The sequence below is a fragment of the Fusarium oxysporum genome, chromosome II (assembly GCF_013085055.1).
Source record: "Fusarium oxysporum Fo47 chromosome II, complete sequence".
Lineage (NCBI taxonomy): Eukaryota > Fungi > Ascomycota > Sordariomycetes > Hypocreales > Nectriaceae > Fusarium > Fusarium oxysporum.
Genome location: NC_072841.1, coordinates 5,369,971 through 5,611,497, shown reverse-complemented (window position 1 = coordinate 5,611,497; position 241,527 = coordinate 5,369,971). Strand labels below are relative to the sequence as shown.

The 241,527-nt window shown below is 41.8% G+C and overlaps 71 protein-coding genes across 71 annotated transcripts; 35 read left to right on the top strand and 36 right to left on the bottom strand.

Moving 5' to 3' along the window:
* Positions 1-7,048: 7,048 nt before the first annotated feature.
* Positions 7,049-9,346, top strand: FOBCDRAFT_127401 (uncharacterized protein; the record flags this gene model as incomplete). The annotated part of the gene is made up of 3 exons (XM_059607823.1): positions 7,049-7,703; positions 7,962-9,098; positions 9,222-9,346. Coding segments are annotated over 3 exons (1,917 nt in total), but the record flags the coding sequence as incomplete, so codon positions are not given.
* An 8,394-nt stretch (positions 9,347-17,740) lies between these two features.
* FOBCDRAFT_126701 (uncharacterized protein) lies at positions 17,741-17,935 on the bottom strand (the record flags this gene model as incomplete). The annotated part of the gene is made up of 1 exon (XM_059607814.1): positions 17,741-17,935. A coding segment is annotated over one exon (195 nt), but the record flags the coding sequence as incomplete, so codon positions are not given.
* Positions 17,936-24,398: 6,463 nt separating this feature from the next.
* FOBCDRAFT_270279 (uncharacterized protein) lies at positions 24,399-29,329 on the bottom strand (the record flags this gene model as incomplete). Its single annotated transcript, XM_059611443.1, has 4 exons — positions 24,399-27,204; positions 27,263-27,920; positions 27,979-28,681; positions 28,736-29,329. 4 exons carry the CDS (start codon positions 29,327-29,329, stop codon positions 24,399-24,401), a joined length of 4,761 nt encoding a protein of 1,586 aa, XP_059464312.1.
* Positions 29,330-58,012: 28,683 nt separating this feature from the next.
* FOBCDRAFT_19172 (uncharacterized protein) lies at positions 58,013-59,982 on the top strand. The gene is made up of 3 exons (XM_054703588.2): positions 58,013-58,656; positions 58,709-59,023; positions 59,074-59,982. Exons 1-3 carry the CDS (start codon positions 58,365-58,367, stop codon positions 59,961-59,963), a joined length of 1,497 nt encoding a protein of 498 aa, XP_054559563.1. The 5' UTR covers positions 58,013-58,364; the 3' UTR covers positions 59,964-59,982.
* A 1,595-nt stretch (positions 59,983-61,577) lies between these two features.
* Positions 61,578-64,367, bottom strand: FOBCDRAFT_316411 (tenascin C). Its single transcript, XM_059611983.1, has 20 exons — positions 64,303-64,367; positions 64,097-64,242; positions 63,939-64,019; positions 63,815-63,889; positions 63,693-63,767; positions 63,571-63,645; positions 63,449-63,523; positions 63,325-63,399; positions 63,203-63,277; positions 63,081-63,155; positions 62,959-63,033; positions 62,835-62,909; positions 62,711-62,785; positions 62,589-62,663; positions 62,465-62,539; positions 62,343-62,417; positions 62,219-62,293; positions 62,095-62,169; positions 61,946-62,045; positions 61,578-61,880 (listed from the first exon to the last, which is right to left on the bottom strand). Exons 1-19 carry the CDS (start codon positions 64,337-64,339, stop codon positions 61,965-61,967), a joined length of 1,470 nt encoding a protein of 489 aa, XP_059464311.1. The 5' UTR covers positions 64,340-64,367; the 3' UTR covers positions 61,578-61,880; positions 61,946-61,964.
* A 3,306-nt stretch (positions 64,368-67,673) lies between these two features.
* On the top strand, positions 67,674-68,027 carry FOBCDRAFT_128856 (ankyrin repeat-containing domain protein; the record flags this gene model as incomplete). Its single annotated transcript, XM_059607845.1, has 1 exon — positions 67,674-68,027. One exon carries the CDS (start codon positions 67,674-67,676, stop codon positions 68,025-68,027), a length of 354 nt encoding a protein of 117 aa, XP_059466874.1.
* A 215-nt stretch (positions 68,028-68,242) lies between these two features.
* FOBCDRAFT_177928 (kinase-like domain-containing protein) lies at positions 68,243-69,978 on the bottom strand. Its single transcript, XM_059608537.1, has 3 exons — positions 68,872-69,978; positions 68,676-68,831; positions 68,243-68,609 (listed from the first exon to the last, which is right to left on the bottom strand). Exons 1-2 carry the CDS (start codon positions 69,921-69,923, stop codon positions 68,741-68,743), a joined length of 1,143 nt encoding a protein of 380 aa, XP_059466873.1. The 5' UTR covers positions 69,924-69,978; the 3' UTR covers positions 68,243-68,609; positions 68,676-68,740.
* Positions 69,979-70,213: 235 nt separating this feature from the next.
* FOBCDRAFT_237498 (uncharacterized protein) lies at positions 70,214-70,524 on the bottom strand (the record flags this gene model as incomplete). Its single annotated transcript, XM_059610152.1, has 2 exons — positions 70,214-70,245; positions 70,404-70,524. 2 exons carry the CDS (start codon positions 70,522-70,524, stop codon positions 70,214-70,216), a joined length of 153 nt encoding a protein of 50 aa, XP_059464310.1.
* Positions 70,525-72,879: 2,355 nt separating this feature from the next.
* FOBCDRAFT_19132 (uncharacterized protein) lies at positions 72,880-73,586 on the bottom strand. Its single transcript, XM_054703585.2, has 3 exons — positions 73,367-73,586; positions 73,032-73,321; positions 72,880-72,985 (listed from the first exon to the last, which is right to left on the bottom strand). The coding sequence occupies exons 1-3, from the start codon at positions 73,553-73,555 to the stop codon at positions 72,886-72,888; spliced, it is 579 nt and encodes a 192-aa protein (XP_054559560.1). The 5' UTR covers positions 73,556-73,586; the 3' UTR covers positions 72,880-72,885.
* Positions 73,587-75,810: 2,224 nt separating this feature from the next.
* Positions 75,811-77,588, bottom strand: FOBCDRAFT_289379 (uncharacterized protein; the record flags this gene model as incomplete). Its single annotated transcript, XM_059611747.1, has 3 exons — positions 75,811-76,538; positions 76,686-76,836; positions 76,880-77,588. 3 exons carry the CDS (start codon positions 77,586-77,588, stop codon positions 76,106-76,108), a joined length of 1,293 nt encoding a protein of 430 aa, XP_059464309.1. The 3' UTR covers positions 75,811-76,105.
* Positions 77,589-78,945: 1,357 nt separating this feature from the next.
* FOBCDRAFT_125862 (uncharacterized protein) lies at positions 78,946-79,497 on the top strand (the record flags this gene model as incomplete). Its single annotated transcript, XM_054703583.2, has 3 exons — positions 78,946-78,980; positions 79,029-79,294; positions 79,343-79,497. Coding segments are annotated over 3 exons (456 nt in total), but the record flags the coding sequence as incomplete, so codon positions are not given.
* Positions 79,498-80,475: 978 nt separating this feature from the next.
* FOBCDRAFT_127121 (uncharacterized protein) lies at positions 80,476-81,327 on the bottom strand (the record flags this gene model as incomplete). The annotated part of the gene is made up of 1 exon (XM_054703581.1): positions 80,476-81,327. The coding sequence occupies one exon, from the start codon at positions 81,325-81,327 to the stop codon at positions 80,476-80,478; it is 852 nt and encodes a 283-aa protein (XP_054559556.1).
* Positions 81,328-82,439: 1,112 nt separating this feature from the next.
* FOBCDRAFT_197885 (uncharacterized protein) lies at positions 82,440-82,810 on the top strand (the record flags this gene model as incomplete). Its single annotated transcript, XM_054703580.1, has 2 exons — positions 82,440-82,509; positions 82,557-82,810. 2 exons carry the CDS (start codon positions 82,440-82,442, stop codon positions 82,808-82,810), a joined length of 324 nt encoding a protein of 107 aa, XP_054559555.1.
* Positions 82,811-83,070: 260 nt separating this feature from the next.
* FOBCDRAFT_128655 (uncharacterized protein) lies at positions 83,071-83,976 on the bottom strand (the record flags this gene model as incomplete). Its single annotated transcript, XM_054703579.1, has 1 exon — positions 83,071-83,976. The coding sequence occupies one exon, from the start codon at positions 83,974-83,976 to the stop codon at positions 83,071-83,073; it is 906 nt and encodes a 301-aa protein (XP_054559554.1).
* A 1,908-nt stretch (positions 83,977-85,884) lies between these two features.
* On the top strand, positions 85,885-89,013 carry FOBCDRAFT_216513 (uncharacterized protein). The gene has a single exon (XM_031175211.3). The coding sequence runs from the start codon at positions 85,918-85,920 to the stop codon at positions 88,969-88,971; it is 3,054 nt and encodes a 1,017-aa protein (XP_031046344.3). The 5' UTR covers positions 85,885-85,917; the 3' UTR covers positions 88,972-89,013.
* Positions 89,014-89,105: 92 nt separating this feature from the next.
* FOBCDRAFT_128273 (uncharacterized protein) lies at positions 89,106-90,281 on the bottom strand (the record flags this gene model as incomplete). The annotated part of the gene is made up of 1 exon (XM_059607835.1): positions 89,106-90,281. The coding sequence occupies one exon, from the start codon at positions 90,279-90,281 to the stop codon at positions 89,106-89,108; it is 1,176 nt and encodes a 391-aa protein (XP_059466872.1).
* Positions 90,282-90,660: 379 nt separating this feature from the next.
* On the bottom strand, positions 90,661-91,542 carry FOBCDRAFT_237490 (ankyrin repeat-containing domain protein; the record flags this gene model as incomplete). Its single annotated transcript, XM_031175213.2, has 1 exon — positions 90,661-91,542. One exon carries the CDS (start codon positions 91,540-91,542, stop codon positions 90,661-90,663), a length of 882 nt encoding a protein of 293 aa, XP_031046346.1.
* Positions 91,543-92,581: 1,039 nt separating this feature from the next.
* Positions 92,582-93,700, bottom strand: FOBCDRAFT_128659 (uncharacterized protein; the record flags this gene model as incomplete). Its single annotated transcript, XM_059607843.1, has 2 exons — positions 92,582-92,769; positions 92,815-93,700. 2 exons carry the CDS (start codon positions 93,698-93,700, stop codon positions 92,582-92,584), a joined length of 1,074 nt encoding a protein of 357 aa, XP_059466871.1.
* A 254-nt stretch (positions 93,701-93,954) lies between these two features.
* FOBCDRAFT_237489 (uncharacterized protein) lies at positions 93,955-94,241 on the top strand (the record flags this gene model as incomplete). The annotated part of the gene is made up of 2 exons (XM_059610151.1): positions 93,955-94,150; positions 94,180-94,241. 2 exons carry the CDS (start codon positions 93,955-93,957, stop codon positions 94,239-94,241), a joined length of 258 nt encoding a protein of 85 aa, XP_059466870.1.
* A 670-nt stretch (positions 94,242-94,911) lies between these two features.
* FOBCDRAFT_270263 (uncharacterized protein) lies at positions 94,912-95,255 on the top strand (the record flags this gene model as incomplete). The annotated part of the gene is made up of 2 exons (XM_031175217.2): positions 94,912-95,106; positions 95,154-95,255. The coding sequence occupies 2 exons, from the start codon at positions 94,912-94,914 to the stop codon at positions 95,253-95,255; spliced, it is 297 nt and encodes a 98-aa protein (XP_031046350.1).
* A 510-nt stretch (positions 95,256-95,765) lies between these two features.
* On the bottom strand, positions 95,766-96,704 carry FOBCDRAFT_197880 (uncharacterized protein; the record flags this gene model as incomplete). The annotated part of the gene is made up of 4 exons (XM_031175218.3): positions 95,766-95,878; positions 95,928-96,361; positions 96,412-96,576; positions 96,625-96,704. The coding sequence occupies 4 exons, from the start codon at positions 96,702-96,704 to the stop codon at positions 95,766-95,768; spliced, it is 792 nt and encodes a 263-aa protein (XP_031046351.3).
* A 393-nt stretch (positions 96,705-97,097) lies between these two features.
* Positions 97,098-97,709, top strand: FOBCDRAFT_237486 (uncharacterized protein; the record flags this gene model as incomplete). Its single annotated transcript, XM_031175219.2, has 2 exons — positions 97,098-97,378; positions 97,430-97,709. 2 exons carry the CDS (start codon positions 97,098-97,100, stop codon positions 97,707-97,709), a joined length of 561 nt encoding a protein of 186 aa, XP_031046352.2.
* Positions 97,710-98,850: 1,141 nt separating this feature from the next.
* Positions 98,851-100,467, bottom strand: FOBCDRAFT_127298 (uncharacterized protein; the record flags this gene model as incomplete). Its single annotated transcript, XM_059607821.1, has 1 exon — positions 98,851-100,467. A coding segment is annotated over one exon (1,617 nt), but the record flags the coding sequence as incomplete, so codon positions are not given.
* A 123-nt stretch (positions 100,468-100,590) lies between these two features.
* On the bottom strand, positions 100,591-101,307 carry FOBCDRAFT_98857 (uncharacterized protein; the record flags this gene model as incomplete). The annotated part of the gene is made up of 1 exon (XM_031175220.3): positions 100,591-101,307. A coding segment is annotated over one exon (717 nt), but the record flags the coding sequence as incomplete, so codon positions are not given.
* Positions 101,308-101,578: 271 nt separating this feature from the next.
* On the top strand, positions 101,579-103,251 carry FOBCDRAFT_237484 (uncharacterized protein; the record flags this gene model as incomplete). The annotated part of the gene is made up of 3 exons (XM_059610150.1): positions 101,579-102,578; positions 102,625-103,158; positions 103,220-103,251. 3 exons carry the CDS (start codon positions 101,579-101,581, stop codon positions 103,249-103,251), a joined length of 1,566 nt encoding a protein of 521 aa, XP_059466868.1.
* A 522-nt stretch (positions 103,252-103,773) lies between these two features.
* FOBCDRAFT_126921 (uncharacterized protein) lies at positions 103,774-106,139 on the bottom strand (the record flags this gene model as incomplete). The annotated part of the gene is made up of 6 exons (XM_031175222.3): positions 103,774-103,828; positions 104,155-104,222; positions 104,305-104,558; positions 104,604-105,483; positions 105,666-105,981; positions 106,117-106,139. The coding sequence occupies 6 exons, from the start codon at positions 106,137-106,139 to the stop codon at positions 103,774-103,776; spliced, it is 1,596 nt and encodes a 531-aa protein (XP_031046355.3).
* Positions 106,140-106,440: 301 nt separating this feature from the next.
* On the top strand, positions 106,441-106,932 carry FOBCDRAFT_197875 (uncharacterized protein; the record flags this gene model as incomplete). Its single annotated transcript, XM_031175223.1, has 1 exon — positions 106,441-106,932. One exon carries the CDS (start codon positions 106,441-106,443, stop codon positions 106,930-106,932), a length of 492 nt encoding a protein of 163 aa, XP_031046356.1.
* Positions 106,933-107,730: 798 nt separating this feature from the next.
* FOBCDRAFT_197874 (uncharacterized protein) lies at positions 107,731-109,362 on the top strand (the record flags this gene model as incomplete). Its single annotated transcript, XM_054703577.1, has 1 exon — positions 107,731-109,362. One exon carries the CDS (start codon positions 107,731-107,733, stop codon positions 109,360-109,362), a length of 1,632 nt encoding a protein of 543 aa, XP_054559552.1.
* Positions 109,363-110,377: 1,015 nt separating this feature from the next.
* On the bottom strand, positions 110,378-111,118 carry FOBCDRAFT_125967 (uncharacterized protein; the record flags this gene model as incomplete). The annotated part of the gene is made up of 1 exon (XM_031175225.2): positions 110,378-111,118. The coding sequence occupies one exon, from the start codon at positions 111,116-111,118 to the stop codon at positions 110,378-110,380; it is 741 nt and encodes a 246-aa protein (XP_031046358.2).
* Positions 111,119-111,434: 316 nt separating this feature from the next.
* Positions 111,435-111,855, top strand: FOBCDRAFT_237481 (uncharacterized protein; the record flags this gene model as incomplete). Its single annotated transcript, XM_031175226.2, has 2 exons — positions 111,435-111,674; positions 111,724-111,855. 2 exons carry the CDS (start codon positions 111,435-111,437, stop codon positions 111,853-111,855), a joined length of 372 nt encoding a protein of 123 aa, XP_031046359.2.
* An 873-nt stretch (positions 111,856-112,728) lies between these two features.
* Positions 112,729-113,190, top strand: FOBCDRAFT_101907 (uncharacterized protein; the record flags this gene model as incomplete). Its single annotated transcript, XM_059607699.1, has 1 exon — positions 112,729-113,190. A coding segment is annotated over one exon (462 nt), but the record flags the coding sequence as incomplete, so codon positions are not given.
* Positions 113,191-114,042: 852 nt separating this feature from the next.
* On the top strand, positions 114,043-115,795 carry FOBCDRAFT_127216 (uncharacterized protein; the record flags this gene model as incomplete). Its single annotated transcript, XM_059607820.1, has 4 exons — positions 114,043-114,916; positions 115,113-115,582; positions 115,631-115,675; positions 115,718-115,795. 4 exons carry the CDS (start codon positions 114,043-114,045, stop codon positions 115,793-115,795), a joined length of 1,467 nt encoding a protein of 488 aa, XP_059464308.1.
* A 364-nt stretch (positions 115,796-116,159) lies between these two features.
* Positions 116,160-116,519, top strand: FOBCDRAFT_127582 (uncharacterized protein; the record flags this gene model as incomplete). The annotated part of the gene is made up of 2 exons (XM_059607825.1): positions 116,160-116,322; positions 116,422-116,519. 2 exons carry the CDS (start codon positions 116,160-116,162, stop codon positions 116,517-116,519), a joined length of 261 nt encoding a protein of 86 aa, XP_059466866.1.
* A 209-nt stretch (positions 116,520-116,728) lies between these two features.
* FOBCDRAFT_197871 (uncharacterized protein) lies at positions 116,729-117,547 on the bottom strand (the record flags this gene model as incomplete). Its single annotated transcript, XM_031175228.2, has 1 exon — positions 116,729-117,547. The coding sequence occupies one exon, from the start codon at positions 117,545-117,547 to the stop codon at positions 116,729-116,731; it is 819 nt and encodes a 272-aa protein (XP_031046361.2).
* Positions 117,548-118,613: 1,066 nt separating this feature from the next.
* Positions 118,614-119,492, top strand: FOBCDRAFT_127383 (uncharacterized protein; the record flags this gene model as incomplete). The annotated part of the gene is made up of 1 exon (XM_031175229.2): positions 118,614-119,492. The coding sequence occupies one exon, from the start codon at positions 118,614-118,616 to the stop codon at positions 119,490-119,492; it is 879 nt and encodes a 292-aa protein (XP_031046362.2).
* A 484-nt stretch (positions 119,493-119,976) lies between these two features.
* FOBCDRAFT_289370 (uncharacterized protein) lies at positions 119,977-120,768 on the bottom strand (the record flags this gene model as incomplete). The annotated part of the gene is made up of 1 exon (XM_031175230.2): positions 119,977-120,768. The coding sequence occupies one exon, from the start codon at positions 120,766-120,768 to the stop codon at positions 119,977-119,979; it is 792 nt and encodes a 263-aa protein (XP_031046363.2).
* Positions 120,769-121,926: 1,158 nt separating this feature from the next.
* FOBCDRAFT_237474 (uncharacterized protein) lies at positions 121,927-122,822 on the top strand (the record flags this gene model as incomplete). The annotated part of the gene is made up of 2 exons (XM_031175231.3): positions 121,927-122,592; positions 122,754-122,822. 2 exons carry the CDS (start codon positions 121,927-121,929, stop codon positions 122,820-122,822), a joined length of 735 nt encoding a protein of 244 aa, XP_031046364.3.
* A 1,110-nt stretch (positions 122,823-123,932) lies between these two features.
* Positions 123,933-124,829, bottom strand: FOBCDRAFT_120991 (ATP/GTP binding protein; the record flags this gene model as incomplete). Its single annotated transcript, XM_059607747.1, has 1 exon — positions 123,933-124,829. A coding segment is annotated over one exon (897 nt), but the record flags the coding sequence as incomplete, so codon positions are not given.
* Positions 124,830-124,843: 14 nt separating this feature from the next.
* Positions 124,844-126,738, bottom strand: FOBCDRAFT_289364 (P-loop containing nucleoside triphosphate hydrolase protein; the record flags this gene model as incomplete). Its single annotated transcript, XM_059611746.1, has 6 exons — positions 124,844-124,970; positions 125,031-125,062; positions 125,127-125,997; positions 126,057-126,263; positions 126,317-126,455; positions 126,498-126,738. 6 exons carry the CDS (start codon positions 126,736-126,738, stop codon positions 124,844-124,846), a joined length of 1,617 nt encoding a protein of 538 aa, XP_059466864.1.
* An 834-nt stretch (positions 126,739-127,572) lies between these two features.
* FOBCDRAFT_127784 (uncharacterized protein) lies at positions 127,573-128,154 on the bottom strand (the record flags this gene model as incomplete). Its single annotated transcript, XM_059607830.1, has 1 exon — positions 127,573-128,154. One exon carries the CDS (start codon positions 128,152-128,154, stop codon positions 127,573-127,575), a length of 582 nt encoding a protein of 193 aa, XP_059466863.1.
* An 11-nt stretch (positions 128,155-128,165) lies between these two features.
* On the bottom strand, positions 128,166-129,718 carry FOBCDRAFT_177916 (uncharacterized protein; the record flags this gene model as incomplete). The annotated part of the gene is made up of 3 exons (XM_031175233.3): positions 128,166-128,514; positions 128,560-128,855; positions 128,906-129,718. The coding sequence occupies 3 exons, from the start codon at positions 129,713-129,715 to the stop codon at positions 128,166-128,168; spliced, it is 1,455 nt and encodes a 484-aa protein (XP_031046366.3).
* Positions 129,719-131,455: 1,737 nt separating this feature from the next.
* Positions 131,456-132,085, top strand: FOBCDRAFT_289360 (uncharacterized protein; the record flags this gene model as incomplete). Its single annotated transcript, XM_059611745.1, has 1 exon — positions 131,456-132,085. One exon carries the CDS (start codon positions 131,456-131,458, stop codon positions 132,083-132,085), a length of 630 nt encoding a protein of 209 aa, XP_059466862.1.
* Positions 132,086-132,527: 442 nt separating this feature from the next.
* On the bottom strand, positions 132,528-135,139 carry FOBCDRAFT_270248 (uncharacterized protein; the record flags this gene model as incomplete). Its single annotated transcript, XM_054703574.1, has 2 exons — positions 132,528-134,987; positions 135,071-135,139. 2 exons carry the CDS (start codon positions 135,137-135,139, stop codon positions 132,528-132,530), a joined length of 2,529 nt encoding a protein of 842 aa, XP_054559549.1.
* Positions 135,140-136,281: 1,142 nt separating this feature from the next.
* FOBCDRAFT_316405 (uncharacterized protein) lies at positions 136,282-137,477 on the top strand (the record flags this gene model as incomplete). The annotated part of the gene is made up of 2 exons (XM_054703573.2): positions 136,282-137,129; positions 137,181-137,477. 2 exons carry the CDS (start codon positions 136,282-136,284, stop codon positions 137,374-137,376), a joined length of 1,044 nt encoding a protein of 347 aa, XP_054559548.2. The 3' UTR covers positions 137,377-137,477.
* A 784-nt stretch (positions 137,478-138,261) lies between these two features.
* FOBCDRAFT_270246 (uncharacterized protein) lies at positions 138,262-138,945 on the top strand (the record flags this gene model as incomplete). The annotated part of the gene is made up of 1 exon (XM_031175237.2): positions 138,262-138,945. The coding sequence occupies one exon, from the start codon at positions 138,262-138,264 to the stop codon at positions 138,943-138,945; it is 684 nt and encodes a 227-aa protein (XP_031046370.2).
* A 1,030-nt stretch (positions 138,946-139,975) lies between these two features.
* On the top strand, positions 139,976-140,779 carry FOBCDRAFT_216504 (uncharacterized protein). The gene is made up of 2 exons (XM_059609452.1): positions 139,976-140,107; positions 140,160-140,779. Exons 1-2 carry the CDS (start codon positions 140,023-140,025, stop codon positions 140,639-140,641), a joined length of 567 nt encoding a protein of 188 aa, XP_059466861.1. The 5' UTR covers positions 139,976-140,022; the 3' UTR covers positions 140,642-140,779.
* A 176-nt stretch (positions 140,780-140,955) lies between these two features.
* FOBCDRAFT_216503 (uncharacterized protein) lies at positions 140,956-142,190 on the bottom strand. The gene is made up of 2 exons (XM_059609451.1): positions 142,109-142,190; positions 140,956-142,048 (listed from the first exon to the last, which is right to left on the bottom strand). Exons 1-2 carry the CDS (start codon positions 142,174-142,176, stop codon positions 140,977-140,979), a joined length of 1,140 nt encoding a protein of 379 aa, XP_059466860.1. The 5' UTR covers positions 142,177-142,190; the 3' UTR covers positions 140,956-140,976.
* A 1,723-nt stretch (positions 142,191-143,913) lies between these two features.
* On the top strand, positions 143,914-146,671 carry FOBCDRAFT_248480 (uncharacterized protein; the record flags this gene model as incomplete). Its single annotated transcript, XM_059610848.1, has 2 exons — positions 143,914-144,067; positions 144,131-146,671. 2 exons carry the CDS (start codon positions 143,914-143,916, stop codon positions 146,350-146,352), a joined length of 2,376 nt encoding a protein of 791 aa, XP_059464307.1. The 3' UTR covers positions 146,353-146,671.
* Positions 146,549-147,709, top strand: FOBCDRAFT_289355 (uncharacterized protein; the record flags this gene model as incomplete). Its single annotated transcript, XM_059611744.1, has 3 exons — positions 146,549-147,206; positions 147,249-147,542; positions 147,657-147,709. Coding segments are annotated over exons 1-3 (810 nt in total), but the record flags the coding sequence as incomplete, so codon positions are not given.
* Positions 147,710-152,575: 4,866 nt separating this feature from the next.
* Positions 152,576-153,706, top strand: FOBCDRAFT_216498 (uncharacterized protein). The gene is made up of 6 exons (XM_059609450.1): positions 152,576-152,696; positions 152,764-153,027; positions 153,079-153,159; positions 153,207-153,236; positions 153,298-153,420; positions 153,476-153,706. The coding sequence occupies exons 1-6, from the start codon at positions 152,595-152,597 to the stop codon at positions 153,632-153,634; spliced, it is 759 nt and encodes a 252-aa protein (XP_059466858.1). The 5' UTR covers positions 152,576-152,594; the 3' UTR covers positions 153,635-153,706.
* Positions 153,707-155,710: 2,004 nt separating this feature from the next.
* FOBCDRAFT_237466 (uncharacterized protein) lies at positions 155,711-157,902 on the top strand (the record flags this gene model as incomplete). The annotated part of the gene is made up of 3 exons (XM_059610149.1): positions 155,711-157,520; positions 157,599-157,764; positions 157,824-157,902. The coding sequence occupies 3 exons, from the start codon at positions 155,711-155,713 to the stop codon at positions 157,900-157,902; spliced, it is 2,055 nt and encodes a 684-aa protein (XP_059466857.1).
* A 1,560-nt stretch (positions 157,903-159,462) lies between these two features.
* On the top strand, positions 159,463-162,264 carry FOBCDRAFT_289342 (uncharacterized protein). The gene is made up of 4 exons (XM_059611743.1): positions 159,463-160,466; positions 160,515-161,325; positions 161,384-162,004; positions 162,088-162,264. The coding sequence occupies exons 1-4, from the start codon at positions 159,479-159,481 to the stop codon at positions 162,185-162,187; spliced, it is 2,520 nt and encodes an 839-aa protein (XP_059466856.1). The 5' UTR covers positions 159,463-159,478; the 3' UTR covers positions 162,188-162,264.
* Positions 162,265-163,047: 783 nt separating this feature from the next.
* Positions 163,048-163,710, bottom strand: FOBCDRAFT_127330 (uncharacterized protein; the record flags this gene model as incomplete). Its single annotated transcript, XM_059607822.1, has 1 exon — positions 163,048-163,710. A coding segment is annotated over one exon (663 nt), but the record flags the coding sequence as incomplete, so codon positions are not given.
* Positions 163,711-164,262: 552 nt separating this feature from the next.
* Positions 164,263-164,820, bottom strand: FOBCDRAFT_270240 (uncharacterized protein; the record flags this gene model as incomplete). Its single annotated transcript, XM_054703572.1, has 1 exon — positions 164,263-164,820. One exon carries the CDS (start codon positions 164,818-164,820, stop codon positions 164,263-164,265), a length of 558 nt encoding a protein of 185 aa, XP_054559547.1.
* A 668-nt stretch (positions 164,821-165,488) lies between these two features.
* On the top strand, positions 165,489-167,392 carry FOBCDRAFT_216489 (heterokaryon incompatibility protein-domain-containing protein). The gene is made up of 2 exons (XM_059609449.1): positions 165,489-165,609; positions 165,666-167,392. Exon 2 carries the CDS (start codon positions 165,740-165,742, stop codon positions 167,327-167,329), a length of 1,590 nt encoding a protein of 529 aa, XP_059466854.1. The 5' UTR covers positions 165,489-165,609; positions 165,666-165,739; the 3' UTR covers positions 167,330-167,392.
* A 946-nt stretch (positions 167,393-168,338) lies between these two features.
* Positions 168,339-171,740, bottom strand: FOBCDRAFT_216488 (uncharacterized protein). The gene is made up of 4 exons (XM_059609448.1): positions 171,551-171,740; positions 171,341-171,491; positions 169,090-171,288; positions 168,339-168,711 (listed from the first exon to the last, which is right to left on the bottom strand). Exons 1-4 carry the CDS (start codon positions 171,651-171,653, stop codon positions 168,561-168,563), a joined length of 2,604 nt encoding a protein of 867 aa, XP_059464306.1. The 5' UTR covers positions 171,654-171,740; the 3' UTR covers positions 168,339-168,560.
* On the top strand, positions 171,741-172,943 carry FOBCDRAFT_216481 (uncharacterized protein). The gene is made up of 2 exons (XM_054703569.2): positions 171,741-172,289; positions 172,343-172,943. Exons 1-2 carry the CDS (start codon positions 171,799-171,801, stop codon positions 172,743-172,745), a joined length of 894 nt encoding a protein of 297 aa, XP_054559544.1. The 5' UTR covers positions 171,741-171,798; the 3' UTR covers positions 172,746-172,943.
* Positions 172,944-173,055: 112 nt separating this feature from the next.
* On the bottom strand, positions 173,056-175,695 carry FOBCDRAFT_316397 (uncharacterized protein; the record flags this gene model as incomplete). The annotated part of the gene is made up of 5 exons (XM_031175250.3): positions 173,056-174,242; positions 174,293-174,672; positions 174,733-175,055; positions 175,108-175,342; positions 175,391-175,695. 5 exons carry the CDS (start codon positions 175,693-175,695, stop codon positions 173,248-173,250), a joined length of 2,238 nt encoding a protein of 745 aa, XP_031046383.2. The 3' UTR covers positions 173,056-173,247.
* Positions 175,696-183,631: 7,936 nt separating this feature from the next.
* On the top strand, positions 183,632-186,460 carry FOBCDRAFT_197851 (uncharacterized protein; the record flags this gene model as incomplete). Its single annotated transcript, XM_059608891.1, has 2 exons — positions 183,632-184,864; positions 185,051-186,460. The coding sequence occupies 2 exons, from the start codon at positions 183,632-183,634 to the stop codon at positions 186,458-186,460; spliced, it is 2,643 nt and encodes an 880-aa protein (XP_059464305.1).
* Positions 186,461-187,068: 608 nt separating this feature from the next.
* FOBCDRAFT_257831 (uncharacterized protein) lies at positions 187,069-189,495 on the bottom strand (the record flags this gene model as incomplete). The annotated part of the gene is made up of 1 exon (XM_054703567.1): positions 187,069-189,495. The coding sequence occupies one exon, from the start codon at positions 189,493-189,495 to the stop codon at positions 187,069-187,071; it is 2,427 nt and encodes an 808-aa protein (XP_054559542.1).
* A 3,966-nt stretch (positions 189,496-193,461) lies between these two features.
* On the bottom strand, positions 193,462-195,843 carry FOBCDRAFT_197849 (uncharacterized protein; the record flags this gene model as incomplete). The annotated part of the gene is made up of 3 exons (XM_059608890.1): positions 193,462-193,465; positions 193,508-193,524; positions 193,891-195,843. The coding sequence occupies 3 exons, from the start codon at positions 195,841-195,843 to the stop codon at positions 193,462-193,464; spliced, it is 1,974 nt and encodes a 657-aa protein (XP_059464304.1).
* Positions 195,844-202,972: 7,129 nt separating this feature from the next.
* On the bottom strand, positions 202,973-204,433 carry FOBCDRAFT_257830 (uncharacterized protein; the record flags this gene model as incomplete). Its single annotated transcript, XM_059611210.1, has 2 exons — positions 202,973-203,781; positions 203,920-204,433. The coding sequence occupies 2 exons, from the start codon at positions 204,431-204,433 to the stop codon at positions 202,973-202,975; spliced, it is 1,323 nt and encodes a 440-aa protein (XP_059464303.1).
* A 5,600-nt stretch (positions 204,434-210,033) lies between these two features.
* FOBCDRAFT_316394 (uncharacterized protein) lies at positions 210,034-211,630 on the bottom strand (the record flags this gene model as incomplete). The annotated part of the gene is made up of 1 exon (XM_054703564.2): positions 210,034-211,630. One exon carries the CDS (start codon positions 211,628-211,630, stop codon positions 210,152-210,154), a length of 1,479 nt encoding a protein of 492 aa, XP_054559539.1. The 3' UTR covers positions 210,034-210,151.
* Positions 211,631-212,320: 690 nt separating this feature from the next.
* FOBCDRAFT_156233 (uncharacterized protein) lies at positions 212,321-214,644 on the top strand (the record flags this gene model as incomplete). The annotated part of the gene is made up of 3 exons (XM_059608377.1): positions 212,321-212,446; positions 213,019-213,652; positions 213,701-214,644. Coding segments are annotated over 3 exons (1,704 nt in total), but the record flags the coding sequence as incomplete, so codon positions are not given.
* Positions 214,645-216,609: 1,965 nt separating this feature from the next.
* Positions 216,610-218,895, top strand: FOBCDRAFT_197845 (uncharacterized protein; the record flags this gene model as incomplete). Its single annotated transcript, XM_054703562.2, has 2 exons — positions 216,610-217,124; positions 217,167-218,895. 2 exons carry the CDS (start codon positions 216,610-216,612, stop codon positions 218,893-218,895), a joined length of 2,244 nt encoding a protein of 747 aa, XP_054559537.2.
* A 5,136-nt stretch (positions 218,896-224,031) lies between these two features.
* Positions 224,032-225,650, bottom strand: FOBCDRAFT_216473 (uncharacterized protein). The gene is made up of 2 exons (XM_054703561.2): positions 225,401-225,650; positions 224,032-225,324 (listed from the first exon to the last, which is right to left on the bottom strand). Exons 1-2 carry the CDS (start codon positions 225,594-225,596, stop codon positions 224,192-224,194), a joined length of 1,329 nt encoding a protein of 442 aa, XP_054559536.2. The 5' UTR covers positions 225,597-225,650; the 3' UTR covers positions 224,032-224,191.
* A 2,893-nt stretch (positions 225,651-228,543) lies between these two features.
* FOBCDRAFT_118100 (uncharacterized protein) lies at positions 228,544-229,131 on the top strand (the record flags this gene model as incomplete). Its single annotated transcript, XM_054703560.2, has 1 exon — positions 228,544-229,131. A coding segment is annotated over one exon (588 nt), but the record flags the coding sequence as incomplete, so codon positions are not given.
* A 1,895-nt stretch (positions 229,132-231,026) lies between these two features.
* On the bottom strand, positions 231,027-231,734 carry FOBCDRAFT_177868 (CHAP domain-containing protein; the record flags this gene model as incomplete). The annotated part of the gene is made up of 1 exon (XM_031175029.2): positions 231,027-231,734. The coding sequence occupies one exon, from the start codon at positions 231,732-231,734 to the stop codon at positions 231,027-231,029; it is 708 nt and encodes a 235-aa protein (XP_031051814.2).
* A 2,872-nt stretch (positions 231,735-234,606) lies between these two features.
* Positions 234,607-235,641, top strand: FOBCDRAFT_316390 (lysozyme-like domain-containing protein). The gene is made up of 3 exons (XM_031175028.3): positions 234,607-234,998; positions 235,052-235,182; positions 235,243-235,641. The coding sequence occupies exons 1-3, from the start codon at positions 234,644-234,646 to the stop codon at positions 235,534-235,536; spliced, it is 780 nt and encodes a 259-aa protein (XP_031051813.2). The 5' UTR covers positions 234,607-234,643; the 3' UTR covers positions 235,537-235,641.
* Positions 235,642-236,849: 1,208 nt separating this feature from the next.
* FOBCDRAFT_270223 (major facilitator superfamily domain-containing protein) lies at positions 236,850-238,480 on the bottom strand (the record flags this gene model as incomplete). Its single annotated transcript, XM_054703559.1, has 4 exons — positions 236,850-237,075; positions 237,649-237,707; positions 237,762-238,048; positions 238,102-238,480. The coding sequence occupies 4 exons, from the start codon at positions 238,478-238,480 to the stop codon at positions 236,850-236,852; spliced, it is 951 nt and encodes a 316-aa protein (XP_054559534.1).
* A 305-nt stretch (positions 238,481-238,785) lies between these two features.
* FOBCDRAFT_237457 (maltase malt) lies at positions 238,786-240,692 on the top strand (the record flags this gene model as incomplete). The annotated part of the gene is made up of 5 exons (XM_059610148.1): positions 238,786-238,929; positions 238,964-239,093; positions 239,170-239,335; positions 239,402-240,158; positions 240,246-240,692. The coding sequence occupies 5 exons, from the start codon at positions 238,786-238,788 to the stop codon at positions 240,690-240,692; spliced, it is 1,644 nt and encodes a 547-aa protein (XP_059464301.1).
* Between the last annotated feature and the right edge of the window lie 835 nt (positions 240,693-241,527).

The following is a 241,527-nucleotide window of genomic DNA, read 5'->3' as shown; positions in this document are numbered from 1 at the left end:
CCTACCCTAACCCTAACCCTAACCCTAACCCTAACCCTAACCTAACCCTAACCCTAACCCTAACCCTAACCCTAACCCTAACCCTAACCCTAACCCTAACGCTGCCGCGCGACCTGCCGTTAGCGGATTTGCACGGGTTCACCCACCAACCCACAAAATCCTTCTCTCTAACCCTATCTCTTGTGCTGCCACACCCCTGCCGGGAGCTAAATATACGGGTTCACCCACCCACCTAAAGAAACCTTTCTTTTAACCCTAATCCTAACCCTAACCCAGCCCTAACCCAGCCCTACGCGCTGCACCTGCCGTGCGCCCCGCCTCCGGCGGATAGCATTACCTTCCTTCCTATTATACCCTTCTATTAACCCCTAAGTCCCTAAGCCCCTACTTAAACCGCTATCGCGCTTGCACCTGCCGTGAGCTGCGCCTTCGGCGCCTACTATTACCTTCCTTCCTACCTTACCCTCTTATCTCCTAACCCTTATATTAATTACTCACCCTAACCCTCATATTAATTACTCACCCTAACCCTCATATTAATTACTCACCCTAACCCTCATATTAGTTACTCACCCTAACCCTATCTCTTAATTATAGTAATATTTACTTCCCCTACTCTCTGCCCTTTTTACCTACTAACCTCCTTACTCTATATTACCCTTACCTCTCTATACCCTCTGACTTACTTGCCTTATACTATCCTTTACTCTCTGTCTTACCCTCTGACCTATCTGCCCTTACCTTAACCTCTTAATCTCTCTAATCCCTTTCCCCTCACTTTAATTTCCTTACCCTTTAATCCCCTTACTCTTACTCTAACCTTTATAGTAATAGCTTCCCCTAATCTTATCCCTTATTTATTATTGCATTTACTTCCTTTATTATTAGCTTTTTATACCCTATAACCTACTTACCTTATATTATTCTCTACCCTCTATGCCCTCCCCCTAACCTAACCCCCTTATTATTACACTATTTACTTTACCTAACCCTTATCGTAATCCCTTCCCCTAACCTTTATTTTATATTAACCACTTACCTTAACCTTTATATTAATTACTCCCTCTAACCCTCCTTATCTCTTACCCTCTCCCTCTCTTGCTCCCTTACCATTTATATCCCTTATCTCCTAACCCTTAGCATTATACACATACCTGCCGTTAGCAGATACACGGGGTTCACGTCCCTAACCGCCCCTCCCTATCCCTAACCCTCTCACCCTCCTGCTCTCTTATCCCCTTACCCCTCTTACCCTATACCCCCCTACCTCCTCTTTATCTCTCTCTACCCTATATCTCTTTATTACTCTCTCTATCTCTTCACCTCTCTTATACTAATATATCCTTATTATAATCCCTATAGCTACCCTATAGCTACTCCTTATCCTTATATATCTGCCAAACGACTGCTTCCCATAACGCGTGTGCATTTGTCCCCTTCATCCCGTGAAACCGCCTTTCAACCCCTAGCCAGCGATAAAATCCCTCCCTATCCTTTATATCAATCCCGAATGCAGCCCTTGCTATATCTCCGATCCGCCAGCTCCTCAACCCCATCAACACCACCGGCAGCAGCTTATCCTTATACACACACTTACCCTCTTCATCCCGGGTTTCCTCACACCAGTCTAACGGCAGCTTGCATATAAAGCAGCATGATAGCTCTTTAAACCTGATCTCCCTGCGCGCCGCATCATACCCTTCCTCTCCTACTACCTTGCACCACTGCCCGGCCTTCTCATGCCGCGGCTCATCTGGGACCTCCCCTACCTCTAGTCCCTTCTGATGACGTCGGACGTGACATACCGGACACTCCTCTGCAACATCGTCTAGCCATCGGAAAAGCATTCTGATCCGCATACCCTCTTCCTTGCCAAATGCCTTCCAAATCCTCCCGCCTTTTCTCGTGTCATAACCCTCACCCTCACCCTCACCCTCACCCTCACCCTCACTCTCTGCCTCACTCTCTCCTTCAATCACCTCCTCGGCCCTGCCCGCACCCTCATCACTGTTATTATCCTGCTGAAGCAGCTCACATCGATCACAAAGTGCAGCCCCATCCACATCCTTACACGTTTCGCCGGCTGCTCCGTCCATAAACGCCGAAACCACAGCCCTTCGACATCCCGGCGTCGATATGAATGCCTCCATCTGTGCCTGATTGATATCATCTACAAAGCTTCGATGCTGATCCTCTCGTTGCCGCCGTCCGTCGTGTACGATGATTGACCGGACCACCTCGCCTGCCCGCCGCCCTCCTCGCCCAGTCTGCTGCACAAAATCAACGAGCCCATACGGCTTCTCCATATGAACCACGGCCACAATCCCCTCGATATCAATACCTGTCCCTAACCCTGTTGTTGCTGCAATCCAACGGCTTGTGTGTCTGCCCTCTATCCATGCCGTTCGTGCCTCGTGACGGTCCTTTTCGCTCATGCCGCTGTGATGAAACCCGCAGCCGATCTCTTCAGCTATCGCTTCACACTGACTCTTTGACCGGCAGTATATGACCCCCTTCTGACAACCCGTCATATCTCTGTCTAGCTGTTTGATCACCTCGACCGTGCGATCCTCAACAGCATCACGCCCGGGCTTGACCTGCTGAACTTCATAGCGGCAGTTCGGCTTGACCGTCCGATCCCGCACCATGACCGCTGACTTCGCTAGCATCTCACCACGGAACCAGTCCTCCAGCACGACGGGTAGCGTTGCTGTGAGCAGTACTAACGGGCAGCCAAACCGACGTAGCCCAATTAGCTCGCCAAGCTTAGCCCGGTAGCCGATATCCATGATCACAGTATGACATTCATCCACGAATATCCGCTGCAGCAGCCCTGTACACGACAGCCCGTCAACGTACCCGGAAAACTCGGCGCTTGACACGATATCGGCACTGACAACGATCAAGCGTGCCGCCCGCGGCATGCCCTCTCGTCCCGAATTCATCGATGACCTATATCGGATGCAGTCGACCCCCATATCTGTTGCTCTTGCCACCAAGTCATCCATCAGTGCAACAAACGGCACGACCACGATGCTCGTGCCTGTATCCTGCATCACGGCCGGCAGCATGAATAATATGCTCTTGCCGGCCCCGGTCGGTAGCACATTGATCGCCGTCTGATCTGCTTTGAGTGCCATGATCGATCGCATGCACTCAGCCTGCTTGTCGGATCGCCAAGTCGTCTTCGGTCCAAGCAGCCTTCGCAGCCCATCCGCCATCTCGTCCTCTAGCTTCTTCCTCTTCTGAGCCGCCTCTCCCTCCTTATTCGTCTTTCTCCGCTTGCGGCTAGTTGCTCGGTTTGAACTATCAGCCTTTTGCTGCTGCTGCCCCGTCACTTGACTATCCCGCTTACGCTTCACCGCCGTCTTCTCTTTATCCCCCTCTCCCTCTGCACCGCTTCCCTCCAAATACTGATGCCACAGCCTGCTGATCTCCTTGAATGTCGCGATCATCTCCGGTTGCAGCTTACCCGGGAAGCCGATATGTACGGCATAGTGCTGCCTCGCAATCCGTGTTCCGTGCGTCGACTGCAAATCCCACACGATATTCCAGCTTCCTCCACAGTCAACCGGCTCACCTGTGATCGGATCGATCTCGACGTTATCATCCTCATCTTCATCATCCATCTTACCTTCTAGCTGCTTCATCACAAGCCCTCGAATCTTCCGTCCCATCTCGATCGCGATCGCTCGATATCGTCCCACCCCGAGTCTGACCCCCGTCCCGGCCTGCATAACGCGAGCAAGCTTCCTGCTAAGCCGGTCGGTTTCCCATACCGACGAGTTGCCATCCCTCCACATATACTCTAGCTGCTCTCCACGCGGCTCGGTAAGCTGACATTCCCGCCGTAGCACCCTCTCAGTCGGAATTAGCCATGCGATATATGCCACAATCATCCGCCCGATCCGGTCGGGGACGAACCGTGCGACCTTCCGGCCGTTGTCACGGATTGCCTTCATCTTATCTCGATCGGTCACGATCATGACCTGACCATCTAATATGAATATATTCCGGATCAGCTGCCACGAATCGCAGTGCCGCAGTGTTGTGACTTCCGGTCCCCTTCCCGGAAGCCCACCCCACGTATGTACGAGCACGAGCAGCGTCTCTCGCAGCAGCCGCAAGTCTCGAAGCCACCTCTTAACACGCTGTCGCTTCCATCGAACCCTTGCAGCATCCCATATCGATGCTTCCATCAGCCGCATCACCTTTGCCGGCCCGGGCTCGAGCCAGTTGTTCTTCGGGTTGCTTGCGAATGACTGACCTGCCCCGAGCCGTACCATATTATCGATGATCCGCCCCATATCGATCTTCTTACTGACCGACTGCCACACCCCCCCGAACAGCTTATCCAGTAGCTTCTCTGCCTCGGTCACCTCATCGCGCAGTGTGCGGGTGAAATCCTCGACGCTGATATGCTCGCCCATGTGAAATAAGCCCTCTCCGTCCTCGGACCATCGTATCGACGGCTGCCCCCCCATCTTCTGCCGATACCCTTTCCCGTATGCCATCCATCCGATGATCGTGCTCATGACAGTGTGAGTGCCCATACACATCCACGATGTATGCTGCTCTTGAAATGCAAGTACGGCCTCGACCCCGACCTCGTCCCGATCTAGCGGCTGATTCTCAAATGCAGCCTCCAAAAAGAACAGCCGGGCCCACCATACTATAGCAGCTAGCAGACCAGTATATAAATGCGGCTCTATATAGCCCATCGGGCGTGGTTTGATACCAAGTGCCGCACAGAAGCACAGTAGCGAATTCGTATATGTGTTTCCGCCAACGTGAGTTTTGATCGAAGCCACGATAAACCGGAAGACGGCTCGGTCTAGTGCATCCTGCAGCGGGCTAGTCATACCTTCATCCCCTTGCTCGCCTTCGTCACTATCATCATCGTCTTGATATTCGTCTCCGTCTCCGTCTCCGTCTCCGTCTCCGTCTCCGTCTCCGTCTCCGTCTCCGTCTCCGTCTCCGTCTCCGTCCCCGTCTTCGTCTTCGTCTTTATCTTTAGCTTGTCTCTCTCTGCCGCTGAAGAATCCGCTGTCATGACTGCTTGGAACCCTATCACTCTCGAGCTCTTCAGCGACATCATGCAATAAGCTCCACTGCTCATCCGTAAAGCGAACGGCCCAGCATTTAAACGCTTCCTTCCGCCCGATACGGTATGCCTTCCAGCAGAAGCTTAAGTAACGGTGACCGACAGACTTATACTGGCTCATCGATTCTTCCTTGCCTTTACGGCCAAACGGCACGCCGCTTGGGGTCATTGATGTGATGCTGCCGAGCCACTGCAACGTCTCGGTCGGCACGCTATCGAGCCGCCAGCAGCAACGGTCCACCTCACGATCAAAGCTCTGTCCGAGCCGGCTGAGCAATAGTCGCTCACGAGCTGCTTCCTCATCTTCCTGATTCTGAGCCCACCTGCCTGTTGCTGCCCTCGCCCGTAGCCACTGGGCTGCATCGTGAATACTGATCAAGTCCCGGGAGCCAAAGTGTCGTACCCAGCCTAGCCTCTTGACCCACGGCGAATCACGGTCGATATCTTCCTCCAAGTCACCCTTCCGTAGTCGTACGGCGTCTTCTTCCTTTAGTCGAGCCAGACTTGCAGCAATGACCTTGTCTATAGCACTCTGATTTCCAGCATCAGCTTTGTTAGCCACTTCTAACGGGCCATTCCTATCGCTATCATCTCGAACGATCCAGTAGCGCGCATGCCTTCCTCCCATCCACGTCTGTAGCCGCACCTTAGTCCACGGTTCCTCTGCTGTATTATGCCCTGCCTCTCTCCAATGACGGACAATATTATCGTATGCAATAGTAAGATATCGGCATATACAACAGCTATACCCACCTGAAATAACGAGCTCTTCGATTGCTGGGCCGTTATCTTCTGGTACTGCAATACGCTTCGGGTCAGCTAGTTTTAGTTCACCATAGTAGTCTATGATATCCTTGAGCACTTGTCCCTTGAGCTGATGCTGCCGTCGAAAATGTGACTCAATGCTGCTGCCGGGCCGAACGGCTGCTTGACATAGCCGGCAGATGAGTATTTGATAATCCTGATTGAGCTGTACGATGTCCTCCATTGTTGTTTGATATCGCCTCTTTAATCTTGATTATAGAAAGTAAAGAGAAAGTAAAGAGAGAAGCAGTCTTGTTGTTTTTCTCTATCAATTATAGTCCCCTTTCCTCTGCATTATGCTAACCCCAAGCTCGTACTAGCTAACCCCAAGTGTGGGGTTGGGGTTATTTTAAGCCAATCAGCAACTCGGCCCAAGCCCAACCGATTCAAGTCCAAAATCTAAGCGAGATAACACAATTTATTAGACGATTACTGTTCAATCGTCTCTTAATAGTACCTAGGGTCTAGGTCAGGGTCAGGCTTTGGGTCAGGCTTTGGGTTAAGGTTAGGCTAGCTATTTTATTAGATAATAGCCCTTTGGGCTATTATAGAGATACAGAGACCTCTTTATAGAGGTTAGGGTCTAGGTCAGGGTCAGGCTTTGGGTCAGGCTTTGGGTTAAGGTTAGGCTAGCTATTTTATTAGATAATAGCCCTTTGGGCTATTATAGAGATACAGAGACCTCTTTATAGAGGTTAGGGTCTAGGTCAGGGTCAGGCTTTGGGTCAGGCTTTGGGTTAAGGTTAGGCTAGCTATTTTATTAGATAATAGCCCTTTGGGCTATTATAAAGATACAGAGACCTCTTTATAGAGGTTAGGGTCTAGGTCAGGGTCAGGCTTTGGGTCAGGCTTTGGGTTAAGGTCAGGGTCAAGGTCAGGGTCAGGGATAGGTTAAAAAAGAATTTACTAGAAATCCCTCTTATAGCTATATAATATCCTTTTTTTCCTTTTTTCTTTTTAATTAAATAACCTTCTCTTTTTTATCTCTTTATTATTATTTTCCCTTTTTATAGCTATTTATCTAGCTTATCTCTTTTTTATTAAGCCTATCTTTTCCCTATTTTATCTCTCTTTTATCTCTACTTATCCTACCTACCCTATATCCTTTTTTCTAGCTTATATAGCTACCTACTATATAACATGCCCTCTCAGGTCTGCCCTACCTGCCAAGGGGGCTATAGTGACCTACTAGAGCATATCCGGAAAAAACACCCTGCTGAGACCTATACTAACCAGCAGCTCCAGCCACTTGGCTTAGTCAGCTGCCCTTACTGTGCCACAGCCTGCCGCGGCTTACATGGCATAAGAACCCATAGTGCTAAAATCCATGGCATAGAAGGAAGAGCTAAAATCTCTACCTTACCTAGGCCAAGGACCTATATAGCTACTAGGGCCACTAATACCTTTACAGCTAGCCAATCAGAAACCTGCACTACTCCTAATCAGGCTAGTCAGGACCTAATTCCTAGCTATAAGACCTCTTTAAGAAGGAAAAGGCCAGCTAGGACCCCTTCCCCAGACTGGCAAAGACCTTCTCAAAGGCAAAGGCAGCTACAGCCTACCCTAGACCCTAGATCACAGTCACCTACCCTAGACCCCCTGCCTAGGTTAAGATCAGGGTCAGTTACAAGCTATAGCAGCCTATCTGCCTATATAGAAGACCCTCAAGAGGACCCTCAAGAGGACCCCCAAGAGGCTACCCTAGACCCCCAATACGAGGAGGCTATCCTAGACCCCTCCGAGACCCAACCTCCCCTAGAAGACCTTCCTAGGGCTAGGTCAGGATCAGAGGCTAGTTATAGGTCGTCTTCTAGCTATGAGGGCAAGGGAAGACCTTCTATAAGGGTCTCCTATAGGGCTTCTAATAGGGAAAAAAGCCCTAACCCTAAAAATAACCCCCTAGACCAAGGGGATCAACCTAGGACTAGGGAAGGGTCTATCTCAAGCTATACCTCTTTTTCTACCTCTTTTTCTACCTCTTTTTCTAACCCTCAAGAAGACCCTCCCCTACAGCCTAACCAAGAAGAGCCTACCCTACAGCTAAATCAGGAAGAACCCACCCTAGAGCAGCTACATAACCAAGCTATAGCCCCTATCCTAGAAAGGGCCCCTATAAAGAAGCTATTAGCTTTCTCAAAGGTCCCTATACCAGAAAAGAGGCTACATGCTAGGCAGGCTGTTATTTTCATAGCTGCAGCCTATAAGGCGGCAGAAGCCTTCCTGAAAAGGCCTACGGAAAGGGCTCTATTATACTTCCTTCTTCTCCCTAGGCTCCTAGGGCTAGGGCTACAAAAAGGAGGTCTAGGTACCTTATTAAGGTCCTATCCTACTAATATCCCTACCCTAGAAAGCCTACAGCCCCTACAGCAGCCCCAAAACTACCCCAAGGCAGCTAGACCTTCTATAGCTCTTAGCCCAGCCCAGAAGGCTACCAAGCTATTAGAAAGAGGCTACCTAGGCCGGGCTGCTAGGGCACTCATAGACCCTACCCCAGTGGCGCCTAATACCGCTGAAAATAGGGCTATATTACTAGAAAAGCACCCTATTGGCTCTAGAGACCCCTTCCAGGGCAAGACCCGCCCAAGACCTGGCCAGCCAATTACACCAAAGGCTATTATACAAGCTATTAAGTCTATAGGCAAGGAAAAAGCCCCTGGCCTTAGCGGCTGGACTAGACCCCTGCTAGACCTAGTAGTAGCCAAGGAAGATTCCCCTGTAATAGCCTTCCTTAGGCTGCTAGCTGATATGATTCGTCAGGGCACAGCCCCAGGGGCTGACCTACTATGTGCTAGCCGCCTTATAGGCCTAGAAAAGCCAGGTGGGGGGGTTAGGCCTATAGCTATAGGGGATCTTATCTATAAGGTAGCTATGAAAGCAATCCTTATGACCTCCTATAGGTCTGAGATGCTGTTACCCTTCCAGCTAGGCGTAAACAGCCCAGGAGGGGTTGAACCAGCTATTTTCCTTCTAGAAGAGGCTATCTTAGGCCCTAATAGTGCTGATTTTCAGCAACTAGTCTCTATAGACCTTGCCAATGCCTTTAATTCAGTAGATAGGGCATCTATAGCTGCTTCTGTGGCTACTTATGCCCCTACCTTCTATAAGGCAGCAGCCTGGGCCTATAATAGCCCTTCTCTCTTGGTTACAGAGGATGGATATACCCTAGCTTCTTCCAAGGGGGTTAGGCAAGGTGACCCTCTAGGACCTCTTCTATTTTCTCTAGCTTTTCGACCTACCCTAGAGACTTTAGCAGCTAAGCTACCAGATGTAACCTTGGTTGCATACCTAGATGACCTCTATATCCTTAACCCAGCCCCTAACGGCACCCTAGAGGCAGCTAGGAAGGTCTTCTCTAGGTCCCCTTTTCAGCTTAACCTAACTAAAAGCAAGGAAATAGCTATAAGGGACCTAAAAGAAGAAGGAATAAAGGCCCTAGGCTCCTTTATAGGACCTATAGCGCCTAAAAGAGCCTTCCTAGAAGGGAAGATAAGGACCTTAAAAGAGGCCCTAACTGCCCTTCAAGACCTACCAAAGCAGCATGCCCTCCTCCTGCTTAGGGGAAGTATACAGCTCCTTCTAAGGCACTTACAGAGGCAACTTGACCCTATAGGTCTTGAAGACCTGTGGGAAGAAGCTGATAGCCTTATTAGGCAGGCTATTATAGCCTTATTGGCTAGAAGCCCTAGTGACTGCCCTAAGGAGCCTAGCCTAGACCTTATAGCCCTTCCAGTCAGGGAGGGAGGCCTAGGAATTCCCCTACATAAGGAGCTAGCTGCACAGCTGCATCAGGCAGCTATGGAAGCCTCTGAACCTATCCTGGAAAAAATCAGAAAAAAGCCTCCTATAGATATAGGCCCCAGGCTAGGAAAAACAGCCCAGGAAGTACTAACAGAGGCTAATCAGGCCAGGTTACAGAGCTTCCTTCAAGACCTACCTACTAGCTATAAGCAAGCTAGGCTTAAAAATACAAGCTACCTAGGCCGTAAGTGGCTAGGAGTCTTGCCCACTAAGAAAGACCTATCTTTTGCAGACTCTGAGATCACTGAAGCCCTGAGAAGCAGGCTTTTTTACTCTATTAAGCCCCCTAGCTTGCCCTGTAGCTCCTGTGGGGCTATAGCAGCTTTAGGTCATGAAGATACCTGTAAAGGTGCTAGCAGAAGGTGGATTGCAAGGCATGATAAGATTGTAGGGGCCTTTTATAGAGCCCTTAGCAGCCAGCCTTCCCTAGAGGTGGAAAAAGAACCCCTAGTTAATAAGGAGACCAGCCTACGGGCTGACCTAGCTGTTACCTTAGGAACAAGCCGGTACTTCTATGATATCCAGATTGTTGCTATTTCTAAGGATTCAGCAAGGGAGGACCCTTATAGCACCCTTACAGAGGCTGCAGAGGAAAAACGCCGGAAATATAGGTCTTTAGGGGCCTTCTTTCAGCCTATTATTATCTCTGCAGGTGGCCTTATGGACCTAGAGACTGCCAAGACCTATAAGAAGCTCCAGCAGCTTGTAGGCCCTCTAGCAGCTGCCCAGCTTGATGCCACAATAGGCCTGACCTTGACCAGAACTAGGGCTATCTCAGCGGCTTCTATAGCCAAAGAGATCCCTGCAGGCCTAGCTAGGTCGGTCTGGAATACCTCTAGAAGGTCTTCCTAGACCTCTTATAGGCTATTCTAGCTATATCTCCCTCTTTTAGCTTTCCCTAGCTATACCTCCCTTTTCTAGCTTTTCTAGCTATATCTCCCTCTTTTAGCTTTTCTAGCTATATCTCTCTTTTAGCTTATCCTAGCTATATCTCTCTTTATTACCTATTTAGGCTATATCTCTTATTTTAGCCTATTTCCCTATATATCTCTTTTTATCTCTCTTTTTATCTCTTTTTACCTCTTTTTACCTCTCTTTTTATCCCTTATTACCTCTCTCTTTATCTCCTTTATTTCTTATTTTCTTACCTATATTCTTATTTCCTTATTACCTTCTTCTAGAAAAATCTCCTCTCCTTCTTATTAGCTATATCTTAGTTAAAGAAAAACACCAGGGCAAAAATAGCTTAGATAGTTAATACTAACCCTATCCTAACCCTAACCTTATATTTATATTTATTTAATTTTCTTATTTTTTATTATATAATAATTCTTTTTTTAACTTATAATTTAATATTTAAATATAATATTAATATATTATTTTCTTTTTTACTTATATTCTTTTAAATATTAATATATAACTTAATAAATTATATTTAAAATTAGACTTAAGGTTAAACTTTAGCTTAGACTTAGGGTTAGGTTAGGGTCAGACTTAGGGTTAGGTTAGGGTTAGACTTTGGGTTAGGTTAGGGTCAGACTTTGGGTCAGACTTAGGGTCAGGCTTAAGGTCAGGCTTAAGGTCAGGCTCAAGGTCAGGCTCAAGGTTAGGCTTAAGGTCAGGCTTAAGGTCAGGCTTAAGGTCAGGCTTAAGGTCAAGGTTAAGGTTAAGGTTTAATATAAGGTTAAGGTTTAAGTATATATAAATAATAAAATTAAAATAAAATTTAAATCTTTTTAATTTTAATTTTAAATTAATTCTTTTTTAATTTTCTTTTATATTATTTTTCTTATATATATCTCTTTACTTTATATTATTTTTTCTTTCTTATATAATTTCTAACTATCTCTTTATATAACCTCTAGCTATTTCTTTTTATAGCTTTTAGTTATCTCTTTATATAGCTTTTAGCTATCTCTTTTATATAGCTTCTAGCTATCTCTTTTATATAGCTTTTAGCTATCTCTTTTATATAGCTTCTAGCTATTTCTTTTATCTTTTTTAAGCCTGATTTTCTGCTCTTTCTTTAAAGAGTAGATTTCCTTTTTATATCTTACCTCTCTTATCTTACCTAGAAAGCCTATCTTTTAAGCTATAAGATTGGTTTTTCCTATATTTTACAGCTAATTTTCCCCTCTTTATCCTTATAATGGCCTCTTATAGCTGCCCTACCTGTAACGATAGCTATAAGGATATTCTAGAGCATATCCGCAAAAAACACCCCACCGAAGCCTATACAGATCAGCAGCTACAACCTCTGAATCTAGCTAGGTGCCTACACTGCTTAACAGCTTGCCAAGGAGCCCAGGGCATCAAGGCTTATAGTGCTAAAATCCATGGAATAAGAGGGACTTCAAATATCTCTACTCTTCCTAGGATAAGGACCTATCCAGCCACTAGGGCCTAATATCAGCCTCATCTATCTATAATAGCCTTAGCTAAAGAGCTAGCTGCTAGAAGGAAAAGGCCAGCTAAAACCCCTTCCCCAGAGACAGCAAGACCTTTATAGAGGCAAAGGCAGCAGCCTTCCAGCCCTAGCCCTCACCCTCTCCTAAGCTCTCAGTCTCTTAGCCTACCCCAAAGCAGCCTTTTTCCAGAAGACCAATCTAGGTTATTTTCCCCAGACCTTCCTGAAATCCCTGCCTTTCCTATAGCTGAAAGAGGAAGACCTAGGCAAGAGACTGCTTTTTAGGCTATTATTCCTCCTTCTAGTCCTATAGAAGAGGATTCTATTTAGTCTCCAGCTAGGTCTATATTACATACCTCACAGACCCAAGCCAGACATATCTCACAGACCCAAGCCAGACCTATCCCCCAGACCCCAGCTAGACCTATTCCTCAGGCTACAGCTAGGTCTCCTTCAAGGTCATCTCAAAGGTCCTCCTCAAGGTCACCTCCAAGGTCCTCCTCAAGGTCACCTCCAAGGTCCTCAAGGTCATCTCAAAGGTCCTCCTCAAGGTCTTCTTTAAGATCTTCTTCCAAGTCCTCTTACAGATCTATATCGCAAGGATTTAAAGATATCTTATTAGACTTAGAGATACCCCCTTCCTCTCCCCTAGACCTTTAGCAGCAACACTAAGAGGCTATAGCACCAATCTTAGCTAAGGGATCTATACAGAAGCTTCTAGCCTATGCAAAAATCCCTATAGTAGAGAAAAAGCTATAAGCTAGACAAGCAGCAATTTTCAAGATAGCTACTTAAAAAGCTGCTAAGGCCTTTATAAAGAGACCTACTGAGAAAAACCTCTTATACTTCCTTATCCTCCCTAGAATCTTAGGTCTTGGAATCCAGAAAGGAGATTTATCTACCTATCTCCGAGCCTATCCTTCTAATATCCCTTCCCTAGAGACCCTGGAAAGCCTCCTATAAAGCCCAGCTCAAAGTACTTCCTTTTCCCCTTCTCAAGGAAGAAAAACAGCCCCCAGCCCAGCTAAGAGGGCAGCTAAGATGCTAGAGAGAGGCTTCCTAGGACGGGCTTCTCGAGCTCTTATAGACCCTACCCCTATAGCTGCTGATTCAGCTGAAAACAGGGCTATTTTACTTGAAAAACACCCAATAGGCTCAAAGGACCCCTTTTCAAGAAAGACGCGCCCAAGACCTGGCCAACCCATTACAGAGGAAGCTATCCTTGCCTCTATAGCTACTATAGGAAAAGAAAAAGCCCCCGGCCTTAGTGGCTAGACTAGGCCACTTCTAAACCTAGTATCTAAGGCAGATTCCCTAGTTATAGCCTTCCTAAGGCTACTAGCTGATATAATAAGGCAAGGAACAGCCCCAGGGGCAGACCTACTATATGCAAGCCGCCTTATCGGCCTAGAAAAGCCAGATGGAGGTATTAGACTTATTATAATAGGAGATCTTATCTATAAGGTAGCTATAAAAGCTATCTTAAAGACCTCCTTTAGCTCCTCTATGTTATTGCCCTTCTAGCTAGGCGTTAGCAGCCCAGGAGGAGTAGAACCAGCTATCTTCCTTCTTGAGGAAGCTATAGCGGGCTTAAATAAGGCTGATTTCCAATATATCACCTCAGTTGACCTCTATAACGCCTTTAACAGCAGGGCTAGACCCTCTATAGCATCCTCAGTGGCCTCCTTTGCCCCTACCTTTTATAGGGCTATAACCTGGGCTTATAATAACCCCTTACTGCTAGTCCTTCCAGATAGTTTAACTATAGCCTCTTCTAAAGGGGTTAGGCAAGGAGACCTAATAGGACCACTTCTCTTTTCCCTCTCTTTAGACCTACTCTAGAGGAATTAGCTAGAAAGCTTCCAGGGGCAACCCTAGTTGCTTATCTAGATGACCTTTATATCTTATCTAAAGACCAAGGATCTCTAGATATAGCTAGAGAGGTACTAGAGAAATCACCTTATAAGCTTAATCTAGCTAAAAGCAAGGAAATAGCTATTAAGGACCTTAAAGACCATGGTCTTAAGACCTTGGGTACTTATATAGGTCCCCTAGAAGGCAGAAGGGCATTTCTAGAAGAAAAGCTAGATACCTTACAGCAGGCTATAGCTGCTCTTTAAGACCTGCCCAAGTAACACTCCCTCCTTCTCCTACGAGGCAGTATCCACCTCCTTCTACGGCACCTCCTTCGGCAACTTAACCCAGAAGGTCTATCTGACCTATGGGAAAGAGCTAATATCCTTATTAAGGAAGCTATTATGACCTTAGTAGCTAGGAGCCTAGCTGAGCGTCCTAAAGAGCCTGATCCCTATCTCTTATCCCTTCCTATAAGGGAAGGAGGTCTAGGGCTTCCTCTGTATAAGGAATTAGCCTAAGGCCTATATCAGGCTGCTAAGGAAACAGCCAAGAAGATCCTTATAGGTATTACTAGCTTTTTTACCTCTTACCCCTTTCTATCTACCTTAGAAGCCTAAAACCCTAGTTAAGACTAAGGGAAATCAGCTAAAGAGGTTTTTAAAGAGTTAAATAAGGCTAAGCTAGAAACCTTCCTCTAAGACCTCCCTATATCCTATAAGCAAGCCAGGCTAGAGAATACTAGCTATCTAGGCTGCAAGTAGCTTAGAGTCTTACCTATATAGAAACCCTACTCTTTTACAGACTCTGAGACCACTGAAGCCCTTAGAAGTAGACTTTTCTATCCTATTAAGCCTCTAGACCTGCCCTATAGTGCCTGTGGTGCTATAGCTAGCCTAGGTTATGAGGATACTTGCAAGGGAGCTAGCAGAAGGTGGATTGTAAGGCATAACGCTGTTAATAGGGCCTTTGTAAAAGCCCTAGGTAGCCGGCCTGACCTTAAGGTTGAGATCGAACCCCTAGTCTAGTAAGACTCCTCCCTCCGGGCTGACTTTGCAGTTACTATTAGAAATAGCTGCTACTTCTATGATATCCAAATCGTAGCTATCTCTAAGGACTCTGCAAAGGAGGACCCTTATAGCACCTTGAAGGAAGCTGCTAGTAAGAAAAGGCGGAAATATTAGTCTCTTGGAGCCTTCTTCTACCCTCTTATCTTCTTAGCAGGCGGCCTTATAGATTAGGAGACCTCACAGACCTATAAGAAGCTCTAAGAGCTCTTAGGTCCCTTTGCAGCCTTATAGCTAGACTTAACTATCGGCCTTACCTTAACTAAGACTAGGGCTATCTTAGCTGCCTCTATAGCTCGAGATCTACCTAGGAGAACACACTCCTAGATGCCGACCTATCTTTCTTCCTAACCTATTTTCCTTTGTAATTTATCTTATTACCCTATTTTTCCTTTACTTCTATCTCTCTTCTATCTTTATTCCCTTTCTATCTCTATCTCTTTCTTATTTTTATTTCTTTCTTATCTCTATTTCTCTCCTATTTATATCTCTTTCCTATGTATATCTTACCTATATTCCTATCTATCCTTCTTATATTTATATCTCTTTTATCTCTTTTTATCTCTTTATCTTTTTTCCTTATTATCTTTTCCTTATTATCTCTCTTATCTCTTTTTACCTCTTTTATATATCTCTCCTTTATACTCTTTATAAATCCTTATATAAATAGCACTTGAGTAAGATAGCTTTCTATAGCCTAATATAACCCTATCCTAACCCTAACCCTAAAAACATTAGCAGTTATTTCCTACCTCTAACCATAACTTCCCAGTTTAATAACACTAGCAGTTATTTCCCCTCCCCTGACCCTAACTTATCACTTTAATAATACTAGCGGTTGTTCCCTATCTTTAACCCTAACCCTAAGCAGTAGATAATCTTAAGCCTCCTAGTTATTATAAAGCCTTTATATGCCCTTGTAATAATTATAATAAGTCCTTAATTGCATAGAATATTATAAATCCCTCTATTGCTAGTATTATAATACTATATAATAAGAAGTTCCTATGCCCTTAGCAGGAACCTGCTGCTAATATATGTAAGAACGGCTAGTAGTTCTAATACTTTCTCTATCCTAAGACCGTATTAATATACTATCCTGAGATTTATCTCTATGCCATTATTGCCAATTAACTTAATCTACTTACTTCTTAAGCTGCTATCTTATAAGACCTTTTTAATAACCTAGCCTTTATTAGTGCTATTATTGCATTAAAATAATATATCGATAAATAAATGCCTAATTGTTTTATTAGCTGTATTATCTAGAAGCTAGTCTTATAGTATTCTAGGTAGTCTAAGTTTAGCTAGAGACTGCTTTAAGTACTTAGTAAATAATAATAAATCCTTATAGAGTATAATCTCTAGCTATTAGACTGCTAACCTTATTATTGCCTATATATTAAGAACGCTAAGATGGATACCCTTATAGATAAGCTCCTCTCTGCCTTTATCCTAGCTTACTAAACTATATGCTGCTATATTATTTTATGCGGCCATGCCAAAATTTCGGAGCCGGATAATAAACTGCATCGGTATTATTTCCCAGCCCTCGCCCCTGCCTACCATAAACCGCTAAGTTATCTCAGAGATTAATGCAAAATAGCTTAGGCTATTCTCCTCTGCTTCCTCCTGGCTTTGCCCCTATTATATCTTTTACTTAATAGCTTTAGCTCGTTGGTCTATGGCGTATTTAATAATACAGAGATAAGAAATAGCCATAATAGCAGAAAGCTTTGGCATAAAACCCTTATAGCCCTCCCACATACTATCTGCCTGCACACTAAGAATAGTTAAGAAGCTAATAAGAATGCTATTATACTCTATGTCCTTAGTAAAATAGTTAAGAATAGAGATATATAACTTAAGAACGGCAGTTTCTAGTAGATTAAGAAGTTTAATAACCTTAGGCGCTTTTAGATTACCCTTATTTTCTTTCTAAGTATTTATTAAATTATCTATATATTTTATTATAATATTATAAGCTCTCTATTACTATATACTAAGTTTAAATAGTAATCTATTAGCTTTATTCTTAAAAGATATATATTAGATAATATAAGTAAGTAGCTACTTAATTATAAGTATATACCTCCTCTGTATCTTAGGCTTAAACCGGAAATAAAATAGCTTTATCCTCTTTTTTATTAGTTCTTTGCAATTAACCTTAAATAAAGCATTCTAAGATATAATATCTAGTATAATAACGGCCTTAGCATAGTTAACCAGCTAATTAAATATAATATATATAAAGCGCAGTTAAGCATTATCTAACTTATCTAGGTTATCTAGATCTACTTCGTATTCTATAATAATTAAGCCCCTTAATAAGTTCTTTTTCCTATTAAAATCCTTTAAGTAGATAGCAGACCTAAGCCGATAAAGCCATAGGTTTAGCGCAGTAAAGTCATTCTCCTTATTAATATGCTTTACTTCTTGACTTTAAATATCTTTACCTTTACTCTAGAATATATTAATAGCCCTCTAGAGTATAGCTTATAACTTATTATCTTAGGCCCTTAATTATTTAAGATTTAGCCTTCTTACTACCTTAAATAGCTTACTTCCTAGCCTACTAGAGAATAGTTATTAATAATAGACTCCTATTCTCTATAGACTGTTACTCCTTTCTTTATCTGTCATAGCAGCTAAGCGATATCTACCTTTAAGTTTTATATCCTAATTATACTTAACCCTAAGATATTCTTAAATCCGCCTTAACTCTGCGCCTATATATAGGCAATTAGGCCGAGATGATATACTTCGCTCTAAGATAAACTTATACCGAATACCTCCTGTACCTGGTAGACCTAAAGCTATGATTAGCAGTGCATTATTGGGCCTAGGTAGTAGATTAATGTAGGCCTCTAGCTGACCCTTAAAGATATTATACTTAGATGCCTACTCTTGCGTAAGCCTGATCTCCTGGATATTAAGACTATACAGAGTACTATAAAGATATAGCTTTACTTACTTCTATATAACCATAGTCTGGCATATATGGCAGCAGAGAAGCCAGAATTCTAACTTATATATAAAGTATTCTATTATAAACGAAGTTAATAAGATTAAAGTCTTAACTTAACCTTTATATATTATAAGCTATTATATAGTATTAATACTTTCCTTAAACCCCTTTACTCTATATTAGCAGTTTAAGCTAAATATAATTTAAATATAATAAGATATATAGCTATAGCTATTACTAAACTTTATAAGTTAAGAATACGCTCTGGTTAGTTATAGCAGACTAATCTATATTTATAAACCCTATTGCCTAATAACTATTAAAAAAAATAACCTTAAAGCAAATTCACTGCATACTTATTAATACCATAAGTTTATATATTAATATTAGTATTAATTAATTTGCAAGTATTTCTTTTATATTCTTACCTATTTTAAGCTTACTATAGCTACTATAGCGCCTAAAACGCTAATTATCGGCACCTGCTTATTTTAATTATCACAACACCTATATCTTACTAGCGCCACGAAATTTCCTATATAAACTTAATTATCGGCAGGCTATTAACGCAAATAATAATTATCAGGGAAGATCTCTTATTAAAAAAGAAAAAATAGATATTATTTTAAATTATAAGGTAAGAAAAATAAAAATTACTTACTAATAAAAACTAATTACCTAGAATAAATATCTTAATAATATTAACTATATTAAGAGTAAATATAATATAAATTACCTCTAAGGAAAAAATATATATTATTTATAATAAAGTAATAAATAGGTAAGAAATTAAAGGCTAAATTACCTAAAAAAGCTCTAAGAATAGTAATAAGAGAAAGCTAATAAATCTGCCTAGAATTAAAAGTTAAAATTAAGGGAAAGTAATTAAATATATTAGTAAATAGTAAAGTAGTTATAAATATTATTTCCCCTAGTATAGTTAATACTTTAAAACTATTATAAAAAGATAAGGAAGAATCTTATATAATAAAAAGTAAAAAAAGAGAATTCTTTAAGTATAAATAAGGAAAATTTACCTAAGAAATTAATTATCTTAAAATATTTATAAATAGATAAAACTAAGAAATTAACTTTAATATTATTTATATATAAGATTATAACTTAGTCCTAGGTTATTTATAATTATATTATTATAACCTTATCTTTAACTAAAAAACTAATTAGGTTAATTATAAAATTAACCCTTTAGATAATAAATTAAATAATTTAAGCTATAATATAAGATCTTAAGCTTTAACTAATAAGAGTAGTAAAAATAGGTATAATAAAGTATTACCTACTCTAAAAGAAATATAATATAAATATAATAAAAGCAGAAGAAAATATATTAAATAAATAATTATATCTCTTAAAGGATAATTTAAATAACTAAACTAAGATATTAAATAGATAAAATAAATTATTATAAAGAAATCTAATAAATAACTTAAAAATATACTATTAGAGTATTATATTTATAAGAAATTATTTTAAGAGGAATTAAATATAAAGTTACCCTAAGATATAAATTATAGTATTAAAATTATATTAAAAGATAAAAAGAATTTAAATTTCTTCCTTATTTATAATTTATCTTAAGATAAGCTAGGAATACTTAGAAAATAAATAAATAATATACTATAAAAAGGATATATTAGACCCTTAAAGTCCTTAGTAAAATATATAATTATATTTATATTTAAACCTAATTTAAATAAATTATAACTTATAGTAAATTACTAATAGCTTAATAAGATTCTAAAAAAAAATAAAATACTATTATTACTTATTACTAAACTTAAAGATTACTTATTTAAGAAAAAATAATTTATAGTTCTTAATCTTAAATTTACTTATAACCTTATTTAAATTAAAGAAAATAATAAATAGAAAATAGCCTTTAAAATAAAATATAAATTATTTAAATACTTAGTTATACCCTTTAAATTAATTAATATATCTATAGTATTTTAATATATAATTATAAATATACTTTAAGAGTATCTTAATATCTTTATAATTTACTACCTAGATAATATTTTTATTTTCTTTAATATAAAAGAAAAATATAAAAAATATATTTATAAGGTTTTAAAAGTATTATAAGATATTAATATACTTATTAAACCTATTAAAAATTACTTTTATTAGTCTTAAGTAATTTACTTAGGATATAAAATCTTATATAATAAAATTAGGATAAATAAATAAAAAATTATAATAGTTATTAAATAAAAACTACTTATATTAGTAAAAGAAACTTAATCCTTCTTAGGATTTACTAATTACTATTAATAATTTATAAAAGACTTTAGTAAAATTATTATTCTTTTTACTAAGATTACTATAAAAGATAAATAATTTTAATAAAATAATAAAATATAAAAAGCTTTTAAAAAGCTTAAAATAATAATTATTAGTAAACTTATCTTAGTTATATTTAACTTAGATTAATAAGTTAAACTTAAAACTAATACTTCTAACTTTACCTTAGGAGGATAAATAAGATAATAAGATAATAATAGTATATTATATCTTATTACTTTTTATTCTTATAAGATATATAAAGCAGAACTTAATTACCTTATTTATAATAAGGAATTCCTAGTTATTATTAATTACTTTAAGGAATTTAGATATTATCTTAGAGGAAGTAAATACCTAGTAAAAGTATTTATAAATTATAAGAATATAACTTACTTTATAATAACATAAGAATTAAATTAATAATAATTATATTATATTAAATACCTATATAAATTTAACTTTATTATAGTATACTATAAGGGCATAAATAATAAATATATAAATACTATTAGCCGAAGATCTAACTATAATATAAGAATAATTAAAACTAAAAAATAACTCCTAGAGTTTAACTAAAAAGGAGAATATTAATTTACCTAACCTATTAAAATAATAATAAGGATAGTTAAGTAATAAAACTTAATATTAAAATAAGATTATAATTTCCTTTATAAATTTTATTTATACCCCTTATATAAATACTAAGAAATTAAGAAAATACTAAAATAACTTTAAGAATAAGAATATAAGTATAAGAAATAAGATATTAAAAAAGTTATTAAATAATATAACTTATATATAAGAATAAAAATATAAAGATATAAACCTTATAAATAATTATAACTATTACTAGTAATATAATAACCTTAGGACTTAATTATAATAGATTTTATAATTAAATTACCTTTATTTAAAAAACCCCTAACTAGAATTTTTTATAATAATATTATAATTATTATAAACTAATTTATAAAGTTCTTTTACTACCTATCTTATAGAGAATTAATAGATATAAAAGAACTTTCTTATATTTTTTACTAATATATTATTAGTATATATAGGTTACCCTTAGAAATTCTTTTTAATAGAGGACCTATATTTATAGTAATATTTTAGTAATTACTTATAGTATAACTTAGATTAAACTATTAACTTATAATAGTATTTTAATTATAAGTTAATAAATAAATTAAATAAATAAATTAAGTATTTAAATAATACTTATAGTATTATATTAATTATAAATAAAATAATTAGGTTAAGAAATTATTAATAGCCTAACTTACCTATAATATTATATATAATTAGAGTATAAAGCTTATATTAGCTTATATTAATTTTAGATTTATATTAAATATATATTATAATATATAATAAGAAAAATTAATTAATCTAGTTATTATATTTAAAAGTAATAACCTTAAAAATTTATATAAAGAAATAAAAATAAAACTTAAATTTATTAGAAAATATATAAAAAACTATTATAACTTAAAATAATTAAAGGAATTAACCTTTTTAGAGGGAAATATAATTTACTTAGCTATAAAAAATATTAAAATAAATTAATTAACCTATAAATTAAATTATAAATTTATTAGACCTTATAAAGTATTATAGAAAATCTTAGAAAATAATTATAAATTAAACTTATTATTAAATATTAGGCTTTACCTAATTTTTTATATTTTATTACTTAAATTAGTAGTTAATATAATATAAGTTAAAATAAGTAATAAACTATAAGAAATCTTAGGATTAAAAGTTTATAAAGTAAAGGCTATTAGAAATACCTATAAGGTTAATAGCTAAAGAGAATATCTAATAAAATAAAAAGACTATTTAGAAAATAAAAATATATAAGAACCTTTAAAATACCTTATTAATACCTAATAACTCCTAAAGAATTTCTATTAATATTAAAACTAAAAGAATAATTAATAAAAATACCTAAATTAAAAAAATCTTATTTAAATTACTTAGTAATAATAAATTAATCCTAAAAAGTACTATCTATTATAATATTTTCTAATATAACTTATTTATTTTATTTTACCTTTTTTAATTTATTTATAAAACTAAGGCTATATTAAATTATATTTATATTTCTTACCTTTACTTAATAATACTAATACTATAAATAAGTAATTTTAGTAAATTAAGTACTTATTAGATTATAAATATAAATAGACTTAGCCTAAAGGTTAATTAATTCATCTTTAGCTGCCTTTTTTTTATACTTAAGATAATACTTTTTATTAATAATCTTTTAAGCTAATATTATATTAATAAAACTTATAAAATAATTTTATATTAAATAAATATATTAACTACTATAAATAGTTTATAATTATTATAGGATAACCTAGATTTAATATAAGGATTATAATAATTTAATTTTATTAAATTAAGGATATATAAATCTTCTATTTTCTAATAAATATAATTAAAATAAGATATAATAGAATTCCTAAATATTATAATAAGAATATAAAGAGATTTTTAGTTTTTAATAAAAGTCTTCTTAGCTTTTATTATATAATTAAATATCTTAGGGGATTATAAGATTAAAATTAAACTTACTAGGAGATAACTAATAGAAAATATATTAATTAGGCCTTAAAGATAAGGCCTAAGGGAGGGGAGAGATTATATTATAACCCTAATAGTTTTATTATATATACCTTATATTTTCTATTAATTATTATATCTCCTACTAAAGATAATTAGCACTAAGACTTTATAATTAGAATTAATCTATTATAATTAATATTAATTTATTTAAATTACTACTAATCCTCTAATAACCTTACTAATTACTTAAATATTACTTTAGTATATAAATTATATTTATTTATACTTTTATAGATTTTAGCCTACTAGCTATTAATAAAACTTCTTTATATTAATTAAGCCTAATATATATTAAATCTACTATTAAGAGATATAATACTTTAATAAGCTTAGTATTATGCCTTATATAATCTGCTAATAATAAACTTAGCATGGCTTAGTTTATCTATAGTTAGAAACTAATTATTATAGGGCTAAATTAAATCTATTAGGTATTATAAATAATAATATATTTTATCCTAACTGCAGAAAATATTAGGTATTTATTTTATCTTCTCTATTATATCTTATTAATGCTATAGTTATATATTGTAATGTTATGCCCTTAAATGCGTGGCAACCTTATTGGCTATAGAGGCGAACTTATAAACCTGGCATATAAGAAGGCGGTATATTATTACGACCCCCGCGACTATATCACGTGGCTTCCCACAATTTCCACTAATTACACTAGGATCACTTCTCCCCGTAATGATCCTCTTCCATTTGGATCACTTGGATTATGATGCTCTAAGATTGGATTACCACGGATTATCAGCAATCCCCTAAGATCCAGCCCTTAGATTACATTTGATTCTTACTGAGCCATATGGCTACCCTTAGTATATAGACCATATTTATTAGCACTTCCATAGACTTAGCTTACCAGCTATTAATAAGACTTCTTTATATTAATAAGCCTAATATGTATTACTTAATCATTAAGAGACGTAATAACCAACTCGCTTAGGCATTAACGCCCTACGCCATCTGCAAACATAAACCTAGTACGGACTAGTTTCCCTGTTTAAAACCCCATTCGTCACATATGTAGGGAGAATAACGTAAGGACGAATAGCACTACATGATTCAGATTGCAAATTCGAGGCCATCGTAGCGATTGCTATAATGATTGGGTCCCTGTTTATAGAGTGTGAATAATAATTGTGTTTTATTAACAACCAGACCATCTGGTAGTATGATTTACCTCCCTATAGCGCTTTACGCGAAGCAACGCGAAGTAACGCGTCGCGCTCTGGCTAAACCCCTGTTTTGATCGGCGCTAATGTCAAATCAACTCTGCACCCCGGCAATAATAAACCCTGCTAGGCTTAAAGTGGGTCAATAAAATCAACTCTGCCAGAGTTGATTTGGGACTGTAGTACTAGGTAGAGTCATTAATAAATTATAGTTAAATAATACAAGGGCTTACACGCTTATAGTGTCGGATTAAATACTATTAGCATTGACTAATCTTTAGTCTATACTACCATCATTACTCCAAGCTTCACCGTCCTCATCTGAATAAGGATCCATTTCAAAGAATGTCATAACCCGTTGTAGTTGAAAGTCCTTCGGCACGCCTCCGTCAGCAAGCAAGTCAACCATTTTGTCAAACTCTTCCACCTTTTGACACTCTTCAGCTAAATCCAGAAACCTTGCCCAAGCTTTAAGCACACTATCCAGTCCCCTTTCCGTGGTTTTTTCGAAAAGTACTTGAAAGCCTTTACCCAAAGCATTTTCATGTCTCGACGATGCAAATCCACACGCTCGCATGAGTCCACGCCTGACAGCGAGAGGATCTTGCCAATAATCAGGCATCAGTCTCTTGCACAACTGAAAGACATTTTCCTCTATGCTGTAATGGGGGCCCTTAGGATCCTGGTTCTGAGCTGAGTCTCCTTGTTGTCCCGTGGCCTTGTCAGTACTTGAAGGGGCAATATTCCATTCTTGTCCGGCTCTCTCGCTCCCATCGTTACTACCATCGCTGCTTCCGTCGCTGCTTCCATCGCTGCTTCCGTCGCTGCTTCCATCGCTGCTTCCGTCGCTGCTTCCATCGCTCATGCCATCGCTGCTATCTTCATTATCGGCTCCTTCGATGGTGTTTTGTTGATTGATATCTTCTCTGCGACCTGCATCCTTGTTGTTCTGGCTTTGGTCTTCATGATCGTTGTCCTGGATGAAACTCAAGATTAACCACTTCGAGATCGTTCGGCTTTTGTCGTCGATCGTATTCAGAGGACCGAGGCCAATGCTTTCCGAGCAATTCTCTACCCAGGTCCCGTGAGTTGCCCTCGTAGTCTTTCTAGCGCCGTGATTCAACAGGAGCCGCACACATCTTATAGATTGGCCTTCTACTGCAGCGTATAGGGCATCAGGATACATGCCGCTGTTGACTCTTCTCTCGACGACGACCCCGTGATCCAGCAGTTTTTTAACCCGTTCTGCACGATCATTTCGACAAGCTGCAATTAAAGCCGTGGCACATTCGCCTGTGGTTGCCACGGCCTCGGCATCAATGACTTGGTTTTCCAGTAAGATACTAAAAAAATCTGGATTCTCGACAGAGCACGCTGCGATCAAGGCATTGCCGTGTTTGCCTTCTCGACACATTATTCGTGCGTCAGCGCCTTGTTCAAGTAGAAACTTGGCATTCTCAACCTTCTGAGAAGAGATAGCCGCAATGAGTGGCGTTCCTTTCGGCGTTACCGCATTGAGGTTCGCTCCATGACTGAGTAGCAGAGCTAGGAACCTTGTGTCCATGCCTGTTAGACCAGCCGCATCCACGAGCAGAGAGTCCCAATCGAGTACCAAAGGTGACACGAGGTGTCGATATTGAATTTCGATAGCGTTTGGAAAATGGTCGAATAAATATTTGACAGAGTCGCACACGAAACCGTTGTCCTCGTTGACGCAGAACAGTAGCACTAACCGAGCGAGCTCTTCGTAGCATTCGGGGGTATAATCAATCCCGCGCTTGTCCGCTGGAAGAAATATGCCGCCCACTATTTCGGTGCCGTAGTGCTTGCCATACATTTCATTCTCGACCCTGTTGGAGTAGAAATTGCCAGATGCCGTATCAATGGAATAGATATCGAAGAAATGGTCAGGTAACATATCCCCGAAACCGTAGCGGTAGCGCTTCCTATACAACGTGTCCTCCAAACTGGTGTTGCTGAGTTTGTTATACACCATACCCTCGAAACTCTTCAGCATCCTGCAAAGTGTCCAAAACGGCTTTCCAATGCTAGGGTCTCGTTCGAGTTTTAGAAAATCCGACTTTAACTCGGCAGGCCAGTCACTACCTTGGAGATTTAGTGGCCGCCACGTGTCGTCTCCAGCTTTACTTTCCATTGACCGCTGGATGAGAGCTTGAAAGCGCTCATAGTCATGCAAAGTAATTTCTCCCGTCATGCCCTTCTTAATAAATGTGCAAAACTTCATTAGAATCCCGCAAGTCACAGCTGTCTCAAGCACCAAATAAGGACGTAATATAGAACTCGTTTGAGAGGTCGTCAGCTGCTCAGTCCAAAGCCGTGGACTGAAAACAACATTGGTAAAGGATTGGTCCTTCCCTTTGCCTTTGATCAAGCGGGTTGCACTAACATTGAGCCAGGCAGTGAAGCTACCATGATGCGCAGCATTTATGATGACCGTGATCTCGTTTTTCTCCTGCGGTGTAGAGATCTGCCGGAAGTGAGTGTACCAGTTTTTGCAGGCAAAATCCCAGAGTTTACCGATTTTGCTCGATTCCTGAGTCGAAGCTGCATCATAATGATGCAACCAACGTGCTAAGGCGGTCGATTGAGTGTCATATCGAAACAAAATCCATACACACACCTTCGCAACGTCAAAATGACAGCTTTTCGCAAGGTCGGGGTGGTGTTCTTCAAAGTACTCCTGGACTGACAAGTGATAGAATCGAAAGACAGACCCCTCGGTGACGACTAGAGGTTTGCAGGCTGTTAGGATAAACCCCTCGCCACCCTCTACTTGGTCGGGCGCCTCTCCAGGCTCTCCCACCAACCGCTGGCAGGTGGCGGCAATCAGAGCATCCTTGTCGCAAGAACCCTTCGAGGCAAGTAGCCATTGGAGAACCCGATATGCTGTCTGTTCCTGTGGCTTTCTGAGGGTGCCAAGGCGCTTGAAGATATTGTGGTATGATTGAATCAAGCCTTCCGGTAATCTTCCTAGCTCTTCACTGAGCTCGCGAGGCCCCCGTATAGTGTTTTCTAGCAGTCCATTCAAAAGGTCGTCAATGTGCAGAAATGCCCATTGGAAGCTGTCCCGTCAGTAACTCTTGCCCTATTGATCACATCTGTTGTTTTGGAGAAACTTACTTCCCTTGGGCCTTTTCTTCAAATACGTCCAGAATGTGTTTTTTCAACTCCTCAGTGATGATGCTCTTCTTGCACTTTCTTTCGTATTCCTTGATGCGGCCCTTGACCATTGTTTGGATGTCCTCGCTGTTGTCGTCTTGGGAGATTTCAATCATATCTTGCGAGTCTGAGCCGCTCAAACGGTCTTGAATAAGGCTGTCATAGCGGCTTGACACAAGAATCTTGATCGGCAGTCTTGACGCGCGTAGCTTCTTGAACACTTCTAACACTTTGGTCATCTCACTACTCGAAGCTGATGATTGCGACTCATTTCCGATACATTCATCCAAAGCGTCCAGGATCAGGATCGTTGTTGCCGTTTGCGGTATGAGTTCAATGAGAAGTGCTAAATATTCTTCATCGTACACTTGTGTCGACAGTGCACTCGATCGACTCTTCTCTTGGTAGATTTGTCGTGTCTTGTCTGGTAAAGGGTGGTATTCAGACGCCAATTGACGAATGTAGCTTAGAAAAATGTTTTCGCTGAACCTCCTATGGACATCGTCTCGTTTGCAGTAGAAGTATGCGACCTGAGGTTTGGCAAAAGTCGAGTCTCCCTTAGCGGAAGCATGCAACTGTTCAACAATTCTGGACATAACGACTGTCTTTCCAGCTCCAGCTATATTCTAGTCAGCCCTATGAATCTAACTAAAACATCATAATACTAGACAACTTACCGTTTCCTTTAAGCCAAAGCAAACAAGGACCATCAGCCTCGCTCCAATTGCGATACTTTTCTTTTCGAAAGATCCACTTGGCTGTATTCTTGGTTCGCCGTTCCTTGGCATATTTGTGGTTGTCCTCGATCGGGGTGGTGGAAAACCAGCTCAGCATCTGATCTCTATCCACCTTCAAGAAGTGTTCATCCATAAGACGTTGATTGTCTTCCAATCGAGACATTATCCCCTGCAGTATGAGGGCTATCTCGCCCTGTGGGGAGACTTTGAAATCGTTTTCCAGAGTAGTTTGTCTGGCCGGAAGACGTAAATTCCAGTCTTGCAGTAAATCACGAACCTCCTTTACCATGGCGCCTTGAGTGATCATCATACTGATCGCTGCATCTTGGAAGAGCTTCTGCTCGTATTGAATGACATCTTGTTCGAATTCTAAGATATCTCTAGCACTCCAAAAAACATACCAACACAAACTCGGCTTGTTTTGTTTCAGAGAGGTGGCTGCAGTAAAGAAGAACCTGAAGAGGCGTTGGTAGGTAGAAATGAGAACTGTCTCTAATGGTTTAATCGGGTATTTGTCTGGAGATCGGCCTTGCGTGACTTCTTGGATTTGTTTCTCGAAGATGAAGGCTCTCTGCATGGTATTCACAGCTGTTTGCATTCCGGTCAACACTGAGCCAGCTCCTTTCTCACCCAGAACAGCAAGCTATTAATCTCGAGTTAGAAGTGCATGTGGAAGGGCTAAATGGGAGAGACCAACCTCGAGAAGTACTTTGACAATTCCCCACACGAGACCGGCAGTGTTATCACTTGACGTTACCAGGTCTCCGACGGGCTTGAGCTTGTCGATGCCGTCCACCACGTTACCCCAGAGTGAGGTTAGGCTTTGCTCCTTTCCCAAGAACTGAAACTTCCACTGTTTTGTTTCTGCAAGCATTTGACGTTCTCGGCAGATCTGTACTAGACTGTCTAAAGACACATGGCTCACGTCATCGCCACTGCCATAACTCCCGATATTGTGACGTTTCTGACAATCAAGTTGGATGCGGCGAAGGTCTTGGGCTGTCTTTTCGTCGAGGCTTTTTCTTGCGGTTGAGGCAAGCCGCTGTAGCTCGCCCTTAGCCTCGATGCCAAGTTTACAGTAGTCTATGCCAACAAGTTGATCTAAAACAGATCTAGTATTTGAGTCTGGCTTTTTTTTGATCAAGGTGGCGATAGCATTCTTGGTGTCTTTGTCGAATTTGGATCTCAAGTCTCTCAAATCATCCTTAATGCCACTATCCAAGGTCTTGTAAGCTTCATCCCAGTACTTGCTATAGAGTTTAGCGGTTGTGTGTGATGGTTCCCCTTCCATAATTGACATAGGCGAAGCCCATCAATAAGTGTGATGATGTGGAATGTTGCTGATTTCAATGCCTTTCACTGCCCAGTCGGAGCAATGGGGTGTCTATGTTGTTGAAAGAGGCTTAGCCTTATCCGAGACATACAAGGTACAGTGTCGATAATAGAAGAAGGCAAGAGGTCACAAAATAGGTCTCAGTGGCCAGGTTGGGCTGTGGTGATTCATTCATACGAGTAGGAAGGATCGTGACCAGTCCGGATTGCGAGCAATGAAACTGGTATTAAGGCCTGTTCAGCACGGATAGCGGAACCCTGTTACCAGATGACGAGGGGTTTGGCGCGGATTGCACATTCCTGCTTTTGCTAAAACACGGCTGAAGCTCGTTCGCCTCACTATTATTTCATTATACATAAGAACCCGTTTATACAGGGGTCGGTTGGTCGAGAAGAGTCAAAGATCAATGGCCTCAATGTCTCATAGCCTACAGCGATGCGGGGATATGCACCGTCCAGACATCTGAAAAAGCAGACGAGGGCCACGCTGCCCCTTGTCTGAGACAGTGGTGTGGAGATCTTCGGTTATCATGGAGACGAGAGGGCCACGTATCTGTGCATGCTTTTTCCCAGCTGAGGATATACGGCACAGTTTTCGGCTGTCCTCGCTTATGCCATGATATGATTGACTCCGGTGCACCTTGGTTGATCCACGCTTAAGCTTGTCGCAGCGGAGTAGTCCAATAAACAGGCAGTCGCAATGGCCTGTAGTGATTTTTTAGTATAAGGCAGAGTACAGAGGAAGGCATAGAAAGTTTTATCGTGCTCCTAAAGGCGCTAGTGACTGCTATCTGTTGAACTGAATTATGCTTAATTGAAATCTATCTGGCCTGTTGAGGTATTTGCTAGGTTCCCCTTACTGCTTAAGTCCCTTTTAGGTATAGTTACACTACATAACGTTGCTTTATTATATAATAAGGTGCCTTTCTTAAAGATAAGCTGCTAAACATACTTCTATGGGTTTAATAATATTTACTAAGTTCTCCTTACTACTTAAGTCTCTTTTAGATATAATTATATTATATAATCTTATTTTATTTTACTATGTTATAAGATAACCCTAGTTAAATTATTATTATATTAGTATTAATTACTTTTTGCTATATATAGTTATATAATAACCTAGAGGTCTATTAATCTCAATGCCTTTTTATATTATAAAAATATATTTTTTATAGCTTACTTAGTTAGCTTTTTTTTTAACTTTAAGTACTAACTCTTTTCCTATAGGATATATATATTTTGTAACCTTTCTAAAGAATTTAATTATATTATTCCTCTAAATTACTTTTTTACTATTATTATAGCCTAGGGCGCACTTAGCCCCCTATGGAAAGCAGCTATTAAGTATTAATTCTAGCTATAGCCCTTAACCAAGACTATAGCCTGACCTTTTAGCTTAATTAGTAATAAATTAAGGTCTTATAATTTAGTTTATAATAACTTTAGTATAAAAGACTACTATATAGGCTTAAGCTAATAGGCTTATAAGTTATATTTACTAGCCTTTTAAGGTATTAAGAAATATATTACTTAAGCCCTATATTAAGTTTTATATAAGCTTCTCTTTTAATAAATAAAACTTTTTAAGAGCTACTTTTATTAGCTAGGAAAAAAACCTAATAAAAAAAAAAGCCTTATAGCTAAAGGTTAGTTAGTTAATTTAATTTTTCAACCTTAATAAATATATATTTTAGGCTAATATCTTATTAGCCTCTTACTTTAATACTTAAAAGTCTTTAAGAAAGAGGTTTATAAGCTTTTTTATTAAAAAAGCCTTAGGGCTAAAATTAAAACTTTTATAATAGGCTTTAAGCTTAAGCTATAAGCTTATATATTAAAAGGTAATATATATTCTTATTATAATTATAATTAGTATTATTAATTAAAGGCTTAAATAATTAACTTTTAACCTTAGTTTTAAATAAGTAAACTAATAATTTTATAGCTTGATAAGTTAAAAAGTAATTATAAACACACTGCTGTCCTAGCACCCACCAGGTTATCACAGCCTGAGTTAGCCCTCATAATGGTATGGACACATGACCTAGCTATCAGCAATTCAACAGCCTAGTGGAGGCTTTTTGTCGGGGATATAAAGAAATGGGGCGTTGCCTTAACTTCCTGCTGTCTTAGCCCTGATTGGCATTTGGTTTAACTTCCTTGCCAGGGCAAACCGGGCCGGGCCGTCCTTTTTTGACCGGTGGCAGCAATCATAAAGCTTTCATATCATATCATAGAGCTAAAACCTTCGCAACATCTGCTAAAATATCTACACCGGGCCGGCCGATCTTAACTAGAATAGTCTATTATTGCAAGACTTACTTTTCAGCTCCCCACCGTTAACTTCAAGCATTAAATATTATCACAGCTAATAGACGGCAAGTAATAACTGGCATACAGCCGCATTCATCCACATTTATCCGCTCCCAATCATCAAGCTTATTGCCTGCTCTCTGTCCCATATGTCTTATTACCCCGCTATGTTAGGCGCTTTATTAAGAAGGCGCTTAATAAATTTCAAGGCTTAGGCAGCATGTTGTAGGGATGGCTGTAAGTCTCGGCCCCTATTGCGTAATCGCAGCCTGTTATTTCCCCATCGATGTTGGTCGAGAATATGCAGCTACTTCCCTTTTCGTTTATTCCGATGCACCTTTGTAACCAACAGTCACATTTTAACGAGATATAATGTGACTGGACCACTTATGAGATAAGAGAAAAGAAATAATATAAAAAGTATATTGGCCCCACATAAGTCAATGCCACGATTGCAGCCTGATCTTGGCAGCATCACTTATCACACTACATGAGTATTCACTGACGTGGCAGGTAATGCTTTTCGTGCTTTACTTCCTGTCTTTTCTGACACATATCTTTCGCAAATAGGCACACCTCCGATATTCCGGTAAGGCCGGCATATCATTTTAAGCAGTTGTCTGAACTGGCCGGGTAGCCCTCCGGTGCTCGCGCATATGCAAGGATGTCATGAGACCCCGCCACTTTGCATAATGGATATCAACCTTAATGAAGAGGTGAAATGATCGCTAGGTGATCAAGTAAGTGAGTCTGCCTAGCGGCAATTATACCGCGGTATTACCGCTGTCTCAGAGGTCCTTAGATTTAAGGCTAATAATTATTTCTATGGGTCGGAATGTAAAAAGAGCATAATCGTACAGGGTAAGTAACTAGAGGAGACTCAGGTAACTAAAAATGAATTGTCGTTATCGTCAAGGTTTAAGCTTTTTTTCCCTTTGCTATGTGGTGATTAATAGAAGATAATAATAGTGGCGTCCTTAGTATCTGGCACATGGTTTTATTCCGATCTGGCATCTAAGGGACCGAGATAGATGATAATCAACAAGGCTATGAAGACAGCATGGATGCTGAATTAGTCTACCGTCATGCCATAACCCAAGCTTTGCTCTTAATTCTTCGACACTAGCCCTATGGGTCGAGGATCAAGATAGACTGGTTATTTAATGCTTGCGATATCTGTGTCTCTTGCCTAAGTAATATAAAGTGAAGAGATATCCTAGCCATAAACCAGAACATTGGTCGAAATAGGTGCAAAAGAGTATTTCTTCCCCTAGTCCGTTTAATAGCTCTCCGGTACGTAAATATCAGCGGAGGGATGTTAAGGCCGAATACGTACGTCAGCAAGATGTTGACACCTAAACGTTCGAGTCACAGGCCACGAATCTCTTTGTTTTTTATTGTAATACAATTTTAGGGTCTTCTAACCCTCCCTCAACTATTAAACATAGTTCCATAGTTTAAAGTATTATATTTATTTATTAGACTTATATAGCACATTCTTAAAAATCCTTGCCGTAAGTCTTTTGCTACCTTGTTTCTATTAATATCTAAGGAGTATAAGTATAACGTGGTTGATAAGCGAGTGAGTCAGACAAGCAAGTGAGTCAGCTTAACCTATACCTTAAAAGCTACTTTTAAAAAGCCTATATAAAATTCAAGCTAAGCCTAAAATAGCTAGAATTAAGATATTATATATTTAACTATTTAAAAGAGCTTCTTACTAAATTAAAGAATTGTATTTAATTTATTATATAAGTAAAATAAAAAAAAGCTTATTTACACTACTTACACTGTGTAAATAAGCTTTTCTATATAAAATAAAATAGCTAAAAGTTTAAAAAAAATATTTCTATAAATAAATAGCTACATATTATGTAAAAACAGTTTTTTTAGATTCTTAGCTATTTTATTTAAGGTATCTAGGCACTATAGGGTAGGCTATTTTTAGCTGTACAGTGCGCTGACTCACTCGCTTGTCTGACTCACTCGCTTATCAACCACGTTAGAGATTATATCTTAGTTAGTATAAGTATTAGCTTTTCGCAGTTTTAAGACTTATACTAAGAAATCAAACAGCTATGCTAGCCATTAAGTAGAAGCAAGATATCTTATTAACAGTAAGTAGCTACTTCTATAACCTTTTTACATCAGAATCTGGTTAACCCTTAATCAAGCTTAACTATAAGCTAGTTAGTCTTGCCTAATATTTATAGTTACCCTGAAGAATTCGCCCTGTAGTTTAAACATTCAGGGCTTAATATAGTAGGATAGTAAGTAAGATCTAAGATTAAGTCTGACTGAGTCCTTACTTTATTATTCGAGGGCTGGTTACTCTTGCGGAGTCACGAGACCCGCGTGGGTCGATTGTCATCGGCGTATAACCACAGCTTCTAGTCACGGGCAGCCAGGAGGTACTTTATCTAGTTTCAGTCAGTCATCTAACATTAAACTACTTATTAATATTTAAGCCTGTCTGGTTCGAGAGCTCAGAAACACGAGAAACTGTTCAGTGAATGAGATCTATAATATTCTTTCTTCCCTAATTCCTTTCGATAGTTTAAGAACCTTAAAACGATAATATTTTAGGATGCCTTTTATCATTTATCTAAACACTATTAAAAAGACCTTTCGAAGCTTTCTTCTCTAACCCTAAGTATCCTATCTTAATTTAATATACCTAAAGATTTAACTACAGTAAACTCAAAGGGAACAATGCCTCATCGTAGTCTTCAAGCGGGTTTGTATACTCGGCGTCGCCAACGTCATCATCAACGGCGATGGCCTCGGAACCATCTTATATCACATCTCCAGTATTAGGTACTCCTTCCAAGTCTCCTATTAGCTAAAAGCCCCTTCCTAATCTCTTATTAGCTATTATTAGGTACTTTTTATCCTTTTCTACTATATAGTATATAACCTCTTACTGTTTTTAATTAAGTTTAGTATATTATTTTATTATTATTTCCTAGGCTTTCTCTAGTTTAACTATATAAACTATTGGTTTTGGATTAGCTCTCTGAATTTAGACTAACTATCTTAATACTATTAAGAGATAGTTTATAAAACTCTAGTAAGGTCTTCTATATTAGCATAAAATAATTAAGAGGGTAAGTAGGGACAGGGTTAGCAGGATTGCAAATATCTTAGTTAAATTTAAAGGTCGGCTAGAAAATATAATTAAAAATTAGTTAAAGATTAACTATAGTAAAAGGTAAGGCAAAAGTAATATATAGTAGTAGGTAAAAGTATAATTAATATTCTAATATTTACTATTAATATTTTAATTATTATTTGCAGTAAATATCCTACTTTCCTTTATATCTTTTATAGTTAAATTTATCCTAAATTAAATAATACTAAAATATTACTTATAAAATAAGAATATATGCTTATTAATAGCTTATAGCAGTAGCTAATAATATTATAAATAAATATAAATATAATCCTGATTAGTCTCCTTAAGTTAATATAATAAAGAATAAATATAAATACTAGTTTTACTTAATATCTTAACCCTAAAAAGTAATATAAAAATATATAAATCTTAGGGTTAGAAGTAAAACTATATTTTAGATATTAGTATTATCTTAGTTATTAATATAGGTTTTATAAATAAAAGTCTATAATGCCTTTTATACTTAATCTCCTTGCCTAATTAAAGTATTAATATTTTAAGTCTTTCTATCTAAGATCTCCTATCTATCTAATAAGTATATAGATTATTATATATTTATATATTTATATTATCTAGATAGAAATACTTATTATAACTAATAAAATAACTAAGAATAGCTAATAGCAGTATAATATATTATTAATTACTTAACTTATTTATATATAGATATTATAAAAACTATAAGATATATATATATATTATTATTAACTGCCTTTATTTTTCTATTTTATAGTTAGTAATATTATACCTCTTATACTACTACTATATATAAAAAGAGATATATAAGATAATACCTAATATAAGTTATAGCAGGAGGTAATATTATCTCCTTGGCTCTTACCTATATTAATTAATATTATTTAATTTCTTTTATTACCTATATCCTTATAAATAAAGACTAATTACTTAACCTAATAGTTATATAATATACTTACCTTTTATTAATAATAATATAAACTTAAAAGTAAAAGGACTAGGGATTAAAACTTTATAGAGATAAATAATATTAATATCTATATATATAAAATAAATAAATAAATAAATTAATAGGTAGGTTATAATATGTTTTTTTCCTTAATTATTACTTCCTTAAATTAAAATTATTATTATATATTATTAATTATAATAAGTTATTATAAGCTATTAAAATAAGAAAAAGCAGAAAGAGTTATTTAGGAGTAGAATTAAGAAAGATAATACTAGTTAAATACCTATGAAAATACTAAAATATATAATACTAATATCTGCCCTTATTATATAATTACTTTTATAATTAATATACTTATAGAAATTATATTTAAAAATACTAAAGTTTTAAGTATATTTAATTCTCTACTTAAACTTTTACTTTCTTTTTAGAAGTAAGATATAAATACTTATTAATAAATAAAAGGTAGTTAATATATTATCTTAGACTTATTAAATAATAAAATAATATTATAAATAAATACCTTTTTATTACTAAAAGTATTATTATAATTAATTAATTAGTAGGTATTATTACTATTATATTTTAACCTTATTTATATCTTAGTTATATATAATATAATACTTCCTAGTAAGTTAATTATAACTAGGAAAGATAAGGTAAAAAAGACCCTCCTAGTAATTAAAGTATTAAAGTTATATATATTTATATAATATATTTATACTAAAGAAAATTCTACTAGGCCTAGCTATTTATAAATAAATCCTATTATATTATTATATAAGTAAATATATATTTATATCTAATAATATTATAATTAATAATACCTTATAAGTGCATAATAGATTATTTAATTATTTATTAACTTATAAGATTTATTACCTACCTTAGAGTTCTTTGCCTTAAACTTATATAATAGTTTAGCCTTTTTATTAGTTCTTAATAAGGCTATAAAAAATAGTAAGGATAATAATAAATTAGAGAGCTTTAGCTTTAATAATAATATTATATTAGGGCTAACTTCCTTAATGCCTTTAATACCTCCTGCCTCTACTTAGTAAGATAGTTAACTACCTTATTATAAAATCTCTCTCTTATTTATATTAACCTTCCCTATATTACCTAATATAACTATAATATCTTCTTTCCCTTATTTATATTAATAGTGCACTAATGTTTAGCTAATCTGTTAAATCTATTATATACTGTGTCTTATAACCTATTTAATCCTCTTTATGCTACTAATACTAATATTAGTTATAACTTTAGGTCTTTAACTTTAGGTAATTAAACTTATATAAAACTTAATGTATTTCTTCTTATTTCTCTATAAAACCCTATACTTACCCCTCTTTTATTTATTATATATTATTAAGGCTTAGTCTTCTTTAATACCCTCTTGGTGTTATAACCCTAGTAGTTCTATTATATATACCCTATATTTTCCACTAATTAATACATACCCTATAAGACAGATTAGTGCCAAGACTCTATAATTATAGATAATTTATTATAATTAGTACTAATCTAATATAATTACTACTAATCCTATAATAACCTTATTAATAATTACTATTATTTACTAATATATAGATTATATTTATTAGTACTCTTATAAAGCTTAGCTTACTAGCTATTAATAAGACTTCTTTATATTAATAAGCCTAATATATATTACTTAATTATTAAGAGATATAATAACTAACCTACTTAGTATTAATACCTTATGCTATCTATAAATACAAACCTAGTATGGATTAGTTTCCCTGTTTGAAATTATATTTATTATACTTGGCCTGCCCTTAGATGGCCTTAAGCTACTTATTATATAAGCCGCCTAGGTAAAGGGCCTTAATAAATTTCCTCTCCCTCTAGCTTAGATTTGCCTCTCTAATTAGCTTTCTTTTTAGCCTATTAAGTTTTTTTAACTTAGAATTAAGGAAGGCTACTTTAATAAGAGGGTGGCTATTATAGAGAGGGTATATAAGTAAGAGTATCTTATAACTAAAGGCTGCTAGCCTAATATAGCTAGTATTATCCTTATATAACTAGGCCTCTTTAATTTCTATTATTATATTATAAAGCTTATTATAATTATCTTTCTTAATAGCTTGGTTAATTATATTAATTATATTATAGCCTTCTATTAGATAAGGCTTGCCGGGATTAGGTGTTTATAGGCTTTTTCTAATAGTAGGTATTATTATAGTATAGCTATAATGCTATTAGTAGTTATAATTAGAAGGTATAAGGGAAGTCAGATTAGATTACTTACTGCGCAGTAGATAATTTAAGCATGCTATAGAGGTTGGCGAAAGAGTGGCCTTTAAAGTAGGTTACAGGAAGAAGATTAGGGCTAGCTAAAGAGTAAGGCTCTTTAACTAGGTTATATATAGCTAGGTTCAGGCTATAATTAAGGCAGCTAATTATAATAATATTAACTTAATAAAGCTTTGCCTACTTAGGGGTAATAAATATTTAAATTATATTAGACTTTAAAAATACTTAGATATACCTTTTAAGGCTAACTTATAAACTTAAAAAAAAAAAATAATATCTTTTTTACTTAGTTTAAATAATTTAATACTTAGTAACTTCCTTAAAGTAATCTATTAATAAGATATAATTAGTAGCCTTAACTTTTTACTTATATAAAGTAATATATATAATTAAATACTTTAAAAATTCTTTAGCTATTAAGATAATTATATATTATTTTACTAATTTATTTATTTTAAGTAACTTTATAAATTTACTTATATTCTAATTTTAACTAGGTCTAAAACTATATATATATAAAGAGTTAAAATATATCTTTACCTTTCTTAAATATATCTAATATATTAGCTATACTCTTTCTCCCTAGCTTACTATTTTTATAGGATATAATAAGGCTTATAATATATATACTTCCTTCTTATAGTAATAGAGCTTCCTCTCTAACTAGCTAGCTAAGCTATTATCTTTTTATAAGATATAGGCCTTACTATCCTAAGATATTATAACTATTATATAATAATAATATATTAATAGTATTTAATTTAAGGCTAGGAGTCTATTAGGTATTTAAGCCCTTAATTAGTTTTAACTCTTTTTTTTCTTACTTTTTATAAGTAATATTTTTACTACTTAAGTAATATAGCCTTATAGCTCAGACCTAGTATATATATATTATATTATTATTAGCACCTTTATTACTACTAGTATTTACTTCTTTATCTTAATATTCTTCCTTAGTAAAGCCTCTTTATAAATATAAGCCTCTATTAGTAGCCTTTCTTTTATATAATTTAAGGATCTTTATAATAAGATTATCCTCCTAGCTATTTATAAAACTATCCTTATTTATATATAATAGGAAATCCTTAGTTTATATATTTTAATTTATATAAAGTTATATACCTATTAGGAAAAGCTAGGTATTAGTTATTAAAGTGCTAAAAATAAGAGTTAATTATATTATCTAATATATAATATTTATATTAGTATTTTTCTATAGTTCTAGGTAGTAGTTATAAGGAATATAAATTAATATTAGCTTTAAAGTAAAAAAGGGGATATAGTTTTTTACTTTTAAAACCTTTATTTTTTCTTTTAGGCCTATAATTTAAAAAATATATTTATATTAGAAAGTCTTTAAAATAGCTTAGATTTATTTTAGGATAATATATTAGCTAGCCTTAATTTAAGCTAGATTAATATATTCTTATTAGCTAGATATAAATATATAAGATTATATCTTTATATTACTTATATTATTTAATAGTAAAAGCTAAAATTATTATTAATATAATTTATAAATACTTTTTTAGAAAAGTAATTATTATTATTATCTTTATAACTAAGTAGTTAATATAATCCTAAAAGCTTTAATAGAGGCTAAATAATAGCAGATAGTAAAGGTTAAAGTCTATTAACTAATAAGCTTTACTAACTTAGTAGAAATTTACTAAAGTTAAGGAAATTTATATTAAAAGTAGTATATTAAGGGAGATAATACTAGATATTTAAGGATAAAAATAGATAATAGAAGTAAGTCTAGTATTACTTAATAGAGATAATAAAGTACTTAATTATAGATCTTTTATCTAATTAGATAATACTAGATAAGAATAAGTAATACTAATAAAAGAGGCTAAATAAAAATAAATAAATAAGGATAAAAATTATCTATAAAGTTCTTTAATTTAATTAATATTATATTAATTTATAAATATATAGTTATAATAAAAAGATTAAATAGCTAAGGATAAAGTAACTAATAAGCCTAATTAATATATTAGAAATATACTAAAGGTAAGGGAATATATATTAGAAGTAGTATATTAAGGCAGATAATAAAAGTAAGTCTAATATTACTTAATAAAGATAATAAAATACTCTTTTAAAGACTTTTTATTTAATTAGATAAGATTATATAATAATAAATAATAAAAATAATAAGAAGTAAATAAAAGTAAATAATTAAAGATAAAAGCAGATAAATAGGGATAAAAGTTATCTAATAAGTTTATTAAGTTAATTAATATTATAGTAATTTATAAATATATAATTAATATAATAGTTAGTTTCTAACTATAAATAAACTAATCCATGCTAGGTTTATTATTAGCAGATTATATAGGGTATATAACTAAGCTTATTAAAGTATTATATCTCTTAATAGTAGATTTAATGCATATTAGGCTTAATTAATATAAAGAAGTTTTATTAATAGCTAATAAGCTAAGATTTATAAAAGTGTAAATAAATATATTTTATATACTAAGGGTAATAGTATAGAAGTAATATAATATAAGGTTATTATTAGTCTTAGAATAATATAATCTTAGAGTGCTATTAGTCCTTTATTTATTAGTCCTTTCCTAGTTAGCTATTAAGGTAGAGATTTTTATAGGGTATATATAATATAACTGCTAGGATTATAATATAATCTCTCCTCTCTAATAGTCTTGCCTTTAAGGCCTATTATCCTAACTAATATTAGTTTTCTTTTAGTAAGGTTTAACTTAAACCTTTTATTATTATATCTTATAATATCTAATTATATATTTAAGTAGTTATCTTATAAGGATTATAAAATCTAAATACTTATACTTTTTATTAAGTTTACTAATAAAAAAGCTAATATGCCTTATATTTATTATTTTTAGTTAGGTAAGAAATATCTAATATCTACTAATTCTACTTATTATAATAAGTATATCTAAGCTAAGAAATCTTATAATAATACTTATATTATATCTTCCTATAAGTTATTATATATTATTTTTATTAGATTTTCTTATTAACCCTAGTAGTTATAAATTTAATAAAATAAGAGAAGAAATTAGAAAATAATAAAAATAAAGTAAGTAAAGATCTTTTTAAGCTTTATAAGGAGATAGTAGTATTATAATCTTATTTAGCTCTGGCTGCTAATTATTTATTAAGGATTTATAAAATTTATAATTATATAAAGGAAAAATATTTTAAGGCTACTTATTATAGTCTTTAGGAAGTAAATTAATAAGATATAATCTTATCTAGTTTAGATATATATAAAGATATATTACTCTAGGATCTTTTGGTAAATTATATTCTTAATAATATTAATTAGTTTACCTTAGGTTTAGGTAATAATTTTCTTAATACTTCTTCTTTATTTAATATTAGTAAAAGTTCTTTAGGAGTTACTAGGTATTAATAAGGTATTTTAGAGGTTCTTATATATTTTTATTTTCTAGGTAGTTTTTCTATTTTATAAGATATTCTCTTTAGCTATTAACTTTATAAGTATCTCTAATTATTTTTACTTTATAGACTTTTAGTCTTAAGATTTCTTATAGTTTATTACCTATTTTAACTTATATTATATTTACTGCTAATTTAAGTAATAAAATATAAAAGATTAGATAGAGCCTAACTTTTAGTAGTAGGTTTAGTTTATAGTTATTTTCTAAGATTTTCTATAGTATCTTATAAGGTCTAATAAATTTATAGTCTAATTTATAAGTTAGTTTATTTATTTTAATGTTTTTTATGGCTAGGTAGATTATATCTCCCTCTAAAAAGGTTAGTCTCTTTAACTGTTTTAGGTTATAATAGTTTTTTATATGTTTTTTAATAAATTTAAGTTTTATCTTTAGGTATTTATATAGGTCTTATATATCTTTGCTTTTAATTATAGCTATTAGGTTAATTACTTTTTCTAGTCTTATATTATAATATATATTTAATATAAAACTAAAATTAGTATAAGCTAGTATAAGCTTTATATTTTTATTATAAGTAGTATTATAGGCAAGTTAGGCTATTAGTAGTTTTTTAACCTAATTATTTTATTTATAGTTAATATAATACTATAAATATTATTTAAGTACTTAGTTTATTTATTTAGTTTATCTGTTAACCTATGGTTAAAATGCTATTATAAGTTAGTAGTTTAATTTAAGTTATATTATAAGTAATTACTAAAATATTACTATAAATATAAGTCCTCTATCTAAAAGGATTTCTATTAGTAACTTATATATATTAATAATATATTAGTAAAAAATATAAGAGAGTTCTTTTATATTTATTACTTCTTTATAGGGTAGGTAATTAGAGAATTTTATAAGTTTATTAATTATAATTATAATACTATTATAAAAGATTTTAGTTAAGGGTTTTTTTAATAAGGGTAACTTTATAATAAAGTCTATTATAATTAAGTCCTAAGGTTTCTATACTACTAGGAGTAATTATAGTTATTTATAAGGTTTATATTTTTATGCCTTTATTCTTAGGTATAGGTTATATTATTAAATAACCTTTTTTATTATTTTTTTTATCTTTTTTATTTTATATTTTTTTTATATTCTTTTTAATGTTTTTATTATACTAGGGTAGCTATATAGAGGATATTTATATATATCTTATATTAGTTATTCTCTAAATTTATTTAATACCTATTAAAGTTATTATATTTTCCTTCCTTTAGGGTTAAATTTTATTTCTTATAGGTTATATAATTCGGTATCTAAGTTTATTTATTATTAAAACTTATTATTTTTTAGTATTTTATAAATAGTCTTATTAAAGTTATATTTTTTATAGCTTTTTATTATTTTTATAATTATTTTAATTAGTTAAGTAAACTAGTATTTTTCCTTAAAGTTAGTTTCTAAGAGTTATTTTTTTATCTTAATAGTTCTTATATTAAAATTAGGTTATTAGCTAATAGTATTTATATATTTATTATTAGTTCCTTTATAGTATGCTATAATAAAGTTAAATTTATATAGGTATTTAGCATAGTATAGTTATTATTAGTTTAGCTTTTATATTATTATAAAGTAAGCTATATTCTTATAATTAGTAAAGACTTTTACTAAGTATTTACTTCCTCTAAGGTAGTATTTAAATTTTTTAAAATAATTAATAATAGCTAGGAATTCTTTATTATAGATAGGATAATTAAGTTCTACTTTATATATCTTATAAAAGTAAAAAGTAATAAGGTATAATATATTATTATTATCTTATTATCTTATTTATCTTCCTAAGGTAAAGTTAAAAGTATTAGTTTTAAGTTTAACTTACTAGTTAGGGTTAAATATAATTAGGATAGGTTTACTTATAATTAATATCTTAAGCTTCTTAAAAGCTTTTTATGTGACGGTTGGGTTTCCAAACAGGTAAACTAGTCCGTACTAGGTTTATGTTTGCAGATAACGTAGGGCGTGATGCTGAGCGATGCGAAGTGTCACGTTTCTTAATGATCAAGTAATGCGTGTTAGGCTTATTGATGTAAAGATGCTTTATTGATAGCTGGTGAGCTAAGTTCTATGAAAGTGCAAATGAATGTGTTCTATATACTACTGTGTGTGATGTGAGGACGACGATATGTGCGGACGCTGTCGTCCTTGGGACGCTTCGTTCCATGGGACGACGGCGTCCCTACGCTGGTCGTCCCTGCATGGTTGCATCGTGATTGGTTCTTGAAAGGAGTGAAATTGTGGGGTACACGTGACGTAACCGCTGGGGTCGTAACACGATCTCTCCCCTCCGTTGGGCCTCGTCCTCGAGACCTGCATACCCTGTCCATCCCGAATTTCACTTGGTGCGTTCTAACCTAAACCTTTCATCATCATGTCGCGAAATGTCTGACCGTGTCTCCAAACAGTATTCTCGCAAGACCCACGCGGAACGTGAGTTAGAAAAATTAAAAAAGGAGCGTGACGTTGCCAAACTTGCTGAGTCCGTTGCGTTGTCCGGCGAGCAAGCGGATATGCCGTGCACCCGTTGTTTTAGGGCAGGTAATGGGGACAAATGTTTGATGTCTCCCGATTCCAGTCGTTGTAGCGAATGTGTGCGCAAGAGAAAACCTTGTGATGGTACGCGGGTGGCGTCCTCTCGTGAGTTCTTTTCTGTGTTTTCTTGTTTGTCGCTGATTGCTTTTAGTATCTTCCCTTATGAAGCAGGAGAAGAAACTGGAGGTGGATGAGGATGAAGCGAGCGATGACCTTTTGAAGCTTCATGAGGAAATGGCGGCCTTGCAATCTCGTCTTGCTGCGGCTGCTGGGCGTCTGTCTCGTATCCGGAAGATTCGTGCTAGGGTGAAGGAGAAACGTTCTGAGGCCACTCGCCGTGGTCTCCAAGAAGTCGAGAAGGAGGATGGTATCTTGTCCATGTTGGATGCTCATGAAGATGCCGTGGTGCGTGATCTCCAGGTGGATCATGTTCCTAATGATGTTGACTGGTCTTCTCTTGGTTTGGGGGATGATTTTCTGAACGCATCGCCTTTGTTTGATTTTGGTGAAAGTTCTTCAGGAGCCGCTGGGCACCAACAAGGTGCTTAGTTGGTTCCCACGTATTCTCGCTTTCTGGGTAGTTTTTCCATTTCACCAAGTATTCCTTTCTGCCGTTTTCTTTGCGCATCTTCCTGATTTCTTCTGCTTCGTATACCTCTGGTCCTGTGATTTGTCGGGGTTCGTTGCCGGTCTTGACATGTATTGTGTCGGCGGCTGATTCTAACATCGAGATATGGTAGATTGGGTGACATCTGATGTTCGGGGGTAGATCTAATTCGTATCTGTCTTCCCCTGTCTTCCGTTTGATCTTAACTGGTCCTAGGTACTTGTAGTCCAGTTTGTGACTTGGTCGGTCTGTTTTGATGTTTTTGGTGGATAAGTAGACCATGTCCCCTTCCTTAAAGGTTGGTCCCTTCAACCTTTTAGGGTCATAGTGTCTCTGCATCCTTTTTCTGACGAATTCTAGCTCTGTCTTGAGTTCGTCGTGTATTTCCTTCAGCTTGTCGCTTGCGATAATGGCTGCGGGGTTCACATTCTTGGGTTCTTGAGCGTCGTAGTACGCGTTTGGGGTGAATCCGGCGTTTGCGTCGAACGGCGTGAGTTTCGTACTTTCGTTGTAGGCGGTGTTGTAGGCTAGCTGGGCGTTCGGTAGTTTCTCAACCCAGTTATCCTGTTCGTAATTGATGTAACACCGAAGGTACTGTTCTAGCACTTGGTTCATTCGTTCTGTCTGTCCGTCTGCCTGTGGTCTGAAAGCCGTTGTGAGCCGGTGTTTGACTCCCATGAGTGCCATAAGCGATTGCCAAAATTTAGAGGCAAATGTCGGTCCTCTATCCGATAGGATTTCCTTGGGTAATCCTCGTTCTCTTACTACCCTGTCGTAGAAAATGTAGGCCATGACTTCTGCGTCCGTTGCCTCTCTGTAGGGTAAGTAGATTGAGAATTTCGTGAGTCTGTCCACGATAACCATGATACTGTCGTAAAAGATTCCGGTTGAGGGGTCTTCAGATAACGGTAATTTAGTTATGAAGTCCATAGTGATTGAACTCCATGGTCGTTCTGCAACTTCGATTGGTTGTAGTTCTCCGTAGGGTTTGTGTCGTCGTGCTTTCGTTCTAGCACAGACATCGCATTGTTTGACAACCTCTTCTACTACCTTTCGTGTCGTGCGATATCCTTGCTGTAATAGCCGTTTCAGGGTCTTGGTGACCCCTGGGTGTCCATGTAGTGGATGTGCGTGGAATTCTTGGATAAACTCTTGTGGATCTCCTGGAATTTCTTTGGTGTCTGCTGCTTGTATCCATCCCAATGTTTGCATTTGTTGGGTGAATCGGTATTCTCCCTTTTCGTTCTTTTCTAGCACTTGTTCTCTTGCTTTGGTAGTGCCAGTGTCGTAATCTGGTCGTCGACTGATTGCGTCTGCTCTTCCATTTTCGGATCCCTTGCGGTGGATGATTACAAAATCAAATTCGCATAGGTACTCTGCGTAGCGTAATTGTCGTCGGTTGAGTTCGTGTGTCGTGGCGAAGTACGAAATATTTTGATGGTCGGTGTAAACCTTGACCTGATGTCTACTTCCCATTAAGTAATGTCTGAACTCCTTGAAACAGTTGACAATTGCTAAGAACTCCTTGTCGTAGATTGGATAGTTAAGTTCTGCTCCGTGCAACTTGTGTGAATAGAAGGCAATAGGGTGCAATTTTCCTGTGTCGTCTCGTTGACCGATTTGCCCTCCTAGTGCGAAATCCGATGAATCCGTCTCTAGTTCGATTTCCTTGTCGGGATCGAACATCGCTAGTACGGGTTCGCTGAGGATTGATTGTTTGAGCCCGTCGAAGGCTTCTTGTGCCTTGTCGTTCCAGGTGAAGGGCTTATCCTTCTTCGTAAGTTCTGTTAAGGGGTTCGCGATCTTGCTGAAGTCCTTAATGAATCGTCTATAGTAGTTGGCAAAGCCTAAGAAGGCTTGCGTTTCTTTGACGTTGTTGGGTACTTTCCATTCTGCTACCGCGGATATCTTCTTCTTTTCCATTCGGATTTCTCCGGGTGTGATGGTGTGTCCCAGGAAGTCTACCTTCGTAACGTGAAAGTGACTTTTCTCTGGTTCGACCAATAGCTTGGCGTCTTGTAGTGTTTTCAAGACCTTGTGGACGTGTTCCTTGTGTTCTTTTTCGTTGTCCGAGAAGATTAGGATGTCGTCCAGGTAACAGACTACAAAGATGTCGAGGTATTGTCGAAGTACGCTGTTGATCATCCGCTGAAACGTTGCGGGTGCGTTGGTGAGACCGAAAGGCATTACCAGGTATTCGAACAGTCCGAATCTGGTTCTGAACGCCGTCTTCCATTCGTCTCCTTCCTTGATACGGATGAGGTTGTACGCGCCTTTAAGGTCTAGAGCTGTGAAGATCTTTTTGCCTTGTAACCGATCCTTGAGTTCCGTGATGAGCGGAAGCGGGGTTCGATCTTTGATGGTTTTCGCGTTGACCGGTCGGTAGTCGATGACGGGTCTATCCTTTCCGTTTTTTTTTGGTACAAAGAACATGGATGATGCTGAGGGTGAACTAGATTCCCTGATATAGCCTTTTGCTAGCATCTCGTCGATGTATTCCTTCTGTACTCGTAGCTCTTTTTCGTTGAGCGAATACAACTTCTGAAATGGTAAGTTGTCGTCTGTGAGATTGATTTCGTGGTCCCATTGGCTGTGTTCGGGGACTCCTGTTTCTAATTCTTCTCTGAACAGTTTGTCGTATATCCGGTATTCTTTCGGAATGTTTTTTAGTCGGTCCTGGCTTGTCGTTGGTGGTTCGTCCTTTCTTGGATCTTGTTGTTGGAGAATGCCTAGGATTTCTGTTTTATTTCTTTGGCCTTTCTTGTGCTTGTGTCGTACTCCTTTTGGAGGTGGTGGAATCTTTGTTCCATGCCGGTCCACGCTTTCTCCTTTAGTCGTGGATTGAGATCTCTTCTTGCTCATCGTGATCGTTTTACTATCGCTGTCGGGGTCACTGGGGAAAGTGATCTGGCCGGTCCTCCAGTCGATGTGCGGGTTTTGTCGTCTAAGCCAGTTCATACCAAGTAGAATGTCCATATTCTCTCCCAAAGGTATGATGTCGAAGCTTATCCCTTGATTCTTTCCTCCGATACGGACCTTGAGGTGATCAATCTCTTGATCCACAATACCGTTGTTGTAATCAAAGTACTGTCCTTCCGCATTCACAAGTCGGTATGACAGTCGCTTCTTCTTCCATGGTAATCCTAGCTTTGTGACTATTCTTGGGTCGATGAAGTTCTTCTTTGCTCCACTATCGATCCATGCGTTTAGCCATCTTCCCTTGATCTGAGCTCGTAGCACTAGGCGATCGGGTTTGTTGTCTTGTGTGGCTCCCAGAGCACTTGTAGGTACGGGTCTTGTCCGTCCTTGTCTGGCGCTTTCCTGTGGCTCTGTTGTTACAGGAAGCGTATCTCTTTTCCCGAGGCGTCCTTGTGAGTTTGTTCGCAGTCGCTGTCTGCGCATTCTTCGCCGTCGGTGCAATCGTTGCTGAATTCGTCGTCGAATAGTCGCTGTTGAAAGCGTATTTCCAATTCTTCGTATTGTTTTTCAGATGTCTTTAGACGTGCTTCATATTTTTCGGATTCCGTCATCTGTCTGTCATGTAACGCTCCGATGTTTTCGAGGTATAGTTGGTGACATTTTTCCGGATCCGTACATCCTTCGATGTGATCCACCTCGCTTAGTTCTTGTCGTTCTTTCATGAGTTCTAACTCATATCTGCACCATCGTCGCCATGCTTTCTTTTGTTCGTCTGTTGGCTTCCCTCTGGTGTCGTGAGGTTTTTTGAAGAATTCCTCTATGGCTTCGAGTTCGCTGTCTGGCATCGTGTCCTCCGAACTGGTGTCGTCGATTGAAGCCTGATCGAATCCTTCGCCGAAGTCGATGGATTTGAAGGTGCTTCCTTGTTTCGCACATTCTTTCAAGGTCAAGGCTTCGAGTTCTTTTTCAACTTCTGTGATTTCCAGCGTCATTTGCTTGATTCCTTCGCAGAGGTTCTTGTTCTTTTGGATCTCGCGATAGTACGGCATATGGAACCGTAATTCCACTACTCCGAGATTTTCGTACCATAGGTGTACTAGGTATCCTTCTGTTTCAGTTGCTAGGTAGGGCTTGTCGTTCGGTGTGCCAGGAATCGTCACAGGAAAGCAGTCGTTGTCTTCCTTGTTTTGTCTATGTTCCTTACACCAATGATATTTGCATGAGAGCCACGATAGTTCCTCATGTTCTGAATGCGTTGGAAATGTTCTTACATCGTCCTTGACGTTGAACTTTGGTTCCCTGTGGAGTGGGTTTGTAGCAGTGTCCATGTGGTAGGCGCGTATGTTCAGGGGTGCGAGTTTGTTTGTTTCGCCATGTTCTCTGGCTTCCTGGGTGTACCTGTCTTCGGGTGAGGTCCACATCCTGCTGCCTGTTTCGTCGAACAGTTGTTCGTAGGGTTGTTGCCATTTCTGTTCCAGGCGTTCATCTTGTTTGCGGAGGTATCGTGCGGTTTCTCGTGCTACTCCTCCTCTGTGTCCCATGTGGCGGGATTGTCGATGGTGGTAGGTGCGGATCTTTGCTCCTGCCTCTCGTGCCTTTTGGAATGCCTGCTCGGTGTCTTGTAGGGTGACTCTAACTGGGATATCATCCACTTGTTTGAGTACTTCGGGTTGCTTGCCCTTGTTAGGGGTAGCGTCCTTCCCTTGTAGACCCTCTAGGTATTCCTTTGTTCCTTGTTTTGAGAGTCTTTGTTCTCTCATCATGCCTAGGGTTTCGGTGGGTGCATCTTGTGTGCTATTCTTCTTGTCTTGCTTGTATTTTCTGTGTCGGGCGTTTGTTCGTTCTCTGTATTCAGGATCGTCGCGAAGTTTCTGTTTTCTCCTTTCGTTGTATTCTGCCATCCTTTTGCGGTATGCTTCTTCGTCTCGCATCCTTTGTGCATGCCTTTCTCTCTGGAGTTGATTTTGGATTTCCCTAGTTCGTGGTTCTGGTTTCTCTTTGTTTGCTTCCTCGTAAGTGGGAAATATATCCCGGGGCTCTCTGATTGAGCTGTCCGGGTGCGGGTTCCATTCTTTTGCTGGCGTGTAGTCTTCATACAGGGCGGTGGTTTCCGCCATGTCGTACAGACTTCGTGTCATTCCCAGTGTCTGGGTCTTGATGGCCATCTGAGGGTCCTGTTCGTTAGTTGCTCCTAGTGTTTGCTTACCTCGATTAGGGTCTCTAGGTTTCTTAGGTTCCGGGCATTTGCTGGCCATATGTCCCATCCTGTTGCAATTGTAACACCTGATTTTGGACATGTCGCGGGGTCTTCTGTTGTTGTCTCGCTGTGTGGCCCCGAGGACCATGGGTCCAGGCTCAGTTCCGTGTTGAGTGTCGACGTGTCTCTTGCGTCCTTGATTGGCATTTTGCTGTTTGGTGTTCCACCGGGGGTTGTATGATCCTCCGTGTTTCTCAGCCTGTTTTTCTTTACGTCGTTCATACTGCTGGTTGTCGATTTCTACAGCGATGCTGGCAAGTTCGTTTAAATCCTTGGGCTTGGGCCTAATGTTCACCATGGCATCCTTTACTTCGGACTTGAGTCCCAAGTATACCTGTGCCATATGGGCCTCTTCGCCCCAGTTTAACTTGGCTGCCTGGTAGCGGTATTCAGCTAGGTAGTCTGCAGCTGATCCTCTTTGTTTGAGTTGCCGGATCTTCATTTCCGCCATTCGTTTTTCGTCCATGATTCCGAAAGCATTCCTGAGTTCGGATTCGAAATGTTCGTATTTCTCATAGACATATTTGGTCATTTGCTTCCGTTCGTGGGGTGGATTATTGACATAGTCGCGGATGATAGGCTCCATCATTCGTAACGCCTTGTCCTTGAGGAATCCCATCCCGTGTCGAACCCTCAGTTCCTCGGTGGTGAACTGAATCGGGTAGTACATTTGGTAACTCCGAAGGCTGGTGAGGAATCCTTGTAATTTATCGGCGTCGCCGTTGAACGAGTCAGGCTGACGGGGTCTAAGGATCTCTCCAGGGTCTTTTCCGGTAGCAGTAAGAGCTGCGGTGTGTTCGATATGTTCCTTGTACAGCTTCTGACTGTTCTCAGCTGTTTTTCCGAGTGACTCTGCAATCTCGGCGAGGTCGGCCACCTTCTTCTCCAAGGCCTCGATCCTGTTTTGCGCGATCTTGGCGTTGTTTTTGGCGTTGTCCAGGAGGGTGTCATGCTGTTTTCCCAGGTCACGAAGTCTTTTCTTGAGCTTCTTGACTTCGTCCTCATGGGAATTCGGATGAATAGGAGGACTCTGTATCTCGTCCTCTTCGTCCGTTTCCATTGGGACCTCCTGCAGTTCCTCTGCGAGGGGTCGTGGTTCCTCAGGGGGAGTAACGTGCTGGGCACGTCCTGCGGTTGAAGGGCGGTTTGGAGTAGCAGGTGCCATTGCGTGGATATTGCTCAGCGTTACGCGGTACGGTCTGAACAAGAGCTATCAACGTGTGACGGTTGGGTTTCCAAACAGGTAAACTAGTCCGTACTAGGTTTATGTTTGCAGATAACGTAGGGCGTGATGCTGAGCGATGCGAAGTGTCACGTTTCTTAATGATCAAGTAATGCGTGTTAGGCTTATTGATGTAAAGATGCTTTATTGATAGCTGGTGAGCTAAGTTCTATGAAAGTGCAAATGAATGTGTTCTATATACTACTGTGTGTGATGTGAGGACGACGATATGTGCGGACGCTGTCGTCCTTGGGACGCTTCGTTCCATGGGACGACGGCGTCCCTACGCTGGTCGTCCCTGCATGGTTGCATCGTGATTGGTTCTTGAAAGGAGTGAAATTGTGGGGTACACGTGACGTAACCGCTGGGGTCGTAACATTTTATGCCTTATTATTTTATTAGAATTATTTATCCTTTTTAGTAATCTTAGTAAGTAAGATAGTAATCTTACTAAAGTCCTTAATAAATTATTAATAGTAATTAGCAAATCCTAAGAAGGATTAGGTTTCTTTTACTAATATAGGTATTTTTTATTTTATAATTATTATAATTTTTTATTTATTTATTTTAATTTTATTATATAAGATTTTATATCCTAAGTATATTATTTAAGACTAATAGAAGTAGCTTTTAGTAGGTTTAATAAGTATATTAATATCTTATAATACTTTTAAAACCTTATAGATATATTTTATATACTTTTCTTTTATATTAGAGAAGATAAGGATATTATCTAAGTAGTAAATTATAAAAATATTAAAGTACTCTTAGAGTATATTTATAATTATATATTAGAATACTATAGGTATATTAGTTAATCTAAAGGGCATAATTAGATATTTAAATAGTTTATATTTTATTTAGAAGGCTATTTTCTATTTATTACCTTTTTTAATTTAAATAAGGTTATAAGTAAATTTAAGATTAAGAACTATAAACTATTTTTTCTTAAATAAGTAATCTTTAAGTTTAGTAATAAGTAATAATAGTATTTTATTTTTTTTCATAATCTTATTAAGCTATTAGTAATTTACTATAAGTTATAGTTTATTTAAATTAGGTTTTAATATAAATATAATTATATATCTTACTAAGGATTTTAAGGATTTAATATATCCTTTTTATAATATATTATTTATTTATTCTTTAAGTATTCTTAGCTTATCTTAAGATAAGTTATAAATAGGGAAGAATTTTAAGTTCTTTTTATTTTTTAATATAATTTTAATATTATAATTTATATATTAAGGTAGTTTTATATTTAATTCCTCTTAAAATAGTTTTTTATAAATATAATACTTTAGTAGTATATTTTAAAGTTATTTATTAGATTCCTTTATGGCAATCTATTTTATCTATTTAATATCTTAATTTAATTACTTAAACTATCCTTTAAGAGATATAATTATCTATCTCCCTTATTTATATTAATAGTGTATTAATATTTAGCTAATCTATTAAGTCTATTACGTGCTATGTCCCGTGACCTATTTAACCCTCTTTACGCCGCCGATACCGATAGTCTTTAACTTTAGGTAACTAAACTTATATAAAACTCGCTAAGTTCAGGCTGCAATTAAGGCAGCTAACTATAATAATATTAACTTAATAAAGCTTTACCTACTAAGGGGTAATAAATATTTAAAATTATATTACACTTTGGAGATGCTTAGATATACCTTTTAAGGCTAACTTATAAACTTAAAAAAAAAAAATAATTATCTATCTAATGCATTTTCTTCTGCCTTTATTATATTTATATTATATTCCTTTTAGAGTAGGTAATACTTTATTATACCTATCTTTACTACTCTTATTAGTTAAAGCTTAAGATCTTATATTATAATTTAAATTATTTAATTTATTATCTAAAGGGTTAATTTTATAATTAACCTAGCTAGTTCTTTAGTTAAAGGCAAGGTTATAATAGTATAATTATAAATAACCTAGGACTAGGTTATAATCTTATATATAGATAATATTAAAGTTAATTCCTTAGTTTTATTTATTTATAAATATCTTAAGGTAATTAATTTCTTAGGTGATTTTTCCTTATTTATACTTAAAGGATTTTCCTTCTTTGCTTTTTATTATATAAGGTTTTTTTTTATCTTTTTATAGTAGTCTTAAATTATTAACTATATTAGGGGAAATAATATTTATAATTACTTTATTATTTATTAGTATATTTAGCTACTTTCCCTTAATCTTAACTTTTAAGTTTAGGCAGATTTATTAGCTTTTTTTTATTATTATTCTTAAAGCTTCTTTAAGTAGTTTAGCCTTTAATTTCTTACCTATTTATTACTTTATTATAAATAATATATGCCTTTTTCCTAGGGGTAATTTATATTATATTTACTCTTAGTATAGTTAATATTATTAGGATATTTATTCTAAGTAGTTAGTTTTTATTAGTAAGTAGTTTTTATTTTTCTTATCTTATAGTCTAGGATAATATCTACTTTTTCTTCTTTAGTAAAGGGTTTTTTTTTTCTTTTTTAATTTATATTAATTAATCTTATAATTACTGTTTTTTTATCTATTAGAAGATATCTTATTTATCTTAGGATATTTCTTTTTCCTATTAGATAATATCTTAGTTAATTTAATTATATTCTTAGTTAAGTATTTTATTTTTAGTAATCTTAATTTCTTATTATACTTTCTATTTTTATTATATAATATATTAGAAGTTCTAAATATATATTAAAGTTTATTTCTTTATTTCTATATAAGCTTTTAGTTTTATTACTTAAGATCCTTTATATTTCTTTATAACTTAATACCTAATTATATTAATAATTAAATAAGGTCTTTATTCCTAGTATTTTAAAACTTATATTAGGCAGTAATTATTTACTATCTTATCTTATTAGTATCTTAAGCAGTAGTATTATATATATAATACCTATAATAGCTACTTATAGTTTAGGTATTTAGGGTACCTCCTTAGGTTTTTTTCTACTTATATATATTCTTCTAGAGTTATAAGGTCTTTTAATATTTCCTTTATATATAATTAGATATAAATATTATTATCTTATTTTATAATAGCTTATTCTTTAGTAAGCTCTATGTATTTTTAATACTTATTAGTTTAGATTTACTAGTTAAATTTATTATATTAAGGTATAATAGGGTTATTTTAGATTATCTCTTTATCTTTATTCTTAAGTTTCCTAGTATTAAATTCTCTTTAGACTTTATAAGATTCTAAGTAATTAGGATTATTAATATATTAGTTTAATTATTATAAGGTGACTTTGGCAGAAATATTATTAATTTCTTAATTTGTCTTTTTAGTATTAGGTTTATTATTTAGGCTAGGGATAATTCTCTTTCCCTTTTTAATTATAAAAATAAATTTCTATTTAATAAATAGTTAATTATATTTTAATATTAGTATTTATTTTAATTTAATTATTTTATTCTTTTTAATTTATTCTTATTATTCTCTTTAATAGTTATTTTTTTTTTTTTTCTCTTTCTTACTTTATATATAAGTAATTTCTATAGTTAGTACTATATATCCTAGAATAAGTTATTATTTTAGCTTTAATCTAAGATAATATTTCTTAAGAGTTTTTTCCTTACTAAGGAATAAGTTATATATATTAAGAAATAAGTTAAAGTTATTAATTTATCTTATTTATATTATATTATATTTATCCTTTTTTATTATACTAATAGTTTTAATTACTATCTAAGGTTTATTATTTTTCCTAATTATATTAACTTTCTTATCTTTAAGGACTAATTTATATTTTTAATTAATTTTAATAGGGTTTTTATATTTTTATTTATAATATCCCTTTTTATTATAATTATAATATATTATCTTTAACTTATCTTATTTAATTATTCTAATAGCTATTAGTCTTACTTTAATATTATAAAATATATTAATTTATTAAGTTCTTTCTTAATTAATATAATATTAGAGTTTATTATCTTATTATCCTTTATTTCCTTATAAGTTATAAGTTCTCTAGGTAAACTATTAGTTATTAATTTTAACTATTATATTAATATACTTAATTAGTATTCTAAGGTAATCTTTCTTTTATAGTTTTTACTAAATTTATTCTTTAAGTATATTAAAGAAAAATAATATTAATATATCTTAATCCTAAGGTAGTTTACTTATAAGTTATAAAAATTTAACTCCTAGGATAAATACTAATCCGGTTTATTTAAGTATTTTAATTTTCCTTTTTACTTAGCCTTTTTTATTAATAATTTTAAATACTATCTTAAATACTTTTTTTATTTTATAATATTTATTCTCTCTAAAAAGTAAGGCAGTTTATAATTATAGACTATAAAGTAGGTTTATTATATAATTATTTATAATAGGTTAAAACTATTAGGCTATAGTTTTAATAAGTCTTTTAGCTATATATATTACTTTAGTAGAATTATTATAAAACTAGTTTAGATATTATATAATAAAGGCTTAGCTTTAAGTAAGAAATATAAATAACTTACTTAGAGTATTATTAAAATACTTAGGCAGGCTAGGCTTAAGAACTTCTCCTAGGTCTCTCTTATTATTAACTACTAAGGCTAAGTTATATATCTCCTGCTAGGTATTATTATTACTTTAATTCTATTAGTGCTATAAAGTAATAAATTCTTTTAGTATTTATTATATTTTATTTATCTTATTAGTAATATTCCTAAGCTGCTTATAAAGTTATTTAACTTCTAAGTTATTAAAACTCTAGGATAAGTTATTTATATTATTTATATTTTAGTTAGTTAGTAGATAATTAACTAGTATAGGGTTAATAGGCACTATAGGCTAGTAAGCCTAAAGGTTAGTAATTATATTCTACTATTAGATAGGGTTAATATTTATAAATATTATATTTATATTACTTAGTATTATATAATATAATTTAAATAAGAGTTATTAATATATAATAGTTAGTTCTTAACTATAGATAAACTAAGCTATACTAGGTTTATTATTAGCAGATTATATAAGGTATAATATTAAGCTTATTAAAGTATTATATTTCTTAATAGTAGATTTAACATATATTAGGCTTAATTAATATAAAGAAGTTTTATTAATAGCTAATAAGCTAGAATTTATAAAAGTGTAAATAAATATAATTTATATATTAAAGTAATATTTAAGTAATTAATAAGGTTATTAGAGGATTAATAGTAATCTAAATAGATTAATACTAATTATAATAAATTAGCTCTAATTATAAAGTCTTAGTGCTAATTATCTTTAGTAGGAGATATGGTAATTAGTAGAAAATATAGGGTATATATAATAAAACTATTAGGGTTATAATACCTTATTTATAATAAGATTTTATATTTTAAAGATATTTAAGAAGTTATATCTTATTAAATAACTTATTTATACTTTTAGGTTAATTTTTAATTAAAGGTATTTTTCTTTATTTTATATTATAGTTATTAATAAGAAGGCTTTATAGCTAATTATCTTTATATATTTAATTTAAGGCTAATTTCTCTTTTTTATAATTAAAATACCTAAAAAAAAGTTCTTATATAAGGTTTTCTAGTTTAATCCCTATTTTAGAGTTTAATTAAGTATTTTATGCCACGGCTTGCCCATACTAGGATATTGTCATCCTGCACCCCTGTTCTTGTTGCTTACTGAAATTGGAAGTTTCATGCCCCGCTACCTGGTGCCGCTTTTCCTGTGCCTATAAAGCGGCTAGCCGCCCACCTTGTCGCCCAATGTACCTTTCAAGTCTCTAATCACCTGACCCTCTCCCTTTATTTCTCACTCATCACGTGTTCCCTCAACATCGACATCTCTTCCTGCCGTCTGCAAACAGCATTCTTTGCGTCTACGTCATCAAAGCTGGACGGGCTTATCTTACTGACTTACGGGCTGCAATCTATAAGCTCTTGCCCTTTGGCTTTGCTGCTAGACTTTTTTCTGTTTTCTGCCACCTATACATACTGGCCGCCTCCCAACCGCTCTGGCCTCTGCCGACCCCCTTTTGCTTTATCAAAGGATCGCTCGAATTGCCAATCTGAGTAATGCAGACTACCTCTTGCAGTACCAGGCCCAACCAGTCCGTTGTTTCATGCCCTCCAGTGGAGCCGCTGCGTCGCTCGAGTGGTCATACTAAGCACTCATCCAACGCCCGCATCATGATAATCATGGCTGAGACTTGACCATGTTATTCGTACTTCCCTCCCGATATGCCTTGGCAATACAAAAGTGCCTTCGTCAGCTGCGCTTGAATTGCCCCTTTTGGATAAGGAATCCCGATCCTTATTGCAGAGTTGGATGTCGTAGTCCAATCTCCTCAAATTTTAGGCAAGTCTGCCTTAGCCATGATGGCTGAGATGACGGGTCGTGGTCTGGTTGAGACGGCTCTGGCCTTGTTACGTTGACCTCATTGGTCATGAGGATAGTCTGCCTTGGCCACGACGGCCGAGGTGACGTGTCGTGGTCTGGTTGAGGAAGTATAGGCATCCAAGTCTGTCTCGAGGGAATTCAGGCGATGCGGTGTGAAGTCGCAACACAGTAGTCTGTTGGTCAGATTATCGGAAGCCGTTTCCGTCTCACAAGCAGGCATAATACGAAGTCACAGATGATCAGGAGGCCATCTGAATCACTCCTTATTGGCGAGATCAACCGGAAGTGAGCCCATCCGGACGCTTATGCAGCGTGATGGCCTTGACCATTACAGCTGTGTTCCAAGGTTGCAGAGGTGAGGCCAACAGGGACTCGAATTGCCATATCGAGTAAATCCCAGTGACCAAACGACCCCCATATTCCTAATGAGGGAATTTCAGGAGGTCTAGACCATGCGCAGAGGCCTGCTTCCTGGTCATCACATGGCATAAGCCTTCGGATGGGCTCACTTCCGGTTGATCTCGCCAATAAGGAGTGATTCAGATGGCCTCCTGATCATCTTTGGCCTCGTATTATATACGCCAACGAGGCCAAGGCGGCTATATGACCCCTCTCTGGGATGGTTTCTAACCAACGGACTGGCGATAAACAGGACAGAAATCCAATCCCACGAGTAAAGATTTTTAGCGAACTCTGCTAGGCATTTCATCTCGGCCTGATTACGTTTCCCGAGCCGCAACTTCCAGTTCATCCACTTCCCGGCTTTCCAATAGTGTCAGGGGTTAAGACGCCGAGTCTCGAGATATATATAGAGGGTCTTCCCCTCAACTCGCCTTTCAATCTCATACCCTCTAGTATTCCCGCAATCTCTTTAGTTCACGACTATAAAGTATTTTATACATTTAAATAAGAGTTCGGTCATCCATTAAGATGGATTATAAATTCAAGCCCTATGTTCCCATGCAACATCAGCAGCAAGCTACGCAGAGACAGCAAAAGCGCTCAGCATCACGCTCGACACTTGCTCCGACAAGCACTACAAATGTTGGCGGTCTCCTTCTACCGTCCTCGGTTGCTGGCCATGGATATTCTCGGGCTGAAGATAAATTTATTCCACCTATAATCTCGACTAGAGATGAAAACCCTTCTTCGAATTTTCCTACTCCAGAGGAATGCTTGGGTTTCTGTCCACCTACCTCAGGAAATCCAGTAGCTCACACGGGTTAGAATAACTAATACTTTAGATCCCAACGACCACTACTAACGTCTTATAGACTTCGCTATCGACTTCGCTATCAACTTCCAAGACACCAGCTGGGAACCTAGTTGCCAAGATTATGGCTATAAAGGTGATGAGCTAAGAAATATGCTTCTGGCGGCAATTGCCACAAGGCCTTTAACCTCCGAGCTGAATATTGAGCGAGAAGCTTATAATATCAACACCTCTGAAGAAGAGAGCAATACTGAGATCAGTTCTGCCGAGCACACTTGGTCACCAGATACGAAAACCACTCCATCAACTGCCTCGAGCATCAGTACACCTTCAGCAACCTCGCCACATTGCCAAAAACAAATTTGCAGAAATCAAGGTAAACATATCCAAATTAAGGACTATAAGAATATCACTGACAATTATGAGATGCCTTTATTGACAGCAATGACAGCATGCAAGATACCAGCCCCCAGATAGCTGACTTAGATTTATCTGATGCTATGTCCCACGCTGCGCTATCTGGAGAGAACCATCCAGTATTAGAGTCCCAGAAGCCCTCATCCTCTACCCCAGGCAACAGGCGAGTCAGCCTGGATGATATGAAGTTGCGCGCCGTTGCTGCAGCAGCAAATAGTATGCTGCCTGGCACCACGGAATCCACCATCACAACAGAGCCCACCATCACAACAGAGCCCACCATCACAACAGAGCCCACCATCACAACAGAGCCCACCATCACAACGGAGCCCAGCTCGGTCATATCCTCATCCATAAAACGTCCGTTTTCAGAGGGCGGCGCAAGTAATAACTCTCAGCTCTCTAGCTCAGATGTCTGCCACTTATCGAAGCGACTAAAGCTCACATCAGCGTCAGTTGAGAAGGCTATGTCGGCGCTGCTTGATGCCCAGAAGACGATCTCCAGCATAGGAGCCGAGTTGTACCAGAACCAACCAGACAGCCTAATGCCATATGTCAGTGCTCAGTCTATAGCTAACACCATAGAGGTGGCGGCGGATACAGTGGGTGGTGACAGCAGCGATGATAGCAGCAATGGTCTCAGTTATGATGACAATGAGAGCGAAATAGAGGTCACTACCTCACAACCGCGACGTTCCCAGCAGAGAAGCACGCAACGTCGCAGGTGGACAAAGAAGGAAGAGAAGCTCCTTCGAGCGCTCAAGGCCACCCAGAAGAGGAACGCAGGCAGACCATCTGATTATCAGATTGCAAACAAATTAGATCGCACAGAGAGCGGCGTAAAGCAACATTGGGACATTATGTTGCAAAGGGAGCAGAAAGATAGAGAGAAGTATTAATTAGAGGGTAAATTAATACATAATATAACTCGGCCACTGTTATTATTACATAACATACTTACCTATGTCCTTGGAGTTTTCCTCAACATAAAAATAGACCTAGACGTTTAATATGGATAATTTATAGTATTCTCTTGTTATAGGAAAGTAGGAAAAGCTAAAGACCTAAGTGCATATTTAGAATACAAAACTTGATATATTTATCGAGGAGTTGCAGCGAGAAACGTATAGCAGCGGGCAATATCGTCCATTGAAGTGTAGAAGAGGAAGATATCTGTAAAAGACCTGGGGCAACCCTCAAAGCAAGCATTGCGGAGAGATATGCTTAATGTTGGCTACATATAAGGACATGCTCAATACCACGCTTCCAAAAATAATAGGACATCATAAAACGGAGAAACGCGTGCATAAAATGGATTACCAACATCAGGACCGTCCTAGAAGCCAGAAACAGATCGCCAAGAAATGAGCACCAGATCTCTCGGCATCCTTAGCCCACCAGCTTGGTATTCTATCCTAGCACAACTAGCGATATCTTCATTTAAGTGCCTTCTCTTCACGTTGCCTCCTTCTTCATCAATTTCACTGCCATCGATTATATAATTCTTATCTATTTTAAGCTTAACGTACATGATAAGCGAGCGTCGCAGTATACTGTGCACCTAAAAGAAGCTTACCCTATAGAGCCCAAAAGTTTAAATAAAATAGTTAAAAATCTAAAAAAAAAGTAGTTTTAAAGTTAGTATAGTTAACTAGGTAAAAAAAATATTTTTTAAATATTTTTATCTATTTTATTTTCTATATAAAACCTTAAAACACAGTGTATAGCACAGTATAAATAGACTTTTTAATATAACTCTATTAAGATAATAGGTATAATTTTTATAAAGATTATACTTAAATATATAATAGTTAGGTATATTATATTATAATTTGAACTAATTTAAAGCTAAGTAGACTTTTTGAGAGTAGTTTAAAAAAGTCCTTTTAAGGTGAAAAATGGCTTGCGACGCTCGCTTATCATGTACGTTATATAACGTACATGATAAGCGAACCGGACAGACAAGCGAACCGGACAGTATACTGTGCTGCAAAAAGTGGCTTACCCTATAGTATTTTTAAACTTGAATAAAATAGCCAAAAATCTAAAAAAATATTTTTTATAATAGTATAGTTACTTATACTTAAATATATTTTTTATAGACTTTTAACTATTTTATTTTATATATAAAACCTTATTTATACAGTGTAAATTACAGTATACACAGACTTTAAAGTTTATAGCTATTTAGAATTTTTTTTAGAAATATAAGAAAATTTATATAGTTTATTTTAAGACTTATATATAGGCTATTAAAACTTTAACTATTTTAGGATTAAAATAAGCTTTATATAAGCTTTTAAAAACCTACCTTTAAGGTGAAAAGTGGGGTGTCCGGCTCGCTTGTCTGTCCGGTTCGCTTATTGTGTACGTTAAGTATATATAGATTTTATGAGATCCGGGTATAAGGTGGGAATATTAGCGGCTCACTCATTTGTCTGCTTCACTTGTTTATTAAACACGTTACACGATATAAAATAACTTTAAAGATTATTGATTGCTTTTTTTGCTACATTAAATGAGTATATAGGGAAAAGAGTGTTTCAATTTGTTGTTCTGATTCCCTAGTGGAATCAGATCGTCCTAAAGAAATGAAATGGCCGGAATATCTGTCCGTCAAGAAGTCTTCCGTCAGCATCCAAAGCTTTCCCTGTTTGCCATATTGTGCGATGACATCGCACGATTTTTCTTTGTTAATTCCTGCCTTCCGTCGGAAGGGTTATCTTTCGTTTGTTCATAGAACAGTCTCATGATCATTTTGTCATCACAGTGCCTCCAGCTTCACCTGCATATTTGCAGTACTTCCCGGGGGAACACTACATTGCAGCATTTCAATAGTCAGCTGCACAGCGAACAGAGCATAAAATCATAATTTACTTACAAATTCACGTACAAACACATCAATCTTTACAGGTTCCGTCCATTTTACCTTGCTTTGGGCACTTGCAATAGCCATCCTGGCAAGTCTTAGGAAGCTTGCACTATAACTGGTCAGCTCTCTAATCTACAGGACAGAAGGACTTTACTTACTGTTAAGCATTTAGGTCCGCAGGTGTCCTTAGGGCACTTGCAAGAGCCATCCTGGCAAGTCTTAGGAAGCTTGCACTGCAACTGGTCAGCTCTCTAATCTACAGGACAGAAGGACTTTACTTACTGTTAAGCATTTAGGTCCGCAGGTGTCCTTTGGGCACTTGCAATAGCCATCCTGGCAAGTCTTAGGAAGCTTGCACTGTAACTGGTCAGCTCTCTAATCTACAGGACAGAAGGACTTTACTTACTGTTAAGCATTTAGGTCCGCAGGTGTCCTTAGGGCACTTGCAAGAGCCATCCTGGCAAGTCTTAGGAAGCTTGCACTATAACTGGTCAGCCTTGTATCCATAAAACAGAAATTCTTACTTACTGTTAAGCATTTAGGTCCGCAGGTGTCCTTAGGGCACTTGCAAGAGCCATCCTGGCAAGTCTTAGGAAGCTTGCACTGCAACTGGTCAGCTCTCTAATCTACAGGACAGAAGGACTTTACTTACTGTTAAGCATTTAGGTCCGCAGGTGTCCTTAGGGCACTTGCAAGAGCCATCCTGGCAAGTCTTAGGAAGCTTGCACTATAACTGGTCAGCCTTGTATCCATAAAACAGAAATTCTTACTTACTGTTAAGCATTTAGGTCCGCAGGTGTCCTTAGGGCACTTGCAAGAGCCATCCTGGCAAGTCTTAGGAAGCTTGCACTGCAACTGGTCAGCTCTCTAATCTACAGGACAGAAGGACTTTACTTACTGTTAAGCATTTAGGTCCGCAGGTGTCCTTAGGGCACTTGCAATAGCCATCCTGGCAAGTCTTAGGAAGCTTGCACTGTAACTGGTCAGCTCTCTAATCTACAGGACAGAAGGACTTTACTTACTGTTAAGCATTTAGGTCCGCAGGTGTCCTTAGGGCACTTGCAAGAGCCATCCTGGCAAGTCTTAGGAAGCTTGCACTATAACTGGTCAGCCTTGTATCCATAAAACAGAAATTCTTACTTACTGTTAAGCATTTAGGTCCGCAGGTGTCCTTTGGGCACTTGCAAGAGCCATCCTGGCAAGTCTTAGGAAGCTTGCACTATAACTGGTCAGCCTTGTATCCATAAAACAGAAATTCTTACTTACAGTTTCACAGTTACTTCCACAGGTGTCCTTTGGGCACTTGCAAGAGCCATCCTGGCAAGTCTTAGGAAGCTTGCACTATAACTGGTCAGCCTTGTATCCATAAAACAGAAATTCTTACTTACGGTTTCACAATTACTTCCACAGGTATCCTTTGGGCACTTGCAATAGCCATCCTGGCAAGTCTTAGGAAGCTTGCACTGTAACTGGTCAGCTCTCTAATCTACAGGACAGAAGGACTTTACTTACTGTTAAGCATTTAGGTCCGCAGGTGTCCTTAGGGCACTTGCAATAGCCATCCTGGCAAGTCTTAGGAAGCTTGCACTATAACTGGTCAGCCCTGCATCCATAAAACAGAAATTCTTACTTACGGTTTCACAGTTACTTCCACAGGTGTCCTTTGGGCACTTGCAAGAGCCATCCTGGCAAGTCTTAGGAAGCTTGCACTATAACTGGTCAGCCTTGTATCCATAAAACAGAAATTCTTACTTACAGTTTCACAGTTACTTCCACAGGTGTCCTTTGGGCACTTGCAAGAGCCATCCTGGCAAGTCTTAGGAAGCTTGCACTATAACTGGTCAGCCTTGTATCCATAAAACAGAAATTCTTACTTACGGTTTCACAATTACTTCCACAGGTATCCTTTGGGCACTTGCAAGAGCCATCCTGGCAAGTCTGAGGAAGCTTGCACTGTAACTGGTCAGCTCTCTAATCTACAGGACAGAAGGACTTTACTTACTGTTAAGCATTTAGGTCCGCAATCACCGCCACCAGACGGGCACACACACTCGTGATTTTTACAAACCTGCGGCGAGTGGCACTGTTATTTCTCCCGTACAGTGGTTAGCTTTACAGATTGTCGAGCACAAAACCATGTTTTATTAAGCACACACGCACCTCGGGGCAGCAACACTGAAAGCCATTATGTGCTGCAGCTGAAACACATTGTCCAACATTCTTCCAACAACGCGAGAAATTGTCTTGGCACCAGTGTGCACAGTCACTGTTGCCTCCTCCCTGCGGAATGGCCCAGGTACTGACAACTGCCGCATCCATTAGCGAGGCCTACAGAGCGCCACGTTAAGAGTGCCTCCGGAACTCACTAAGAAGGAGCCAACTCAGCAAGACGAGTCTAGCCATTGCAAGCCGCTTTAGTACACACACTCGGGTCTTTTGTTGAAGTTAGGTATGAGGTGTAGAGAAGCAGATAAGAAGATAGGTAAAGAAGAGTTGATAAAAAAACAAGATAATTGCTGAGATATAACACTATCCTTTATATTCCCCGGCGAGGACCCACATCGAGACGGACCTCGAAGACGCTTGGATCTTTGTTTCCTCTTGCTCTATCCGAAGGAGGGGTCAGACACGTCATCACACAATCACATCTCTGCACTTCAAACTCTCCCCTTCTTACAACCCCGCAATGCTCACGCTAATTAACCAAATTAATACGATTCTAGCCCTCATAGCTATGGAAAAAGACTCATGTTTAAGTACAAGAAGCGCTGCTAAAATCTACAACATTAGTCATACAACACTCTCTCGTCGTAAGAATGGAATACCTTATGACACAATACCACGTCAAATTAACATAAACTTACAGATTCCAAAGAATCAGCTATTATACAGTATATCCTCGACATAGATCCACGATACTCACCTCCCTGGCTTATTGATGTGGAAGCAATGGCCAACCCACCGCTAGTAGAGCGCGACATGCCTCCAGTCGGTAAGTGGGCCTTAAACTTCGAACTGGTGGGGTAATAGAGATGATTGTTACCAATCCAACTGTGTCAGAATGAGCTCGGACACGGGTGGGTTCCACATGAATCTCGATCCAAACATTTATGTAGATGGAAAAAACCTTTAGAACATACCAAATGCCACTCACCAGCCACTGCAGCAACTTTGGGCTAGAGCATGGACTGCGACGGAGCGGTGCCATTCCACGATTCAACTCCTGGGGTACAAAGCGAGGTTTAGATATCTAAATGTCATAATGATAACCCTCCTGGCTTGTGGCTAATTACTAGCATGGATTCAGTGACGGCTGAACAGTCAGGACAAAATGCGACTAGTAACCAAAATACTCTGCTTTCCTGCCATACGATCTAGCACCTGCGGGAGTAAGAAATGGCTGGAGTAAGGCTTCCGCCAACAGTAGATGGGCTCTGAATAAAGATAGCTCTGACCTCAGGAAGAAGGCGTGAAGGGTTCAAATTCAAGATGGCGGGATGTAGCTATAATGATGCTAAACATACACACCTTGGTAGCGAAAGAAAAAAGAGAAAAAAAAAAGGGTTGAACAGATCACCCGGAAGAAGCTGGCTAACCAGGACCTCCAATTGATGCCTTCCCACAGCCATTACGATCCAGGTCAAGGCCCCCAAGCTGGATCGTTACATACTACAAGTTTTTACGCGACTCAAACTGTCCAGCAGTTGATTTCGACCCTCGAAGTCTGGCCTCTGGGCTTTTACCTGACCAATCTACCTCAGGCGACATCCATAACAATAACGACGCCATATAGTAAGCGTTGTGAGAAGCGGAAGTCGCCCTACCCCTTCGTATGTTCTCCGCACGCGGGTCGTCGGAACCGGAACTCGGCGGGAGGTGGGGATATTTAGTAGAAACTCAGATAAGCCCTATCTCTTTAAGCGGCACAAGACTGCAATGCCGTCACAAGGGGTCAGGCCAATCAAAATAAATAAATCAGCCGATACAGGCCAGCTTGTATTCTCATTACTATAAAAGGTCAGTGGCCAATTAGAGTAGCTAAATTAGAAGGCTATACTATAATAGAGGTAGACCAGCTAGAGATCAGTTACAGAGAATAATAGCTGCCTTTGAACAAATTCTTTGCAGCTTTCTTGTACGTGAGGTGGGTCGAGTGACCTGTTGCAGTCTTCTGCCAGTTGTGGCTGTATCCTTCCCAAGCTTGACATACATTGACTAAATTTGTATAATTTATCTATTGAGGGAATGAATTCAGCCCGTCGCTTTCTAGCATCCTGTGCCTATATTTCTCTCTCGCCACATGCATTTAAAATACCTCGTCTAACGTATATTAGCTAGTGAATGCATGATCTTCGGCAAGGAGCTCCCTAGATGGCTCTGGCATAAAGATAGGATCCGCTGTGATATGAAAATGAAAAGAAATCTGACGCTGAATGAATATCTGCGCCGCGGAAAGAAACTTACTAGACATCGTTGGGCAGCCCTTCGAGGCGCTGCTTAGCGTGAGGAGTTGGTGGTTGGCGTGATGGTGAACAGATCACAACGAGGAGGCGTCGATATATCGGCCTTCGATCTGCAGGGGTAGTGGGGTGCCATCCCCAAATATCTGGGCTATCAGGGCTAGAACTCAATACCAAGGTACTAAAAATAGCTACAAAATCTCGCTAGTGCACCTTATGGATGTTGCTTCTACGTCTCAATGTCGGAAGCCACAAAACAGGAGAAGGTGATGCTGAATTCAAATAAGACTGTGAGCCAGTGATCACAAATGCTACCTATCAAGCCCTGGATTAATTTTTTTTCTTGCCGATCGACGCACGGCTGCATATCATCATTGAAGTATAAGTTAGTGAGGGTGCCTTAAATATAGCAGGTCCGTTACAAACGTAGCTTCCCTTTCAAGCCTCCTCGCACGTTCCGCGTCACAACCTCAGCCACCTAGCAAAGCATACAGTTGGTGGCGCTGCTCTTCAGCTTAAGCCTCTTACGAAAAATTTCCCAGTGACTCCGCCGACCCGTCTGTACGTAATTAATTGCTACAATTCGGTCACGAAGAGGGGTTGTAACCAATTAAATGCACCAAACAAAAGCTACTTCTACCGCCACCTGATTTATGCGGTGATAGAAGTACCAACAGGTTTCATCGTTACAAATTGCTACATACATACCTTACAGCCGTACCTCGTTATTCCGGGGCCACGGGTATCACGGATTGGACCGTGAATCTAGCCGATTCCGTCGTGGTGAAGGGGATCGTCCGTGGTGCACAATACAATTTATTACGCCCGGCGGCTATCCGTGGTGCACATCGACGTCGGGGAATCAGTGATGTACGGGGGGCGGGACATCCCACGTATCCGGCCTGCCCACTGTGTTTGCATCTGTGCTCGAAGTAGAAATCGGGTGTGGTTTAACTGGGTCCGGTATCGCTCCGTTGGCAGGTTGCGAGATCCCGCAGCTTCTGACACCACGACCATAGTCAATCGGTGTAAGCGCCGATCTCTTGCCCCACATGTACCGAACCGCTCCGACCCCCGGCCGTTACATAACCGTGCGCTTAAAAGATGCCAATGAAGGCACCGAAGCCATGAGGTTCGAAAAAAAGCAAAACTAATAGCCATCTTGTTTCGGGTCAGCGAAAATTATCACATTTGTGCGCGACGCATTCGCCAAAGGAAATGTGGCAGTTCCTCAAGAGGATCTTCTGGAATACTTCGCAGGGCCATCAAATACTCTTATGGAACGATGGATATGTATTTACAAAATATTAAAGAGATATTCTGATGACTGTCCGCCAGGAAGGACTAGTCTAATACATGTTATGTCGAGGTATGGAGTGGTAGGAGCGTTGCGGACTATTTTGGAAATGGCAGATAAAGTTGGCATTAATATCGATGGCAAAGATTCGTCCGGCCGGACGCCGCTGTTATTGGCCGCCGAGCATGGGCACGAGGCCGTTGTGCGGCTGCTCCTCGAGGGGGGCGCCCACACTAACGCGGCGGATAAGATAGAGGGCCGGACGCCGCTATCATATGCCGTCGACAATGGTCATGAGGCCGTCGTGCGGCTTCTGCAATTCCATGGTACTTAATCTTCGCCGACCGCGTCTTCTTAAGCTCTATACCACCCCACCACCGCTTCTAACTCCCGTTTATATCCTCTTTTATCTCTAACTCGTAGGGCCTACTGGAATCTGCTTAATTAAAGTCATTTCGAATATTGGAGATTGCCACGTTATTTAGTTGGAAGCTTTCTACGCTCAACTATGCACCACCTCTGCCCTTGGATATTGTCCTGGTCCTTGTAGGCAAATCTTAACATATGTATTGAGTATATTGCTATCCCATTTCCAACAAACGTTCTTCTCACGCTTCACTCGTGAACTCGTCTCCACTCTTGCGAAGTCAGGGGTGTCAGTCTCAGTACGGCAACCCCTAAGTGCACACGAGACTAAAGTATGCAACGCTGGAGGTTAACGATGGTCTAGTTGAACCTCCTCATTTGCCTGGGTGCCTAGAAGAATATGAATATGCCGTCAGACACACCGTATAGTGAACGAGGGTCTACCAGCACTGGTCAGTATGTTAGAAACGAACGAGGAAGACGTGGTATGAGGGTTCGTGGTTGGGGCGTAGCTTATCACTTATCGCGTCTCCGCTGTCCGGATATGAGGCTGTTAAGTGGATTAGGAAGCGGGATACCATAGAGGTTTGTTCCTCAATCACGATATGATACATACAGTTGGACTCAGGGAGTAATATACCTCATTCATCTCTCACTCGCTCCAAAAATCTCCTCCTGCAGCTAATCGTTGCAAGGTAACATGATTGAGTATGCCTGGACTGCCATCTTGGACTTCATCAGCGTCGGCCACTCCCTTCGGCTCGTGAACTTGCTGTGTCACCTCATGAGATAGCATCTGAATAGCCACTTACACCTCTCCATCAGCTGCGGAAACGAGCCACCAAGGATGCTCAGCCGCCATCTCATATAGGACTACTGGCGGGTCCCCGACACCCGGTCCGAGTATTCTCACCACCTCTGTCCAACCTCTGTGTCGGTTCATTTCCCGCCCGGCTGGAGTCAAGTCCCACCGCGAAAACTCATCCAGTGCCATAATGAGTTGCTCTACCTCCCACATTGCCTGCCAATTGGAGTGATCTTCCGCTCCTAACCGCTCCTCGAGGAGGTGAAACCAAGAATCTTTAGGCAGACTATGCGATAACCTCTTAACCATCATCCACTCCCAGTAAGGGGGAAAGAAGCCGCTGCTTTCCAAATCTATCAGTCCACAAACTTGTTTATCGGCTATTAGTATATTGCCCCAATCTAGGTCCCCATGTGTAAAAACATTCAACTGCCCTTCCATTATTGCGCTCCTCTTGTTGATATACGCCACGATATGCTCATCTGATAGGTAAGGCTTAATTCTCTCCATACTAAGATCTGTCGCATCTCGAAGACCAGTGTGAAGGGGCCTCCTAAAAAGAAGAGCCGCGTTGATATCGGTGGAACGTAATTCCCGAAGTCGTTGAACTAACGATACCACTTGATCAGCAATAGACTTGCGTTCAAGGTGAGATAGAGTTGGCCAGGCCTGTTCAAGTGTCGTTCCGGGCATATTTTCCATTACTAGATGCTCAAACTCCTCTGAGACGTAGTATTGGTGGACTCTGGGAACTGGAACTGATGTCTTCATTGCAACCAGTTCAAGGTGGTGCTTCTCGGCGCCGAGATTTGATCGACCAATTCTTGTAGATTTGCAAATATTGCCATTATCTTGAAGGGTTATTTGCCGGTCTGTGATTGATCCCATAGAGAATGGATGTACTATGTGATGCAATATCTCCCCCGGCACATCGGGCTGCGGTTCGGTATAATGGACGTGATCGAGGTAATGACGCGTAGCTTCCCGCCGAGTGCGACACTTGGGGGCATTAGAGAAAACTTGGTCCTCTGGTATGGGTGTATTAAAGAAACTGTCCATGTTTTTGATCTATATGAGGAAGATTGTGGTGGCTTGGTTTTCTGTCGAGTCTGAGGTTTTATAAGTTAAAGATAAAACGAGGGTACAAGGTTCGTCAATGTGGTCTATATAGATTCTTATTATTCAATACCTACAACAACTCGCTACGTGCATTTATATTCACAGTTATACTCCTCCTATATTATGGGATATAGAATATAGAATGTGAAATATGCATATATCAATCTTTGTTCATATATTGATGCACCAAATACAAGTAAATAATTTCAAAAGATAAAAGTAAATACAAACTACTGATTCCTACTGCCCTCATTAAAAAACCCTGTGGGAAAAAGAGTAGCAGCCCGTTGTTCGTTGTAGCAACATTAAAGGAGGTTTAGATATAGATGTTCATCACATTTCCCAAGCATAAGATCTCCTGGGAAATTATAGTTAATATTTGTTCATAAGGATACATCACTTCTATCCCAGTGTAAATACCTTCCATCATTCCAGGATCCTCCAGTGACCTGCTGACAACAACTGGGAGAGATGCGCCGCACTGCGCGCACGTCTGCGAACCAGACATGTTGTTATAGCCGCATTTGCTGCAGTTGACCATGGTGAAGATTGATGAGGAAGTATTGAATGTCTGATGGGATGGTTGTTTCTGCTTGTAGTCCGAGTATTCTGGTTGAAAGCATCTGACCTAACCTGGATAATACACAGATATTTATAGTACAATGATCCCGAGTAAGGTGGTTTGGTGGCATTTCAACAATGCGTTACAAGGCAGCTGCCTTGTTCTGGTAACACACCAATTCAAGACAGAGAGTTACTATGAATGAACCATTGACCCAGGATATCACACCGACTCATGAAACAGTCTCGCTTTTCCAAATGGGGAGACGCACACATGTGTCTGCAACTCGATGTTGTCGTCACGTAGTTACCCACACAAGCAGTAGGAGGCGTGTGCAGATGCAGTTGCCTTATCTAGGTGCAGCAGACAGAGCTAAGCTAAGGCAGACGACTACTTCTCAATGAACAGATATGTCGACTACTATGGGTCGAAAATCATTTAGGTTTTAAACATTTGGATCCTACTGATTTTCGTACTGAGGTAGATGACGTGAGGTTACAAACCTATGTTCAAGCTGAGATGACAAAAATCAATATTCACATGTGTGGAATGAGAAAATCATTGATGCTTATAAGAAGTTTGTATTAGCTGCACAATGTTTATATGCTATTGCCGGAGTGCGCAATCTGCAACAGTCAGTACAAATTAAACGCCTCATCTTCATCACATCTAACAAGTCAAGGGAAACCAAGAATCTTCTGTTCTTGAAAGACAAAATGGACTTACAATCACGGCACGAGTTATCACAGCGTACTTGCGGGAGTTTGGCTATATTTTTCCCACTTGCAGACGATCTTAAGTCGTATTATGAGGAACTTCTCGTGCATTCAGCACCAGAATTTACATCCATCTATTTCATTACTTCTAAAGAACAGGAGTAGGGATAGCTAAGCAAGTGCACTACTTGGCTATATGTCCCATGTTTAATCCAGGGATAGGAACGGAGTTTCATTTGAATCCGCTTGTGGTCTGTATCTACTTGAGTTTAGAGGAATCTACGTTTGCCTCTGTACCCCCCCTCCCGTGCCAGAACTAAAGTGCATATGGGTACGGTGTCAGAACCTGCATGTGTGATATTTAAGCCAACTGCATTGTGGTGTCCCTTTCGACCGTCGCCCTGCTGAAAATCTCCAGACACATCCCCTCCTTCTCAAGCATCACCATCGGGCAGCAGGCAGACACCCGATTCCTTGTTCAGCTTAGAGAAATGCCAAGCGCGGCATACTTGATTCGCAGGAGGATATGGGGTAATTTTAGCTCAATGTGTGATTTTAGCTCAATATGTGATTTTAGCTCAATATGTGATTTTAGCTCGATGTGTGACTTTAGCTCGATGTGTGATTTTAGGTTGATGTGTGATTTTAGCTCGTTATGTGCTGGATCGAGAGCTCTCCATATATTGCATAAAGGCGTACTTTGAGGCGCTGATCCTGCGTCTGTGTCTGAGTAGTTTGATTGGTTACGCTTAAATGATTGCTTAATAAGCATGACGCATCCTGTGAAAGATGACGTTCACAAGTGCGGGGTAGTCAGTTCATTAACACTTGGAATTAACAACCACCAAAAAATGACTACTGAGTCAACAGAATCCACTGTCTCTTGCGATGTGTGCTTGCAGAATATAATTTTTTCTAAACTTCGAGATCATATCAACCTACATACGGTAAGAAAAGCTCGCAACAAGAGGATTCATTCTAATATATGCCCACTAGTCACAATTACGTTCATTACGTCAAAAGCATGAGAACACGAAACATGAACTAAAGAAACCTCAGCGTAGGAAACTTCAGCCCAGAAAAGTTCAATGCTCTGTATGCGGCAAGTTGTTCGGAAACAGCAATCACTGCGAGCTACATGAGGACACACGTAAGCATCAAGCCCATCAGGTTGTTTGGCGAAATAACGATTATAGACTTTTTATATGACTACACATGCGATTACTGCGATAAATCTTTCAAGAAAGCGAAGATACACAGCGTGATATCCCATACTTGTGTAGTAACGTCGAAGGCACGAAAATTATACCGAGATCGACTGAGGAAACAAGAACGGCAAAAGAGGGCCACTCAGGTCCATAATCCAGACTCTAATCAGGTTAACCCTTCAGGTAACACCGAACCATTAACTACGACGGAAACAACGCATCCATCCAGCACGAACGAAACACCTTCCAACACTGAACGCGAGACTGAGTTGCTCAAGGAGGGACAGCCAATCGAGGGTGGAGCGTTTTCACACATCGATATCGACGCTCTCGACATATCCACGCACCTAGCACCTCCTTGGGATAATCCTTCAACTCATTTGTGGTCTCTCTTCGGCAAGTAGTCGGCAATGATGTCATGAGGGAATTTGAGAGCCAGTCTGTGTGGACTGGAAGACATATCCTGCTGCCAACCCTCTAGAAACCATAAATGCGAGCCGTGGATGGACGATTAGCCTTGAAATTATTAGAAGCACATCATTCAATAGCACTCTAGACTTACAAGCCACCCTTCTCCATTTCCACCGGGTATTCTTCAAGCTTCTTCACCTTCTTTAAAAAGGAGTAGGGAATGTGGACCAAGCCGTTTGATGATCCAGCTCCTTTGTTAGTCCCGATGTGGGATTTGTGAGAAAACTCAAGATTTGTTGCGGGTTGCCACATATAAACGACAATCTTGTCATCCTGGTCCGGATCTATCGTGGATGCGTAGAACTTTCCAGGATCGGCGCCGAGGGTAAACCAAAAGCGAACATTACCAGCAAGGAAAGGCTGAACGATTTTGTGAGCACGCTGGAAAAGTTAGTATCAAAACTTGACTAGAACTCGCATACGTACTTCATCTTTTTCGACCAACTTGAAAAATTCAGACATACCATCACGCGTAAGAGCCTGACTACCTAAACTCTCGGCCAAGCTCCCGATTGTGGAACTTTCTTGATAATAAATACCATGCTCCCGATAGAACGCGAGAGCATTTTCTGGGGTGATATCTGAGGAGATGCAGGTCGATTCAAATAAAGCCATGGCGGCTAGAGCAAGCAAAAATATGAGGCACAATATTGCGAGGTCGATTACGCCAAAAAGTCGGAGAAAGCAGGCGTTATTGTGGAGCAACAAACGCGGGGCTCTATTTCAAGATGCAATTAAGCGAGTTTTGTCACCCGACCAGTGCGCCCAACATAAAGTCAACGCCCAAAGGCGAAATGTCAACACCTCACGTTCAAACCTTTTCGCCTTGAGGATCATAAAAAATGTCTGAATCTTGCCAATATTGCGACGAAGGCATAACAAAATCCGGCCAAGTATGCCCCGTTTGCGGGGTAAAGAAGTAGCATGTATGTGAGTCAAGCATTCGCTATGGAAACATTCTCCTAATCAAATGCAGGTCTACATGAGACCGGCGTTAGTACTGGGGTATGATGATAGTAGTACGACAAAGGAAGATGTTAAGCACGGAGACTGGAGAGGCTGGTTGATGTATATTGAGTCTATTAATAACAACATGTTGTTTTCTCTACCGTAGCCAAAGCTGGTCGGGATATAAAGGTTTGCAATACCAAGTTTTAGATTGACGTCAGGTAATCGACTTACGTGATGCATCTTTAGGTAAGCCATATTATTAGCATAGTTAATCTAGCTGAGAATATAACTTTAGTGTAATTTTTCTGATATGCGATTTTAGTTTAATGTGTGATTTTAGTTTATTGTGCGATTTTAGTTTATTGTGCGATTTTAGTTTATTGTGCGATTTTAGTCTAATGTGCGATTTTAGCTTAATGTGTGATTCTAGCCTGATATCCGGATGTGTAATTTTAGTCTCATGTGTAATCTTAGTCTGGGCTCAGTGCAGTAGGGGCTAGCAAAGCTAGCTAATACCCTTTAATGTAGCTGGTATATAAAAGCTAAAAGCAGTAAAAAGAAGTTATGATAACAGCAGGTTAAGGTCAGGTACGCCTCGCGACCAGGAGGTTAGCTTAAGGGTAGGGCCAAGAATGAGTCTCCACGAAGCATAATATATAATCGTTCTTTGCCTAAGAGCCCAAACGGACCATCAATTAATTGCATCATACGTCAAGACAGCATGTCAAGCGCCTTAGAGCCGAGTCCGCCAGAGGGTGATTTATCAGATGAACGGCTCGCGTTATGCAGCCCCTAGGATGTAAGTGAAGCGAACTTGCGCATTCTATATGGCGTCAATCCCTAATGCAATGCACACCTCTACCAACAATCCTGAGACGGCTCTCATCCGGGCCAGTCATGTAGACCAGGGCACCAGAAGGCTGGCGGGAAAGAGAATACGCATGTCCTTTTCCCGCTATATCGAGCTGCAACCACGGATGCAATGGTATTTCATCTCACGAGTCGCGGCAACCCATTATGCAGCCCGTGATGATCCCAGCACTATCCTCTGAGCTGCGTCTTATTCAAACCAACAGGACATTTCATGTCCGAGCCGGTTGATGCAAGCCATGAAATCTGATCAACAGAAACCTTATTAATTAGATATGAGTTGAAAGTATTTAGTAGCCTTCTCTCGCAATCCCAAGCCCAAATGGAATCGCCTTACAAAGAGTTTCTCAGATTTGCAATCACAAACAGCCGCATCTATGTCCAACAACACCCATTCACAAGATAAAAGTAATGATTCAGGCCAACATGCGGAAGAGGCTCAACCTACTGAGAACGCAGCCGAAACGAACGGGCAGGACGAAGTAAACGAGCCACAGTCTGGTGAGACAGCGAACGGTCCGTAATTCCTCAATGAGTTTGTCTATCCATGTAACACGACTAATATAGACCAGTTACCCCAATCAGTGAGATTGAACCAGGGGAAAGCGAGGAATTCACGTTGGTATAGACAACTTAGGATATTTTAGCTGGATTGCAATGGAAGACATCAGCGCCAGTCGTGATTGGATGCCATCAAGGAAACTTAGGCGATCGGAATATTATTCTTCCTAGCCGAGCTTGCTGCCCAACTGAAATCAAATAGATATCACTCTACCAACTTCATCACAGCATCACCTTGTTTCTTAACATAAGAATAAGATTGACTCTTCTACAATACAACTCATGGGAACGCATACGAAACATGAAATCTCAACTAATACGCAAAACCTCGTTGCCGCGATCGGTCGCCAGTCGCCAGAAGCCCCGAGCCAGGTTTTAGGGGACCTGGAGTACAGTCAATTTCCTACGTGTGAAGAGCTAAATACCCTGAAAGAAGAAACTAAACTCCTGGAGGTAAATTTATTTTCCTCGCTCATACTTTCGTACTAAATAACCAGACTCGGGGTCTTCAGACATTTTTCGGGACACAGGTTGTCTTAATCATCGACCAGTACGCACTTCGGCACAAGGCTGGTTACATTAAAGTGGATAACGGCAAAGTGGCATACTTATATCCCATTCGTTCAAGCAATGTTTACATCCGCTTGGGACGCGGTGAGGAAGACCAACTGGTTCAGTGGAAGGAAGGTTTCCGTTACTGTATGACAGGTGGCGTCCTTTTTAAACCAGTCGATGATCCAATTGAGTATGTAATGTTTACATTCAGAAAGAAGGAATAGAATTCTATGCAGCGTAAAACTCTTCTGTTGCATTTGGCCCGATAAGTTCGACCTCTGTTCCGCGAATCCAGTCATCGGGCTCGTCCCAGTCCATATCCTGACTGGGAAGTGTTCCAGTTTCAAGTGCATTTTTGCTTAGGCTAAGGCTTGTAATATTCCTAGCTTCCTCTTCGATCCCAGTATCATAGCATAACATAGGACCTTGACCAGGGGACAAAGGATGTCCATCTGATACCGTCGTGGAGTTTGTGTCCACGCTGATAATAGAGTTGGGGAAGTAAGATGGCGAGCGGTCAGAGCTAATTGTTGACGAAGGGCCTAACGGTCGTGGTCTACTGCTGGGTGAGTCCAGCTCAATGTTTTGATAGCTAGTCGCAGGACTGGTTTCGTTTCGCTTCCTCTTAAGGGATATGTGGAGGTTGCCTTCGCCCTCGGAGCTGGGAAAAAGAGTACGTCTTTCAAGTACTTGGGACAGGGGGTTTGCTTCCGTGTTATTAAACAGGCGTGCTCCAAGAGATCGTCGAATTTCAGCTAGGCTACTCGCCTTGGTCAGTTATCTAAGGCGGTAGGAACAAGGAACTCACGTTTTATTTGGTCGCCACAGCTGCAGCAGAAACACTACGTATAAAGGCGCGCGGGCTTGTACTTCTTGTGTGGGGTCCCAAGCCTCGACAGAAGATATAATATAATCAACATCGCTGTTGGTCAGATGACAAAGAACGGTAGGATATAGTTCTTTGCAATTAGCAAACGAACCATGCGAAAGAATTTAACTTACTTAGATAAAAGAGAAGTTCGAAGGCACGATGTCCAAGTTTCTCATAAAGGCGATCAATTAGTGCCACTACTTTCAGCGTTCCTGCCCTGATCTTTCTCAAGAACCTTGTTTCCTCCCCCAATTTGCTGTCTTTCTGGGCACTAATAAATTTTTTCATAGCAGTGTCAACTTCAGACCTGTCCGCGCCAATGCTCTCCTCAAAGCAGCAAGTCACAAAGAATAGAAATGATATCAAAGTAACAAAACCTGACAAGGCAGACAGCTCCTGCGTAAAAGCGGTCGCCTGTTCTCCAAGAGCAGATATCGAATGATCCTTAAGTTCATGTTGTTTGAAGCGCCAAGCACATCCTCGAATCTTTGAAAGGGATGATAGAATCTGCTGTTCATTCTCAAACCCAAGTTGATGCCGGGCTATCTGCCAATCTTTTTCGGTTCGCGGTATCCTCTCTAGGAGTCGTGTAGCTCTTTGAGTTACGCGAGGAGCGTCATGGGTGAGTGGCGGCGGAGTTGGGTCGTAATGACAAACCTGGAGCGAACTGTTCTCCTGCTCCTTGTTGGTAACTAGGAAAGAGGGTGCGGGAATTAAACAGCATGTCTCCTTGAAGGCACTTGGGTAACGAGCTTTGACCGTTAGGAAAAATTGTTCCAGGTAGTGATTATACGCGTCGTCATCGCCGGAGAATGGGAGGACCCGAGGTCTGCTAGCCATTATGGAAGATAGATATGTTGTAAGAGGAAGTCTGGATTTTGAAATGGGCTCTGGCCTCCTTTAAACGTTTCCTATTCTGGGGTGGCACTCCAGAGTGCCACTCCAAATATGGAGTAGTGTAATGGATTTTGAAGTGGGCTCTAGCCTCCTTTAAACTTTTCCTATTTCGGGTGGCACTCTAGAGTGCCACTCCAAATATGGAATAATATAATGTGCGTGTGAGATGAACGGAACATGGGCAAGGGGGGCGTGTTTTCTTTGCGACAGGGAGCTCAAAATTGGGTGGGTCGGCGTGAGCAAGCGTATGAGGAGTGGAACGCCAAGCGAAAAGGTTATCAAAAGCAAAAACACTCTCTCAAGGTGAATTACTTAAAGTAATGTGCAACCCGGCGAGGCAACTACTTGCAGGCCTCACCGACACTGGTTCGCCAAGCACTCAACAGTTCAAGTCCACCTTTTCGATCAACCACTTCATGATCTCTTCTAATACCCTGAGAAACTGGGGTCGCGGCGCATACGACACAACAGGCTGCCCAAAGCCTCCTTCACGACCTAGACCAAGTTAAAAATGCCGCTTTCAAGTTGCGATGAAGTACTCCTTGCGATATGCATACCAATCGCCTGCTTAACTACCATTGTTAATATTGCTATATATATCTATATTATCTATAAACCCCGTTATACAAGCGCATCAACATCACCCCCTCAAGCTTCTCCAGGGGAAGACCCCCCTGTCATTGGCATCTGCGGTAGTGATCGAACAGTCGTGGAGTGGATGGCAACCAGAGGTGTTACCGAAGGGCTGAGATCAGATACCGACTTTGGTCTCTATGAGATTAGGATGAATCCATCACCAGATGACCCGACAGTGGAAGTTTGCATTATTTTGCATGATGCAAACAAACCCACTAGGGAGAGCTGGAGGCACACAGGAAAGCCAGTTGTACTCGAATTGCCGGTAAATGTCATCCTGGCGAGAGTACATGCATATAGGGAACGAGCGAAGAAAGGGCTGTGGGCGCGGAGGCGTTTAGACCATTGGATCGAGCTGGTATGAGTAGATATGAGTACGGTGCGTGAGAGGGCGTAGGCTTATCCCGCTGGTTCCGTTGACTCCTTTACCGCTAGGGTATCAATATAAGGCGAGGATGATTGACAGCATATACACGCCCCTCCAACATGTAAGCCCCTTGCAAATGAATCTAAGTTACAACCTTTGTTTCCTTGTGCAAGCCTTTTTCATGTTAGACATGGTATTTCTGCCTACAGCTTCTGATCAGAGAAATATTTAAACCCCAGGTTTTCTAGACAATTGTTCCTTGAATTAATTTGTATATACCCCTTTATCTCCTTCTAGAGGCTTATTGGTGCCATCTTTCATGTGCAAGGTAAGTCACCCTTGCTGATTGTTACATCCTCCGTGATCCTGAATCAGGATAGGCTGCACTACAATAGAGCCGCCACAGTTCCCAACATGGCCAACGCCTGCGCTCACCAGCTCCACATGATCAAGTCAGACAACACTCTAGTCCAGTGGAACTGCCAGCACTGCTACTCCGGCCCTCACTGGATGATCTGGGAGTGCATGTACTGCAAGCTACATCTGTGTCAACCTTGCACCAGTAAGGATCCTAACCCTTCGGTTGACTTTGCCTTGGGGGGGTTCCTATGTATGCATATCTTCCATAAGGGAAAAGTATCTCAAGGTAAGACACATTAAAGTTTGAATTTAGTTGTAATCTGATATTATTTAGACATTGTGGAAAAACTCGAACAGCCAACGCCGGAGCAGTGGGACAAATATCTGGGGATATGTATCCCTCAGGCTAGCAGGGAAGAATTTCGTGTCTATGTCACCCCTGGGGTCAGTATGAAGATGTTGGCATCGATGGTTGGCTTTATGAGATGACGAGTCAAGGCTTCTGTGCCGACCTTGCGCGGGTCGCCAAGCACTTACATGCCCCATTTACATCCCCTGCATGGTAGAAAGTCCATTGAAAAGACGGCTGGGACATGGAAGTAATTGGCAGGATGGATATATATTTAGATAATGCAGTTCCTACGTTTACTTTAGACTTTCTCGTTTAAACACTTCACAATAAAATCGTCCTTTCTCATATAAGCTCAAGCAATGAACACCCTGCAGCCAACTCCTTTTCCACGCAAGAGGCGCTCCACTACGGATCTGCAACCCGACTCACAGAAGAGTCTCAGGTTAGACCAACAACAAAAAGAAGACAATGAAATACCTCTCCAGCCTGACAACAACCTCCAGTCAAATGATTCTGATATAGAGGATCTAATGAAACAATTGAAAATTACGAGAGACGAAAGGTCCGAGCGGCAGCATGCAATTGGGAATCGCGTACCGTTGAAATGGTGCCGGGATTGTAAGAAGCGCACACCAGAGAAGGGCAGTAAATGCAGGCTTTGCCGTCATCGAGAAAAAGAGGAAAGGGAAAATGGACCATCATGTCTTACTATTCGCTCAGTGGAATTATTCAAGTCCTAGATGATTGCCAAAAACTTACGACCCAGGCAAACAGATAAAGGATAAATTGCTTTTAAATGGCTAAATATATATTTATTGATATGCAGAAAATACAAAGATACTGTATGTCCTATAGACTTATCATAGCACGCCAGGGACAGCCGTTGTCCTAAGATGAACTCAAGAAAGAAAGAAAATTACTTCGTGATAGAAAAGAGTGAGATAAAGAATGAAACAATAAGAACTGAACCCTTAATACAAAAGAAATAGACGTTGTTCTCCACACAAGCTCCTTGAAGTTCTCATTCCGGGAGATATTTGTGATTGTAGTCTGATCAATCGCATTTGGCTGGCTATTATGTAGCGCGTCCCCATGAACGACGGAGCTTCGAGCACCTAGTCGGAGCTATAGATATCGGCATGTTGACCATCATCTGGACTTTGCCTCACTGGAGTGGGAGGAGGGGCACAAGGAGTAGCATTCTGGTTGCGAGTGTTTTCGGGGAGGAGTTGGTGTAACTCCAGCTGCTCTATCTTATCAACCCGGACGCTCAGGTTAAGATTGTTCTTTACGTCCTGATCCGACTGGTCCCTTGGCAGGTCGTCAATCTTCTGTTCGACTCGCCGCGCAATGCTTAGGATCTCACTTGTCATTGCTTGTTGAGATGACTGGGCAACTGGAGGGCGGATTGGCGCGAGGCATCGACTTCTTGGAAATCTTTCAAGGCGATCCTGTACCAGCCAGCAATATCTGACAAAAGGACAGGTCGGTTCGTATGCTATCACTCGACCGAGTTGCGACAAAGCGATGCCACAAGCAGCAATAAGCTGTACTTCTGTGTCGGTCGAGTAGTCGACAATCTGAAGGCCGAGCGAGTGCTTCAGTCCACGAAGAATAGTTACAGCATCGAGCATGTGCTCTGGTTGCCTTTTGGAATGTAAGGTTCTGAAGTGGTTGCCTTGACGAGATATCCGTTCTTGCAGAAGTTCGTCGATATCGCCCTGGAGCTGCGTATTCGACGATCCTCTGTTTTGAGGACGAGCTTGCATCTCGAGGTAGATGTCATCCCGAGCATTGGCAGTACAGTTTCGAATACCAAGCTTCAGTGCTCCAACAAATGATTGAAATAATGTTGGAACATATTGGGAACAGAGTTGGAGTGAAATGGTGTTGATAGCGATTACCACAAGTTCGAGATCCTGAGTCTCTGAGGACTCAGGGACAACAGGTACTAGAATATCTTTCATGATATTTGAGGATAGAGATTGGTAGGAAGATAAGACGGAACGAGGCGTAGGATGGTGAGTAGCCCAACTGTCGCAGCGTACTACTTCGTGAGGGAGAGAATATGGAGGAAGGTAAAGAAGGAAGAATAAGAACGGGGATGGCCAGTACTTGTGACAGATGCTCAATTGCCCCATCAGCCAATGGTGGGAAAGTCCTTTCTACCTGGAGCAGCTGAAACTTGGAACAAGCAACCATGCTGTTGTCGGAGATGATGAGGCTTGCAGTTGGGAGAAGAACACTAAATCGATAGTACTTGCACGCCCCCTTGGACCCGCACGTCGATCCACACCCTTGCTCGCTTGGACTCCACTGATGGTTCGAATTGGCCCTTGTCAGTACGGGGGCCATCTGCTAATGGCTTCGACAAGGTACTAAGAGACGCTTGTCATACGGGCACTTAGATAAACTGGACAGGTCAGAGTTGTCATCCAACAACATGGAGTCTCGCTTTGTTGACGGCCCAGGTTTTCAGGGCACTGCAACGGAAGCTGTGGATTTAAGGGGAAATTCTATGATAAATGGACATCAGGCGGCATATACTTCCCTTGAACGTCATGGTGATCGCCTCGGGCATATTTCTTGCGGTGAAAACCATAACCAAGGAATATGGAGATTCATTCTTATCACAGCTAGTCATCTGCTTTGTATCCAGGGCCAACCCTGGACGGATATTGGCCGGGCGCCCCTGAAATTTGGTGATCCAGCTGCAGGTTGGGCAAGGGTCCGTATAAGGCCGTAAACTCGCTGGTCTTTTCTTGAACAAGGATTCTTACTCAAACAATGATACAATGAGGCAATGAGGAAACTGATGCATCTGAGGCATTCTTAGGGCAAGGATCCATATTGGTGGCTGGCGGCAACAGGGGAAGAGATGCCGCGTGCTGGCCGAGGCCAACGACCAGCGGTCAACTGATGCGGTTCAGTTCATTGTACGGGCGGTAGCTACGGCCTTGCAACTCCAGATGAAGTATATAAGTTAAGCTGGACATCATGTCGCTTCCCCTTATACCTTGCTTCGCATTACCGGATCAAATTCCTTAGTCAATCCTCCCTCCTTGTCACGCTTACCACCATGGCACAATTTCAAGACCAGACGTCTAAGAAGGAGACGTTTATTTCTAATGTAATTCTTCGACAGCTAGGTGAGGTTGATTTTCAACATATAGAAGCAAGCTCTAATGCGTTTAAGAATCCTTCAAATTCGTTGTAGCTCGGTACTTCGGAGCTACACGTCGTGTAATCGATTGCATTCCTGACTCCATCTATCTCTCACCTTACAATCAAAAGGCCCTAGAGAAAATGTCTGGCTGGGAGTTTATTACAATGTGGACGGATAATGGTGACCGTATTATTGTTGGAGCATGGTTCAAGCAAGATGATGAGAGGTTCCAGATCGGGTACACCTCTGATGGATACCGCACTAAGTGGCACAATTGGGTCTAGCTATGCTTGGAGATTTAAGTTAGAGTATATGATAAGAAAGAACAGAACGAGCTTGATTTGAGTAACCTGTACGTCTATTCACGGTCCAGAATGAATGTGTAGTGATTTTCAAGCAATTTAGATCTAGTAATACTTAAAATAATAAGATAAGAGCATTAAATAAGAAAGAAAGGACAAACTCCTGCTTGGTATCTTCAGAGCAGGAATCAAAGGGAGAGATCTCCTGAAGTCGCAATCACGCCCGATACAAGGCATTGGGCTCAGATGAGATGACAAACCCCTCGCTGTTCTTGGAGATATTCCCGGGAACGAAGATAGCCTTCCAAACCCCCATTTGCTGCTGCTGTTCCAATTCGAAGCATCAGCGAGTGAGTATGAGCATAATTTGCAGGCACATAGCACCCCATACTACCAAGAAAGCAACCGAGGATGATAGCAAACTCTGTCCTCTTGACTCCGCGATCGTTTATAGGTCCGATGTCGGGCCTTCTGATTTTCAAGCGTGCTAGTATAGCAAGGAACGAGTCTTCCTTTGTAGGTAGGGAAGTGATGAACGGGATTATTAGGCGATTTTTGCGATACTCCGCGTATAATTCGTCGATGTACCGTTCGAGATGCTTGATTCCTGGGGATAGGTATTGATCTGGTAATTGTAGTTCTTTGCGAAGCTGGTAAATCTTTTCTAGAACGAATAGAAGCGGCGGCTTTTCTCTGCTCTCCTTCATCATAGACGAGATAAATTTGTGCGGGAAAAGTAATTGTTCGATGTTGGCCAGCGAAAGTAGGATGGCACCGAGATCAGCAGCGTCTTCCACTAAACAGTCGGCAGTGGCAGAGGTTCGATGATGCAAGAGCTGGTCAATTTGGTTGAGGATCTGTTGACCCCGCTGGTTGTTCTCAGAGCTCTGTCGTACGAATAGATCTATACAGCGTTCGAGCTGTTTCAGTTCGTCTAGCGAGGTATCGCCTGACTTAGGACCCAGGGGAGATGGAGTATCATGCTGAGTTGGTAGAGAAATATCAGCATGATTGGGGACGGGAGTCAACGGAGGTGACAGGCTATCATGCTGAGTTCGTAGAAAATTGAGGGTGGGAGTAATCGAAGGTGATAGACTATCATACTGGGTTGCTAAAGAAGTGTCCATAGGGTCTTCCGTGCTTCCCATTTTGTCTGATGTTGCAAGTTGGTAGAGGTTCGTAGAAAGATGAGATGAAGAACGCCGAGGCGGGGGATGGCCAGTATTTGTGACAGAGCTCAACTCCTCACTACCCGTACTGCTCGGTCTACCAGCGCCCCTGGAGGACCATTCATGCCCCTGCTTGTCCAGCCGTTGTTGGTTGAGTAAATAGCGCGAAACCCGGGCCGGAACTTACACGCCCCTTCATCTCATGTAGGTGTACAATACTATGATAGCAGTTGCCAGGGATCAGACGGAATGCTTGCGGTGAAGCAAAACAAACAGGGGAAGCAGCTGTTTGTCGAAAAAAGCGGTCATGTTATTGGGTGGTTCAACTTAGGGCAATAGAAGTAACTCAAGCTTGACAGTTGGGATTCAAGTGTGACGGGGGCCGCAGGGTCCAGTCTAGGATCCCTTTAAAGAACTGTAGGCAGTGAGGCAATGAGGGCCATGTTAGTGGCTGGCGGCAAGACAATGTAGTTGCAAGGTCGAGGGCCCCTGAATGAATTGTGCTGCAGATGCAGCAGGGTTCAGTTAAGTAATTGATGAAGATGAATCGTATGAGGAGACATGTTCAAGCAGATGAATTACACTGAAGTCCAACAAGCCATCACCGCCAACATGTTCTAAGGATAGCGAAGGTTATAAAGGCAGAGCTGGTACACAATGTCCTCAACTCAAAGCCAAGTCAATTTCCACTAAGAATGATTACCAGCTATTGTATCCTAGACCAAGAGAACTGTTACGTCCTTCAGAAACTTCTTAAACAACACAGTGAGTTTCTTTCACCACCCCCATCTCCTATGGAGCATATCTAAGAAACCAAGAACCGATTTTCGAAGGAAACAGAGAAGAGATCAGAGAGCCATTTACTATAGAGTCATATCACGATGCTCCAGAAAGAATTCTTGTTCTTAAGATATCCAGAACTGAGATTGGAGAAGATTTAGATGCATTGAAGAGAGCCGAGCGACTCGAGTCATGGACGTGTCGATTGATGATGACAAGAGAGAAAGCAATTGTTTATTGCTACAAGCTCATCAAGAAGAAGGTTTGAGACTTCCAGGCATGCAGGTCTAACTCTGCGGCCCCTGAAGAAGAGTGATGTGGCTGCAGAGCCTGATTGTAAATGAGGCTCTGGCGGTGAGAATGGGATGGAGGGTATATAAGTAGCATTGAATGCCAGAGTTTTGTTGTACTTTATCAAACAAGCTTCAATTTTTCATCCCCCTCCTATTTCAATCATGAACCCACCTATTGGTTAGATTTCCTTTATAATATTGCCTATGCTTGTCAATACTCTAACTCTCTTATAGACATGGAGAAGTACTATCAAGCCAATGTCAACAACATGCGAAACCTCGACAACCCTATCGAAAGCGAGAACATGATTCAACGGCTCTCTGAAGAAGACAGTGGAGAGGCACTGATCTTGAACAGGCTAGGATGGGTTATAATGTTGAATGCCTGTGTTCTTCTTGTCGTGGTCATTTTTTATCTACTTGTCAAAATGTATGCCGAAGTTGGAGGGTTTAGTTGTTATTGCTGCCACTGGATTTAAGTCAGCATTCATTCCAATCAGCAGAATTTACCCAATGTAACGAGTTCTAAAGTGTGCTTGGGGTATGCCGTGATCAGCGAACTCAGCGTCGTGAGATGCACCAGATTGTGACTTCCCAGGAAGTCGGCGCTTAAAAGTGGCTCGACGCAGCACCGCCGCAACGCTGTGGCGTATCGCATGATGCGGGGAAATCTTATCAGTCAGGTGATAACCCAGCACCGTGCATACAAGCTGGCCCGAGCATCCCCGCACGCTCGGATCTCCCAGCCGCAAGCAGCGGGTACATAAGTAGCTTGATGCTCCAGTCACAAAGACCCGCCTTCAAAGCAATGTCGCATCCGCCTCGCACCAACTTTCTCAGCAACACTATGTCCACACACAAACCTCTCAACTCAACACTTGACTCACTAGTCGCAGACCTACTGGAATTGTCTTCGAGCTTAAGTGCACTACGTTCGGTTCGCGATGAAACCCTTCAAACGAAGCGACAGACGCGTTCCCAGCCCCCCGAGAAAGTTGCTGAGCAATGCAAGACTCCGGCGACTGAACTCCTCGCGACAGTCTTGGGTGGCATGGATCTTTTAAGTCGCCGGTTGCATACAATAACATTGCAGGCAAAGGAGGCTCAGGCTCAGGCCCAAAATCTCATGGTTCCCAACAATAAACAAGTCATAGACAATATACCGAATCACCCACAGATGGACAGCCGATCTGAGACGTCATGCGAGCGGCATATTGATATACAACTCGGAATCTCTGAGCAAGAGGTCGCGTCAGAATCTCAGGCAAGCGAGACCTCATCGTCACAGCCTGCACAGACATCTGATGACCAACAGCCTGTCGAGTCAGAGGATGTGACCATGACTGGGAGCGATTTAGCCGCAACCAATAGTCCGCCTGACTCACCCAAGGACGGAGGCGACGACATCAACGTCCATCGCGCAGTCTACATACCAGCCACTCCGAGCCCAGCCAAGCAAAGCGCAAGAGCCGGCCTAAATACAAACTCCGAGCGTGGATCATTCGCAAGGAGCCACTCGGCTGTGACTGAATCGTCAAGTGCCTCCACAGCCGCAGACACGTCACCAGCCGGTTCTGTTTCGACTCACATCACATGGCCGGAGAGCTCTGGCCGGCCTGCTGACGAAGATAAAGTCATGTTGGACGTCGACGACGGAGGCCTCAACAGGATCACTGACTCTTGCTCACGACAGCATCCCGTGACCGACAACACAGCCAGCTCTCCTGACACTCAGAGTCCTGCGGTCGACGACCAGGCGCAAAGGAGTCCTACTCCAAGTCCTACGGCAGTCGCCAGGGCTGACCAGTCGCCACTGAGCTGTGCGGCCGATAATAGGGCCAACCCTCCACCAACGGTAGACAGCGACATAAGCACCGATTCTAGAAAGTCTCATGCAGATGACGGTTTAGTTCAAGTGCTTGAATCAGCCATGGACATGCTCTGCGCTGTTGCAGCGAACTCGCCAATGCAGGGTCATTCACCAGGGAATGGAGATGACCAACACGCCAACGACCAACAAACACAGTCTCCCTCCCCCAGCCCAACCAGTGAAGGAAGCGATACCGCTAGGGAAGGAGCCGACCGGAATACCAGAACGAACACACCACCAACGATACAGTTCACGCCATCCAATAGATCACGCTCAGGTCCTCCGGTGACAACGGTCACTCTCACGCCCGCTGATATGGAAAGGCTCGTCCCCAAGCTTGCCGAAATGGAACGTGAGGGTGACTCACAACACTTCTCTGTTCCACTCAGGAATGTTGACCTGGCCCACATGCAAGAGAGGGTCAAGACGACTGATGAAAAGTGGCAGACTACGAGCACTCGGTATGAGGCAGGTCCGAAAGGTGAGGGGTACGCAAGGGTCTACGTCTCGAGTAGCCGACCTCCAATCCATTGGGAGGGTTTCACTGCCGAATGTAAGCGGCCAACACCTCCCGAAATCGAGACAATATTTGAAAAGTTCGTCTTAGATCCTCCCCAAGAGGATATCCCGTATTATATCGGTAATCTCGATATTCTTCCTGATGGGCGTTTGGATCCTGGGCCTGAGATCACGGGGAACCCTGACCTCAAGGACCTGCATGTCGCATATCACCACATTGGTGGTCCCGGTTCCGGAAACCGCACACATGGGGAAGACATCAAGAATTTTCGATCCTATAACGAGGTTTACTTCGGAACCGGGTATAAACTGTGGCTGGCGATTGAAGAACATCACATGGCCAAGTTTGATGCATTTGTCAAAGCAAACTGGAAGTGTGGCGAATGCGACCAGGCTCTTTCACACCAATCTCTTCTTTTAGCTCCCTCCAGGCTCAAGAAGGAGGGTATAGATTATGTCGTTGCAGCCGTCGGACGTGGGGAAGCCTTCTACACCTTACCGGGACAGCAACATGTGATCATTAATTTTGGCTATTGCGCCGCTCATTCGATTAACTACGTACCCCCTGGGGAGAAAATTGACTTTAGCCAGGTCATTGCGTGTACCGAGGATGGCATGTATGCTATTGGGAAAAAATACGGCCAAACCACTGCCTCCCCGCAGGAATTGGCGCAAGCCAATAAACGGAAAGCACATCAGCAACTCTCCAAAAACGCGTCTACAAAGGTGACACGCACCAACACCGCACTCCGGCGAGAGTTAGTCGAGATCGAGCAAAGGCTAGCAGAGATACCTTATCGTCGAATAGAAGTCGACCGCCAACATCCCTCGACCGCAGAGTTGAATGTATATGAGCGAGTTGCTGCCGTGCGTAGCACAATGGCCATACAACAGTTCATTACTCTGGTAAAGGACTGGAAGAATGAAGAGGCAACCGTCCATATCAACAAGGCTCAAGACAAGCTGAACCAGTCAGTGGAATCAGTGAAATTCTTTGAGCGCAAAACAAATTTATCGAAGTTCGGACTCCGTCTCACTCAAAGAAAGCTAGCTCGTGAAGCTGACATGGCAAAGGGGCCTATACAAAGGCAGCTTGAAACAGGCCTTCTTGACAAACTTGCAGTTGCCCATGGCATGACGAAAAAGCGGCTGAAAGACCATATTGAAGACGGCAGACAATGGAATTTTATCTGCAAATCACACGATGGATTGCTCCCCTTTATCTTCCTGGACTCAAAGAATCCTTTTGGGATCAAAAAAGTCCACTGGGCCAATCTCTGTCAGAAAGGAAACGAGGCGGATGCGGACGCATTTCGCAGTCTACTTGATGATGAGTATACGAGGAACCTATGCGAAGCAGGAAGGATTTTTGAAGAACGAGTTTTGGAGAAGATTTTCAATGGCAGCGTTTCGGATACTGGTGGGTTTCTATGGGAGGAGACCGAGCTGGATGTGGACTTAGAAAACATCGATGACTTACTTAAGCAGGTCGCCAGAAGCGAAGGCACGTGATTAAGGCGATGGCTTAGTCAGAAAACGCTGCAGCGTTTTCTGACTCAGCATATTCTTAGCAACTACCCTACACTCAAGTAAGTATTAAATAAATAAATATCTTAAATTATAATCTAGCTCTGGGTATCTCAATTTTATTCTGCTAGCCAAAAGTCGCGCTTGTCCAAACTATATACTGGGTCCGTATTACACTTGCCAAACACCAAATATACTCGTGTTGGCAAAGAACTGGCATCACTGTTAGGCCAGCGCTTGTGTGATCTGGCAGCTTCACTCAAACTGACGCGAATGCCACTCGTCTTTATGCAGACAGCTGACTGAAGCGTTTGATTGGAAAGACGCACGACACGATGGAAGAAGGACTTCCAAGTGCCACTGAACAGCGTCACATTGCGTAATGCCAGTTGCTGCAGCTGGTGTTGACAAACAAAATCGATCAAGTCATTCTCTGAAGTCCAGAGATGGCGAAAGTGTGCGCGACGAAGCGTTGGCCATTTCAAAGACCGTAGGTCTATTCTCTGGCTACTGGCCTGTCCTCCAGACTCGGTACATAAAACAAGTTCCTGTAGGTTCGGGAATGACCGTAGAAACTGCTGCACTTCGCTGTGCTCATAACCGCGTACCACCAAGTTACTGACGTTTAAAGACACAATATTCTCGTTAATAACGATCCATTCATCGTTCTGTATGTCGAGTGTGCTGGGAATGTTTAAACTGGTTATCTGGGGGAAGCGCAGTAAACTTGGTAATAGCCTGCATGCGAGGTCCTCTACTCTGGCTTTGAAGAAAGGGATAATCCGAGTCTTTTGGCAAAGTTCATTGTAGTACGCACTCTTGAACTTTCCCCATCGCCATGTATGTACATGTGATAAGGTCAGGGTGGCCAGGCTGGGAAACATTTCCAAGATCATGGCCAGTCCACTGACATCAGAGTCAAAGACCCGGGCCGCTTCTTGAGTAGAGAAACGCCTGTAAGCGACAAAGGCCTCCATCTCCGCTTGCTTGCATAAGTCATCATGACTGAGAGCCTGGGGGTGAGTTTTCCACTCGTTAAAAGATCCAAGGTACGGCCAAGTGCCATGATAGAGAGTTAGGTGCCTGGCTGCAGAGGCAGGACTTTTGTTATAGTTCTGAGACTCATAAAGCTGCTCGAGACACTCAGCAGTATTAATTGCTTGAACGTGGTGGAATAAGGCAGGTGAAGCAGCATAAGCGAATGCTTTGCTTACTAACCGAAAGTTTTTTAAATCAGTTGTGGACATTAAAGCCCAAGAAATCTCTATAATAATTTCAAGGGGAAGACTCTCCATGATGAGTTAAGGTATATGTATTATGTAAATCCTAAATGGGCAAGAAGGAATATAAATACTTAGAGAAACTAAAATAATAAGAAAACAATTATAAGAAATAGAATTAAAGTTTAAGAATCAATATAAAGAAATAAATAACTTAATACTTAAGCTATAAACAAAAAACAGTTTTAAGTAAAAGATAATTATTAAAAATTAAATTAAATTCTAAATATAATTTTAAAAAGATTTATAATATACTTTATTTAAATACAACTTTATTAGAAGTTTATTTTTATTATAATTATTTTTAATAAATATTAAAACTTCATAAAATAAATACCATAAATAGAGTAAATAATAGCTTAATAGAAAATTAAATTATTTTCATACTCTATAATTAATCTTCTGATGTATCTGAACTATCCTCAACCATCTGAATTTCCTGGTATTCCTGGAGAACTTGGGCCATTTCCAATGACCGAACATCCTCCTCAATTTCTGTAGTGACAATAGCTCCGTGGTCTAGTAACAATCTGGCCACGTCTATGAAATCTCGAGCAACTGCATGATACAAAGGGGACTGATATGAAGGCCCAATAGCATGGGGGTTTGCTCCATGTTCTAATAGAACTTCTACACACTCCCTATGCCCATGAATCACTGCACACATCAAAGGTGTACTTCCTTCACCTGGTCCAGTGGGGATGTTGCGGGTATCTATTTTCGAACGACAGGTATCACGTATCGTCCTTGAGATGAACTCGTTGTTGTCCTCCTTCAGCATATTTCTCAGAATTCCGAAACCGTCAGTTTCAGTCTGAGTCAGGACCTCTGCGAGAATATGAAGAGCCGTGTTGCCTAGCCGGTCCGGCTCGAGAGGATGCGCTCCGTGTCTAATAAGATAGGCAATGGCAATCATCTTGGTACCCATGAATCGATCTGACGGTGTCCGAAGTAAGAAATGGAAGTTTCGGTCACCCATCTGCCACGGCATGACTCGATTGAGATTTGCTCTTGCGCTGAAAGATAGGGAATGCATCATTTTGATTCCCTGAAGGCATGCCTGGTAAACTACCCATGAATCGGCTGCTGGAACTGCGAATCCCAGCATTGAAAGGCAGCGAGCGCGAGCACAGTCGCCAGCAAGCACAGCATGAACAAGGTCATCAGTAGGTCCGCGGATGCCATGATAGCCATCGTAGCCATCGTAACAGACAATAGGTAGCTCGACAGATGCGTCATTGGAGCAATCACTGTCAACAGACGAAGTAGATGACATTTTGAAAGGTAAATAGATTTGAAAGTAAGCTGCGGAACGAAGAATCTAGCATAAAGGCTCATAACCCTTCTTTTAAACCTCACCAACTATTAACTCCCCTGGATATGTTTCCTGTAAATCGTTTCTGTTTCCTGTAACCTGATTTGGCGGCAAGCAAGGTACATGAAGCCTCCTCGCCAAAGAGTCTAAAAATAGCATACACAAGACGTCCCAAAAAGTATGAAAAAGCGCGCGGGGAAAGTTAAGAAGCCATATCTTAACCATCTTCCACAAACAAATTAAATCACTGCTTGCGAAACTATGTATTACCTTCTATTTGCAACTCGCTGTACGCTTCTATTGCTGGAGCTGACTGTCTTTATTGCCATTTGGTTTGGCATTCCAGTTGCCTCTATTTACTTTACGTGGTTTATCAACATGCAGCTCGCACCAGCCCTCTCCGATGAATACGTGGACCAAACCACAGAGGCATTATTATGCTTCGTATTCCACACAATTTTCTTCTCTATCGTTCTTTGGGCTCTACTTCCCTACTATAGTGCTAGGAAAGAACTGCCTCCACGCCTTACTGTGCTTATTTCCTGTGCAATTGGCCTCCTCGCTGAAGCATTAACGGTTGTCTCAATCCATGTATCTTTTATCGCATGGAAGTGGTCGTTTCACTTGGAAAAGAGTGGCTACGTTGACCTATCTAGACAATGCTGCGCTATGGCAGTTTTTCTAAATGTGCTGTGGAGTTTGGGCTGGGGCTCTTTCCTTATTTTCTTATCTGTTGTTATAGACTTTGGCATCCCTTCTTGGTTACAACAGATGTTACTTGAAACAAGAATGCTTTTAGCTCTCTTTAATATAAAGATACAGAGAAAACAGAAATTAGAAAGTGTTATATAAATATTTATTATAAATATATAAAGAAGCTAGTTTTATTTATTAAATACTTTAATATTTTTTAATTAAGTAGTATTATAAACTTATTAATCTTATAAGTAAAAGAAATTTATTTAACTATATACTATGCTTAAATAACTAATACCTATAATTAAATTAAGCTATGAGGTTCCTGCGTATTAATTTGTTTCTTATTTGTTGTTTCCTCTTCCTTCTCATGTTTCCGTTTTATACCTTGCTGACGAAGCTGTAACTGTGCTAATATCTTATTAACATCATCGGCTCCCATCGAGCTCAAGAGATTATCCACTATGGCCTTCTCTTTAGTTCCCGAGATACCTGTATATTGTGGAGTTGGTGAAGTATCAGAAACCTTCTCTGTACCTGCAGAGAATAGCGGACTTTTAGGTTTCTCTGGAGCGAAACTCATCCGTTGACTGAAGATGTCGTTACGTTGTAGAGCTGGTGAATTATTGGCATCTTTGTCTTTAGCTCCGAAGATGCCGGTGTATCTTGTAGCCTCTGCTTGAGTTTCAGACCCATTTGCAAAACTCAGTTGCGATGCAGGCATACTAAAGAGTTCCCCTGCTTTATTTTCTCGTTGAGTTTCAGACCCATTTGCAAAACTCAGTTGCGATGCAGGCATACTAAAGAGTCCCCCTGCTTTATTTTCTCGTTGAGTTTCAGGCCCTTTTGCAAAACTCAATTGCGATGCAGGCATACTAAAGAGTCCCCCTGCTTTATTTTCTCGTTGAGTTTCAGGCCCATTTGCAAATCTCAGTTGCGATGCAGGCATACTAAAGAGTTCCCTTGCCTTATTTTCTTGAGCTTTCGGCCCATTTGTAAACCTCGGTCTCTTTGATATCGGCATGAAAATTCGTCTGTTCCCGGGTGCACAAGCATCGTCTTGAGTATCAAGATCCTCATCTCTTCCACGCTTAAGTTGCCACACCTCGCTAATCATCCCTTCTGGGAATATCAGGCGAAGCACATCGGCCAGCAATAGAAAATCATCGCTCATGAGGACGTCACGAGCATCACCGATAAATGAGGTCGGGTCTTTATTGAACTCTTGCGTTTTCTTGAACGCCTCTACAGCGTCCCCGAGAATGGAAATGCCTTTTGTGATTTCCAGGGCAATTATGTCGTCGCTGTTTAATTTCGAGAGGCGTTGTTCTTTGACCTCATTGTTGAGCGGCTGAGGGGGTTTTCCTCCGGGGATAAACTGACCCTGCTTCCAGTGGTAGATAAGCTTCTGAATAGACGACATGTTTAGTGTAGATGGTTGGAGATGTACTGATATCGATGATGTGTAGATCACACGTACTTTGTTATCTCTTATATAGTTAGATATGTAGAGTTCTGCTTCTTGCAGGACGTTAGCAGACAACTGAATCACGTTTCAATTACATGTTCACAACCATGTTTCGCTTTTATGCTGCAAAACGCTGAGAACCGAATGGAAAGTATTGTACTTAATAAGCCCCTTCTCAACATAGAAAATATCAATCAGTCTGGCCAGCAATGGATTCCAATTATCTCACACTTCTAATGAAGTATCTACGCATGTATAAAGCTATGTATGAGGAAAGAACCTCGCTGAAGGAAGTCAAACGCCTTTCACAACGCCTGAGAACTGCCTATGAACATGACCGCATCTCATGGATGGACTTTAACGACTGGATGGAAGAACTCTGGGCTGCGGTTGATGAGGGAGCAGGTAAGTTGAGATGAATTTGTATGATACAGCTAACAAGTTGAAAGCAAGCAAGATTGCCATAATAGATAGGCGACTAAAGCAGGCTTTGTGAAGGAAGCAACCTATATAGCCTCTCGTTTCCTCAATCAGACTCATACCGCTAAGCTTCAGGCGCTGTGCAGGTTATCATGTCAGTTTGTAGCTCTAGAGCTCGTCGGTGACTAACTATTTTCCATTGCTTGTAGTCTTTCTTCTATCCCTTTGATCTTGAGAGAAATCTCTAAAATAGCTGCTTTGATGTCCTCGATGAACGAGGCAGCCTTATGAGTGTTGAGCTCAGGGTGCTCTCCGTGCTGGAACAACACAACGAGAGGTCGTTTCCAGCGTGGGTCAATCATGCCTTGTCTTTCGCTCGAAGTGGAAGAAGGTGTAAGTGGGGTACTGCCCCCAGAAAACGACGTATAATCCATGGATTGATTAGAAAGGTAGCAGTTGTAGAGATGAGGTTTGTTTTGCCACAGAACTCGCTTTAAGTAGGTTCAGCCGCTGTCGCCTTGCCTATCGCACGACCTGACTACAAGGATTTGCGGATATGAGCTTCCGGGCGCTTCGGGGCAGACCATATCACGCCAAATATGCCAGTAGGAAGCCTCCCGTTGACACCCTCAAACTTGATGGTGTTGTGGGTCGTTAGCGCTAGATATTTCCATAAAGACCTTGGCTTCACCTCCCAACTTTCACTCCGATATTTACTCAATTTGCCAACATACTAAGAAGTCACAATGAATAACCAATCTGCAGGAGCTTTTGAGGACCTTATGTTATCTTATCAAGAGGGCTTGTACGCAATGCTTAGTTCTCTTCGCCAACTTGAGGGCCATTTGAACAACATTCAAGCTAGGACGTTTGAAATGACCGAGGAAATTTCCTACCTTGTCAGCGATAATATGAGACTTTTGAGCAGTGTAAACGATCAGGTCAGTCAAATTACGATTAGAACGAATACGTGCTGACTGTGTGCCAGCTCTCGATTGCATCTGAGAAGGAGCCTTGTGCCCCAAACACCCCAGTCGCCCCCCCAGCACCATGGGACAGCACTGAAGAGAAAGAGACGCCGAAGGAGTAGGGTGGGAATAGGATAGTAACTATTTATGGCTCATGTCAGTGAGAACTATCTATATAGCCGGTCATTTCCTCGAATACAAAGATGTAAGCTGAGCCTTTTCAGAGAAATAGTTCACCATGTTTCCTCATACTAAAGTCAAATACCTTCCCAAAAGCCCTGCCCATTGTAGAAATACCCGGGAAGGCTTTTCCCACGAGCTGAGAAAGAGGCTACACGAGCTTGACACAAGGATGATATCCCTTAGAAAGGTAAGGCATCATCTTAAAATCACTCCTTTCCTTCCTTTCTAATTAGTTACAGGCCTATCGCAAAGTAACCTTTAGTCCTCACACCCCAAAGCCTATGGATCCCGATGATTACTTGGAAAAAAGGGGACCAGGACTACGACAATAAATACATTACAAGCTTATCTCAGATAGCTAGATTGAAATTCCAGAACTATTTAACATATTCGTCCAATACCCCAAGAGACAATGAATCAAGACTGAAGTAACCGAAAAAACCAGCATTTCAATAGCCAAGGTATACCACTAAAAGCAAGCAAGCTGCAAAAGACGGGATGAAGCGGCTAGCATGATGACTGGCCGCGCTCGTCACCTCTACAAGACTCATTTTGGAATGAGCTAAAGAAGTTTAGTTACCAATAGATCTATATGAAGGTTGATGGCTTACCCATTGTTGCCTTGGGGAGACCACCAGTACCTACTGTTCCAATACTAATCTTTAATGGGGTTGGAGTGGAGGTTTGACATGTAGTTGGAGTAAGGGGGCTAGGTGTAAAGGTTGGGTAGAGATGTGATAAGTCCGGGAGTAAAGGCGGGATGTGTGTCTTCTCGACTACGACTGTGTCAGTCAATGTGACCACATGGACTTTGCGGGTGTCTGGCTCCTCTGTAGCCGCCGTGATCGTCTCGGTTACAACAGCTGTGGACAGAACAAACGTAGGCATATCCAACCTTGCGGCGCTTGGGTATAACTGTGAAGTGGCACTGTCGATCGAGCCTTCTTCGCAAACAAAGTTCAGAGGACCAATGTCAAGGTCAGCATCCGACTGGCCACCAGTGATCAGTGTACGAATGCATGTTGGTGATTCACCTGCACACTGCCTATACGAAGGATTAGACCCTGGTTCTTTCAGTGGATGACTATGTCTTACCAAGAGACGTATGATTCCCCATTTGGTGCATTGAGTGGTACTGGAAAGCTAACTAGTTCTGGACCCGAACATGCGATTGGTTTGAAGTCATACGTGATGGGGAGAAAGTCTGCGTTCTCAAAATAGAGAGATGCAGTACATGGTACCACATGCGGGCTCATTATCCTGCAGAGTTAGATCATATGCGCAAGATCGAATGGGGCATAGATTTACTTCATAGTTACTAGCGATATTCCTGCTTCCAATTCAACAGGATTATAGAGACACGCAGAGGGGAAGTTTGCCATTGCCATGATTGAATGCATCAACAAGCTCACCTGGCCGAGGAAGATAAGGTATTTCATTTTCGAAAGGTGTAAGTGGATGTTTTTGAGGCATTGGATTATCTGGCTAAGGCTCTTAATATACCACAACTTAAATGCATATAAGCAAAACCGTGTTTCAGAGAACAAAAACCAGGAACCTAAAACAATGCACAGAATCCAGGTGGCGCTTATTTGGCTTTCACAAATCAGGTTCTTGCTTACTGCAAATCTCCACACCCACAAGTCCATAAATGCAACATGGAGAATGCACCGTGTAACACACAGATGCCGCTGCTCCAGCATATAAGTCAAGACATTTCTCGTGTTGCAAGCCATCTACCCCTCTCAGAACTAATCACTTCCCTTCCAAACCACTTTAAAATGGACCAAGGATTCTCTGCAAGCCCTCACTTGAGCTTTGCCGAAACGCAGGCTTTTGTGGACTCTTGGAACCAAACCATGAACCCCGCTCCTCTTCCCGTGCAGAACCAACTCTACCTCCGCCCATTGCCAGAGCAGCACCACGGTTACAACACCCCTCCTTTGAGTGACCCTGGTGCATCGTCGCTGCCCATGGGACCTCCAGGAGGAGCTGGTAACCCTCAGTCATGTACACTGAACCTTGTCGTGCGAGCAGAGCATATGGAGAACAATAGCCAGAGGTGAGCCTACATCGAAAAAAGAGGCATTCGCATACCTAACAATATCAACAGCTCTGAAACAAACAGCCAGATCGCTGGTCGACTTGACCGCCTGGGGCGCGAGCTTGCGACTTTTAGCGGTATCGTAGCGGATCTGAAGACAAGCCTCATTCATCTGGAAGACAAGATGGAGTCGCAGCGAGCAGCACATGAGGAGGAAGTGCGCACTTCAATTGAGAAGATCAAAAAGGGCATGGACAAGTTCTTTACTTGCTTTGCGAACCAGTTGGAAAGCGAGATGATAGACACGGAGGAACGTAGTGGGTGCAAGGCTGAGGTGGCAATCATGTGATGCAAGAAGCATGTATGTACTCGATTAAGGCTAGACCACATGGCAGGCCCATAAGGCTAGACACACCCCGTATAGAACCACTTTAAATTGACTTATCGGATTTGCATTTGAACCTCGCGCATTAATTCCTGTCACATCTAGCATCACCATAGGCTTTGTTCATGGCAAGAATAAGTCCAATGGACTCAATGTGATAAGAAGTTCTCACAATTCACAGGTAGCAGCGATACATCGAGCCTCGACAAGATGGTGTGAACCACCTGAGCTAGAGCAAGCGCTATAAAGTTACCAGACAATCGGTAACCAATTAATTACAGCTATGTGCCTATTTTTATGGAGATATGATCAGACAACAGTAACAGATTTAGTAAGACATACGCCTTTCACCCTACTCTAACCGAGCCTTCTTTTGTGGACGCTGTGGTTGCAACCGGCGGAGGGGCCGGATCCTTATGCTAGTTTCTTCTCCAAGACGCTCGTCTCGCCGTACCCGTAGATGACGCTGAAATTCCTGTTCCCTCTCACGAAGTGGGAACAAGGATGGGTCAGTTCCGGTGTCAACTTCAACTTCCCTTTCTCGCTTCTTTCCTTGTTTCTCTTCCTCATGTGTATTGGGCCCGTGCGGCTGGGTGAGTGGAGGGATCGTCTCGAGCTGCTCTGTGATTTGCTGGGTCGGTATGGCCGATACAGTAGTACTTTCTGGCTCGCTTATTTGAATTCTTGCGTCTTGCGTAGTTGCATCTTGTGTAAGCGAGGGGCTCTGTTCATAACCCTCTCCTGTATTATCTTGCATAGGTGGAGGAGTCCGCTCTTCTCGCCTTGCAATTGACCCCAGATGCTCCATGGTTTGCAACAATTCCTGTTTAATGGGGGCCTCCTCCCTTGATTTCCGCAAAGTTGCGTCTTGTAAACGATCTGGCTCTCGTCCAGCCTGCCCCTCGTTCGTTTCTGACTGCCCTATAAGCTGTGTAGCAGGCTCCTCTCCTATGTCTTGTACGGGGAGGGGGTTCCGTTGATCCCGAATATCTATTGTCTCTGCCTGCTCTTCGATTATGCACCCTGCCTCTGCATCTGGAAGGCTCTGTTGCTCTTGCCTCTCCATCGCTTCCGACTGCCGTATAATTTGCTGCGTTACAGGCTCCTCCCCCATGTCGTGCATCGGTGGGGGGCTCCGCTGATCTTGCCTCTCTATTGTCCTTGTCTGCTCTTCTCCCGTAAGTGATGGGCCGCCTTGATCTACGATCTCTATCGTCTCCTCAGGGCCTGCGTCACTGTTGTTAGATAGGTCAAATAGGTCCTCCTCAGACTCGAATTGTGTCATCTCTTGGTGTGAGGGTTCACTTGTGTTGGACTCCGAAGCATCTCTTATCTGCTCGGTCTTTGAATGCCCTTGGTGATTTCCAGTCAGATGATTATCTGCCAAAAGAACATCTTGCAAATGATCTGTTCTTTCCAGGTCATCGCAAGGCAGGGGATCACGGTGATCTTGCCGCAAAATAGTCTGACTGCTGTCGGAGGGCTCTTCCTGAGGGTCCATCTGGGCATCTCTCGTTATCTCTGCATTTGTCAAAGGTTGGTCTTGTGATCTTTCCTCATCCAGCAACAGAGGATCGCGGTCATCTTGCCTCACAATGGTCCATCCAGGTTCTTCTCTGGCATGAGGTAGAGTACCTGTTAAAGTGTTTCCAGTGACAGCCGAGTTCATTGCATCCAATACTGGTTCATGCTCTGCGTCCTGTACCTCTGGTATTCGAGGCGGAGAGCGACTGGAAGATCTGATGATCGTTTCATCTGCCTGGGGTTTCTTTTGTTTCTTCTCAATTCGACAAGACTTGGGTCTCAAGACGTTAAATGTGGATAGGCGTTTGTGCTTTCGTGTCCGGCCATTGGCTGCTTCGTTCTCTCCCATGATGATATCTTCGTCCAAGTCACTCATTGAAATATCTTGAGACTCGACTTGAGACACACAGTTCTCCCGTGATGGTCGATTTGAAGCCCAAAAGTCGAGAGATAGAGGCTCTATAAAGCCACCATACGCAATGGCCATGCTTCCTCTGAAGAAGGCATTGAAGGTATCTCGAATGACAAAGAGTGGGCTCACATCATCACCTTTTGACACGGGACTATCTAGCATTGGGATGAATGCATGCACTCGTAGTTGAGAGTAGCTTTTTGTAAAAGGTATTCCAGCCCTCCAGTCAGCGGGCCGGCCATCCTTGCATTCATAACTGCCAACAGTAGGATGTCCGTATGGGTTCGCCAACATTTCTTGAATCTTGGAATTCTTAAAGCCAAGTTGATGAGCAAGTTGCCCCAAAGAAGCAATGCGAGATGCTTCCGCAAACGCAGGCATAGTTTCCCCCCGTACGTCCTGGCGCGGATGCTCGGCGGAAAGACGCGCAAAATCCCTTAAGGCAGCCAGGAATATTGTCTCGTACGCAAACCAGGCACTTGGGGCTTCAGGGCTTATCGACATCTCGCCGTCTTTGACCTCGATGCTTCGTGTCTCGGCTGACCAGCAACTCGCCAGGCTCTCAAATACAGTTAACTTGGGTTGTCTAGGCTCTCCTGGAATGCGAATAGGAGTTTCCATCAGATATTTTCTTAGGATCTTGGCCCCAATCGATATATACTTCATGTTTTCATGAAATGTCTCCATGCTCGGGATAATAACCTGAACTGATAACACACGTCTGCGGACCTGCTCACGGAGATCGAGGTCCTTCAACCCTTCAAATAATAGGCCCTCATTAAACATGCGATGAATCGCAATTCTGTCGGAATAGCTGCTAATTGGAGCCCGGAATTGCAAACAGCGAACAGTCTGTATGTCAACAGCTGAATTGATGCGGGGTTCGTCGTTAGTAATGAAATCCCAAACCTGAAGGATGTGCTTCAGAAACCGGGAGATGTTTTCGTCGATGTGAAGGGCCAGGTGCTTGTGAACGTTACCAAACTGCAAACCTGCTATTACACCGGGATACTTCAAAAGAGCATCCAAATCTTGGACCAGCACTTCCCGCTTCAAAAAACCCTTCACGCTTATCTGCTTTGGTGCCGAAAGTCGGTTGAGACGCTCTTTGAATCTGAGCTTGTCGTTCTGCTTCTTGTATTTTCGGAGCAGCCGGTAAATTTCCGCATCAGAATAAGGAGCCTCTCTCGATGTGGCTTCGATCTTGTCCTGAATGGCCTGGTGGTCGACACTAACCAGTGCAATTTTACGGGGAAAATCAACCCAGCTACCCTGGACGCACAGCAGTTTCACCACCCACCACGACAGAGGCTCGTGGCGCATGGCCGCACGGATCCTGTGCCGGCCATCAAGACAAGCTATGGGACGATCCAATAACAGGGGGTATTGCTTTTGGAGGATCGTATGCTTCAGAGCGCTCGCAGATGTATTCAGGGCCGAAATAATGAGTCTCAGGTCGTCGTACGTCACAATCCCCCGGACGAAGTTATCATCCTCCTGACGCCTGCATTCTGTCTTATCGAAACATTTAGCCAATCTTCTGACAGCGTCCGGGTCGATTTGTCTGCCCTCCCCATATGGGAGCAGCAAGTGGACTGGGCAGCGGATAATGCCAACGAGTTCCATAGTTTATCTGTCGGTGTTCTAATGAGGCGTCTATCTCGTTATGATAGAGGCGTACAACGTCACCTTTTATTCCTTGATGACTCAATAGTGCTAAAATTAGGAGACTTGTAGGAGGTGCGCTAGGCGAGCACTGAGGGTGGGTGGCAGAGACCCCGTTTCTCGTTTTCGTCCTATGCATACAAAAAACATGAACTGGAAAGCGCGAAAATAGGTATATATCCACGAAGACGACTATTACTTCCCAAATCAATTTTCTTAGGAGCAGCTTAAGATGGCAGCTTGTAAGTGGATTGACGTGCAGTTTAGTGGACGAGAGGAATTCCGTCCTACTCTTGTTGAACACCGCACAGCCTATTCAGTCTTTGACTGTCAAGCGTTTCAACCCAGGGTTGTCCTTTCGATTGGAGGAATAGAGAAGAGACGTTTTTACCGGCGAATCAATCTCAACGACGCGGTCGATGGAAATCCAGGCGTTCTTTTACGACCAGTGCAGCTCGCTACACTGATTTTGGACTGTGAACTGCACAATCACAATCGCCTTGATGTTGTACAACAGTATCTTTCACGTGGAGAAGAGGTTATGCACTCTCTCCAAGCCAATCTATATCGCCACGGCCCGTCACACAAAATTGCCCAGTATGCCTTTGATATGTATTGGCAACTTTTATATCCTTTTGCTTCGACCGTGCTGCTGTTCATTGATGACCTGGGCGGTGTCGGCCCGGTAATCGAGATTTTGGCGTTATGGGCACGGCGTGCAAGATTATCAAGTATTGCAGCGCCACCCAGAATCCTCGTCTTGTACCATTGGCGCAACCGAACGGAGATGGATTCATTTGAGAGTCGCCTACGGTCGAGGATCATGTGTACCGTCTCAGGGACCCAAGCCTATTCTCGAACTGGGATAACGTCCCCCATATACTTACAAGGCGAAATGGCTTTTGAGAGTGTGCAGTTGATACCGACATGGAAAGCTGCCTCGGAATTTCCATCTCAGACAGAAGAGTCGTTTGCGGCTCGGGATGCGGCAGGGTACGGGTTTAGCAGTGACCATCTCAAGCGCCTCCTGCAAACTGCCATCCTACAGTACAGCCAATCCAGCGGGCAACAGATCGATTTTGTACAGGCAGTACGCGTTTGCAATCCGCCACCCACTCAGTTGACGGAGAAGTTGATCCAGTTCCTTTCAACTACAAAAGATGCCGAGATGGATCATGTGGCTGTAATCGCATCGGCTCTCGACCTCGATGCACATCCCCCTGGCATGCACTGTGAGTTAGGTGTCTGGCCCCTGCTGATCCCCGCTAACGTCGCCAGTTTTTGCACCACAGACGACCTTTGGGAAAACCTACCGAGCTGCAGTTTCTCAAGCAGAGAGCCTGTTAAACAAAGACGGATTATCAGATCAAGTCTGCAAGAAGTTCACCCAGTTCTCACTAGAAAGGCAAGGAGTCTCTTCAGCTCATGCTCATCTGCGCCTACTCAGAAAATACCAAGCTACTTGGTGCGACTATGTCGAAGGTAATCTTTGTTTCGTTTGTCTCGTTAGACCACCGTCGACAACACTTGACTGCCACCACCGGCTCTGTGATGCTTGCGTGATGATATACGGTAGTCGTACGTCGCCCGATTCACCAAGCTTTCAAGTATTGAGCTGTCCTTTATGCGGAAAGCACCATAGAAGGCAAATATTTCTTCAGCCGCCGACGAGTGGAAACCGCGTTCTTGAGCTTGGGGGAGCGTCTAAGTATAAATGGGAAATGCTCAAATTCCTCAAAGAGGTGCAATCCGCTATTGGGTTACCTGTGCCATTACAGGAACATTTCGACCTCGTCATTGGTTCTGGAATCGGTACGTCTCCTGACCCCTCTTTGATCGCGTCCTGACCTATGCAGGGCTTTTCTTCGTCCAGACTATTTTCTTGGAAGGGTGGGACTTATCTGATTGCCAATATCATTTGAAGAATGTCGGCGACCCAGAGGTCGACAGGAAACAATCTCTAGTCTCCTTTGGCAAAAATCTCACATGGAAAATGGGGAGAACAGCAAACTGTAACGGTGCACATCTGGTTTTTATTTTTGAGGGCCATCACTCCGCGGCACGACATACAGAGTAAGAAGACCCTTCCCTTGAGTGTAATCAAGCTAATCCAAGGTAAGGTTGCGCATGAACCTGCGCCATCGTGAGCCTGATTTTACGGTGCGCTATATGGGTGGGCCTTACAACGATTTATCTCTCAAATCGGTCACCCAGAGGATGGTTTCTTGCTTGTTCTACATCGAGCTCCTATTTCGCCCAGCATTATACTTGCCTCCAGAAGCAGCATTAGTGCGACTTCTGTGCCGTTTGCCCCAAGGCCCAGAAATGGTAAGTCTTGTCAGAGGCATGTTCCAGAGAGGCACCCGCATACGGTATCGTGGAGCAGAAGCCACATGGAGTACAGATATCCTTGTGACGCCAACGGTTCTAGCTCGTTGCCGTAGCGGTGACTCTTTCTCCAAACTCCTCGAGGTACAAGTGTCTGCGATGGATACAGTAGTAGATGTGAGACTAAATGATAATTTGATGGGGGAACACAGTATCAGTAATTGCCCTTACAAGGTTGAGAGACTTGTTGAAGAGCAGGGGCTTGATTGTGCATTTGGCAGAAGGGATCACCAGTTTGTCAACGATATAGGCATCGGAAGCCAAGGCTTACGAGAGGAGATTGAGATGGTAAGCAACACCATAGGCAGGTTTACGCTGTCGGGGGAGAGTCAAAACAGTTGGATTTAGTGCTTAAATCGAATTGAGTTTACTGCTTCTATCGTGTCTGGCCGAGATAGCGATAGGGCTTACTCAACTTACTGGACGCAGCCTGCTAAGTTGGTGTATTTTGCTGACCCACCACACTGGAACTGCCCGCTGCAATGAGCCTAAAAGCTACACTGCAAGTGTTTTTCAATGTATGAAAATTAAAAAAGAAAAACGTGACGGTATTTCAATTTCTAGCTAGACAAATTCCTTAGCCTTACTGACATGTTGGTCAGAAATATCCATCTCAGTCATTTCAATTGGCGTTGATTGCGAAATTGAGGGGGTATTTGAGTTAACAAGGACAGCTTGTGAGTCTGGTGGATTATAGAACGACGATTTAAACCCCCCAGGCTGCGTGTGATATTCTACATCGGCGAATTCAATAAGACGTTTTGATGTTGTATTTTGTACGACCATGTCGCGCATCATGCTGACGAATTTCTCCTCCCCAGATGCTATTATATGTCAGTTGTGAATAGAACACAGACTCTGCTACTTACCGACAACAACTGTTCGGCCTGGGTATCGAGCTTCTTGTCGAAGCTCCCTTGAGAACTCGTCAAAGCCAAAGTTGTATCTTCTTGACCAATATTCGTTACTTGTAAATGGGAGCTTGCGCTCAGGATTTCTTTTGACAGGATAAATGCACCAGACGATCAGGAACTTCTGGCTATTAGCAATCAATTGACTCAACGAACGGGTCAAACATGCCTTGTTGTCGACCTCCTGAAGAGATTGAAGCTGATCATGAACCCACCTATCTTGATCGTCGTGCTCCAACCACCAGATCAAATCTACGTGCCGACTTAGATCACCAAAGACAGGCTCACTCGAGTCACGCAACCTCGCAGACTTGTCACGCAACCCATTGTCATGTCGCTTTCGAGCAGCCAGATGAAGTGCAAAAGGAAGGATGCCCGAAATGCCCAAACCCTTTGCAGTGAGGACAACGGTCTCAAAAGTGTGAAGCTTCAAGTCTTTGCCGTAAGGGCCATCAAGCCGAAGCCGGCTTTCAGGAAAGATCGAACCTAGCGATCGACGATGGTGTCCTATGGTGCGAGAGATTAAGAACGTGAGATCGGAGGCCTGGCCTGTTACATATTGGTCTGGGTTGCTCCACACTGGCATCATGGCATAGCCATGAAAAAGATCATAAAAAGGAAGGGGGCCAGTGAAGAATAAATAAAAGTAGCAGCCAGGAAAGACTGTGACAGGTTTGTCAGTTCCGAGTTGGAGTCGCATAATATTGCCATCATCCCAGAGATTCTTCACGGTCCCTGCTGTGTGGCCAAGGATGAACATCCATGCCCATCTATAGAGGTGGGAGCTTCCCAATAGCCCACATGATACAAATATCGGGATTCTGGCTTTTCCTTCTTGCTGGAGGCAAACATGCCAGACCAGACCACCAAGTGCTCCCATGGAGAATAGTAAATGAAATAGACCGAAAAATCGTCCAAATCGTCTTCTAAAACAGGCGGCAGAGAAAATGACAACTACGAGGCCACCAATTGCCTCGGGGGCGGGTTAGATAGGGAAGAACAGGAGGCGAAGAGACTCACTACATATCCTGATTTGGTCAAAGCGTCGAATTTCTGACGGCGAAACAAGGCCAATGCCGAATGCAATAGAGCTTCACAGGTTGCAACTACCCCAATCCAACGGTGACCAACATAGTAGGTGGAAAGTGGGATCTGGACAAAATCTGCCAAGGCATTTGTTCTGCCACCGAGAAAGACAAGCATAAGGTTCGCTGATGCAATTACCGCCGTTCGCTGCTCTAACTCTGCCAAGTCACTGATGCCAACACCAAGGAGGAAACCATTTGCCGCAAGGAAGAGTATGAGCAACGAGATCTTCAAGCCGGTGACTGCAAGACTAGTACCGCCGAGTTTTATCTTAGAATACTTAAAATGCGTAACCCTGACGCGGATATATGGTTCGATTTTGGGATAAGAGATGCGACACACGATAAAGAGTACAAGTGATCCGATTGCCCCGCAGAGTACATACAAGTAAATTTGGGCAAAATCCATGGCGGCAAGGTCCTTAGGTAGGGTGTCATCCCCAAGGGCAAACGGGTACATCATAGCGCTTATGTACCTGAACAGAGGTAGGCGCGCGCCTTTGAGCAACCAAAATAGCAACCTTTAGGGGCAGCAAAAAACTGCTTTCAGTGCGCTTGTCAGTGTTCTGGATTCAGTGTCCTGTATGCTTCATCCCGCAACATAAATCTCCTGCACCCTGCTGTCTCCTTCGGCCGTATTCATGTTTCCCAACTCGTTTTCCCACAAAGCCAACAACAATCATTAAACCATCCGTTTGAATCATTACATTATGCCTAAGCCCTGGAAAGAACCTCAAGACCCAAAACGAAGCTTCATGCTCCGTACAGAGGGGCTTATGCGAAAGTGCAAAGACCTAACAAATCTGGGCGTGCAAGTAGCTCTCTACATTGAGGACGTCAAAGAAGGCACAGTCCTCCGCTACAGGACAGATCCCACCCTTCTCCCTTCCTGGCACAACGTTGCTCCTCTCCCAGAGGAGCCCGATGCAGAAACAGAGCCACCCGCTGTTTTTTTCGGATCCCTGCGCTTGAATTGCCCGTCGACAAGCGAGTCCCCTTTACCTTTGAAGCCAACCTGGGCCGACCTTGAAATCAGCAAGGCCAGTTGTGGCTCCAGCGCCAGTCCTCCTAGCCAGAAGAGGCAACAACACCAAGAAAACCGCCCAACCACAAAAAAGCGTGTTAGAGATGGTTCACCAGACGATGCAGAAGAACAGCGACGAAAGAGGGAGAGGAGCTCATCGACATGGTTCAATGACTAGGTAGCTGGACTAATCTGGTCTTTAATACTTGTATCAATAGCATGGGTTATCAGCAGATGTAATTTACGTTTATTGTTTTGTACCTAAGTGTAATTTATCTAACTTCTTCCACATTCTGTATATTTCTAGTCTACTTGCTTATATCCAGGCCCTTCATGGCAACCGGGAGACTCAGATGTTCTTGATGAATCATTCTTGTTGTTGAATCGCTTAGGGTTTGCGTAATTGTAGTTTGGGGGCTTTTGGCTGTTTGAGCTGCCTTGAGGCGACGAATAGACGCAACCCTCTGGTTTTTGTGTACATGACGCATTAAATGCACGCGCGATTGAAGCTGTGGCGATGCTGTACGTTTCGTGCAAACATTCGTTGTTCCAGACACATAGCTTCTTGTTGCAGAGTCAAATTTGTATTTTATATAAAGAGGTTCAACAAATGGATCTGGGGTTGATGGTCGTTTGGCGGCTGGTGTGCGCTGTAACGCTGGGGTAGGTTGCTTTTGAGACATGGCGGGGCACTGCTGACTTGAATGCAGGAACCGCAGATCCGAGTTTTAAATGGATGAGTCTGTTGAGTTTATATGGGAACTTGTATACAGTAAGCTGTTTCCTGTAAATGTCTACTGATGCTGCGTTTTTCAGTTAACAAGCCGCAGATGCAAGTTCCTGTTAGTGTCTATTTCTCAACTATATAAATCTACTGAGGAAGCCTCTATCATTCCCAGATCAACAGCAATAACACCCAACCGATCACACCATAACACTATTACACCTAAAGAAATACTTTGATTTTATTACCACAATGGCATCGGCATCAGGCCTTCTATCCCCAGGAGGGTCTCGGCCAGGGAGTCCAGGGCCTGGAGTCAAACCACCATTTAGCCTGACAACTAAGTCAGATAATTCAGGCAACCTCGGCCAAGAGGCATTTGATTCAATGACAGAAGAGCAACTACAAGCAATTATGAATGCACTTAATGCTAAGCGTGGTGGTAGTGGTGGTGCTCCTGGTGCACAGCCAGCAGGTCAGCCACCAGCAGAACAGCAGCCACCAGCAGAACAGCAGCCACCAGCAGAACAGCAGCCACCAGCACAGCAGCCACCAGCAGGTCAGCCACCAGCAGAACAGCAGCCACCAGCAGGACAACAGCCACCAGCAGGACAGCAGCCACCAACAGGTTCTATTGAGCCATATGAAGATACATTTCTAGTGACTATGGAAAATACTCTGCCAGACCTGCACAAAATGTGTATCGAGTCGAATGCATTATCCAATTACATCTTGGAAGGCTGCCGTGAATTTAAAGGGCGATATGTTGATAGGGATCTGGTTGACTTCTTGGTACATATGGAGTACCAAGCAGATAAAAACGAGACCGACGAACAAATGAAAGAAGAAATTATAAAATATGTTCGAAATCCAACATCCCCACTTCCAGTAATGGAAGAGAAGCATGCTGCGGCAAAGCAACAGATGGAGGATCTTAGAATCGCCGCAGTCGCTCGTTATTACACTGATGCGGAACTCGAGTTCCTCCGCAAGCACGCTCCGAAGCATTTACCAAAGATAGCGTCAGACATCAACCTTTTAGCGGACTTTACATTTAAATTCTGCCCCGAATTTAAAGAGCGGCATCCAAAGGATGATATTTTCGAGCTACTATGTTTTGGGGAGCTGATACGTACATTTTTCCCAAAGGATGCCGATGCCAAGATTCAAGAATTTATTCAAACTAAAGAATTACCCCGAATCGAAGATATGAAGTTTGGCAATGACACGGACTTAGCTCAGCAACGAAGACAACAAGCATTAAACGTATTGGAAGGATTGCGAAAGCCGCAGCCAGCCAACGTGGACCCAGCTGCTTTTTATGATGCCGCTGAACGACGGAACTTCAGGAAACAGTTTATTGCGACTGCAGAGGACCCAGCTGCTGATCGTTGCGTAATTAATGATCCCGAAATTAAAGAACCAGTGGAAGCTACTATTATTGGGCGACATCCTCATCGCAGGAAGTGGTTGATCTGTGCCATTCCCACCAATAATTCCAAGTACGGGAAGCTAGAAAGGTTTCCAACCATCGATGGCGACCAACATCGTGATATTCTCGAGAATTACTCTTTAAAAGGGTCAGACCGGACAATTCCAGTTGGTAGTCTACTTGACCTCAGGGGAATTAGCATGGAGGAATTTGAATTAAACGGAGTTATTCTGTTACCATGGGGGAATGATATACGTATCTCTGGCTTGGGACTTTCAAACTCGAGAAACAGAGAGTTTAAAATGTTTTCAAAGACCGTCCTTTGCCAAAAGTGGGGAAGATCTGGCCTTGCAATGCTGCATGCCCATTTGCAAAAATGTGGATCAACGATCCCTGCAGGAAAGAACAAGAACGAGTTGGAATTACAGCCAAAAAGCTGGTATGGTCCATAGTCTTGTGCCTGGCTCTGGTAGCCGTTGTTTTGGGTTGCTTTTATGCTTTAGTAGTTTTTGCTAGTTATCTCGTACTACTTCAAGTCAACAGCTATTTTATACAATCCTGTCTTATACTTCAGTTGAGCCAATATAGTACTGTAAAAGATGTTATGTCTTAAGCTTAACGTGGTTGATAAGCGAGTGTCCCAGACAAGCGAGTGTCCCAGTATACTGTGCACCTAGAAATAACCTACCCTATAGTACTTTTAAAGCTTAAATAAAATAGCTAAAAATCTGTAGAAAATATTTTTTATAATAGTATAGCTAATTGTATCAAATAATATTTTTTTAAAGATTTTTAGCTATTTTATTTTATATAGAAAACCTTAAAATACAGTGTATTTTACAGTGTAAATAAACTTTAAAGTTTATAGCTATATAGGATATTGTTTTAATATATAAGGAACTTAATATAGCTTATTTTAAGACTTATATATAATCTATTAAAATTATAGCTATTTTAGGCTTAGTTTGGATTTTTAAAGAGTTTTTTAAAATCTGAATTTAAGGTAGAAATAAGACTGGGACACTCACTTGTCTGGGACACTCGCTTATCAACCACGTTATATATAAGTCAAATAGGCATAAAATAACACACTAAAATTAACACACTAAAATTAAGGCATCTTTATACTTACTGGTAAGTAGCTTAAGATATAATAAAATACTCTTCTTTTTATCAGTAAAATAAAATAATAATAAGAAAAAGATTATTAGTAGAGAAAAAAAGTATTACTAGTAAAACTATTTTTAAATAAATTACCAGTAAAATAAAAAGTATTTAAGAGATTTCTTACTAGTAAGTAAAAAGAACATTATTAATAAAGAAATTAAAGTATAATTATACTAAGAAATTAAATTTTTAATACTAGTAATTATTCGCTATTAAGATACTTAAAGTAAGTAATTACTAGTAAGAGTAAAATAAGTAAAAACAAAGCATTCATTCAATTTCCTCCTCCATTCTAGCTATCTAACTCTTGCTATCCTCTTTGTCTTGTCTTTCAACTGGGCAAACTTGGTAGTAAGGCGGAAGGTAAGCTTCGTGGTAAGGCGGTAGGCTTTCACGAGCCAGATCAATCGCATTTGTCATAGATTGCCGACCTGGGCCGATACGACAGGAGCACCACATGCCGTCCTCCAAGTCATGCAAGTTGTCCCACCATAGACAGGCAGTAAACGCCATCATATTCCACCTAGATTTGTCCTTAGGTAAAGGGACTTCCTGGACTGTCTCTAAGAAGCCTTGTATATCTTCACATGGACAGCCCTCTCTATGAATACGAGTATCTCGCAGAAACGCCAAGATTCTTTCTGGTGCAAGCACCTTTATGTCTTGAAGGGCGACAGGATTGCCTTGGCTATCCAACACCTTAGGTCTGCCCCATAGCCATGCATGTGCCATAATTGAGATCAGCAGTCTCCGCCGAGCATAATGCAGTCTTTGCTCTCTTTCTGAAGTAGTACACTCTGGCGAGTGAAAGAGATTGACTACAGATAGAAGTTTCTGCTGAACGTGGACTTTGAGAAAGCTATTGTTTGTTGCTTTAAGAGAGAAAAGGCCTTCGTTGTTGAAAAAGATGGTAGATGGATTAATCCATGGAACCGACGAAAGGTTCGTTAAGGACTCGAGTTTCTTTTTAGCCGCTTCTTTTACTTCATGGGGCTGGCGGTAAATAGGTACGCAGAGCGTCTTTTTGCGGAAGAAAATCATCTTGAATTGTAAACAAAAGGATTTAGACAGAGCGTTATCAGTTCTGTATGTAAGTCGTTACCTAGATATCTGGACATATATAGAAGAACCTAGCGTACGGCCATTAAGCGCCCGTTGCAATTTTGGCTGTCACATTGCCGCCTAAGCCACATCTTTTCGCGTCTAAATGCATGTAAGAAACGGGTTGCAGGAGACTAAGAACAGAAAACAGAAAACAGAAAGCAAGAAACAGATGTCTTGTCTCCAGGGCTGTATTAAAGCACTTCAAAGCCCCAAGAGCTTCGAGGGTTGAACAAGCTAATGCCAAACAAGAATCATGACACGCCCAGAAGCAGCCCGATCATCTGACTCTACTTGCAAAATTACTAAACGCAAGTTTTCACCTGCGCAATTGCAGCGCACTTTACGACACAAGAGGTGCAAGACCCTCATCAGCAAGAGCGACCAACTCCGCAAGCTCGGTGCCAGGGTGTATACAGTCGTTGAAGTCAATGGGCGCTACCACGTCTATTCATCAGAATCTTCGGATTCCTGGCCTCCAACCGAGGGAAGTCTTGTAAGTACAGGCCCAATTGTATAAAAGAAATATATTTACATATAGGCAGAGCAAGAATTACCCAGTTCCGCTAAGGTACTGGCCGCATATGAAGGAACTCTCGCAGGACCAGGCAAACCAAGAGAAGGAGGATCAGGCAGAGAAAGAAGAGAAGGCGGCAAGGGAGAGCAAGGAGACCTAATAGCTGTTCAACAAATCCACACTTGTTTTTTAGTCAAGTACATATAATTATCAGAAAGATTACCATTGAGAGAGTACTCCTCCAAGGGGAAATATACAAGCCGATCGGACGACTGTATTACTGTGTAAATTTGTTCGTCTTCGGTATGTACACTGTGCAGACTGTTATCTTGGTAGGCATAAGCGTTGGAGACAAGGATGGAGACATGGGTATATCACACTAATAAACCTTCTTACCCTCCTTCTATAACCAACAGCTTTCTTGCATGTACCATGCATCATGTGTTTATCTTGGCACACCTAAGTACAGGTAGCTATGGGCCCAAATTTAGACCATGGTGTTTGCAGGCCTACATTCAGGTATAAAGCAGACATACCGCAGCCCCTCAAGCCTGACAGACAGACAAACACAACAACAGTTTTTTTATCACCATATCATTACTTCTTCAACTTATTCATCCAGCCATGGCTTCAAGTGAACCTGGTGCCAAGTCTCTCAGATCGAAGGCACTGGCGTTGGCCAGAAACATTAGTGAAGCTTGGTTCACTGTCGTTGCCTCACATGACAAAACTGACTTGCAGGAACTACGGCTCTTGCTTGCTAGGCATAATGGCTGGTTAAGTGACCTTCAAGAGGAAGGGAAGGCCATTATAGAGGATAAGACCATATGCATTCAAAGAGTAAGTTGTTCCTTAACAGCCTTCAACTCTTGATTGACCATCGGCAAAGAAGAGAACACGTTCACCATCCCCTCATGCGGAGCGAAAGCGCCATTGCGAACAGATAGAGCCCAGCGAGTCATATGACACCGTGGCTTGCAGTACAACGACCGAGATGTGTTGTTCTACAAATACCAATGGCTCCATAGATGCGCTTCGGCCCAAGCCAGGGGAGGTTTACTGCGCCTACCATGAGCAATCTCAACGGCATCTTGCCGCGGTAATCCTCCCGCTTACAGACCCCGGCAGCATCGGCATCTTAGGTACGATGGAGACATTAGGCTTATCAAAGAATGTACCGAATTGCGTTGTTTTTAATGTGAACTCTAGGAGGCTTGAGTGGCGTGATGGATATGGGGACGGTGAACCATCGTCGCATGCACGAAAATATCCGGTTATATATTTTACTGGTCGCAGATTCCCAGAGAATGAGGCTGCAGGCTGGGTCTCAGCTGGGGACCTACGAGTACTAAATGAACAAAGTCTACGACGCTCCGACGTTCCATTCTATCGGGCTGTCAGGGCCTACTTGGAGAGACGGACACCCTGTCAAACATTCAGGGCAAGACTAGGAGATCCTGACACTCCATTGAGTAAGTCTCCAACGTCTCTTGCAAGGTATAATACTAACGCTTCACATTGTAGTTGAGAGCAGAGCTCCGCTGGCAGCACCAAATGTCCACCTCATGGGACCAGATAAATCCCGTTTCTCGATGGGACAGAGTTCTTGGTCAGCTCAGTCTTATGGCCTTTCTCTCATGCAAGGGTATTTGAAGGAACCGCCAGTGCCAGCGCATCGCAAACCGCCAGTGCCAGAGCATTGCAAACTGCCAGTGCCGCGCCCAACAAACCCCAGCCATTCTTGCCAACGGAAGATGCCAAGCACGTTGAACCTGCCAGATTCCTGTCGCCTGCCGAGATTCGTTGTCGGTGAACATGCACCGAGAGCCACCATATTACCCCCACTGAACACCCTGAGAGACTTTGCCCCCGGTGCACAGTTGGGGCTCTTTGTGTGGCCGGAGGAGCTCTCGCCGCGCCTTCTCGGCAGGCTGCGCAGAAAGCTCAATGTACGGGGGGTCGAGCCCCTTCCGATCGATTTCAGAAACTCTCAAGGAAGGTTTAAATGCCCATTATGTTTTGCTGGAAGGGACTTTATTCAATGTAATCGATTTGCAAAACATCTCAGCTTGAAACATTAAAGACAGTTATATAGTTTACTGAATCCAATCCATTGCTGTTTGAAAGTGCATCCAGCCAGTGTATCCAGAGCAAAAGGTCTAATCCTGTGATTGGCTCAAAATAGCAGGGACCCTTGCTGTTGAGATCAACCACACTGCTGGGGGGTTGAAAATCGGAGCAGGACTTCCTGGGAAGTCGGCGCTTAAAGCAAGCCCCTTTCCCCTCTCGGTTTCTCTCTTCCTTCTTTTCTACTCATATTTCCGAACAACCGTCTCATTAAGTCCCAATGTCTTCCCAACAAGTCACTCTAGTGTTCAATGCAATATTAGACATTCAAAACCATGAATCTCTCGATGAGGGCCAGCTACTGCCAGCCTTACTCCAGCGACCTCTTACTGACAGAGATCTCATTCACTCATTTGCGCAGGTTCTCTTGAGTGCATGCAACAGAACGCATACAGACAGGCGTAACAGTCATAGCAAGCTTCCTGAATCACTTTCAGATCAAGATAGCGCTGTCGATGAAAAGCGCAACACCAAGAAAGCCAGAGTCCAAACAGAAGTTCGAGTGATGCCTCAGCTAGCAACTCCCGATCCCGAACCAGAGTTACAGTCAAGCATGGTATCGCCTTCGAACATGAACTCATCAAGCGACCAGAGGGATCATGATGGGGAACATACTGCAGAGTCCGATCTCTCCCCTCGGGATCCCGATATCATTGCTCAGAGTATCGATGACTTCATCCAGGAAAGCCAAGATGAGATATCATACTTTAGCTCAGCAGAGAACTCTGAGAGAACATATCAGATTCTTTCGGCTCTTATCGACGGTGATGCCGTTCTTGGTGATGAACCGCAAGAAGAAGCCCGCTGGACTGATGGTGCAGAGTGGTTATCTTTGCTGGAGTCGGGGCGAAAAGACCGAAAGAAAGGAACGATTTGTTATGCAATTACGGCTGTAGCATTTGCCAGATGGCATGCGACACAGGTGCGACTTCTTGGGGACGAGGTCACAAGTCAACAAGCGTCTCAGCAGGTATCGGCAAGGATCCTCGACTCACATACCGATGGCGATACGAAGAGAAGGGAGAAGCAACGCAAGAAGCTCAACACGCATCTTGCGCGAGGGAGGAAGTGGCTGCGGTTGGTGGATGCATTGGGTATGGGTATACTGTTTAGAAAGGCTTGGTATTTGCTCTCGTTCTCATCGCGTACCAAAGCTAATTGATAACAGGAAGCTTGCCAAGTCACCTGAGTCAGTGATAAACGCCATAGTCAACAAAATGCCGGATGACGAAAAGAAGATGATAGTCCTGCGGCTTCTGGGGGACCAAATAAAACTACTTTTACAAACAGGCAGGACAAACACCGACACGTTTTGCAATGGTCTTAAGATGCAAGAGCTAGCTTCTCCTCAAGCAACTTTCACTACTAGTTTCACGCAACTTCAAGAGATTCAAACCTCTATCACTGGTAGCGAACTTGTCGTCAAAAGTACGGAGTATAGGTTTCCTATAACCTCATTACACTTACTTGACGGAAGCCAGTGGATCAACCAAGATATCATTTTGGCTTGCCTGCATTTAGCAGATCGACTCCCTTTTATCCGAGTTAGCAGCTTCCATGTTGCACTATCAGACCAGTTGAAAGACCCCCTGCAAATGACGCGGAAGACGGTTCGACAATGGCGCCAAGAGATAAAGAAGGAGGAACATTTAGTCTCCTTTTTCCCTCTTAACCATGGGGGTTCGCATTGGAGTCTTCTGGAGATTGATGATAGAGAACAACGCATAACTCTTTATAATGGGTCAGAAGACTACATAAAGGTAAAGTCTTATAGAAATACAAAAGCTATTTTACTAACAACTAAGTAGGATGCATGTAAGAAAGCATTCCCTAATCATAAATTTGTTTATGGTGTAAGTATCCTTTATATAACCATCTAAGAAATTACTAACAAGAGGAGGAAACAACTCCCCAAAAAGATGGGTATAACTGTGGTCCACTGGTTATCCATTATGCAAGGCGTCGGATGCTAGGCCGCTCTGTCCTGGAAGAGTATAACGAGAGAGAAATAAGAGCTGAGGCTGTCAGGCTCTTACATACAGCGTGGACCAACGGCGAGCTACAGACTGCTACAATGCCACAAAAGCGGAAACGGAAAACCGAGCCTGAATGTAGTAGCTCAGATGAATGCTCACCGAAAGATATAATTGAATTAAGTGACTGAATTAGGTAGCTGGATACTGCAAAACAAGAATTTAAAACTTGAAACCGTTTCTGGTTTGTGCCGCAAGGAATGGTTGAGCAATTATAGCTTACAGTACTGTGTCATGATAGTCTATAAATGGCTGACCCCCGCAGCTCAGTGGAAGATAGGAGATAAATCTAACTACTCCAAACATGCACCAACTTAACACTGTACCTATGCCTCCACAACGCCAAGGACAACGAACCATATCATATAAAGATATGGTTTTAGAAGCTCATGAAGCCCCTGTTATTAAGTGCGCAATTGCGGCCTTATCTAATTGGATGTTCTTGGCTGGCTTTGTCGTCTTTCCTGGTACGTTCACGTCACTGGGTCGGGCTACTTTACTCGGCGAATCTCAAGCAGGCCGAGCTGTACAACAGGTGATTCGTAACACGCCGCTTCTTGTTATAGGTATTCTGTGCTGTTTGGCAGGAGGTACTGGAATCGGATGGACTGCATGGTCATTCAGGAACAACTATGTTTGGCTGGTTGACCGTATCTTGATGTAGGTTACTTATCATGCTACCCTATGGCAATTATAAAGCTGACCAAGATTAGCCCGGGGCTGCTTAACTCGATAGTTGCCCTTCTTATGAGTCTAGTCAATATATACACGGCACAAAACGGAGAGTGGTCAACGACAGCGATAGTGACTGTATGTATTATCGGTACATGGGGAGTAGGAACAGGATTAATGCTGGTGATCTGCGAAACGTGGTTACTCCGAAAGCTCAGACGAGAGTAATAATGGAACATCAACCCATTCGGCCTCCCGCTCTTCTGAGTGTAGTTTCTGAGAATCCCCAAGTTGAAGGTCTTGAGTTTGTTTCCGTATAAATTCCATAGTATAATCGAAAGACTCTCTTTCCATCTGATGAAGCCATGAGGCTAAGTTGTACTTCTTCATGGCCGATGCGTAGTATGCATATGTCTTAGTTTTATCTGCAAAGGTCATCTTGGGGGATGCTCCATGTCTGATGAGAATATCAATTATCCCAATGGCATCTTGCTCCGGAAGATAAAGGGCGTATATAGCAGGCGTGGCGCCGTCAGCATCAGTACAGTCTGCGGGGATTTTCCAGCTGACAAGAAAATCTAAGACCAGTTCGGGACATCCTGCTCTTGCGGCAGCATGTAGGCCATTCGTGCAGGATATTCCACGTGGATCAGCACCTTTCGAGAGCAGAAATTTGGCTGTATCGATATGTCCGTTGAGTAAAGATAGACAAAGAGGATTCGACAGATCGCAAGTTTTGCTAGGGCCAGGCAGAGCCAGAAATGCCTCCAAGATGTCTGTCCTTCCTTGGAAGGCAGCAAAGGTGAAGAAGTCCAGTGTGATAGTGTGAGTAACAGGAGTATAAATAAGGTTAAGCTGCTGATCAACTTGAAAGTCCTTCAAGGGGAAAAGATGCAAAACCCTAAGTTCTTCTTTGATTTTCCTGGCGGCTTGAATATCGCGTAGATGGTTGTTGATCATAACAAGAGTGGATCTGAGCAATCCCATTGAGTTGTAACAAATTTGGTCTTGAACAGACATGATGATAAGAGGCTTTTGGGTGTAGTGAATGATGGAAGAAGGAGGAAAATAACTGCCTGGTACGGGAATCCAGCTACCCTTATATAGTTATGCCCGTAGCCATGGTCATAGGCATTTCGGAGCCAAGCAACATACCATGATGCAACCTTTACTGTGTCTATCAATAGAATCGAGACAGATTCTGCCTCACCTGTGTATACGGTCAGTATTTGAGGAAGCCCATCACCCCGTTCAGCCAATAAGTTGACGAACTTAATACATGTTAGTCCTTGAGAGAGGCCATGGTTACAAGCCTGCATACGGTTGACCAAGTTGCCAGCCACAAGATAGCAAGTATCACCAATAAGAGCAGTCCTTTGGGATCATGGGATGCATTTATGGAGTACTACGAGGCATTTTCATCTTACCAAGCCCCTTTTCCATGCGAGTTGGTCATTCCTGGCCCAGATATGAAACCGAAATAGTCATATCTATCCAATCCAAAAGAGTCATCAGGCGCTGCATACTTCTTAGGGGCCTCTCAGATAGCCTTTCCTCGCCTCAGATGATCCAATGATTTAATAAACTTGGCAGTTGATAGTCCAACATATGGCCCGTAGTGATAAACCTGCATGTGATTGACCAAGTCCTCGACCATGAGATAGCAAGTACGTCGTCTGTCTGGAGTTGTTGGGTACTTTGGCGAGACAATCTTTACTCTTTAAGCCCCTTTTTTACACATTCTGAAGCGCCTTATTCATGACCAACCCAAATATAAACCCATCATCATCTTCTCTGTCCAATCTGTGAGTTTGGAGGTGGTCATTCGTACACAGGAGATAATGGTTATTGGTAGTCTCCTCGTTTGAGGTGCATTTCAGCCGACCATGCTAAAGGCCAAGAGTACGTCATCTATACCAGTGGTGTTTCTTTCTCTATAGATGAGTCACGCTATCGATGGCTCTGGCGAAGTATTTAAGGGGCAGATCCCCCTCCTCAGGACTTCCTCCCAACTTCCTTCTTGATTATCACTTAAGACTCTGCAGTCTCGTTTAAAGATCAAATTACCCTTTATTCTTAACATACAATGCTTTCCTCTCTTTTCCTCAAGGCCCGTGGATATGAGACTGTTATCAGGTCAACCCATGTTTCTCAGAATAAGCGGGTTTACTTGGAGGGAACTGTATTTCCACTCGATGCCTTTACCTTTTCCCCTCGACTTTCCTATACCCCCCTGGATGGGACTCATATCGAACTTCCTCCATTATGCTATACTGTACTCAATGGCTCATTTGAAGATCTTCGTGATCTCCTGGCCGATTCCAAAAGGACCGAACAGTTTCAGCGCGACATAGACTACGCTCTGTTTTTCGCCAATCTTTCTGAAGATACACTCAAGGCTTTTGTACTTCTTGAGTCTGGAGCAAACCCTGGACGACCACTCTCATCAAATGGGCTACATGGTGCAGCAAGCCGGGGACAACTGAATGAGATATGCAAATATGCCTTGAACCCTAATATTTCAATGGATGTTCAAGATGAAACATTTGCAACACCAGTCATCTACGCCATGGATCTCAATTCTCCACGTGATTGGGATACCATCGAGTATCTCTTCATACAAGGAGCAAGTCCTCAGGCTAAAGTCAGCAACTACACGTATGCCCAGATTGCAAGACAGAAAGGGAAAGATGACTTAGCGCAGAAAATCGAGGCGTATAAAGGTTGGGTTGGACCATTATACAAGAAGTCTGTTATTCGTGTAAAACAGCACAAACGCTCAGGCCTGGTCTGGGTTAAAGTTCTCTACGAATGTCCAAGATTTCCAAATGAAGGCTGGAACTATACATCATATGAGCTCTTCTCGGAACTGGGTGACGAGCTCCTTGTGAAGGAGGCAAAGAGGATGTGGGAAGAGAACCGCTCTAGGGGAAGGCTTAGAAGAAGCATGAGAAAGGGGTTATAGCAATAAGTTAGTTCCTATATATATTCTCCTTCCTATCTTGTTGCCGCAAATATCGCAGCTGCGGCTATGAGTTTCTATGCTAGATAGTCTTTTCTCGTTACCAAAGCCTCCTCAGTATAAGTACAAGATTGACCTCTTGACTTCGTTATGACGCAGTTCAAAATGAATATCCATCCCCACACGGCCTGTCTGGATTTGGCCTTGTCCACTTGGCGCGACATAAGGTTGTAGATTCTCCCTTATGAAATTAACAAGTGACCCAAAGTGATCTTTCCACCACTTGCGAACCTCTACCGGCCTGAGTTAACTGAGATTAATTCTATTTTTCTGTCGCCCTTGACCACCTTCTCCAAATTGTCTAGAAGCAGATTGATTAGCTGTTAGGTGTAAAGTCATATATTTCTCGATTTCTCTTCTTCAGGTTAAGACTTGGTCAGAGTGAACGGTAGAAGGCAGTAATAATATTTATAATCGACTATGTTGTTTAAGATACACTGATGTCCGCCTCGCTTGCACATCTTTCCACTCTACATGCTCGCTTGGCTCCTCCATCAACTTCCGAATCTTCTCGTGGCCGCTTGTTGTGAGGCTGGATTTCTTTGCCCCCCCTTGGCGTGCAGCTTGATTCGCGACTCGAATTCAGAATAGTTGGTGAAGGACATGCTTCCTCAAGCTTTTCTGCCAAATCCTTCTTCCCTTCCATTCTTGCAATATCGGCATAACTCAAATCCTGACTGCCAAATGTAGCCAAAGGACTGGCTTCTAATTGGAGGAGCACCTTAATAGTCTCCCAGGCGCCTTGTTCGTCTTGTGGCCCAAGTATAGCATATAGGACTGGCGTTGCAGATGATCCATCGGTAACCTCAGGACTGGCTCCATCCTTGAGGATATAATGCCGTATCCGATTATTTAGCCCTCGCCAGGCGGCACCATGTAAACCATTAGGAGAAGACTCTCGTGCCGGGTTTGCTTTTAAGCTTTCCAGCAGAATAGCCATTTCTCTATGCCCCTGGCGGTTGGCTAAGAATAAGGCAAGATCTCGGTCTTTCTGTACATTCTCTTCTTGAAAGCGGTTCAGAAAATGAACAACGTCGATCTGGTTTTCAAGAGCAGCCAGGCTTAGCGGGGAGAGCATTGTCTGATGAGAGTATTCCAGGTCATTATGCTTGGAGAGGAATATGCTAAGAGGATCCAAAGGTTCGAGACAGTTTACTTTAAGGAGGTGGTAGGTAGAGGGGCAGCCGAGGACGTCAGAAGCAGAGATTGAGAGAGGCATTGTAGATTGCGTTGGTATTTGATAAAGTTAGAGATATAAGGTGATGCTTAGAACAGGATGAGCTGTCTTATAAACGGTTTCGAGGATAATGAAGAAGGAAGTTGGGAGAGAATTGGTGACTGGGGAGACTATCCTTAAGTACTGCTCTAGGGCAAGATAACATAAGCAGGAGAGAGTGTGCATCTCTTGGTCTTTTGTATGGCCGGCTGAAATGCAACTCGTATGCTATCGACAAGGGAGTCCACCAACTAAATCAGCCCATGTTTGCGAATGGCCAGTTTCAAACTTATGGATTGGAGGATCTAAGCCAACAACACCAGAGCGCCACTCCTATTGGAGTTGCTCACTGCCTCGTGGCCTACAACTTGGTCCATCTCATGCAAACTATAGCCTCTTGTGATGGGCCAACGCGTATTCGACTCAGTGAGTCATTGGTTGGACAAGGTGATGGACGACTTGTAAAGAAGCTGCGGTAGATGCGGCGCCTTTCTAACCGATGTCGAGATACATCATTCGCTGCGTCAGCTGTGTATGCCTTGCTACCACCAGTAATCTCATCGAGGCTGAGTCTGCCTACCTTGTGAATCATGAGACGCGAGGAACTTCACAACCTCACTGTTCGACCAATAACTCGACGTGCTTGATACGTGTTAGCCCTTGATATAGGCCATTGTGATAAGCCTGCATGCTCAACCAAGCTGCCGGCCATACGAGCGCGAGTATCTCCAATGAGAGCGTTCCTTTGAGATCATGAGATGTATTCATGAGCTTTAACAAGGTATTTTTATCTCACCAAGCCCCCTTTTTATACATTCCTAAGCGCCTTAGCCATTGTTAGCCCAGTTCCGAACCTAAGTCGTCATACCTGACCAGTCCTTGGATGTGGAATTCGTCATTTGGAAACGGAGGATGAGAGTTGGTGGCCTCCATGCGAGTTTACAGTATAGCCGGCCAAGCAGAAGACAAGGAGTAAGTCACCTATGTCATAATGCTTCTACCTCGAGTGATTGCCCGTGTTCTCTTTGCCACTCCCGTACACTACTTAAGGGCCATTCCCCCTCTTTGTTTTACTCCTAACTTCCTCCTCTATCACGATCAAAACATTAACAACTCAGCTTAAAGCCTCAACCATTGATCATCCTGTTTTATCTCTCCACAATGTCTCATTCACGCCAGTCTTCTAGCTTTGGAGCTGAGTCTCTTGTTGACTTGGCTCAGAACGTACTCAAGCACCTCTCGGCTTCTGTTTATAAGACAGAGGCTACTACCTTCGATGGAACTGTCTATCCACTCGATGCCTTTTCTCTTGACCATCGCCACGACCTGTTCTACCTTCCTCCTGGCGAGACTCAACTAGAGGTCTCTCTGCTAAGCTGGGCTGCATACAAAGGCCTAAATGAGGTCATCTATGCGCTCATGGGCATTTCAAAGCAAAATGAACAGCTTCAAGATCATCTTGATGATGCTCTCTTCTTGGCCCACTTCGCCAACCACATAGAAACAGCTGATTTGCTCATGGACTTTGGAGCGAATCCAGGACGAAAATTTCGATCCAATGGTTTGCATGGTGCTGTTAGACGGCGACAGATACCTCAAATCGAATTATACATCAGAGACTTCGGAGTTCCTGTTGATGTTGAAGATGGGGATTATGCAACACCGGTCATGTATGCCATGCAGCTTGAGCATCCCTATGATTTGGAGACTATCACACATCTCTTCTCATTAGGTGCGGATCCTCTGGTTGAATTTGGTGATGCGGGTTGGAATTATGCCCAATATGCATTTGCTATGGGGAAAGAGGATCTAGCAGAATGGTTTAAAGTAAAATGGCTTGAAGCAAAAGCAAAAGCAAACCTTACTGCACGAACTACACCCACTTCAAGCCGCGAATCAAGTTGCACGATTGGCCGGGACTAGTGGCATATTTCAATGATTACTTTCCTTCGCTGGGTAGCTATGACTTATCTACTATCAATTTACAGGGTGACTTGTATTCGGAAATATATACCCTAAGGAGTAGAGAAATCGAGAAACATGTGACTTTACACTGAACAACCAATCATCTACTTCCAGACAATTTGGAAAAGGCGGTCTCACCTGCGTATCATGAGACGCATACTGTCATATGGTTATTCCTTCTCTTTTTTTCGCTTCAAAGAACAACCAACAACAGCTTCAGAATGAACTTGACCGTGCCCTCTATCAGGGGCACCTGAGAACTATCAACATGCTCTTGCACTATGGAGCAAATCCCAGACGGGACCTATTATCTAATGGCTTACATGGTGCTGCAAGTCGGGGACTAAAGCAGGAGATATGCTATTATATTAGGGTTCTTAATGTTCCGGTCGATGTTCTTGATGGATCATTCGCAACACCAGTCATATATGCCCTGAAGCTTAACTCAACATATAACTGGGAAACTATTGAGTGTCTCTTTAGCTTGGGAGCAGTTCCTACTGTTGAATGGGGTGAACCTTGTTGGACTTATGCCGAGTATGCATTGGCGATGGGGAAGAAGGATCTAGCGTGGCGACTTGAAGCAGCAGCAGCAGTACTTGATTCACCGACTGTTCGGAATTCAAGCCGCGCATGAAGTTGCACGGTTATGGAGGATCTATCCTAGGGCTAGTGGTAGATAAGTTACTTATATTGATATGTGTGTTGGCGTAATTATAAGAATTATTTCCCGCATTTTTAACATTGCCTCTTTTGACCTTATGCTTCATTTCTATTCGTCACTGGCTCGCCACTAATGGCAATGCTAGTGCCCGCGTTCTGTGCTAAGACGTGTAGATCAATAATACAAACCGCATTCCATAGCTACTCTCCAGAAGCGTGTCGTATCCGAATTCGGAGTCCGACTCAGCCTCGGAGATAGTTTTAGGTCTTGACCCAGAAGCATCCAATATGAACTTCGCTGTTAGCGATGGCCAATACATTCTACTGTTGAATGCACGAGCTTGTCTCATGTCCATGCTTAGAATACCCTAGCACTGCTAGGATGAGCATCCGAGCCCAGACTCGCGAGCGTTTTGCATCAAGATTTCCTTAACGAGGCTGCTTATGTATGTTTACAAAGCTATCGAAGCATCCGTTTATATTGACAACTACACGGACTCGTTCCTCTCTGATAGTAAATCGCTCGTATTCTCCCATTCAGCAAGACATGCCACTGATGATAACGTCTGCGGATGGTCCGTACCAAGCACTCGTTGTCTTATAACTACACAGTTCCGCATGAGGGCATGAGCATCTTCAACCCGGCCGTGGTCTTTCCACAGAATAGCTTGATTACACATGCTCATCAGCGTGGATGGATGCTCTTCTCCTAGCGTTCTCTTCCTTGACTCTAGCACTGTTACCTCGAGCTCTTCTGCCTCTTTCCATCGTCCCCGGTTTCGGTATGTTGATGCTAAGTTGGCCATACTCGTTAGCGTGGATGGATGCTCCTCTCCTAGCGTTCTCTTCCTTGACTCTATTACTGCCATGTCGAGCTCTTCTGCCTCCTTCCATCGCCCCTGGTTCCAGTATGTCGATGCTAAGTTGGCCATGCTCGTCAGCGTATCAGGATGCTCCTCTCCTAGCGTCCTCTTGCTTGTCTCTAACACTGCTACCTCGAGCTCTTCTGCCTCCTTCCATCGTCCCTGGTTCCAGTATGTCGATGCTAAGTTGGCCATGCTCGTCAGCGTATCAGGATGCTCCTCTCCTAGCGTTCTCTTCCTTGACTCTATTACTGCCATGTCGAGCTCTTCTGCCTCTTTCCATCGCCCCTGGTTTTGGTACGTCGATGCTAAGTTGGCTATACTCGTCAGCGTATCAGGATGCTCCTCTCCTAGCGTTCTCTTGCTTGTCTCTAACACTGCTACCTCGAGCTCTTCTGCCTCCTTCCATCGTCCCTGGTTCCAGTATGTTGATGCCAAGTTGGCCATGCTCGTCAGCGTATCAGGATGCTCTTCTCCTAGCACTTTGCTCCTGGTATTGACTGCCTTCCTGCTTAAACTTTCTGCCACTCCATAGTTACCGATAGTCAGCATATACTGTGCGCAGTTTGTCAACAAATAGGCCCAGTCTAGTAACCCCTCATGAAGTGGTTCCTTCTCAAACACCGGCTCAACATGAGGAAGTAGCATCTGACAGATGGGCCAGGTCTCAAATGTACCATCTGGGAAATGTCGGGATACAGAACGTAGAAACAGCTGTCTCCATGTTCCTTCATTGCCCGCCGCGGATATCCAAAATCGCGTGCAAAACTGTACTAAGGCGTGCATCTCACACACACCACCTGTTTCTGTTACAGATACAAGCGAGTAGCCGCGGAGAATGTCAAGATCATCCTCAAAGCTATCGCGCACTACATCTCTGTCTGCTTCATCCGTCGGGTCGGCATTGTAGTCGTAAAGTACAAATTCAGGGATACCCTGTGGATTAAAGAAGCTCATAAACGAAAGTAGTTTCGCGGCAGATGGTCTCTCATGATGTATCTGCTCAAAGGTGACCTGCCATGTTGTAACAACGGAGTTAGAGACCGTCTCATATCGTCGAAGATCCCCAGCGTCCCTGTTAAGGAGGCTGCCCTTTTTCTTGTCGCTCTCCCGGAAAGTGTCTAGATAAGACTTTATCGATATCCGAGGGGCGCGGCGGTTGATGTACGATGCTGCTTGAGTGATGGCTAGTGGGATGTAGTCCAGAGCCCGAAGAAGATCAGCAGCAGCATGTTTGTCAAAGTCTCCGTCAAGCTTGTTCCGGAAAAGCTGAAAACCTTGAGCGTCATCCATGGTCGAGACCCGGTGGATAGCTTTATGGCTTCCTGTCAACCTTTCGGCAGCGTCCATGCTGCGCGATGTAACGAGAATGGTTCCATTGCGGCACTTCGGGAGATATGCCGCTAGTGGCTGCTGATCGGTCCTCGAAATAGTGTTCTCGTTCGCAGGTCCGGTCACTGCCTTAGCTCCGCTGATATGGATGGGATAAAAGAGATTGACGTCATCAGCACTATCCAAGATCATTAGCCACGAGCCAGCTTCTTCCGTCTGCAGCCAGTCGCGAACGAGCCCGAGCACGTCAACATCAGGATCATTTCGCCTTGGCAACTGTAGCCTTTCTGCAATAGACCGGTATGCCTCCTCAAATCTCGGCCTCGAACTCGCATGCACCCAGTAGACGCTGGTCTGGGGTGATTCGCTGTGGATGTGATGGGCGAACTGGATAGTAACCTGTGATTTGCTTTGATCTGTCAGCAAAGGCGATCTTCGAAACTGACTTATGTATGCCATAGCCCATACCCAAACCCACCCATGCCTACAAGCGCTATGCGACTAACGGAGCCCGTGTATTGACTCTGAAGCCATGTAGTAATATCCGGTCTATCGACGAAGTCGGGATCTCGGTCGAACGGGACGTTGAAGCAGGGTATGCGCGCGATTGGTCTATCTCCGCAGGGTTGGAGCGAGACACTGTCGAACTTTTGTTGGATGTCAAGCAAGATTGTACTGCGATGGAGTCAGCTGGTTCTGTAGGTGATTCGAGCGGTGCGCTCACGCACGTTTGGTCGACTTGCAGACATAGCATGATGGTCTGCTTATAGCGTTCCAAGTTGGCAACGATTCCGCTAACCTCTTTGCTATCGAATGGCCACTTAAGAGCACGGAGTCCGAGTCGGCGCATCGTCTTACGGGCTTTACCTGGATCCAGCCTGTTCTGCACTTGGGTCAACTCTGACTTACAGCCATCGAGAGAGTCGATCAATTCTCGTGATATCGGAAGCGCTTGATTACTTGGGCCGTGTAGAACGCGATGGACACCTCGCAGGCATGCATCTAGGTCATTCAAGCGGCTCTGGAGGTGTGCGACGTCCGTCCTGGCGTTTCCGACTGCCGTCGAGTATTGGAAGCAGAGCGTCGCGACTTTGGCGGATAAATCAATGACGGCGATGACACTTGCCGCGAGTCCAACCGCCTCGGCCATGGTAATCGGTGTTGTTTTGGGCGATTGGGAGGTGTTTTCGAATTAAGCTCTCCTTCAAAGCGGTAGCTCTAGGACGGGGTTTCCAGTAGAGGGGCTTCCGTCAGCAGGTGTCACGGTAGATGCCCAACGAGGCTGTGGCGTGGCGGAGCGAGGCGCTCAGCTCCTGTAACAGCATGCTGCCGCCACCTTAAGCCAAGCTCAAGTAGTTACTGGACGAAAGTACAAAAATAAACCTCTAAGAGTATATCCGTGGCTAGAGCTTCCACTGCCGTTACGCGTAGCGCGTTGCGGACGTGTTGAGGCATTTGCCTATCTATGGTCATCTTTAATATGTTTACGCACGTGCATGGTGATTATTAAACGTAGTCCTTGGCTTAGTGGGGGGAAGCCAGGGTTGTCTGCCCCAGCGGACGGGCAACGGGCCGTGCTTCCCGGCCGCACCTTCCCCTCGCCCCACAACCTCGCGCCAAAACCGAATACTGCAGTGTTAGCGAGACACGTGGATACAAGTAGCGGCTAGGTTGAGGCTGACACAGTCTGATCAGCCTTGTTATACGGACTCACTAGTTTGTTCAAGCAGATGCATCGTCAATGACATCATGCATTCCCGTGAAGGCTCAAGAGCAATGCAGCGAGGACGGGCCAATTGGGGATGTGTACTTGAATAGCTGAGGATGGAGTTTGGTACCAAAACTAGATACGCATGGCACAGACAATATGCATGAGGCAAACCAGTTATATTGATGTATCTTCACACAAGACAGTCAATCATAAAGATCATATTTCACATTTCAAGATTGCGTTTTCCATCTTATGTCTCGTTTCTATTCGTCATCATGGCTCACCACTAATGGTAATGCTAGTACCCGCATTCTGTGCCAAGACGCGTAGGCCAATAATGCAAACCGCATTCCACGGCTGCTCTTTAGAAGACCTGGTGCTGCATTCCAACTCAGAATCCGAGTCAGTCTCAGACTCAGTGTCAGTCCCAGGTCTTGTCCCAGAAGCATCCAGTACCGATCTAGCTTTGGCTTCTGAAAATGCCGACATCCCGTCCATTAGGCTTTCCGCTCCATTAGAGGGTTTCTTAACTTTTACAGCTCCCGCCTTGGCATGAGCAAGATCGTATTGCTTTCCAACTTGTCTGAGTTTCTCAGGATTTGTACGTGCAGCCATACGCACCACTTTCTCCACAGGCATAGACTGCTCATCACGCTCAGCTATAATCTCGGGTATAACTTCATATGTCCCAGGCGCAAGCATGACCTCGCAGTTCACCGACCTCCTATGCAATTGGTGAACTGGGTGCGCTTGGCAAATTGGTGTCTTGCTGCCTAGCGATCTTACGGTAAAGTGAAGGATGAACTCGTATTGTCCTTTGAGATCTTGGAAGTAGCGGTCATCCAACTGCTCCATCGTTAGTGTCTCTAGGAAGCTGGTAGAAGCCGGAGAGTACATACCTGCGAGAGAACAAGAACCACCATTCCTTCTTGTTGAACTTCGACGATGAATCTCTTCTTCAAGTACCCGCCCAGCCATGGCACACCAACACTCATCCATCGCTGGGTTGCTGTCCAACGCTTATCAAACAGGCGAGTCCTATAAATCCAACGAAAGTTTTCTAGCATATCATGGAATGACATCCAAAATGTGCCATCATCTCTGAATTTGTGCCGGAGCTTCTTCATCATAAAAGGGGTCCACTCCTCAGAGCCGTCAGACCACGCTCCACCCCATTCTCCATGACCGCTAGGACTCTTTTCCCCCCAAGGATTGCTGCCAGGTTAGCAAAGGAGCTACTGCGCTGATGACGTTACCTACCGGATCTTAACCAGTGACACCGTATTTCCGAGTTCGTCCTCTATCTGGACAGCATGGAGAATGGAATAGTCATGCCTTAAGATGAGGCCATTCCTGTACTTGTTGCCTTGGCTACCTGTAGATAGACTGAAGAGAAAATCCCCTTCACCTGAACCCAGCAGCTCACGCCAAAGCCGTTCTTTGCGAAGTACCCTGTCACCCTGGATTACAGTAGTGACGCCACCGGTGAGATCCTCAACTGCTGTGCCAGCCCATCCGTAATCCAGTGCTGCATAGTCCCCGTGGATCTTAGCGAACTAAAGAGAGTCAGCTTTAGATCAAGGATGATATCTGTAGGGCTATTTACAGCCTTCTCCAGCAGCGGTACCCAGGTCTCGTTGGCGCCTCCGCATTTTGAGAAGAAAAGAGCCTCAGAGCCCGTCTGCTTCTGCTTCTTATAGAGCCTAGCCCTCTTACCTGTACCATCATATACATCTTGATCAAAATCCTCTTCGGTGAGATATAGGTTATCGTCTACCACGGTTGAGATCCACCCCCCGTCACGATAAAAGACAAACCCATAAACGCCGCAATCCTCATCACGAGCGACACAAATCTTTTCCATTAGTTGCTTTCGAAGGCGTACAGATGCCAGTGCTGCAAGCCACCAACAGTTGCCGCAGGTTCCTTGTTTGATATCCGAGATGAAGTCATTAGCAACAAATTCGGGGTTTTCAAAAATCCACGGTATACGATGAACCGAGCGTGGTTTTGCGCATTGTTCCTCGTCATCATCATCACAGGCTCTTTCAATGCCGAATAGGCAATTGTGGTCGTAGCTGGCGAAATCTTTCTCAATATCAAATTCCGGGTCACTGAATTTGTTGTTGGTTCGCTCGCACTCTTTGATAATAGCCCAAACATCAGATCGGCATTGTTGGGCGGCTTCTTCGTAACTCAAGGCTTTGGGCGTAGGAGAAGGCAATTCGCTGTCTGCAAGTGACTCGTAAAGTATGGGAGGTAATACAGAAATGACTTTACGAGGAGCTTGGGAATGATAATCGGACCAAAATTTAGAAACAAGACTCTGAGGGCTAATTGGTTCTAGCTCTAACTGCTCGCTGGTACGTGGGACAGAGAGAGAGATAATTGGGGGTTTCATGCTATCACTCGACATGCTTATATTATTGAGTTGAGAGTGGGAAAATACAGAGGGTTTGAGGGATAAATAGCTTATCGCGATGGGGTTGGAACCTTAAAAGCACGAAGCCATATATGCCTGGTAATGGGAAGATGGGGCTAATTGAATCATATTGTATTTGCATCAGCCAAAGTGTTAAGGGCAGAAGTGGGAGGTGATGACTGGGTAATTTTCCAAAACCAGCATTCTGTTAACAGCGTCCAAGTACCATTTTCTGTATCCAAGTACTTGCTCTGCCGCTCAGGACCGCCTGGGCTTCTCTATTTTGTTCAATTAGCTAGCACAATTTTTTTTGGCCGAAATGGCCTACCCTATAGCTCTCAAGACCTAGCGACCCCCACCAGAAAACTGTATTTCACATTACGTCAGAATAGATGGACGATAAGAGACGCCCTGGCCATCAGCCCAGGGGAAGGGAGCGGTAATAATGGGAAGACAGAGTCAGTTGGTTCATATTGTTTTCTAAATTCTGAGTAATTATGTCCGCGCTGGACCTGAAGGCAGAATTGGGAAGTGGTGACTGAAACAATTTTCTAAAACCAGCATTCTGTCGACAGTAAGAGCACTGTTTTTTGAATGCAAGTTTTTGTTCTGCCATTCAAGACCGCCTGTGATTTTCCGCTTGATAGGTCTCTCTCACTGAAATTTGGGTCTTAGAAACCCGTTAGCGTGATGTTGCCTCGAATTTGACCTATACCCCAGCCATCTGCAATTACTTTGCTTCTTCTCCGCTATTTATTTTTCTCACGTTAAATCAGCCCTCCGAAAAGGTCCACCCTAGGGGTTTCCAGGCCTGGCGACCTTGAAATCAAGCTCGATAAGAAACTTCATCAACTTGACGCTGGATGCTCGGACGACAACAGGGCCTAGCCTGTAGGCCCGAATAAATATCTAGTGCTAAATGTCCTTCTTCCCTTGGTAATCTATGTACCGCAAAGACAACAGCGTGATCGTACCTGGTCGGTCAGTCTTTGTAACGTCACTGTAGATAGGCATAATCGCACTGTATTCCCTGGAGCCCCTTCCTTCTGTTGGCGCTAGGAAAGTTTGTTGGCTGCAGCCTCCCCACCGTCATTCAATCAAACTCGCCCGCATCAAGGAACGCTCATGTGAAATGTCCGTTCATCACGTCCAGGGTGGTTTCGTGTGGATTCTCAAATCAGAAGTCACATAACAGCTCATTGATCTTTGCACATCTCAGACTTAAATACCTAGAAGTAGAGGAGATAGGAAAGGAGATAGCTTGCATTACGTGCAAAGGAAGAGTTGAACTACGATCGTAAATTGAGAACAAATGTCAATTGATAGGTGAGGTTGCATGGTTCAGGATGGAAAGACAAACGACGTCCACTCGAGGCCTGTGCGCATACAACAAGGATACTTGAACCAAGATCCTGGCCAAGTGAACTCGCTTGCTGGTGAGTTCACTGTGAGTTCACTGTGAGTTCACGAGCTATGTGGGCCCAGCTCTTGGAGAGCGAGGATACGGGCATGTTGTTCCCAACTAAACATTGTTGGTCGAGACAACGGAAAGCAGCCCAAGCCGAGTATAAAGGAGTAGCAACCCATCACCAGCATGAGCCTGGTAAACGAGTACGCGTTCTCCATAAACAAAAGACATATTATCCATCTTTCTCATAAGCAATATCCTTCTACTCATGGTAGCGTCGATCCTGCCCAGACTTTTATTAAGCGAGCGATTATACCCCGCTAATCATGATTAAGGGACAGAAGCATTCGCAATCGCCGCACGGGGAACAGAATCAAGCGCGAAGGAAGCGCCGTTGCGACCGTGGCCAACCCATAACTTGCGCACAGCTTAACGAGCGGCTGAACGATCCCGAGTGCGCAAGTAAGGTTTTCCAACCTAAGGCTGGAGAGTTGTACCTTGTTTATCGCAAAGAGTCTCAGTGCTGGCTTGCCGCACTCCTTCTTCCGCTTACGGATTTGGAGAGCGTGGGTGTCTCAGCCTCTCTTGAAAGCTTGGGCCTCTCTCGCAAGCCGCCCAGCTGTATTACGTATAACGTTAACTCTGGAGAGTTCGAGTGGCGGGATGAGTACAGGGACGGCGGAAAACTTTCGCATGAACGCAAGTACCCTATAATATATTTTTCCAGCTCCAAATTCCCAGAATGCAGCGCAATAGGGTGGGTTCTAGCGAAAGACCTGCGGCTGCAAGATGAATATACACTACAGCCATCTGCCGTCCCATACTGCGGTGTTGCAAGAGCTTTTATGAAGAGGCGTACCTCACGCCGTATCTCAGAAGACAAAGTGAGAGATCTAGATTCTCTATTGAGTATGATGTCCGCCCACTTTTTCAAGTTTATTCCCGATAGTGATTAATCCTTGACCGTACAGACGAACAGAACAAGAACCATGTGATCCCACCACATCTCAAACTGCCAGCGCCACGCCCCACGTATCCGAGCTCGCGAATCCATCGGCGTATGCCATGCACCTCAGACTTACCAGATTTCTATATTCTACCTCATTATATAAACATACTCGAGAAAACTGAAGATACCAGCCTACCTCGTCTTACCGACATACATACAAGCGAGTATGGGGCGCAATTGGGTCTTTTTGAGTGGCCAAAGAACCTCCCGCAACGTCTCATGGATCAGCTTGCCGACAAGTCCCCAAACCCAGGGATTAGGCCGCTTCCACACGACTTTAAGAGCCCGCAAGGATCACTCTATTGCCCGTTATGCCGTAAGGCCAGAGAGTTTTCACAAGTCACGCGTTTCACAAGACATTTGTTATGGGAGCATTTGTAATTATTCAGCTACTTCGCGATCCCGTACGGCGATGCCAAATCCCGGAACACCATCCTCGCATTAATACTGTCCTCTGAGAACCCGCTGCTGGCTCGATGCGCATTGCAGGACAACACGACCGCTTTCTTGCTTTCTCTTTCTTCTGACCTCTGTTTGCGTTTATTTGGCACTAGTTGAGCCAATGGAAGACTGGGTGGCTGGACAAGTGATGCCCTCTCAAAATCGATCATCATAACCCTATTGACTTCCCGATTAAATAGCATGTTTTCTAACCGACCATCCCTATGAACCACTCCCTCTTGATGCATGGCTCGTAGTGATGCGATGGCCATGTTCTGGAGATTCTTTGGTGCGTCGCCAGACTTCCATGCGTCGATAAGACCGTCTCCGTCCCAGGACAGTAATGTCATATGCACCACATAGACTCGGTGGAAGTAGTAGTAGACCTTATTTATCGATCGAAGGTCTATTGCGCCTAGAAATACGGGCACGTTGCGGCCTTGAAGTGGGCTCAAGCGATCATATACCACAGCCTCATGTGTCAGATCGCTTATAAAAGCCCGCACCGTGCCCTTGCCGAGAAACGTGTAGCCATAGGCTAGTAGAGTAATTTTAAAAAGAACGCCGCGACTGCCACCTTGTCTCAATCGCGTGATTCCTTCGTCTAGCGATCGCTTTAGCTGTTCCCGTAAAAGCGCAAGCCATTTGTTATGACTGACGGGATGACATGCTTGTGTAGGGCGGTTACTACAGTGGAGAGCAATATTAGGACATTTAGGATCGAGAAAACCTCCCCGTACCAGACCGAGAAGGCATTTTTGAGTACAACACTGGCGGCCTTGTTGGTGACTATCTCCACGGGGCCGGTTTGCTAGTCTTTGGCTCCGTCGACTCGCTTGTCCTGTACTCCGTCCCGTTGGAGTTGGAGTATCCGGCGGCCTAGTAGATTCATCATCGGAGGGTTCTCGCCTATCGTCCCTTCTCGATGATATTTCGTCGATTTGCGGCTCGGCAGCTCGCCGTCTTCTTCTGCGCAAGTGGTACGGCGATCGCTCGATTCCGTTGTAAGTGGTTGGTTCGTAATCGGGTGAATGCTCCGATGATGCCGATCGTTCGTTTTCAGGGATTGAGCGTAGTGTTGTCTCAAAATCTTCTGCCCATGTCTTCAGGTTATTCATTACCCTTCGACGTTCGTCCTGTCCATGTTCGTGTTGCTCTCCAGGTGAACCAAGTGCCATCAGTGTGAAGGCCAGGTATTGGCCGACAGCCGTACAGATGTGGAAGCTATCCGGATGCGCCGACACTTCGTATTTCGGTTCCGCCAGATGATAGAGAAGAGTTTCAGGCTCATTCCAGTCAATCTTTAGGAAGACGGTAGCTTCGCCGATGGTCAGGTTACCGTATTCAAGGCCACTCTCAATCATATAGTGATACGTCTGCGTGATGGCAGACGCAGTCAGTCTCTCTGCATGATATCGAAATAGCGCGTCCGGGTACACAGATGTCGGGATGGTCTTGCGATTCACCACTTCCTTATATATATCCATAGGACGCAGACCGATCCGCAGATGTTGAACAGTCAATTTACAGGGTGACTTGTATTCGGAAATATATATCATCGTGCTTGGTGCAAAGGGTTCGTTGTTAGATCGGGTAACACATATCTGGTCTGGTCGCAGTTGGTTGAGATCTCGTCCATGATCCGGCGTCCGGGGCGTCGCTAGGGTCTCTCTTTCAACCACCTCCTCGGCAGTGTCACCAAGAGCATGGGGATGATTCTCAAACACAATGCCATCTCCAATTTCGAAGGCTGCTGTGACCGTTTCAACCTCCTTGAGTTGTTGTATGATGACCCTGACCGGATCCTCCACGCTGTTGTGTAAGAAGTACTCGAGCGACTTTTCGTCTGCTATCCGCCGCTGGGAGACTCTATCACCCAGCCCGGCCAAGAAAGCACGGTTCTCGAAAACGCGGCTATCGATCGGGAATGTATCGTTAAGTATGCCAAAGGTGAGCCTTTGTTCGTGGATAAAATCGGTCCAAGGCTGTAGGTTTTTGGGGCACCATTTGTTACGCGGGTTGGTGATGGAGCCCCTTGAAGACAGTTTCGGATCTGTTTCGATGGTGAGTCTAGAGAAGACGGACTTATGGCAGGCGGTGATGTATTCTTCGATTGTCGTGAGTCGTGTCTCTTCCTCTGATGCATCAGCGCGCTGTCGCTCCTTCTCAGCGCGTTGTCGTTCGTCTTGCCGTTCCCTCTCAGCATCTTCGGCGCGTTGCCGTTGCTCTTCGGCACGTCGACGTTCGTCTTGCCGTTCTCTCTCTGCATCTTCGGCGCGCTGGATACGCCTCTTGGAGAAGTCGCTCCAGCTCGTTCGCGCTCTTTCGGTCGGCCATCGGATATTTGCCGCGTGTTTTTGATGCAAACAATTAGTTTGGTGCGTCAGAATTGTTGTTTCCAACAAGCGCTGACAAAGGGAGCTGCCTGTTGCTGAGGTGATGCGCTTGTCAAAGCCGCGCGGATTGGTCAAGATTTCACAAACAAGCTCACCACCCCAAGAAGTGGAGAAAATGCTGGCCACGCCGGAATCGGACCACCATCTTTCTGCCTGGCCCCCATGGGAAAAGTTCAGCAATTAATCACATCGTGACATGCAGAGAAGCCAGACTCTCGTTCAAAAATGATATTCGATGATCGGGCGACACTCAGAAAAATCTACTAAAAAGTTTGCGCGTCTAACTCTTTTCTCAAAGCACGCATCGCGACCACATTCAAATGGGTAACCATACAACACACGCTCCAGCTTGAGATTGAGTTTTAGGCCATAAGCCTCTACGCTTGCTGGGTGTTATGGGGGGTTACCCTCTGTAATATTGATGGCTATGGTGGGGCAATCCATCTCTGCATTTACAGGTGCTGCCGAGGTACCGCACCTCGCACATCGGTGGGGCATAATGTATCTTGCACAAAACCTCTTCTCCATAAAGACCCTAAAGACGTACTCCAGCCGGTGTAGCTATGACGCACCTCTAACCTCTGAAGATCATCAGTAGCTGGGGTAAATAAAACAAAGAAAGAAAGAAAAGCTTATCTGCAAGACTGAAGTCAGCTCTCCGTAAGCGTTCAGGTTAATATTAGACGCCAACACACGACTAGAACAAAGGCGCTAGTGTGCACGAGTCACTTTTGGTTTTGGCGCCAAACTGATTTCAAGACAGATTTACTCGGGTTCTGGCAGGAGTTAACCTGCCCGAAAACTGGAAACAGGAACTAGTAATCCGCGAACAGAAAATGGACGCGTGAGGTCACACCCAAAGCAAACACCTTGGTCTGGATTGTAGTTCCATAGAATGCAACCAGAGACGCGATGCAGAAAACCGACTACCGAGTTCGTGTGATAATATTTCGCTTTCTTGTATGCCAAACTTGCTGGTAAGCGCCGAGAACTGAGGCTCTGTAGAAACAAGAAAAGGTAAAATGTAGGGGTAAGCTGAAAACAGAAAATCGTTCTTGTAGTCGCCCCTCGGTAGCGAATATTCCAAGACAGTTTTAAGGATGAATTTCATGGAAAAGGCTTCAAAGAACAGACTTCAGAAGGCGTAGCCACAATTCAAGTTTCGGATTCGAGGCGTTGTCAATAGGTATATAATGCCTGGTGTCCCTGAGCATGTTTTCACGAGCCGTGGATGGTGTAATCGCCATCCAGTATTTCTGATAGCACAGCAGCTGCATAAGTGCGCGTCAACTTCAAGACTAACGAAATGGTCGAACTCATGGATGTTGACAGCGAAAATGAGCATACTGAGGCCAAGTACGAAGACAAAGCCACTTACGAGTCCATGCAAATAGACAGTGGAGATATGACAACGTGCATCTCCACAAAGTCGAAATTCAACCCTGGTTCTTTTAGCAAAACTCCCGCTAGCAGGGGGATAAGGCTTTTAAAAACCAGTACGAATCGTTGCATCAAGGCATCAAATCGCAAGTTCAAAGGCGAAAAACGGCAAAAGAAGCTTGACAGATCCACTACCCCGAATTTAAAGCAACGTGTTCCCATCCGTCGCCATGAAAAGCAGCAATTATCTGAGGGAAATCTCCATGAGATTCGCAAGAAACAGTCCGCATGTGTGATTTCCCTTAGCCACAGGCTCATCGGGCTTAATCCGTTGGGCTCCTTTGCTGAGAATTGCGAAAAGACCATCCCAGACTGGATTACACTCTTAGGCAAGACTATGTTGCCGACTTTCATCAACAGCTCACATCCCTGTATCATCGCCGCATTCAAAGCAGTGGATAGCATCATTTGTGGAGATGAAGGGACGCATTTGCTCCGACGGTTGGCCTACATCGAATTGATGCGACTCTTTGCTTCTCTTGAAGCTATTATTAAATATGAAAGAGAGACTGGACGGATCTCCCGAGAACCTGGTTATGGCAATGCGAGTCTTGCTCTTGACATATATATGAGCGCCCAAGAAAGCCATCCGCATCCCAACGATTTGCGGCGTGAACTAAGGGAACGTAAGCGAGCTGGTAGAAGCTGGGAGGACCTGGCGAAGCTATCTCCACTTCTTTCTATGATCTATTTAGAGGCAGCCGAGCCGGTTGTGTAAGGATGTCCCATCCTTATGGAATTCTTATCATACTAACTATCTCAAAGGAAGGATTTTAAAAGATTCGACAGCGCAACTTTGAAATTGGTGGCGGCAAGAGTCCTGGAAGAGTGCCCAAAGGAGCTTGTACAGATCTCTATTCAGCTTGCTGAAAGAGTAGAATCAGCAGTTCGATCCGATCTATTGTTCGACATGAGGCAGGTCACAGTCGCGCGAATCAGACAGTCACTGAAACTAGCTTGATGGTTGGGAGTGGCAAAAACTGCCCCCAAGGGTTAATCCCGACTTCCCTGTGGCCCAATAGTTCTATGTGGTTTATAGTCCTGTGTGGTAGTTTATGGCGTACTGTGGTTCAATGTGGTAGCTCTATGTGGTAGTTCTATGTGGTAGTTCTATGTGGTAGTTCCTTGTGGCAGTTATGTATGGTAGTTTATATGGTCTAATAGTTCTATGTAAGGCTTCTGCGTGGTACTGAAGTTTTATGTGGTACTGTAGTTCTACGTGGTAGAAGTTTTATGTGGTACTGTAGTTCTACGTGGTAGAAGTTCTGTGTGGCCTAGAGGTTCTGTGTGGCCTAGAGGTTCTGTGTGGCCTAGAGGTTCTCTGTGGCCTAGAGGTTCTCTGTGGCCAACATCATCTTAGGCGGCAGAGATCCCATTTCCGACTTCGTAGAAATGATTGCCAAAACTTTTCTTATAAAAACCTTTCTCGTGTTTCTGATATGAGTTCACTCTTCATAAAAACGGAAACACGAATCAGAGTCTTGAACCGAGAATCGTTGACGTGAGGTTGCCATGTCGTCCAATACTTGATCAGGAGCGCTTAGTTCCAAACGTTTTGCTGCACAAGCGCCCACCCACAAAAACACAGAAGAAACGCGATATGGAAACCCGACTACGGCGGTGGGGTCCGCTTCTTGTATGTTGTTTCCTGCATGCGGGGTTCTGCACAACAGTAGGCTGCTCGCTAAAATTATATAGCTCTTTGATAACACTCGCTTCCTCCTCCTGCTTGAGCGGGAGGCTCTACTAACGTTCACAACATTGAGAGTTCCTTGGACCGAAACGAGCGGCAAATTGGTGATTCGATCAGCTTGGTAGTGATAGCTCATCTATAGCAACGACCGAAATGCCAGCTAGCGTCATTGAGACCATGAATGGGCCTCTCAAGCACAACTCCAAGGCTCGGCGTCAGCAAGGGCTGAAAGGACTGAGCTCTAAAACCCTGTATCGCGCATGGCGGGCAAAGCTTGTTACTGATAGAAACCGTTCTAGTAGACGAGTACAAACACCACTTGACTTCACCATTCTCCACAAGAAGACTCATACGGCTCGGCTTTGCTTTAAACTCCTGGAGGCGGAGCCTCTACAAACTTTTAACAATAATTATGAGAAGGTCAAAGCCGATTGGGATTGGCTCAAGGACAAGACTAACATCCCGAACGTTACTTCAAGCTCCGATCATCGCATCGTTTGCTCGTTCAAAGTGATTGACCTCGTGATTGGCGAGGCCCAAAGCTCGACTCTACTTCGTCGACTGGCCTATGTCCGTTTAATGGATCTCCTCTCTTTCCTCGAGGAAGTCATTAGTTTCGAAAGGAAGTCAGGGCGCATGATACGGGAGCGGTATTATACCAACGCCAGTATTGCTCTTGACATATATATGACAGCTCAGGAAGACTTATCAAATCCCGATGTTCTACGTCGAGAGCTCCAAGAACGAACACAAGTAGGTAAATGGTGGAAAACGCTATCCAAGCCATCTCCCCTACTAGTTCTCATGTACTCTGAGGCAGCAGATTCGATTATGTGAGAGATGTTACCCTTTTCCGATAAATATATCGAAACTGACCACTACATTCCAGACATAAATCTAAGGGGGCGAGCGCCTCGATCTTGCGCTTGGCGGCTTCAAACATCATGAAGGAGTGTCCAAACGAACTTCTTTCGCGCCTGCACTGTTCTGACTAATAGTGCCGCCAGGGGGAGGGGGTGGAGTTATTCTCAATGGAGAGATACAGTTATTTGCAGTCCTCGAGATTGCGAAAGAAATGGGCGGTTAAGGGTGCCGGAACGAATGGAAAGGGGTGAGGCTTCGAGGAACGTATCGTGGTTGGGAACACACGTGTAAGAGCAATTGGCACTCTGTTGAACGTATGTTAGTAATCATGATCAAGTTCAGAAGCCTTTCCATACTCCCATCGTTGAAGTTGACGCTTGATGTGCCTAGCGTGGAGGCAAGTCCTGGTGCCGTAACCTGTGACAACACGAATGAGCACGGGTGCGGTAGTCTATGTGTGCGACGTGGTAGTGGTTGGTTGAGGCATCATGGCGGCGGAATTGTTATGACATGCGTGTTGATTCTGTGCTGTCAAGCAGAGACCGCGGTTCACAGGCCATATTGTGCGCTCATCGTATCTGGGTATGTTGGAAGCTGATCGGGCATGTTTCGGGCGACCGGAGTTCGCTGCGTGACCGACGCAGAAGGCGGCTACATTGGAGGGAGAAGTCGCAGTAGGTCAAAAATAGGCCTGACTACTCAGGATAACGGACATGTTGAGCATATCCCGACGTAAGAACTGCCTGACACGGGATGGGCTTTGACTGTGGATGACAAGTCAAGGAGAAGGGCAGGAGAGCACTCGTAGCCGTAATCAACACTAGAGCGCGACCTAAATGGGGCTCGAGGTTACATGAACGAACAGCAAGACCCACTTACCGATCAGAGACTGTGCCGACCGTTGCCGTAGTTACCTGGACAAACAATCCAGATCAGAATGGTTGTTTAGTCAAATATTCACATTCTTCCCCCGGTCTGCTGGTGGATTCAATATGACAACTATGATATCGTCTGGTTTCCATTTAAAAATCTCCGCGTTCGTCAAATCCAATGTATGCACAGTGGCCTTTTCACTTGGAAGATTGCCAGAGCAAGCATTCTCCTGCGCAGTGGGATGCGTTCAAGATTCCAATAAAGGTAGGCCATGTCTACGTCTAAAATTTGGTGACTCTTGTACTGACGAGAGCAGCTTCTCAAGCAGTCACATCCAATTCAATCATCAGGACTCCTAGTCTTACCTAATGAGCTGCTGCTTGAAATCCTGGTGCACGTTGATTCAGTCGGTCAGTTGTTCCTAGCACTCACGTGCAAGCGGCTGCTCGTTGTCTCCTCGATGACTATCACAATGATCCCTTCAGCGCCCAAGCACCGCGCGTATTATCTGGATTGCTCTGCAATGCTCGCCCTCTTACACGTTGTACAGCCACGGGATGCTCGAGGGCGATCCAAGAAGTCTTGGGCGCCATGTTGCGTCTGCTATCGATACCGACCTAAGAGGAAAGGCTACTGGAAAGGCGTGCAAAAGCGTTACCCGAAAGAGATGGCTTGCGGGATTTTGGCCGGCCACGACTCGATTGTTCAGTCGTGGAGCGAAAAGCGTTCGTCCTCATATCAATGTCCAAGTTGCTGGTGTGAAGAACGCGTGATTAAGTACGGACATTTGGCGTAGATGATGGCCGATGTAAAATGCACTTAGCGGGCATGTGCTCGCTTTTTACCTAAGCCTTTTCCGACGCCCTTACGTCATTTCTGTTTAGGGTAGCTAGTACCTAAGTCAATAAATCTGGAACTCAGACATCTTGTTAGACTTTCAAGCCAAAATTCAATGCTAAGAAAATGTGAGCGAGTATTGCTGTCGGAGGCTGATGATGAAAAATCTACTTGGAAATCACGTTTTGCACGAGAAGATAGAACTCAACACGGCAGTGGACACAGATTCTTCAACACGATGCGAGAATAATCGTGAAATGAATGATACTAGTTCCTCGGGCTAAATACTCCATTCTAAACGCAGCGATCCGCCAACTTGCAAACCATATCCACAGCAAAGGATGGTACTTCGGTAATCAGCTCGTGCCAGCCCTCTAAAAGACACACATCCTCAAGCACGCAGGCAGCAAAATTCGCCAGAATTCGACGCAGCTTTCCTCCTTGGATGTGGCAGCTGCTATAGACAAATCGAATAAGCCCTCCGAAGATAGGTACGAACGTACGCTCAGACATGACCCAATGCACTAACTCCCAGACCAAGTTCTCACAAGCCAAGTCCATCAGGGAACTGACGGCGTATTCTTGAGCGAAATTGCAGAGTCGTACATGTCCAATTAGAACATGCTTGAAATCCGCAACATGTGGAGTTATTTTAGTTTGCATACTCTGCCTTGGTTTGGCTGTAGGGATATGTGTCCGTATGAAGTCGGAAATGAACTGTTGCTTATTTCCAATTTGTTCAGGTAGTTCACAACTACACATCGCTGGGATTTGTTTGCGCTTAGAAGGAACCCGTACCTTCGACGCGTCCTGGCTGCAATAAGCGCAGCTTACATTGGTCGTTATGGCATTGGCGCAAGATACGAAGGAAAAGGGAAGTTTCATTGGGGACTGTTTGGGATTAGGGGTTGTGCTGCGCAAGGGCTGTCCAAATAACCCCAAAGATGCGCCGTCGTTCCTTCTGACTAGGCTCGATCCAAATAGAGAATGTGGCTTGCTTGTCGTTAAACTGTTTGGACACGAGGATGGTGGCTCGTGCGCGCCCTCGTTGCCCAAGAGTGAGTCTTCAGTGTTCGACAGCACTTTACTGCTGGATTGCCTTGCGATTCCAGCTTCTGCATCCTTGTCAGATAGTCTTGAAACATCTCGCCCGCCGAAGCCGAAGCCTAGGTATGATCCGGAATAGACAAATTGACTGAAGCGTGAGAATACGTCCTCATCAACATCTTTCAAGTAGATGCACTGCCTGCTATTTTCGATAAGACGGCAAAGTCGGGTAGATAAGAACGAAACCAGGCTTAAGTGTAGATTGAATTCGGTCTTCTTGCTCCCGATCACAAATTTCACGAGTTCTGGTGTCAAAAATCTGGCATTGATTGGCACGTTAGAGAAAGTGTGTATGAATACAGACATTAGTGGTACTCACTGTTCCACCTTAGCGGGTCCGACGGCTAGCAAGCCGGATGCATTGAGACGGATCTCAGAAGATAGCATCGTTGGTAAGTATGTAATCCAGGGATGAAAGACCTTGTTACCAAAAATCCGGCAGCTTCTACGTTTGAGGTGGAGGCTCTCATTTATGTACAGTCCCAGTGTTGGCACGCTAGGTGGTACCCGCTGCATCTACTTATTCGCTATAATCAGGCTTCCGTTTTCTGAGAAAGCTGCAGCTACTTCTTGCAGAAACATGTTTCTGCATTTCGTGATTTTCAGATTGCGCCCGTAGGTTGACAGATAACATCAGACTGCAAGTGTTACTTTTGGTATGCGAAGCTGATTTTCTATAATAATCTCCAAAAGACCAGAGGTACACGTCGATAGATCTAAGGAGCAATTTCTGGGAGCTTCAGCTCCTAGCGCTCACGGGTGAGTTCGGTAAGCGGCTTTCTGAAGAACTGTCAGCCGCATAACATCGCGGATGACTTAGCTGCTCATAAGAATGGTCACTAGCTATTGGGAAGTTACGTAGCTGAAGCTGCGGAGAAGTTTCAATTCAAGAATGTACGATCTAGCTCATCTGAGTTCGTGTGGTTTCCCGTCACAAATCTATCACAATGTGGTTCTTACTGAGAATCTTATAAATTTTTAAGCCTGGATCAGCAAGCCAGTTAATAGAAAGAGGACCGGATGATCGGGCAGGTTTGGCGTTGGAGATGGGCTATTGTCGCCGTGATGGTTGCCGTCGCTGGATTGTCGTGTTTCGATATTGATCGCGACCGCGTTCGAATGGGTGACCGTACGGAACCTTTCCAGCGCTGAGGTTCAGTTTTAGGGCATAAGCCCCCTATACTTGCTGGGCGTTATGGGGAGCTGCCCTCTGTGATATTGATGGTCTATGGTGGGGCTATATCCTAACATCTCTGCGTTTTCAGGTTCCGCCGAGGTACCGCACACCGCGAATCGGTGGGGCACGTCGTCAGGAATGGGTACCAGGACGCGGTTTCCAGAGTATCTTGCACAAAATCGCTTCTCGAAACGGACCCCAGAAGACGGGCTCCAGCCGACGTAGCCATGATGCATCCCCGAAAATTATCAACAGCTGAATTGCATAAAACCTCTCGGATGCGTGTCATCATCATAAAACTTGCTTGATCGAGAGGTGTAACCGCTTTGCAAACATGTCAGCTTGCCGACAGAGCAGTCAGCACCTTCCCCTCAATTTATTTTTCCTTGGCACTAGCTGTTAGTCGGCTGTTAGGGCAGGGGTCCGACCGCCTAGTCGTGCAACCAAGAACGCACGTAAATCTCGGCTAGGACCCATCTTTGCCTTAACAGAGAAGGAAAAATGCGCGTTTTGTGCTCCCGAGCTCGGAACCACCACCACCGACAATAAAATGCAACGACCAGTGAGGCTGCCTACTCGTGAGCCTGCACTGCAGGCAGCCTGGGAAGGCACTGGATTACACCTGCGTCTACAATCACCTACGCTGTGCGAGCGCACGCTGCCCAGCAGATCCGCAAGCTCCTAAGGACCCTCACGACCTTACTACGACCGTCATGGCGACGAATGTCGACAGCGACCCAGCCTCTGGCCTTAGGCAAGTCTATCCGCATCCGGTTGCGGATGTGGCCGCCGTCGAGATATTGTGCTGATGGCCCGCAATTTATCCGGCATTCCACACTGTAACCCCGGCAACAGACCCAAAGAGGGGAAAGGGCGGCTTCTTCGTACTAAATGACTTGTTCATGTACACAAAAGCCGCTTGGTTGAAATAGCACGCAGAGCTCAAGATGGATGCCCTCGGGAGGATTGAAGAACTGGAAAGGCTGTTGAAGCTTGCTCAGGCTCGGCAACAAGAAGCGGAGCGGCGGATCGAAGAAGAGCGACGACGCGCCGAAAAACAACAAGAGGAAGCGGAGCAGCGGATCGAAGAAGAACGACAACGTGCCGAAAAACGACAAGAAGAAGCGGAGCAGCGGATTGACGAAGAACGACAACGTGCTGAAGCGTCGGAGAGAGAGACGCAACGATTGACGCTCGTCGAATACTTGGGAGACTCACACGTCCTCGCGTACGCAAAACTATCTGTCGAAATGAACCCCAACCTAACGTCAAAGGGCTCCATCACCAACCCGCGCGATAAATGGTGCCCCAACGAGCTGGCACCGTGGGCCGACTTCCTTGACGAACAGAAAGATGTTTTCGGAGCCCTCTTCGCCACATTTCCCACCGAGCGACGTCTCTTCGAGAATCGAGCTTTTCTCATTGGTTTAGGGGAAAGGATTGCCCGCCGGCCGATAGCAGATGAAAAGATGCTGGAAAGGTTCCTGCACGAGGCCGTCGAGGATCCAGTCCGAGCCATCGTAGAGGAGCTCAAGCAGGTCAAGGATGTCAGGAGTGTCTTTGACCTGGGCAACGGTATCGTCTTCGAGAACCATCCTCATGCGATCAGTGACGTGGCTGAGGAGGTCGTCGAGAGAGAGGGACCGCCAGCGCTGCCACAGACGCCCGACCACCGACGAGACCTAGGCCTACTACGACCCGATCAGATTTGCATATATCGATCCGACGATGATCTACCGGAGTGGCGCCGCATGCTACACGTCGAGGAGTATAAGCCACCCCACAAGCTGTCTCTTCCGCTACTTCGCGTCGGCCTTCGCCCCATGAACATCTACAAAGAGGTGGTCAACCGAAAGACGATCCCGAAATCAGCGGATACAAAGGCGCGATTCCAATACAACGCGGAAAAGCTGACGGCAGCCGCCGTAACGCAGACGTATCATTACATGATCGAAAGCGGCCTCGAGCATGGGGTTTTGACCACTGGCGAAGCCTTTGTATTCTTCAAGATTGACTGGAATTGTCCCCAAAAACTTCAATATCACCTTGCTGAGCCTGTCCCGGAGGTTCTGGCACATCCGGAAAACGCTCACCTCTGCACAGCCGTCGCCCAGTATCTAGCCTTCACACTCATGGCACTGGGTTCGCCTGGCGAACGCCGTGGACATGGCCAGGAGGAACGTGGCAAGGCCATGGAGGGTTTGAAGACATGGACTGTAGATTTCGAAAGCACGTTACGCTCCATCCCCAGAGACGAGCGAACGGTGTCGCCGGACGACTCATCTGAGTACCGACCTACTACTTACAAAGACGTTGATCGGACACCATCCGTTCCCCGAAGGCGAACTAGGCGAACCGCTGCAGTTGAGGTCAGCGACACGAATTTACGGCGGGATGACAGGCGCGAGCCATCGGACGACGAGTCAGCGCCAGGACCGCCAGATACGCCCACGCCAAGCGCGCCAACTGCTAGGCTGGGATCTCGACGGAGCCAACGGATAGCGCTTCGGCTCCGGCCAAGCGGCCGAGAGAGTGGTCAAGGCCAAGGTCGGCAGTACTGTACGCAACAATGCCTTCTCCGTCTCAAGAAAGGCGGGTATCTCGACCTAGATTGCCCAAACGCAGTTCTGCATAAGGCGACTGCTGGCGGAAAAGGCTGCCCCAATGGTCGCATCCGCCATCCAATATCCTACCAGAAATGGTTTGAACATCTCAGAAACCAGCTGGTCTACTCCCTTGACGACGGCATCGTCCCGCTGGGGATGGGTGGAGCGCGCGGGGTGCTTTTCCAGGTGACCCTGCTAAAGTATGGCTACACTTTTGTCAGCAAAGGCACGGTACGGGCTTTCATCCCAGACCTTCAACACGAAGCTGCAGTGTATGAACGGTGCGGGCCATGCCAGGGCGAGAATATGCCAGTTTTCTTAGGTGAAATTGATCTAAGGTCGATGCACAAAACGTACTATTATGCACACCGGGTGTATGTAGTATACATGGCATTCATGTCATGGGGCGGTCACTGCGTCGACAAAGTCCAGCTTGGTAATGACGGGATGATGCAGCTTGAGGCCAAGACACGGACATCGTTGACCACTTTGCATCGAAGAGGCGTGATTCACAAGGATATACGAGCGGCCAACATTTTATATGATCCACGAACTGACAATGTCTTGTTAATCGACTTTGAGCGAGCTGTGCTGCTCGACAAACCACGACATCCGTTAGCGCCGTTAGTACCAAACAAGCGGAAATCGAGGTCAGGTGCGTCGCAGGATACGAAGGTGACGGAACTGGCAGGCGACCGAGAACGATCAGAGCAAGGGCGTCGAAACGACCTTGCGATGTTGGAGGCTGTGTTTAGGTCGGCACACTCTCATTATGTCTGAGTGAGGAGGAGCCGAGATATTGTATAGTATGATGAAAGGAATATTAGGCACATGGGGCTGTGCATATAATGTCTGACTGACAGACTTCGGGGCCAAGCTTGCAACTGTTCATCGATTAACTTCTCATGTCGGAAGAACATTGATCCCCTACCACCCACATACTGCCATGGCCGACCGCCTGTCCAAATAGCTACAACAGACACGAGCGCGTTCGTGTCCAGGCTGCCCAATCATGACACGAGGAACGATCTGGTCATGTCAAGACATAAGGAACGATCTGGTCATGTCAAGACATAAGGAACGATCTGGTCATGTCAAGACATAAGGAACGATCTGGTCATGTCAAGACATAAGGAACGACCTGGTCAAGGAGAAGTATAAAGATGGGCAAATGCCCCGTAAGATTCATAGGAGGACAACCTTAGCTGAGCTTTTACACTCGATACACGCCATTACTTTGTTATACCTATTCACAACTATTACAATGAGCCTTTCGAAATTTTGCCGTGGAAATGTCGGTCGTCTTCTGAGCGCAGACTGTCTCGAGGCAGAAGTTAGCGCAAGGATGTACTTTGTGTCCTTTTTAGGAAGTCGGATTCATGATCCTCAGGAATTCTTGGAGACTTTTCAGGCGACGGTGGAACCTTCGCCTTGTAAGATATTCGGAGGCAAAGAGAAGCGCACGGATGCGACGTCGCATTACCACGTGCTGATAGTGTCAGAGCAAGCTCTTACTTTGACAAATGGCATTGGAGGATTGAGGATGTGGTACAACTTTGACTTCCAAAATGAAGTTGATACTTATGACATCGAGATCCGTGTCAAGCGAGATGAACAATACATCTCCTCATTTCGTAAGCATGTAGAAAGCTACATGTTACATGTCGTCGACTCAGCTACCTGTTTCGGTGACCAGAGTCTATCGCCGTTTCCTGCGGGGGCTGAGAGTAGTATGGAAAGAGAGGCAGAAGTTGACCTGGGACTGTTCCAGATCGGAGATGACGCTCCTGCTATGACCACTCCGATCTACCCAGGAACGAAGAGCATTCCTGCGTTTCTAGGCTTGAATGACTGTCCTCCACCATGCACGTTTCCTTGCGGATGTATTGGGGTATATTTAGGTATCGAAACCCGTTCGGTCGCATCGACTCACAATCGGGCTCGCGAAGATGAGGACCATCGTGCATGGTGTGACCAAGCAAGTTGCAATTGGTTCTGAAGAGATTCGTAGGGTAAATGCTCTGGCAATGGTCAAGGTGACGACTCTTGGTACTAATGGTGTAGATATCTGCATGTGCTTGGAGACATGCTGAGCTCGAGACGAGTTTGCGATGACGTAATGGATAAAGGCTGGTTGGTGAGACGAAGCTTTCTGAGTTTAGTTCGCTTTCTTTTGTTAATTTGGACAATCATACAATCTGTGCATTTAGAACGATGCAAAAAATGAATGCTAACCGTTTACCCATTGGTGATACGTGGCTATGCTAGCTATACTACGTTCAGATCTGAGTATGTCTGAATATTCCCGCTACAATTAAAAGGAAGAAATGATAGGTCGACTTATCCCAAATCAAACCTCATTAAAGATACAGTCCCAAGGGGTAAAGGAAAGCGTACAGAGCAAGTTGAGATGTTCGAAAAACTGGTCCAACAACTGCATAATCTGGTGCCCCCGAGTATGGGGAATAATCCATGGTTCGCGGCGTGTGCAGTGTTCTGCGTGACCGACGCCGAAGGCGGCTAAGTTGGAGGGAGAAGTCGCAGTAGGTCAAAAATAGGCCTGACTACTCAGGATAACGGACGTGTTGTTGAGCATATCCCGACGTAAGGACTGCCTGACACGGGATGGGCTTTGACTGTGGATGACAAGTCAAGGAGAAGGGCAGGAGAGCACTCGTAAGCTGTGCATGTAAATTACGCGAGATGCGGAGCTGCGAAAGGCCTTGCCGTAATCAACACTAGAGCGCTTGACTTAAATGGGGCTCCAGGTTACATGAACGAACAGCAAGACCCACTTAGAGACTTAATATCCGATCGGGGATTCGACTGATCCTGGAGAGCCAAGAGGGTGCCGTTATGTCCTTACCACCGTTATCGACCATAGCGTCATCCATTGGAAACGGTTCCAGTTGCAATAACGGTAGTCACACACCTTAGCCCTATTTCCACATCCCCCTCCTCTCACGCAGCCCTGGTTTCAGCTTATACACTAAGTCCACGCTACTATTAGCGCCAAGCTCTTAATTCTAATCGTGGATGCAATAATAATTACATCCAAGCAGAATTAAATATAAAATCTGAATTCTGAAAACTAAGATATTGTCGTCTAGTAGCATAATGTAATCATTTTTAAGGCTGTACGTTTTTCTTGAACTTGAACTTTTACGCTCTTATTCTTATACTAGTACGTATATACGTGCGTTTCACCACCCAGCTTCGCCTCTCGCCTCACTTTATTTATTGGCTTAGATCACGAGTGCCACTCCTCCATCTGGATTAGGCAGCCGACCTTAACCCCGCAGCTCGCACACAAGGTAAATTCCCATTAAAACACCTATCACATCAAGCTAGTTCGCTGGCAACGCTGTTGAATCACGGGAGAACGCAGGGAGCAGCAGAACAGAAAGTGGTCCCGCCAAGGACAAAATCTCGGAATCCAAGTATGATGGAAGCTACCGCGACACAAATGAAGGCGATGAATAAAGGAGACTGAGAGCACTGACACACCCTTCTTCGTCTGGTCATTCGCCCAATTGGTTTCTTGAAGAGACCAGGCTTCGCCCATCCGGCCTGAGAGGGTGACCTTGCCATGAATTTGCTCACCAATCATCTGCTATAACGCCCAGCCTGCCGCAATCTGATGCTTATAGGCGCTGTGAGCCCACCTGCTTGCATATCTTCGGAGCCCGATTTCTACCCCTCTCTTTTTTGAGAGTATGCGAACCTCGACATATTTGCGCTCTTACCGCTTCCAATATTCTTACATCCCTCTGTTGAAATTCTCTGTACACAACATTGCCTTTTCCTCCTCGCTCAACGGGCGTCGTGTAGAAAGGTCTGTCTCGCCTCATTCTTAGATTGCATTATACGTACTGCCAGTACAGCAGCTGGCCCTTGTTGACCCTATTGGCGGGTGCACGCTTGACTTGGAACTTAGCAAAGATTTCCGGCTTTGAGACAGCAAAGAAAACGCATAACAGAAAAGCATCCATCCTGCACCTTGCCGTCGCACTCCAGGACCCTGGGCTCGAATACACCAAATAATCATTTCAACGCATCTTGAAATGGACCTGAAATTACATGAGGCAGCGTCTTTGGGAGACCGCAAAGGCGTGGAGAGATTACTTGAGAAAGGGGCCGATCTGAATGCTCGCAACGTCGATTCTGCAACACCACTCTTTCTTGCTGTGCAGAATGGTCATGAGGAGATTGTGAAGCTGCTTCTTGAGAAAGAAGGTGTCGATCCTGACTCTAAAGACAATTCCAGCAGGACACCGTTATCTTGGGCTGCACAGAAGGGCTATGAAGAGATCGTGAAGCTGCTTCTCGAGAAGGATGGTGTCGATCCTGACTCCAAAGACAATTCCGACACGACACCGTTATCTTGGGCTACTACGAAGGGCTATGAAGAGATCGTGAAGCTGCTTCTCGAGAAAGAAGGTGTCGATCCTGACTCTAAAGACAATTCCGACACGACACCGTTATCTTGGGCTGCTATGGAGGGTCATGAGGGGGTGGTGAAGCTGCTTCTCGAGAAAGAAGGTGTCGATCCTGACTCCAAAGACAATTCCAGCAGGACACCGTTATCTTGGGCTGCTATGGGGGGCCATAAGGAGATCGTGAAGCTGCTTCTTATCAAGGAAGGCGTCGATCCTGACTCCAAAGACAATTCCGACACGACACCGTTATCTTGGGCTGCTACGGAGGGTCATGAGGAGATCGTGAAGCTGCTTCTCGAGAAAGAAGGTGTCGATCCTGACTCCAAAGACAATTCCAGCAGGACACCGTTATCTTGGGCTGCACAGAAGGGCTATGAAGAGATCGTGAAGCTACTTCTCGAGAAAGAAGGTGTCGATCCTGACTCCAAAGACAATTCCAGCAGGACACCGTTATCTTGGGCCGCTACGGAGGGTCATGAGGGGGTGGTGAAGCTGCTTCTTGAGAAAGATGGTGTCAATCCTGACTCAAGAAATACATTAGGCTCAACGCCACTTGCTATTGCTGCAGATAAGGGTCATAAGGGGGTAGTGAAGCTGTTTCTCGAGAACGATGGTATCGATCCTGACTCTGAAGGCAATTCCGGCAGGACACCGTTATCTTGGACTGCACAGAAGGGCTATGAAGAGATCGTGAAGCTGCTTCTCGAGAAAGAAGGTGTCGATCCTGACTCCAAAGACAATTCCAGCAGGACACCGTTATCTTGGGCCGCTACGGAGGGTCATGAGGAGATCGTGAAGCTGCTTCTTGAGAAAGAAGGTGTCGATCCTGACTCCAAAGACAATTCCAGCAGGACACCGTTATCTTGGACTGCACAGAAGGGCTATGAAGAGATCGTGAAGCTGTTTCTCGAGAAAGAAGGTGTCGATCCTGACTCCAAAGACAATTCCGACACGACACCGTTATCTTGGGCCGCTACGGAGGGTCATGAGGAGATCGTGAAGCTGCTTCTTGAGAAAGAAGGCGTCGATCCTGACTCTAAAGACAATTCCAGCAGGACACCGTTATCTTGGGCTGCACAGAAGGGCTATGAAGAGATCGTGAAGCTGCTTCTCGAGAAAGAAGGTGTCGATCCTGACTCCAAAGACAATTCCAGCAGGACACCGTTATCTTGGGCTGCTATGGGGGGCCATAAGGAGATCGTGAAGCTGCTTCTTATCAAGGAAGGCGTCGATCCTGACTCCAAAGACAATTCCGACACGACACCGTTATCTTGGGCTGCTACGGAGGGTCATGAGGAGGTCGTGAAGCTGCTTCTCGAGAAAGATGGTGTCAATCCTGACTCAAGAAATACATTAGGCTCAACGCCACTTGCTATTGCTGCAGATAAGGGTCATAAGGGGGTAGTGAAGCTGTTTCTCGAGAACGATGGTATCGATCCTGACTCTGAAGGCAATTCCGGCAGGACACCGTTATCTTGGGCTGCACAGAAGGGCTATGAGGAGGTTGTGAAGCTGCTTCTCGAGAAAGAAGGCGTCGATCCTGACTCCAAAGATGATTTCGGCAGGACACCGTTATCCCGTGCCGCACAGAATGGTTATGAGGAGGTTGTGAAGCTGCTTCTTGAGAAAGATGGTGTTGATTCTGATTCAAATGATAATGACGACGTGACGCCGCTCTCTTGGGCTGCTCGTTACGGTCATGTAGGAGTGGCAGAACTCCTGATCGCTAGAGGTGCTAAGTATAATTCTAAGGATAAGAGCGGACACATGCCGTTATGGTGGGCCACAGAGAACTTGCACTCGACTGTGGTGAAATTACTCCTCGAACACAGTCGAATCACGTTACACGAGCTTGTCCGCGAAGGGGAGCGAACGCAGATATGTTTGCTCCTCTCTGAGGGTAACATTGATTCCAGAAACTCTTCTAATCAGACACCATTACATATTGCAGTTCTTAATGAACAAATAGAAATAGCAGAAGAACTCCTTTCACGTGGAGCCGATATCAACGCTGAGGATGGCCAGGGTTGGACTTGTCTACGTTTAGCAATCGATAAAAAGAGTCCTGATCTCATCAATTTACTGCTAGAGTATTCGGCAGATCCTCGAGGCATCGAGTATCGCGAGTGGCTCAGTGCTTATGGAAAGCAAAACCTGGCTACTGTGTGGCTAACAGAACGCTGTGATGGAGAACTCCCTGTCAGAATTGTCGCAGACCGAGAAATCCCAGAGTCTCTGCAGCTCTGGAGACTACCAAGGAAAATGCTGTAAGCTATTTATCGTGATTAGGGCTTTGAGCTTGACTAACTTAAAGTCAGGATTTTTGATCCGCACTCGACATTGCCATGGGAGAAACGCTGGCTTAAAAATGCAGCAGCTAAGTTGAAAATATCAACCGATGAATTGCCGCAAGGAGTCAAGTATTCTGCAACTGCTTCATTGCCTACTTCCATTGCCTTCTACGATGGGAAAAATTCTCCCATGCCCATTGGCATATCCTGGACGATGATGCCCCCAGCGATATCGAATGGCGAATCTTCTTGGAAGTCGATCGCTCATCTTAGCGTGCTACCGTACGGTTGGATGCCAGATAACGGTATTGAGTTCTTTGCACTCTTCATCGCAGAGCTCGAAAGGAGGTGGTCAGCCTTATGTGATGATACAAAGAGCTATCTACATACATGTGTAAGTTTGTATTACTCCACGCCCTTCAAAAGACACCAGGCCTTATTTAACATATTTCTCAACATAGCGAATTGATCAATTGGAAAAGAAAGGAAAATCGCCTGAGCTCATAGATCGCTTAGCTGGATTAGCCAGAAACCTGGCCGAAATTCGTAACTACGTCCAAGACCAGTTTCATGAGGCCAGACCATTCTTTGACAACTATCGTCGTCGTTACAACGAATCTGTGAGGGCTTCGGAAGAGGGTCGGGCTACCGTGAACAGGTGTTTCGAAAACACTACTAAAAAACTTGACGCGCTGGACCAAACAGTCAGAGATTTACTACAATTTGCTAGTCGCCTGAATGCCCTCATGGAAAGACCCCATGCTAATAACATATAGGAGTTTGCTTGGGTCTCAATCAACGAGTCATTCAAGTCGACTTCCACCGCGACTAGTACTAAGCGCCTTAGCTGGGTAACCGTAAGAGCGTTCTTCTTCACAAAGTGTATCGGCATTAACGACTGTAGTTTATCTTCCTCCCCGCTATGTTTGCCTCGGTAAGAGCACGAATAGGACCAACAAAATGTGTCTAGAAACTTACTAACATAGCGACCATAGAGCCTATTCGGTATGAACGTCAACATGTTAAAAGATAACCCAGACTGGAGATGGTACATTCCCGTCGTAGCGACTTCCCTGCTCCTGACAATAACTGCATGGCTGATCTTCAAGTATATCCCTGTACGTCTTAATCTCTCAATACGTATTTTACAACAACACTGACAAAAAATTACAGATTGAAACATGGATGGAGGAATGGGTCGATTCCTTCCATCAAAAACTGAAGGTTCAATATGCGGTGCAATCCCCTATGATTCATGATAAGACGAAAACAAATGTGGGGAAGACCCAAACTGACGATGTAAACTTGTTGCATGATACGTCGCCAGTATAATGATCAAGAGACAACTCACAAGATCGACTCGAGACGTTACTTGGTGGTGTGAAAAGTAGTGGAGCATATGCCGCCTAAGACGCTTGGCAGATATCATCACTCTCAATACAACCGAGTCCAATCGCATGGGGACCAAAGAATTTTTCAGCAACGTGAGAAAGACGGTCGCAGGCATTGACTGGCATGTTAAAAATGCCGCTAAGTCTGGAAGGGTTTATAATGCTCTTCAAAATGCAAGCCTTGGGTCTTGGACTATGTAGTAGCCGTCATATAGATGACTTATAGTTTGTAATTCGCACCGATCCGTTCTACGGTCTACCGTCTAACACTGGTGACCCAAATTTCTAACCCAGTCAGGATTCAAAATAGAGGATCCCGTTAGATCATTACCTTGCTTTTCATGCAAAGCCAGAACCCAGCCATTGATAACATCTAACCATTAGAATTGACTCAAGTCACCAAAATTTGACCAAATAACGCCGTGACTTACCGGACTCCCTCTTTCGTTAGAACGAAGGGTATATTACTTAAGCTACTAATTAGAACCTCTGGAACCTATATAAGTACCAAAACTAGGGGCCTGCACTAACGGCGGACTAGTTGGCTTTGTTGGTACCTCTCCCTGAGGCGTTGAGAGCCACTTGGTCTCGATCTTGAAAGTCAAAGCAAAACCCATTAAAGAGATAGTCCCAAGAAAACAGAAGGTTTCGCCATATAGATCACCAACGGTTATTCCATGCGAAGCCGATGATTAACATCCATGTGATACAGTCCCGTGTACTGTCTCAGCATGGTTTTGCAAGTGCATCTTATGATCTAAAGTCTCATCACACAGGCGGCAATGGAGCTTTTCGTTTGGTTGAATATTAGAGAGATGGTGTCGTTTGAAGTGCCTGCTCAAGTCTCCCGTTGAATAGAAAGGCTTGATTAGCCCATGGATAGCTGGATCGGGAGGCTGAAGAGTAGTGGCCCGACCGACACAGAGAAAGCATCTCCGACTTCGCTCCATCCGGCTTTTGACAAAGACTGAAGTTATTGCATCACCCAAAGCGCTGCTTTCTGTATCCCTGGTGGCGTTGTCGTGTAGATTGAAATCTTTCTTCGTATCAATCGCTTTGTATCTAGTCACAGGTGGCAAGGGGGATTCTTGGACAGAACAGTAAGACATGACGCTGAGAATCGCATTATTACGGCGACGATATTCTGACTCGATTGTGTTGGTCATTACCTTACATATTCTCATCTTCATACCATGTCAAGATGCAAGCGCTCAGCCCTACAGATCCAATGCAGCTTGATTCTGACTTAAATAAGACTTTAGAAGCTTTTTATAACCTCGTCATTAGCCATAATAATTAACCTTGTTCAAAACGGCCAATCACAAATCAAGGCTGCCGAAGAAGCTTCTGTACCCCGATCAAGCTTACGGCGCCGACTTAAAGGCATTATGCCTCGAAATAAGGCTCATCCAGATCAGCAGCGGCTCGGCCCGACCGTTGAAGAGGATCTTATCCATTGGCTACGATTACAAGATACCCTATGTACGCCCTAACGCATTTCCAAATCAGGCAACTTGTTATCCGGATTTTAAGCTTACAAGGCGATCATGATCCCCTCGGCAAGCATTGGGTTACCCGATTTCTCGCAAGCGCTGAGCGAATCAAAACTCTAAAGGCAATTAGAGTTGAATATAAGCGTATTGAAGGGGCAAAGGCAACTATCATCCGGTCTTGGTTCCACCAATTAAAGGATCCCGAGATAACGGTCATCCACGGCTATAACCGTTGGAATATGGATGAAACCGGCATCTTCCAAGGGGTCGGTATCAACGACTTGGTCGTTGGCCAATCAGTCGGAATCATAACTAAGCTAAGTCGAGTGGCAACGGTACAATGGCAGCATGCGCTGGCATATTCCAATCTGACATGGGTTAGCTAGTTTCGGCCCCCAACTAGCCCCGCTCACATCAGCTTACGAAGGCTCTGGCATCACGAGGCATTTTAACATTTTAAGACAGCTTTGAGAGTCTGCTGCAAACTCTTTTCGTAAACTCTACTCCGATCCATTGTTGCTACAATGCTTTGTGCGACATGCATGTATATGTTTCAGAACAGCGCGATGCGCGGGCTTTATCACAAAGATTATGAAAGAGTTGCCGCTGCCGCAAAGAATGGGTGTAGAATTTGTTACTACCTCAGCCCAAAGCTTCCATCTGACAACTTGAAGCCTCTAGAATATGAATTCAAGTGGGCGAACTCATGGGAGCTCCATTGGGAAATATATTTCTATGAGTCTGCTGACGGTAACTCCAACACGTCAATCGACGACGACAGGCCTCCAACCCACTCAGACTGGTGTGTGTTTGTTGAGGTTTCTTCCTCATCAGACAGTCCATCTGGTTACAATGAGTTTCTCGACCTTGTTGCTGCCGATCTGGATTCGGACCCCACTCGGGTTCGAACAGACTTCCCTTCTTTGCGAGATATCCCAGATAATACCGGCCACGAGGATGTTACACGCGTGGCTAAGAACTGGCTCCAGACCTGTAAGGATCATCACAACTGTGGACCTGCCTCCGGCCCACAGGATGCAGGCTGGTATCCAAAGCGACTCATCCATGTTGGTAACGAACAACAGTCGCCAAGATTGGTTTTATCAGAGAACGAGACTCCAGAAGGCGGTTATGCGGCGTTAAGCCATTGTTGGGGGGAGAACCCAAACTTTCTCATGTTAACAACCGACACGTTATCCGATTTCTGCAGCGAAATTCAGTTGCAACACCTTCCCACAAGTTTTCGAGATGCCATCATCACCTGTCGTCGAATGGGTATTCCATACATTTGGATCGACTCGCTTTGCATCCTACAGGCTGGTGACGGTTCGCATGCAGATTGGCTCTCACATTCTGAGGACATGTATCGAGTATATCTTAACTGCGACTTGAATATTTCTATCGATGTTTCTCAGAACCCCCATGGAGGTGCTTTCAGGTCGAGGGATCCGGCATATTTTCAAGATTGTTACCTCTGGACACCGTTCCACGCCATGCCCAAAATTGCACGCCCACCAAGTGCATCATCAACAAGATCGAGTGAGCATACGTACTCGGATGAATTAATCAAGTCGGGAATTCCAAACGAAAACGACCATCAACTAGCTGATGCAGAAAAGCAGTCAAAGTTCAGGAATCTTTGCACAATATTCACACCAGATGACTTTTCTTGGGCGAGACTGGACCTTCCCCTTAGTAAAAGGGCATGGGTGTTCCAAGAGCGGCTCCTCTCACCCAGAACCTTACACTTTGCTTTGGATCGCATCTCCTGGGAATGTGATAGAAGTCGCAACCTCACGGAATATCTCCCCGAAGGTGCTGGAAATGATGAATGGACAGGATTTGATTGCCTGTACCAATCCGCATATAGTATTCGAGAACGCGGAAATCTTTTCACATTCTACTATGACCTTGTGTTACCGTACACGGACCGTCAACTTAGTCATCCGCATGAAGACAAACTTGTTGCCTTCGCCGCCGTCGCTCGGCGCTGCGTCTCATGGTTTGGCAACGACTACTGTGCTGGAATCTTTCGCAGTACAATGCCACACGCTCTTCTTTGGGAGATGTTCCCGGAAGGGCCGATAAAAAGGTCGAAGGTCTACCGTGCACCATCTTGGAGCTGGGCGAGCATGGACTGTCGTGTGAATTTCAATATCACGGACAACGAAGGCGCTGTTCTATCTAATGTAGCGGATATTACGGTGGAATTAGTTGACCCGAAAAACCAATTTGGCCAAGTCAGGTCTGGTTCCTTAACATTGACTGGACCTCTAGTAGCCTCCGAAGCGCTCATCCCCAGGGAATACAAGACGGAAGAGTTCGTATCCGAAGGTAGGCTTGGACGTGCCGGCTACCAAGATATCCAAACTATATTAGGGCACACTTTTGGGATTACTGCTGATACAGCAGACTCGTGGGACAAAACTGAAAGGAAGTCTTGGTTGGTTTCTCAAGAGAACATATATCTTCTTGCGATTTTGGAAACATCGAGTGAATCCCAAACTTATGGTCTCCTATTGCAGAAGAACCATGATGGAAACTTCACCCGAGCTGGATACTGGGAGGCAGGACTGGGGTTTGTATCAAAACACGCGCACGCAACATGTCAGTTTATATCCGAAACCATCACAATAGTTTGAACATCCCAGTTAAGAAGGAAAGAGGGCGGTTCGGTCCGGGCAATGGCAAGCCCCGAATCTCGAAGGCTCAGTAACTCTACAAGTGCTGTCTGCGAGCTCGTCACTATATACCTTCTACGGATATCATCCATCTATTCAAGTTGCTGTTCCTGTAGTCATTACTGGATTCCAAGCGTGTGATAAGGGTAAAGCGGCAATGCACACTCCAGAAAGGGCAAAAGTTGGACATACACGAGGCATGATATCTGTGTCCCGCAAGGGATTGGAGGAGATAGATATTGTATTGAAAGCGTCGACATCCAGCTTATTTCTTTATTGCATTTTCCTTTCGTCTTTGGCGGGCTCATTTATTTTCTTATGTAATGTGTCCAATGAAACTCATGTTGGCTTTTTTGTAATGCGGGTCAGGATAGGTGATCGTCGCCGCAACGCTCGTCGGAAATGGGCCACTTCGCTGAACGAATCATAGACCTCCCAGAGATGGGAGGATCGGGTTCTTGGGATTGAAGAATGGTCGGCCACCTAGGCACGCATCGGATAGACTCATAGGCAGGAGAGGCGCGAATACAAAGCGGGCGCTGGCGTGGGCTCCAACCTTCTCGGTCCTTGTCAGCAGCTCGAGCCAGGCAGTCAAATGTCGACAAGTGACGTGGGATGTCACGGATGAATGTTCAGAACGTTTCGACTGTCGGCCAAACCCCACTAGCCGGGAATGACACTCGCTTAATCTCAAGCTGCTAGAGCAAGCAGGGGACCTCGAATGAGGAGGTTATCTTTGCCCAAAGTAAACGATTCAAGTTGGTGCTGAACCTCATTTATGAGTCATTAGCGGATTAAGGTGACTTTGCGAGCTGGTCAATCGGTTTGCTTACCCGCAATTTGGTCGATGCCAGCCCCCAGCTAAGATGTTGACGAGACTGTGTCACTCATTTCGGACTCTACAGGCAGCCCCGTCTATAACCGAAAATCAATTGGCTTTACGTCCACACCCCTCGCAGCTTACGCACTAAGTTCACATTACCATTAGCGCCGAGCTCTTAATTCTGATCTTGGATGCAACAATGATTACATCCAAGCAAAATTAAATATAAAATCTGAATTCTGAAAACTAAGATATTGTCGCTTAGTGGCATAGTGTAATCATTTTTAACGCTTTATGTTTTTCTTGAACTTAAATTTTTACGCTCTTATTATTGTACTGGTACATATAGACGTGTGTTTCACCGCACGGCTTCGCCTCTCGCCTCACTTTATTTATTGGCTTAGATCAAACGAGTGCTACTCCTCCATCCGGATTAAGACAGCCTACCTTACTTAACCCCGCAGCGCGCACACAAGGTAAATTCCCCATTGAATACCTACTACACTATCAATAATCGAGGCAGGCTTCAGCTGCCAAGGACTTAATTTCACAGTTGCTTTGGCATGGAGGTCTTCGCCAATCATGTAGCTACAACGCCCAGCCCGCCGTAAGTTGCTGCATAGACACGCCGTGAGCCTGACTGATAAAATTCTCACACATCCTCAGAGCCTGATACATGCCCGCCGCCACCAAGAGCATGCGGACCTCCTCCTCGAGCGCTCCTCTGTTGCGATTGTCTGTCCATACAACACCACGTCTCCCTCTCCGCTCAACATCAATCGCCGACCATGTCGAATCCCCAGAAGTACACGGTCGGCTGGATTTGTGCCGTCACTACCGAATTTGTCGCTGCGCGAGCCTTCTTTGATGAAAAACACGACCAACTCGAAACAATCGCCGATAATGACAATAATAATTATGCTCTGGGGAGAATCGGGAAGCACAACGTTGTCATGGCCGTCTTGCCTAAATCTGAGTATGGCACGACCTCCGCCGCCACTGTGGCAAGGGACATGCTGCGCAGCTTTCCAAACATTCGTTTCGGATTGATGGTCGGTATCGGCGGCGGCGCCCCCAGCGCAAAGCACGATATACGACTTGGCGATGTTATTGTGAGTACCCGTGGCAGTGGGAAAGGCGGTGTGTTTCAATATGACTATGGTAAGGCGATTCAGGAGCATGCGTTCGTCACGACAGGATCCTTGAACCAGCCGCCACAGTTGCTCTTGACAGCATTGAGCGGGCTCGAGGCTGAGTATGAGCTCGAAGGGCATCGGCTCAATGCCCATGTTGATAGGGCATTGGAACAATGGCCACGTCTGCGACAGAAATATTCTCGGCCACCCTCCGATAGCGATAGACTCTACCGGTCCGACATTGTGCATCCGGACTCGTCAGATGGATGCGCCGACGTGTGCAGCAATGATCCCGTTTGTCTGGTGGATCGAAAAGAACGGGGCGAGCAGGAGGATGACCCTGCCATCCATTATGGGTTGATCGCCAGCGCAAATCAGTTAATGAAGGACGCACTTGCGCGGGACAAGCTGGCGGCTAGTATGGACGTCCTTTGTTTCGAGATGGAGGCGGCCGGCTTGATGAACCACTTCCCGTGTCTGGTGATCCGCGGGATATGCGATTATTCTGACTCGCACAAGAACAAGGAGTGGCAGGGCTTTGCGGCAATGATAGCAGCGGCGTATGCCAAAGATCTCCTACGCCAGATTCCTCCCAGCAAGGTCGAGGCTGAGAAGCGTATCAGCGAAGTCCTCAGTTCTAGTTAGCATCACAACGCCAGCTCACTCTTCTTCTTCTAACCTTAAACAGTCGAATCCACGGGAAATGAAATCAAACATGCGGTGATGAGCATGGCATCTGACCATCGTTTCGCCGAAACCGGGCGATGGCTGTCGCCGCCAGATTGTTCAACTAATGCCAACTTGGCAAGAAAACGCCACCATCCCGGCACTGGGGCCTGGTTTCTAAACAGTCCAGCCTTCCAGGAATGGAAACTTGGGTCACGTCAACATCTATGGCTCTACGGCCTGGCAGGATGTGGCAAGACCATTCTAAGTACGACAATTCTGGATCATCTTCTGCAAATAGACACACATACCACGCTTGCCTTCTTCTTCGACTTTAGCGATCCCAGGAAACAGAAACTGGAAGATCTCCTACGCTCCCTGGCAGTTCAGCTTTATCATACCGGGAACGAAGCCGCGAGAAGACTTAATAGTCTTTTCACTTCCTATGATGATGGACGGAGACAACCGGATACGAATGCCTTATCAGCCTGTGTTGACACAATGATACAAACTGCTGGAAAGGTTTTCGTTATCATTGACGCCCTAGATGAGTGTACAGCAAGGGAGGAACTTCTGCAATGGCTGAAACATTTAGCATCCAAGAAGGCCCAGCTCATCGTCACTGGCCGGCCTGAAGTAGAGTTCAGAAGCGCGATCCCTCAGTCATTCGACAAGCTAAACTGTGTCCAACTTGATAAGAACGTTATCAACGCCGACATACGCTCCTACGTTGAGGCAGCGCTTGAGCAGAAGCCTGATTTCGTGGATAAAAAGTTATCTCCAAGTATTCTAGAGGAGATTCGTGACAAAATCGGGGAGGGAGCCGATGGGATGTAAGCTTTGACCTAGGTCACCTATATAAAGCAAACACTTTTCTGACATTCGTCGCAGGTTCAGATGGGCAGCTTGTCAACTGGAAACTCTTGCTAGATGTCTGAGTCCAGCAGCCATCGAGACAACCCTCATGTCTTTGCCTCGTGATCTGAATGAGACATATCGCCGCATGGTCCAAAACATACCATCGGAATATAAGAGCAGCGCGATTCGTCTCCTGCAGTTTCTTGTTCACACCAGGCGGCCTCTGACATTACCAGAGGCCGTCGAAGTAATAGCCACAGAGATAAATCAAGAGCCTCGAGGTTTCGACGTTAAACGCAGGCTATTTCAAGCAGCCGACATCCTGCGATACTGCCCCAGCTTGGTGACAATCGCCGAAGCCACGAACTACGATGAGACCGTGGACGAACTTCATCTTGCTCACTTCTCTGTCAAAGAGTATCTTCTCGAACAAGCCGAGTTCGACCTCGAAAGTGCCAGCATTGTCATTACCAGAACCTGCCTGACTTATCTTGGTGATATCAAGAACAATTGCAGCACAATCAGATCCGATTTTCCGATGGCACGATATGCGGCAGAATACTGGACGGAATACGCCGTTTCGGCCGAGACTTCTGAAGAAATCGTTCGAACCACGGTTAGCTTTTTACGAGACGAGACGACATTTCAACGGTGGTGTCGATTATATCAGGCCGACCGCTGGCGGGACCATGAACCAGGACCCCCTGGAGCATCCAGACTGTATTATGCTTGTTTAGCTGGACTCGCAGGGGCCGCAAGAGATCTGATGACAGAGGGAGCAAACGTCAACGCGCAAGGCGGCGAGTACGGCAATGCCCTGCAGGCTGCCTCACTTAACGGCAACCTGAGGGTTGTGCAACTACTGCTGGACAATGGAGCAGATGTTAACGCGGAGGATGGCAAGTACGGCAATGCTCTACACGCTGCCTCTTATAAGAGCAATTTGGAGGTCGTGCAACTGCTATTAGATAAAGGAGCCGATGTCAACGCAGAGGGCGGCGAGCACGGCAATGCTTTACAGGCTGCCTCACTTAACGGCAACCTGAGGGTTGTGCAACTACTGCTGGACAAGGGAGCAGATGTTAACGCAGAGGGCGGCAGGTATTGCAATGCCCTACAGGCTGCCATAATTCACGATCACCAGGAGGTCGTGCAACTACTGCTGGATAATGGAGCAGATGTCAACGCGGAGGGCACCTGGTTCGGCTGGTACGGCAAGGCTCTACAGGCTGCCTCACTTAACGGCAACCTGAGGGTTGTGCAACTACTGCTGGACAATGGAGCAGATGTTAACGCGGAGGATTACAGGTACGGCAATGCTCTACACGCTGCCTTACAGGCTGTCTCTGATGAGAGCAATTTGGACGTCGTGCAACTACTGCTAGATAATGGAGCAGATGTCAACGCGCAGGGCGGCAAGCACGGCAATGCGCTACAGGTTGCCTTATCTAGGGGCAACCTGAGGGTTGTGCAACTGCTGCTGGACAATGGAGCAGATGTTAACGCGGAGGACTACAGGTACGGCAATGCTCTACAGGCTGCCTCACTTGAGAGCGATTTGGAGGTCGTGCAACTGCTACTAGACAAAGGAGCAGATGTCAACGCGCAAGGCGGCGAGTACGGCAATGCTCTACAGGCTGCCTCACTGAACGGCAACCTGAGGGTTGTGCAACTACTGCTGGACAAGGGAGCAGATGTCAACGCGCAGGGCGGCTATTACGGCAATGCTCTACAGGCTGCCTCACGTAACGGTAACCTAGAGGTCGTGCAACTGCTGCTGGATAAGTCGAAATAGATGGTGAACCAGATTTTGCGAAATCCTCGAGTCTTTGTGCTAAATCCTTTTTCCCCATCTCCCATGCAAGATCGGCACAAGTCCAACCCCGATTACCAAATCTAGCCAAAGGATTCGCTCCTAACCCAAAGAGACACTCAATAGTATCCCAAGCATCCTGTTCGTCTTGTTTGTTAAGCATGGCATACGTAACTGGTGTCGTGAATGATGCATCGTTAATATCAGGGTTGGCATGGAGGTTATTGATATAATGGTATATCACACTCTTCAGCCCTCGCCAGGCGGCACCATGTAAACCATTGGAAAAAGACTCCTGTCCCGGGTTTGCTCCGTAGCTCAAAAGCAAGTCAGCCGTTTTTAGGTGCCCAGAACGGTTGGCTAAGAATAGGGCAAAGTCCAAGTCCCTCTGTTCGTCCTCCTTTCGAAAGAGGAACAGAAAACGAATAGCCTCATCCAAGCCTTGAAGCGCAGCGTAGCATAGCGGGGAGAGCATTGTCCGAGTCTCATACAGGGGAGAGTAGACTAGGTCATCATTGACGGAGGTAAAGGCGCCGAGGGGATACAAAGTTCCATCAGTCTATCGGTATGGAGATATAAGTAGACAAGCGGCCGGGGAAGGTCTGAGTCATGTTAACAATACACTCAGGTCTGAAGCTGGAAGAAGGGCGTGAGCGAGACATTGTGGGTTGCGTTGGCTATCGATGAAAAGAAAGAGATAAAACAAGATGTTTAAAGCGGGATGAGCTGTCTTGTAAAGGCTTTGATGGTGATAAAGAAGGAAGTTGGGAGAGAATTGGAAAGGGGGAGACCACCCTTAAGTACTGCGCCGGAGCAAGATAACATGAGTAATCACTAGAGAAAGAAAGCGAGTGGTATCTCTTGAAGAGGTCTTTTGCATGGCCGGCTGAAATGCAACTCGTATGCTATCGACAAGGGAGGCGGATGTATTCAGAGTACTGCTTGACCTATATACTCAGCGCAAGTATGACCTCAGCTCGTTAGAGACCTGCATTTGTCCTCAAGCCAATCTACCAGAGCATTGCTTTTCCACATCGTCCTGGCAAGATCAGCGCATGTCCAATGATCTTTCCATACCCCCATAATATCTGCAGCATCCTTATCCAGATCGAGAAGCTCTAAAAAAAATCTCTTTTATTTGTTCATCGTCGTCTAGGTACAGTGCGTGAATGGCGGGCGGGACTGAATCCACATCATTGATGCCTTGCTTGAAACGGAATTTCTGATAGAGGTGGCAGATGTAATGGCCCTGGCCCGTTCTCGCAGCAATATGCACTGTATTCAAGGGATTGCCAGTTTCATTCCTCTTAGCAAGAAGTTGGATAATGCTGGAGAGTCCTTCAAGATAGGCTAGTGAGAGAGGGCTAATGCGCTCATTGGATTCGTGAGGATCAGGGGATTTTGACACACGTTTGACAGCCTCTTCGTCTCTTAGGTATGCTGCTGCAGACAGCGGTGTGACATAAATGAGACAGCTTTGACGGGGTTTAAAGACTGGGGCTCTTGTGAAAGAATCGACCTCGAAGTTGTTGAACGGGAAGATGTTTTGGTCGAGTTTCATGAAGCATTGGGAACTGTATCCCTTAGGGTCACTAAGCACCCACTTGATCCAAGCACTGATACTTGTGCGGTCGAATTCGAATCTCTCCAAAGACATAGTAGATAGTAGAGTAGCTGAAAATGAGGGTTTAACCACCGAGTGGGAGACAAGCGAGTCTGATATAGATAGACGAGACGAGTGCACAACACTTGCAAGAAAGTAAGATGGCAAAGGAGGATGTTTAAGTTTTTTCGTATGTATGTATGTATGTATGTATATTTTTCGTCCGGGGGGGCCTTCGGCCCCGAAAGTCCCCTACTGGGTGCTTGATCCTTTGCATGCAGCTCTGTCTCCACATTGTAAGACCGTTACCTAATAAACCGCATGGCATAATAATCACCTCCCCCGCACTTCTAAAACTTTCCATTGAATACTAGACCAGTTTCCCGCACGAAAACATCCTGGCCTAGCTGCGCTCAGCCATGGAGCATCTGTGCAAGCTCTGTTCGGGCCTCGATTTACCCTCTATTTCCCAAGCAAATATCAACAGCCTGTATCGACTCTGTGAGGGGTCCTATCGGGGTCGGGATATGTTCTCATACACCCCTTGGGATGTGTCGCTCGACCACTCAACGGCGCGTCTCACCCCATACCATACATCCATCGAGTTGTTGCGTAAGAGCGCGGAAGTATGTCATTTATGCCGTTTGATCCAACTCAGCGTGGATACTACGCTGGGAAATATCGGAGTCAGTGCCAGAATGGAAAAGATAACTAAGTGCGAGTTATTCCTAGCGGGCCAAGAAAACACGGAGGGCATTCAAGTCCTTGCTTATAATAAAGACTTAGGGAAAGGTCGGCTTATCTATTATTTATTAGGAGGGGTGAACTTTTGGGTTGACAGTGGTGAGGAGCGGACCTATAATCTAGTTCAATGCCCCCTTTGCTAATTATGCATATAGATAGCCCACTCAGTGGCATAATAACAAGACGTCAAGTCCCTGAATTGCCCCAATCCACCATCAGTCTTGAAAAGATGAAGAGGTGGATGGTTCAGTCTAGGGAGAACCACAAGCACGTGAACACACTCACACGGCTTCCTACAAGAGTCCTCAGAGCCAGCAAAGACTCACAAGAAGTTATTCTCTGTGATCTAGAAGACCAGTACGCAGAGTATGCCGCTCTTAGTCATTGCTGGGGCTCTTCCAGGCCTTTCATGTTGACTTCCAATACGATCCACAGTCTTCGGTCAGGTATTCCGACGAGTGACCTTCCTAAATCCTTTCAGGATGCTCTTTGGTTGACTTGCCAGCTGCAAATTCCATATCTCTGGATCGACAGTCTATGCATCTTGCAAGACAACCCTAATGACTGGATTCGTGAGTCATCTAGGATGTCCGAAGTCTACGGAAACGCATCCCTGACTATCGCTGCATGCCGGGCCAAGGACAGTTCCCAAGGTTTCCTGGGCCCCCGAACGGTGTACGAAAAGATAACTCTGTCCTTTCATGTAAATGGAATATCTAGCGAGGTATTTGCCTGTGTCTCTCCACTGAAGTATGTTGGAGAGCCCAGCCGGATCATCGATTTGGAGGACGAACCATTATCAGGGCGTGCTTGGACACTACAAGAGCGATATCTCTCACCTCGGATACTGCATTTCACGCACTCGCAAACCTACTTCGAGTACGGGTCAAGTTTCTTGGCGGAAGACGGCTGTACTGTGCGCCCGCCGCCGTCCAATCCCGATACTGTCATCGGTCAATACTTGATTCCAAAGGCGACACCGCAGTGTTGGAGAGCCTGGAGAAAGATCGTCACACGATACTCGAGACGGAATCTTACCTTCGAAGCTGATAAATTACCGGCATTGGGGGGGATAGCTGCCCGTTTCGCAGCCGAATCCATAGGAGAAGATGGCAGTTCGGACCAAAGCGACTGTTATCTGGCGGGCCTATGGAGAGATGATCTTATCCGCGGTCTATGTTGGAATTCTGATTTTCCCGATCTGAGCCCTGCCGGCATCTCTCAGGCACCGACTTGGTCTTGGGCTTCTACGCGATCGTCCATATACTACGGCACTGACTGGTTTGATAAGATGGAAGACCTTGCTGTGGTTCGAGATGCAAGAGTGGAACTGGAGACCCCTGGAAACTTGTTTGGCAGGGTCACTGGTGGCCGGATATTGATGGGCGTGACAAGGTTGAGGGTACACAGGAGGCCGGACAGCCCACATTTGTGGTGTTGCGAAGATGATAAAATCTTTCGCATCGGGACATCCTGGGATGGTCGGAAGTATCTTGCACCAGAGGCCGGTAGACCAGCGGTCTCTGCTAATGACGAGACTGAGATTTTTGCAGTTCCTCTCGGATGGATCAAGAACCACCTCACGTTACCTGACAGCCCAGACGGCCTGGTAGGCCCTTTCTTTATAATTCTATTATTAGACGAAGATAGCTTGCACCTAGGCCAAGTGCCAACGTTTCGAAGAGTTGGGTCAGGGTCCGCCATAGCGTTTCATGACCCGAGAGAGGGCTTGGATAAGGTAGGGCTAGAGAGATTGATATCAGACAGGTTTAGGGCCGCTAAGGATGATGGAAAGCTTGAGGATATTATAATTGTATAAAGGGTTCTCTGGGATGCTCTTCTTAGTTTATTACTTGGGTTTGGACTTAAGCATTGGTCTTCGAGGAATTTGCTATACTCGGCTGTGAGCATGCACCAGAGCAATTCTTTTCAGAGCGTTTTCCCGGATGCAATAGTTTAGGAGGCTATGCTTGTAGATTTAAAGATAGTAACAATTAGACGAATCTACAGTCACAATAGAAAAGCCTTATTTAAGCGAGGGCCTCCTGCCAGGTCACGGCAGTGGGGAGCAGCTAATTAAACTACATTAAATCAAAGGTACCTAACCCCCCATATATTTTGGCCAATGGTAGAAGTCACAGTCGTCCCTCGAGTTATAAAATGCAATATCATACTGCTTATATCCCAAATTCATTAATGTCTCCTTTTATTATGATTAACCGGCAACTGGCTCCTAGTTCTGCCGAGTTCCGAAAGCCATGACAATCGAATTATATATGGAGATCTAAGATTAACGTACATGATAAGCGAGCGTCGCAGACAAGCGAGCGTCGCAGACAAGCGAGCGTCGCACTTTTCCCACCTACATCTTACTTTTCATTTAATCAATTGATTCTGAATACCTCGAAAGACGAATTAGACGGCATAAGTGTAGCTCCCCAGAGTCAATTATAGGAGCATCAAAGTCTCTTGCAAAGGCAGCAACTAAAATATATCATAAGGTTACCTTATTGACTGCTGAGAACCAAGAACTTCGACGGGAAATTGAGGCACTAAGCCGACGCCGCAGGGCAAAAAGAACCCGATTACAGGAAGGAGGGGTACTGACAGTAGGGGAAGGTCAGGAACTAATTGATCAGATGGATGTTGATACGCAGGTAGTGGCCGAATCGTCGAGAAGCGGTGGTCGGGGAAGTTCGGCGCGACCGAGGGAAAGGCGCTGTGGAAGATGCGGCAAGACTGGACATAACGCAAGGACCTGTCAGGTAGTGGTTGAGGCATCTGGGGAAGAGTATAGTAAGTAGTTTTAATTGACTGAATAGTTTGTTATATTTTTATAATGGTTTCTATCTAGAATGTTAAGAAAAGTGCGACGCTCGCTTGTCTGCGACGCTCGCTTATCATGTACGTTACCAGAAACAAAACCAGTAAAATCGTTAACCTTTCCACGCGATGCATCAACATATTATATCAAAAAAAACAAAAACTTATTTTTGAATGCATATTTCAAAACCATAGGTCTTCAGGATTAGGAGAACAGAAGAAAGCATCTAGGTATTGATCCACTGGTCCAAGATAGACAAAGACCCCTTAGTGAGCGGATGACATGGGCCAAGAACTTGTCGCCACCTCTGGACGCAGACTTCCATCATGGATAGCGCCTCTTCATGTCGACCTTGACTTTTCCATGTCCATGCGATATTGCCCATGCTTAATAGAGTATCCGTATGATCAGCTCCAAGCTTCGTCTTCTGAGTCTCCATCACCTGCAATTGTAGCTTCTCCGCTTCCTCTAGTCGGCCTTGGTTGCAATATGTCGATGCGAGGTTGTTCATGCTCATCAGAGTATTCGGATGATCTTCTCCAAGCTTCGTCTTAAAAGTCTCTACCACCTGCAATTGTAGCTTCTCTGCTTCCTCTAGTCGGCTTTGGTCCCAGTATGTTAATGCGAGATTGTTCATGCTCATCAGAGTATTCGGATGATCAGCTCCAAGCTTTGTCTTCCGAGTCTCCATCAACTGCACTTCTAGCTTCTCTGCTTCCTCTAGTCGGCCTTGGTTCGAGTACGTCGATGCGAGATTGTTGATGCTCATTAGAGTATTCGGATGATCAGCTCCAAGCTTTGTCTTCTGAGTCTCCATCACCTGCAATTGTAGCTTCTCCGCTTCCTCTAGTCGGCCTTGGTTGCAATATGTCGATGCGAGGTTGTTCATGCTTATCAGAGTATCCGGATGATCTTCTCCAAGCTTCGTCTTAAAAGTCTCTATTACCTGCACCTCTAGCTTCTCTGCTTCCCCCAGCCGGCCTTGATCCATGTATGTCGATGCGAGATTGTTCATGCTCGTCAGAGTATTTGGATGATCAGCTCCAAGCTTCGTCTTAAAAGTCTCCATCACCTGCACTCGTAGCTTCTCTGCTTCCTCCCATCGGCCCTGGTCCCAGTATGTCGAGGCGAGATTGTTCATGCTTGTCAAAGTATCCGGATGATCAGCTCCAAGCTTCGTCTTCTGAGTCTCCACCACCTGCAATTGTAGCTTCTCTGCTTCCTCCAGTCGGCCTTGGTTGTAGTATGTCCATGCGAGATTGGCCATGCTCATCAGAGTATTCGGATGATCAGCTCCAAGCTTTGCCTTGCGAGTCTCCATTACTTGTATCTGTAGTTTCTCTGCTTCCTCCCATCGGCCCTGGTCCCAATATGTTAATGCGAGGTTGTTCATGCTCATCAGAGTATTCGGATGATTTTCTCCAAGCTTCGTCTTAAAAGTCTCTACCACCTGCAATTGTAGCTTCTCCGCTTCCTCTAGTCGGCTTTGGTCCCAGTATGTTAATGCGAGATTGTTCATGCTCGTCAGAGTATCCGGATGGTCAGCTCCAAGCTTCGCCTTGCGAGTCTCCATTACCTGTATCTGTAGCTTCTCCGCTTCCTCCCATCGGCCTTGGCTCCAGTATGTCCCTGCGAGATTGTTCATGCTCGTCAGCGTATCCGGATGATCCTTACCCAGCAGCTTTTCACGAGTTCTCCTCGCTTTTGAAGTCATCCGCTCACCTACGGCGTATCTGCCTTGTAGCCACGCATACCATCCACCGTTAAATAAGAGGCCTGCCCATATCTTCTTTAGATTATCCTCGTTTGGCCGGTACTCGACTGCTGCTTCAACGTGAGCGAAAAGTGCTCGGCATACCGTCCAGTTCTCGTAGTCCCCGGCTGGGAAGGAGCTCGCCATTACCACGATGTACTTCTCCAGGAATTTCTCCTGAAGTCCCTGAGCTTTCAGCCATCTCCGCATCGCTAGCTGCACAAGCCCATGCATCTCAAACGTATTGGCATCCTCGCCCTGCATGATAAGACAATAGTCCCGTAGTATTGCTACATCATCCTCGAATTCATTTGCAGTCTCATTATCACTGCCTTGTGAATCTGAATCAGTGATATCTTCGGGGCTCGTCGATTGTGCAGCATTGTAACAATCTTTGGGAGGTCCAAGGAGCGACTCAGGGATCCCTTGCCGATTGAAGAAGCTCATCAATGAAAGAAGGTCCGCGGCTGACGGTCGCCTAGAGCGGACGTGGTCGAATGACACTTGCCACGTCGTAAGTATGACGTTTGACGCGCCTCCATCCTGGCGAAGATCTCGACGCAGGTCACCGGCGTCATGACTGAGAAGCTTCACCCTCTTGCTTTCACTCTGTCGAAACTCGTCGAGGTATTGTGCAAGCGAGGTACGCGGCGCCCGCATTTGGATGTAGGCTGCAGCCTGGCTGATGGCAAGCGGGACAAGGTCAAGCGACCTCACGAAGTCAGCTGCGGCATTCGCATCCGACAGTGTACCAAGTCTATTCTCCAGCAGCTTCAGAGCCTCTTCCTGTGTCATGGGGCCAATTGCATGGATCGCCTGGGAGGTGCCAATCAATCTGAACGCCAGGTCCCTGTTACGTGTGGTGATGAGAATGGATCCATTGGCACTTTGCGGCAGATACTCTACCAGCTTCCGCCCGTTATCGTTGTCTCCGCTGGTGCTGTGTAGAAACACGTGGGAGTCGTCGGCACTATCGAGAACCAAGAGCCATTTGCCATTTTGTGCATTAGAAAGCCAATCAAATACGAGCTGGAGAATGTCGGCGTCGGGACGATTGCGGCCCATCAGTTTGACTTTGTCAGCAATCGACTTGAATCCTTCGATGACGCGAGCCTGTGTGCTAGCATGAACCCAGAATACCCATGTTTCGGTTAAGCGAGCCGCAAACCGGTGGGCGAACTCGATGGCTAGCTGCGACTTGCTGTCTCCCTATTAGAACCTGCCAGGGCATATATTTGCTTTCAAAAACGTACCCTACACCACCAAGACCTACTATAGCGACGCGACTGGATGGCTCGGAGCATTGGCGGCCGATCTGGTCGAGGATGTCTCCACGGTCGACGAATGTAGGATCAGGACGGAAGGGGATCGACGCGAATGGGAGCGGGATCAGTTCTACCGGCTCTAGACAGGATATTAGCAGAATCCACTCTCAAAGGAGGGCTAGCTTGGCTATAACGTACCCGGTGGATAGTAGAAACTCGCTTGGATCGGTGCGTTGCTCTGACCCACTTCAATTCCGCGGTTCCCATCTCCAAAGAACATGGAAGAAACACGATTTGCCATGGTCGGATTAATCGCACGACTTTGCTGTCATTCGGTAGCATCAAGATGCGCATTTCTAGCTGACAAACCCCGCTGAGTTATTGGTGACCGTGGCCTCACGTGATTGCTGCCTCAGCTGACATTACCCCTCTCCAGGCTGATCACGATGGACATCCTGAAAAGCATCATTGCATCATTACAGTATCACTGCATCGGTGGACTTTCAACGATGGACCCTTTAAGCATCACAGCTGGCGTCATGGGAGTCGCTGTGCCGGCTTTACAATGCGCCCAGCATTTGCGGCAAACCATTCAGGCCATTCTCGATGCGCCTACCGAGATCGCATCACTTGGAGAAGAGCTGCTGACCATCGAGCAAGCCATTAACTCTGTTCAGGAGGTATCTGATCAACAGTGGCAGACTCTGGGCGAATCTGTAGTCTCCCAATCCAAGACTGGAATGAGCCTATGCAGAAAGTCATGCAGCAAGTTTCAAGCCGCCATCGAACATTGGACTCGACATGGCGAGGATGGAAAGCTATCTTGGCGCGACCGAACGGCAATCGGCCTCTTGAGACAGGATCAAATAAAATCGACGTCGTCTCAGCTCCAAAACTGCAAAGGCACGCTTACTACAGTTGTCAGCATTGCGACTTTGTAAGTGCACCTACTCGTGAATACGGGGTATTACAACACTGACGAAAAGATAGCCATAGCTCCCTTCAACAGGCGAACGCAAACGGAGAAATGATGAGAATGGTGTCGACGAAGGAGACCGAGATTGCGAAAGCAATTTCGACCACAGAAAGGCAGCTAGACGAGGTGAATGCTAGGCTGGAAAAGCTTTATCTTGCGTTGTTAGAAAAAGTGGAGGAGGGTCCCGATGAGATAAGCGCCAAAAGCCAAGTTGAGGCAGAGAAATTCGCGCTGAAGCAGTCTCTCGACCTACTCAAGGCTCTAAACGAAAACGTACAATCCGCATCCAAAAATATGAGGAAGGGCCAAGGTCAGGTCGTCAATACGATGAGCTTCGGTGACCATAACAGAGGTGTCGCAACCGGAATCAGTAATGCTGCTATAAACTTCTCTATAGGCAAAAATTGGGACGACTAGGCAATTACTAGACACTTGATGGTGAACACGGGTGTAGACATATCACTGGCCAACCGCAAGTGCCAAACGCATGAAGAATGAGTGAGTTTATACCAATGGACTTTTCTTCGAGATAAGCCCTCCACGAATAAATCTGCAAATCTATAGCCATATTTCCATCAGTTTTCATCTTTTAAGGGAAGAAACACGAAACAGAACAAATAATCTTATAGTGTCTGAGTTCGAAATTGCCATAGTGCAATATATTTGAAATTCATTTGAGTCTATTCTTGATCTCGACATCCATTCATTACGTCAAGGTTCTGGATCCATCCCTAAGCCTTCATTGGCTGCCTTCGGTGTTGCTCTTGTGGTCGATGAGGCTTAGGGTTAATGTAAATTGCCTTTTTATATTCTCCATCGTAGACTTAAAAGTCAAAGCAAAACTCATTAAAGAGATAATCCCGAGAAAACAGAAGGCTTCGCCACATAGATCAACGATTATTCCATGTGAAGCCGATGATCAACCTCCATGTGATACAGTCCCGTGTACTGTCTCAGCATGGTTTTGCAAGTGCATCTTATGATCTAACGTCTCATCACACAGGCGGCAATGAAGCTTTTCGTTTGGTTGAATATTAGACAGGTGGTATCGTTTGAAGTGCCTGCTTAAGTCCCCCGGTGAGTAGTAAGGCTTGATTAGCCCATGAATCGCCGGATCGAGAGGCTGAAGAGTGGTGGCCCGACCGACACAGAGAAAGCACCTTCGACTTCGCTCCGTTCGGCTTTTAGTAAAGACTGAAGTTATTGCATCACCCAAAGCACTACTTGCGGTATCCTTTGTGGTGTTGTCGTGTAGATCAGAGACTTCTTTCTCAGCAGTAACCGCTTTGTATCTGGTCATAGGAGGTAAGGGTGGCTCTTGGACGGAACAGTAAGACATGACGGCGAGAATTGCATTATTACGGCGATGATATTCGGACTCAACTGTGTTGGTCGCTGGGGCTGTTAAAGCTTCGTATAGGCGTTTCTGGGCTGGATGAGCATTGCCATCCGATGGCGAGGGTGGTGGCTCCTCAAATGTCTTGCCAGCTAGTTGTCTCTCTATATCGGTTACAGCCTGTTCCCGGGTCCAAGCTTTTCTGACTTGCTCTTTGCGTTTTCGGCGTAGGCGAGCCTTCTCGCTTTGAATATCCTTAGTAATCTTCCTTAGACGTGTGCGAACTTTATCGGACTTGTTGCCATTAGAAAGTAGGTATTCTCGTTGTCGAAAGAGATCCTGAATCTTGGGATCATCATTAATGCTCGCAGACTGCTCAGCAGTGAGATGGGTAGGCCGTCGCTTGCTGGCTGAGTACCCGATACTGCAGGCTTGACGCATCAGCGCTTTTTGCTGCTCTTTATGGCTTACAACAGCCATAGTATCCACAGGTACGACACGGCCGAGGTAATGCTTCTCGAAAGTCCTAGAGTTGGCGTGTTGAAGCATAAGGTTGCGAAGTCCATCGCTGATATTCGCTGCATCACTCGTCAGTTAATCTGTCTTTGCAGGTGACATATGTACGCACAGCATTGGTCAAACTCGTTTCCTGCGTTGTAACGGAGCGTATACAAGATCACAACAACGCCAAACCCAGCTAATTCGCCAAGCTTCTTTGTCCAACCGGAAATCATATTATACGTAATCTGTTCGTTTGCAGACAATATGTACGCGTTCATGCCTGTCTTAGTGGCCCTGCGAAAGACGAATATGTCATTCATACTCTGCTTGAGTGGTAGGGGTAACTCGTGCTCGTCGGGGTGGATATCAAGCTTGCTCAAATGCTCAGGAGAAGTAAGAGTCGGCGCATCAAAAGCCTCATGATGGAATAAAAGACCTAGAAGAAGGGTATGTGGACTGAGTAACAAGCTCGAGTCAAAGATAGTCTCGGGAAGAGTCAAGATGTTGCTATTCAAGTTAGGCTTGGTGGCCAAATGTGCGTTCCTCTGCGTTTGATCATGTCCTTACGTTTCTTTTTCTCCAAGGAAGGTCTTCGTGAAGCGAAGTCTGAAACGAATAAGAATACGGTGCGGGCCGCCTTGAGGATCACGCGCCAAAGAAAGCTCGAGGTCGCCAAATCTTAAGAAAAGGAGTGCTCTAGGTCTAGAGCCACTTGGTGCGATGAGAAGAAGGAACAAAAGAGCGTAGATGCGGTGCTCGCCAATGTGGAACCTCTGTTTAGTCGTACTAATAGTTGTCTCTGCTTGCCGCTCAAGGTCCTCGATAGCCATGCATCGGTTTTCGCGTCGCTCTCCTGTTAAATCGTGGTCGACAACGAGTTTTCGAAGGATCTGATCAGTCACATGTTAACAATTTCGCGACCAAGGAAGGGCAGATACGTACCCTGCGCATTCTCCGGTTTAGAACAGGGTCAATCTTTTTCTTAGTCTCTCTCTCGTATACAAGTCGAAACTCCTTCCAATACTGCTTAAGGGTGTGGGAAGACCTTATACCAGGGAGCCTCCTTTCCCCAGCCCCAGTTTTTTGGGCAAAAAGCCAGTGAAAGAATGCATTAATCTTACTTAAGGAGATATGATGCATGCAGTATTTAGGGTCTTGTTTCGTGTACTTGCAATAACTAATAGATGTTAGTAGTGTCATAAGAAGGAAAGTATTTGAACCGCACGTATTCCACCGACGCTCAATTGCATCAAGTTGTCGCGTTGTGCCATCAGCATACGCAGTGTCATCTGCGTCCTCTTCCTTGAAGTTATCTTGCATAAGGAGAAAGAATTCCGGTGGCAGATCACTTCCACCTGGAAGACATTGTGCATCGTCCAGTTCGAGGTCAACATCGCTGGCATCGCTGAGATTGGTATCTATGTCTGAAGTGTGATCGTCGTCGCTGTCAAACACACTATCATCTTCGTACGAACTTACTGAGTCATCAGACTCGGCAAGGGAGATAGATTGGGGGCTCCTTCGAGTCATTGATAGTAATTTAAGGGCAGTAGTGCAGAAGAAGGTGATGGAGATATCTTACCTGGCTGAATGGCTGAGGTGCCCAGTATTTATGTTCAGCAAGCGCGGCTAAAGTGATATTGATAAGGGAGGGTGTATAGCGAATAGGAATGAGCATGCAATAAACTGGCGCTTAGGTAGGCAGGGATGTGAACAAGGCATGGCGGCTAGCAGATAAATGTGGCCGGTACATCTGAGATACTTGACAGGGGGTTGGAGTGGATTTGTGGGGAATTATCACTCTTAAAGCGGCACTGGTTATCCTGGCAAATGGCTGACAGAAAACAACCCCGCGACTTGCTGAAAACAGTACTAGAAAAGCCGCGACAGCATATTATAAAGTATATAAATTATTATTCTTATTATTTCTAGTTATAAAGCTAGTAGTAAGTTATTATTAATTATTAATAATTTTACTTTTTTTTTTATTACCCCCTTAGAGTATTTCTTAGAGCTATTTTATTATTAGGTTTATAATATACTTTTATTTACTTTAATCCCCTTTTATTAAAGCTATATACTAATTAAATACCTCTTTTATAACTTATTATTTATTTCTATAACTTATAGCTTAACTTTATATAATATCTTTAATATTTAACTAAAGTATTTAAGTATTACTAATAGATTTATATTATAATAATTTATAAAATAATAATCCTAATATAACCCTAAGTATTAATTTATAGTTATCTTATATAATATATAATTATATATTTTAATTAAATAGTTATAAAAATTAATTAAGACTTTTTTTCTAGGTTTTAAGGGTTATTCTTATAGTTTATAATACTCTTATTATTTTATTTTTATTAATATATAAATATTATATTTTTATTTAAGCTTATATAATACCTAGCTATTTAAATATCTTAAAGTATTAGTATTATTTTATTAATCCTATTAATAGCCTTTTTATTAAAGCTTATAAAAAGATATTAAATTAATACCTATCTCTAGGTAATAAGTAATATAATATAATATTAATATATATAGCTTATTATTTAAATCTAAGACTTAAACCTTTACTTTTTTATACCTTAAGATTAATAACTATTTAAATCTAATATATATAATATTATATATTTAGGTAGATTTATAATAAAACTAACTTAATACTAATAATATAAATAATACTAATACTTATTTATATTAATAATATATTAATATTTAGCTAATTTATTAAGTCTATTATATATTATATCCTATAACCTAATTAACCCTTTTTATATGGCTAATGCTAATAGTCTTTAACTTTAGGTAACTAAACTTATATAAAACTTAATATATTTTCTTCTTATTTCTTTAAACCCTGTAATTACCCCTCTTCTATCTTAGATATTATAGTATACTATCCCCCTTATCTTAGTTGCGCTCTTATAATCCAAGGCCATAACCAGCCTAGTCTATATATTATTAAGGTTTAGTCTTCTCTAGTACCTTCTTAGCCTGCTACTAAATGGCCTTAAGCTACTTATTATATAAGCTACTATAAAGGGCCTTACTAAATTCTCTTTCCCTCTGGCTTAGATTTACCCCTTTAAGTAACTTCCCTTCTAGCTTATAAAGTAGCTTTATTTTTATAATTAAGAAAGCCTTTATTAATTAGCTAATAGTAAGGCTATAAGAATAAAAGAATTTTATAACTAAAGATTACTAATTTAATATAGCTAGTATTATCTTTTTTTCCCTAGTTTATTTTAATTTCTATTATTATATTATAAAGCTTATTATAATTATCTTTCTTAATAGCTTATTTAATTTTATAAGTTATATTATAACCTTTTATTAGATAATACCTATTAGGATTAGGTACTTATAGGCTTCTTTTAATAGTAGGTATTATAATAGTAAAGCTATAATGCTATTAGTAGTTATAATTAGAAGTTAGATTAAATTACTTATTATAGAAGTATGGTGGATAATTTAAGTATACTACAGGGGTTGGCGAAAGAGTGGCCTTTAAAGTGGGTTACAGGAAGAAGATTAGGGCTAGCTAAAAAGTAAGCCTCTCTAGCTAGGTTATATATAGCTAGGTTTAGGCTATAATTAAGGCAGCTAATTATAATAATATTAACTTAATAAAGCTTTGCCTACTAAGGGGTAAGAAATATTTAAATTATATTAGACTTTAGAGATACTTAGATATAGCTTTTAAGGCTAACTTATAAACTTAAAAAAAAATAAAAAAATAATACTAAGCTATTTAAACTAAACTTAGCCTTTATATACTTAGACTTAATATTAATAAATTTACTTTTTATATTATTTAGGTCTTATACTTAATATAATCTATTAAAAGATATTTTATAAAATAAAATATAAACTTTAAGAAGTATATCTTTAAATAAGGTATTAATAGGTATTTTATATTCTTATAATAAGGCCTATATAATCTTAATAAGCCTAATAGTCTATAAAGCTTATACCTTAGTTAAAGGGTAATCTTAATAATAATAGAAGTTATTATAAATATTATAAATAGAAATAATATTAGAAATAGTCTTTTCTTATTAAATAGCTAGTTTAGGTAAGAGTTATTTACTAATAATTATAATTAAATATAACTAGCTTTTAGGGCTAATAAAAAGGGATTTAAAATAAATATTTTAAATCTTTATAGGTATAATCTTAGCTAGTAGGTAATTTATTTTATAAGATTACTAGCTTAATTTACTATTAGTAAGAGAAGATTTAACTATCTTATTTAGCTAAGCTAGGGCTATATTTCCTTAAGTCAGGGATACTATTAATATAGGTTTTATATTAATAGTAGTATTTAATTTAATTTAATTATATATAAGTATACTTAGATTTAAATATTTATTATTAGAGCCTTTTATTTAAATAAAGTATTATAATCTTAATAATTTATTTAAAAAGTCTATAATACTATTATATCTATAAGATTATAAACTATTAAGTTCTTAACTTATATTATTTGTATTTTTAGTATTAAAGTTAATATTAAAAGGAATATAAATTATTATATCCTTAGACTTACTAAGAGCTAAAAGGCATAATTAGGAGGAGGAGAAAAGAAAGCTTTAAAATACTTTTTACTTCTTAGACTTAATAATAAAAGAGGCTATACTTAAGTTATAGTATATAAAGAAGAAATAATAAAAGGTATTAATATTTATAATATAATTATAATAAAGATAGTTATAATAAGGTATTATTTAACTTATATACTTAAAGCTAAACTATATAATTAAATAAGTCCTAGCCTTTTTAAAGAACTAAGCCTTATATTATCTTAGTATCTCTATTTATTATTTAAGAGTATAATAGTTAAAGTTAAGGCAGAAGATATATAACTGCCTTGCTTATATTAATTACTTTACTACTAAGATATATATCTTATATATTATTAGGGGTCTATATTACTTATTAATAAGATAGAATTTACTAAATAAGGCAGATTATAATAAGTATTAGCTCTTTATATATAATATATTATTTCGAGTTAATAAAATAATATAAAATAAAAAGTTTCTAAAAATACTAACTCTTTTATTTAACTTTAATAAAGCTTAACCTTATATTTATATATATTAATTACTAATTTAAAACCTTTTAAGCTATTTAAAGGGCTTTAAATACTATTATAAATAACTTATAATTTTATAATAATAAGACTAATATAGATTATATATATATAATACTAATAGCTTATTATAAAATATATATCCTTATTCTCCTTTTTACCTAATTATTTCTTTTAGTATTATAACTTACCTTATTTCTAAGGTTTTTAAGTTATTATAATTTATATAAAAATAAGTAAGTTAAGGACTAATCAGAAGGAATTAAGGAATATTTACCTAAATAGCAGGTAGTCTTAATAACCTCTAAATAAGGAATTAATAACTTAGGTTTTATTAAGTAACTTATAATTAAATACTATATTAATACTACTAGCTAAGAGAACTAATTAAGAAATAAGTTTATATTAGAGGCCTTAAATATAACCTATATTACCTATATTAGGCTTAGGAGGTAGGTCTAAGATAGTATTATCCTTTATTATATAATAGGAGGTATTAATAAGTTATTATAGTATTTTTATTATTAAGTAGGTATTAACTAGAGGCCTTATAAGGGATATTATTATTATAAGATATTATAGTATTACCTAAGAAGTATTATATTATTATAAGGCAGCTAAACCTAGGGAATTATCTTTATATTATTAGTATTAAATACTAAGAAAAGAGGATAAGAAAGAAAGCTATATAAGATATAAATTAAGGTAGTAATAATACTAAAAGATAAAGTAAAAAATAAATACTAGAATATATCTTATATATTTTATAATTAGGCATTAAGGTAATATAAATAATATAAGAGAATTATATTTTAAATTATAATAATTATATAGCAGGATAGGCAAAGAGAGCTAAGCTATAGGTAATAATATTTATAGAAAGATAATACTACTAAATAAAAAAAGATAAAATATAAGAGGAAGTAGAGGTTAAAGATATAAGTTAATAGAGATAAAGGAGATTCTTATCTTATATATAAGGGGTTATATAATATATTATTAGATATATATAATATATATATCTTACCTATTTAGGCAATGCCACTAAACTAAAGGCAGTAGTAATATATTTATAATTACTTTATATAATCCTTTAAGGCTTTTATATAAAACTAACTAGCTATAAGCTTAGGCTTCTTATTACTATTAAAATTAACTTAATTTCTAAAGGATAAGATATATTAATATTAATTTTAAGTAATACTTAAATTAATATTTAAAATAATATTAATTATATTATAAATAGTAGTAATATTATAAGAAGCCTAAATATAATATTCTTAGGCTTAATATATAAGGCTATTATTTTAAAAAAAAAATTAATAAAAATAAGTAATATAATTATTATTAAGAGGTCTATTATTACTATAAGACTAAGATAAATTAAGGAGATAAATAGGCAGCTTAATAATAATAAGATAATAAGGCTTTACTTATTTCCTTAGGGAGTTAACCTTAATAAAAAAAGGTAATAAACACTTTTATAAGTTAAAGAGCTTAAAGGATTTAAATAATAATAATTATTAAAGTTAAGCTATAATATTATAACTAATAATAAAAGCTTTATTAGTAGAGGTAAATAAATAAGTTAAATAAAAGGAATAAGTAAAAGTAATTTTAGGCTATTTAAAAGGCTAAGGCTTTATATTAGAATTAAGAAAAGGATATTTAACTTTAATTATAATAATAATAATAATAACTAGTAATAGTATTAATAAAGGAGTATTAAGTATTATAACTTATTATTATTATCTTATATTAAATAAATATAAGCTAGTAAAAATAAAAAGAAAAAGGGCTAAAAAGAGGAGGATACTAATAATTATTATAATATATATAATAAATAAAAAGGGGCATAAGAATTAGAAAGGAAAGGTAATTAATAAAAGGGCAAAGGAAAAAAGAGGTATTAAAGGTTTAAGAGGGTAAAAGAGTATATAAATAGGTAAACCTAGGTTTAAAGGGTAAATAGGCAAAAGTTTAAAAAAAGGATAATATATAAATACCTAAACCTAGGTTTAGGTAGGTCTAAGATATAAAAATAGTAAGTTTAATAGTAGGGTTATAAAAATACAAAAGGCTATAATAAGATTTTTAGAATAATTTTAAAAGTTTAAAGGGTTATAATATAAGAGGCTTTAAAGATATATAATTTTTAACCTAACCCTATTAGATATAAGTAGTTTTACTACTTTAATATAAGGATAAAATATTTTATATAATATTAACTGCTAATATTAAATAAGTAAGTAAAAAGGTTAGCCTCTTTAAATTATAGCTTAAAAAGGCTAGTTTTTATATATTAAATTCCTCTTTAGATAATTTAAAAGCTACTTATTATAATACTAAAAGCCTAGTATTTACTAATAGGTAATATATTATAATTATCTAGTAGAGAATTAGCTATATTATATATAAAATATAATTATATAAGAAATCCTTAAGGATATAAAGTATTAATATAATTATAATAAAAAATAATTTTCTCCTAATACTAACCTTTATATACTTTTATATTTACTCCTAGGTTAATATCTTAAAATAAGTTTAATATATATATTTATTCTTTATCTTATTACCTCTAAGATAATAGAGATAGAATTATATATATTTAAATAGAATATTATTAATTATTATTATAACCTACTAACTAGGGTGTAATACTATCTAATAAGTACTATTTTAATAGGCCTATATTAATTATAGAATTTAATATATAAAATAAGATAAAACCTATAAATAAATACTAAAGTGGATTTAATACTTATTACTTACTTATTTATACCTTATATTATATTTTTATTTACTTTTTATATCCTTATTTATTACTATTAACTTTTTATATATTTTAATTACTATTTTCTAATTAATACTTAAATTTAACTAAGCTACTTATTATCCTACTAACCCTAACCCTACTTATATTACTAATAAGTTAGCCTAGAAAGGAAAAAGACATTAAGGATATAAAAGCATAATAAAATCACCTATAAAGAAATCTTAATTATATCCGCCGAGGCAGCTATTTGCCCTTCCTAGCTTGCAAAGGTTACTAGTAAAGGCAGCCTTAACTCTTTAAAAAAAGGAAGGGAAAAAAAGGCTATCTTAAGTTAATATCAGGAAATCAGGGGTGCCAGAAGGCTAGGTATAGTTATAAAGTATATAATATAGCAATTTATAATAATGCTAACTATAGGTACCTCTATTATATGCCAATTTAGGTATAGGTAGAATATACCGATTATTGTAATCGTTTTAATTAGCCCCTAACCCTGGTCGTAACCTCTCTGATGCCTTGTGCCGCTTAAAGAGATAGCTTATATATTATTATAAACTTTCCATAAGCTCCGTTTAACAACGGGCTCTTTTTAAGCTTTCGCGGCGTGGTCACATGTCAACAAGCACTCAGAGCTGACTATCACAGGACTTTGGAACCCATCCCTAATAGAAGATAATAAAAGTATAAGCATATGGCAACTTAATCTAACGCTCTACAAACACTGCCACTCTAATAGCACGAGCCCTAATTTGATTTCTCCTCGACACTCCCTGTCTAAATCCTGGCATCGCTAGCCAAGGATGATGATAAGCTTTTCACTTCCCCTCGATCGCCAGTTATTACAAACTTGCCCCACATGATCACATGGTGGGCGCAAGAGTTTATTATTTCATTTATCTAAAAGATTCTAGTAGGCTTAGGACCAAGGTGGGCTTACCCACATGCTTCCTTTGTTTTGGTCACCCACAATGCCCGTTTAGCTAAAACCGCTAATATACAAATGCGTTCGGAATTTGAATAGGAAGGTCTCGACTAAAAGAGGTATATACATCTTTTTTATTCGGGAGAAAATAACATAGAGGGCTTAATATAAACCTACAGGGGGCTAGTCATGAACCACTCACTCCTCCAACCCCTTCTGCGACACAGAGGAATTCGCACTGGGCGAGACAGTGAAGAGATTTCAGCCATCTTGCTACCCCCTTCACACCTTTCCCAATTCCATAACCTTTATGTCGTAGCTTATTATGTATTTTTATGCAATCAGATCGACGTCAAGGCGCCACGCGTAACTACTCAACTACCCACCTCGTTTCCTTAGCGCACTGCATCTTAATATAGGCAACTAGGTAATTCTACAGGTAGATAAGCACATGCTCCTCCATAATTAGGTGCATAACCTATAATTACCTCTTCCTTGTATTATTCCTCCTCGGCATAATAAATCTTATCCTGTTCTATTAATAGCAAGGTAATTATACCATTCTTAGTCTTATGGCAGTCTTCTGTTAAATCTGTTCTCCCCCAGCAGCGAGCCCCGCTAGGTCGCCATCGGCATTCAAAGCGCAGTGAAAGCCATGGACCATCTACCACAGCTGCAAGAGAGATCTGGCTTCCGTGTTGAAGTCCCTTTTCTCGGAGATGCCCGTTTTGCTTATCATGGCGACAGCGTTGAAGCCTTTCCAGGGCGGTACGACTTCGAATTCGCAAAGCTTCACGACCTCCAAACGGGCTGGTTGTCGTCAAGATACTTCCAGTCTTGTCTCTTCTTTGGCACTTTGGTCGAGGTCTTCAAGGTGTACAATATTCAGCTTCTGAGGGACGACTTTGTGAGTCGCGATGCAAATGGCCACGCCACCATCACGACGAAGTACCTCCGAGACTACATTGCGGCATGGATTGTCTCTGCCAGCCACGAATATCCCGGATGCCTCGACAGTTCCAAGCACCGCGCCACTGCAAGAGAGGTCGGGGACAAGATCGGCTCTGTTGCCGGCCAAGCGGTTGTCTCTGCCATCCATGTGGCTCGTCGCGCCACTACTCCCATACCTGGTCCGATGCAAGTGCTACACAACAAGCGGCACTTATGGACCGAGGGCAGGGAACATGCGAAAGCGAGTGCGGCGAAGATCTGGCGCGTGCTGGATACTGCAGCGACTACATTGCGGAACTTGGGCCCGCTCAGTCGTGGCATTGACGCTGCTGTGTGGGATTCGGTCCTCGTGCTCTGTACTACTCTGCAAACCGCTGCATTCTTCATATACCGTGCCGTTCCGCTGGATGCCCCAGTCACATTCACAGTCCCCTTCAACGCACTGCCGGCGCGGCTCAGCCCTCAATTGTTCCTTGAGGATTGCTGGTGCCCGCGTGAGGTGAAAATAATTTCTGACCTCGTGGAAGGCGACCATTGCGCCCTCCTCCTCTGTGCCCAGCTCGACCGCCGACACAACCTCGACCACAGCAAGTGCAGCGCAGACAGGTGCGAGGCGTACCAGGTGGACCCGGACACGTACCGAACCCAGCACCATCAAGACTGCCACGGTTGCGACTTTCTTGGCTTCGACGGCTTCGACTCCGAGGAACCAGCGAGGAGCAAGCTTTTTGAAACTATCATGCGCGATCAATCCCAGCTGTCGTCGTGCCGCTCAACTCCCATGGCAGTGTATGGTAAAGGACAACTGCGGCTTTTCCCCGTGCCTGTCAGGCAGCTCCTCGGTCAACGGTTCGTGGCTATTAGCCACGTCTGGGCGGACGGACTGGGGAATGCAGATGCGAATGCGCTCCCCCGGTGCCAAATTGAGCGTATACAAGTAAGTGATCCAAGGGAAATTTAAAAGACTATGCTCCGCCTCAGTGTTATTTTAATCTAGATCCGTGTTAAGGACTAGAGTTTGGAATATCCATGAGAGTCATCAAGAGATGGCCACATTGAGGGTTCTATTGCACCAAGAGCTCACCGGTGACCATAAACTGCCGAGCTGACTTCCCCCACACAGAATTTAGTGGATAAACAATTTCCTAATAGAAAAGGCCCGGTTCCGTTTTGGATGGACACACTTTGTATCCCAGTGGCCAAGGGTAAGTCATCAGTGTACGGGGAGGCAAAGAAGCGTGCAATTAAAAACATGGAGGGCGTTTACAAATCCTCAACCAAGGTCCTTGTCCTGGATCGCACTCTGGCCAGTGTACCCTCTTATGGTATGTCTAAAGAAGAGATTGGGCTCCGAATCATGTGTTCCGGCTGGGCACGGCGCCTATGGACGCTCCAAGAAGGCCTCTATCAGGCCCAGGTTCACTACGTGTTTGCAGACACCACCTACACCTTTAAAGACCTAAACGAGGCTGTGCGCCAGACACACGCCTTTCCCGACCGCAGTGTGGCTATCCCGGAGACCCATTTCCTGCGCAAATACCTTGCTAACCCGCCACACTGCGCGGCTTCCTACGACCCACTTGCATGCTCGGCGCACAAGGCGCTGAGCTGCTGTTGGCCTCGTATCTCATCCTTCTTCAAGGAACTGGACATCAGGTATAGCCAGCCAGACCCTAAATGGTTCCCCGGCATGCAGCTCGCTCCTGGTATGACTGTTTTAGTCCCACGTGCAATGCGGACAATCGCGTATCGCACCACCAGCCGCAGGGAAGATGAAGGCCTTATTCTCGCTAGCCTCACTAACTGGCGTGCCGGCTCCGCCGAGCCTTTGATCGAAGTGCCAGCGGAGGAGCGTATGCGTGTCTATTTCGAGCAGTTTGCCATTGTGCCCAGCCAGCTTATCTTCCTCGACCAGAAACGCTACGAGGATGCTGGCACACGTTGGATTCCGAAGTCTCTACTTGCACAGTCCTCCACGGGAACCAACCGACTCCCCTATGAGCACGCTATCTTCTCAGATGATTTCTCCTGGCCCTCCCCCCGCGGAATCACGGCAGAGTACCCTTCCTTCCGCCTGACCTTGCCTCCAGGCTGGAGCCCCTCGAAGGGCAATCAAACAGTCCAGCTGGTTCTAGCGGGAAATCTTTACATGGGTTTTATCCACGAAGCAGGCTCGCGAAATCCACCTGCGTCTTTGTCGTCCAACCTCGCCGTCATCGTGCCGCGTTCCATAATCGCCGGTCCTTGGAAGTGTGTCGCCGCGCTTGTGTCCATTCAGAACGCGAACTTGCCTAGTCGCCCTAGGAGGAGCTCGGGATTTATGGCTGTGTTGTTGACGCAAGGCCGCAACGTGCTTGCAAATCATCGCGATAAAAGCAGGATGATAGGACGTCATGAGGCACTTTTAGACCTAGCGCGTGTACCTGAGCGGCCAGTAGTTGATGAAACTCTGGCTAGGGTACCTAGGGTGGGTGCTGTGGCTATGACGGAGTTTTTATCGGCGGAGAAAAACATACCGTGGCGGATTGGGTAATGTTTTAGTCTTCTAAGCGTTGTGGTAGCTGTATTTGTATTGTTGCTACTTTATATATACTAACTATCTTTTATCGTTATCGTCCACACAGCACCACTGAACGCAGATCTTTAGGGGCTTAAAATTTCTAATAGCTACGTCCTTTATAAGTTCTACATATCCCCTAAAAACGCGGCTTCAACGCACCATTCGCGTTAAAGTATATAATTAAACTCAGATTATCTTACATATTACAAGGCTCTTAGCTATTACATCAGACTCTTTATTAATTGTACAGGGTTAGAAATTAAGCACTAATCACACCACTAAGCGCCCCCTCTGTTACATAAAGTAGAGCCGCGGTATTAATATTTAGAGTCCTCACTTGCTTATCAGGTACCTCACAGGGTTAAGCAAAGCAGAGTACGGGTTAGAGCCATATATGAGCTTCTAGGAGATAAAAGGTAAACACAAGTTAGCCAACCCACATTTAAAATAGCTAATAGGTGGAAAATTAATTACTTATATATATATTCACGCTTTCCTTACAAAGTGCATTATCTATCACTCGCTTGGTAAAATATTATAAATTTAAGGTATTCTTATATCAAGCCCCTCAGTTGTCTTTATTACTTAGCTCCTTTCCTCTTCAATTTCCAATAGCTCGGTCCCACCATGCATATCTCCCAGGAATCAGCTGGAACTTCTTGAAGAAGCTGAGGCTGCATGATTGTTCGACTACCAAAAAAATCAACAAGCACGCCCGCAAGTAGCAAGAATAGGAGGGCAACTGCAGCGAGCGATATTGATAGGTTGTCCAGGTTCCGTCTCTCTAAATCTCCATCTATACCATTCTGGTCAGCATCTCGATTGCCGTGGGACCTCCTTTCAGCCTCAAGACTCTGCGGACTCTCGTGCCTTATATATTCGAGGAGTTCATCGCCAGTCTGATATTCTTGAATACGCGATCCACCAAGCCGGGCGTCTCTCCCGAACACCTGTGCTAGCACTTGTACCTGATCAAGAGGTGTGTGCTTGATCGGGACCCAGATGCCCACTACTTCCAACAAGGCTGGCGGCCCGACCCCTACAAACGCGGTTTCGAACAGCGAGCACCCTCTTGTAATGCGGTCACGTACCGTGCATAACGTCGCGTACTGATGGCCATGGATATGGCTTGTTCGCACACGCTCGTCGAGGCTAGGAATGGGCCTCTGGCAGGCCTCTGACACGGACGGCTTGAATAGGCCGATGCATGGCGGGTCCTCAAGTGAGAGCATAACTTCCAGATGGGCATTTCTACAGGCGTCGAGAGGAAGGTTAAGCGCGGAGGTTACGAGTCTGTACACGACGTCGTGGTGATTTACCTCGGGGAAGCTCCAATCGGATGGATGACACAAGCCGGCTGGCCGATCAGGCACGTATGGGCCGAGCAGAAAGCCAAGGAACATATCCTCCACCAGGTAATCTTCTGTCGGTATCGGTTCTCGAACGAGAAATCTGTCCCCGATCATCGCATAAGCAGCCTGGGTCAGGCTGTGGAGCGACAATTGCGCGACCAAGGGTCGGAGGCGTGTGAAAACGTCCGCTGTGCTCGCGTTTCCGAACACCTGGCTGTAGGGCCGTGCTCGAGATGATAAAGACAAGCTATTCCCTCCTAAGGACATAAGTGGGATTGAATTTTCAAAGACAGGGATGTGATGGCCCTCTGTCAGGACGCCGTAAATATCTCGCGTGTCGCGATTGGACTCTGGAAGATATGTTGTCGGGCGCCACAGCCCTCCCCCTTCCCTGTTACCGAATAAGCCTGCGGGTGCGTTCGATGCGGGACTGATCCCAAAGTTGCGCTCTAACTGGATGATAGCGTCCTCGAGGAGGGCAGGCAAGGTCATGTTCTCGTGCTCGTTTGGGGGTTTATATTGAGGACAGTCGACCCATATGGCGATGACGTAATCCCAAGCCTTTGTTGCCTTTCGTGATGATTGCCCTAGCTTGCTCAGCTGGTACAAGAAACTTGCAAGTCTTCCATTTATGTCTCCCTGCCTGACTTGTCGTTGTGGGTTCTCAATTGTCTCGCCTCGCATGAAACGTGAGAGCATTATGGCCGCGTTCACTTGAGTATTGTAGTCAGGGTTACCGTACCTACAGTATGCTGTCATCGAATTCATCGCGTTCCCCAAATACCCCGTCCTCGCGAATGCTACCTCCTGGTACGCGTCCCTTGTTGAACCCCCTGCTTCCACCTTCTCCTCGTATATCATCCGTGCAAAGCCTTGTAGCTGGTCGGCTTCTTCTTCCCTCGTCACGCAGGGTGCCTGAGTCTGGGAGGTGCGGAGTACGGTGATACGCCGGCTGTATATAAGCTCCTGCCGTGTCCACAGGCGGTCGAACCACGAGTCCATTCCGGCCGAATTAACACATTGGAACTTTAACACGACGTCGTGATACAACTCATTGATCTGCTCGTGTGTCATGGACCGAGACTCAAACTCGTTGATTATCTGTCCCGTCCACTGCTGAAGACATCCACAGAATGCACCGGTCATCAGTGCGACTACGTCAAGGCTCCGATAGATGGTCGGGATACTCGCGAGGGTTCTAACAACATCCTCTTGTTCCTGGGACTTGCACAACTGATCCATCCAGAAGCCCCCGTGGCTCTCGGAGAGACTAACCAAACAGTTCTGGAGATCGGCAGTGTTCCATTCAATCCCGAGTTCAAGGTATATTAGGTCACTAGGCCCGTTATACGGCGAGCGGTGCCCGATTGCAACTCTTCGTCTACTGAATCTCCCCCATGTATACGAGATGGCGACGGCAGAGGTATGGGTGATTCCAACCTGGTCGTAATGAATGACAAGGTGCGGTTCGGTGGTCGGAACGGGGCAACTGGAGGGATTATGGCAGCAGGGAACTGCGCGAGCGATGCGGATGGTTTTGAGGACTTCAGTGTCGACATCGGGAGCACGAGAGTTGACCCACGAGCGGAATAAGATTGTGTTAAGGTCAAGTAGTCGACCCCTAAGGTTAGATGACTGGGCGGCGGGGGCGGCCATTTTGTTAGTGTTAAGAGACTGAAAAAAACACACAGTGAGTTAAAACATACAAGGAAACATAAAATAATTAAATCCCCTAAGAGAAGCGCTAGGCTATTTATTAATGCGGCCTCATAACCCTATTATACCACTGCACAGGGGCATTAGACAATCTTTTAAGGCAACCTAGGCAGCTAACCTTTCTGCTAGGCTAAACCTTACTGTTAGGCTAAACCTTACTGCTAGGCTAAACTTTCCTGCAAGGCAGATTAAACAGGCTGCTAACTACTTTACTTGCTTAACCTTCCTCTGATTTCCTAGCTAAAGTTTACTAAAGATAAAGATTTTAGTTTCTCTATTTACCTAGAGAAGAATGAAAAGTATTTATACCTTTAATTCTATTTCTTTTAGCTTAGCAGGGACATAATGGTCGCTTTTAATTACTATGCCATAAGGTAATAGATTTAGTAATAATTACTATCATAATAATTATAGTAGTCTATATAGCTATATATAAGAGCCTATAGTAAACCAAGCTATAATAAGAGACCTAAGTTTATAATAAGCCTATCTTAATTAAATTTCTAATTATTTATATTTTAGAATTAAAGATTTAACTTACTAATATATATAAAACCTATTAACCTTATATATAATATAAAATTACTTATTTAGGTTTAATAAATAATAAATAAAATAGTTATAATTTTTTAATATTTAAATATATATAATAAGTATATAAGATACTTTTCTTAATTATTAAGATAGGATTTGAAATAAAAACATAATAAAGTATTTAATTAATTTAATTTATTTACTATTTTCTTCCCTAAATAAATTAATAATAATTTAATATATTTTTATATTATGCCTAGCCTTCTTATATTTCCTATAGTGGCCTTTCTTTAGTTATACTACTTGCCTTAATTACTTCTTTTTAATAGTTTACCTTATATTTATATATTAATATCTATTTAATAAATTACTTCCCTTATCTTATTTAGATTTATCCTTCCTCTATTTTAGAAATAGTTATTTTTTTTTATTTTATACTACTTACTTAGTGCCTTATTTAACCTCCTAAGGGTTTAAACCTTATATATTATTAATATCTTTTTCTCTTACCTTAACTTTATAAGAGGTATTTAAGTAGGAAAAACTATTTTCTAAGAAAAGTAATTTCTAATTATAATTATAAAAAGAAAGTTATTTATACTAGGTTTACTTTAAAGAATATTATCTTTAGATATAGAAATTTTAGCCCTAGTTTAAATTACTACTTTTCTACTAATTTTACTAGATCTATTCTTATATATAAGGTTAATTAATTACATACTATACTATATGTATTCAATTAATAGAGTTATAACTTTAGGTTAGTCTGACTTTTACTAATTAACTTATATAAAAGTTAACCTAATTCCTTTAATTCTGACTTTAATAAAATTTCTAAACCCTGCCTTTACCCTGCGTTTATCTTTACTTTTATACAAGAGGGAGGATACAGAGTACCTATTCGGCCTCGATGATTATGTTCTCGAGCCACTCTTTGTACCGGGCTGAGTTGCCTGTAAATACAGCAAGGAAAGCTGCCTCTTCTGCCTCAAGAGACTAGCCTTGCCGTAGGGCTTCTTCTAGCTTCTTTAATCCAGATAGCTCTCTGGCTAGCCAGGTCAGAGATATTATACCACCTAGGTGATCCGGATCTATATAACTGATTAAGCTGATCAGGCTGCATTTAAAGATAGCTATCCTAACTAGGCTTAATCTGCCCCTTAAAGAGAAGTTTATCCTAATAGCTTCGGCTATCTTATGCAATATATAATAATCTTTGCCCTTAGCTTACTTTAACACCGATCTAATTATATTAATAAGATTGTGGTTAGTTATGCAATAGCCCTGATTAGGCTGCAAGCTGTTGCGTATAGGCATTGTGTTAGTGGCTATGATTAATGTCAGCAAGTGTGACCAGAAGGAAATTAGTTTAGGGAATATACTTTGTGATGGATGGACTAGGCGTAGTATTTCTTTAGGTAGGATAAAGGAAGAAGGGTAACCTAACTGCTAAGAGCTGGCATTAATACTACCTGGTTAAGGCAGTAATTATACTATTAAGGCAGATAAACCTTATATAATTTTAAATTCTATAATAATAGCCTGCTATAGGGGTCTTATTATTTAAGCCTTTATAGAAAAGTTAAAAAGCTTAATAGCCTTATATAAGGCTAATAGTAAGGAAAAAAAAAAAAAAAATTAGTTTTTTATCTTTTAATATAAATTTTAAAGTTAGGTATTTACTTAAGTAATAAATAAAAGTAAAAAAAGCTATTAATTTTACTTTTTTTTATTTTTATTATTAAAAATATATTTTTAATATTATAAAATAAGTTATAAAAAACTATTATAATATTCTTAGCTTTTTAACTTATATTAGCTTTTATAAAGCTAGTAAAGTTATTATAATAACTTATATCTTTAAAAAAATAATAATATATAAATATATAAATAATTAAAAAAAAGTAAATTAAAAAATTATCTTATTAAAAAAAGAGGTAAATAATATAAACTTATAATTAGCTTTAGTTAATTTTTTATTTTTTTTAAGTTTATATATTAACCTTAAATAAATATATTTAAATATCTCTAAAGTTTAATATAATTTAAATATTAATTACCTCTTAGGAGGTAAAGCTTTATTAAGTTAATATTATTATAATTAGCTACCTTAATTATAGCCTAAACCTAGCTATATATAAGTTAGCTAAAAAGCCTTACTTATTATATACTTAGCTTTAATTTTATTTTTATAACTTATTTTAATAGTCTTAAATTAACCCTTATAACTTATATACTTTAATTATTTAATATTTCTTTTTTATAAATTTATAAGTTAGCCTTAAAAGGTATATTTAAGTATCTCTAAAATTTAATATAATTTAAATATTTAATACCCCTTAGTAGGCAAGGCTTTATTAAGTTAATATTATTATAATTAATTACCTTAATTATAGCCTAAACCTAGTTATATATAACCTAGCTAAAAAGCCTTACTTACTTTTCAACTAGCCTTAATCTTTTTCTTATAACCTACTTTAAAGGCTACTTTTTTATTAATCCTTATAAATATTATATTTAAATTATTTACTATAGTTTTATAATAACTAATTTAATTTAACTTCTAATTATAACTACTAATAATATTATAGCTTTATTATTATAATACCTATTAAAAAAAGCCTATAAGTACCTAATCCTAATAGGTATTATTTAATAAAAAGTTATAATATAACTTATAAAATTAAGTAAACTATTAAGAAAAATAATTATAATAAGCTTTATAATATAATAATAGAAATTAAAATAAACTAAGGAAAAAAAAATAATATTAGCTATATTAAATTAGTAATCTTTAATTATAAGATTCTCCTGCTCTTATAGTCTTATTATTAGCTAATTAATAAAGGCTTTCTTAATTGTAAGATAAAGCTATTTTATTAGCTAGAAGGGAAGTTACTTAGAGAGGTAAATCTAAGCTAGAAGGAAAGGGAATTTATTAAGGCCTTTTGCCTAGGCAGCTTATATAATAAGTAGCTTAAGGCTATCTAGTAATAGGCTAAGAAGGTATTAGAGAAGACTAAACCTTAATAATATATAAACTAAGCTAGTTATAATCTTAGACTATAAGAGTATAATTAAAATAAAAGAGGGGTAATTATAGGGTTTAAAGAAATAAGAAAAAAATATATTAAGTTTTATATAAGTTTAATTACCTAAAGTTAAAGACTTAAAGTTATAATATTAGTATTAGTAGCATAAAAAGGGTTAAATAGGTTATAAGATATAATATATAATAGACTTAATAGATTAGCTAAATATTAGTATATAAAAATATATTATATAGCTTATTATATACTCTTATTAAAAATAATTCTTTTATATTTTTTACTATTTTATTTAAGATCTTAATTACTATAAGGTAAGTAATATTTAGCTATATAATATAGTATTATACTTCCTTATTTATTATACTTACTTTATAAATATATTAGCCTATAAAATATTATTTAATTATTATACTCTTAGGTATATAAGTTAATAGTTTATATAAGTAATAGCTTTATTATTATCTTAGGTATTTAGGATAATATTATCCTTTATAAGTAAATCCTTTGCAAAAAGCAGCTGCACTACTGCCACGTGCCTATTCCTTGCGGCCCGCGATAGTAATGTTAAACCAGAATTTCTTTGGCTATTCATAGCTTACGCATCCGTGAGGTCAAATAACCTTATGATGTCCTTTCTTCTGCCTAAGAGATGCCGAGGGACTCGCTCAACCAAAGAGATCATCCCCCAGTTTCTAAATTGGATGTCAAAAGGTCCGTGTTGCCAATAGTCTGGCTCCGGATGAATTCCTACCACGTGAGCATCCGTAGCATCTCTTGTCCTCATCAGTATGTAAGGCGCGTTTAATCGCTCGTATGCGCTGATCTGGGCGCTATCATGGTCGTCAAGCTGAAAGATTTTCGAAACAAAGCAGAGAATTTGCTGCAATGGTTGGCGGGTGTCACTCTCGGCATCGTAGAGCACGAGAACTTGAGGCTTAAGATGCTTTCTGATCCATGGAAGAGCGCTTAGACCCAGGCCACAAGCGATAGTAGTTGCGAGTCCTAAGGTTGCTTCCTTGAAGTCGAAGTTGTCATGATCCAGGATGACTTTCTTAATCCGTTCCCACGCCGCATGTCCGCTCCATCGAATCGGCGTACCCTGGATGATATCACCTCGCCAAACCATGTCATTTTTGATCTTGTGCAGCGGTATCGACCGGACAAGACCGTGATAGCTGCAGATTTGTGCGAGGAGATTGTCTACGCCAGGTGGAACCAGAACTTCCGGCTGCTCGTTGATATCTCTCGCAGTTACCTCTGTTTTGCTTTCACTCTTCCAACGCCTCAATTGCTGCAAAAAATTGGACTGCATCTTGAAGTTCGCAAACCAGAGGCTTCGGCTAATAACATCCAAGATACTTTCTGCCGAATCCTCCCCACTAATCGATTGTAGCTTCCAGTATCCTGATGATGGACACTCCCACTGTGGTTCACGCCATTGCAGGTCGTCGTATCTCGAATATGACAGCATCATACAAAAATCCCCCAAGGTCTTGGGAATCGGAACATTGTGTGAAGGTAGACTGCTGTCGGAAGCATCTACATCTAAACCTTCTATAAGACCTCTTGTGATTTTGGGTTTGATATCCTGTGCGCGTTGAATATCCTCGTCGAAACGTTGGGAATGGAAGGGCGTTTGTATCCGATCAAAAAGGGACTTGATTTGCGTAACGCAGTCCTCGTAAAACATACCAAGATCCGCCGATACAGCGCATGATGGTACATCGTACCATTTGAACTGGGCCATTACAGCCAAGATGAAGTCTCTGGGTTTGCTAGTTTCTCTTGCGCTTCCCTGTGATTGCCGTAGCTGCTCGAACGGAGACGCATTCAATTCGGAACTTGGAGACTGAACCGTCATTCCGCGAGAGGCTTTTCCATCTCCCAAAATCGCAGCTATGAACTTCTTTTTGGCTTCATGTCGGCGAGATAGCACTTGGTCGTCCTGGAACAAGTTATCGAGGAATTCTCTGTGAACTCGTTCCTCACGTGGAGTTTCTCGCTGAAGCTTGGCACTCCGCTCTGCATCGAGTTCCCATTTCCAGTTTCCGCAACGAACCCAAAGTTCCCCGGCGCTGAGCAACTGATCTATCCTTGAATTCATTCCATCCAAGCAGCGCTCCTTGGTACCCACCTGATCCTCGTCACCATCCTGACATACTTCGAACTGGATCGAGTCAGACAGCTGCAGTTCCTGCAAGGGCCAAACTCTCTCAAGCCACTTTTCCATAAGTCCAGTTGGGTGATATGTATTCATGTGGCATTCAATGGGATCCAAGATTTCTGCCACGTCCCGTAGATAATGCAAAGGATCCTCTTTGAAGCTCAGATATTCATTAATGATAGTTGCGCAGCAGGCATTGAAGCCTCCAGCTTCTCGCAAAATGATGGTCTTGGTTGCCTTTCTGTAAATATCTCGGATGTGTTTGACGACACCGACTCGGGCCGCTTTGCTGGACTGATCGACACATAAGACATCCATCCAAAAATATTGTCCCGGCGCTAGAAGGCGTGGTAGTGTCTCAGATATAAATCTCCCCTTGTGAGGAGAAACGAAAATCTTGAATGGAATGTGATCCACATCGCGCCAAGAGGCATTACACCAGATATGGGATATGGCGACGAACTTGGTAGTCAATATATCACAATCTGATAGTGATAGCGTGCCTTTATCATCGAAGCGGCACAGCGTGAGGACAGTCATGTTGGGGAGAAACTACATGCATGCGCAATGAATCTTCCAAACAGCAAGTTCAATGACTTAAAGAGACGATGGTCAGTCATTTGGGCATGCGAACTTATTTGCCTGAATGCCACTTCATTCTTTTGGCCTCGTCCAACCTGAGCCGCCCCTCCTCCCGAAGTTTATCGTTTTGTGAAATGGTGTGCTCCCGGTTCTGCTGACTATCATGTGTCACATGCAGTAACAAGCTACTAAGTAAGCCACTTATCAGTACAATGACGAGAGTGGTCACTTCACGTTTGCTGTTGGTGGGGGTGGCTGGTGCGACGTCATGCCATCAGGTAGGTATAGACATGTGATTATAGCATGCTATTTATGATTACCCGATCTGCCGGAACATGAATATAATAGCTAGGTAGATAATTAATAATTAATATAAAACGGATTAGAAATATACCTGCTATTACTTAAAGATATATATTTATATTATAAGAAGAGGAGCCTAATTGCTGTTAAGGTTTGCACAAACTTAGTATGAAATTATCCAAGCTATTTTTACCTAACGGCTTTTTTTAACTTAATTATAATTATAAAAAAGGGCAAAGAATAGGGATAAAAAAGAAATAAAAAAGGTAAAAGAGATATAAAAATAAGGGTAAAAATAAGAAAAAAGAGTATATAAGGGGATAAGTAAGGGAAAATATACTAAATAAGGGATGTAGCCTAAAAAGGTGATAAAGAGAAATATAATTAGAAAAGGATAAGAAGGAGGCATAATTAGAAAATCTAATAAAAAGGGATATAGCTAGAAAAAGCTATAAGGGGTAGAAAGAGGGATAATAAAAGGGATATAAGGCTAAAAAAGCCTATAAGAGGTTTAAAAAAACCTTCTAAAGGTATTTTAAGCTAATTAAACTAGGCCTATAGGGATTTATATAATTATAAAAGCTATTAAAATAGCCATGGTTTTTATTAAAATTAGGCTTATTATAATATTAAGCTAGGTAGCTATTATAAGGCCTAAAAGCTCTTAAAACTTTTTATAAGTTTTAGTAGTCTTTAAATTTATAAGATTATTTATAAAAATAATAATAAATTAAAAAAAGACCTTTAAAGATATATACTTTTAGTATTTTTTTTTATGGCATTTATAAAGATATTATAAGGATTTTCTTTTATAGAATTTATAAAAATAATAATTATTTAAATATTATAAAAATACTAGCTTATTTCTAAAGTAATTAGTAAATTAACTTATAAGCTAGTTTTCTTATTAATTAAAAGTTTTTTTAACCCCTATAGTATATTATACTTTAATTATTTAATATATATTTATAATAAGTAATTTAATTTAACTTCTTTTTTTTAAATTAAAAATACTAATTATATTATAGCTATATTAATATAATACCTATTATTAAAAGAAGTATATAAATACCAAACTCTAATAAGGTTTATTTAATAAAATACTATAATATATTAAATATAATTAAGAAAGCTTTTATATAAAATAAAAAAACTAAAAGTAATATATATTAATATATATAATAAGTAAGTAACCCCTATTTATATTAATAATATACTAATATTTAGCTATTTTATTAAGTCTATTATATATTATATTTTATAACCTATTTAACCCTCCTTATATTACTAATACTAATATTATAACTTTATGTCTTTAACTTTAGGTAATTAAACTTATATAAAACTTAATATATTTTCTTCCTATAAAACCCTATAAGTACCCCTCTTTTATTTTTATTAAGGTTTAATCTTCTTTAATACCTTCTTAGCCTATTACTAAATAGCCTTAAGCTACTTATTATATAAGCCGCCTAGGCAAAAAGCCTTAATAAATTCCCTTTCCCTTTAACTTAAATTTACCCCTCTAAGTAACTTCTCTTTTAGTTTATAAAATAGCTCTATCTTATAATTAAAAAAGCCTTTATTAATTAGCTAATAATAAGGCTATAAAAGTAAAAGGATTTTATAATTAAAGATTATTAATTTAATATAGCTAATATTATCTTTTTTTCCTTAGTTTATTTTAATTTTTATTATTATATTATAAAACTTATTATAATTATCTTTTATAATAAGTTACTTAATTTTATAAGTTATATTATAACCTTTTATTATATAATACCTATTAGGATTAGGTGCCTATTAGCTTCTTCTAATAGGTATTATAATAATAAAGTTATAATACTATTAGTAATTATAATTAAAAGGGGAAGTTAAATTAAATTACTTACTAATAAGTTTATAATATAGTTTTTACTACTTAGCCTCTAGCTAACCTAAGAAGTAAAAGCATAATAGATAATTTAAGTATAGGGTTAGTAAAAAAGTGGCCTTTAAAGTAGGTTATAGAAAGAAGATTAGGGCTAGCTAAAAAGTAAGTAAGGCTTTCTAGTAAGGTTATATATAGCTAGGTTTAAGCTATAATTAAGGCAATAAACTATAATAATATTAACTTAATAAAGCTTTACTTACTAAGAGGTAAGAAATATTTAAATTATATTAGACTTTAAAAATACTTAGATATAGCTTTTAAGGCTAACTTATAAACTTAAAAAAAAATAATAAGTAAGTAAGTTAAATAAGTAAATAAGTTAAAAATCTTATATTTTATATTAATATTATTTAATTAGATATTTTATTATTACCTAATATATTATATTTTTTAAATAAAGTTAAAATTCTTTTTATACTTTAGGCTATTTAAAATACCCTTAAACTTATGGTATAATAAGTTATAAATATCTATAAGGTTAATTATTATACCTTATAATATTATTATAATAGTATTTAATTATAATATAATTATATCCTAAAGTTATAAAAACTATTTAATTTAAAGAAATAAATAATAATTTAGCTAGTTTAAACTACTGCTTTTTTATTAATTTTACTTTATTTATTCTTATATATAAGGTTAATTAGTTATATACCCTATTATATATATTTAATTAATAAAGGCTAGTTATAGCTTTAAGTTAATTTAACTTTTACTAATTAACTTATATAAAAGTTAACTTAAGTCCTTTAAATTTCTATAAAACCCTGCCTTTACCTTATATTTATCTTAGAACTTTATATATAGACTCCTCTTATTAATCTAGGAGTAGCTCCCCCTTAATAGTAATAACCCTTTTAAATATATTAAAGAGCTACTCTTTATATATAATTAAGTTACCTATAAAGGCAGTAAGAAAGGCTGCCTAATTTAACTAAATATAATAACCTTTACTCAGGCCTCTTTCTAGGTTCTTAAGACCTAATAGCTTAAAATTAACTTAGTTTAAATTAATTAAATTAATATAATACCTCTAATATATATAGTTAATTAACCAGATTAGGCTATAATTAAAAATAGCCATCTTAATAAGGTTAGATTTATAACTTAATAAGAAGTTTTTTTTAATAATAGTTATTATTATATACTTTTTTTTAAGTTTTTTTTATTAGCTATATTTAAGGTAGGCCTAATAGTTAAATTAAGGTTATAGCTAGTTATATAATAGGTATAATTATATAGCTATAGGCTATTTTATATAGGTATTAAGGTAATATAGCTATTATATTATTAGTAAGAAGGGTTAAAAGCCAGGTTAAGAAACTTACTTATAAATTTATATTTAATTACTTACTTGATTAGGGTCTAATTAACCTTTAAGTAAAAATATAATAAATAAACTAAGTATAATATTATCTTAATCCTTTATATAAAATAAAGAAAAAAGGATAACTTAACTACTAAGAGGTAATTAATATTAATACTACCTAGTTAAGGTAGTAATTATATTATTAAGATAAATAAACCTTATATAATTTTAGACTTTATAATAATAACCTACTATAAGGGTCTTATTATTTAAGCCTTTATAGAAAAGTTAAAAAGCTTAATAGCCTTATATAAGGCTAATAGTAAGGGAAAAAAGATTTAATTTATTTTTAATTTAAATTTATAAGGATTTTCCTCTTAATTATATTTTATTAAAGAAATAGCTAATTCTTTATTAGCTAATTATAATATATTATTTATTAATAAGTAATAAACTTATAACTTTATAAAGTACTAATTAGAGCTAAAAATTTATTTATTTTAAAAATATAATTATTAAAAAACTAAATATAAAAATCTAATTATTATTTATAATTAATTTAAGCTTATATAAAATATAATTACTAAGTATAATATCTAATTAGATAATATCTAAAACTTTAATAAGATTAGCTTTATAATAAATATTATTATAATTAGAATAATTATTTTTCTTTTTTTTAAGTTTATAAGTTAGCCTTAAAAGGTATATTTAAATATCTCTAAAGTCTAATATAATTTATATATTTATTACCCCTTAGTAGGCAAAGCTTTATTAAGTTAATATTATTATAATTAACTACCTTAATTATAGCCTAAACCTAGCTATATATAACCTAGATAGAAAGCCTTACTTTTTAGCTAGCCTTAATTTTCTTTTTATAACCTGCTTTAAATATCTTTTATTAACTTATATTATATTTAAATTATCTATTATATGATAAGTAATTTAATTTAACTTCTTATACCTTCTAATTATAATTATTAATAATATTATAACTACCTTATTATAATACCTATTATTTAAAAAAGCTTATAATTACCTAGGCCTAATTAGCCCTACTTAATAAAAGATTATAATATAATTTAAATAATTAAAAAAACTCTCTTAAGCACTAAGTAAAGTAATTATAATAAGCTTTATATAATAGCTATTAAAATTAAAATAACTTAAATAATTAAAAATAATATTACCTATATTAGGCTAGCCCTTTTTAGCTATAAGGTGTTCTAGCTTATATAATTATATCTTTATATCCCTTAGATTAGTAATGCCTTTTTTAATACTAAGATAAAAAGCCTTAAGACTTTTAAATAGGTATTAAATAGAGGCTACTTATAGAGAAGATAAAATAAGTTCTTAAAGAAACTTTATAGCAGCTTATATAATAAATGCCTTTATAATATTAGGAAGTAGGTAATAGAGATACTACTTTTATTAAAGGAGATTAATAACCTATAAAGACTAGGCTAATTATAATCTTAAACTATAGCATAAAGGTAAGGGGGATAATATATTATAATATCTAGGATAAAAGAGGGGTAATTATAAGGTTTTATAGTAAAATATAAAGAAAATATATTAAGTTTTATATAAGTTTAATTACCTAAAGTTAAAGATTATTAGTATTAGTAATATAAAGAGGGTTAAATAACTTATAAGATATAATATATAAAAGACTTAATAAATTAGCTAAATATTAGTATATTATTAATATAAATAAGAGAGAATAATTAGTATAAGGTTAGAAAGGCAAGGAAAATTAAAATTATTATAGCTTAGAAATTAAAAATAAATTATAATAATTTAGGTAATTAATATAAAAGGCTAGTTAATTTTTTTATTTATTATTAATAAAAGCTAATATTACCTTTCAAATTAGTATTAAGAATATAACTTCCTAAGTAATTAAGTTATTATAATAAGCTAAAATAAATAAATAAATAATAAGCTAGGTCTTAAGTAATTAAAATACTTTAATTACTTTATAACTAATAAATTAATTAGTTTTTATTATTTTTTAATCCTTAATAATTATAAAAGTTATTATTTTACTAATTTTAAGAGATATTATAAGAAGAATAAGGTTATTATATTTTATATACTTACTTATATATCTTATTTACTTTAATCTCTTAATATTAAGTATTTTATTATATTAAAAATAATATATAATTAAGAAATAAAGTATTTAATTAAATACTTTATAACTTATATTTTAAAGACTAAGTTCTTCCTAGCCTTTTATATTATATTTTAATCTATTTTTATAAAAAATAATATCTAAGGAGGTTTTAAAGAGGCTAAGCTTACTTTTTTGAACTTAAAAAATATAATCTTAAAGCTTAATATATAGTTATAGCCTTTAATATTACTTAAGGAGGCTATTAAATTATTAAGCCTTTAAACTTTAAAAACCCTATTAATAATAATTAAGGCCTAATCTTAGTTTAAATAACTTAAAAGGCAAATTAAAAGGTATAAAAATAGCTCCCTAGAGTTAATAATTAAAGCTTTAAAGTCTAATACTAAAGTAGTAAAGGCAGCTATATATTAATTAACCTTAATAGAGGCTAGGTTAAAGAATCTTAAATAAGTAAATAAAATACTAAGCTAGTATTAAAAGGCAAAAAGAATTAAATTATAGAAAGGGAGGGCTATAATTATATAGGAAGTATTATAAGTAATTAATTAGATAAATATTAATATATAGGTAATAGCTAAATTATTAAAAAGTAGTAGTTTAGAAAGGTTAATATAACTAGGTATTTAGTATTATAATATATATAATAAAGGCAGGTATAATATAAGGGCCTGCCAGGTAGTTATTAAGATATCTAGGGAAGAGTATAATAAGTAGTTTTAATTAATTAGATAGTTTATAGTGTTTTTATTATAATACCTAACTTAAGGGTTAAGAAAAATGGCTTACTTACTTATCTGACTTACTTACTTATTATATATATTAATATAGTTTTATTTTATATATATTTTTTATTAGATTTAAATTTAAATTTATCTTATAGCTAAAATAGGATTTTCTAAAGTTAATAAGCTAGGTATAATACTTAATAACACTAACTATTACTTCTTTATATTTTAGTTATACTTATACCTAAGAAGATTAGGGTCTATATTAAATCTATAACGTTAAAGGTTAGCACCTCTGGAAAACCTAAATCCTTATATCGTCTTAACCATGTTTCGTGATCCACTTTCTCATCTGTGAATGCAGGGAGCAGTCCGACACATCGGTGCCGCGACCTCAACCCTTCGCATGGACGAGTAATGATCGCGTGTTTGTACGTAATGGGCATATTGGAAGAAACCGGATGAGTAAGGCGGAAGTAATTTTCATCAGGAAAGGAGTTGTTTGCCAGCTCAGAGGAAGATATCATTCCGAGAAGATCAGTCTTACCTATGGTAACAAGGACAGGAGTCCAGACCTTTTTGGACCACAGATAGGCACTGACGCCGATTCCACAGCTGATCAAAGCGCCCAAGCGGACCAAGGTCTTACTGAATTTCGAAGGGTTGGTTTAAATAAGATCCCTCTTAAACGAGTCGGAATCCATCTGCATGCCACCTCCATCAAAAATCCCTAGGACCATGAGGTTGAGGAATTGAATTGCATTGTTATGGCGTAGATTGTCATTTCTGGATAACTCTTCGTCCTCGGCCTCGGAAATGACTTTAACGTCCGGCCAGGCCTCGTGCAGACTTAATTCGCCTCTTCCAGCGAGCCCCCAGGCAGACTTTGAGAACTCGAGGCTCCCTTCCAAGATCCGTAAGATGGTTGACATGTCGCTTGATTCAATGCTGCGAACCACGACCGGGCCTAGTTCGACTCCTAGTGTACAATCTGCATCGTGCTGAAGGGCACCGTCAGTCGCCAGCCCAAACAATTTGACCAGATCTCCCAGGAGTTCTGGTTCAGGTACATTCGAAGTTTCCAATGAATCACCCTGTTCTCCCACCATGCCAGCCATAATCTTGGGTAGGGTTGCGCGATTTGCATGCCTTGCTTGGGCAAAGCAATCTCGAAAAAGCGGTCCGAAACCCATTTGTCGCACCATTTGAGGTGATGGTGCCAAGTACCAGTCATACTGTGACATAGTGGATAGAATGAGATCTCTTGCCTTTGTGGCTCTCCGCGTACTATTGCTCTGAATAAAGAATCCCTCTTCTATAGCACCTGATAGAGACGATCCCTCAGGAAACTCCCGCAAGACCACTCCGTTGTTCAGTAAAGCAGATATAAAAGATAGTTGCTCGTCCGCCGAAGGTTTTTTGCGTTTCCCGTGCGAAGCCCATGCTCTCGAGAAGGCCCACAAGCAGTCCACGTTAGCTAATTTGTCACTTTAGCCGCCGAGAATTCTTCCCCAGTCCATGTCCATGGATGTCAAATGGCACTCTTCGCATGTGACAAACTGAATGCGATTCGAGAGTATGCTTTCCTGTAGAGGCCACAGCCTTTCCAGAATACCTTCCTTAAGCAAGTGATGCTTATGTTCGTCGGTCCAGTGCTTACGCCATCTACTAACACCAGCATTGTAGTCGCCCCAGGTCGAGAGGTTCCCAAAGGCGAGTGCGCAGCACGAAACATAACCCGACCCGTCTCGAATCACAATGGGTTTTTGAGCGTGTTCGAAGATCTGCGGGATAATAGTTGTCACTTTGATCCTTTCTTCATCCTTTGTTTGATCAATGCATAGGACATCCATCCAAAAGTAGCTGTTCCCAACAAGGTTCTGCAGGTTATGCTCCAAGAAGCGAGCCTTCGACTTGGAAACTTTGACCCGGTCTGCGATGCCGTTCAGCGTAGTCCAATGGGCGTCACCCCAGACATGTGAGAAGGCTATGTAGTGGATTTCATGAAAACCAATTTCTTCTTTTACCACCATTCCTGAAAGAAATCGACACAAAACGATAGGCTGGGGACTTTTTCGGCCCGCTCCTATGCTTGATGCTTCTTCTTGGGCCCCCGAGGTCTGGGACATCTTGGAGGCGCGAGACTCAGTGGCACCCAAGCCGCCCTTGGGGAGAGGATTGACAGAAGGAAAAAAGAGGTAATGATGGCGTCTGCGCGGGGTCGATGAAAATCCTTAAATCTGGTTGATCGGATGCGAGACACGAAAGAGAACTTGCATACATCCACTGTTTATCGCTTCAAAAGTCATAAAAGCCTAAGAGAAAATACAGTGTAGTGCTAGGCGTAATCATGGCGATTTAAGTAAATTCTATTTTCAGCCCGCTCTGTAAAACTCCCCGCGCCAGTAGGCATGAGCCGGCGTAATTATAACTCTGTAGGTTTTACGCGACCCCACTTGGTTTTCTACATATAATCTAGAAGGGGATTGGTAAATCGTGAGACAAACCGAATTATCACATGTCAAAAGAACTCGTCATGCATTCTACCATCTCGTGTGACCAACTGCTTGAGGGCTAGATATGCCTGTTATAGAACCTTTTGGCCGAAAACGACGAGGTCAATGAACGCTTTTCATATTTAGTGTGATGACTCGTCAAACATTACCGCCACTACACTAGCCCACCACAATGGATCCTCCCCTTATGCACCCCTATGGCTGATTCCTACAGCACTAGCTAAGGATGATAACCAGCTTTTGTATTCCGCATAATTGCGGGCACTGTGCAATTACAGTCTAGGCTTTCAGTCCCACTTCGAAATATCAGGATTTATCTCTTTGGGTGGCACAAGGCATCAAGGAGGTCACGACTAGGGTCAGGGGCCAATTAAAATAATTATAATAATTAGTATATTCCACCTACACCTAAATTAGTATATAATAGAGGTACTAATAGTTAGTATTATTATAAATCGCTATATTATATACTTTATAACTATACCTAGTCTTTTAGTACCTCTAATTTCCTAATATTAGCTTAAGATAGCCTCCTTTTTCCTTTCTTTTTTTAAAGGGTCTAGGCTGCCCTTACTAATAGCCTTTGTAAGCTAGGTAAGGTAAATAGCTGCTATAGTAAATATAATTAATATCTCTTTATAGGTAATTTTATTATACTTCTAGATCCTTAGTATTTTCTTCCTTTCCTAACTAACTTCTCTTTCTTATACTGCCTTTAATAATATAGGTATTAAAAATTATATTATAAATATATTCCTTCTAAGCTTTTAGTATATTATAGGGCTTTTAATAAGGCTATTAGGTTTTCTTTTATAAAACAAAGCTATTTATAAATATAACTTTAAGGAGGAAGCTTTAAAGTAATACCTATTATAAATTATAATAAGATTAATACTTATATATTATATAAGACCTTATCTAATTACTATAATCTATATAATTTATTTTATTATTATATTAAGTAGTAATAATAAATATAAGAATTATTTTAAAGCTATTCCTATTAAAAAGGCATTATAGCTTTTTTTCTTTTGCCTTTATATCTTTTTTTATTAATAACTTCCTCTTTTTTAATATATACTTGTAAGGGGCACTTATATATATAGTTAAAATAAAAAGTATTATATTATTATCCTTTTAAGTAATTTAAATCACCTAGGGGAAATAAAAAGAAATAAATTAATAAGGGAAATATAGCTAAAAGTTATTTATACCTTTTTATTTAGTATTAAGATTAATATAACCTTATTATACTTTAAAGGCATACTATTAGGAGCTTTATTAGTCTTTTTTATTCTTTTTCTTATAATATTAATACTGCAATAAAGGTATATTATACCTATAGCTTTAAAGCTAAGCTACCTAAAAAGATAGAAGAGCTATAATAATAAAAAGAGGTTATTTATAAAGATATAATATATCTAAGGAAGTAGCCTTTTTACTAGGTAAACTATAATACTTTATATAATACTAAGGGAAATCTTAATTTATAACTTTTCTTTTTTACTTACTAGCTTTAATATAAGTAAATTAATAATAATAATAATATATAATAATAACTTTATATATTAAAGCTACTAAAAAAAAAGCCCTATTAGGTAATAACCTAGACTTTAAAGCCTATTAAGGTAGGCTTTCCCTTAATAAGTATTATCTCTTTTAATCTGCCTATAAATAATATTATATACTTATTTATAATTAAATTAGTCCTTAGAAAATAAAGCTTAATTAATACCTTTTATATAAAATTAAATTACTTTTTAGCTACTTAAAAGGTCTTTAAAAAATTATTTTTATTTCTTATATTAACTTTAATATAATTAAAAGTATAAAAATAATAGCTAATTAGTTAAAACTTATATAAGGGTATAAACTTAATAATTAAGTAAAGAGGGTATTAATCTCCTAGGCTAGGTGCCTTTTAATAGTCTTTTATTAAGATTTCCCTATAAATTCCTAGGTAAATAATAATTCTAAGCTATATATAAGCTATTATAGAAGAGAGGCCTTTTTACTTAAGGATATATAAGTATTTAAAAAGAGAGGTATTTTAATTATTAATAATACTATTTTTAAGAAGATAAGAGACCTAGGAATTAGTATATTTAATTTATAACTATATAAGGGAAATAAACATAAAAAGCTAGAATAATTATAAAGGTTTTTAAGGCAGAGGGTTAATTTTAAAATTATAATATTTAAGGTTAAAAGGTTAAAAATCCTAACTGCAGCCCTCTTTAGGCAGAAAATTAGGCATAATAGTAGGGTTACTTAAAGGGGGGGTCTTAAAGCTATAATTATCTAAGCTATCTTATATCTTTAAAGAGCTTATTATTTTAATTGCAATAGGCTAGGGGCTATTTATATAAGGTTTTTAATAAATTTAGTAGTAAAAAATTACCTAGCTATCTGACGAGAACCTTATATACCCCGCAGGTACTAGCGTGGTTAGTCAGCCAAGTGGGGCAAGTAACCTTGGTGATGCCTTGTGCCACCCAAAGAGATAAGACTTTCGATAAAATAGCTAGCTTGGCCAGCGCCTTCAAGCCTCCACGTTCGCGGCCATGTGAAGGTCTCAGAACAGTGCACGCAGGTCTACTGCACTGCAGTCAGACTGAATGATTACATCCTGTCCCCGTGACTGGAATACGGACAGATGGACAATTGAATACCCCGCAGTGGTTTTCCCTCCTTCAAATGAGCGCCATGAGCGGAGCGGGATTCTCCTCCTACGAAGAACAAGAGGCCGAATCTGGTAAACAACATCCTGTTCTGCTAAAACAGCCCACTGCGGCCCGACAAACTCCGCTACTAGCGCCAGTTTCCGATCTCTTGTCGATCGCAGCACCCAGGCCTGGAGAGCATTAACTATGTGGGCTGTGACAGGGATGCATTAATCGTATCACACTCCGCCAAACTGCGCGATCTGACAAAGTTCGATGACCTTCTGGCCAAGCGTGAGTTCTGGTTCTTCCAGCTGCGCAAATCCTTTTGCAGCAACACCGGTTGACGAAATGGGACCCCAATCGCCTAGACGAGTCCATTCTCCTACCCATTTCGTACGGCTATGTTAACAATAAGGACTGCTACTTCGTCAGCCACTACTGGCTGGAACCAAATAATCCAGACCCCGCCGGTGTGGACCTGCTTGCGTTTATCGAGGACCTTGCAAGCGATAGCGAGTGGTCTTACATCTGGGTCGATTGGACATGCATGCCGCAGGGGAATAGCGGCAAGCGGTCCAACCTAGAGAATTCCTACTTCAAAATGATGCTCTAATTCATTCCGATGCTAATTCGCGACTGCGCATTTGAGTGGCGATTCCGCCTTTCCCAAACCGTGCTTGGATTTTCTATGAAGTGGCTGAATATGTCCTTACACATGCTCCGCACGTTGTAACTGATGACAACAAGCATTTCATCAACCATGTCCGGGAAATGGTCCGCCTCGACGTCAAACCGGTTCTGCAAAAGTATGAATACAAGTGCACGAATAAATCAGATGTACGCCTGGTCACCCGGTGGCTTGAGATACTCGTTATTATAGCCAGAATCTTCCCAAATGATATTGCCAGCAGGCAGGGAGTCGTAGACAATCTCAACAGGCCTTATATTGGGAGCTTTTCTAGTCCAGCTATAGACCTAGAGATTAACAAAGTGGCGGGTATTGTGTACCATAAAGGATGTATCATCCGTTTTACCCCTGTATTTCATATAACGTCTCATGTATCTACTAACTTGTGGGATAAGGGTTCTCGCGAGAAAGGAGAGGATGAATGGTAAAATATTTGTTGAAGATGAGGCTCCGTGATAGTGTTACTAATAAAATAAATATACATATGTTGGCAATATGCACCCCCTCGCAAGGGCAATGTATTATCAAGTTGTGGATATCAAACTGCTTAATATGAACATAACCCATAACTGTACTGTATCGACAAGAACTCTATGTTGTCCTAGAAAAGAGTCGATCGGGGATGCTCACACATTTCAGGCAATAATGCAGGACAGACTAAATTAAAATGGGTCCTTATCAATCGTATAGCAATTATTCAGCCCTAGGCCATCATGCTACAAGAATCACCACTCACGCAATACCACTTAGTCAAAACATGTCGAAGGTCAGTTAAATCAGCTAAACGAGCAATCAAGGCGTCGATAAAATGATTAAATCGCGCCGGAGGAAGATAAATTCGTTGTCAAACTGAAGAAAGGCGAGTGTAGCCGCAATCCACCCACATTCACGCACACATCAACGCACTCATCGCAGCCCCTGACCTTTGTATGGCCATGATACCCCAGATTGAGGCTTTTCCAGTAGCCATTTTGATAAGAATGAATGAGGGTCATTTTGTTGATTGGACCTATGTGATTTGGACGAATCGGTATTAGCTGATGGCGGCAACACTATGTCGTTTCGTACCTCTAAGAGACAACCATCCGATTGCGGTCTAGCTACTTCAGTCCCTAGAGATCGAAAGCTTTCGCCTTTATATCAGGATTAGTGCGATTTGTACTACAAATACGTCTCAATTCAAGATAACCCAATCTAGGTCAACGACCTTCTTCAGTTGAGGAATGATGTACCTAAGCGAACCGTATATAACCATTTTCAACTATCTTAAATAGCTGTCATAAGCCTTTGGAGGTTTGTGAAGACCAGATCAATCAGGTTAAATACTTCTTTTGTTAACTTTAGCTTCTCTGGTCTCTTAATTGCTTAGGACCTACAAAAGGAGGGCTATTATGATGCTGTCACATATGAATTTAGTAGCAATTATGCCGTACCCAATAACAAATCCGGCAACACAATCAAAGTAACAATAAGTAGTGCCTACTAGGGTCTCGGCCTCCGAAGCGCTGTGTGCTGGGCATATCCGGGAAACGAGCTCGAGTGACTTTGTTCTCCCACCAATGTGGCCTTCAATGTTCTAGCTCAACAATCGTGCCACTTGGGGGTTCATTTGCTCATGACCACGGACTGTCCAAACTATATGCGTTTTCTAGTCTTAAACACTAATTAAGGGTCTTTTTCAAGCCAAAACGATCCATCTGTATGAAAGCCAACATCTTCATCTACCGCCTTGGGTTGCCTATTTGTTCTCAAATGAGTTGAAATATTTGTCCTTGGTTTTTCCGTAATGACGCGAATCGTGTTATGGGAATTTCGGAACGCACTATGTTAACCCGAAACTATATTTCTAATCGTATAAGTAACTCAAAACTTGATTATTTTTCAATAAATGTGATCTAGGCGACCCTTTCCTATATATATATAGAACAGGCTATAGTGACTAACCAGCAAACCCTACCACTATCATCATACACCGGGTTACTCAACCTCTTCACTGTTGCATCTTTTCCGGCGATTCTCATCTTCATAGCGCTCTTGATCATATTTATCTTTACCTTGACCGTAACTCTTTTTCGTTTCCGACGGTGCCTTTTGCTTTCCGCTTTCTCCCACACTCGCTCCCCTGTTTTCATCATCTTTCCTTTTCTTTTCCTCCCACCAGTCATTCTCCCCTCTATCCTTAGGAACATCAAGCCCTGCAGGGAAAAATTCCTTGAGCAGAGACCTGCCACATCCAGGCTGCCACGTATCAAGATCCATCAACACATCCATAACCTTTTGTCCAATGAAGATCATCTTGCCCCTTTTCAAATGGATGCCACGAGCCTCTGGCGTTCGGCTCATCGCCGCAGCGGTAGCGTTCTGGATCATGCCAACTGTCCCAACCCCGACCAAATACCATACTCTTTCTTTCAGGGCCATTACTGAGATGAGAACTGCTGCCCAAAGAAGTATGAGAATTCCACATAAGAGCCTGGTTATCCAGAAGCCTATCGGAAGGCCACGGAAGAGTTTTTCTTCGTCCCTAAGCTTTCGTTTCTTCATGTAGGATTCCATGACGTCTTTGCTGCTCGCCCGTGGCACCGCTTCGCCCCCTCCGCTTTTGTACCATTGAAAACACCTAACACCTAGCCAGGTCCCATTCCACACAGTGACAATGCCCTTCTCTTTCATGTATTCCTTAAAGGCTTCTGTCCGAGAAACCTTTACCTCCTTGCCACTTTCATCCACGTACCTCACGCACCATTTGAATTCGTTCCATGACCTTGGTTGGCGTGGTCCTTCTGCCGCGGCTAGATCTTCGATATCCAAGCTACCCACTTTCCCCAGAATCACTACCACATGGCGCGACCCATTCCCTGTGGTAATCGCTATCCTTTTTGCCGATTTAACCCGACAGGCCAACTTCTCCACTTTCCATTGAGGTAATGCCGCCGTTGCAACGGCTCCGATAGTTCCCAATACGGTAATCATCAAAGGACCCCAGTCACCAAAGCATTTCAATGGTATGATAGTGATGCCGAGTTGAATGAGAATGGCCCCCAATCCAAACCATCTTGATTTGCCCCCTGCCAGAAACTTTCCACCAGGAGTATCGACGGCTTCATAAACCTCAACCCGCAATGCTTCATTCGTAAGCGGCTTTTCCAGATCTCGCAATAATCGACCAACAATCCAAGATCTGTTTGTTCGTGTATAGCCGTTTTCGAGATTGATAACTTTACAGGCGTAGTCTGCGGGTGGCATCAAACGTCCATCGCCGACCAAGACACTTATGGTAGAGAATGCGTACGACACCCAGCCGAAGCTAAAACAGATGGGGACGAAAGATGGTCCGGTGAGTTGGGCAAGTGCTGACTGTATGACGGGGCCTCCGATTATCATCAAGAGGGACATGAAGCCAGCTGGATTGCGCCATTGCCCAGCAAGGGCAGAGGCGGTGGAATTGTCTGCCATCAAGACTCTACGTTAGGCTCATAGCTCTCTGTTCTTGTTGGAAAGCCTCTGCAACTATGGATTTGCAAGTGACCAAGGTGGACTTGAGAAATGATAGAGCATATGGTAATTAAGGGATGTGAGCGCCCAGGGCATGTGATTCCTACCCCGCATGCATCTACAACAATGACGCTAAATATTATACCAGGCCCAATGAGTGCTAATGCATCAAGTCTTTGATTTCCCGTCGAAAATTGGCGGCATAGGGGCGGAGCTAAAGTAATGGCTGGGTTACACTTGAATGGAGCGTACATCCGACGAGGCGGCCTGCCATGACATAATCCGGTCAGGTGGTAAAAGGGCGGTTGGTGGGTGATGTTATAGAGCCACGGCCCACGTGAACCCAATCGAGGCTCACGCCCCTACCACAGGCTTTACTTCCGTCTTTTCTCGGAGGTTCACTCATTGCTTGTTTGTGGCTTCTCGAACATGGCCAGCTGTGTCATGTAGCTGAGAGTCAGGAAGGACCTCCAGTGGTGGGTTTAATGGAGCAGGCTTAGCAGCGCGGCGAGGTTCTCAACACCGCCCGCAGGATCAGGCATGGTTCCAACGAAAGCAAATTTCAACGATAAAAGTAGCTATTCCCGTCCCTCGTGCAGTCATCGATATCTACTACAACGTGAAACGGACATCAGCCTGCTTTTGAGCAGCATGGATCACCTTGTTGGCCCGTCAAGGCCATACAAGACTCTCAAAATACCCTTTCTCGGGGAAATGTACGATGAGCTCGGTTTTGACGGCTATCCTTCTCGCAAGCAGTGGACAATTGCCGATCTCGTCAAGAGTGCTTGTTCTTTCGACCAGGCCGCCGTCCTGCAGAGGACCACAGTCCAAGATGCTGTTAGATACCTACGGGCGCTCAGTACCTGTGCTGTTGAGAACAAATACACAGTACTACTCAATGATTCTATTGAGTTGCTCGATACCTTGATTGGTGAGTTATCTGATTTCACCGGTTAGGGCATGACCACAAATCTTCCTATTGTCTAAGAGCCCCATAATAGCAGATTTCTAATATAGTAACAATAGTCGACCATAATTCCACTGTTGCTGCTGGAGAATTGGCTCCTACATCCGTCTCAAGCGTACAAAACCCACCCACCCTCAGTGACGCACTCCGGTGCATGCTCTCAAAGCACGACGAGCTAAAATCAACTGGACGGTATGATGAGGCGGCTACAGTATGGCAGAAAGATAAGCCATTACTATTGAAGCTATCGGTGTTCATTCCCAATAATGCCGGGAAACTTAGTGAAGATGGCTTAAGCATTCAGGAAGGACTCTGTCTCCTTCCTTATTTGGATTTCGCCGTAAGCCACATGTGCGAACCGTACATCCTAGATGTACAGAAGGATGGACAGAGGTCGACAAGAGCTGCCTATGGCTTCCTGCAAAGCTGGTTATACTTTGGCACTTTGCATGAGATCTTTGGTATTTTAAACATCAAAATCGACCTGACAAACTATATCAACGACGAGGAAGGGTCTATCACAACTAGACACCTGACCACACATTTGTCCCTGTGGGCTGAAAAGGAAAAAAAGGCTTCTGCCGAAAGCCGAACTCAGCGAATTGAGAGCATTGACGCTGTTCTGCGGACCGCCATGGCTATGGTGAACGATTTTGAAGACGATAGCCGTCCGTTGCCAGCATCATCAATCGTCTTCTCAATAGGAATGCTACTATTAACATTGAGAAATGCCGCATTTCGGATTTATGATCTTGCATTGGGGTATCCTCGTACGAAGAATTGCAAATTTCTTGGATCGTTGTTTGAATCGGCGGGCTGGTGTCCATATCAAGTCGCCAAGCTCCAGGACTTGTACCATCCCTGGTCCCAGTACTATGCGTACCTCCTTGGTTCACCGGGAGACTTGAGAAGGCATTCGCAGTGTCAAAGAGAGAGCTGTGTTGCCAATCAGGTAACAGAAGTACTCTATGAAACTAAGCACATTGCGGTCAAAGACGGAAAGTGTCAGCTATGTTATCTCATCAATGGTTTCATGGATGAAAGCGGGAATCTTGATACAGGCCCCCCCGACGAGGACCTGCATTGGGTGCCGGACATGCAAACCGTGATAGACATCCTCGAAAAAGGCAGGATTCCTATCATATCGGTCTCAAACATTTACCTCGGTGGCATGGACTTGCAGCCTGAGATAATTGAGTACCGAACCGATATGCGATTCGTTGCAATATCACATGTTTGGGCAGATGGACGAGGCAATCCTCACAGGAACAGTCTCCCGTGGTGCCAGCTGTTAGAGTTACGACGGTATCTTGCGCCCTTGCAACCGGGGGGAGAATTGGACAGGCACTATTTTTGGATTGATACGTTGTGTGTCCCTCTCCGCCCGTCCGCTTCACGGAGGTTAGCAATTGTCAACATGCGTCAAACATACCAACAGGCTCATGCAGTATTGGTTCTCGACAGTGGACTCATTGCATCTAAACGTCCACCTTCAACCTTAGAATGTTTGGCGCAAATTGCGCTTAGTAACTGGGGGAGCCGACTGTGGACCTTCCAGGAAGCAAATCTAGCCAAAGATCTCCGTTGCGTGTTTAGTGGCAACGAAATCGTGGATATGAACGATCTGATGCCCTCAGAACAAGATTTGGCAGACCAGTCTGCTGACCTGAACGGCTTTGTTAGTAAGGTGAGGATTGAGTTACTTGAGAATTCGTCGTGGATTATGCATCTTCATGGAACTCCCTATTTTAACCCGTTCTTATCTATTTGGTATGGTATTTCATGGCGCACCACTAGCAAGCCGGAGGACGAAACAATCTGCGTTGGCACATTGCTTGGACTTGACGTAGGCAAAATCACCGAAACGCCCACTGCACCAGACCACCAAATTACCCAGATGAAGCGACTCTTGACACTTCAGGGAAGATTTCCGGACAGCATCATATTCGGGGACTTTGCAAGGATGCACGAAGATGGCTTCAGATGGGGACCGCAGTCGTTTCTAGTACATGGTCGGTTGAACTATATCAAACACCCTACTGTTGGGCCTTTCAAAAGCTCAAAACTCACAGACAGGGGCTTGCTGGTGAAATTCCCTGGCCTGATATTGCCCTCAGCCACAGCTCAGATACCGATTGTCGACCAGAAGATGTTTGGGCTGAAGATTTCTACTGGGTCTATAGCGGAAGCGGAAGGGCCAGAGGACAAGATACTCAAGTTCCTTACCGTGACTCTGGTCATTCCAAAAGGCGACCATGCGGACAATTGGGACTTTACCAATCAAATCAGTCTTGCTATCATTTTAGATAGCCCTTTGCAGACGGTCCCAACCGATTCGGATCTCAGCCATAATCAAAGAGTCGGTGCTTTGGTATCAATGTACGCAATGGAGGGGGGCGTGCGGTACTCACGTTTTCTGTGCTTGGTAAACACAAAGAATGTACAATTTAAAGGGAGTGACACTTTCCTTGACGAGTTCACTTCGCCTTGGGTCAGGGAAATGGTCGAAGGGGAACTGATTGATAACGTAACGCTTCTGAATAATGAGCAGGACTGGTGCGTTGGATGACATGCAAACCTTTCTGGGAGCAATATGGGCGGAACTGTCCTAAGGTTACTGGCCCAGTCGAATTTTTTGACATCTGTTTTTGATAAGCGGGAATGGCTTCAAATCCAGCATCGGCTAAGGTTGCGAGAGCTGTGGGGTCTAGTCGTAAGAATATCTATAAAATAGCTACTTAAAAAAGGAAAAATTATTAAAAATAAGCTAGTATTAACTAGAATAATATCAAATTAATCATTATAGTTATAAGAGGCTATATTTTCTTAAAGAATTAGAGATATTTCTTCTAGACCCTTGTAATTCTGTAATACACTGACGAACACACAGGGGGTAGAATGCACTTCGGCTACGGCATGGGTGGTGTGGGGCTACGTACTTTAGATTTGCGGCTGAGTGTGGGCTCCACTTTCCTTTTATCACGTTGTCACAGGGTAGGCATGATCTTCACGGCCTCAGGAAGTAACTGTATTAGTAATCTAGCAATATGCTTTAAGTAACTCTGCGGGATAGAATACCCTGCACAAGAAATTACTAAACAATCAATCAACACATTTTTACTGCTGCTTATCAGATTCACCTTCACCCTTTAAGCACGCTAAGTGCAACACATATTATTATTCTTAAATGCAGAGAAGGAGGGGCAATTGAAATAACCCCTCCGTCACACACTGATCAAAGAATCAAGTCGACAACCAATAATATCAAAACATTCTGCTCCACATCTTAATACGCTCACCCATCATAGCTGTATGTGCAACAGGTACGGAGGTGGAGGCTTGCGCCAGGCTGTGGGATAACTGTGATAAAGGTAGACAAGTGTCTTTTTAACATGTGACGATGATATCCATGCCACCACTCACGGGTCCTCATAAAGATCACATGAAGAACGCCAAGTGGGGCCGTGCGAAACCTACCGAGTCGTCATCAAGCCACGTCGTGCGAACCACTCTGCGATAGCTTTATGAAAACTTATGATAAAACGAAATTTACGGTAGTTTCTTATGATAGCACCTAACCCTATACTCTATTTTCTCCCCGGAGTTCCAAATTGAGAGTAGTGGGTATACCTGAGTTCTCTCTTCATGCATTTCATCCATTTAACCTCATTCAGGCAGCTCCGTCAATTCCTCAGCGTCGATGCGAGTCTAGGTCCTTGATCGCGTTCAGCCACAGTACACAGAACCTAACAGTTTCAGCCAATAGATTCGGTTGGGGCGCATGGCTGAACAAGAGCCACCCGGATTAGAGGAAACATAAATGGCCACCCAACCCTAGCCTGTCGGTAGTCCAAACTCGTAGACCGTTTTAAGCGATTATTGTAGCCGCTCTTAAGCATAGAAACAACATACGTTCCAAGATCGACACCCTAGCTACTATCGTTGATAAGCTGCCGATGAAGTCGACGAGATGGATCACCTTCCAATACCAGTAGACCCAGAATGCCCATTGCCAAAGGTCCCATGGCTCGGGATGATGTACGACGGCCATGGATTCCATAGGTATCCCGAAAGAATGGGCTGGACACGAGTGAATCATAATGGGTTGCATTATCTACTACGCGGTGATGAACTGGAAGAGGATGAAGAATTCGAGATGGCCTTTCATCAGGCATGGTTATGGACGGCGCTTTTGGTCGATATTATGCGAACATATGATGTCGTTACCAACTTCAGCGACTTCACAACCCCTCGTTTCAGCACAGAGATCAATTATCCAGAGGGGACTGTAATTTATCTCACTACACAACATTTACCTGCTTATCTCAAAGAGATGGCGAGTCGGGACCAATCATTCCCGCTAGGCGAACGGAAAAATCGGCTCGCAAATGCATTGGCAATACTTGCTGAAGCCGTAGATTTTGCATCTTGCTGTGCAGGAGCTGGAGGCTTACATTCTTCATCGCTGTCGGACGAGATTGCGCTGTAAGTTTTAGTTCTTGGCCAAACACTGCAAAATGCGATCAGATCTATGGCCCGAGACTTTTTCGACGAGACCGCGAACGGCATCTCTCAAGACATGAAGCAAGCGTTCCAGGGATTCAGTCAACTGAAGAGCAAGCTTCTTCGCCTAAAACTCCAGAGTTCTGGTTGGTGCAGAAGCAGTGTTGCGCTTTTAGAGGATCATCTTGACGTTGAAAACGTGCTGTACGCAAGTATGTTGCAGCGCAAGGGGCCTGTTAGGGACCACTCGCAATGCTCCGATCATACGTGTGTAGCGTATCAGATTGAGGAAGGAGTATACCAAACGAGACACGTCAACGGCGACTGTGGATGTGATTTCGTTATGGTGGATGTCACTAGCATAGACCGGATCCTCCAGAATGATGGCATTCCAGCCGCCATGATTTCCGCTCATGCAACGTTGGAGGTTGTCGATGTCGCTAGAGGTTCCTTACCTTATGTCTGTATCTCACATGTCTGGTCAGATGGTCTCGGGAATGAGAAGGTCAACGCATTGCCCAGGTGTCAATTACAGCGTTTACGAGAAATGTGCAACAGGATTCAAGTCGGAGGTCATGCCGACAGGCCATCCAGTGTCGAAGGGCATTCCAATCTACGGACCGGATCAGCGGGCGACCAAATGCTCATCTGGATAGACACTCTTTGCGTGCCTGTCAATTCGAATCGAAGATTGGCTCTCGAGGCCATAGGGAGGACATTCAAGGAAGCGGAGGTTGTTCTGGTCATCGATCTGGAGTTGACAAGTGTCAGTTTGAGCACCAGGTGGCAGGAGCTTTGCCTGCGCGTAGGGCTAAGCGGATGGTCTCGGCGACTTTGGACGTTCCAGGAAGCAGCTCTGGCAAAGGATCGACTGTATTTCCAGTTCAAGGAAGGACCCTTAGACCTTTGGAGGGAAACGATCGATTCATTAACGCAAGGACTTCGCGAACCCTCATTTCGCAACACGTCGGATCAAGCATGCATGTTGTTCTTCCGGCGCCGTGCGAGGCCATACTTCGAAGACGACTCGTTCCTGTTCACTTTCCTCTGGATGGCACAGTCCCTACGGTTCCGAACTACTAGCAAACAAAAGGATGAGCCATTCTGTCTTGCCTCTAGCCTCAGCCTCGATCCCTCGAGGATTTTGCAATTTAGTACAATTGAAGAAAGAATGCGAGAGTTTTGGCGGATTCTTTCAGAGATGCCTTCAACGTTGTTTTTCTTATCTTGTGCCAGACTGCAGTTTCCGGGATACCGATGGGCACCTCGAACATTCCTCGAGCCATTATCCAATCCAGTATGGCGATGGCGGGGTGAAGGAACAACAAGAATTGCCAGGTGGGACGAAAATGCGCATGGACTTCGCGTCTGCCTCCCAGGGTATCTCCTATCCTTTGCCACACCTCTCATGCCAGAAGACAAAAAGCGAGGACTTGTGATATGGGTGAGGAAGTCGACGAGCTTGGAAGACTCATTTAATGCTACACTGCGCAGTGAGGAGGATTATGCGCACGTCTGTGGACTAAGTGAAGTCATTCTTATCATCGAGAACGATGTGGATCTCCCACTGGGTTGTCTCGTGCATCGGATAGGCGAAGAACAAAATGTTGTGAGTGTGGAGTACCTGTTCGCAGTCGACATATGCCCAGTGAAAGAAATGATTAACTGGGAGTCTATTGATGCTGATAAATGGAAATGGCAAGCAGAGTGTACAAAGGAATATAGTGAAGACCAAACCTGGTGCATAGGTTAAGCTAGCTCAGGGGGTCACCAGTGAAGAGATTAGCCAGTATATGTTATGAATATCTCCTTGACAGTCATAAGGCACAAATACATCGCGGACCCACTCTTAGATTAGTCATGGTGTGAGTACATCAGAGAACTTCTAAACTTTCGCCACTAAAAACTCCCTGACGTAAATTCTAACAATACCTCCATGGCCGACGCTCCTGCAATAGCCATTGGCGACGAGGCCGGCCAGTTCAACGGCACTGACCTATAATTGAGGATCTTAGTAGAAAACAGCTATCGCGAGTAGGACGAGGATGGCACCGTTTAGCCCGATATTAAGCCCACGGACTATTGCGGCGCCCATTTTAATCCCTTTCCCATTAAACATCGCGACTTTAATTCCAGTTTCTAGCTTTATTCTATAAAGTATAGCTTCTTTATTTGCTATTGTATTTATTATGTATTACTTAACTATTCAGTATTAGTATTTTTAGCCTAGTTAAGACCACCTTTTATTAACTTATAAAATAATATACCGGCTTTAGTACTTCTGTCCTAGTTTATAAATAATACTTCTTGTAAATATAAAACACCTAGATATAAAGTAATTACTATAAGGAATATATAAGGTGGTTTTTGCAGTATTGAAATACATTTAATTAATATTAATTAGGTATTAGAACAAGTTATTATAATCTTAAAGCCGCTAAACTAATAATCTTCCCTATCTATACTTTAATACTAAAGAGTATTATTACAGGCTATATTATACACGTTAAAGAACAAACCTAAGCTATTATAATAGTTAAATAAGTTAAAACCTAGGCAATCTAGGTATAAAAGAGACCTCTGTCGTCTTAGTATAAAGACGGCCAATAAGCTAGATTATAAGAATGCTGAAAACACTATAGAAAAGCAGAAATTATTATATTTATGGCTTAAGATAAATTCATAAATGCCACAACCTTAACAAAGAGTTATTTAATCCCCGCAGGCCTATTATCCCGAGCTTAATAAGATTTATAAGTCGCGAGAGGTTAATAATAAAGGTTAGGAAAGAAGTGCAAAAGGGAAGCTGAAAAAAGATAATCCTGGAAATGAACAACACTATCATAGTCGCCGATATGAGTAGATTATGAATTAATTTTGCGCTATTTAATTGCATATAAATTAAGTAAGATATTATATGTTAAAGTTATTATGATATTTAGGGGTAGTGCATGGAAATTGGGTGTGCAGGGAAAGTGGGTATAACACACTATAGTAGTGCATATAGCTGCTTATAGGAGCATATAGTGGACCAAGCTGTAACATATAGGTTAAGTGCAGCGCTCGTTTATTAAATATATTAAGTTTATTATTTATATTTTATAAATAATAAGGGCTTAAATGATTACATATTATTTTAAGGTTATGCCATTGCATTAGAACTATTATGCTGCTCTATTAATTCCCTTTGCATAATACTTTCAATCTTCTCGTCAACACTAATCAGTATCTCATTTACTTTACCAACCAAACCAATTTGTTTCCGTTTCTTCTTGAATTGACTTTCCACAAAGCAGTGGATTAAATCCATTGCACATGTCAGGTGTTCGATGACGTTGATCATGTCCTCGGCTATCTTCTGCGATAAGGCCAACTCTTTTCTTGTTTCCGGAATCCCCCATTTAAACAGCCTCCTCTTAAGCCTTTTCTTAAACAAGAATCCCAGCTTTTCGTTATCCTCCATCTCCTTCATGCTGTGAATCTTTTTATGTAACCCTCTTAATGCCGCGTTAAGCTTTTTCATCCGCTTTCTCAGACGGGCACGATAGGTGTTAATCAGGCATGGTGGTAAAAGACGCAATCTGTGCACGCCAAGTATATCGCGGCCATGGCAAAGCTGCTTGTATATTTGCATTGCGTGGGGGTAATCCGGCCATGGACACATCACATCATGTTCCCTGCGGCAGTTTCCTGTATATCCCTCGAGAGATCTGATAGCCCGATGAAACTGTGTAGTTGCCATGGTCTAGAACATAATGTCTCTCTGATGGCGCTAGGCAGAAAACAGTTTCGTGTATAAATCGATTTCTGAAATATGAAATGCAAAAGGTCTTAATTTATGCAGTAGTGTGAGGTGAGAATCACTAAATAAGTATGTGGAGGGCAGGTGCCGAAACAAGCTTGACCTCGGGGGTTTAAGAGATATGAATGTTGTCGCGGATTTGCTTAGATGGCTGCTCCGAAAAGAAACGAGCTCGTGCGCAGAGAGCATCATGATGACGAATTTTCCGTGGCCATTTCCCGTCCTGACCCGGTACAAGTTTATAGAGGAATTTACCGAAACTATTTTATGTGACGGTGGCTTTTAACGGGGCTTACTTATCTACAGTAGTACAGATCAGAGTTCTATTAGCCCATAACTTTATCTTGATTGCCTTTAGGTGCTCCGGCTGTGCACTTAATGCTCGGGGCGCGAGACATGTCTTCTTACTTTCTGGTATCTGCTAAATTATTAAAATTACTTGCCTGTCTTTATTCTGTAATTTATATTGCGCAGTAGTACTAGGTAAAAAGTATATTTTTATATAACTTTATTATTCTTTTGATTAAGATAAGAGTTTTTCTCGGGTTTATATCTCAAGATAATTTTATCTAGGACTTTCAGACTAATAGTCTGAATCCTAAAGATAAGAGGGATTCCCAGTTTTTTAACATATTCTATATCTAACAAGGAGTAAGATTTTAATCACAGGAGGGTAGAGCAATTGCCTTTCGGTAGAAAGAGTGGCTATAAGGAGCATGATTAGCCATAAACATTAGAGTTTATTTCCATACCATCAATTCTCCGTGAAGTCGTGGTCAAGGTCTTATTCAATGCATGTAACCCTAGCCGGAGCCACCTTCCTGATATTTTCTGTCTTATAGAAGAGTAACACTTCAGAAGTACAACTTAATTAGATTTAGGGTTTAAGATATATTTATAACGAGATGATGGCGATATAAGCCACTTGACAATCCCTTTATGCACTCCAGATGACGGAGGCAGAAGAAACCTTAATCCTATGGCTTATCGTGATTTGATGGTAGATTTCTGGGTACCTGGGTGGTATCGCCGCTTATCAGCAAAACGCTCACTACTCTTCTATACGACAAATAACAGTAGCTCGGAGAAACTATTTAGCAGAGTAACTTAGTAAATGCCTCGTCCTCCTGAAGGTAACCATTTTTCTTATTAGAATGAGGATAGAAATAAGGCAAGATCCACGATGTTCATAAATGACCATAACTAGCATCAGGCAGTAGGTTGCTGCCCATGATATTGGAAGACTGAATATAGGTTTAATTAGAATTCATCTTCCTGTCTAAATAGTATTTCGAGATAATCCAATACCTCTCCTCACTAACGCGGCTTAGCCTTCAAACGCAAGGAACCCTTAACCCATGCAGTAAACATATCAAGTTACCCTTATGCCCTGTCTTCGGCATAAGACCTATATTGTAATTATTGCAAAGAAATAACCGTTTCTGCTGGATAATAAGACCCCAATCTCCCAATTTCTTTAGAATTATATAATTACTATTATTATATTATGGCCTAGCTTTGTTGAATGCCCTTAGATCTTGTCTTTATTCTTGCATACCCGGATGATTCTGTCTATGCTATACCCTAGCCCTTGTTCGTGACCGAATGCTCTGTCAGCAAGAAGAGTACAGACTAATGTGTTATAGCATCCCAGTAGCTCTTGTCTTTTCTTCGGGGGTCACGACACCCTGAATGCCGAGATATATCTCTATATTACTATGGCGTGGATTTTGTACTCTAGCATAGCCGTTGTACCCCAAGGCTCCTGCCGAAAGAACTTGCGGTCGAAACTTACCGGGGAGAACCATATAATCGTGCCAATGATCTTGCCCTTAACAATAAGAATCTCCGTACCTCCTGCGCCTTCCTTGGTGTGCGACAGGCCCCATGAAGCGTTAAATGCCATGTTGAAGTCTGGCGCCATCGTCGGCCGCGCGTAGATCTAAAAAACATGTCGAAATGTCAGGGACCTACGTTGGCAGGTCATACTTGCACGTCTTGTTGCCCCTCACAGCCGTAAAGATGTCAAGTCAGCGGGAGTTCTAGATAATAGCCCTAGGTGTATTTATCTAAACTGTGCAGACTGGTAATTCGTAGTCGAGCTCGATGTTTGGGTTGCCCTGCGGACTCTCAAATCTGATGAACGCGTAGATTAACTTAATTTCTTTCGTAGCGTGAAGTTATTAAAGGGCTTGCATCACATAGGCCAACAAAATTCCGTAGTACCTTGATTATAGGCAGTTAGGTCGCCGCAGCCGCCACAGGTATGTTAGACTAGATAGAGTGTCGAACTAGACTGTCCTTTTGGCTATAGAGTGCGCGTATCTGAAGGCAGCAGTTTCAACTTCAACGACGGCATGGGTAAGTCGGAAGAGCTCCTTAAGTAGAAGTTCTAGGCTTCTATATATGACTTTAACGTCGGGGGAGACGACGGCCTCCTAGAAGGCCGATACTTTGCGAAACCAGGTTCGGTTTAAAAGTCGAGCTACGCCTGGCATCGCCACTATTTGCAAGACATCATATGCGGTGCCATGTAAATAGACACCCCAAGTTCTAAGAGCCCTCGAATAGCCCGAAGTCATCCGCCACAGAGGTAAACGGCGATTTTATAAGCGATGCAAACATCCTTTAATCACACCTTTGTCTCCGTTCTCTTCGCCTAGCCATATGACCGTACGCTTAGACATTTTGTAGATATCAGCCATCTGCCATACTTACTATTTTCCCCTTTGCCAACTAGGCCCATTGGACGGCGGCGGGGAGCTTCATGGTCAAGGAACAGCACGGCTACCAAGCCTGCCCATGTGGCATTTGTGAAATTCTCGACTTCGTCGGCATTGCATGAATTGACGGTCCCAAAACGGACCATGGAACAGCATGGAGTCAAATACCTAGTCGAGTACCTAGTCACGTACCTAGCTATGACGTTACTTCTCACAGCTCGCGCGGTAGACAAACAGACTTGTGCACAGCTATCTCTGCGACTTCGGCTGCGCTGTGTGGCCAGTATGCGACCCAATATCCGCAGTGCTGTCATTCTCGCTGCCACCACAGCCTATCCATATATGCAAACAAAATGGTTTAATCGGGCTATCAGCCATCAGGCATATTGGAAAATTATCATATCATATCTGTAGATATATGCAATAAAAAAAAGAGAGGGCCATAAAGCTAGGAAATGAGTTGGGTCCAGCCTACATTCACAATCACCGTAGAACTCTAAACGAACTGAGTCTCATTGGCAGATTTACTTGCGTGAACCGGAATTAGAAGCCTGTTGGTGTTTGGAGAAGTTGTTGGACACTTCCTCCTTCTTCGGTTCTTTTTCTCTCTTCGCTTTCTCCTTTATCTCCTTGGCGATCTTCTCGTAATTGTCCCATTTTTTTTGTTCATTCTCACGCAATTCTCCCGTGAAAAAGATGGGCAACATGCTTTTACCTAGGCGGGGATAACGCTCCTCAACTTTGAATAGAGTGTCCATGACCTTAGGGTTGCCCATGACCTCCACAAACTCAAGGGGCACGCCAAACGCCTCGGGAGGACGACTCGTGCCAGCGACGTATATATTCTGAAGGATGCCCATGCCGCCAACTGCGAGGAGGAACCATGTATTCTCCCTGATTCCCGACGCGGTGATAAGAAGGAGTATCCATAAGAAGCCAAGTGCGATGACGATCAGTCTAGTTCCCCGGTCGGCAAACGCACCGGTGTCGGCGGCAGAGAGATCCTCGAGATCCAAACCGACGCCCGCACCTTGGATCACGATGGCGTGTTGGCTACCATTTCCACGGGTCAACACAAACGTCTTTTCCGTGTCGATGCGGCACGCCCACTTCTCCTTTGACCACTGGGGTAAAGCCCCAGAAGCGAAGGACAAGACGATACCGGCAGCCGTTACCACAAGAATGCTCCAGTCGCCGAAGATACCGCACGGTATGGCTGCCACACCAAGCTGGACGATACAGGTGAGAAAACCGGCGATATACGGAGCGTCATATCCGGGATAGCCCTTGGTGGCTTCCTGTGCTTTATAGACGGAAACACAAAGTCCGGCCTTGGGCGGCCGCTCCGGTTCTGGTTGCTCCTTTTTCTTCGCGCGTTCTCTCAGCTCCTCCCATTTCAGCTCAATGATATCCTCAACACAAGTCTGGACCGGATTCGGACTTGGGCCCGGTGGCAGAGCTGGCAGCCCTCCTGCCAGTGGTTGCTGGTCCATCCACGTCTCGAAGTCCCGCACCATGCGGCCAATGATCCAGCTGTGGTTGTCGCGAGTATATCCGGTTTCGCCGTTAATGACCATGCATGAGAAGTCGGCGGGTGGCATCAGCTTGTTCTCGCCGATAGCTGAAACAACAGCGGTTATCGCGTAAGCAACCCAACCTAAAGGGACGGCAGAGGCCATTCGTTAGCTGGTTCGCACGCATGAAAGACAAGGTGCAATTGAACACGCTCGTACCAAACGAGAACGCGACCGGCGTAAAGCGCGATCCTACCAACTGTGCGAGTGCGCGAGCAACAACGTCACCGCCGAGAATCAGGAGCACGGAGAAGACGTCGCTTGGATGCTTCCATTGATTGGAGAATTCGCTCGAGGGAAGGCCGGGATCGAAGGCACGTCGAACGAAGTGTAACATGGGAGGCATGGTGCTCATTCGGGTAATTACGCGAGTTGCGCTACAAGTCGCCGATGATATGATAGGGAAAGCAACATATTCAATCTGTCTGCGGCCATGTAGTTAGGTGGGCATATTTGGAGCGCGCCGCTAGAATGGCACGTGATTTGGAAAAGGAAAGCGGGGTAGTACGGAAGGCCAAGTTAACATCTATGCAAAATTCATCTTAAGGAATTTTTTACTAAGATTACACCACTAGTTAGGCTATAAAAATCTCTTTTTTTCTCTTTTAATATATAAATATTATTTATAAATTATATAAAATAATTATAAAATAAATAAAAATATTTTATTTTTTATTTTTATTTTTATTTTATTTTTTATTTTTTTCCCTTATTATTAGCCTTATATAAGGCTATTAAGCTTTTTTAACTTTTCTATAAAGGCTTAAATAATAAGACCCCTATAGCAGGCTATTATCATAGAATTTAAAATTAGATAAGGTTTATCTACCTTAATAATATAATTACTAGTTTAATTAAATAGTATTAATACTAGCTCTTAGCAGCTAGGTTAACCTTTTTCCTTTATCTTACCTAAAGGAATATTATGCCTAGTTTATTTATTATACTTTCTCTTAAAGGTTAATTAGACCTAAACTAAGTAAGAAATTAAGTATAAACTTATAAATATATTCCTTAAACTAACTTCTAGTTATACTTATTAATATTAATTATAGCTACTAATATTTTATTTATTTTTTTTAAGTTCATAAGTTAGCCTTAAAAGCTATATTTAAGTATCTCTAAAGTATAATATAATTTAAATATTTCTCACCCCTTAGTAGGCAAAGCTTTATTAAGTTAATATTATTATAATTAGCTACCTTAATTATAGCCTAAACCTAGCTATATATAACCTAGGTAGAAAGCCTTATTTACTTTTTAGCTAGCCCTAATCTTCTTTTTATAACCTACTTTAAAGGCTAAGATAATTTAAATTAGTTTTTAATATTAAAAAGTAAGGTCTTAATTATATACCTACTTTTTTACTAACCCTTATAAATACTATACTTAAATTATTTATTATACTTTTACTTCTTAGGTTAGCTAGAGGCTATATAATAAAAGCTATATTATAAACTTATTAGTAAGTAATTTAATTTAACTTCTCCTTCTAATTATAACTACTAAGAGTATTATAGCTTTATTATTATAACACCTATTAAAAGAAGCCTATAAGTATTTAATCCTAATAAGTATTATCTTATAAAAGGTTATAATATAACTTATAAAATTAAGTAAGCTATTAAGAAAGAAAATTATAATAAGCTTTATAATATAATAATAGAAATTAAAATAAACTAAGGAAAAAAGGATAATATTAATTATATTAAATTAGTAATCTTTAGTTATAAGATCTTTTTACTTTTATAGCCTTATTATTAGCTACTTAATAAAGGCTTTCTTAATTATAAGATAAAGCTATTTTATAAGTTAAAAGAAAAGTTATTTATATAATAGTTAGGTTTCTAAATAGGTAAACTAGTCTATACTAGGTTTATATTTGCAGATAATATAGGGTATAATACTAAATAATACAAAGTATTATATTTCTTAATAATTAAGTAATATATATTAGGCTTATTAATATAAAGATGCTTTATTAATAGCTAGTAAGCTAAGTTTTATAAAAGTATTAATAAATATATTTTATATTTAAAGTAATTATATAAGGAATAATAAGTCTTAGGGATAAATTATTCTTAGTGCATAGTATTCCTGGCGTATTTTATTTTAATATTTATTATTTTAATATAATAATAGTATTAGTTAGTTAATATAAGTTAGGTAGGTCTCTTATGGCTAATGCCTTATATAGAGTTTTTATAGGGTATATATAATATAACTACTAGGGTTATAATAATTTAGAGAGGTAAATTTAAGTTAAAGGGAAAGAGAATTTATTAAGGCTTTTTACCTAGGCAGCTTATATAATAAGTAGCTTAAGGCTATTTAATAATAGGCTAAGAAGGTATTAAAGAAGATTAAACCTTAATAAAAATAAAAAAGGGGTAATTATAGGGTTTTATAGAAAGAAAATATATTAAGTTTTATATAAGTTTTATTACCTAAAGTTAAAGACTTAAAGTTATAATATTAGTATTAGTAATATAAGGAGGGTTAAATAGGTTATAAAATATAATATATAATAAACTTAATAAATTAGCTAAATATTAATATATTATTAATATAAATAAGGGGAAAAAATCTAATATATTTATTTTTTAAAAGTATAATAAATAAATTAGGCATAGTATATTATAAAGGTTAATTAAAAAGTAATCCTCTAGGTAGGATATAAAAAGAAGGGTAACCTAACTGCTAAGAGGTAATTAGTATTAATACTACCTAGTTAAGGTAGTAATTATACTATTAAGGCAGATAAACCTTATATAATTTTAGATTCTATAATAATAGCCTGCTATAAGGGTTTAATTATTTAAGCCTTTATAGAAAAGTTAAAAAGCTTAATGGCCTTATATAAGGCTAATAATAAGGGGAAAAAAATATTTATTTTTATTTTAATATAACTTTTATAAAAAATAAAACCTAAGTATTATCTAATTATATTTATTTTTAACTTATATTTCTCTTATTATATTATTTTATAACCTAATTTAATTTATTACTAATTACTAAGCTAGCCTTAATCTACTAATATTTATAGTTTTTCCTTAAATATTAAAACTTTTTTTTCTTAATTTACTTTTTCCCTTTTTTTTCTCTCTTACTTCCCTATCCTTTACCTTATAATAGCCCTTAATTCTTATAATAAAATATTTATATTATTAATTTAATTAACTTAATTATATATTTTAACTTTATAAACTATTCCTAATTATAAATTATTATTACTACCTAATATAATATTATTAATAAAGGCTTATTATTACAACCTAGGTGGCGGTGACACCAAATGGGTACAGCCAGACATGATTGCAAACGTGCCTTGGGACGGTTTGTACCCATGCAGATCAAGTGGCGTTTCCACCACATTCTCCAACGGCGACACTTTCCAGGTCGCAATCAATCCAGCTATCAAAGACTGGGAAGAGTCCAAGAGCTATGCAGGCGATGCAAAGCATACCTTTGGAAACGAATTCAAGTGCTGGGCCGAGCATGGCAAGCCGGCTTTCGACCTTCCGGATGGAACAGCTTGTACCAGCGCCTACATTTGCTTCCATCAGCCAGATGACCCGCCACCCGCGCCTGCCACCGCGCCTGCCACTGGCTTCCAAGTGGTAACCGACTATGGCATGTCCAAAGAGGAGATCCAGGTGCGCGTGCAGGGCACCAATTCTGAGGTCGCAGACTGGACGCCCGAGGCTGCTTTCAGCCACATTAATGAGGACGATGAGGGTCTTCAGTGCAAAGGAACGTCTTACAGCATTGGTAATGACTGCAGTATTATTTTCGACGGTTGCTTTTTCTCGGCGCGTGAGAATGTCCCTAGCATGAAAAAGACTCTGATCGAAGCCGTGGCATCTGCGGTTGCGAAGACAAGTGTGACTGGCAGATCACTTCAGATGACTGGGACTGGTTAGATCTAGTAGTTGCTGGATCAAATGGGGGAGCTAATGCGAAGCATAGGATCAAGATTATAGATGTGGACATGCTTACACTTAGAGACCTTGTTATACTAAATAAAAGTAAATGGTTCAAGAAGGTAGTAAGGTATTTGGAATAAATCTCACTGCTGTTAGAGGCTTGTAGGCGCTCCAAGATGGGCTCTGGTTGCAGTGGCTACCTAGAATATTCCTCTTATACATCTTCTAAAGAAAAGGGAAGGTTTCTATGCGCGCATGCAGCAGGTGGCATCCATATTATGGCTTTGTCAATCCGAAAGTCCGAGCCAACACGGCTTTAATGGACATGGAACTCCAAATCAAGTCAGTATATCTATCTAATTCTGCCCTAATCGGGCCTGAGAAAAGAGGCGTCAACTTTGGAAATATTAACAGTACAACAGTCCATTTACTACAGAAGTTTGAAGTCCACCTCTTTCCCATACTAAATTCTCCTTTATATACTACTAATCAGTAATTAAAATGCCGGATACAAGCTTATCAGCCAACTTCCCGCCTGGCAATATCTTAGAGTATTCACCTAGCTACCTATAGAAGTAGGATACCTAATAACACAAAAGCCAACAGACTATAGCACTAAGCATAGTCATAAGGCCAGGGAAGAAAACTTTAAGCCGGAGTACTTACCCAAGCTTAGAATTTAGTAGTTAAGAGCTAAGAGAAGAAAGCTAAGCGTGCATACCTACTCGGTAAGGGAGACCTTTATAGTTCTGCAGTCTGCTGTTACACCATGTAAGAAATTAAGGGCTCGAACCGATAATTAAAATACTTATTTAAGTGCCGTTCTTTAAGAAACTGCTGATATAAGTAAGTAGGTTTGCAAATATAAAGCTTGGAAAACACAGGAGGCAGATGCTATAGTTAAGAGTCGAAAACTATTAGCAACCCTTGACGATGAGATAAAATCCTTCTGAGTTTATTAAAAATATTTTAAGCAGGATGTTAATATTTAACTAATAGATATCTATTAAAAACAGCCTATATTAAGAAATGTTAATAATTCTAATTTAATCTTCAGCTTGATAGCTAGTATGGACTGTGGAGCTTACTAAAACAGATAGTAGAAGTAACAAAAAGACAACAAGTATTAACCTCCTTTTTAGTATCTTAGAGGCGGCCGGACCTGTGTCTCGAGATCTTCTCATCAGCCTCAGATATGTTAGATAGGGGAGTAAAGTCAAGATGTGGGGTTGGGTACCAGATTACGAGAGAGGAGAAACTAAATACCCCTATTCATGCTAACCAAGACTCCTGCCATTAAAACAAACCATCTCGAGTTAGGATTATTCTTTAAAATGTTAATATTTATTTAAAAAATACCTTTATAAAGATATATTATAGCTAGCAAAATAGTTTAAGTTATAATATTTTTAAAACCTTATAAATATATACTTAGTATTTCTTTTTATTCTTTAAGAAGATTAAAATGTTATCAAGATAATATATTATAAAGATATTAAGATATTATTAAAGTATATTATTAATTATTTCCTAAAATATTACTAATATATTAATAAGGCTAAAAGGTATTACTAGATACATAAATATTTTAAATTTAGTCGTAAATGCCACTTTTTTAATCTAGTGCTTGCAGATTTATATAATCCTTTATACCTATTCTTATATCGAAAGAGTTCACTAGATCTCTACCACAGGTTCACTTCAATCTTTAACTACCCTTTGATTAAATGTTGCAATACAATTTCAAACTATACATCTGTCTTAGAATAATATTGTCGACCTTGGAATTCCTGACATCCCAATTTCACTTCTCCCAACCCCATATCTCTCTTCATTGCTGAAGACATCAACCAGAAGCCTTAGACCTTTAGATGAATGTAATTAAACTTGCTCTTGTGGACCTTGCGCGTTCCATAAGCCCTGTAATTGTTCCAGTTATACTCTTCAACAAAAACCATATCCCCATCGACAGCAGAAACCCAAGCAACATGTCCGGATTTCCCGGCATTTGTCTGAGCAATACAGCCAGGCACAGGCTTGTTATCAACCCTCACACCACTCGCTCTGGCAGCCTCATCCCACTGATTACCATTACCCCATGCCTTCCCTTTGTACTTGTTGTGGAACTTAATGCCCAGGCGCTCATTCACACGCCATGCCACGAAGCTGGTGCATTGGCACTTGAAGTATAGCCATTTGTCCGCTGGGCCGCAGCTGTTCTTGTAGGGATAGTCGTTGACCCTAGGGCCTGGGATTTTCTTATTCTTGGAGGGCTTGGGGACATTGGTGCATTTGCCCTTGACGTAGCCGTCCTTTCCGGTTTTGACGTATTTGTCGGCAACATAGCAGCCGTCAGACGTCTTATCCCAGATGGAATTTCCCTCGACTTTGTCCCCCTGAGTTTGGCAGGTAATAGTAACGTCCTGGCCCTTTTTGTAAGATTTCTTAATTGCAAAGGCCGTGCCTGGACCGGAGCGGCAGTTCAGGTTGTCGCTGGTCACGGGGTAAGAATGAACTCCAGTGGAAAAGAATGCGAGCGCATAGGCGCACAAAGTTATAAACTTCATTTTCAGAGGTATTCAAGAAATGACTGCTGATGGTATTGAGACCGAATGTGATCTTGACGATTGCTCAATTTATAGAAATGAGAGCCAAAACCAATCACCTCTTCAGCTAAAGGAAAATACAACCACAAACAACTGACGATCGAAATGAAAAGAAAGACAGACAGTTTGAGAACCCCTGTCTGTAAGACGGAGCAATTCATTCTTCCATTCAATTAACATTTATTGGAAGCTTTCTGGCGGCCTGCATATTGAAATTGAAGGACCTCCTCGAAAGGGTTCTGGGCCAAAGACGGCATCCCCAGTATTCCACAATGTGGCAGTGCTCAAGGCTTTAGAAACAGCTCTTGCCGACTCTGTATTAGCTCTTTTTTCAGCTGCCGCGGAGGTATCCTGAACAAGTATAGGACCGCTTTCCTCTTTAACTGTTTCACCGTGCAGGATGATCGCGGCATTTTATTCCAGTGGATAAAACGAAAAACAGGGGTCATGATCATCTGCACAGCCTTGTCTACATTGGGAAGGACGTCTATTCGTTAATCTGAGCGTGACCACTTAGCATTTGGAAGGATGTCATTCAATTGATCTACATGTGATCAACGGGATATGACAAGAATTGCGGTGTTCTCTCGTGAAGGAGTATTCTCGAGCATACGGTTAATCTCTTCAAACCTGTTAGTGTTGTCGGCAGTAAATTCTTAAGTCAATCAGTTGTCAGTATTTACCCGAATCCTTTAATAAGAAGTTTCTGAGGATTCTATTGTCCATTCCAATCATTTATAATATCATATATCCATGTAACGAACAATATCCATTGCTCCTGATGATTCTCGTCAAGTGGGAAGTGCAATTTCATCATTATGGCAAAAGCAATATTCAGTTTCAACGGCTCCATCAGACTTTTGCGCTTGGTGCTACTTACGGCTTACACCGTCTTTGCCCATATCAATGACCTAGCCAAGAATCAAATACCCTACCATAAAGCTTCATCCTTTTCCGCAGCTCCAACATGGGCAACACGGACAAGCTTCCAAGTGGGGTTGGTTTCCATTCGTTTAGATCCCTGCTGTAGTTACTACAACTACACGCCGCATCCTCGCATTTTCCGAGGGTCAGCCGCACAAGAATTAAGACTATGGGGACTTCAAGCTATTCTACAAGCATACCAAGATCACCAACAGCCACAATGAGAGCCCCACCCACTGGGATGCCCTCTGAGAGATAGATGGTCGGAAAGGGAGATGGCACTTAGGGAAACCTCACGCCCATGGCTAACGAAAGCACCATCTAACTGTTCCTGAAGTGGAACCACAGCGCCTATAGCCAAACGGCGGTAATGCCTCCCGAGTGGGAAGAAGATAAAGAAGATCAACATTTCTTTTGCAAGGAAGACGTTACACTTTTTTCACAGAGAGCACTAATGAAGGCATGACTTAGGCTGATCCTATGGGTATGACGAAGCAGCTTACACATGACAGATGGTAATGGAATGCCATCAGCCCTGGTATAGGCATTACTGACTACTCGGGGAAGCTCATCGATCCCCCTCAAGGAAGACACACCATGAGCTATGTGAAGGCCGGCACGTGCATATGGTCCTACGAATCCCTCAAAAGCGCCGACCCTATAACCACCATCGCCCAAATCTAGTGCAAAGCTCTGCCGAAACGACCGTGCCTCTTCTAATAATGACTTCCCAAGCCCTATAACTGCGTTTAGCCTCTTTGCCCTAGGCCTTGCAGAGCACCCACCCTGCTCTACATCAAAACGAACTCTAACAGCCCCAGCCCAGACCGCAAGCCCTTGATGAACTCTGCGCATAAGAGCAGGTAGAGACGCATGCGCTTACGGATTAGTTACCACGGTGATGTGAAGCGGTTCAGCTACGGAGGAAGTTCGATAGAATTTAGATTTTAAATGGCCGAAATACTTAGAATACATTACATGTGGCTGTGACTGGTAAAAGATCCCTGTAGCTTAAACCGCTCATGGCATATCTGTTTCGGCGTAAAATCATTTTCATTTCCTCTGCTGTTGATTTCCATTATCTTCTTCAGGCCCAAGGCTAAGGTCCTTCAGGGTAGTATTATTATGTCTCATTTATGCGCAACTCTCAGCCCAGGAGTTTTGTACTGGCCCCTGCCTCAGCCCTGAATAACCGTATTAGCCGCAATATGACGTGACCAATCATGCCTTGGGAACTTAACTACCGGGCTTCACGTAGCATTCAGTAAGCAACTAGTATGGCCAAACTCAAGGATCAGCCCCTTCACCATGTCACAGAGCTAATTATCCCTTGCAGATAAGCGCCTCAATCGATCATCTCTCCACATCCAGAGCGACTCTTTTTATGCCTGACGGAAATTTCCGCAAGGTTACGGACGTATCTCAGGGGTTTTATATTCATGTGGCCCCATGAGCCTATTGGCTCCGAAGTACATGCTGTTTGGAATAGCGAGGGATCTTCATTCAGCTTCTGTCCGCACAGGAAAAAAGTTCCAAGCCTTTCCTACTCAGGTTCCATCTCCGAGGTGTTTCACCGATACCCACATCAACCGCGATCCCGTCGAGGCAATTGAGTAGCTTCCTAATCTAGTCGAACGGCATAGGGTAAGACCAAATTTATAAATCGGCATACTAGTTTTCCCGTCTTAGTATGCAAGAAAGAGTCTAGAACGCTGGCTATTATGTTCTTCAGCTACTCAAAGGGGAAAGCTTCTTATGGAAGGATGACCGGTAATTTCAGCATGCAGATGGAAATGAGGGTTGGTTGTTCATGTCTGCCTTACCCTATCACACAGCGTTAAGACTTGGGTACATAAAGGGCATATACTACCTTCTTAAGCTTGAACGAATACTCATCAACATCCTTCAACCCTCTTCAACTTCCCCTCTACAGAACATTGCTCGCCATGAAGTTCGCTCTCTTTGCCCTTTCTACCCTCACGGCCTCCCTTGCAGCCGCATACCCCATCACCGGCAACGATGTTAAGTGCCGCTCTGGCCCAGGCACCAGCTATGCGGTCAAGAAGGTATTGAAGAAGGGCACCGATGTTAAAATCACCTGCCAGACCGAGGGCACCAACATCAGCGGGAATACCATCTGGGATAAAATCTCAGATGGCTGCTATGTCTCGGACTACTACGTCAAGACAGGCTCTAGTGGATACATCAAGCCCAAGTGCGGCGGAGGTTGCTCTGCGCCATCGTCTAACCAGGCTACCGTGGACCTGATTGGCGAGTTTGAGGGTTTCGTTCCCCATATCTGTCAGTGATGTCTTGCTTTTGGGACTGTAAGGCATACTAATCAGTTACGATAGACAAGGACGCTGCTGGTTATCCTACCGTAGGCTACGGCCATCTCTGCTCGAACTCCAAGTGCACTGATGTTAAATATGCAATTCCCCTTTCAAAGGCCAACGGCAAGAAGCTTCTCGCGGATGACATGAGAGTAAGTTTATCTTCATTTCCATCTTGACATCTCAGACAACTGGTCCTAACATCATGATAGAAATTCGAGAAATGCATCGCCCAAATGGTCAGCAGCAAAGTCACCCTCAACAAGAACCAATTCGGGGCCCTGGTTAGTTGGTCCTTCAACCTTGGTTGCGGTGCCGCCGAGGGGTCGCAGCTCCTGAAGCGTCTCAATAAGGGTGAGAAGCCCAACACTGTGATTTCTCAGGAGCTGCCCAAGTGGGTTTATGCAGGCGGGAGGAAGCTCCCAGGCCTTGTCCGTCGGCGTAACGCGGAGGTTGCTTTGGCTAAGAAAGCGACGAGCGAGAAGGCGCTTCCTGTGAAGTGCTAGATGCCTTTTTCTTTTTTTTACCGCAATACGGAGCAGCGATCATGGGTTAAATGTGCGATTTATTCCCGGAAGAAAGTCACTTATTTATCTAAATACTTGCTGCGATAATCCTCTACGCGCTCCTTGCCCTCTCTCAACGCCTTCTGAGCTGCTGGCTCACTCCGTGGCCGCAATTTTCCCTGATGCTGAACTCGAACTCGTCTTCCGTGAAGCTTCGAGACTTTCCACAGCTTGCCAATCTCCGTCTGGGTGCCGAGGTCGTCTTCTTTCCATTAAAGTAGCAGTATGTAGGCCTGGTTATAAATATCACAATTTCCCGCCAGACGGGGGTAAGCTCTCCGCAGCGACTTGTCGATATCCTATGTGGATCTATCTAAGGTCATGACATAGGTGACTCCGCCAGGGCATGCGGTGTGATATTTGCAAGGGTTTGCACAGGGATCTAGGTATCATTGCGGCCTGCACGCATCTTGGACTTGGCGGATTTTCCACTTAATTGTTGGAGCTTATTAAATTATTTATTACTTTAAATCTTATATATTCCTTTAAAGACTTATATTACTTATATCTTATTATATTTTAAAAAAAATAGTAATAGCTTTAATCTTTAAGTATTAACAATGCTTATATTATATATTATATCTTAATTATTCTTTAAAATTAAGTTAAAGATTATAATATTTAACTAGGTTTAATATCTCTGGTTAATAAGCTTACTTATTACAAGATGCATCTTTAATATAAAGTTTAATTATAATTTCCTTTAAGCTTATTTTAACTATGGTTATTTAAGTTATAAATTTTACTTTAATATAATAATTATATATAATAATTTGCTTTTACTAAATTAGGATTTAATTATATAATAATAATTTTATATTTAAGACTTTAATTATTAATAATAGGCTTTTAATTATAGACTTAAAACTTTAAGGTAAACATAAGTTTAATAATACCTCTTAGGTTAAAGATAATATAAAGGGTTAAGTAGAGAAAGAAAAGATAATTTTATTTTATAAGGCAATCAGAATAGAAGTTTATTAAATATATTAGTATTAGCCTGTAATATTTTATATGTTAATACACTTAAGTGTTAGTTATTTATTGAATTCTTAATTTTGGTGATGCTATTTAACCTAGCCCTCAGCATCCGAAGTGACCTTCTCCTCAGCGATCTTCCAAGCCTCTATACATCTCTGAAACTGAATATTCAGCTCCGCATAGGTATAATCTTTTGTTTCCGGGATACAGCACACCGTAAAGAAAAAAGACAGGATACAAGTCCCAGCAAAGAAGAAACCTGTCTTGGCTCCCTAAGCCCAAGCACCTGGGTTGAGCATGTAAGGTGTGATGACATTGCTGATAATGTTGAGAATGTTGAGAATGTTGAGAATGTTGAGAATGTTGAGAATGTTGTACGTCATTCCTACTAGAATAACTGTCTTGCTTCGAAGCTTGGACGCAGGAACCTTCGACATAAGAGCATAACAAATAGGGCCAACAGTGACGTTATAAACAAGGGCATACAGAATCAGCACACTTCCGATAGTCTAGCCTATAGCAGAAGCCCTTGGTCTCGTGCCGAGTCCTCCCATGACTAAGAGACTAATGTCAAGACCAGCCAGTCCCCAGACATACATGGTTCGTTGTCCGAAATATGGAAGCATCAACCACGAAACCCAGAATCCAATAATCCCAAGAGCATATTAGATGAGACTCATGTTGAAGGCTTGAGTAGTTGGAAGTCCTGCTTGGTGGTAGAAGTATGTTGCGTTTGTTTACAATCCAGTGCCAGATAAGATCTGGGTTCCACAGGTACAGTATGCAATTATGGCTCGACAGCGGTTAACACCACGGAAGCAGTCAAGGTAATGCTGTCCTGTCCTGGCTTCTCGTTCTTGGTTCACGGTAACTTCCATCAGATTCACCATATTATCAAGGCTTTTGGCCGAAGTGGTTCGAGAATCGACAAGACGACCGAGGTTGGCTTTTGCGTCGGCAATACGCCCCTTGCGAACGCACCACCAAGGGGATTCAGGGGCAAACGATGTGGCAATAATAAGAGGACCGGGCCAGATCCATTGAATGGCGAAAGGAATCCTGTATGCCTACTCGTCGGTTCGATCGGCCATTGCGCGTAACACTCCAACAGAAAGAAACTGTCCGATGACCTGTCCCCATATTATTAGCAATTCTAAATAGTCCAAGGGTCAATAACCACATACCCAGCATACATTCACATAGGTTGTGAGATACCCACGAAGGTGAACAGGGCAGACCTCGGCAGCATAAGCCGTCGTCAAAGTCTTAAAGACACCCCAATGAATACCCTGGCATATCTGTCCAACCAAGAGGACCTCGACACTGGGGGCAAAGAATGGAATGAAAACAGCTGCTGTCATAAGAGAAAGAGAGAGTAGCAACGCCTTCTGGAAACCCAGACGCTCTGAGACATGGCCGTTCAAGTACAGCCCAATAAGAGATCCAAACGAGGCACCATTGGACAACCCAGCTTGCCATGCAGCCGTGATCTGATAGTCACCACTCAAAAGCTGATGTCCATACCGCTTCGTAAAAGCTGGCTGGGCATTGAGGGATCCAAGAGTTTCATGTCATATCCCTCCATGATGATTGCAGTCGAGAGGAGGACGGACCAAGCAACGGCAGCTCGATGCTGTTTGACCGATTTAAGAAACGTAGTGCCACGTTCTTCCTCAGCTACGAGTTGAGCTTCATGAAGGTCATCTTGGACGGTGCCTTTTGTAGATTCGCAGTGGTCGATTCCTTCTTTGAGGTCTGCACTTTCTTCGGCGGTTTGGTAGCCTAGAAGGTCATCGTGGTTAATCGAGTTGATCGAGTAGACAGGCTTTGAGGAGGTAGACTGAGAAGAATGTCTGTATTGTTGTGAATAAAAATCCTTCAAGGTGTATCTCGAGGTTTTCATAAAAGGACAATCATACTCATAGCAACGTTGTCAGCCCTAGCCGATCAGCGTAGTTGGGGAAATCCCCATGGGGTCTGGGGAAAGGTCAATTACGAGGGCTAAGCCGGACAAGGAAGATTAGCCGACGTAGCCGAGGTGACGATTATGCTTAACTATAACCGGAAATTCTTGGACCATTAAGCGATCTAAGCGAGCAACCGATGATACTCTGAGGAAACCCTCTTGCCGCTCGTCGCTTGGCTGGACAGAGTCTTCGTTTGAACTCTTCATTGGGTAGATTGCTAGCGATATTGTGATTTGTGGCAATGGACTGTCGCCTCGCTCGGATGCACAGTCATAATGGCATTATGATAACGCCATATAATATCGAACAAACCAGCATACATAAAGTAAACAATGCCCAGTCAAACAACGTGACCCTAAGTCATGTGCTACCAAGCCATTTCATTGTACGTCACCATGACTATAAACGCTTGTCACCAGGAGCCAATCTGGTGGAAGCAACGTGTCGTCTACCAAATCTACCCTGCATCCTTCAAAGACACCAATGGTGATGGCATTGGCGATATTCCCGGTATTATCTCCAAGCTTGACTATATCCAAGACCCTCGGCGTCGACATTATCTTGGTTTCGCCACACTACAAAAGTCCCCAGGTCGATATGGGCTATGATATATCTGACTTCCAAGATATCCATGAGTCCTATGGAGCTCTCGAAGATTGCCAGCGCCTTATACAAGAGATTCATGACAGAGGAATGCGAGTCATCTTCGACTTGGTTATCAATCACACCTCCAATCAACACCCTTGGTTTATCGACTTACGATCCTCTCTTACGAACCCAAAGCAAGATTAGTACTTTTGGAGGTAGCCAAAGGTCGATGGAAACGGCAATAAGTGCAGACCTAATAACTGGCGAAGTCAGTTCACAAAACCTGCCTGGACGTTCGACGACACGACTCAAGAATATTATATCCATGTTTATGCTTCTGGGCAGCCAGATCTAAACTGGGAGAACGAAGCCTGTCGCCGCGAAATCTACGACAACGCGATCAAGTTCTGGTTCGACCGTGGAGTAGACGGATTTCGAGTTGATACAGACAACAAGTTCTCTAAAGTATCTGGTCTACCAGATGCCCCGATCGTCGAGCCGGATCAAGAGACGCAAACAGCTGTTTGTCATTATGCGAATGGTCCTCGTATCCACGAATATCTCTACGAAATGAAGCAAGTGCTGGCGCCCTATGATATCATGACTGTGGGAGAACTGCCTAACACGCCAGACCTGGAGGACATGTGGAAGTACATCTCACCTAACTCCCAGCCTGGCCCTCAGGAGATTGATATGGTCTTCAACTTCGACACAGTAAACCTAGGCCAGACACCAGGTAATCGGTTTCTACCCATTCCGTTCGACAACGACTTCAAGCGTTGCTTGACCAAGTGGCAGAAACTTCCAGAGACAACAGGGGCTTGGACAACCGTCTTCCTCGAGAATCACGACCAAGGTAGATCGGTATCTCGTTTCGGATCAGATCTACCAGAGTTCAGAGAACAAGTCGCCAAAATGCTGGCAAGTCTTCTTGCAACTATGACAGGGACACTATTTCTGTATCAAGGCCAGGAGATTGGCCTGATCAACGGACCCGAGTCTTGGTCAGCGAATGAATACAAGTGCGTGCGATCCGTTAATTAAATCCGAGACATTCGTGACTGCACGAACCACAATCCTGCTGCCATCAAAGAAGCCACCAAGGATCTACAGCGTGTCGCGAGAGATCATGCCCGAGTTCCAATGCAATGGGATAACACGCCCAACACAGGTTTTACCAACAGTGGTGCAGTGCCGTGGATGCCTGTTTTTGACAACTATCGCGAGATAAATGTCTCTACTCAACTTGGAAACAAAAACACTGTTCTCGAGTACTGGCGAGAAATACTTAAGATTCGAAGGAAATATTCGTCACTCTTTGTATATGGAACATTTATTCCTGTGAATGAGCATCAGGATTTACTGGCTTTCATAAAAACAGACCCAAAGACTGGTGCTATAGCAATGACGGTTGCAAACCTGTCTCAATCGGAAGTTGCTCTGCCGAAAGTTGAGGGAGGTTCACTTGGGTCGATGCAGCCTTCAATGACCAACTACGCTGGCGTTATTGCGAAGTCGGTACTTGGACCTTACGAAGCGAGGGTTTACCTGATGGCTTGAACGTGACACATTGGATGAAATCTTGGTAAACCGTGTATTTTAGGAGTAATCATATAGTCGATTTACATATATGGAGGCACAGTCCCAAACCTTTCCAAACAGAAATACGTTGAATCGACACCCTCTCTCTCCTCTTCGATTGCTCTTTGCCCACGCCAGTTGCAAGATCTGTGAGGACTCTAGAATTCCACCAGGAATCCGATATACTATTCAAAGTTTCCAGCGCCCAATCTAACTCTGCGCCATCAGTCGTTTCGACAGCGTACATGAATAGTGGCCACATAAAAGCCGGATGAAGTGCTACCTCCTGGCTAACCTGCTCAATGCCTTGCCTAATGGCTACCCGTGCATTGGAGATTGGGAGAGAAGTAGGTTGAGATCTACCGTAGGCACGCGCGTGGTAGATCAGTTCGGCCTGATAGCATATTCGACAGAGACAAGCCACGAGCTTCAGCTTGGCACTATCACCAGCTCCCCAGCTTGTTTTGTCCATCACTACGTCGACGAATAGAGGCCGACCTTCCCATAAATACTGCAACTGTTGCTCCAAACTTTTAGATATTGTCTCCACATCCCTCTCGTCTTTCAGAGTACCTCTTGATCGGTGATGACGATGAAGGCAGGAAACCTGGAGGCTGATATCCTGCAGTTCAAAGTAAAAGTGGAAAAGAGACTGCTGGATGGCATCATTCGTCGCATCCTCACCAGTAGCTTTCACGACTCGTAGCTGCGTTGAAGATGGAATGTGATGACTCCTTCGAAGCAGAGTAATGACCTTCAGGCTCAGTATCCCACGCCTCCCCGATGCATCGCTTTGGTTTGGAAGAGATACAAC

What these genes read in the sequence shown, in the direction of transcription:
- FOBCDRAFT_19172 (XM_054703588.2), top strand. Translation starts at nt 58,365, where the DNA reads ATGGATTATAAATTCAAGCCCTATGTTCCCATGCAACATCAGCAGCAA. An exon ending in AAATCCAGTAGCTCACACGG is followed by an intron (nt 58,657 to 58,708) that starts GTTAGAATAACT and finishes AACGTCTTATAG; the next exon opens with ACTTCGCTATCGACTTCGCT. An exon ending in ACAAATTTGCAGAAATCAAG is followed by an intron (nt 59,024 to 59,073) that starts GTAAACATATCC and finishes GACAATTATGAG; the next exon opens with ATGCCTTTATTGACAGCAAT.
- FOBCDRAFT_316411 (XM_059611983.1), bottom strand. Translation starts at nt 64,339, where the DNA reads ATGGCTAGACTCGTCTTGCTGAGTTGGCTCCTTCTTA. An exon ending in GCGGACCTAAATGCTTAACA is followed by an intron (nt 62,910 to 62,958) that starts GTAAGTAAAGTC and finishes GACCAGTTACAG; the next exon opens with TGCAAGCTTCCTAAGACTTG. An exon ending in GCGGACCTAAATGCTTAACA is followed by an intron (nt 62,664 to 62,710) that starts GTAAGTAAGAAT and finishes GACCAGTTATAG; the next exon opens with TGCAAGCTTCCTAAGACTTG.
- FOBCDRAFT_177928 (XM_059608537.1), bottom strand. Translation starts at nt 69,923, where the DNA reads ATGGACAGTTTCTTTAATACACCCATACCAGAGGACCAAGTTTTCTCT. An exon ending in TCCGCAGCTGATGGAGAGGT is followed by an intron (nt 68,832 to 68,871) that starts GTAAGTGGCTAT and finishes GAGGTGACACAG; the next exon opens with CAAGTTCACGAGCCGAAGGG.
- FOBCDRAFT_19132 (XM_054703585.2), bottom strand. Translation starts at nt 73,555, where the DNA reads ATGGCTTTATTTGAATCGACCTGCATCTCCTCAGATATCACCCCAGAA. An exon ending in AGTTGGTCGAAAAAGATGAA is followed by an intron (nt 73,322 to 73,366) that starts GTACGTATGCGA and finishes TAACTTTTCCAG; the next exon opens with CGTGCTCACAAAATCGTTCA. An exon ending in GAAATGGAGAAGGGTGGCTT is followed by an intron (nt 72,986 to 73,031) that starts GTAAGTCTAGAG and finishes AATAATTTCAAG; the next exon opens with GCTAATCGTCCATCCACGGC.
- FOBCDRAFT_216513 (XM_031175211.3), top strand. Translation starts at nt 85,918, where the DNA reads ATGTCCACACACAAACCTCTCAACTCAACACTTGACTCACTAGTCGCA.
- FOBCDRAFT_216504 (XM_059609452.1), top strand. Translation starts at nt 140,023, where the DNA reads ATGTATGCACAGTGGCCTTTTCACTTGGAAGATTGCCAGAGCAAGCAT. An exon ending in TGCGTTCAAGATTCCAATAA is followed by an intron (nt 140,108 to 140,159) that starts AGGTAGGCCATG and finishes ACTGACGAGAGC; the next exon opens with AGCTTCTCAAGCAGTCACAT.
- FOBCDRAFT_216503 (XM_059609451.1), bottom strand. Translation starts at nt 142,176, where the DNA reads ATGCTATCTTCTGAGATCCGTCTCAATGCATCCGGCTTGCTAGCCGTC. An exon ending in GGACCCGCTAAGGTGGAACA is followed by an intron (nt 142,049 to 142,108) that starts GTGAGTACCACT and finishes AATCAATGCCAG; the next exon opens with ATTTTTGACACCAGAACTCG.
- FOBCDRAFT_216498 (XM_059609450.1), top strand. Translation starts at nt 152,595, where the DNA reads ATGCCAGATAACGGTATTGAGTTCTTTGCACTCTTCATCGCAGAGCTC. An exon ending in AGAGCTATCTACATACATGT is followed by an intron (nt 152,697 to 152,763) that starts GTAAGTTTGTAT and finishes TTCTCAACATAG; the next exon opens with CGAATTGATCAATTGGAAAA. An exon ending in AGCGCCTTAGCTGGGTAACC is followed by an intron (nt 153,160 to 153,206) that starts GTAAGAGCGTTC and finishes TAACGACTGTAG; the next exon opens with TTTATCTTCCTCCCCGCTAT.
- FOBCDRAFT_289342 (XM_059611743.1), top strand. Translation starts at nt 159,479, where the DNA reads ATGTCGAATCCCCAGAAGTACACGGTCGGCTGGATTTGTGCCGTCACT. An exon ending in CAGCGAAGTCCTCAGTTCTA is followed by an intron (nt 160,467 to 160,514) that starts GTTAGCATCACA and finishes AACCTTAAACAG; the next exon opens with TCGAATCCACGGGAAATGAA. An exon ending in GAGACGACATTTCAACGGTG is followed by an intron (nt 162,005 to 162,087) that starts GTGTCGATTATA and finishes ATGCTTGTTTAG; the next exon opens with CTGGACTCGCAGGGGCCGCA.
- FOBCDRAFT_216489 (XM_059609449.1), top strand. Translation starts at nt 165,740, where the DNA reads ATGAAGAGGTGGATGGTTCAGTCTAGGGAGAACCACAAGCACGTGAAC.
- FOBCDRAFT_216488 (XM_059609448.1), bottom strand. Translation starts at nt 171,653, where the DNA reads ATGGCAAATCGTGTTTCTTCCATGTTCTTTGGAGATGGGAACCGCGGA. An exon ending in GTAGGTCTTGGTGGTGTAGG is followed by an intron (nt 171,289 to 171,340) that starts GTACGTTTTTGA and finishes ATAGGGAGACAG; the next exon opens with CAAGTCGCAGCTAGCCATCG. An exon ending in ACTCTAATGAGCATCAACAA is followed by an intron (nt 168,712 to 169,089) that starts TCTCGCATCGAC and finishes AAGCATGGGCAA; the next exon opens with TATCGCATGGACATGGAAAA.
- FOBCDRAFT_216481 (XM_054703569.2), top strand. Translation starts at nt 171,799, where the DNA reads ATGGACATCCTGAAAAGCATCATTGCATCATTACAGTATCACTGCATC. An exon ending in GTTGTCAGCATTGCGACTTT is followed by an intron (nt 172,290 to 172,342) that starts GTAAGTGCACCT and finishes ACGAAAAGATAG; the next exon opens with CCATAGCTCCCTTCAACAGG.
- FOBCDRAFT_216473 (XM_054703561.2), bottom strand. Translation starts at nt 225,596, where the DNA reads ATGAGCACCATGCCTCCCATGTTACACTTCGTTCGACGTGCCTTCGAT. An exon ending in GCCGGTCGCGTTCTCGTTTG is followed by an intron (nt 225,325 to 225,400) that starts GTACGAGCGTGT and finishes CCGTCCCTTTAG; the next exon opens with GTTGGGTTGCTTACGCGATA.
- FOBCDRAFT_316390 (XM_031175028.3), top strand. Translation starts at nt 234,644, where the DNA reads ATGAAGTTCGCTCTCTTTGCCCTTTCTACCCTCACGGCCTCCCTTGCA. An exon ending in GGGTTTCGTTCCCCATATCT is followed by an intron (nt 234,999 to 235,051) that starts GTCAGTGATGTC and finishes CAGTTACGATAG; the next exon opens with ACAAGGACGCTGCTGGTTAT. An exon ending in TTCTCGCGGATGACATGAGA is followed by an intron (nt 235,183 to 235,242) that starts GTAAGTTTATCT and finishes ACATCATGATAG; the next exon opens with AAATTCGAGAAATGCATCGC.